Source organism: Kogia breviceps, chromosome 11, assembly GCF_026419965.1.
Source record: "Kogia breviceps isolate mKogBre1 chromosome 11, mKogBre1 haplotype 1, whole genome shotgun sequence".
NCBI lineage: Eukaryota > Metazoa > Chordata > Mammalia > Artiodactyla > Physeteridae > Kogia > Kogia breviceps.
The window spans coordinates 73,178,115-73,427,051 of NC_081320.1; the positions used below are offsets into that span (position 1 = coordinate 73,178,115).

At 42.3% G+C, this 248,937-nt stretch overlaps 2 protein-coding genes across 6 annotated transcripts; one reads left to right on the plus strand and one right to left on the minus strand.

The window, feature by feature from the left end:
• The first annotated feature begins 76,998 nt into the window (after positions 1 to 76,998).
• Positions 76,999 to 86,307, plus strand: CYP1B1 (cytochrome P450 family 1 subfamily B member 1). Its single transcript, XM_059078823.2, has 3 exons — positions 76,999 to 78,133; positions 78,558 to 79,604; positions 82,485 to 86,307. The coding sequence occupies exons 2-3, from the start codon at positions 78,559 to 78,561 to the stop codon at positions 83,071 to 83,073; spliced, it is 1,635 nt and encodes a 544-aa protein (XP_058934806.1). The 5' UTR covers positions 76,999 to 78,133; position 78,558; the 3' UTR covers positions 83,074 to 86,307.
• Positions 86,308 to 113,008: 26,701 nt separating this feature from the next.
• On the minus strand, positions 113,009 to 222,436 carry RMDN2 (regulator of microtubule dynamics 2). Of its 5 annotated transcripts, none has more exons than XM_059078833.2 (11): positions 171,080 to 171,344; positions 164,380 to 164,847; positions 155,718 to 155,892; positions 154,601 to 154,703; positions 150,788 to 150,848; positions 144,589 to 144,664; positions 143,629 to 143,706; positions 133,270 to 133,368; positions 128,656 to 128,709; positions 128,487 to 128,567; positions 113,009 to 118,785 (listed from the first exon to the last, which is right to left on the minus strand). In XM_059078833.2, the coding sequence occupies exons 2-11, from the start codon at positions 164,829 to 164,831 to the stop codon at positions 118,732 to 118,734; spliced, it is 1,233 nt and encodes a 410-aa protein (XP_058934816.2). In that variant the 5' UTR covers positions 164,832 to 164,847; positions 171,080 to 171,344; the 3' UTR covers positions 113,009 to 118,731. The 5 variants fall into 5 exon arrangements, with proteins under 5 accessions (XP_058934816.2, XP_066863878.1, XP_066863880.1 ...); XM_067007777.1 differs by lacking the exon at positions 171,080 to 171,344 and adding an exon at positions 222,402 to 222,436 and having other exon boundaries at positions 113,016 to 118,785; XM_067007779.1 differs by lacking the exon at positions 171,080 to 171,344 and adding an exon at positions 175,214 to 175,261 and having other exon boundaries at positions 113,016 to 118,785.
• Positions 222,437 to 248,937: the final 26,501 nt, after the last annotated feature.

Sequence of the window (248,937 nt, forward strand, 5' to 3'; positions counted from 1 at the left end):
ATGAGTCTAGAATTAATTCTGATTGGCTCTGTTTGGTTCCTGTCTATATCTCTGAGCCAGTCCTTTGTCCCAGGAGAGGGAATGTTCTGAGTGGCAAAATCTGGGTAACATGTCCACCCCTGGAGTCATAGATTGATTGAGTATGGACTAAAAGTGGTGTAAGAATGGTCCCCTAAAGCACAATCAGGGTGACAGGAAGGCACAAAACAATTGTCCACTTCAATTGGTAATGAAAACGTTTAGATGGCCAGTCTAAGAACAGTGTGGACAGACAAGTAACTCACCTTGAGGTGGGCGAGAATCCAGGTGTGTGGCAAACCTATCAGTTTTTAATGTTCTTGGTACAAAAAAAAAAATTCTTCTGACCGAACCTCTAGAGAATTTGTTCTAAGTTTATGATTGGAGAAACAAGTTCAGAGAAGCGGAGAGAGGGAGCAAAGGGGGCACCTGTAAGAGATCTATCTGGAAGCTTAGCTTCTACATGTACAGAATACCAGGGCGCCATAAAAAGACTAGAGCACAAAGACACCATGTTAGGAACCTAGTAAGAGAACTATGAGATTGGTTGGCAAAGACCTCTCTTATCTCAGAGGGAGCTGAACAAAGGCTATAAGAGTGATAAGGTCAACAGATATGAGGATAGAATTAATGAAAGCACAGAAAAATAGTAAGACCAGGTTCCAGTGTCACAGCAAGGTCAGCCAGTATAGCAGCAGCAGCCAATGCATAAAGCACAGCAGTTAATGGCAAGTAGTTCTGGACCCAGACACACCTTGACTCATATCCTCACACTTCCTGACTGTGTAAACCTGGGCACATTTCCTCCTCTAAGTGGGAATAATGATATCGTGCCTCCCTCTTTGGGTTGTGTGAGGACTGAATAATATCTCAGATGTAAAAGAGCTTAGCACAACACTCAGTAAATAGTAGCTGGTGGGAACTGGATGTTAAAATTTTTGAAGTTGTCTTTCTAAGTTTCTAAGGCCATTTTGGGTGAATAATGTCTGGAATTCTGGGAAGAATTATGTGAGTGGTCCCTTTGGGGTTTGCATTTTTAAGGCAATTATCTACCTCTTGGAGGAATTTTTGATTTGGGGTTTAGATGCTATCGTCATACATCGTCAGGCTGTTCTGTTTCCTCTCTAACCCCATATCTATTTGCTAACATAAGTTGAAAGAAGAAGGGATCCTTCAGAGGAAGAAGGATTTGTGGTCCAAATTTATTAAACTATCTGATGATCAGAGCTGGACCTAAGGCAGGGCACACAGCAGGGAAGGACTACTGATCAAGAGGGGAGGGTACTATGGACTAATGACTCCCAGCTAACACTAGGGTCCACCAGCCCAATGCATATGATGTGTCTTAGACAAGTATGTGTGTGTGTGTGTGTGTGTGTGTGTGCGCGCGCGTGTGTGTGCGCGTGCACACATGCATATACTGAAGGAATCTAACACTTGGAGTCAGAGCACTTCAGATGTCCACAGTTTTACTCTGAACACCTGGGACCTAGCCTGGCACAGAAAGAACAACCTTCCCTTCCAGCAAGATTGGGCTGGAGCTGTTGGAAGTGGGGTTACAGGCAGCCCCCGCTTTGACATGACTGTGAAACACGTCAGAGAAGCAGCAGCTCTGTCTGAAATTTCATCTTCCCCTTCTGCCTTCAGCAGCTGAGGTTAGATTTAACATTTCTTTAAAAAGGGGGGAGCATCTGACCTTCTAACCCACCCAAAGGCAAATCTGGGGGTCATTACCCAATGACACTGCATAGGACAAATGTCTTTTATGAGACTTTAACTTCAGTGATGACATATTAACAATCCTTATCAGTTATGAAATCGGACTTGAGGACCAATGACAGTCATTAACATTCCTGGAGCTGTGCTGGCCTGTTACTGGTAAATAATTTCAACCACTGATATGTCTGCTAATTAGAAGAGAATGGCTGCCAACTTTCCATTGCTTCTTTGACCCCACATGCCACATAAATGAAATGTCGGAAGAGAATAAAAGTTGAAGTGCCTAACCTGGAATAATATTTAGAAACCTCAGGGAAGGTCAAGATTCAAAAAAAAAGAGCTTGATGCTGGTCCAAGAATCTTCCTCTTGGAAATATATAACAATAGGTCTAGAGGTTTCTCCATTGCCCTTTAACTACTCCCAGAGTGCTGGTTAAGTGATGGCCAGGAATTAAGTGGCAAAGAGAACCAGGTTGAACCTTGCCCTTTATTCCCTAATTAGTCTCACCCTAAACCCCACCCCACATGCTCTTTTGAACTAGGAGGTTAGAGGAGAAATAAAAGTCAAGAACAGAGAATTATGGGAGAAGACAGGCAAATATTTGGAATCATTGATTCTTAAAGCTGGCTGCACATTGGAGTCACCTGGGGAGCCTTAGAAATACTGATGCCTGAATCCTGTCCCCAAAGATTCTGATTTCAACGGTATAGAGTATGACCCAGGCATCAGGATTTTATAAAGCTCTCCAGGGGGATGCAGCTAAGGTTGTGATGTGAAAACCATTGTTTTGATGTAACTCAGAAGAGAGAATCAGGAAATGAATTTGTGATCACCTCGTACCTGGCAAGACTCCTTAATGGTAGTGTTTCTTAACCCTGGCTGAATATCAGAATCATCTAGGCAGCTTTTAAAACATCCAATGCCAGGATCCCACTGCAGTCAAATTAATGCAGGGTCTCTAGCAGTTGGATATGAGCAGTAGCATTATAAAATATTGATTCTCCTTTGAGCCACGATCAAGAACTACTAAGACATGGTTCTCAAACTTTTAGCATACCTAGAAATCACCCAGTGAGACTCTTAAAAATATATATTCTTGCATTCTATCCCCAGAGGGTGGGCCTATAACAGACCCCGCAGGTGATTTTGAGGAAGGTGATCATTAAGACCACTCTTGTCTATTGTTCTTATTGTTTTCTCATGCTGACCAAGATGTGCTTTGCTCAACAAAAATGCAACTCTGCCATCTGGTCTTTGGTGGTTCTCGATTGAAGGGGTGGGGAGGGGAAGCAGTACCACCTTCCTGGGGACATTTGGAAGTATCTAGGCTTATCTTCTAATGATCATGGTTGAAGCTGCAGCAGATATTTAGTGAATGAAGGCCATGGAAGCCAAACAGCCTGTCCTACAAAAAGAATTGTCCTGGCCAAATATCAATAGTGCTTCCAGGGAGAGACACTAGAAGGTGAAATGGTTTGGATTGTGTGTGACCTGAAGCATCAAGGTAGAGATTTTAGCACCACGTAGGCATCAAGGTCAGTGGTCATTAGATTTGAGGAAAGGTCTCAAAGTTCAGGAAGCCAAGATATGTGAAAAAGCATCTTTCCCAGATATCTACATTTCTCTCTTCTCCTTGCCTCTCCAAGGAGGCAATTCTAACTCCTTCACCCTAACCCTGGCCCCAGTCTCTATTAGGGACTCAGATATGGACCCCAAAGTCCTCTGCTCATTTCTGGTGAAGTCACAACACAGGCGGTACTTCCACTCGCCCTCAGACTGTCTTCCTAGCCAGATGACCTTGGGCGATTCACATAATCAAGCAGGGCTTGTGTTCTCCATCTGCAAAATCAGTAGGTTGAGCTGTGTGGTTTCTACAGCCCCATTGATTTCCAGCACTTAATGATTCTATTCCAGGTTAGGAAGTCTTGGTCTCAGTAGAGAACTGTCTCAAGATACCATTCCTATCTGTTCAGTTGATATGTGAAATACCGTTACTGGAGACAAATTTTGAATCCACAATGAGAGATCAGGCTTAAACTAAATTGTCCTGAAAGAAGCATTATATTAACTTGAATTCCATCTCAGGACCTAGTAACTATCACATGGACCTTATCTGAGAGCAGAGTTTGATTCAGTGACACATATTCACTTTTTTTTTTTTCCCATTAAGCATTAATTATGTACTCGTTGTCCTAGGTCCAGGTTTCTATTGACATTTTGGGGTCTGGTAACGTTTTGTCGTGGGAGGGCTATCCCGTGCATTGGAGGATGTTATCAGTATCCCTGGCCTCTATTCACTGGGAGTTAGTAGCACTGCCCTCCAGTCATGTAAACCAAAAATGTCTACAGACATTGCCAAATATCCCCTGGGGAAAAAAGCCACTTCCAGTTGGGAAGCACTGTCCTAGATGCTGGGGATGTGATGACTAAGATCCATTCCCTGCTCTCAAGTATCTCATGGTCCAGAAGTGAGGAGAGACCCACTGAACAGGTATGATACCTCAAGGGGGTGTTGTGATGAAGTATGCAGGGTATTTAGGGAGCAGAAAGGGCTCTAGGTCAAGGAACAGTCTCCTCGGCTGAGTCTTCATGGATTAGTAGGAGTTGGACAAGTAAAGGCCAAGGTGAGGTGGTGTAGCACAGCTGACAGCAGAAATACAGACAGAGAAATAGCTCGGGGTGGGTGAGGGATGTCTTGCTCAACTGTAAGGCAGAGGGCAGGTAGAGGTGACATTGAAGAGGCAGGCAAGGCTTTGTAAGCCTTCTCAGATGTTTTTTTCTAGGAAACAGGAGGCAGGGGACAAACATGCTCAGCTTTACATTGTAAATCGGTCCACTACACCTCTCTGAAAAGTCTGGATTGTAGCAGACATGTTCCAAGGATGTTGAAACAGGAAATCCATGCAAGAGAAGGTGAAGGCCTGAGCCCAGGCAAGGGGTGAGGCGCTGGAGAGGAGACAGGAGTAGGGTGCTGAGGAGGCAGTATCCCAGGAGCAGCAAGGGAGGCCCCTTTGCACCCAAGGCCAGGGCCCACATTCCAGGGAAGGTACACAAAGCATCAATATCGAACAAAACCATCATCTATCTATCTATCTATCTATCTATCTATCTATCTATCTATCTATCTATCTATCTTTGTAACTAACCCATTGGCCAGCCAAGCTTTTGACTAGTTTTAAATACGTCAGGAAAGACAAGCCTTCCTTCGTTTGCAGCTCTGCAGCCAGTGGGTGGTGTTTTGCTGACAGCCAACTGTGCTCTGTAAGAGAGCTTGCCTTTTTTTTTTTTTTTTAAACATCATTATTGGAGTATAATTGCTTTACAATGGTGTGTTAGTTTCTGCTTTACAACAAAGTGAATCAGTTATACATACACATATGTTCCCATATCTCTTCCCTCTTGCGTCTCCCTCCCTCCCACCCTCCCTATCCCACTCCTCTAGGTGGTCACAAAGCATCGAGCTGATCTCCCTGTGCTATGCGGCTGCTTCCCACTAGCTATCCACCCTACGTTTGGTAGTGTATATATGTCCATGCCACTCTCTTCGTCCCAGCTTACCCTTCCCCCTCCCCATATGCTCAAGTCCATGCTCTAGTAGGTCTGTGTTTTATTCCCGTCCTACCCCTAGGCTCTTCACGACATTTTTTTTCCCTTAGATTCCATATATACGTGTTAGCATACGGTATTTGTTTTTCTCCTTCTGATTTACTTCACTCTGTATGACAGACTCCAGGTCCATCCACCTCACTACAAATAACTCAGTTTCATTTCTTTTCATGGCTGAGTAATATTCCGTTGTATATATGTGCCACATCTTCTTTATCCATTCATCTGTTGATGGACACTTAGGTTGCTTCCATGTCCTGGCTATTGTAAATAGAGCTGCAATGAACATTTTGGTACAGGACTCTTTTTGAATTATGGTTTTCTCAGGGTATATGCCCAGTAGTGGGGTTGCTGGGTCCTATGTAGTTCTATTTGTAGTTTTTTAAGGAATCTCCATACTGTTCTCCATAATGGCTGTATCAATTTACATTCCCACCAGCAGTGCAAGAGGGTTCCCTTTTCTTCACACCCTCTCCAGCATTTATTGTTTCTAGAGTTTTTGATGATGGCCATTCTGACAGGTGTGAGATGATATCTCTTTGTAGTTTTGATTTGCATTTCTCTAATGATTAATGATGTTGAGCATTCTTTCATGTGTTTGTTGGCAATCTGTATATGTTCTTTGGAGAAATGTCTATTTAGTTCTTCTGCCCATTTTTGGATTGGGTTGTTTGTTTTTTTGTTATTGAGCTGCATGAGTTGCTTATAAATTTTGGAGATTAATCCTTTGTCAGTTGCTTCATTTGCAACTATTTTCTCCCATTCTGAGGGTTGTCTTTTGGTCTTGTTTATGGTATCCTTTGCTGTGCAAAAGCTTTTAAGTTTCATTAGGTCCCATTTGTTTATTTTTGTTTTTATTTCCAAAGCTGTCAGTGTTTGCAGATGACATGATACTATACATAGAGAATCCTAAAGATGCTTCCAGAAAACTACTAGAGCTAATCAATGAATTTGGTAAAGTTAGCAGGATACAAAATTAATGCACAGAAATCTCTGGCATTCTTATACACTAATGATGAAAAATCTGAGAGTGAAATTAAGAAAACACTCCCACTTACCTTTGCAACAAAAAGAATAAAATATCTAGGAATAAACCTACCTAAGGAGACAAAAGACCTGTATGCAGAAAATTATAAGACACTGATGAAAGAAATTAGAGAGCTTGCCTTTACATTTCCACATGCTCCTCAGCAGATCCAAACCATAGTGGGCCACCCTGGGGTATTTCTGGAGTCAGGAGGGCTTCAACCATTACCAGCTGCTAATGGACACTGAGAGCTAGGCTAATGAAGATTGCAAGGAAGAAACAAGGGGCACATATTGGGCTGACAGGCAGTTTGGCACAGGAGTGATGGCTAGTTGGGGAGCTGTGTGTTTTCCCAGAGCCCCTGAAATCTTTCCTTGGTGGTAACTAAATTGTGCCATGAGTTACATTCGAGTTCCTTTAAGTCAGAGATCAAGCTGGACAAACAGCAGGGATGTAATAAGTACACGTGAAATCGAATCAACAAGAGAGCAAAAACTTTTCCTCAGCCTGAATAAAGCTCCCAAGAGGGAAGCAGGAGTGACAGCTGAAATCTTGGAGTCCAGGTGGAGACAGGACAAGTGTTTGTAACCTGGAGGACAGGGGTTATTTTGACATGCAGAGCTGACCTGAGGCAAACCCAAGAATTAGACAAACTCTATTTTTCTACCTTTGTTTTCATGCCATCCCTGGCTTCCCGGGGCTCCTCACTTAGGCCGTTAGGTAGGACCATGCCAGATGGCACTCTGGTTCTAGATTTTTCCTTCAGTTCTCCACCTCATGCAAACTCATCCCCTCTATGACCTATGCCGACATGCTCTGCTCTCTGATCTTGGGGGATGTCGTTCATGAATGTTAAATAACAACAGAGGTCCTCCATATTCCCTAAGTGAAAGGGTTTTTCTGCTTGGCTCTGTAGGGTATAGATTTCCAGTTGCAAAATTTGGGTAGGTGAGGAGAGGCTTGATGGGCTTTGAACTGATGACACAATGATGGGCAAGAAGAGACAGGAAGTCTCTTCCTCAAAAATATCTACCTTCTTGGTAGACCATTTAGAGATTTATTGGCATTGAGCTCTGTGTTTAAAATGAATTGCTTTACATTGGTACATAATATCCTCCGCTGATCGAGATAAAATTCTGGGAATAGAAATTTTGCCTGGGCTTGAGAGGAGAAAGGCAGAATGCTGTGTTTTGCAGTAGATTTAAGGGACTAAATCCCTTAGTGAGGCGGGGAGTCTTCTGAAAGCAAGGCAGGGGAGAGTTGGGAAGGGGTTCCAAAATGGAGGTAGCAGTCAACAAGGGAAAGTTTGCCTTACCTTGTGATGCCAATTAGTTTGTCTAGAGTTTTGTGGTTGAATTCCAAATGTCACACAAACCCTTTTGTTCCGGAATGCTGAATCAAGGAGAGGCTGCCTCTATAGATCAGCACCTTTGCCATCCTCACCCCTGATCTAGGGCAAGGTGGAGAAAGCGGAAAGGAAACTAACAATAGGCAGAGAAAAAAATATTTCCTGAAATTCCTTCATGATGTACTTAGAATTCTAGGAAGTTAAAGCTGTGAGGGACCTGAGCGGTCCCCTCATTTAATGCTTCTTTTTTATAGCTGAGGCCCAGAAAGAGTAAGAGTCAACTCTAGAACCCAGGCATGGTAGTTCAAAGACTAGGGTCTGCGTAGCATCCAGTGGGATGGTGCTTAGCATGGGAGAAAAATGGTTTTTCTTATGAAACAAGAATACCTGAGTTGGGACTTCCCTGGTGGCGCAGTGATTGACAATCTGCCTGCCAATGCAGGGGACACAGGTTCGATCTCTGGTCCAGGAAGATCCCGCATGCCATGGAGCAACTAGGCCCATGCACCACAACTACTGAGCCTGAGCTCTAGAGCCCGCAAGCCACAACTACTGAGCCCGAGTGCCACAACTACTGACGCCCGCATGCCTAGAGCCCAAGCTCTGCAACAAGAGAAACCACCACAATAAGAAGCCCACACGCTGCAACGAAGAGTAGCCCCTGCTCGCCGCAACTAGAGAAAGCCTGCACACAGCAACGAAGACCCAATGCAGCCAAAAATAAATAAATAAATAAATAAATTTTAAAAAAACAAAACAAGAATACCTGAGCAGAAAGGATATTCCACAGTGGCTGCATGGCTTTGGTTAAACCTCTTGCAATTACCCATCCCATAGCTGAGATCCGGAATTTCTGCTTCTTGATGGTGCATGCCATTAGGCTTATTAAAGGGTCTGTCTCATGTCAAGCTGATGGTGACCTCACAGTCGAGGGAGGCAGAAGCGGCTCAAGCTGCCTGAAGAAAACAGCCTCAGAAGAGCAGCTTTGCCAAACATGAGGCCATCGCCAGGTGAAGCTGTGTGTTCACAGCATATCTGCATTGGCTTCCTTATAGAAATGTGCACCGGGTTTATCCCGTAGCTTTGAGTTCCCTCTGGCTGCAAAACTCCCAGGGTGGCTGTATCTCAGTTTAAGCTGTGGGGCCTTAGACTGAGTACAAGTATATTCCTCTCCAAGTATCAACCCAGATTCTCAGAGAAACTAAGTAGACGGAATTGTTTTATGAACTACCCCACCTTCCCTTCAGAACGGAAGACGGGCTGCAATGTTTTTGTTTTTGTTTTAATAAGTCTATTTATTTATTTTACTTACTTTTTGCTGCATTGGGTCTTCGTTGCTGCGTGCGGGCTTTCTCTCGTTGCAGCGAGCAGGGGCTACTCTTCGTTGCGGTGTGAGGGCTTCTCATTGCAGTGGCTTCTCTTGTTGCAGAGCACGGGGCCTAGGCGCACGGGCTTCAGTAGTTGCGGCATGCGGGCTCAGTAATTGTGGCTCGTGGGCTCTAGAGCGCAGGCTCAGTCGTTGTGGCGCCCGGGCTTAGTTGCTCCGCGGCATGTGGGATCTTCCCGGACCAGGGCTTGAACCCGTGTCCCCTGCGTTGGCAGGCGGATTCTTAACCACTGTGCCACCAGGGAAGTCCTGCAATGTTCTTGCCTAGAATTTTTAAAGAATAGACTTCAGTGGATTGTGAGGTATGGTATACCAAACCATAAAGATTATAACCAAATATCTCAGGCATGAAAGACTTGTGACCTACAAGTACAAGGACAGGAAGTGTGAAAAATATACTCAGTTTTCCGTATCCTGAATGCCATGAGGGAAAACTAAAATGACTTAAATCCTGTTTCGAAGCAAAAGTTTTCGGAGGATAGCTCAGAGGTGTGTCTCCTAGAATCACTGAGAAGAGACAGAGTCTCAAGCTTGGGCAGGGCAGAGAGAGCAACAGAAACATGCCCAGGAACGAGCATTACACAATGCTGTGCTTTACCGACAAGTCCCCTAACCCTTGCTCCCAACCGCAAGGGGTCTTTCTTAATATGAGCAGCCTCCTGACATTTCCAGCTTACATAGCTGTATGTATAATTCAGTGTCTCATGGGGAAGTTGAATATAGGCAATTCATATTAAATCGTCATACGAAACTTTCAACAGAAATCCACCCAATTGTGTTTCTCTTATTGGGCACAGATGAGAAATTATCGCCCAATGTAAGAGTCATTCTCTACCTTGGTTTTTCAATTTATCAACTTTATCAATGGAGGGACATTTCAGCCCACGTCCATAACTTCCATGTCCCTCCTCTAAGTATCGCTCAAGACCACCTCAACTGTCCCAGGATGAGCCCCCAGAAGCCCTGTTGGCTATCTCATCAAATGTGGGTTCAGATAGTTGGTTCTGGCACATGTGGTCTACTTTAAAAATCTGTGCTTGGATTTAAAACAAAGGGAGAGTATTCAATGAACGCTTTCAACTCGATCGTACCCCCTTTGTGTCCACAAGAGAATACACTGGGTGCAAAACCAGGGACCAATGGGGGATTCAATTTACCTTACACCTTATCCCCAAGGCCAATTCAGTTTTAGTATAAATAGCTTAGAGGTGATGGCCTAGTCCAGGTCAGGTTTAGGGAGTGAGATCTCTTCTGCCCAGAGATCATCTCCCCCAAAAGCCGTGCATTAAATTCCACACTTTCTCCTCTAGTCTGTTTCATTTTCTGCTTCACTCTGAATGCTTAGGACTCAGCCCCCTCATGAGTTGTGAAACCACCTGCCTTGGCCAAAGTCACAGCTAGAGTTCCTATTTTACAGTGTTCTTCAGAGACAGACCACTTAGCAAAACACGGGATGTTTTTTCAACAAGGGTCACTTCTAAGAAAGGGCTAGTCTTCACAGCCGGTATTTGACTTGCTTCACTGCCAATAAAATGGGGTTGGAGTAAGCAGCATTTTGGCAGTCTCTTGGCCCTATTAGCTTATTTTAAAAGGTCTTCATTTTCAGCCTTACTGAATCTTTATTTGTTTGGCTTCCCCCCCCCCACCAGTGATTTTTCTGGTCTGCCCACCATCCTCTGACAAGAGTGACCAAAAGCAAAGTTGGAGTGACCCCCGCCCCCCAATCCCCGTTCCTGTTCTCAGCCTCTGCTCCACACACTAAGCCCCACCCCCCGGGGTTTGAGCTGCCCTTCAATGAAACTCCAATATCGTGATAAGCATGTTTGTGTTGGGGTTCCTAACCCGTCACTGGAGTTAATACAATATAAAGCATCTTTGGATATATAGCTTGCATTTGGCTTGGTCAGTGCAATCATTATCTGCCAAGGGAAATATCAGCAGGGGACAGAGACTAGTGAGAGAATCAAACAAACATAATTTACTCCTTACTAAACCAGAAAGCAAACCTGCCATCTGTGTCCACATATCCTTTTGCAGGAGGCTTGGAAGCAAATTCTCTTGACTTCAAAGTGGCAATTCCATACACTTGGCAGAGGTTCCTGTAGCTTCCTTTGAGTAAGAAGCTCTTTGAAACCTTTCAGAATTAGAAGTTACCCTCTGAATAACCTATGCATTCTCTCCAACTCTCAGTGTTTTAGGAGGAATTCATTATAATGAATTCCCCACTCCCTCTTTTATTTTCCTGCAGAAGTTCACTGTGTGGTTGGCTCAGCTTCACTCACTAACATCCTCTTCATCTCAGGTTCTTTTGCCCGAAGTTCTCGTTATCAGGCGCTGGTTCCTGGGCCAGCTGCAGTCGCTGAAGCTATTATGTCAACTTTTCTCCCCTTCCTGAACTTTGCTTCACTTGGCTTCATTTTCTGAATACATTTTTGTCTGAGATGGAATGAGAGGACTGGGAGGGGAAAAGCTGTTCTCTCGAAGCTGTGCCTACTTCTGAAAAATTGACCAGTTAGCTGAGTTCCTTAGGCCTAAAAGCAGTTTTATCCCCAAATAATGAAAAACTGAGCAAAATATATGACTCCAAGGGGTCTGTCTCCAGTTGCCTTTTTCTTCAAAGAAAGTTTCCTTCAATGGGTTCTCCATCCAAATGAACTCTTTTACACACAACGTTTGTTCAGAATGGGAGGGGGGGGGCCAGGGGGAGGCCGGAGGCATCTCCGCAGTGAAACCCAAGAGGTTTCACGAAGACACAGTGTGATTTTCTGCCTGATAAAGATCCTCTAACATCTTGCCACATAAATCAAAAGATTCCACCAATCCTCTGTCCATCAAGCTTCTGTCATTTCTCTAAAAGAGAGAAGCTTCCTTCCCCAGGAAATGGCAGAAGCCTATGTAGGTGGGTCATGGTCTATGTAAAGGTGACACAGTTTTCCCCCTTTGGCAAATCCCTGACCTATGTTTGGATGTCTGAGCAGTCCGATTCCTGTGGATCTTCTTTAGTCTGTTATTGGTGTCCATGGCTTCCTTCTGGTAGAACTTCTTGGAGGCCTCCATGTGAAAAACTCTGCTGCATTCTTGGGAGTATCACCAACCAGAAGCTGAGGGACACAGTCTCATTTATCTTCCCTTTACTGTCACTCTCAACAATGTATGCTCCCTTCCAGCACTGAGAGTCAGCCTTCTTCTCTGATGGACAAATGGATCCATTCATGCTTGTGGCTTTGGTACACAGCTCATAGGTCCTTAGGAGGTTCTCAGTAAGTGGCTCTATGGAATTTAGTAAATGGTCCCTTTTTGTCCCTGAAGGGCCAACACAAAAAGAAATAGACATTGCATGATTTATTCTCATTCCTCATCAACTCCATTATAGTTCTCTCCTCAATTCTTTGCAAGGACCCAGCATTCCCAAATAGTTTCCTTAGGCTCTAGAATTTTCTCTCCTTTCTCACTCCACAATTCATCACCAGAGAGGTGCTTCCCTCAGAGCTGATATGTTAATAGCGGATGATGGTTTAATTCTACTAAAGCAGTTGCATTTTATCTGATGCCTGCATATAAAGACAAAACTAACAGGGAAAGTTTAGGTAACACTAGGAGCCACTGAGGAAGTTCCTTTTGACCAACAGAAGTCATCACCAAAAATATCAGTATTATGTCTTGGAAGCTTATCTCCTCAGCTTGTATACAACTGGATAACTCAATACTCTCTGATATTTGAGGACATGTATTCCAGGAACTCTGTCTACGTAGATCAAACCTGCCCAAACAGTTGCTCCCATCGACAAAAAACCAGTCAAACCAGGAAGCTGAGGAAACCGAAGAGAAGTTAGCAGCTCTGAGGCAAACTTCGTAGTCAATAATGAGCCAGTCAGGATCAGACCAAGATCAGAAGTCCAGGACTTGCCAGAAGCAGGAGAGAGAGCATCATCCCCTTTTCCTGGGAATGCCATCTTCAGTCGGCTTCAGGGACCATACTTATCAATCTTCTTTTTCTTTCCTTCTTCCCTCATGTGTCTGTGAAAAATGCTCTTATCTGAAGAGTCTATACTAGCCTCCTAGGGCTGCCATAACAAATTACCACAATCCAGTGGCTTAAGTCAGCAAAAATTTATTTTCTCACAGTTCTGGAGGCCAGAAGTTCAAAATCCAGGTGCCAGCAGGGTTGGCTCCTTTCAGAGGCTCTGAGGAAGAATCCATTGCATACCTCTCTCCTAGCTTCTGGAGGCTGTTGGCAGTTCTTGATGTTCCTTAGTTTAGAGCTGCATTAATTCCAATCTGCACTTTTTGTGGTTATAGGGTATGTGCCTTTTGCCTTTTCATTGTCGGAATGTGTTCTCTTTAACAGTTAGCATGAGTCTGGGCTGCAGAGACCATGACATCCTCCTCTGGTCCCAGGTGCTTCCAGCAAGGTGCTTGGGCTGCCCCCAATAAAGAATGTTGGCCGAGGGCTTCCCTGGTGGCGCAGTGGTTAAGAATCCACCTGCCAACGCATAGGACATGGGTTCGAGCCCTGGTCCAGGAAGATCCCACATGCCGCAGAGCAACAAAGCCCGTGTGCCACAACTACTGAGCCCGTGTGCCACAACTACTGAAGCCCTCACGCCTAGAGCGCACGAGCCACAAGTACTGAGCCCACGTGCCACAAGTACTGAAACCCATGCGCCTAGAGTCTGTGCTCCGCAACAAAAGAAGCCACTGCAATGAGAAGCCCGCGCACCGCAATGAAGAGTAGCCCCTGCTCGCCCCAACTAGCGAAAGCCTGCATGCAGCAACAAAGACCCAACGCAGCCAAAAATAAATAAATAAAATTTAAAAAATTCGGCATTCAGTGGCATCACATTAATAGCTTGAAAGCAGTTATGTCATGAGTATTTTCAATATGGACATTCGAAAACTCTACAAAGCCGGGCTCCCCTCCTGCCCCCAACGTCTCCAGAGAGCCAGCACATCACTGTTATGTTGCTAAATTCAACGGTCAGTTCTCAGTCCTTATCCCACCTGACGTCTGGACATGACAACACAGTTGATCACTCTCTCTTTTTGAGAGCACTTCTTCACTCAGCTTCCAGGAGACCCTACTTCTCAATCTGCCTCACTCATTCCTTCTCTTTTCTCCGATCTCTTAACATTGAGTGACCCAGGGATTTCAGTCCTGAACCTCTTCTCTTCCCTTCCCTGCCTTCACTCATTCTTTGGTGGTCTTGTTCAGTTTCACATCTCTAAACTCCATCTGTGTGGTGAGGACTTCAAAATGTATATTATTACCAGTTTGGATTTCTCTGAATTACAGTCCTGCATACCAAGTTGCCTATACTGTATCTCTACTTGGATATTTAATAGACATCTCAATTCGAAACGGACACCTCAATTCAATTGAAGCCCTGAGATTCCCTCCAAACCCTGCTTCATCTACAGCTTTTTTCCATATCAGTTAATGGCAGCTTCATCCTTGGAGCTGCTCAGGCCAAAAGCCTTGAAGTCATGTTTGACTGCATTATGTCTTTCACAAACTCACATCTAATCCACCAGCAAATCCTAATGGCTCTGCTTTCAGAATCTGTATATCTGGAATCTGACCACGGCTCATAACTGACCGTAACCACCCTCCAGGTCTAGATTTCTGCCATATTCTTCTAATTGCTTTGCTGTTTCCACCTGGCCTGCTTACAATCTCTCAGGGAGAGTGAAAGTTCCATTCATTACAACGGGCTACTGGGCCTTGCTGAGCTGACCCTTCCAGCCTCTCTGATCTGACCTCATCTCCTACTGACTCATGCAGGTGCATGGGCCGCTCCTGGTTTCTACCGCACGTCAGGGATGCCTCCACTGTAGGCCTGTGCACTGCTATTCTTTCTGCCCTCCCCGTGAAGTTACTAAGCTTGCTCCCTCCCCTCTTTCATGAACATTCTCACGCATCATTTGATTCTTATTTAGGACTATACTGATCATTGCATTTTGGAAAAAAAAACCCAGAAAAACAACAGTAACAACAACAAAAAGCTGGGTCTACCCAGGATACACTCCATCTCCCATTCCCTGCTTTATTTTTTCCATTGAGCCTATCATCTTCTAACATTACTGTATTAGTGACTTATTTATTTCGCTTATGTTTTCTTCTCACTTCTAGAATGTAAACTCCATGAGGGCAGGAATTTTTGTCCATTTTGTTCACTACTGCATCTCCAGGGCTTACAACAGTCCTGGTACAGTGGATACTCATTATTCATGATAGCTATGCTCTATAAAGCTGCCACAAATACTGAATTAGCAAATCCTAAATGATTGCTTCTACAAGAAATACAAGCTTAGGTTCCTGTGAACCTCTGGTCACATTTTTGCCAACTGACCAAAATATAACCTTGTCTTATGTGTGTGTCTGTTAAAAGACACCTTATTTAACATATATCATTGATTCGTTAGCATTGTACTCACACCAACAGCACTATAACTAATGCCCAAACAAAGCTGAAGTAACACAGGTATTCTCTCTGTAAGAGACATCATAGACTTACTGTTCTTAGGAACACCAGACGATGCTTCAGCGCTACACTTGGGGGCCATTTTAAAGAGTGAAATCATCAACAAAAAGTACGAAAATGTGAAAACATGCTCTAAATGGACCTGAAAGGACACTTGTTTACAGTATTAGAGGATGCAAAAAATGAGGAAGGCAAAGCATTGCCTTGTTCGACCTCAGCTGTCAATGTGCAAATCAAGTGACTGAAATTTTTCGCTGCTCTGTGCATGTCTATAAATGACTGTGAAAGCAATGTGAATATTGATTTGGAGGTTACAAATACATTTTAGTGAGTAGGCAAATTTGCAAATATAGAATTCATGAATTATGAGGTTTGGCTGTATATGCTTAGCAAGTATTTTTTTGAGAGTATAAACTTGACCTTCTGATATCATCAGACATGTGGCCTCTAGAAATCTTCGTTAAAGATCTATAGGGCCTCTACCTGGTGTATTTTGGGTAGTTCCTTAAAGTCTTTTCCTATTTCTCTTTAGGCTGGTTTGAAAAGTCCACCAGAGGATTCACTCCCTGGGGATTCAAATCATCCTTGTTATATTGAACATATGTTGTAAGTGATTAGGACCAGGAACACAGGAAGGCCAGGAGAGCTAAGGAGGAGAGAAGAGCAAACAGCACTTCCTCATTTGAACAATAGCATGTGATGGGTAGCAGACTGCATTTCCCAAAGATGGTCAGTGTCTCCCATCCCACATACCCTTCCACAGTGTGACCATGCCACTTTCTCATCAAGACAGAGAGTCTATTTTCTTCTCCCTTGAATCCGAGTGGGTTTGTGATTATTTAAACAGTGAAGTAGGTGAAAATGACACTGTCTGACTTCTGGATGATTAAAAAGTGATGCACTTTCCTCTTTATTTGTTAGAATATTAGCTCTTGGAGCCCTGAGTCTGACTACCCTGAGGTCACCATATTGTGAGCAAGCCACCCCATGTGGAGAGGTCATAGAAAAGGGCTTGGTTATCAGTCTTAGTCATTGAGTTATTTTAGCTTAGGAACAAGACATGTGAGGGAGGGAGCCAAGAAATGATTTTAACTCTAAGCCATTGAGTAATTCCCAGGCTTTAAATCTTTCCAGTTGAAGTTAAAGACATTGTAGAGCAGAGACAGACATTGCTACTGTGTCCTGGTTGAATATATCTCACCCACAGGATCCCTGAGCATGATAAAATGGTTGTTTTAAGCCGCTATATGTTTGGGGGGTGGTTTATTTTATGGTAAGTGACAGAACAGATGGTTATTAAATTCACTGGTACTGCTAAGCCAGACTTTGAGAGAAGGGAACACAAGACATGCATATTTTGATTGAGGGCATAGTCTGGCATACTACAGTCAACTGCAGTTTTGCATACTACAATTAACTACTAGAACTATTCAGGTTGATGCAAGACTGCTGCTTCTCTCTAGCATGTAGCATTCATCAGCACTTGCTTGATAAATTTTTATTGAGCACCTACTATAGGTCAGTTTTAAGAACCGGACTTACAGTAATAATAAGAAAGTCTGGTGGGCAAGAAAGATGATAAATCCTATAAAAAACAAACAAACAAATAAATATTGTCATGTTTAAGGCCACAGAATCTGGTGGAAGGGAACGTGGGCATGAGATGAGCCTGAAGAGATGAGCAGAACAAGATTGTGAAGGGTCTTTAGGCCGTGGGAAGCAGTTTGAAGCCTCCTGAATTCACGGGAATCCATTGAAAGGATGCTGTGAGTATCCACCTTTTGATAAAGTACTCTGGATGAACTGGATGAGGCAAGAAAAGCTATAAGGAGACTCATCCAGGCAAAAGAGGATAGTGACTTGGAACAGGAAAGTGTCAGAGAGGACAGAAAGCAATGGCCAGTTTTGAGACTAGTTTGGAAGTAGAATCGACCAAACTTGGGTCGAATGTCTGGGTTGAGAAATAGGTAAGTGGGCATGCCATTTATTGAGGTGGAGAAGATGAGGAGGGAACAAAGATATTTTAGAGGGAAGTGTGAGAGAGATTTGTGCATTTCGTGTTTACAATGTCCGTGAGACATTCAAGTGGAGATGGACAGTGGTCCCTGGGACAAATGATTCTGGAGCTCAGACCTCAAGCCTGAGATCTGAGATGTTATTAAAACCATAGGAATGAGCTAGAAGGAAGGACAGAAAGCGAAGAGAAAGAAGAGCAGCGGAGAAGGAGAAGGAGAAAGAAGAGGAGGAGGAGGAGGTAGAAGAGGAGGAAGAGGAGGTAGAAGAGGAGGAAGAGGAAGGCGAAGGAGAGGAGAAGGCGAAGGAGGAGAAGAGCTCCAAAATTTAGGAGGAGGAGTTTGCCAAGGGTCCTGTTCAAGACAGCCCTGCCAAGACTTGTCTACTCAGCAGAGTATCTAGAGGCACCATAGAGGGAGCCAACCCCATCCTTGGACCAGAGTCCACTGTACCACTTGTTCAGACCCGCCAATACATGCAAGGATGTCATTCCTGCCTCTGGTATGACAGCCACTGCCCACCTGTTCTTTCTTTGTTTATTTGGTTCTTCTGACACCAACCCCAATCTATTTGTTTAGAATTTCCTGGTGGTCTGTTGCCTCCAGTTTTGCTAGATTCTTTGGACCCCAACTGTTAAGAAGGCATCCTTCCTGCCAGGCCATACATTTGTCCCCAGAGTAGTATTTTTTAACCCCATCCTTTTGTCTGTACTATGCCTTGAGAGCTGCTGAACCCCCTGACCAGTTCAACTCCTGGGCCTCTGCTAAGTGGGCTATAGAAAAGGAAAGTGAGAAATTGAGGGAAACCATTTGCTCACCATAAGCCTTTCTTGGAAGTGGGATTAGTTATCCAATCTGTAACAAAGTAGATAATGTTCTATCATATTTAATAATGACTCAGGAAACTACTAAGATATGGTCACTCCTCCTCTGTCTGCTTGTCCAGTTTTTAATGATCCAGATAGCTTTTTTCCACTTGCTCTGCATACTGAATGTTAGAAAAGCCCAGATCAAGAGCAAGAATGGGAGATGAAACTGAAATTAACAACTGTTTCTTGCTCAATTTGTCTACTTTGCACCTTAAAAGTGAATTTTTGTTGTTGCTGTTGTTCTTGAACAAGAAGACCTGATTCAGGGACTTTTGGATGACTAGACCTTTTATTCATCCATTAGTAACAAGGCTGCCAAACTGTCTCTTCTCCACTTTCTATCCTGAATTTCAGTCTGCGTGATTATAGTACCGAGTGATTAGCCTACGAGAGAAACAGCCTGATTGTAGCTTGTGACATCATCAATCAACTTTTCTTCATAAACAGTCTCACTGGACTGGGGGAAGGCTGGGGAAGAAGGACAAAGAGTTTCTCAGGCAAAGACTTTCTGGGAAATTCCCAGAGCAGTCAGTCTAGCTGAGAAAAAACTCCAGGCCAAAGCCACCTGGTGCTAGTTCTAGGTCAATGTTGGGAGTTTGTGTCTGGGACAGGGGCCTGCACAGACCAGGGAGGACTTGCTGGTCTCGCTGGGCCTCTAAGAGGCTGAAGCGGGCCACGGCTTACCCAGAGGTGTGAGTCCAGGGGAGCTCTGGTCCTTTCCTGGTGTCTCAGAGGGAAACACCTATTGTTGGCTCAGCTTAGACCCACATATGAGTCCATTGCGTCAGCTCTGGATCTGACAGGCTCAAGGTTGTGGTGGGGTGGGCATCTTTGGGAGTAGGAAGTGATCAGGACCCTGACTAGGCCAGCTGAGTCCACTTTAGGAAGGTAATGGAAAAAAAAATAATTTTTTTGGTCATTTTGGCCTTGATGTGACACATAACTAGGCCAGAGCTCTTGAGGTATATATGGGCCAGGTCATTTAAAAATTCTCTTTTCTATAATTTTTAATCCTGACTTGGGTACAAGGCAAGATGGTCCATTCTTCAGTAGCAAATGGGGGCAAGAGAAGAGGTTGGAATCCAGCATGAGACTGAATCACTCCAGAGGGGCAGCTGGGTTGGCTCTGAAGGGAAAGGCCATTCTATTTGAGCAGGAGTCTGGTGGGGTTCCCATCAGCTGATATTGGGAAAGGGTTTTGGAGCAGCACAGGCTGCTTCTGGGCTGGGTTAGGGGACAAGGCAGGAAGTCCCGAACAGCAAGGCAGAAGGGTCTCTAGACATCAGACTGAGGATGAGGGCAGGGCTGCCATCTTGAAGGGGCTAGTTTGGGTTAATGGACCAGAACAAAAGAATAGGCACCCAGGCAGAGGATAACATGGGTTTGGGGAATGGGAGAGAATAACATCACCAATAGTTCATTTAACATGGATTTAATGCAAAATCAAGATATTTGTTTACCATCCAGAGTAAATTATCCCAGGTACAGGGAACAGTGAGGCAGGAATGTTTCTTTTGGTGCCTCCCATGTCTACTTTCATAGACTACATTTAGCTCCCCATTCATCTATCTTACCCCCTCTTCTTTCTCCCTCTCTTCCAACCCTTTCCCTCTCCCTTCCTCCTTTCCCTCCCTCCCTCCTTCCTTCCTTCCTTCCTTCCTTCCTTCCTTCCTTCCTTCCTTCCTTCCTTCCTTCCTTCCTTCCTTCCTTCCTTCCTTCCTTCCTTCCTTCCTTCCTTCCTTTCTCAAATGTCTGTTGAACCTCTACTATGTGCCGAGGGTATAGCAGAAAGGTCTCTTGTAGATCTTTTATTCTGTTCAGGTGAGTCGTACTACAAACAAATATATAACCATTAAACATATCAAGGGGTAAAAAAGTTCTATGAAAAAAAAATAAAGTAGGATAAGGGTATGAGCCCGGTGGCCAGGAAAGACCTGTCTGCCAAGATGACATCTGAGCGAAGCCCCAGATGAAGCAAGGGAGCAAGCCATAGAGATATGCGGGCAAGACCAGGATGGGCAAAGGCCGTGAGATAGGACAGCATTTGGCTGATTGATCATCAGTCAGGAGGCTTGTGTGGCCGCAGCCAAGTCAGGCAGGGAGGGGGGTGTAGGAGGTGAAGTCAGAGGTGACTCAAAGTCAGTTCTTGTGGTAATAGCTAGCTGTATGCATTCAAGAATTTGTCTTGCCAGGGTAAATTCTCTTAGCGGCTTCATAAATACTGAAGAAACAGCAAAGTGAAAATGAATGAATCTAGAGTGTCCTTTCAACGTCTGGGGGGAAAGTGCTTTAAACCCCACCATGGATATCTGCCTTCCACAGCCTTGCTTCCCTTCTCCTCTCTAAGCATGTTTGCAGGCTGAGGATGTGGTGGGTGGCAGGGGAAGGGGGACTTCCTGCAGCAGGAACAGAAAACATCAGACTGTGTTCTCTGGCAGTGGGCCTCCTCCCACCCAGAGGACGTCTCCGGGGAGCGGGGCACGGCCGCAAGGCAGGCAGGAGACCGGCCAGATGTGTCTTGGGCCCAGCTGCCCCTGCCCTCCTCATGGTGGGCCTCATCTTCTAGGGGCTCAAAACCTCGCAGCTGTCAACTGGTTCTTCTTCCTCAGAAAGGCTAAGCCTTGGGATCCTGCGAGCTTTGAAGAAAGTCACAGACTTTTGGTAAACTCAAGGTTTCCACTTGCTCTCTGGAACGCTTTCGCCTTATATCTGTGGGCTTGAATCACCAAGAGCTTTTCAGCGAAATTTGAATGTTGAAATGAATTACTGACCGTTTTGTTTTTCTACTGAGAACAGGGGAACCACGGGGCCAAATGGCATTTTTAAAAAATATGCATTTAACATGTGGAAAGAGAGGAAGTTTCTAGTTCCAAACAGAATCAGTTGGCGGTATTTAGTCAAAAATGGGATAGAGTTCATGCTTTCTTTTCTGTTTTTTTTTTAAAGGACCAATCCTTGACTGAAAGTTCCATTTTTGTGAGGAATGAGGTCTTTGTGAAAGGAAAGATCAATTTCTTCCAGTTCTTTGCTTCTTTACTGATAAGCTGTCTAAGAACTTACTTCTATTTGTCTTTCTACTTAAATGTGTCTAAGATGACAAAAATCACATAAGAATCAGGGAAAGAACATAACGTGAGGAGCAAGCATTGATTAAAATACCTCAAATCTATCTAGTTTAATAGTCAACAAAACCAACTTACCAACATCTTGTGTTCCAGACTAGCACATCTTGGCCTTACTTGCCCATGATACCTTTCTGCTCTTTAACATCCACCAGGTCGACTCCATCTAATTCTGGATCATCCCTTGCATCTTCCCTCACCTTTAGTTAGTTTTTTGTTTTTTAAATTTATTTATTTTATTCATTTATTTTTGGCTGTGTTGGTTCTTTGTTGCTGCGCATGGGCTTTCTCTAGTTGAGGTGAGCGGGGGCTACTCTTCGTTGCGGTGCGTGGGTTCTCATTGCAGTGGCTTCTCTTGTTGAGGAGCACGGGCTCTAGGCATATGGGCTTCAGTAGTTGTGGCTCGCGGGCTCTAGAGCACAGGCTCAGGAGTTGTGGCTCATGGGCTTAGGTGCTCCACGGCACTTGGGATCTTCCCGGACCAGGGCTGGAACCCGCGTCCCCTGCATTGGAAGTGGATTCTAAACCACTGTGCCACCAGGAAAGACCCTCACCCTTAGTTTTTATACCTGGACCATGTACTGGATCCCCACCTTTAGAAGCTACCACCATCTCTGTAGTAATCATTGAGGTCAACTCATTCCTGGCCATCAGTCATGGTTCCATACTTGGCTTAATAATCACCTTTACTTCCCCAGGATTACCCTCTTCAGTATAATTCGCAAACCATATCCTGCTCTTAGAAACACTGACCCTTTTCCACCAAGACCACTACAGCCCAGCCCACCCAGAGGCTTGACGATATAGGGAGCAATGCCTTGAAAAGGAAACTTCTCATGCTTTAAGTAAGACAGTAAAGAGCAGGTGAGTGTGTGTGTGTGTGTGCGTGTGTGTGTGTGTGTGTGTGTGTGTGAGAGAGAGAGAGAGAGAGAGAGAGGAATTAAATTTGTATGATTAGGTTTGCAGATTCACATTTCAAAAGTTTCATCCCGGCCATGGTGTGAATGGACTCTTTCAGGGACAGACTAGTTGTGCACAGATGAGTTTTGAGCTATTGCAGTAACGCAGGTAAGAGGAGATGGGAGCTAAAAACTGGGTGTACTGGAAGGAATGGCAATGGAGGGAAGTTGGAGGATAATATCACCAAAATTTGGAGATGGGGTGTGTATAGGAGGTGCGGAGCAGAGAGGTGTTGAGGTGCCTATATTTCAAATATGCATAATTGAATTGATGGTGGTATCAGTCATTAAAATTTATATGAGGTTCATTCTGGACATATTGAGTTTGCCATTGAAAGAGGTAGTAATTCCTCTGTAGCTCAGAGAAGAGGTCTCAAATAATTTGCATGGTTTTAAATCAACAGTGTATACATGCTGATTGAAGAGAGAGTGTAGATGAGATTGCCTAGGGAGAAAATGTAATGTGATAAGAGACACAGTATAGGATTGAGCCATGAAGATTTCTAACATTTAAGGGTCAGGTAGAGGATAATGAGTGTTAAAGAAGATGGACAGGGTGCCAGAGCAGTAGGAGAAAACCCCAGAGATGATTGAGTCACAGAGGCCAAGAGAAGAAAGCTTTTTTTCTTCCAGTGACATGTAGCACTGTATAAGTTTGTGTACAGCATAATGATCTGCCTTACATATATCATGAAATGATTACCACAGAAAGTTTAGTGAACATCCAACATCTCATATAGGTACAAAATTAAAGAAATAGGAAAAAAATTTTTTCCTTGTGATGAGAGTTCTTAGGTTTTACTCTTTTAACAACTTTCATATGTAACATACAGCAGCATTAATTATATTTACCATGTTGTACATTATATCCCTAGTGCTTATTTATTTTATAACTGGAAGTTTGTACCTTTTGACTACCTTCATCCAATTATTCCCCCACACACACACCCTGCCTCTGGTAACTACAAATCTGGTCTCTTTTTCTACAAGTTTGTTTGTTTCTTAACATCTTAATTGGAGTATAATTGCTTTACAATGTTGTGTTAGTTTCTGCTGTATAACAAAGTGAATCAGCTGTATGTATACATATGTTCCCATATCCCCTCCCTCTTGCGTCTCCCTCCCACCCTCCCTATCCCACACCTCTAGGTGGTCACAAAGCACCGAGCTTATCTCCCTGTGCTATGCGGCTGCTACTCTCTCACTTTGTCCCAGCTTACCCTTCCCCCTCCCTGTGTCCTCAAGTCCATTCTCTACGTCTGTGTCTTTATTCCTGTCCTGCCTCTAGGTTCATCAGAACCTTTTTTTTTTTTTTTTTTTTAGATTCCATATATATGTGTTAGCATATGGTATTCGTTTTCCTCTTTCTAATTTACTTCACTCTGTATGACAGACTCTAGGTCCTTCCATCTCACTACAAATAGCTGAGTTTTGTTTCTATTTATGGCTGAGTAATTGTTTGTTTTTGAAGTATATTGACCTACAACACTATGCTAGTTCCTGGTGTGCAACAGTGATTGTATATTTCTATACATTTCAAAATGATCACCACAATGAGTCTAGTTACCATCTGTCACCATACAAAGATATTACACAATTATTGACTATATTTCCCATGCTGTACGTTTCATACCTGTGACTCATTTATTTTGTAACTGCAAGTTTGTACCTCTTAATCTCCCTCACCTATTTCTCTCCTCCCCACACCTCCCTCCCCTCTGGCAACCACCTATGACTCTGCATCTATTTTTTTAATGTTTGGGCATTTGCTTTAGTTTTTAGATTCCACATGTAAGTAAAATCACACAGTATTTGTCTTTCTCTGTCTGACTTATTTCACTTAGCATGATATCCTCTAGGTCCATCCATGTTGTCGAAAGTGGCAAGATTTCATTCCTTTTTATGGATGAGTAATATGTATATTCTCTATCCACTTGTTTATTGATAGGCACTCAGGTTGCTTCCATATCTTGGCTATTGTAAATAATGCTGCAATGAACATAGGGGTGCATATATCTTTTTGAATTAGTGTTTTCATTTTCTTTGGATAAATACCCAGAAGTGAAATCGCTGAATTGTATGGTAGTTTTATTTTTAATTTTTTGAGGAGCCTCCATACTGTTTTCTATAGTGGCTGCACCAATTTACATTCCCACACACAGGGTACAAGGTTCCCTTTTCTTCACATCTTCGCCAACACCTGTTATTTGTTGTCTTTGTGATAATAGCCATTCTGACAGGTTTTACACTGTAGTTATCTCATTGTGGTTTTGATTTGAATTTTCCTGATGATTAGTGATATTTAGCATTGTTTTATGTGCCTGTTAGCCATCTGTATTTCTTCTTTGGAAAAATGTGTACTCAGACCCTCTGCCCATATTTTTTTTTTTTATGTTGAGTTGTATGAATTCTTTATATATTTTGGATATTAACCCCTTATCGGATATATCATTTGCAAATGTCTTTTCCGTTCACTAGGTGGCTTTTTTGTTTTGATGAGAGTTTCCTTCACTATGCAAAAGCTTTTTAGTTTGATGTAGTCCCATTTGTCTATTTTTTGCTTTTGACTCACTTACAAGGAGACATATCCAAAAAAATATTGCTAAGAACAATGTCAAAGCACATTGCCTATATTTTCTTCTAGAAGTTTTATGGTTTCAGGTCTTACATTTAAGTCTTTAATCCATTTTGAGTTTATTTTTGTATATGGTGTGAAAAAATAGTCCACTTTGATTCTTTTGCATATAGCTGTGTAGTTTTCCCAGCACCATTTATTAAAGAGGTATATTCTTGCCTCCTTTGTCATAGATTAGTTGACCATATAAATGTAGGTTCATTTCTTGGCTCTCTATTCTGTTCCACTGATCTATGTGTGTCTGTTTTTGTGCAAATACCATACTGTTTTGATTACTGTCTTTGTAGTATAGTTTGAAATCCAGAAGTGTGAAACCTCCAGCTCTGTTCTTTCTCAAGATTGTTTTGCCTATTCAGGATCTCTCATGTTTTCATACACATTTTAGAATTATTTGTTCTAGTTGTATGAAAAATGCCACTGGTATTTTGATAAGAATTGCATTGAATCTGCAGATTGCCTTGGGTAGTATAGTCATTTTAACAATATTAATTCTGATAGCAGCTACTCTTCATCAGTCACTTACTATGTCTGGCTGCCTGCTGGTTACTTTATAGTAAGCCCTCATGGCAACTCAGAGGGAGGCACGATTTTTATAGATGAGCAAATTGAGCCACAGTGCAGTTAACAATTAGCACAAGGTCACTTCAATATAAGCGGAGGAACCAAGCTTTAAGTGTGTTTGACACCAACACAGCGTATCTTTGCTACTCTCTGGTGATACACCATTTTCCTTCATCCTCTCTTTCCTTCATCAGCCTAAGGCCCAGAATAGTGGCCATTTTTGAGCTACTCAACTCCACAAATATTCACCACATTGAGTGAGATTCTAAATTTGCCTGTATCTAACTTTCTGGAAAAGTTTAGTCAATCTACGCTGAGGAAATCAAGATTCCCCAAAGAGGTAAAGCTCTCTTGCCTCCCACTTCCCCAAACACCCTTCAAATAAGAGACCTCACTGGAGAATCAGGAAGGACAGAGGTAGAGATCTCTGAAATCCCTGTTGGCAATTCCAGGCTTCAACATCTGCAGCCAATGAGAGACAGCAAAGGACCTCCTGGGCCTCTGACTGTCACCCTGCTGCAACATTGCACTGTGGTTAATCAGATCCAATTAATTTAGGGTGGGGGCAATTTGAAAGGGGTTCTTCTGCCACAACTTGGGGAGTTGGGAAAGAGTGTTGGACCTCTGGTAGGAAGACAACACAGCCTGAGTTATGGAATCCAGCTCCATTCTGCCTTCCAAATGTTTCTGGGGTGTCAGATCTATGGCAGAGTTAAGGGCATATTCTTGGAACCATTTCCCCCTCCCTGTAATCTCTGAGTTCTTCTAGCTTCTTGCTGACATTATACTAAGAGACTATGAGCATCCCCTTAGAGCCAATGCTGCAGTTTTTAAAAAGTGCAGGTATAAACCCCTGTTCCCTTGAAAACCAAGAGAAGGGAGCAGGGGAAGGCATGAAAAGGCAGGTCTTCAAAAGAGGTTTTGACAATTGCACCATTAAAAGGACCTCGGGGAAGTCTCATGCCACGCTTGTCCTGGGAAAAGGCACCTGACTCATGCTATAGTGAACTGCATTTCTTTGAGCCTCTCTGCCTGAAATCTTGAGAGCCTCAGCCTAGGACAACCTGTCAAATTTTGTAGGAAGAATGGTATTCCTGGCCGCTCTCTGCTGACATCACCCCGCTTCTTTGGGACTCCAGGCCCTTAGCTGGAGAGGACTCTTAGTGCAGACACGCACTGCTCTGCATGCAATGGTCTGCTGAATGAACTCCAAAACCCCTGTGGAGTTTTGTCTCGTTCCCTTGAACCCAGGCCACTGTGTCCTGCCCTGGCCTCCGCCTATCCCTGATGGAGGCCTCAACATGTTTGCCACAGAACAGACAGGTCCCCAGAGATTAGCAGAGCGTCCGTACACACCACCTTCTGCGTCAGTGGCGCCTGCCCACGCCCAGCATCTGCAGTGTCTGGGAAGTTACTAACGAACTAATGCATCTTACATATTCAGGATCCTGGCGCACTCATGGTCTCAAGGAAGCTTATTTTTTGTCTTTTCCAATTCCTGCTTCCACCAGGCGGTTTACCAGTACTCCGGGCGTTTACATTTACCATCAGCAGGAGGGCAGCCGGCCAGAGGAAGGATGGGTCAGTATGTTCCTGTCCTTGGGTTCTACACAAACAGTACTTTAAAAGTAAATAATGAGCTTCAAAAAATGAACTTAGAGGGTAATTTCCACCCTCTCTCATCTCTGCTCTGATTCTCTAGAGGTTTGCTGTGGTTTTTTTGCATCTCTGGGCATGTTCCCATACTACCTGCCTGGACTCTGTTTCTTCAACCTGTTTGGAAAAGGAAACACATTAAAGGAGGCCTCTGTCTGAGTTCCTCTGTAACCCCAGCCTTAGTTTCAGGGCCTTCCCTGCAGCAATAGTTAGAACAACTCAATGAAAACTTGCTGAAAATGTTTTGAAACATGGAAGCTTCAAGGACATTCTTTAAATGGATATCTGCCAAGCTGGCCTATATACTGGCTTTTGTTGCTTTTCTGAACTGAGTGGGAATGTGAGCCCCTGGAATAGAGGTCCCAAAGAGGGGGTGCTCCCTCAGCCCTGGGAGGAAGGATGGGGGCAGCCTGGGTGTGGGTCCTGGGCAGAGTCAAGTGGACAGGCCATAGGTCTCCTGGAGATAAGTGGTCAGGGGAGCACAGGTTATGTCGGGGCAGGACCAGGGTCAGGAAGGTTGAAGGAGAGATACCAAAAGGACAGCTGCTAGTGTGCCATAATGCCAAGATCACGCGTCTGAAAACGTCTGTGTTCCTGTGTCAGGAAGAGGCTCATATTGTTTCTTTTTAAGAGAGGATGCTAATACACATCTGGTGACACAGTTAAGAGACACAACATTTGAAAGTTGCTGATTGAGTGCCACCTAGCACTCCTTCCTTGTACTAGACCCAAGTTAGCATCCACAGGGCATACCCACCACTCACTGCTACTTCAGCCCCACCCCAGAGCCGGGCTCAGCCTGGCAGGGTATCTAGAGCCAGGCCCAGCCTGGCAGGGTATCTGTGGTTCCCATGCTTCAAGCCAGAGAACTTAGGAGACTGTGATCTGTTGTGCCAGTCTGGAGGGTGAGGGCTCTGGAGGGCTAGGTACCCATCCTCAGACCGTCACTCCAAAGCCCTTTTATTCTTGGGCCAATATGTAGCTTGTGTCCAAGACATTCCTGGGGACCCAGAGTGACACAATTCATTTAGGAGGCTCTCGATATCAGTTGTATGGAGCTAGCCTTCCCTTACTATCTGGACCAATTTTCTAGCATAGAACTCTCTAGTTCATAAAGGGCTTGACTCTTGCAGGGGCCAGCAAACTATGTCCTGTGGGTTGCAGGTGAACTCTGACCATGTCCATTCATATAAATATATTGTCTAATGACTGTTTGTAAATGGCACAGTTGAGTAACAAAGACGGAAAAGTCCACAAGGGCAAAAATATGTAGTATCTGTTTTCTTCCAGAAGCAGTTTGCTGGCCCTGAGTCAGAATAAGACCAATTTTTCTGAGGCAAGGGGTTATCCTTGCTCTTGGTCAATGTCCCCAGTAAAGGTAGGAGAGGGAGTCCCTTTTATCCAGTTGATTCCGATGAGAATACCAGGGTGGTCCAAGTGGGGTGTCGTAGCCTTTAATGTTTGGGACAAGTGTCTCCATCTTGCCCACCCAGTCATTCCATGGAGCTGGAATAGACAGTCCTCACAGTAGGGAATCTTAACTATTTGGGGACCATACACACACAAAAAGTAAAAAGAACAAGGGGTTCACGTTTGTGTTTCATGTAAAATGAATCCAGTTACCAATACAGCTAAGTGATTGATTACCAGTCCCTCTGAGGTAGATACAGTTATGATCACATGTGGGCAAGTGTGATTTAGAACTTCCCTGAAACAGGCCTGTTCCTTCAATCAGAGGTAGAGCCCAAACGACAACACTGCAAATCCTTTCCGTCGACAGTGGCTCAGGAGATGTCAAATAACCTTAAACGTTGTTAAGCTCCTGCATATTTACCATGCCCGAACCTTGAGGCAAAAACCCAAATCTCAATCGCTGCAAGTAATTGCCATTTGTTGGGTCATACTTTTCCAAAAGAATCATGTGTTAGAAGAGGATGACTGATTTCTCAAAAGCCATCAGTGCTTATTCCCGTGTCAGCAACAGCAGTCCGGGTCAATGCTTGAAACTTGCATGAGAAGATGTTTTCAAACGCAGCTCTGTGCCTTTGTGGTGGTTCTATAACAGCCTCCATATGGAGAATCATTACAAACGGACGCATTTCTCTCATGCTGAGGCGGCATTTTGTACTCTGGGGGACTATTCCGGAGGAAGGTGGTGGTTAAAGACAGGCGAAGTGAAGAAGGGAGATATTTTAACAACATTTTCATATTGATTTGGTCTCAACATGTAGCCGTCATGATTTTTGGTCCACAGAGCATTTTAGCAATGAATATTTTTTTGGTGTGCTAAAAAGCGGTATGCTGATTTAATTATTTGTACGTTATAAACCACTCTAATATAATATAATGACAATATTTTGGAGTTTAGTGGGACCTCAAAAGATTCTCCATCCCCAGGCAAATTGTTTCCTCGTTTACAGATAAGGAAATAGAGCATCACGGAGGCTGTGTAACCAGCCAAGGCCCCTCCATATCCTCTCTTTCTAGCTACCCCCAAATCCTTAGTCTGCTTGCAGAAATGAAAAAGATTTATTTTCTCAGGAGTCAGCTTCTTTACACTATATTGACTCTCTGAAGAGAATTCCACAAGCAACTCCTGGATTCAACTTTTTCTGTGTATTGCCACCACCACACTCCACCAGCCACATGACACGAGTAACGTGCAGCAGGAAGAAAAACCAGACATGGACAACAACAGCCTTTCCGTACCTTCCTGCGCTCACCCTCAGTGCTGGCCTGCACGGTGGGGGGTGGCCACACTAGACCGTTGCCCTGTGGCCAGGGCTGCTGGAATTACTTATCCTGCTCCATCTGCAGCCCAGGTTTTTTCCCCCCTTTCCCTAACATGGACAAGAATGCAATTGTAGATCAGAACTTCCCCTAAAGAACAGGACCACAGTCCATCCCCAAAGGGTCCTGGATCTGGTATAAATCCCGCTATGGGCAAGACCCAAATCCACTTAGAGACAATTAAGGGCAAACGTGAAGGGGAACAGAAGTCCCAGAGCGACCTGGGGACGGTAACTGGACTAGTTACACCAGTCATTTCCTCCTGCCGCAGTCCCTTCTTCAAGAGCCTCACCTTGCCCACTGTCTCGGAGGGGCAACTACATGAACCGATGCTCCGGGCCATCAGTAATTGAACCAGGAGTGGACATCTGACCCACTTGGAGTCCATCAGATCTTTTTATATAGAGCTTGGAGTTGGGACGCTGAGACCCTAAGGCTGTTAGTTTTCTGTGGGTGCTGGACCCACATGATCCTGTGGCAGGACCCTATGAGGCACGTAGTAGTCTTAATTCATGTGCAAATGAAGGACACTGGATTACAGGGAGGAGATGCTCAGAGACAAAGAAAACCGAGAGGAAGGGTAGCTGCCTGGGACTCTCCAGTGCCCCAGGAGTAATTCTCAACATTGGGTTTCATAATATTCCCTTATACATTTACAAGCAATCTCCATCTCCTTAAGTTAGTCTGAATGGGTTTCTGGTTCTAGCAACTGAATGCTCCCCCCACCCTAAGATGAAATGGCTGGGGTGTAGGTGAGGGGTGGGGGGAGGGGGCGAGGAGGTGAGAAAAGGAACCAGGAGGAAAGAGAACTCTGGCCACTTTTCTGGGGAGAATAAATTTTAGAGTCCAAGTACATTCATAATATCCACATGTTCCAAATTTTATGAGACAGCCCTATTTCCAATGTGTTGGCTTGCCTGAATTTCTGTTGAGAGAAATATGATGTATCTATTTAAATATATAATCTTAGCATTGGACCGGTCTTCCTACATAAGACAAAACCAGGAAACCATAAAGAAAAGACTAATAGGTGAGACTACGCATCCTCAAATTTTAAATGGCCTTTGACAAAAGACATCAGCAACAAAATTCAAAGTGAAGGGTCTACATGAAGGCTGGAGACCCCCTGTGCTGCTACAGACTCCCTCCTGCTGAAGACCAGACACTCCCTCAAGGTCGCTAGACGGGGTCCAACCCTGGCTTCGTGGCTGCCATGACTACTCAGGGTGTCGCAACTGTTGGCAGCAAGACCGTGACCTCTCACTGTCCCAAAATGAGGAAATGAAAGGGAAAAAAGAGGAAATGTGATGGAATGAAAACTGGATGACAACAACAGAGAGGGCGCAAGAAACAGTGAGAAGGATGAAAGGAATAAGCTGTTTATGTCTCCTCTGCTGCTGGGCCCTCTCCTTGGTGATACCCCAGTGGTACATCAACTCATCAAACTGTTGTTATCTCAGTCATGGGCTCCTGCAGAAAGGGAGATGTGGGAACCGACACTGACTGTGTGGTCATAGCTGTGGCTTAGGAATTCAACCCACTCCATCTGACCCCCAGCCCATGGTTGGATAAGTTAAACCCATGGATTATCCAAAAGGCTTCTAAATAAAAGCTTTCCTCCCTGTCCTTATCATTTCCTCTTCCCCTTAACTAAAGTCCCTTTATTCTTACCACCCACAAGAATGGAGAATTGAAATTAGGTTCTTTTACTTAATAGCTTGCCAAACTATAAACAACTCTCTCAAACTAAGCTGCATCTCATCTAGGGAGAAGGCAATAAAAATAATGATCTATGTGGTCAAGGGTCCAGTGAAACATTTTTGTAGCATCACAGATGGCTTTCCAAATTGCAGAGTGGCTTTGTTTCTTTCTGTGTATCTCAATTTCTCAGTCCATAATTTGAAAATAGTAATAGCTGTCCACTGCGTACCTTTTGGGTGAATTGGTTAGATCACTAGGGCCTCTATATAAAAGCACTTTGAATCTTAGAGAGGAGGTGGAAAAGCCATACGGGAACCTCACATAATGAGAAGGCTCGACGCATTGCTATATCTTGGGGGAAATGATTTGGGCCAGAGAACACCTGACTCCATGCAGTATCCAGCTGCTTAAGAGGACTCAAATCTAAACAGTGCACTGTTATTTCAGATACGTCTCTGGTAGCTCTAAAGCTATTGAAGCTACTAAAAGTGTCTATGGGTGGGAAGGTGAGAGAAATGAGATTTGCATTTACACCCTAATCCTCCTATCAATTTTAAAGACAAAACTGCTCGACTTTGGTTTTTGTCATGGTCCCTTTACAGCTTTGGCTTCACCCCTGGCTCTGCACACAGACCCTGTTCCAACTTCAGCCCTAGGTATGCATTAGGTTTTTCTCTCAGCACACCACCTTTTCCTTCTACCCAAACCAGGGGTGCTGGGTCCCTGAGATTTGACAACCCAGATCAGAGGCGGCACCTACAGTGATGAGAACACTGGTCCTGGAGCAAGGCTGACTGGGTGTGAATTCCAATGGCCCTCTCTGACCTGGACCATCTCCTCATCTGTAAAATGGGCACAACACTAATATACTTACTTGTAGGGCTATTGAGATAATTATATGAGATAGGGCTCAAAAAGCACTTAGCACACTGCTTGCTGTATATATGGTGACTCTACTTTTTTGTAGGCATGTTGTGAAAAACATAATGGGGCTGGGCAGGATAAAAACAATTGGATGGGCCACTTTAGAAAACAGTATGATGGTTCCTCAAAAAATTAAAAATAGAACTGTAAAATGATTCCAGCAATTCTCCTTCTGTGTATATACTCAAAAGAATCGAAAGCAGGGTCTTCAATAGATATTTGTACATACATGTTCATGGCAGCATGATTCACGATCGCTTAAAAGCAACCCAAATGTCCACTGATGGATGAATGAATAAGCAAAATGTGGTATATAAATACAATGGGATACTATTTAGCCTTAAAAAAGGAAGGAAATGCTGATACATGCTACAATATGGATGAGCCTTAAGGACATTATGTTAAGTGAAATAAACCAATCACAAAAACCGAAATTACTATGGAGAATAGTATGGAGTTTTCTTAAAAAACTAAAAATAGAACTACCATATGACCCAGCAATCCCACTACTGGGCATATAGCCTGAGAAAACCATAATTCAAAAAGAGACATGTACCACTATGTTCATTGCAGCACTATTTACAATAGCCAGGACACGGAAGCAACCTAAATGTCCATCGACAGATGAATGGATAAAGAAGATGTAGCACATATATACGATGGAATATTACTCAGCCATAAAAAGCAATGAAATTGAGTTATTTGTAGTGAGGTGGTTGGACCTATAGTCTGTCATACAGAGTGAAGTAAGTCAGAAAGAGAAAAACAAATACTGTATGCTAACACATATATATGGAATCTAAAAAGAAAAACATGGTACTGATGAACCTAATGGCAGGACAGGAATAAAGTTGTAGCCATAGAGAATGGACTTGAGGACACAGGGTGAGGGGAGGGGGAAGCTGGGGTGAAGTGAGAGTAGCATCGACATATATACACTACCTAATGTAAAACAGTTAGCTAGTGGGAAGCAGCCACATAGCACAGGGAGATCAGCTCCGTGCTTTGAGATGACCTAGAGACGTGGGATAGGGAGAGTGGGAGGGAGGCTCAAGATAGAGGGGATATGGGGACATACGTATGCATATGGCTGATTCACTTTGTTGTACAACAGAAACTAACACAGTATTGTGAAACAATTATACTCCAATAAAGATCTATTTTTTAAAAAAACAGAGAGTTTCCCTGATGGTGCAGTGGTTAAGAATTCACCTGTCAATGCAGGGGACACGGGTTCAATCCCTGTTCCGGAAAGAACCCACATGACATGGAGCAGCTAAGCCCGTGCGCCACAACTACTGAGCTTGAGCTTTAGAGCCCACAAGCCACAACTACTGAACCCGCATGCCACAACTACTGAACCTGCGTACCACAACTACTGAAGCCCGTGCACCCAGAGCCCGTGCTCCACAGCAAGAGAAGCCACCGCAATGAGAAGCCCACGCACCGCAACAAAGAGTAGCCCCTGCTCGCCGCAACTAGAGAAAGCCCGCCCGCAGCAATGAAAACCCAATGCAGCCCAAAATAACTAAATTAAATAAATAAATTTTTTTTAAAAAGCAGAAATACTGTTTGATTCCACTTAGTTCCTTAGAGTAGTCAAAATCCGAGAGAAAGCAGATAGGTGGTTGTCCTGGGGCTGGGAGTGAAGGGGGTGGGGGGGCTGATAGGGAGTTATGGTTTAATGGGTACAAAGTTTCAGTTTTGTGAGGTGAAAAGAGTTCTGAAGTTGGATGGTGGAAATGGTTGTGTAACAATATGAATATATTTAATACCACTGAACTGTACACACAAAAAATGGTTAAGATGGTAAATTTTAGGTTATGTGTATTTTACCACAATAAGAAAATTTTGAAAAAATACGGAATTAGTGGTTCTTCCAGAGATGGCATTCAATGTTTTTTTTTTTTAAATAAAATTTATGTTATTTATTTCTTATTTTTGGCTGTATTGGGTCTTCGTTGCTGCATGCAGGCTTTCTCTAGTTGCAGTGAGCAGGGGCTACTCTTTGTTCCTGTGCGCAGGCTTCTCATTGCGGTGGCTTCTCTTGTTGTGGAGCACGGGCTCTAGGTGCACGGGCTTCAGTAGTTGTGGCATGTGGGCTTCAGTAGTTGTGGCACGTGGGCTCCGTAGTTGTGGCTCGTGGGCTCTAGAGCTCAGGCTTAGTAGTTGTGGCACATGGGCTTAGTTGCTCTGCGGCATGTGGGATCCTTCTGGACCAGGGCTCAAACCCGTGTCCCCTGCATTGGCAGGTGGATTCTTAACCACTGCACAACCAGGGAAGTCCCGGCATTCAATGTTTTTCTTTGCTTTTATTTATTTTTTCTTGCAGGATATTTATTTTTTTTAACTGAGGCCAAATAAATAGAACTGTTACTTACGTTTTTATAATTTACATGGCTCAATGAACATAATTTTGATGTTCCTGTCATGCTTCTGATTGTAACCAAAAATTCTCTTCTTTGTCTTCTGAGATTCAGTATGTTACACTGGAAAATAGGTACTAAGTTGATATGGGGCAGGGGCCATGGTGCAGATCCTCTAAAACCCATCTCCTCCACACTCTAAGATTATATTTACATTAACCCATATCCTTGAACTTGGGACCAATCATAAGATCCTACATCCCACGGTTCCCAGAGAAAGAACATAAGAATTAAGTGTGTATTGACCATTGCCTGCCGGTGTATATTGGGCTAAGTGCTTTCCATGCACTAGCTCATTCAATCCTCCACCCTTTGAAGCAAGTACATTCCCCATTTTACAGATGTAGAAACTACAGATGTAGAAACTGAGCCTTTGAGAGGGAATTGCCATAGGTCACACATCTAAGAAATGATGGAGTCAAAATCTGAACCCAGGGCATCTGGATCCAGAGCTCTTGTTTTTGCAACTTGGTGTGGCATTAATGCATCAGAATGCAGCAGCTGCAGGCCTGCATAGACTAGCCTTAGATTCAGAGTTGCTCTGCCGTCTCACAGTGGTTAACAGGTTCACGCGAGGCCACTGGCAGCTGGTGCCAAACTACCAGGTGCAGTATCTGCTCTGAATCTGAAGCTGGTAAGAAAATCAATGACACGTGGAAGAGATGAAGAAAGATTGTATGAGATGGAATGTGTGTGTCCAAATATATCTATATATTTAAAAACACACAACGCCTAATTTTCAGGCATACTCTACACACAGAAAATGCACATGCATTTCTTTATGTGCAAATATAAGTTAGCTAAATTACATTCCTTCTTCTTGATAAAATGGTCAAATTTTGCTTAAAAATACCTTTTATCACAAAATAGGAATAACCTTCTCATTCACTACCTACTGTTTCTTCTCTTATTCCTTAAATCCCCCCCCCATCCCCTCTCTTTCTTTGCCTCTTGTCTCATTCTACTCCTTCGTAAGAATTTGAGCAATTCATTTAAATAATGTTGAGTCACATGTTCTTCCTCTTGGAAACCACTTTCCTCTTTTCCGTCACTGTCTGGGTGGGCTGTTACCTTTGGGTGACAATTTTGCCAGAGGTGTTGGAGAAAAGAAGGATGGCATTTCTTCTTAGACATTAACCATCTCGTGATGGTTTTATAAGGCCATACTGGTACCCCAGAATAGAGGCCAATGCGGCTAACCTTTACTGAGTACTCAGTGGGTACCAGGCATGGTGAACTTGCTTGCCCAGAGCCATTGGTATAAGGCAGATTCAGGATTCGACCCAGGGCTGTCTCTGGAGCCTATGCTCTTAACCGCTATACTATACTGCCTTTCTTGCCAAGGTCAGGCATAATATGTCCATCCATGGTAACTTTCCCTAGCAGTGTAGACAGTCATGGTAGAGTCACTAGGTGTCACCTGCTATAGGTAGCTCTTGGAGGTGGTACCAGACTGTGGCTGGGCTTTCTGTTCTATGGCAACAAGAAATGAGGGTGACATGGAAGGTTCCATTTCTGGAAGAGACAGAAATACACAAGATTCAGCGAGAAGAATGTGGTGAAGTATATGATATCTGGTCATGGTATTTTAGAGCTGAGCTGGACTTTAAAGATGATCTCCTCTAACTCCTTATTTGTAGTGAGGAAGTTGAAGATCTGAGAGATTAAGTGAATTGTCTAAGGACACACAGCCAGTTAGGTAGATGCAGTGCCAAGACCTAATTTTTTTGATTCAGGAAAAATTGCTTTTTCCACTCCACCTTCACTCTACTTGAGGTTTACTTGTTATTAAGAAGTCTCAAAGATCAGAAAATTAAATTGTTTTCAGCAATATAATTTCATGTTATCCAATCCTGCTGAAAGTCATTATAACAATAACACAAACAGACCTCTCAAATCCAGGGGTTCCAAAACATTTCTGCCTTTTGCTAAGCTAATATATATCATTTCAAGGCCATATTTATACCACACAAAATTTCCAAAGAACTGGGCAATTTCCTATAAAAACTCAGTTGTGTACTGATTGCCAAGTTGGAAAACCCAGGGTTTCCTGGCAACTCCTACTTTCCTTATGCTCTAGGGCACGCACACTCCTCAGCAAACAACCTCTCCTGACTTACCTCCTCCACGGTGGCCATGGCCCAGCTCTGACCCACCAGCCCTTTCCAATGTTCCTGTCTCCCATGCTTACCTTTTGCAAGAACCTACAGTCTTGCCTTAAACCCTTATCAGCTGAATAAACTTAAATGGTAAATTCCTGGCACGGAGTGTACACGTTTCTTTCACATTAGAAAGAATACTGAACTAGAACTCAGGCGAACTCACTTCTGGTCCTGGTTCAAACACTAAGAAGTCCTTTAAATTCCCTGGTCTTTAGTTTCTTTGTGGGTGAAATAGGGACAGTAATCACTGTCTACTTACTTTTCGGGGCTGTTTTGGAGATTTTGAAAGTTAGAAATTCACAGAATCATGGAGACAAACTGGCCCTATTGAGTCTAACCCCCCTATGTTAGAGTTGAGAAAACAGAGACCCAGAGGTTCTGTGACCCCCCCAATCCCCTTCACCCTTGAGGTCACAGACGTTTTGATTAATGGCAAAATTGGTACCAAGCTTCAGGTCTTCCCCAGATGCTCTTTCCCCACTCAGTGCTGCCTGTGATGATAAATATGAAGGCGTGCTTAACATTATAAACCACAAAACTGGTGACATGGAATTATTTAGGTATTAATTAATAGGCTGTGTATGGAGTCAGCACTAATCACATTTTTTTCATGCCTTCACAGGGCTGTCAATTGCTGGGAATGTCTAAAGATGGCAAAGATATTCTGTCTAAAGACAAATCCTTTCCCTTCCAGTAAATACAAGGAAAGCAGGAAGTTTAACCAGAGATATTTAAGTTCAGCCTCCCCCAGCAGCCATCTCTTGTTGCTTTAAAAAAATTATTATTGAGATACAAGTCACACAGCATAGAATTCACCATTTTAAGGTGTACATGTCATTGGTTTTTAGTGTATTCATAAGGCTGGGTAACCATCGCTACTATCTACTTCCAGAATATTTATGCTGCTGCTTTTGGAGTGTCATTCTGGTCAGGCTGTGTGTAGCATCACAGAGGCTTGGCTGCTGATTCAGGCACATGGCGTCTGGCCTCTGTGTTCATGTTGACAGAGACAACCAGATACCCTAAGATCACCCTCTATTTGGGGTGCTCTGCATCCACTAAAGGCCTGACTCCCTCAGAGATGAGCCAGGAGGAGGAATGATATAGGCACTGAACCTCCAATTAAGCCCTAACAATGAAAATCAGAACCTGAAAAGCAAAACTCAGTCACAAAGGCTAAAATAGGAGGAAATGTCCCAGGCCGAGAGTGAGGAGAACTACAAGTGGGAAGTGTGGCTGGTTTAAAGACACAGGGTTGGGGCTTCCCTGGTGGCACAGTGGTTGAGAATCCGCCTGCCGATGCAGGAGACACGGGTTCGTGCCCTGGTCCGGGAGGATCCCACATGCCGCGGAGCGGCTAAGTCCGTGAGCCATGGCCGCTGGGCCTGCGCGTCCGGAGCCTGTGCTCCGCAAAGGGAGGGGCCACAACAGTGAGAGGCCCGCATACCGCAAAAAAATAAATAAATAAAAATAAAATAAAATAAAAAAAAAATAAAAAATAAAAAAAAATAAAGACACAGGGTTGAAAATCGTCGGAGAGTTTGAGTTTTTGAGCACAAGCCACCCGTTCTCCTTGCTTGGTCCTGCAATAAACCTTTCTCTGTCCCCCCCCACCCCCAAAAAAGTAAAATAAAATATAAGATAAAATAAAAAATAAAGACGCAGTGTTCAGGTGGTGGAGGACTTTCCCAAGGTCATTCTCCTATGCCTCAGACTTTTTTTTCTTTTTTTCCTAAATTTTATTTATGTTTTTGGCTGTGTTGGGTCTTCGTTGCTGCATGTGGGCTTTTCTCCGGTTGCAGAGAGCAGAGGCTACTCTTCATTGCAGTGTGCGGGCTTCTCATTGTGGTGTCTTCTTTTATTGCGGAGCATGGGATCTAGGCACATGGGCTTCAGTAGTTGTGGTGCGCAGCCTCAGTAGTTGTGGCACAGGCTTAGTTGCTCTGTGGCATGTGGGATCTTCCCAGACCAGGGATCGAACCCATGTCCCCTGCATTGGCAGGCAGATTTTTAACGACTGCACCACCAGGGAAGTCTCCACCTCGGACTTAGATCAATAAACAGATTGCAATCTTCATATCAAACTGAACTCATAAGGTTGGACAAATTTTTTTTTACAAAAGAACATTTCACACTGTCACTAATGGTTCTTTAGGATGTTTCTGAAAATAATTGGAAGGGAAGCATGGACATCTGGCATGTGACTAAAGCTGTTTCTAATTATGGGGGGGCTGTTGTCTTCAAAGCAGAGTGGACAGTGGAGTACCCTTGGATGGGCTCTTCTGTAATGATACTTGCTCAGGACATGGAGCCTCCAAACTTCACCTATTTAAAGAATGCGGGGTGGGTCAACTCATTTTAGTTTCTGACCTGAATAATTTTGGTCCTTAAAATCCGGCAGGCTTGGGAAGGACTCATGCCAAGGCGTACTTCCCAGAACTTCTGCTGTCAGTGTCCTTGTCCCCACGGTGAGCCACAGCCAACCCCTACCTCTGCAGGAGACCCTCCAACACTAGCAGCCGGGTAGCTGACAGGGTCTTTGTGTCCTGGCCGGGTGTCAGGCCTGTGCCTCTGAGGTGGGAGAGCCGAGTTCAGGACATTGGTCAACCAGAGACCTCCTGGCTCCATTTAATATCAAACGGCAAAAGCCCTCCCAGAGATCTCCTTATCAATGCTAAGACCCAGTTCCACTCAATGACCAGCAAGCTACAGTGCTGGACACCCCATGCCAAACAACTAGCAAGACAGGAACACAACCCCACCCATTAGCAGAGAGGCTGCCTAAAATCATAATAAGGTCACAGACACCCCAAAACACACCACTGGATGCGGTCCTGCCCACCAGAAAGGCAAGATCCAGCCTCATCCACCAGAACACAGGCATCAGTCCCCTCCACCAGGAAGCCTACACAACCCACTGAACCAACCTTAGCCACTGGGGACAGACACCAAAAACAACGGGAACCTGCAGCCTGCAAAAAGGAGACCCCAAACACAGTAAGATAAGCAAAATGAGAAGACAGAGAAACACACAGCAGATGAAGGAGCAAGGTAAAAACCCACAAGACCAAACAAATGAAGAGGAAGTAGGCAATCTACCTGAAAAAGAATTCAGAGTAATGATAGTAAAGATGATCCAAAATCTTGGAAATAGAATGGAGAAAATACAAGAAACATTTAACAAGGACCTAGAAGAACTAAAGTGCAAATAAACAATTATGAACAACACAATAAATGAAATTAAAACTCCTCTAGAAGGAATCAATAGCAGAATAACTGAGGCAGAAGAACGGATAAGTGACCTGGAAGATAAAATAGTGGAAATAACTACTGCAGAGCAGAATAAAAAAAAAAGAATGAAAAGAATTGAGGACAGTCTCAGAGACCTCTGGGACAACATTAAACACCCCAACATTCAAATTATAAGGGTCCCAGAAGAAGAAGAGAAAAAGAAAGGGACTGAGAAAATATTTGAAGAGATTACAGTTGAAAACTTCCCTAATATGGGAAAGGAAATAGTCAAGTCCAGGAAGTGCAGAGAGTCCCACACAGGATAAATCCAAGGATAAACGAGCCAAGACACATATTAATCAAACTATCAAAAATTAAATACAAAGAAAAAATATTAAAAGCAGTAAGGGAAAAACAACAAATAACATACAAAGGAATCCCCATAAGGTTAACAGCTGATCTTTCAGCAGAAACTCTACAAGCCAGAAGGGAGTGGCAGGACATATTTAAAGTGATGAAAGGGAAGAACCTACAACCAAGATTACTTTACCCAGCAAGCATCTCATTCAGCTTAGATGGAGAAAGTAAAACCTTTACAGACAAGCAAAAGCTAAGAAAATTCAGCACCACCAAACCAGCTTTACAACAAATGCTAAAGGAACTTCTCTTGGTTGCTTATGTAACTTCATTTGGGGTACCTTTTCCAAAACACACAGTCAAGTTTAAAAAAAAAAATCCAGCGGGCTTTGGGCTTTTTTTTGCGGGGGGGGGGGGTTGCTTTGAGACTGAAAATGTGAATTTTTTGGTCATGCCATTTCCTGGGTACTTTCCATATGTGCAGGAGACAGACTCACCAGAGGCTGGAAGGTCAACAGAAGAGAAAGCGTTTCTCCTCTGTGATAACAGGGATAAATGTGGGAGAGTTCCACAAGACTTGGGTGGTCAGGAAACCCAGGAATGATTCCAGAAAAAGCAGAGTGTACGAGAGTCACTCTGTCCTCTACCATAAAATAATTTGTAGAAGGCATTGTGCTGAGTATTCACAAATTGGTAATTTCACTGTTTAATATTTTCCAATCATTTTTCTTGGCCTAACATCTCTTTACTTACCCAATATTTTTTAGGCACTATGTGCCAGGAACTTCAAACTTCAGAAATAAATATTATCCTAAGTATTGTCTTAAGAAGGATCTGTAGGGCTTCCCTGGTGGCGCAGTGGTTGAGAGTCCACCTGACGATGCAGGGGACACGGGTTCGTGCCCCGGTCCGGGAAGATCCCACGTGCCGCGGAGCAGCTGGGCCCGTGAGCCATGGCCGCTGAGCCTGCGCGTCCGGAGCCTGTACTCTACAACGAGAGAGGCCACAACAGTGAGAGCCCTGTGTACCGCAAAAAAAAAAAAAAAAAAAAAAAAGAAGGATCTGTAGCTTTTTGTTCTCCCCATGAGCCCCAAAGCACGTATTGTGCTTCACTTATTGGCCATGGATACAGTGACCACTGTTTGAAGGCAGCTGAGGGTAGAAATTTTAGAATCCTTCCAAGCGATGCTTTTTATCCTATGATTTCATCAGCACTCAGGATAGGTCTGAGAAGACTGTTGCAGGGGCCATTGTGATGGCTGTTGCCATTACTCCCTGACTCTACTTCCCTAGTGGAACCCTCTGATACCTGGCATCTATGTCTGAAAACCAATGTTCTGGTGAAAAGAAAATTATTTAATTAAGTGAAAATATTTTAAAAACCAACAGACATTTTTTTCTGATTATAATGTTCTCACCAAAGAAATCCTTTGCTTATACAATCTCACCAAAGAAATTTAGCAAATAGAGGTAAGTGCAAAGTAGGAAATGAAAATCATCCTTTCTCCACTATGCAAAGATAAGCACTGATAAAATGTGGGTGTCTACATCTCTTCATTTTTCTAGATCTGATTTTCTTTTACAATAGTTTTATAGCGTGCTTTTTAATGTAACACTATATTGTGAACATTTCTGCAGGCCACTGCTTTTTCTTCTACCATAAAATTGTAATAGCTGCATATTCCATATGCAGATATTCCATTGTATCTATGTACCAAAATTGATCTAACTAACTGCAGATTTTTGGGCTCTCAGATTGTTTCCACTTTTTCAAGCACACACACAGGATAAACACTCTTGTCTCTAATTCTTTATTCCTATTTTTTTCATTCATCATTTTATTAAAATAATCCCCAGAAAAAGACTATCTGGGTAAAAAGATAAGCCCCAAATTTAAACCTTTCAGAACGTACATAGAGAAGCCTTGGATTTTAATGAGTAAGGTCTTTGGTCCGAGCTCTAACCCAACTGTGTGACCTTGAGCTTAACTACTCCATCTGCAAAATGGGGAACACGGTCCCACACCCGCATTGTATTTCAAAAGATGATTCTGAAAAGAATGTGTTAAGACTTTTGAAATATAGCATGTGGGAGACACTAATGGTTATCTGCTCAGCAGCCATTCTTCACCGTCCCTGACTACCTCGATTGGTGCCAGCTAGTCACCCCGTGGTCCTTGTACATTTCGGGTTAGCCTAAATTTTTTTTTTAAATATTTATTTATGTATTTGGCCGTGCCCGGATCTTCGTTGTGGCATGCGGGATCTTTTAGTTGCGGCATGCAGGCTTCTAGTTGCGGCATGTGGGATCAAGTTCCCTGACCCCAGGGATCGAACGAACCCAGGCCCTCTGCACTGGGAGTGCAGAGCCTTAACCACTGGACCACCACCGAAGTCCTGGCCTAAACTGTTTACATGTAATCGCATCACCCCTGCCAACAACAGGTTCAGGAATAGGCATATGAACCAATTCAATTTCATGAGATTCAAGGGGAAGTTTGCTGGGGCTTCTGGAAAATACCCCATCCTTAGGAGAGCCAGAGGAAGGGAGAGTCCACCTTCCTGGACATTGTCACCTGCAAAAGTAAAGCTTGGCCGTGTTGCTACAATAGCCATATTACCCCCAGCCTGAGAATAAAACTGAACACAGACGAGGCAAACCTGTGCATCGTGGGAAAGAGGGACTGCAGCTCCTGGATGAGTTAACCTGCTCTACTCTGCTGAGACCGTTTCAGTGGTGTGCACTCTTGTAATCAATTTGAAGTACAACCCCAATTCTGATTGTCGTCTTTTTCATTTTCTTTCTTAATTATAGAAAATGTTTTTTAATAGTCTTTTACAGGTTTCCTTTCCCGATTTTCTAAGAAATTATTTATGTCTCAAGGGAATATGTGACTGAAGAGGACGGTGCCTAGGCCAGCAATTCAGAAAATCTGCTGAGCTGAAAAAGCCCAACCCTGGCTTTCCGATTTGGTCACAGGATCAGATTTTTTTTTTTTTTTTCGCATTGGAAGGAAACTTAGGGCTCAATAGATCCTGATCTCCTGATTCTGTTTTGTAGTTGAGAAAACTGAGGTTCAGAAAGATTTATTATGATTTGCTACGAAGTCCACGACAATTGGGTGCCCCCCAGGGGGCAGCTGCAAGAGCCTTACCTGGAGGGTCAGTTTGACTCCTGCCACGTTTCAGTGGGGAATTTAAGCGAAAACATACCATGATTGATTCTTCACACCCTTTGTGTCCTGGCGAATCAAACCATCCCAATTGTATCCACAGTAAGATCCCAAAGAGCAATGCTCCTATCCACCACACTGGAAGTCCAGTCTTCTTTTAGTCCCCCTTAGTGACGTTTTCTAGAAGTCCCTGGGGAGGGATCTCACAAATAATCCAGACTTCTTCCTGCAGCTCTACAGCGCCTCTGCTCTTGGTCTACACCTCTTGTTGCCCATCTGCTACTCTGACTATTATTCCTCTGTATTCCCGGGTCGTAGTCCATGCTGCTGCCAAACGCCCACCAACATCATCTCCATCCAGCCCATGGGTCATGTCCCTGCTCTCTGACTGCCCCTGGACGGCCAGCTACTCGTGTTCTTCCTCTCCGGCCAATAAGACAACGCTTGTTTCTCACGGCTGCTGATTCTGACTGGGTCCCCCCAACGGAGCTGGAGCTCTGAGGGGTGGCTGCTGTCCCTCTCCCTCAGCCTGGTCCTGCAGAGAGAACACGTGCACTCCAGCAGTGGCTTTTGCCGGGGCTAGTCTGACACGGCATCCTGCTGTGTGTGGGACCACATCTCCCTCTAGCATCCAGCTGGGCTAGGTGGCTTCTTCACTTGTGGTGTTTCTCAGAAACCTCATTTCCAAATTATGGGGTGGGACTAGAGCAGGAATTCTCGATGTATGAAGAACTTTAGGGCTGGAGGTTGGGCATCCATGAACCCTTTAAAACTGTATTCAGAGTTGTGTGTAAACTAACGTTTTATAGGATCAAAACCCCCTAACTTTTATCAGAGTGTCAAAGAGGTCTTATGACCCTGTAATGGTTGAGAACCACTGGTCTCTAGAAGGTCTCTAAACCCGCCGGTCTCTAAAGCTGTTTAAGTTCTAGTGTTCTCTGTGATTTCCCCAAAGCGAAATCATTCAGTGACTCTCACAAAGTGCTCGATTACATTCCTAAGTGGGTACATGAATTTGTGCAAGAATTTTTAGCCTTGATTGCACTGTTGATGTTATATTTTTTAAGAGAATAACAAAGGATTAGGAGTTGAAGCTTTTATTAGCAAGATATTAGTGCTCTATCTCATAAAAAGATTATTTATTTTAACCTCAAGTATTGTAAATATTGGGAGATCTTTCTTTTCAGAGCAACAAGGTCTTGGAAACTGTGCTGACTGGAAGAAAGATAGGAAAAGGATGGTACTTAGAACTGTCTGCCTTTCCAGATGTCCTTCCAAGGAGTGGAAGGCCTGGGCAAGAGGTCTTCCTCCTTCTTCTGGGTGTAGCCTGTCTTTCCGGGATTGACCCCTAGACGGTGTTCTCGTGTTACTAAGGGATGCGGTCAGCACTTACATGGGAAGTTGTGACCAATGGCTGAAATTGTCACTTGGTCACATGATAAGAAGTGAAATATAGACGATTATCTAACCACAAGTGGAAGACAGAATTGGAAAAGTGACGCAAAAATCTTCCTATACTACTTATAGTAAAAATTGGAAACATTTAGCAGTGGCCCAGCCATTGAAAACATGATTGAAGCGTGACATTTAGAGGAACCTGTCAATATTTCTTCAATTGTGGTAAAATACACATGACATAAAATCTACCATCTTAACCATTTTCAAGTGTATGGCTCAGGAGGTTTAAGTACATTCACAACATTGTGCAACCAATCTCCAGAATTCTTTTCTTCTTGCAAAACTGAAACTGTATATGACATCCCCATGACTTATTTATTTTATAACTGGAAATGTGTGTCTTTTGACCCCCTTCACTCGTATGACTGGACTACTGACTCAGGCACATAGCTTCACAGGCAAATGCCCTTGGTTCCCTACAAGTCAAACCATACCCCCTGCAATGCCCACCAGGAGGTCTTCTTCTAAGGCTCTACTAAACCCACAGACCCACAAGACTGCCATGCCGCACAGGGCACATCTGACTCAGAAGGGAGCACAGGCCAGGATGCACAGTGTGCCAGCAGGAAACATCTGGCATTCCCCTCCTGCAGCTGACCACAAAACCATCCACACTATATCCACAAGCTATTCTCCTGAGCCCCAGGTGATGACGCAGATGTGAAGCGGTGAGACTCACATCAGGAGGGTATGGAAGCCAGCCTGGATGGGAAGCCCCCCTGCTCCACAGCGACTCATATCTTTTGGAAGAACCCCACAGGGGTAGGTTCTGTGGTCCCCACAGGGTCATGCCAGTTACAAGAGTGACTGCACTTAGGGAAACCCAGAAATAGAGCTTTCGAGCTGGTATTTATATAGTTGTCCCAGTCCAGATAGAGTTTACCAATCAGGGCCATTTTTACTTTCTTTTATCAGGTCTTCAGGGAAACAGTGCTAGGAAGTTTACCAAAAGTCAGATGCTCAGGGCAAAGGGGAAAGGGTTTTATTATACCTTTATTCACAGTCCTTCAAAGGGTTAAATTATAATTTCTGGCAAGACATCTGGTTAACTAGAAAGGGGTCAGAATGACACACTGATATGAAGAACTAAATTACACAATGAAATTTGTCATCTCTTATTGGTTACAGTTCTGTTCCCCAACTCACACACATTGATAGTGATGGAGCTATAATTAGAAACTCAGATGCCTGACAACATGCCCATCAAATATCACGTTCTTCCCTAAGAGAAGGAAGAGGAAGCATGTGGAAAGGGAAGAAGAGGGGTGCTGATCTAGGAAGAAGGCAATAGGGAAAGGGGAAGGCACAAGGCATTTTTTTCATGGAGATGGCTGCTCCCCTGGCAGCAGAATAGTAGCTCTTTGAGATGCCGGATGGGACTCCACATGGGTAGGAAGGGGAATTAGGGCAGTGATTTGTGCATTCTCCCATCTTGCTAAAGAAGAGTCTCTTTCTGTCTTCAAAAGAGGAAAGTAATTTACTACACCAGTCACTCTGCAGGTGCTTTGAATTTCAAATAGAAAAACTGTGACAGCCTGTGAGGTAGTGGTTCTGGGCTAGGACCTTCCCCAACCTGTTCCTACCCGCCCCCACCCCGAGTCGTTTGAAAGGTCAGCATTTGTGGGCAAATTGGACTGGATACGTTGTCCCTGTACCTCTTTCTCTTTCACTGAAGATGGGAATTCCTCTCTCTGTATTATGTACTTAATATACAGAAAGACATTTCTGGATCTTCATTTATGATAAGGAGGTCATGACAAGAAGAAACCTAAAAGATGGTTGCAAAGTCACTGTTACCCTGGGAACAATTAGAAAATGAAGAAGCAGCCAGTCCATGAGTGAGGAAAGAGCCAGTCTGAGGGATGAAAGAGGGAGGTTTGGCCTGACTTGAGGAAGGTCCTATGTGAACATTGAAGCCAGGAGAGGTTTCCCGTTGGGCTGAACTCAAGGATAGGGTCTGGAGCTTAGAGAATGAACTTACGGTTACAGGGTGGGAGGGAAGGGATAGTTAGGGAGTTTGGGACTGACATGTACACACTGCTATATTTAAAAAGGATAACCAAGAAGGACTTACTGTACAGCACAGGGAACTCTGCTCAATATTATGTAACAACCTAAATGAGAAAAGAATTCGAAAAAGAATAGATACATGAATATGTATAACTGAATCACTTTTATGTACACCTGAAACTATCACAACATTGTTAATCAACTATATACTCCAATTAAAATAAAAAGTTAAAAAAAAAAAAAAAGAGTAGGGTATGGAGAAAGCAAGCAAAGGACTTCCTTCTCTGGCAGAAGGAACTCAGAGCAAGAACTCCAGTCCCTACTGAGATAAGGAAAAAGAAGAAGAGATGTCTGTGCTGGGAAGAGATTGAGTGGGGGAGGCATCAGTTGGGACTAAAGCTAAGCGAGGTCAAACATCTACTTGTAATTTGCACAAGCCAGAAGGGAGTTCCCATCCAGAGCACCTTCACACAGGAGTGAAGCTTCACAAGGACAGAGAGTTTTCTTCTTTTTAACTCCAGTCTCTGGAATTACTTAGCATCGAGTAAGTTATTCAATATGGCTGAACAAATATGGCCGGCGGGGGATGCTGCTGGATGCCTCACCATTGGGAAACCCATTTCCCCCAACTTTTTTTTTTTTTTTTTTTTTTTTTTTTTGCGGTATGCGGGCCTCTCACTGTTGTGGCCTCTCCCGTTGCGGGGCACAGGCTCCGGACGCACAGGCCTAGCGGCCATGGCTCACGGGCTTAGTTGCTCCGCGGCATGTGGGATCTTCCCGGACCAGGGCACGAACCCGTGTCTCCTGCATCGGCAGGCGGATTCTCAACCACTGCGCCACCAGGGAAGCCCTCCCCCAACTTTTCCAGACCGTTCTTAATTTCTGACTCATGGCTAACCAGTGAACACTGATTTTTAGTTCAGAAAATGTGCTTGCTCTAGAGATGGGAAGAGCTATAATCCATGAGATGGACCCACAGCATCTCAGGAGGTAACAATAGATGAGACATTGAAAAGAGCAGGAATCTCTTGGGGTGTGTGTGTGTGTGTGTATCTGTGTGTGTGTGTGTGTGTGTATCTGTGTGTGTGTGTGTGTGTGTGCATCCTCCAGGGTTCTCTCTCAGGACCCAGATATGTTTGGCTTTTTTTTTTTTTTTAAGCTTTGTGCCATCTGACAGCATTCAGTCTCTCCTCCAAGCTAATGCTCCAAGAAACTAAGGTGACCCTGTGTCACTAAATCATCACCAGCTGTGTCTTGCTTGAAAAAAATCTGTTATTAATATCAGAGCTGACTGTTATTTATTAACCAAACACTGCTTATTAATCATTTACTGGTATGTGGTGATGCTTAGAGTTAAGCCCCCAAAGACAACTCCCTGGCAGCTCAGAATTTATGGGTTTTTACAATGTGTGTAACAACAGAATGGGAGCAGTGCCACCAGGACACAGAGGAAAAGGGTGCAGGAGAACATAAACATACAAGCCTTGGCCTAGGACATTGCTCCACTGAAGCATTTTAAAATGCTTAGACAAAAGGGATGGCAGTAACCTTGGAGGAAAGGAAGCAGTTAATGTCAGAAGAAATCCAGACCTCTGAAAGTGAGGATGAACCCTAATTCTGCAGGATCAGGGAGTTAGCCCCTGTTGCCACCCTCAGCTGGATGCCGACAGCCTGAGGGAGCTTGGCTGGCAGAGTTTCTCCTCTCTCGTATCCCTGGAGCTCATCAGTGTTAGGGTCAAGCTCTCTGGAGGTGTCCTCTCTAAATGCTACAGAATGTGACGTCACCTGTGAACCCTTCTGCCAAAAGGCATTTGAGCAAAGCCGCAGGTCAACAAATCGTCCTGCTCCTCCCCTTCCCCCTTCTCTCCCCATCCCCAGAGAGTGACAGTGGAGACCAAAGGCAGGGTCCCTGGTGGCTTTATTTGAGGGAGAGGGACTGGGGCCACCTGCCAGAAACCTTCGTGGAAGGTATTGGCTACCTTGGTAGCAGTACTAGGAGATTGTCTCTCCAGAACTGTGGTCTGAGGTCACACAGGACTCAAGAACTCACCGGAGACAAAAAGGATCCTGGTTGAAATAGAAGGAGGAGCCCAGAGCTTTGGAACACACGCATGCGTGCATACGTGTATTCACACCACGTATGCGTGTGAATGTACATTTGTGGACAAGTGCTCACAATCACGGAACTGGCGCATTTCACCACATTCTTCCTGTGTTTTATTTCTCAAATTTCAGTTTTATTTCAGAAACAGTTGATCAGGGTAGGAAAAGAAAATCAGAAAACACAGAAAAGTTTAATGAAGAAAATAATCCCATCATTGAGAGAAACATTTAATATTTTGTATCTGGCACTCTGGTCTTGGCAGACTGGGATTTCTTTACGTTGTTTTGAAAAACTGGGATTGTACTCAATGTACTGTTTTCTTTATGTTAACAATGTACTGTGAACCTATATTAAGTTAAGGATATATTGTGAGCGGGCCGCCACGTTCCCACGATTTTCAGCGCTGGTCTAGCGTTCCGTGTCTGCGTGGACCGAGCCAGACGCTGTAGCTACAATCGGGATAAACTCATGTATTCATAACTTTGGCTCAAGGCGTAAGTAAAACTGATTAGATCTTGACTCGGGCCCTGCAACCCCCAAAGTCCCAGGATATCAGTATTTTACTGAGCGCTGGGGGTGCAGAGCAGGGCTGCCCTTTTTTTTTTTTTTTTTTTAATTTGTATTGGAGTATAGTTGCTTTACAATGTTGTGTCTGTTTCTACTGTACAGCAAAGTGAATCAGCTATACGTATACAGGGCTGCCTATCTTTCTTGTGAGTGTTTCTGGGAGGAGAGACCATTTTCTTCTCTCCTGTGACTGGATTTCTTTTCTCTCTCTCTGCTCACTTGTTTGCCAGGAACCCCCAAGTGTGTTGTTTTAGCATTTCTGAGTGGTTCAGAGCAGTAACAGGGAAGTGGGGAGGAAGGGGTAGCTTCAGCATTCAGGGAAACTACAAACCTTTCCTTCTTGAGTGTCAGCCTGCAGGCATTCCCTGGTCTGAAAAGCCACCCTCGCTCTCCCAGAACTAGTGACAGAGGAAGCGCAGCTGGGTGGGTGCTGAGCCGTGACTTGCCCCTCCTCCTATCTGCTACCATTTAAAACCATCTGGGGGCAGGGAGGCAAACTGCTCAGCCCTTCAACTTTGTGACCACACACATGCTCTAAAGAGATGTTTACTAGCTGCACAGGGGGAAAAAAAAAATCTTCTTAGAAAAGTTGAAAAGATATTCTCAGTTTTCTCTGCTTTCCCTTGTCTGATTCTCCATAAGAAGGTATTTGTGGCCTCTGTAAGCCGTGCCTCAGCGTCTCCCTTGGGCTTCAACATGTTCCTCACAACCTCATCTTGCTACTGTGAAATGCAGTTGCCTAAGGTGACTTTTCTTTTCTGCGCTGGTTCTAATTCCCCCCAAAATCCATGGGCCCATGTCTTAGTGAGGGAGGAAGGGAGGAAGAGATGGTTCGAGTCCTTCACGGGGTCATACTTCTGACCCACACAGTCCAGCCTACTCAACCCTGGCCCCGGGGGCGGTTGGTGGGGGGGGGGGGCTCTTGACATGACCCCCTGAGGATCGTACATACACTGGACAGAAAAACACGGGACCTTTCCTTTTTCAGAATTTTACCCCCCTTTTTTCCCCTCTTCTTCTTCTTTCTCTGGGTCAGTAACCCTAGGGAGAAAGAGAAAATGTGATTGTGTAAGCCTAGGGAAGGTGAGGAAAAGCAGGATGGGAACCAATAACATAATAGTGACCAAGAACACACCACAGTTGATAGCGCTTTACAGTTTACAAAGCAGTTTCACCTCCCTTACCTCAGCTCCTCACAACAGCCTGAAGAGGAAGACTGAACAGGTATTCTGGTGATCTGGATAACTACAGACTAGGACCTGCAGGTCTGCAATGGATGCTGTGGTCTGCCACTCAGATGCGCCCTCAGGCGAGAGGAACTCATTCCCCTGGCTGTGGGGAGGGCTGGCTGCTGCTGGCCACAACTGGGTCCCTCGCTGGGAACTGTCCTCTATGCAAGGGATCTGCCTCACCCTTCCTGGGCCCTTGCTTTGATTCTGGACAATTTTAAAGGTCCATCCCAGCTCCAGAACACCCTGTAGGATCAGCTGCATCGGAACTCAACAAATGAGGTTTTATTTTTTGCGCTGCTTTGACAACTGCATTTCTCTTCACTCAGGAACTCATTACGGTTATCTGTCTATGACTCTGTCAATGAATACACGCTTAGTCTTTAACAGCTACAAAATATCCCATTGTATGGATATATCATTATTTATTTATCCAACCCCTTATTGTTGAATACTTAGATATTTTCCAATAATTTGCTTTCGATTATAAGTGCTTTGTTGAACATCTTTGTATATACATCTTTGCATATACATCTTCTCAAAAGGTGTCCAACTATCTTTAGGATGAATTCTTAATGGCTGGGTCAAAGGACACTACCCTCCAGAAAAGTGGTAACAATCTACATTCCCACTCCAAGTGTTGGGAAAATCCCCAAATCCAGCTGTCTCAGTTCAAGTTCATGACGATAAAACTCAAACGGACACACAGCACTACAATCCTTCTACACATCCCTACATAGTTTACTTTCCTACTTTTTAAGATAATTCTTTTAAATCTTTTCATTTCTTCTTAACCCTTCCACATCCCTTCCCTCTCTCACATGCCCAGCTATTGTCATGGTTTCATACCTAAAAAAATAGAAGCCATCTAGGGCAACACGCTTTTTTTTTGGCTTCCCCACGCAGCTTGTGACATCTCAGTTCCACTACCAGGGACTGAACCCGGGCCCACGGCAGTGAAATCAGAGTCCTAACCACTGGACCGCCAGGGAATTTCCAAGGGCAACACTCTTATCTGTCTACCCCCAGTCAATACACACACACACACACACACGCACACACACACCCCTTCCTCCTTCACCGTGGCAGAGTCTAGCAGTGGTCAACATTTTCCTTGAACCACATTGGCCCAACTACACAAGGACTTCTCTTCTGCAATGTTCTCTTTCTCTCCCACGTCCTCATCACCATCTCTTTCTTTCTCTCTCCTGGGTCATTCTCAAGGGCATAAAAAAAAATCTGTCAACTCCCATCTTAAAATACAAACAAATCAAAAATAACAAAATGAAAGAAAACCCTCTCCTGAGCCCATGTTTCCTCCAGCCTTCACTCCATTCTCTCGGGTTCCCTTCCCAGCAAAACTTGTTGAACAAGGTGTCTACACTCCCTGCCTCCACTTCCTCATCGCCATCCACTCTCTACCCACCCCCAGTGAGTCCCCACCACTCACCGGCACTGTTCTTGTCTAGATCACTGGTTCCTTTCATGTTGCCAAATCTAATGGACACATCTTGGTTCTCGCTTAATTGATTCTCTGTGGCAGCAGCATTGTCTACAACTGACCACTCTTTCCTGAAACCCTCCCCACTCTTCCCTTTTAACATACAGGCTTCTCCTACCCAAACTTTTTTGCTGGCTCCTCCCACTTCACCTGAATGATGAAGGTTGGAGTGCCCCAGGGCTCAGTCCTTGGCCCTCTAAGCCCATCCCCTCTTCTCCTTCTCAGTATCTGGCACATAAAATCAATACCGAAACTTGACCAAGACAACCCAGAAAGAAAAATAGATACAGATTAATGTCGTATCTTTCATCCACTCATTCAATACATATTTACTGAACAACTACTATTTGCCAGGCAGCGCGAGAAGAGAATGGTGAATGAGATAGACAAGGTTTCTGTTCTCAAGAGACTTAAAATCCAATGGCAGATCTGTTGGGTTGGCCAAAATGTTCTTTAAGATGTTACAGGAAAACCGACAGAACTTTTTGGCCAACCAATAGATACAACCAAGAGACAAGATAAGCAGATTGAGATGGACGCAAGCTAGAACACAGAGAGGCTTCTAGGCTTGAGAACAATAGGGTGGGGACGGGGCACTGCTAGGAGGGTCAAGGAATGATGCTCTAAGACAACATATCTGATGAAGCCAGCAGTGCCAAGATCAGAGAAGAATTTTCCAGGCAGAAAAGAACAGCAAGCCCAGCAAGTCCAAGGCAAGAAAGAACTCTGACATTTGAGGCACTGCAAGGGGACCACAGAGTGGCTGGAGAGCAGTGCGCGAAGAAAGGTAGGAAGGGTCCAGATGGGGTAGGCCACAGTTAGCGGGTGGAGATGTATTGTAAACTCATTGGGAACGTGTTAAAGAGTTTCAAGCAGCATGCTTAGAACTTAATATTTAAAAATTCTCTGGGGCGGGCTTCCCTGGTGGCACAGTGGTTGAGAGTCCACCTGCCAATGCAGGGGAAACGGGTTCGTGCCCCGGTCCGGGAGGATCCCACATGCCGCGGAGCGGTTGGGCCCGTGAGCCGTGGCCGCTGAGCCTGCGCGTCCGGCGCCTGTGCTCCGCAACGGGAGAGGCCACAGCGGTGAAAGGCCCGCGTACGGCCAAAAAAAAAAAAAAATTCTCTTGAGCTAACCTGTGGAAATTGAGTTTTATGGGAATTCAAATGACTAGTTGGAAAATTATCTCTTTTTTTTAAACTGAGTCATATGAAACTCCAATAATACAATGATGTATTCATTTTTTTAAAAAAGAGCCATCTCAAAGGTACATACCATAAAGTGCAAAAATCCCACACTCAAAGCAGAGGTGAGTTCATTGTCAAGGTTCTTAAATGGGTTATTGCATGCAAAGCCCTCTTTTGTTTTTTTTAAACGTTTAGCTTTATCAGAGGTTTTTTTTTTTTCTGTTTTTGTGCCTCTGAAAAAAAATTTGGCATGGATTCTAAACAAACACACAAAAGATTCTCTAATCTCCTTTGATTCATAAATGAGCTATTTCCTTACTTAAGCACAATTAGGAATGGCTTATTTTCTCAATTTTAAGTGAGCTTCTGAAATATATCACGTGACTCAGAGGATAAATGGAAATTAGAAGCTGTTGCTGCTCTTTCTAGGTTATGAATCATACCATCCTGCTTCTCCTCTACAATTTGCTGCAACTAATGTATGAAATCTAAGACCGCTGCCATGAATTAACTTATAATCCTTAGTGGAAAGGAGATTACCCACCTCGGTACTGTAGGTGATTATTTACGTCAGGCATGTGGCGATCAGCTGAGAAATCCTTTGTGTATTTAAGGTCCTCCTCTCAGAACTTTTGGGTATCTATGTAACACTGCCTTCAGGATAAAAGTAAGATGGGGCCGGGGGTTGCTCTGGAGTTGTTTTTCATATATCTTAACACACATTTGTACTAAATATGTAGAAGGATATCACGTATACGCACGCATAAATTATTGCACCCCCAAACAACCACAGGTGAGGAACGTTTTTCATGTACACACACTTATTTTTTTTTTTTTTTTTTTTTTTTTTTTTTTTTTTTTTTTTTTTTTTTTTTTTTTTTTTTATTATTTTTTTTTTTTTTATTGGAGTATAATTGTTTTACAATAGTTGTTAGTTTTCCCTCTACAACAAACTAAATCAGTTATACATACACACATGTTCCCACATCTCCTCCCTCTTGCATCACCCTCTCTCCCACCCTCCCTATCCCACCCCCCCAGGCGGTCACAAAGCACAGAGGTGATCTCCCTGTGCTATGCAGCAGCTTCCCACCAGCTATCTAATTTACATTTGATAGTGTATATATGTCCCTGCCACTCCCCCACTTCGTCACAGCCCACCCCTCCCCCTCCCCATATCCTCAAGTCCATGCTCGAGTAAGTCTGTGTTTTATTCCCGTCCTACCACTAACCTCTTCATGACATTTTTTTCCCTTAGAGTCCATATATATGTGTTAGCATACGGTATTTGTTTTTCTCCTTCTGACTTACTTCACTCTGTATGACAGACTCCAGGTCCATCCACCTCATTATAAATAACTCAGTTTCATTTCTTTTTATGGCTGAGTAATATTCCATTGTATATATGTGCCACATCTTCTTTATCCATTCATCTGTTGATGGACACTTAGGTTGCTTCCATGTCCTGGCTATTGTAAATAGAGCTGCAATGAACATTTTGGTACATGAGTCTTTCTGAATTATAGTTTTCTCAGGGTATATTCCCAGTAGTGGGATTGCTGGGTCGTATGGTAGTTCTATTTGTAGTTTTTTAAGGAACCTCCATACTGTTCTCCATAGCGGCTGTATCAATTTACATTCCCACCAGCAGTGCAAGAGGGTTCCCTTTTCTCCACACCCTCTCCAGCATTTATTGTTTCTAGAGTTTTTGATGATGGCCAATCTGACCGGTGTGAGATGATATCTCATTGTAGTTTTGATTTGCATTTCTCTAATGATTAATGAGGTTGAGCATTCTTTCATGTGTTTGTTGGCAATCTGTATATCTTCTTTGGAGAAATGTCTATTTAGTTCTTCTGCCCATTTTTGGATTGGGTTGTTTGTTTTTTTGTTATTGAGCTGCATGAGTTGCTTATAAATTTTGGAAATTAATCCTTTGTCAGTTGCTTCATTTGCAAATATTTTCTCCCATTCTGTGGGTTGTCTTTTGGTCTTGTTTATGGTATCCTTTGCTGTGCAAAAGCTTTTAAGTTTCATTAGGTCCCATTTGTTTATTTGTGTTTTTATTTCCATTTCTCTAGGAGATGGGTCAAAAAGGATCTTGCTGTGATTTATGTCGTATAGTGTTCTGCCTATGTTTTCCTCTAAGAGTTTGATAGTGTCTGGCCTTACATTTAGGTCTTTAACCCATTTTGAGTTTATTTTTGTGTGTGGTGTTAGGGATTGTTCTAATTTCATACTTTTACATGTAGCTGTCCAGTTTTCCCAGCACCACTTATTGAAGAGGCTGTCTTTTCTCCACTGTATATCCTTCCCTCCTTTGTCAAAGATAAGGTGTCCATATGTGTGTGGGTTTATCTCTGGGCTCTCTATCCTGTTCCATTGATCTATATTTCTGTTTTTGTGCCAGTACCATATTGTCTTGATTACTGTAGCCTTGTAGTAGAGTCTGAAGTCAGGGAGCCTAATTCCTCCAGCTCCATTTCTCGTTCTCAAGATTGCTTTGGCTATTCGGGGTCTTTTGTGTTTCCATACAAATTGTGAAATTTTTTGTTCTAGTTCTGTAAAAAATGCCAGTGGTAATTTGATAGGGATTGCATTGAATCGGTAGATTGCTTTGGGTAGTATAGTCATTTTCACAATGTTGATTCTTCCAATCCAAGAACATGGTATATTTCTCCACCTATTTGTATCATCTTTAATTTCTTTCATCAGTGTCTTATAGTTTTCTGCATACAAGTCTTTTGTCTCCTTAGGTAGGTTTATTCCTAGATATTTTATTCTTTTTGTTGCACTGGTAAATGGGAGCGTTTTCTTAATTTCACTCTCAGATTTTTCATCATTAGTGTATAAGAATGCCAGAGATTTCTGTGCATTAATTTTGTATCCTGCAACTTTACCAAATTCATTGATTAGCTCTAGTAGTTTTCTGGTAGCATCCTTAGGATTCTCTATGTATAGTATCATGTCATCTGCAAACAGTGACAGCTTTACTTCTTCTTTTCCTATTTGGATTCCTTTTATTTCTTTTTCTTCTCTGATTGCTGTGGCTAGAACTTCCAAAACTATGTTGAATAAGAGTGGTGAGAGTGGGCAACCTTGTCTTGTTCCTGATCTTAGTGGAAATGGTTTCAGTTTTTCACCATTGAGAACGATGCTAGCTGTGGGTTTGTCATATATGGCCTTTATTATGTTGAGGAAAGTTCCCTCTATGCCCACTTTCTGCAAGGTTTTTATCATAAATGAGTGTTGAATTTTGTCAAAAGCTTTCTCTGCATCTATTGAGATGATCATATGGTTTTTCTCCTTCAGTTTGTTGATATGGTGTATCACATTGATTGATTTGCGTATATTGAAGAATCCTTGCATTCCTGGGATAAACCCCACTTGATCATGGTGTATGATCCTTTTAATGTGCTGTTGGATTCTGTTTGCTAATATTTTGTTGAGGATTTTTGCATCTATGTTCATCAGTGATATTGGCCTGTAGTTTTCTTTCTTTGTGACGTCTTTGTCTGGTTTTGGTATCAGGGTGATGTTGGCCTCATAGAATGAGTTTGGGAGTGTTCCTCCCTCTGCTATCTGTTGGAAGAGTTTGAGAAGGATAGGTGTTAGCTCTTCTCTAAATGTTTGATAGAATTCGCCTGTGAAGCCATCTGGTCCTGGACTTTTGTTTGCTGGAAGATTTTTAATCACAGTTTCAATTTCAGTGCTTGTGATTGGTCTGTTCATATTTTCTATTTCTTCCTGGTTCAGTCTCGGCAGGTTGTGCATTTCTAAGAATTTGTCCATTTCTTCCAGGTTGTCCATTTTATTGGCATACAGTTGCTTGTAGTAATCTCTAATAATCTTTTGTATATCTGCAGTGTCAGTTGTTATATCTCCTTTTTCATTTCTAATTCTATTGATTTGAGTCTTCTCCCTTTTATTCTTGATGAGTCTGGCTAATGGTTTATCAATTTTATTTATCTTCTCAAAGAACCAGCTTTTAGTTTTATTGATCTTTGCTATTGTTTCCTTCACTTCTTTTTCATTTATTTCTGATCTGACCTTTATGATTTCTTTCCTTCTGCTAAATTTGGGGGTTTTTTGTTCTTCTTTCTCTAATTGCTTTAAGTGCAAAGTTAGGTTGTTTATTCGAGATGTTTCCTGTTTCTTAAGGTATGATTGTATTGCTATAAACTTGCCTCTTAGAACTGCTTTTGCTGTATCCCATAGGTTTTGGGTCGTTGTGTCTCCATTGTCATTTGTTTCTAAGTATTTTTTGATTTCCTCTTTGATTTCTTCAGTGATCACTTCGTTATTAAGTAGTGTATTGTTTAGCCTCCATGTGTTTGTATTTTTTACAGATCTTTTCCTATAATTGATATTTAGTCTCATAGCGTTGTGGTCGGAAAAGATACTTGATACGATTTCAATTTTCTTAAATTTGCCAAGGCTAGATTTGTGACCCAATATATGATCAATCCTGGAGAATGTTCCATGAGCACTTGAGAAAAATGTGTATTCTGTTGTTTTTGGATGGAATGTCCTATAAATATCAATTAAGTCCATCTTGTGTAATGTATCATTTAAAGCTTGTGTTTCCTTATTTATTTTCATTTTGGATGATCTGTCCATTGGTGAAAGTGGGGTGTTAAAGTCCCCCATTATAATTGTGTTGCTGTCGATTTCCCCTTTTAAGGCTGTTAGTATTTGCCTTATGTATTGAGGTGCTCTTATGTTGGGTGCATAAATATTTACAATTGTTATATCTTCTTCATGGATCGATCCCTTGATCATTATGTAGTGTCCTTCTTTGTCTCTTGTAATAGTCTTTATTTTAAAGTCTATTTTGTCTGATATGAGAATTGCTACTCCAGCTTTCTTCTGATTTCCATTTGCATGGAATATCTTTTTCCATCCCCTTACTTTCAGTCTGTATGTGTCCCTAGGTCTGAAGTGGGTCTCTTGTAGACAGCATATATATGGGTCTTGTTTTTGTATCCATTCAGCCAGTCTGTGTCTTTTGGTGGGAGCATTTAATCCATTTACATTTAAGGTAATTATCGATATGTATGTTCCTATTACCATTTACTTGTTTCGGGTTGTTCTTGTAGGTCTTTTCCTTCTCTTGTGTTTCTTGCCTAGAGAAGTTCCTTTAGCATTTGTTGTAGAGCTGGTTTGGTGGTGCTGAACTCTCTCAGTTTTTGCTTGTCTGTAAAGGTTTTAATTTCTCCATCAAATCTGAATGAGATCCTTGCTGGGTAGAGTAATCTTGGTTGTAGGTTTTTTTCCTTCATCACTTTAAATATGTCCTGCCACTCCCTTCTGGCTTGTAGAGTTTCTGCTGAAAGATCAGATGTTAATCTTATGGGGATTCCCTTGTGTGTTATTTGTTGTTTTTCCCTTGCTGCTTTTAATATGTTTTCTTTGTATTTAATTTTTGACAGTTTGATTATTATGTGTCGTGGCGTGTTTCTCTTTGGGTTTATCCTGTATGGAACTCTCTGTGCTTCCTGGACTTGGTTGACTATTTCCTTTCCTATATTAGGGAAGTTTTCAACTATAATCTCTTCAAATATTTTCTCAGTCCCTTTCTTTTTCTCTTCTTCTTCTGGGACCCCTATAATTCGAATGTTGGTGCGTTTAATGTTGTCCCAGAGGTCTCTGAGACTGTCCTCAGTTCTTTTCATCCTTTTTTCTTTCTTCTGCTCTGCAGTAGTTATTTCCACTATTTTATCTTCCAGGTCACTTATCCGTCCTTCTGCCTCAGTTATTCTGCTATTGATCCCATCTAGAGTATTTTTAATTTCATTTATTGTGTTGCTCATCGTTGCTTGCTTCCTCTTTATTTCTTCTAGGTCCCTGTTAACTGTTTCTTGCAAATTGTCTATTCTATTTCCAAGATTTTGCATCATCTTCACCATCATTATTCTAAATTCTCTTTCAGGTAGATTGGCTATTACCTCTTCATCTGTTAGGTCTGGTGTGTTTTTATCTTGCTCCTTCATCTGTTGTACACACACTTATTCTACTGGCCTTCTGGCTTCATCTCTCCCTCCCCTTCAGATTTTGTGGGGCTGTTTTGACTCATGAATTTTCTAGGCTAATTATTCAGAGGATTTAAGCCTTTTGGGCATGGAGGTTGTGGTTGGTGCTATTTTGACTCTAAGATAAACGTTCTCCCCCATTTCACCATGCTCAAAACCTTTTAAATCCAAAAAAGTGTCTCCAGGGCCCTGGGGACTCAGGGAAGGCTCTGCTTCTCCCTGTGTCACAGACACCCTACAAGTCGTGGAATTCTGCAACCAAAGCCAACTTCGCCTAGTGTTGGTAAACAGACACTTATCTCATGGCATCTTCAGAGCAGAGGTGAAGCGACACCTACACCTCTGCACTCCGCACTCCGTGTCACAATCGTTGCAGAAGTCGTTGGGGTCAGATATAAGGTCAGATATTGCATGGCTCCCCTGCATTCCTGGCTCTTTCCTTCCTTCCCCCATGCCCTTCCTGGGCTCGAAATGTCCCTTCTCAGATTCAGAAAGGAAAACGACCAAAGTTGTTCTTCTTACACTTTCATTTTTCTGCTCTATCGACCTAAATGCTGGAGACACTTTCTTCCCCCACCTACCAGCTTCCAACGCCACTACCTTCCTCACTCCCCTGCTTATCTTTGAGAGTCAACTTGGCCATGTTCGTGATCATTTCTGAGATGTCTTAGTAAAAAGTAAAAATCCCCCCCAACCCTTCCTTTTTCTCTAAGCCGGCATTCCAGCCAGGCTGGGAGGGGAAAGGTCAGCGTTTAGCTGCCTCTCCCCTCTGGGACTTGAGATTTCATTCATTTCCCCTCCTTTGCAGGAATGCTGCTCCCCCATTGCACTTGTGGCAGCAAACAGGTTTTATATGCTTCATTTCTCCGGCAGTTATTTAACTTTTCTCAGCCTTCTCTGTCTTCTCGCTCTGTGAGACTGTTTTGTACATTTGCATTTGTCATGCTTATCCCAATTATTAAAGAAAAAGGACATTAACTACCATCCAGTGAATTCCCAACCTAGTTGCCCTCCTGGTCACCAGAAATGACCTCTTCTCCTCCTCTGGCTCTTAGTGAGCTGGGGGCTAATGACTACATGCAGCAGCCATGCAGATTCTTCTTCAGATATCTTTGGTGAGATAATTCACTTATTTTAAGAAAAAGGCACCTCCGAGGACACAGTTATCTTAGCCCTTGGTTCTTTCAATAGTTATAATATTTTTAGCAAGATGATCAGCTTTTCAATGAACTTGATCCTTTTCTGAAGAAATGGCTCAAAACGTGCAGCGTCCTCAACGCCATCTTCCACGGGAGGGCAACAACCAAAGGTGAACTTCACAACCTGTTTCTTTGTGGGGTTTTTTTGGCCACTCTTCATGACAAATTTTTTGTTTGTTTTTGTTGTAAAAGCTTTGCTGGATCTAAAATCACCTTTGCGATAACATAGCTCTTCCTTATCTCTCCACCACTGTGTTTAAAAGCACTGCACCTAAACTTTTCTTAATTAGGCTAACTTTTCGAATCCTCATTCATTTTATTTTATTTTATTTTTGTGGTACGCGGGCCTCTCACTGCTGTGGCCTCTCCCGTTGAGGAGCACAGGGTCTGGACGCGCAGGCTCAACGGCCATGGCTCACGGGCCCAGCCGCTCCGCAGCATGTGGGATCCTCCCGGACCGGGGCACGAACCCATGTCCCCTGCATCGGCAGGCGGACTCTCAACCACTGCGCCACCAGGGAAGCCCTCGAATCCTCATTCATTTTAAAATGAGAATCAGGTTTTCTGAGAAATCTCTACTTAGTAAAAACCAAGGAATTTGCTTTAAATTAGAATTTACATTCAGTAAGAAAAGACAAACCCACACAGAACTTGATGCCTCCAAACAGGACTTTACACCAAAGGCAACAAAGGCAAAGGCGCATTCAAGGGTCCACCGTGGAGAAAGAGTAGATAGAGCAAATGGAGATGTTCAAAAGAAAGTTACTATGTACTGGAAGAAAGAGGAGTCTGGGCAAGTACAACTCAAGAGCAATTTTGTTAAGGTTTCAGAAAAGCTCCCAAGTAATTTGAGTTGGGTGCTATTTACAAAACACGGTGACAGGAGGGTCACCCGGTTGGTTCTAAGCCTGGCTAAGGAGAAGGGAGTATGCAGCCCCTCTTAGCAAGTGAGGCGAGACCAACTTTGCCCACCACCAAAAAGCCAGCTTTCTCCTGGGACCCCCAAGCATTACCCGAGCCCTCAGCTTCCCTTTGATCATCAGCCTAACTGGGCTTCCCTGGGGGATGGGGATCTGCACTGCTCAGCTCTGGCTGTGAACTTCTAACCCAAGGAACATTCTTATCCCATTATGATGAAATCCACAGGGTTCCAAAATTTAATTCCTCTATGACCACTGAATGTATACCAGGTGCTGGGGGAGGGGAGGAGGAGAGCGGGGAGACTGGGCTGTACACGTGACCAAGTCCCCACTTTCCAGGTCCTGAGGGTTTAGCTGAGCAGAGATATTTCATTGGATATGAAACCCAAAATAACACCAGATAGAATAAAGTCAATGGAATAATAGTGCAAATTGCTCAAGGGATCCAGAGGGGAAAAGAATTCGTTCCATGTTGGGGAGAGGAGGAAAAGGGAATGAGAATTTTCACAGCAGAGGAAGGGAGAGGGCATTTTTGGCTGAGAGAACATCCTTGAAATGGAGCCTGTATTTAGAGACCACTTTTTAATAGTCTGGCATGGCTGTGGGGGGAATCCGATAATTCGACGGGGGGTGAGACAGACACAGAACCTCCACATCAAATCCTATGGGGGGGGGGGGAAGGCAGTGAGTATCCTCCATGGGACTTAGGCAAATCAAAGTGTTGTTTTTTTTTTTTTTTAATTTAAAAGAAGATTTGCCTGACTAAGGAAATCTTTGGAATTAGAGAAGGGAATCTATAGATAATAATAATAGTAATAGTTATAATAATAATAATGGCGGTGACTTGGTCAAACTGGAAGCGATTTAGGACATACATAGTCTTTTAGAGCTGAAGGAACTTTGAAGCCCATCTCCTGCGGCTCACTTATTTTAAAAACGGATGAGGAAATTGATGCCCAGAGAAAAGTCCCTTGTCTCAAATCCACAGCTAGTTAGGGGCAAAGCAGGGTTGGAGCACAGATCTCTTTCTTCCTAAACCAGATCACTTTCCACTAAAATGTGTCAATCTGCACCCTCCCGGCTATTTTTCAGAGAAGAAAAAGCAGTGAGGCAGGCGTTTCAGTTTAGGAGGGCTGCCTGAAGTCCCACAGCCACTGGTGGCTCAGATGGAACTCAAACCAAGGACATTAGAGTCATCAAGCCAACATTCTTACTACAGTTAAACCCATTCACAAGGGATGAAGCACAAGACAGAAGAGTGAGTGTGGTAATTAAAGCCCAAGAATGCACGTTTCTCCAATCACGACCTGGGTGAGAAAGACAGGGACTGCAGGAGTCTGCTTTGCCTCAGCTGCCATCGGGCTCCACCACGCACAAGCCAAGCTGCAGGGAGCTCTCTTTCTCCACCCAAGGCTTAGCTGCAATATGGTTTAAATTAGACATTTCTTGCCTGAGTAGAACAAATCACTTAGGTTATACGCTGACAAAAAAGGAACAGTCTGCATGCTTGGAAAGCTTAGGGGGAATTAAATTACGTGCTGTCACTTCAGAGTTGTTCCTCTGTCCTCTCCACCACCACCTCTCAATTGCCTGCAGGAGTCCTGGAGCCTTGCGTGCAAGCTGAGCCATAACCCAGGGGCTTAACATAAACTCCGGGCTCTCAGTTCATTGGGAAATAACAGGTATATCCGGTTGGGTATTTTGTGCTTGTCTGCACGCAAATTAAAAGCTCGTGCAAAGCTGAACTCCTCGGAGCGCTGGTTAGGGAGAAGCTATGATGCCCTGGAAGAGAATTCTCACACAATCTCCGTGTTTACTTTTTCAGGGATGGGGGTGGAGGGCTGAGCTTCTTATGGGAAGTTTGCACCGCTGGGCAGCTGAGCTCAGAAGGGGCGGGATGTGGAGGTGGCCTTGTGCCAGATGATCTGCTGGCAGCAGGGCTCTGAAGGACTCCATGCCGGCGCTTTGAAGGGGTGCAGTTCTCGTAGACCTTCAGGGAGGGCAGTAGAGGTGGGCACGCCAATGCCTGTGCTTCCTGGCCGATGGCAACAACGGCAAGAAGGCTTGTGGGGGCAGAGTTGGATGGGGAGGGGCACGGGATCGGGCCTGACACTAAGGGGAGGGGCCGTGCACCAAGAGCTGTCACCTCCCTCCCCACCTCCCTCACTCTTTTGAAGACCCCCACTACAATTCAGCTTTGAACCCTCCAGAAGGCTGGCTGGAGGGGGGAAGGGTGTCTACTCTGTCCCCATGCTTCCTCTTAGGATTTTGCTTACCTGGTCTGACTGGGAAGTAGCAGAGTATTTCTGGAATACTGGTAGACCTCAATTCAAAATTTGAATTGAGGTCTACCAGAGTATTTCGGGAATCTGGTAGACCTCAATTCAAATTTTAGCTCAGCTACCACAGGAGCTGTGTGACCTTGGTTGATAATGCCAACTCCTCCTGTCTTGCTTTGTCTTTGGAAAAAGGATTATGGTTAATAGTTACCTTAAAGGTTTGGTTGTGAGGGATTCATGAAATGATTCACGTCAAGTGCTTGGCACACTGCCTGGCTCAAAGTGTTCAATAAATGGTAGTTCTTCCATTATTAGTTGTATATTATTACTGTCACGCTTGTTATTATCGGCAGAGCTGCTAACAAAAGAGCCGCTGCAATTTCAGGATGTGGCTCAGAGGCCCTCCTAGCCCTGCTGCTGAGCAGGATCTCTCCAATCTCTTCCCCTGAGCCACGCTCTCCCAGCCACTGACGAAGACGTCGCCGGGGCTCCGGGCAGCAGAGATGTGGGTACCACTCTGCTTGCCTCTTCTTCCTGGCCCTGCTTGGGGGTTAAAATGCATCATCCCCACCAGACCCACCATCTGTGGGTGGTACCTCTGTGATAGTCCAGCAAGGTTGCAGAACCGTTCGAATGTGCCCACATGTGTCTAAGGGGCTCTCCTCCTAAAATCAGTCGCTGGGGCATGACTGCCTCTGAAATCTACCCTCACTCCCACCAACTTCCTACATCAAGACCATGGATTGGATTTTTTCTGGATGGATTTTTCTCAAAAGATGGTTCTCAGAATGTGGTCCAGGGACTTCTTGGGAGGGTGGGTGTTCCCTGAGACCCTCTCAGGAAATCCACAAGGTTAAAACCATGGTCATAAGATATTCTTTGCCTTTCTCCCTGTTCTTCTCTCACAAGTTTACCAGGGGTCTCACAGTAAGAGATTAACAAGAATAATTAATAATGAAAATAGAACAATTATAACAATATACTGTAGTGAAAGTTATGTGAATGTGAAAAAAAACAAAACAAAACCAAGTTTACCAGGGGTCTTTCAGGGGCTACATGACATTTGATATCACTACAGATTGGGTGCAGCATCGGATATGAGTATTCATCTGTCTTCTGTTAAATCAGAAATTAAAGAGATTTGTAAAAATATAAAACAATGCCACTCCTACTAAATATTTTTCATTTTGGAAAAGTTAGGTATTTTTCAATATGCTAGTTCTGTTAACATGTATTAGGTTTATTATTTTTTAATGAATAAATATTTAAAACTTTGTTCCATTTTCATTTCTAAAATTGTAAATACTGTCAGATATAACTTAGACTAAGCAATAGCTCTTTGGGTTCTGTAATAATTTTTAAGAGTGTAAAGAGGTCCTGAAAACAAAACATTTGAGAAGCACTGAGCTAAGATTGTGACACTGGGCCTGTGAAGTCATCTCTTTGCTCACTTACTTCTAAATAAAACTGTCATTTCTGGGAGTTTGGAATAGTGTGAATTTTATAGCAAGTTCAATATAATGCATTTGAATGTAGCAGATCTAGTCATGAAGCCCATGTGGAGGCTGCATTCCAGTTCTCTGCACGTTCCAGCCACTGTTTTAAAGGAAATTTTTCGAACCCTCCCAAGACTGGATTGTAAATTACAGAGATTGAACTGTGCAGGACAGATACCAGAGGTACTCTCCACCGGGAGGGGAGAGGGCAGGTTTGAATGGCATCTCGCACTGAAACCAAGATGGCTTTGCCTGTTGGGGTCCTAGCCTTCTGGGGGAGTGAGGGAGAGGCTTGGGATCACCCAGGTCCTTAACAGGCATACTAGTGCCAGAGAAGAGTACACTTAGTGTAGAGTTAGAAGGGAGGGGCTTCTGTATAATTCATGACGATAGGCAATCAGTTAAGGAGTGTTTACCGCTGTGGTCTGGATAGGCTTTGGAGCCTGCTGACTTGAGTTCAAATCTTGACCCCTTCACTTGCAACCCGTGAGACTTTTGGCAAATAGTTCCTTGTCCCTGAACCTTAATCCTCTTATACACAAGGTAGGCTAACAATAGCAATACTTTTAGGATGATCAGAAGTAAATGAAGTAGTAGATGTAAAGCACTGAATACAGTGCCTGGCACTTGGAGGGAATATTAACTCCTTTCCTCTCTCTGTCCCAACTTGCTTTGTGTTGTTCGGTGCTTTAAGAGGGTAGAGGAGTACGGGCCACGGGCCCAGCCTTATGACTGTAACATCCGAGGGGAGTATCCTCCTCCCGTTTCGCTGGGGGTGGCGCTCTGCACGTGGCACTCAAAATCGTTGGAGTGGTTATTCCTTGTTAAATGAAATGATACTTGTAACCTGATTTTCACCTCTCCGATCTGCCTCAGGGAGCCTCAGGTGTCGTACTCAGAGCCCAGCAGTAGGAGAGCACAGAAAAGAGGATTCCCGCTAGTCCAGAGCCGCTCATGTCTTCTTGCTGGGGAGATAGATTTTCCATTTTACCACAGAGCTCCAGGTATTTCACTGGGTAACCCGGCGACCTGGGAGCTCAGGTGACTGCAACAGATGCTCCCTGAAACAGTGGACAGAGAGCAAGGGGCCTGGTATGAGGCCCCAGTGCATGCTTCCACAGCTCAGAACCTGATAAGGCCCTCCTTTCTTCTGCAATCAAACCCTTAAAATAAATAAGCCACCAGGGACTGAGAACACCGTGTAAAGGAAATAGGAACGTCAGTCACCTCCCAAAGTACCCCCGATTGAATTTGACTTTCCGCAGTGGATAGGGGAGCATTTCCTCCCTGGCAATTAAGAAAGAAGAGCTGATCTCTTCACAGACCTGTACTGAGCTCCGTGAGGATAAGAAACTCTGAGGAGTAAAAAAGAATAAAAAGAAAAAAAAAAAAGAAAGAAGAGCTGAGAGGCTCCTTGCCCTGCCTTCTGGTCCAGGCTCCCCAGATGGCCTGGGCTTCTTCAGTTATTAGATGTTCTGGATGCCCCTGGTCTGACCCACAGTCTACTTTCACCCAGACTTGTACTGGGAGGAAAGAAGGCGGTATCTTCTGGGAAGCGAGGGAGCATTTCTTCATTTGTAGGAATCCCTGGGAGGTCCCATGACAGCACTCCCTTGGGTCCTCTCCCATTTTCCCTCTGTAGAGTGGTGTTTTCTCAACTCTCCTTGGCAGGGAGTTGCATGAGTGCTGTCCCAGAGCCTCATTCCGGCAGGAGGGACTGGCCCAGAGCCTGGCTTGGAGGAAGGAACCCAGCATGGCCTCACCCAGGATCTTTTGGGAACATGGCATCTTCCTGTCTAAAGAGCTGCCTCTGTACTGAGGGTCCTAAAGTGGAGCTTGTCCAGGTGAGGTGAAACGAGGTGAAGAAGTACTGTGTGCCTGCCCTCTGGGAGCTGGAGGAAATGCACACTGGCTGTTGGTGCTGAAGTCGACCTTTTAAAGGCAGTAGCAAATGGCCTCCCCCAGAATAATGATCATAGCTGACACTGTCTGAGCCCCTCCTGGGTGCCAGGCACTGTTCTGAAATCTTTACAGGTATTAGCTCGTTTGATCCTCAAATAGGTCCCGGTATGGTCTCCATTTTACCTAAGTGCAAACTGGACCCAGAGATTTGCAGCGCTGGAGTCACTCAGTTACGGGCGATAGAGGCACATTCAGACCCTGAGAGGCTCTGGTGTGGCACTACTAACCACTCAGGTGCTGCCTCAGAAAGACGATGCGCGGGTGGCTCACGTCACCTTAGGCTTCCGGGAGCTGGCGGGTGGGCGACGGTGTGTCAGCCCAGGAGCCTCACACGGAACCAAGCAAACTATGTTTATTCCTGTGAGGCCCAAGTCCTTGTGCGACTCTAACTTTATTGGACAGGAATAAGGGTGCAAGAGTAGTACTGGTCCTAGTAGTACCGATAATTATAATGGCTAACATTTTTCTCTTAACTTTTCATTTTATATTGGAGTATAGCCGATTAACAATGTTGTGCTAGTTTCAGGGGCACAGCAAAGGGACTCGGCCATACACATACCTGTATCCAATATAATGGCTAACTTTATATGAGAGCTCAGTCTTTGCCATCAACTATGCTGATTGGTATCCTCACAGTATCTCATTTAATTCACACAACAACCCTCTGTAGCCTTATCCCTCTTGTACAAATGAGGAAACTTGGGCTCAGAAGAGTTAACTCACATGGCCAAGGTCACTGCTGATAAGTCAGAGAGCTGGGCCTCACACCCAAGAGTGCCTGGCTCCAGAAGCCAAACTCACTAACGATGTGTTATGCTGGCTTTACTGCTTTTAATCTCCTCTGGAGGATTAGACAAGCCCAGAAGGCATTTGGGCCAGGGCCCAGGGGCCTGTAAAGGACTGTCATCCTCTCAGAGAGGATATCAAGGCGGACCGAGGTCACTCTCCCACCCTGGCTTCTGTGATGTCTTCCACAAGGATGTGAAAATCCGGAATGTTCTCCCCTAATGTCTTACTGGCTTTAATCTGGGGATTTCCCTCATCGGTCAAGAGGAGGAGATGATCTGAATACAATCATACATATTCTTTAAAGTCAGGTACAGGTTTGAAAGACAAGTAATATTTTTGTTTTGTTTTCATTCTCCATTTGCAAAGCTTAATTACAGCAACAGTTCTCTGTAGAAGGAAAAGTATTTTGGCACGTGCTACTTGGTACACAACCCCAGGTTCAAGATGCAAACTGGCCACCTTCTTGGAAGGCAATGAGGTGGTAGCAAGACACTTTAAAATGCACATCCCCTTGGTTCAAGCATCTCCACTGGGGAAACACTTGCAAATGTATAGAGAAGTGCACGGAAAAGTGAAGTCACTGCAAAGGAGTCTACAATAAGTTGGAAACAACACAAACGGCCATCGAAGAGAAATGGTTAAATAAATTCTGTTACAGTCATATTACGCAGTAGTTTAAAAGCATGCAGTAGATCTATACCTTCTGTTGAGGTCACCAAGACAATTGTTAAGTTGAAAAGAAAAATCACTGAACAGTAATTTTTGTATGATCTCACTTGTATTAAAAATACATACATATGTACAAACATATGCTGTACATAAATGGAAGACACATGGGTCCTGTGGCTACATCTGAGAAGCGGTGGGAGTATGGGCTTTCCTATTTTTCTATATGTTCTTATATACTGATTGAATCTTTTGCAACAAGAGTCTGTTTATATACTATCTGTGTGTGTTTTAAGAATTTAGAAAAGAGAAAAATAATATCTACAAATTGTATAATATATAACATTATATATTAAATATTTAAATATATGTAATACTGTGGATGTATATTAATGTGGATATATAATATAAACCATAGTCCAAAGAGTTTTGGCCTAGAAGTAGTCCAGAGTGGGCCAGTGGTCACCTGGCCACCAGACTTGCTTTCCCCATATTGTTTTCCTGCTCCTGTTCTGGTCTCTGGCCCTCAGAGCCCATGACAGTATCAACATGGCCTCAATGGGCTGGAAGCTTCAAGGTATGTTTAATAGGAATAAATGTAAAATCTCATATTTAGTTTTTAAGAATCAATTGCATACGTGCAATTAAAGACTCAGAATGGTATTAAGTCTTAAAAGTCTTAAGTCTTAAAAGATAAAGACTTTAGTTCATCACAAGTTTGGTACAACAGTGGATGCAGATACCTTAAAATAGTCCCCAAACTTAGTTTGCATTAAAAGAAACACTGTGGGAAGTAACCACATCTCTCTGGGCTGGACACGATGTCACCTTTGGGGTATTGTGTTTAGTTTCAGGTACACACTTAGGCATATTGAAGAACTGCTTTGTCTAGAAGGCACAGATAACCTGGGTTAAGCACTAGAAATCAAGTTATTCAAAGAATGATTGAAAGAACTGGGGCATTTCTTAGCTGATGGGGGGAGGGCTCGGTGGCAGCACAAGAGCCATCTTCAAACACATGAAGGGCTGTTGTGTGAAAGGGAAACTAGTCTTGGTTTACGTTACTTCAAATGGAAGCTTTAAGTTCACCAGAAGACAAGAACATTCACTCCAGATTCTTTCTTAATGTTGGAAAGAACCTCCTAACATCCAGAGCTTTCTAACCAGAGCAGTCCAACAACATGACAGGACAGTGTTGAGAAATCAACACTTCAATAGTAGGATGGAAAAATCCTGCTGGGGGTTGATGGTCAAAAAGCCAATGTATAATTATCCAGCCCTCATGTTCTCTTTTGGGAATGTGTAGGGTAGGAATAACTGCTTTCACTATTTAACTACCAATTATTTTCTCAAGCCCTGGATGTGACTACAGTTTTTGACCTGAATTTTTGTCCCTTTGTGGAAAGAGAAGAAAACCTGTAAGGGAATATAGATCTAACCCTAAAGAGTAAGAGTTAACGGAGAGAAAGACGACTGGAATCTGGATCTTCAACCAAGAATCCATCCCAAATCTGGAAGCTGTACCAGTCAACATGTCCTGGATAGATACTGTGATTTAGCTGAACCCAATTGTACATTCTGTCTTTTTTTTTTTCCTGGTACTTATTGTTGCTTTATGCATTTTCTTAGTAACCTGGTAAATATTTATTTTTGTGAAATAAAATGAAAAACAACATCCTTTATCTGCATAAAGATTTTCTGTGCTTGATCAAAGAATTAGGAAAGTAAAGTTTTTCTCTGTTGACCAAAGTAGAGGACAGCAGCCCCTCAGTTCCACTGTTACAAAGGTGAATTTCAGGAAGTGAATGGGGCTGGTAGTTAGAGCCTGGGGAACAGATTTGCAAAAGCAACCACAGACTTGGCATCCCCTCCCTTCCTATAGAAACAGTGCTGTCTATTATTATTGAGTGTCATTGATGCCTTATTTACATGCGTCACCATCTTTTACAAACTAGATTGGGGTTTTAAAGGGAATACATAGGGCAATATCTACCAACACCAAGAATGTTAAGTACTGCATCTCTATCTCATTTGGAAAGGAAAAGATTCCCAAATCAAACCGGTTTTGATTCTTGAAAGGAAAGGTGGGAGGGTTAATTCATGGCAGCATATGGTTAGACAAAATCCTCTGTAAGAAGGCAATATGATGGTGTTCGCTTTGAAAGAAGGGATGAAGTGCTTTAAAGCAAAGGATTAACTGAGTTAATGAATGCTTCCTCCCCAAATATGGAGCAGGAGGGACTCAGATGATGGCTGAGAGACTAGACTAAATGATCACTGAGGTTGTCTTTCAGCCCTGGTGTTTGATATTTTGCCCCCTTTTCTTTCCTTAGTTGTTCTGGCTCCCTGACTCCTGTTCTTCCTTTCTTCACTCCCACTTCTCTTGTCTCCTTTGCCCCTACTCTTTACTATTCTGTGAGAGAGAGAAGGTCAGCAGGAGGATGGAGAGAGAAAGGGAGACAATGGAAAGCAGAGAAAAGAGGGGGGCGTCTCCCAGCCAGTGCAGGTGAGGAAGAGGTAGAAGTGGACTCAAGGAAAGGGAGAACGAAAGAGAATGGGAGACAAGAAAGAGGGAAGAAGGAAGAGCCAGGGGAAGACAAAAGGCAGGGAAGGAAGGAAACTAAAGGAAGCAGAAAGAAGCCGTTAGAGAACAGGACCATTTGCTACATTGATGAAGCACCTCAAACTGGAAGTGGATTATCTCCTTAAAACAAGGACACAATGAAGCTAAAGGGCAGGTACTGTTTGCATCTTATATTCCTCCTCTTCTCAAAAGGAAGTGAAGGAGGCTTACAATAAAAGACAGATACACTTGAACCATTCCAAGAGCAAAGGCAACAAAGAAGGTAAAGCCAGGTAGTGCTGAGGAAAACTACTGTTAACCGAGCACAGACTTTTTCTTAGCCTTGAACTCTTAACAGCAACATATCGTGGGGACATAGCAATCTAGATTCTTTTCATGGTCCTTTCTTCTAAGAGAGTCTCAGTAAAAGGATAATGAAAGATCATCATGTTATGAAGATATTTCTTTCTTACGCTCTTATTTTTCTATTTTTAGTAACTTTAATTTTGACATAGTTTCAAACGTACAGACAAGTTGCAAGAACATCACAAAGAACTTTCATTTACCCAAATCCTCCAATTATGAACATTTTACCACATTTGCTTTATCATTTTCTTGTCTCTCTCCCTACCCCCACTTTGTCTTTTTTCCTTGAACCATTTGAAAGTACGTTACAGACACTGATGCCCCTTTACTTCTAATAAATACATGTGAAAGTATTTTGGTGGGAAACTGCAATAATACAATATAGCTTTGTGGCTTTCACTAATACCAGACTATATGGAAAGAGCTTCATGGGGCAATCAGGTTGGAAGGGGAGGAGGGCTAAGAAACTTGTCTTAAGCTACACTGAATTGGCAAGAGACTATCTTCTTCTTAGATTTATTGGGTTGGCCAAAAAGTCTGGGTTTTTGCCGTAAGATTATGAAAAAACCAGAACGAACTTTTGGGCCAGCCCAATATGTAGGTTGATAAAATTAGCAAAATCTTCCAAAGCTATACTTCTACCCACACTTTACATAGGATTGAGAAAACATCAATTGTCCATATCAAATGATATAAAAGGCAGGGGAGATGGCTTTGGAAGGTCACGCTCCTGGGACTACCCCACCTGAGAAACCTCAGGACCACCACTGCTTAATACAAAGGCAGAGAATCCAGAGGATAATTGCTCGCATGCATTGTGCTTTGTTGACTCTAAAACACACTTTAAAAAACCCCATTTTAACATGTCTGAAGTCAAAATATGTCTTACAACAAATGGTGTAATTACAATTGGCAGTCCTGTAGACTTTATATTAGTACAGAAAATAATGGAGCGGCCTATAAGTGATAGCTGCTTAGATTAGATGAAATAAGATGTATTTTTAGCTCTGTGGTTCTCAGCCTGTGTATTACCAGGAAGAAGCATGCAGAAGCAAGTCAGCTGGAGCACAGGGTTTTGGTATCAACTCCTCTATCCTCTCAACTCCCCTTCACATATTTAAGTTGTAGGATACTGTAGCTGTGCAGTATCCTACAGCTCTCCCCTCTGCCATGTTCTTAGTCATTGCAGCCACTTGGTGTGTCTCCTTATTCCTGTTTCTCTGCCTACTAGCATGTGTCTGATTTCTGATTCTTGCCCATCCCACATGTCAGACTTGCCAGAGATTGCTGCTTCTACTCCACTGTCGAGCACATTGCTTAGCCATAAAATCGACACAGGGGTTATGCTAGAGAGAAATCCCATGAAGAAAACCCATACGGCTGAGCTTTCTTGGCTATTGGTTCCAGGTACAAGGTACCTGTCTCACATGCTAATTTATTATTATTATTATTATTATTATTTTATTTATTTATTTTGCGGTACATGGGCCTCTCACTGTTGTGGCCTCTCCCGTTGCGGAGCACAGGCTCCGGACGCGCAGGCTCAGCGGCCATGGCTCACAGGCCCAGCCACTCTGCGGCATGTGGGATCCTCCCGGACCGGGGCACGAACCCGTGTCCCCTGCATTGGCAGGCGGACTCTCAACCACTGTGCCACCAGGGAAGCCCTATTGTTGTTATTATTTGGGGTTATTCTTCAACCCAAAAGGGACTAATGGACAGAAGTGGGGTGCATGAGGACTGAGGGTACTCTTATCTTTGGTTTCCTAGCATGTTCCCCCCACCCCCATCTCTCCTTTTCTGAAAACAGAACTAGCCCTTTGGCCACAAGGGTGGCCTGATGCTAACCTGGCACAACAGAGTTCTTCCAGGGGCCTGGGTCATGACCTTGAAAGAGACATATTCTCTTTCTCTTGGGGTAGTTAATTTGAGGCTGCCCACAGCCAGCTTTCCCGCTACATGAAGAGAGTTATCTGGAATGAAGCCCAAGCAGAGACCAGCATACTAGACAGTGGGGCAAGCAGCCCCAGGTCCTTCCATCCTGTGAGGTGCCACCATTATCCTTCCCTGCACATGAGCCAGTGCATTTCTGTCCTGCTTAAACAAGCTTCAGCTGGATTTCTGTTCTATGGACTCAATACAATACAAGGTATTTTAAACCTCTGCTTTGAACTCTCTCTCTAGCTTAGCTGTTCTTTTGAAAGTTACTTGTACCAAACAATTCAAATTTGAGTTTTGGGAAGGCAAAATCCCCATATTGTGTGCTGTTGACTGAAAGGAGATCCCTAGGCCTTAGCCATTGGCTTTGGTTGAGGAACTGAGATACCTTAAAAGCCTGGTGTGGATTTTCACTAGAGTGAGGGCTCTACCATGAACTGGATCAGGGGTACCCACAGGCCGCTTTGGATTTACCCTGCATTTTCATCAGGTACCAGATGGACCCTCTAACAGAAGTCTATATACCACAAAGCCTGGGAGAACCTGAGGCCCGGCATTACCATAGCCAGTCATTTTGGCTTCGGCTTGTCATAATTGATAAGGTCTATCTTTCTGACAGCATTTGCCCAACTGGTTCCTCTGTCTTTTGAAGGCATGTCCTTCCTCCTACAAGAGCTGAGCCCAAGGCATTATGGCTTGGAGGAGGGTTTGCTTGAACTATTTGCTGTGGCAGGAAGGTATGTATCTAGTTTACTAAAAACTATATGACATTATTCAGGAATTAAACAGGAGATCTTAGGAACAGCTTTGTTTGTACTTTTTAAGATAGAAATTACTTGGTTTAAAAGCACCTCCATCCGTCTGATTCTGGTAGAGATACTGTGATAAAAGCTTTCAGGAATGTCGATAGCTCAAAATTGGCATTAGCCCTACACAGTTCTTGTCTACTAAAGTCTAGTAAGAGACTGGTACATTGCGGCAATCTTGAATGATTAGACAAAGGTCATACTAAAGCTAGATATTGTAAGGTTGCTACAAAATTCATTTCAAAGGATATATATGCCAGCACAGCCCTGGGAAACCAATGCTTATTTACTCAGTTGCTCAAAAACTAACTTCCTTACGGAACTGAGTACCCCATCATGAAGTGTAAAATCATTTCCAGAGAACCTCTCAAAAGCTACTGAATGGAGAATTTTACAAAAAGTCATTTTCTTATCAGATAAGATATTTTAATGTTGGTTTCAACCTTTCAATAAGTCAGACTCTTAAGACGTCCCTTTATTTTTCTTTAAAATTTAACCAGTTATTCCGACGTCATTAGCTATGAAGCACAGGCTGCAAGCCTCCCTCATTCAAAACCAATTTACCTGCAGAATGTTAGCATACTATTTCTTTAGGATCCTCAGAATCCTCAATTCTGTAAAACGAAACAAAACACCCCAAAAACTATTTTAAAAATCTGCCCAGCTGATTTTTTTTATTTTAAGGCGGGTAGGAAGGAAGCCATTTGTGCCTTTTATCTGAGGATTTCCTTCCATGTAAACTTGTATGATCGATCTGGAGTGTGACTTCGTGGTGAACGTTCAAATTCTAGCTCCACTTCTTACTAGCTAGCAGGAGGGAGGGTGGGAGGGTAGAAAACCGCCCCACTTTGCCCATGCAAGCATTTCAATCATTTACGTGGAAAGATAAATCATTTAAGATTATATCATTTGATTGTAAATGTATTACTATAGTGCGTGTGATCTTGGGTAAGTCATATAATCTCTCTGAACCCGTTTCCTCAACTGTAAACGGGAAACAATAGAGATTCGCAGCGCCGGTAAAGCTCATAAAGCACAGGGCTGTCACGTGGTAAACGCCCAACTTCTTTACTTACACTTGATAACCCCGGAGGCTCGGAAGTACACTTCCTACCTGGGTAACTACTATACATCCCACCCTTTCTCCGGGCCCGTCCTTTCCCCAGCCTTGGAGAAAAGACCATTTCTCTCCAGAGTCTTTAAAATACTTTGTACTCGCCGACTGGAAAGGGCGCCGCGGCCGGGGAAGCTACCGCGGCCCAAGCGCCTTGGGCTTCCCCTTTGACAAGAGAGTCCCCACTCGAGAGCAACGCGAGCCCAGATCCGGCCGCCACCCGCCCAGATCCGGCCTTCGGGTGGCGACCCGGGCGGGCGCGGCTGTGCGTGCGCCGCGGAGGGTGGTGGCGGTCCGCGCCCCGCCCTCGGCCGCCAACCCCGCCGCTGCCTCGGCGTGTCAGGTGCCGTGAGAAGCGCCGAGGGATATGAGTGGAGCCGACTTTCCAGAAGCGGCGCACGCAAGGCACAGCTCCGCACGCAAGGGGGAGGCGACAGCAGGAGAGATTTTTCAACCCAATAAAGTTCGCAGGCGCGCGGAGATTGGTCTCCTCCTCTTCTACTCCCCCCCCCTCCCCGCCTCCTCCCTCCAGGAATCTTCAGAGCGCCCTCCCTCCCCTCCTCTCTCCAGTGTTCGTCCCAGCTTGGCTCCCGGGCCGGGCGCCAGGGCCTCCGACGCGGCCAGCGTTGCCCCGCGCTCGCCAGTGGGCGGCGCCACCTGGAGGAGTTTCTACGCGGGAAACCTCGGGGCCAGCTGCGGTGCGCCAGCGCTGGCTGGCCTTTGTGTGACATGGACACTCTGGGCCCCGGGGCGGGGGAGCGGCGTCCTTCAGGGATTCTCGATCTCGCCGCGCAAGGTGGAAGCAGAACTTTGCTCGCCAAAGGGCCTGACATGACCGGCCGATTTGCTTGCGAGAACGTTAAAATAAAGATAAAACAATTCGGGATGCAGTAAGGCAAACTGCTACCACAATCGAACATTCTTTTCCAAACCGACAGGTTTCCTTTCCCGGTTCTGGCGCCCAAGGATCTCGAGCGGTTTTCTCTCGGGGAAGGACGCTCAAGCCACCGAGAGGGAAGGGAGGTCTTACGCTCGGGGCGTGGAGGCGCTCCCACCGAGAGCGCAGGGAGGTGCTCAGGTTGTGTCCCGGGGAAACTGTGCGGCCTCGATCGGGGGTGACTGCGAGGAAGAGTGGTTTTTGGGCAAACGAAAAGTTCACACCGCTGCTTCCAGGAAAGCCGCCAGCTACTGCGCCAAGGCCGTCGGGGCGCTCCGGGGCCGCCTCGCGTGACCACCCGCGCGCGCGGCGACCCAAGCTGAAGTCCGAGAGGCTTGGACTGTCCCGGCGCGCCCCGCCCCCCGAAAGCCCCGCCCCCGTCAGGTCCCGCTGCCTCCTCCCCCACACAGACCTTAAAAAAGAGAGAAGCGGGATGGCGCGGTTTGACTCTCCCGAGTGACTGTGCAAACGGGCCACGCCTGTGCGACGCCAGTTGTCACAGCCGTGCGGGGGGCGTGGGGGCTGGGAATTGACTCTATTCATCGACCCGCAGTCTCAATCCCCACGCACTGAGAAAACCCTGACTTTGCCGAGGCCCAGGTGCAGCGGGGCTCTGCAAAGAAGACACCTTTCTCCGCCCCCATCCAAATCCAAGCTCCTCTGGCTCTGACGACTCCTAGAGACTCCAGAGTGGGAGCTAAAGTTCCCAGACCTGGCAACAGGTGTCCAGGGCGGGCCTCCGACTTCCTGGAGACACTTAGGTTGCGGTCTGGAATCCCACAAAGGCCCCAATCAGTCCTCGGAGCCGGCCGTCTGGCGCTGCTGGAAACCGCGCCGCCTTGCAGGTCAGTCTGTCGGCGGAGCCGCCTTCCTGCGGCCTCTTGTGATGGGTTCTCGCAGATCAAGGGTGACGGGGGGCTCAGGGGCCGGGGTGGTAGGCACTTAGAGGGAACTGAGCGCCACAGCCTTGATGCCCGCCGTGTTGCCCTTGAATTGCAGGAACCGTTACGAGGCTGGGGCGGGGTCGGGGGGAGTCTGGGTCACAGAGAGGTAGAAACACGACCCTTCCCTTCGCTTTTGGGGAATGGGTTTGGGATGGCAAGAGGCGTCTTCAGCGGCTGCTCCAGTGAGCTAGCCCTGACCTGATCTACGCACGACCCCCTCCCTACCCACCAGTGAACGGTAGCCCGAGGCCGGGGGTAGGGGCGTAGGGCGCCCGCTCCTTTCTCTGCCTACCTGAGTGTCACGCCTTCGCCCTTCTCTCCCCAGCATGGCCACCAGCCTCAGCCCGGACGATCATCTGCCGCCTAATATCCCTCTGTCGGCCCAGCAGGCCACGCTCCTGTTGCTGCTCTCGGTGCTGGCCGCGGTGCACGTGGGCCAGTGGCTGTTGAGGCAGCGGCGGCGGCAGCCGGGGTCCGCGCCCCCGGGTCCCTTCGCTTGGCCGCTGATCGGAAATGCGGCGTCAATGGGCCCGGCGCCTCACGTCTCGTTCGCACGCCTGGCGCGGCGCTACGGCGACGTCTTCCAGATCCGTCTGGGCAGCTGCCGGGTGGTGGTGCTGAACGGCGAGCGCGCCATTCGCCAGGCCCTGGTGCAGCAGGGCGCCGTGTTCGCCGACCGGCCGCCCTTCGCCTCTTTCCGCGTGGTGTCTGGTGGCCGCAGCCTGGCTTTCGGCCAGTATTCGGAGACCTGGAAGGCGCAGCGGCGCGCGGCGCACAGCACGATGCGAGCCTTCTCCACGCGCCAGCCGCGCGGCCGCCGGCTGCTCGAGGGCCACGTGCTGGGCGAGGCGCGGGAGTTGGTGGAGCTGCTGGTGCGCGGCAGCGCGGGAGGCGCCTTTCTCGACCCGCGGCCGCTGACCGTGGTGGCCGTGGCCAACGTCATGAGCGCCGTGTGCTTCGGCTGCCGCTACAGCCACGACGACGCCGAGTTCCGAGAGCTGCTCAGCCACAACGAGGAGTTCGGGCGCACGGTGGGCGCGGGCAGCCTGGTGGACGTGCTGCCCTGGCTGCAGCGCTTCCCCAACCCCGTGCGCACTGCCTTCCGTGAATTCGAGACGCTCAATCGCAACTTCAGCAGCTTCGTCCTAGACAAGTTCCTGAGGCACCGTGAAAGCCTTCGGCCCGGGGCCGCCCCCCGCGACATGATGGACGCCTTCATCCTCTCGGCGGGAAAGGAAGCTGCCGCGGACTCTGGCGAAGGCGGCGCGCGGCTGGACGCAGAGTACGTGCCGGCCACCGTCACAGACATCTTCGGCGCCAGCCAGGATACTCTCTCTACCGCGCTGCAGTGGCTGCTCGTCCTCTTCACCAGGTAAAGCCTCCAGGAGGCTTGGGATGGCCTTCCTCCCCTCCTCTGTAAAAGGCAGAGTGGAATTAGAATATGCTGAGGTCGCGACTAGCGCGCAGGGAGGGTTTGGGGATTCGCTCAAGGTCCCAACCTCCCAAATCTGAGACCGCGTCCGGAAAGCGCGACTCAGGAAGCACGGTGCTGGCCGAGATGGGCGCGCACTGCCGCCCCACCCAGCGGCGACCGGATGGCTCCGCATCTCTGATCTTGTCGCTACCCGCTCCGAGTGGGGACGAATTTGTGTGAAACCCCTTGGAAAAGCAAGATTTTTTTTTTAAGTGCGCGCTCATCATCCCCGATCTCCCGCACAGGCACAGGAGAAGCAAATTTGGAACGGTTCCAAAGGAAAGGGCAGCGCAGTAAAAAAAAAAAAAAAAAAAAGTTAAACACAGCAGCCTAATCGGCTCGGCCAGTCTGCAGCGCGGATCGGAAGCCGCCCGGCCCTGGAGCCAAAAGCCAACCGCTCGTCAGGGCTTTGTACCTCGGCAAAGGTAGAGATTGGCGGTCGGGCCTCACGGACGGCTAATCCGAAACTTTAGGAAAGCGGCCAGAAACCAGCGGATTGTGCTGGGTTTCTAAAACCGCCGCGCTAGAAGTGTCAGTGTAAAGAATGGGAGAAGCAGTAACTTTACCGAACGCAGAGCGGCATCTAGAAAGGCAAACTGGGTATCCGGGAGGCACCTGCAGCCCTCTAGGATCCTTGGGTTCGGCTCGGTTAGTTGGACCCCAGTCGCGGACCTCTGCTAAATTTGTACACGCACGAATTAAACAGGTCCCCAGTATCCCCAGATTGAGCAAATAAAAAATAAATTTTATATAGGACATAGTTATATTAAAAGATTAGCCTTTGTTTATCTGAAATTCACATCTAATTGGGCAGCCTGTATTTTATCTGCCAACCTTACCCCAGGGGCAAATGTCTCATTCAAGGCAACTCCTGATTGCCCTGAGAGACCAGAAATCCTGGTCGTGCAATTTCTTGGCGCACAGGTAAGCGATAGGAGAAGCTGAATTTGCTGGACCCCTAGAAACTGGAAGGTAAAAACAACTTTTGCCGTTAGAATCCACTGCATTAGAATCCTGTATTTCCTTATGTACTGTACAACTGCTTTTCACAAATCCTTCTTTTTCTTTCTTTCTTTTTTTGGTTATATTTAAAATCACTTTTCAGTATTAATATCATGGAAAACACATATGGGGGAGGGGCAGAAATCGAATAAAGAGAAGTCAATAATAACAGGTCAGGAAGAAGAGAATTACAGAATGGGATCAATAAGTCCTTTGCATCCCCAGATAAACATGTTATCTTTTGAAACAGACTTTCTTTTTTTTCTTTTCTTTTTTTTCACTAGAAACCGAATTGTAAATCGTTCTCCAGGTACTCCAATTGGGCAGCAAAAAGAAGTAAAACAATTTTGGGATCACTTTCAATTCGGTATAGCTAATGAGTCCTTTTTTCTTCTTTTTAGTGAAAAAATATGACAGGGGTTGACAAGTTACATTACCTGTTTTTGTATGTAAGTCTTATGGAAATACAGCTATGCCCATTTATTCACGTATGGTCTATGGCCGCTTTCACACTACAGCACAAGGCAGAGTTTGATAGTTGGGAGGCAGAGGGTTTGATCCACAAATCCTAAAATATATACTATCTGGCCCTTTATGAAAAAGTTTGCAGACCCCTGAAGTATGAAGCTAAAGAAGCAATTTTTAAAATCACCCATAATTTCACCACAGGTGTGCTTAACTTTTTTTTCAGATTTGCAAGAATTTTTTACAAATTTTTTGAATTCTGACATTTCCACTCACTGTAGTGGACATTTCCCTGTCTCTTAAACTTGATTTTAGTAATTTTTTATGGCTACATAACATTTTGCCATAGTAACGGATTGTTATATACAATCATTTCTTGTGTTTTAATGTTGATTGCATTTTTAAAATTTCAGCTATTGTGGTTATGTTTTTGTACCTGCTAAGTTATTTCCTGAAAATACATTTCTAGATCACTGTGTTTGAAAAGGGTGGGGAGGAGTTACCCTTATAGATCTTGCTTTGTTTTCCAAAAGGATTGTACTAGTTTTATTGGCAACAGTGAATAAGTATTACAATCTGTACCGTAATCTCGTGAACATTGGGGATTTGCTTTTAAATTTAGAAGATATGCAGCTTTTTCTCTCGGGATACCAATTATCTTTGTATAAAATGAGAACAGTGTGTCTGCTGGAATTGTCTAGGGAGATGAGGAGAAAAGAAGAACTCACTTTGAGGGTTACATTTTAATTTTTGTGGACCCCGGTGCTTTTGCCTTTGTAGACATCTTACTCAATAAAAATTTTTTAAATTAACTTTTATGACTACATTGGTATAAAGATTATTAATATATTAAAATTATATATTGAAACATTTTCATTGACCTAAAAGTTTATTTTCTTCTGATTTTAAAAGAAATGAATTTTCATGAATCCCTCAAAAGTACTGTGGGTCCTAGGCACTGTTCCTGCTGTGCCCAATGGAGAAGTCGACCTTATCCATTGTTGTACTTTTTCAGGCTGAGAAAACTTAGACCTTTTTTTGACTTACGATGGGAAAGAGAGCTTGAGCCATGGGAGACTTATTACAGGAAATATAACTGTTAAGCTCCATCTTGTAATGCAGTGAAAGATTAGGAAACCATTTTAGATTTATTTATTTATTTATTTTTGCTGGAAATCTTAGTTGAGTTTCTGATTCAGATAGCCAGTGTAAAGAAGAGTGGTATTCAAATAAATTGTAATGGGCTTTCTAGATGAAAGAAGAATTAGTGTTCCTGACTTATTTACTCTCTCTGCATTAAAAACCAAACAGGTATCCGGAAGTGCAGGCTCGGGTACAGGCAGAACTGGATCAAGTGGTGGGTAGGGACCGGCTGCCCTGCCTGGACGACCAGCCCCACCTGCCCTACGTCATGGCCTTCCTTTATGAAGCCATGCGCTTCTCCAGCTTTGTGCCCGTCACCATTCCTCACGCCACCACGGCCAACGCTTCTGTCTTGGGCTACCACATCCCCAAGGACACGGTGGTTTTTGTTAACCAGTGGTCCGTGAATCATGACCCAGTGAAATGGTCTAACCCAGAAGACTTTGATCCAGCCCGATTCTTGGACAAGGATGGCTTCATCAACAAGGACCTGGCCAGCAGTGTGATGATTTTTTCAGTGGGCAAACGGCGGTGCATCGGCGAAGAGCTTTCCAAGATGCAGCTGTTTCTCTTCATCTCCATCCTGGCTCATGAGTGCAATTTCAGGGCCAATCCAGACGAGCCTTCGAAAATGGATTTTAATTACGGCCTGACCATTAAACCCAAGTCACTTAAAATCAATGTCACTCTCAGAGAGTCCATGGAGCTCCTTGATAGTGCTGTCCAAAAGTTACAAGCTGAGGAAGACTGCCAGTGAGAAGCCAGAGGCAAGCAGAAATTTTATAAGTACACAAGTCTTGGGGGATGGAGAGTAAAATTAAGGTTTTGGTTTTTTTCTTCCTAGCTCCTCTGTGCCACTTTCTCAATCAGCCTCTAAATTGAGCATAAACCAACTGACCCGCAGATGATGTGCTTTGCACACATGTCCTCAGAACGGCACCTCATGAGCAGTGGGCTGTGTAGGAGCTCCAGGAGATATTTTGAGTCAAAGAATTAAAGGACCCAAAGACTTTTTATACATATATTGAATGTTGGTAATAATAATTTCTTGAGGGAGCATTCTTTGGAGTTAAAACACACATGTGCATATATACAGAACTACCTAATAAAGAGGCATTTTAGTAACCATGCCTTGTCTGGTGGGATCCAAGATTGATGTTCTGTGTGCTGAAGTCTGCTCCATAGAAAACCGTATTAAGCAAAGTTTCAGGAAATATTGTTGAATATGCAAAGGCAAATAATTTCAGTGTAAGACAAGTGATTTGGGGTGATAAGGGAAAAAGTAAAGACCAGAAATTCCCTTCTCACCTTTTCAATAAAATAGCTTAGTTTAGGCTCTCATATCTATGGACGGATTTATCTTTTTGCCAACTGATGTGCTGCCTGTTACTTTTCTGGATGAGTCATAATGTTATTTGCTTGGAAAGAAATTAATAGCAGTTGATTTTGTGGGTTTCAGTGATTTCATGAATTTTAAAGTGTAAATTGTTAAATTGTAAAAAATTCCAAGCTGAAGTCATACCGCTCCTGGTTGCCAAAGTACAGAATTTCAATCATGAGAAAAAAAATTTACCAGCTTAGCTAAGCTTTAAGTTGTATGATTGTAATGCACTGACTTCAGTAAATCTCATAGGTTAAAAAGTCACCAAGTGGTGTTCAATATGGGTACATATATTACATAATTTTTCAGAAGCAATATGTATTAGTTATTTTATTATTAAACAGTTAGTTTTAATTATTTTGGTCAAGAAAGCGTTGAAAGGTGTCTCTTATAACGTCATAGCAAATAGAAAAGTACGAGTAATTTAACCAATTTTGGTTCAAATACATGGTATGAACTTGATTAAATCAACTGTTTTTGACATCATGGAAACCAAGTTGAAGCAAAGTCTCTTCTCTCATCCAAAATTTGAATGAAAAATCTCAAAATTAGATCTGCAAGATGTGTTCCTTATCACTTTACAGCATGCTTATTAAAATTATATTCACAATACAGAATCTTTTTTTTTGAAATTGATCTAGTTAATATGTTTTAATTCCAAACTCTTGACGTGCTTAAATTTTAATTTTATTTTAAAGCCATTCTGATTATTGAGTTCTAGGAAGTTACTGGAAATCTGACCATTAGCCTGTGGAAGGCAGAGAGATCGAAGCTGTGTCTGCCTGGGGAATAATGAAAAAAAGCAATGAATTATCTGGAAGTTCTTTATTAAGTAACAAGGGGGAAAATTCCCATTATAATGGACCTAGTTTCTCTTTTAAATGGTTTTTCAAAAAATAGCATTGGTGTTTGTGTTTTGGAAAGTCAGAATCAGTCTTAGGAGGTTGTTTGGAGGATTGCATTGCATTTCAGTGGAGCCAGTCAGATCAGTTGTGCTATTTAAGATGGCCAACCCAGCGAGTAGTCACTTTGGTAACTGTGAAAACATAAAGCTTGAACAAAATATATATGTTCAGTGTATGTAAATAACCTGAAAACCTTTTTAAAAAGTGATGGAAGATTGACTGTGTACAAAGTGAAGTTTGGAGTTTTAAGTTTTTTGCTCGCAAACGTCCAAAAGAAGTTGTGCAGTGTCCTAAAAGCTTACTGCTTGTTACATTCCATTAAGCTTTGAGGAAACTTTTTATCAAAATTATAAAGGGAGACGTGTATGATGGTTGTGGGGTCTGGTAAGAGAAAGGAGTGGGAAAAAAAAAGAAAAGGAAGGAAGATGGTTAGACATTCTCCTACTCCTTCAAAATTAATTAGTTTGAAGTATGAGTATTTAGAAGAAAGATGTTCCACGTGCCAGTGTTGAATCCCAAATAGATTTTTAAAAATCTATAACATAGCAACTCTATTTTATAATTTGGAATTTTTATTAATAAAAATTTTATATAATTTTAATTAATAAAATCCCACAGCTGTACCTCTTGAATATGAAAACACCGTGCCAGTATTTTTAAAGGCACTAAAGTCAACTGTGGAAATTAGGCTTACCCAATACATTTCAATTTGGGGGGTACTGGCTATTCAAAAACATTGTTATCCACCCTTCCCTGCACCCCACCCCCTGCAGGGCTGAGACAGTAATTTGGGGCTACCCTAGCCTGCTTACTCTGAGAGATGTGTGGCAGCAAAAGTAATCATGTACCAATCTGGATGCCTGCTTAAGTCAACCGGGTCCAGATGTTCTGTAGCCGGTTTTTATGTCCGTAGGCTCGGTTCTTCTGGCACTTTCGGCAGTGGGCTGAGGTAGAAGAAAGTAAGGTGGGAGATTTCTTGGTTTATTTAATATGTTTGTAACCCAGTTAAAGGAAGGAAAGCAAAACCAAAACCAAACAAATAAAAATAACCAAATTTGGGGGCTACCGTAATCAGGTTACTAGCTTGATCACAAAATCTAATATTATTTCTGCCAGAGAAAGAATGTATTTGCTGGTCACCATTTTAGTCAGAACATCTAATCCAGGTTATTACAATAGTTAAAGTATATTGTTTATTAAATGCTTCATTTATATATTAAAGCTTTGACTTTGTAAGGAAACTGCTTTTTTTCCAAAACAAGAGGAATATGTCTCAGGTTTGTTTTGTGGATTATCTAAAAGCTTTCATGTCTCAGAACTTAGCCTTTACCTGTGAAATGCTATTATGGCCTTAATATTTTCATATCACATCTATATTAGATCAAATAGCTGCACAGCATTATGTATTAATTTGTATGTTTTTTAGCTATGACACAACTGTGTCATACAAAGGTATACTTTAGTAGATGTTTATAATTCAAGGATAACTTCTTATTTAACCTTTTCTTGTTTTTGTATTTTATCATGTATGCTTTCCATCTGTACATAGCAACTGTAATACATAGTTTGTAACCGAAATAGATTTGGGGGACACAGCATTCATATGTAGCTTTTACTGTTTGATATACCAAATTTTAAAAATTCTATACCTGTAATTACCTGTAATAGGACACCATTACCAAAATAATAAAAATCACTTTCATAATCTTGTTAGGAAGTTTTACTTTATGTTATAGCAAATACAGTCTAATGTATTTATTTCTTTCAACTACTATTTATAAGTGCTTGACTTAAAATTTTGCATTGTAAATATTTTCTTTGGCCATTCTACATTTTAGGCAGCTTGTCTTTTTCTTTTAAATAGCCTTTCAACATCCAGTCTCCTACCAAATTCTTGATCTCTCCTTATTTTTTAAAATTGAAATACAGTTGACTTACAATATTATATTAGTTTTAGGTGTACAGCATAGTACATAGATTCAATATTTTTATAGATTATACTCCATTTAAAGTTATTACAAAATAATAGCTATTTTCCCTGTGTTGTACAATATATCCTTGTAGCTTATTTATTTTATACATAGTAGTTTGTACCTCTTAATCCCCAACACCTATTTTGCCCTTCGCCCCTTCCTTCTCCCCACTGGTAACCACTAGTTTGTTCTCTATATCTGTGAGTCTGTTTCTGTTTTGTTATATACATTCACTTGTTTTATTTTTTAGATTCCACGTATAAGTGGTAGCAGTTTTGAGTATATAAGAACCAACTCAGAAGTTAAACTTCAATGGCAAACACCTGGCAAAGTGGCAATAATTTCTAATTTTGAGAGATTAAATAGATTGATATTTTAAGATTCTGACCTTATATTTCTGCTTCATCTAAAAAATGCAGGACATATTTTTTTCCCCCCTCAGCAGCACACCAGTCCTTTTCTTTGAGTATTTCATTCATTCGTTTTTTTTTCTTTTGACAGGAAAGCTTTTGTTTTTAATTTGGTTGGTAAACATTTATTCATTTTGTAAGGGACGTGTGTCTTAATTAATAAGTGCCATTAATGTCCAATAAAATAGAATGGATGAGAGTATTCTTTAATATACTATGTGGAAATATTTAGCTGCTGACATCTTTAACCTGGTAAAAGACTTGACTTCCCAGAGACCCTGCTGGCACTCCCAAGCTTTCACTGCCCCACCCTCACAGATGGCAGGGCCGTGCCGTAATTTGGGGCTCCCCCTTATTTCTTCCAGAGTTTAGCTCCCATTATTGTGAAATCAGGAAAAGTAATTGTAAAGTATAATTGCACACAGTGTCATTGATCCTTTGACTGGAGGACATCATGTTGGAAGCCGAAAGGTATAGTTAGGAATTGGTTTAAGAGAATACTCACTTATTTTCCAGATGTACTAACTTGGAAATGGTCATAAAGGGTTCAGGATGAGTGAAATAAATATTTTCGTAGGAAAAATATTTTTTAACAAAATTGTAATTGGGGTCAGGTGTTTGCAAAAATGTCAAGCAGAGTTGAATTCCACCCATCAATCTGGTAGAATATAAGACTAGAATGCAGGGTGGGGAATGAATGCAGCTTTGGACATAAAACAGGCGTGAGTGTTACAAACTCATAGAGATTGTTTCTATAACCTCAAAATCAGTCCGTTTTCCTGCACAAGTGCTACAGAAGTTTTGGCTGTTAACTTGCCCTTATTTTGGTTTAGTGACTCACATACTCTCTGCTCTCAAGTTTTGATCCATTAGTTATAATTCTCAGAGAAGAGAGGAGAAAGAAAAGAAATTAATATACTGAAATATATTTGGAAGCAATTATTTTTAATGGGAAAGATTGGAGGAAAATAATCTAGTTTAAACAGGTACGGGCAAGCTATGGGTAAACAACAGCTTTGTTTGTAGCTCCTTTATTCACTCACACACAGGCTATGTGGTCTTCAGTAACACTTTTCAACAGGGGCCAAGTGTGAGGGGAAGAAATGAAACTCAGATATGTTTTAAACGAATACCATGTTTCATCACCCTGCTAAGCACATGAATGTGTCATCACACAACAGTCGTGTGAGGGAGGCAGTAATGTCACGGGCCAAAATTCTACGTTGCAAAGGGTCAGTGTCTGGATGTTCTCTGGAGATGAACTGACTCCAAAGCCTGCTGTCTTTGGACTAGAGAGCTTGTCACCTACCAGCCTGCCCATGCTTGGGTGTACAGGCTAGTCCGTCTGTTTTTCAATCCCTGTGATCCCTGGAGTTTCACCAGCAGTGCCCCTGCTTTGTCTCGGCCACGTGCTACAATGACAGTGTGGAGTACCAGGAAGACTCACACTACTCCTTCCTTCTGAGAGAAGCATCCTCAAGCAAGAAAAAAAGAAGGGGGTGTGTGTCATGCTTTGTTTTAAAACGTTAAAACCTCTCTCCCATAATCTGTGAGCCAGGAATTTTTGCCTGAAGGCCATCCATAGGTTGGACCAGGTGCCTGACGTGAGAACTCTCTCTGGTAGGAGTGGAGGAGTGCATTACACTGGATATTGGCTCATGTGACTAATCAGAACCTTTCCTGCTCTCGGAGACCTTGAATAGGATTAAATAGGATACTCTCTGGCCAGAGAGAGACAGTGCGCAAAATCAAGGCATGAATGAGACAGGTGTGTTGACGGGAAGCCTACCTTTGAAAACAGTGTGACTGGAGCTACTGGAACTGGTTTCGGACCACTTGAGATCCCTTTAGGTGATAGAAAGGCTACATAAGCTAACTAACTAAATATATTATGTTAAATAAACAACACACTGTTACACGAATTACGCAATATTCCAGCACACACCTAACAGCCCCTGAGAGCCCTGCCGGTCAGGGGTTCCGAGTCGCTCCACCAGCCTGTAAAATCTTCCAGCTTCTCTAAAAGATTTTTAATTCTGCTTTTATTACTCTTTGCCTACTTTTGTTTCTTGCCCTCTCCATCTCAATACTGCCTAATGTGTACTTTGTTTTGTATGCGTTCCAACGAAATGTGTATGATGGTTTTGTATACATGCTTTTTAAAAAAAATTTTATTTACTTTTGGCTGCGCTGGGTCTTTGCTGCTGCGCGCGGGCTTTCCCTAGTTGTGGCGAGCGGGGGCTACTCTTTGTCGTGGTCCCCCCGCCCCCCCGTTCACATTTCACTGCTGCTCGCCTTCAGTAGGCACCTTGGGTCTTCCACTGCCCTTCCCAGCAATCACCCTTTCGATTTAAGCCTCTGCAGTTCCCACAGCCCCCAAGCAGATCCAGTTGGCACTCTGCTTTCCTAGCACTTGGCATTGACATTGAAGGAGAAAGTGGGGAAACACAGGCTGGATAAAGAGGTGAGAGAATAAGGCTGAATTTTCACTGTCGTATTTTCCAATGTGGTTTCCAGAAACTTACTGCAGTAAAAAGCAGGGTGAGCCTGTCTGCTACTTAGTTTTAATTCCTAACTTCGAGAGATGGTTCTGGAAACTGCTGTGGAAGCTTGGTTAATATAAACCACCACCAACAAAAAACTGTTCTCCTTCCTCATTGCCCCACCAGCCTCATTTTTTTTTTTTGTGACAGCGTGTCAGGCAGTTCAGTTCACGATATAGACTTGCTGTTTGGCTCTGCAGAGTTCAGTATCGTTTTCACTTTCTTTGCCCAAACTTCCCATCACCTCCCTGTAGTTAGAGCTCAGGTTTCATCTTAATAAAGCCTGTCTGGAACTCTCTGTTTAATACCCAGCCTGGCCCCTTCCCCAGGCGCCCTCAACTCCCTTACGTTGCTCTACTTCTTCTGTTTTTCTTTTTCATAGGACTTATCTCCTGTTAATATAACATAAAATTAATCTTTTAATTTCATTCATGGTTCATGGTTTACTGTCTCTCTTCGCGAGATCCCACTCCCCAGGGTGTCAATGCGGCAGGGGTGGGCATCTTTATGTTGCTTGGCAAGTGGAATATCCAATCATCCTGTTGCATTTCCTACCCAACAGCCCCAACGAATGATTTGCACTATATTTTAAATTCATATGTTGTGATCACTGCCTAAATAATCCACTCACAAAAAGAAATTACTTATTGTCCTATAGACCTGGGCTACCCAATATGGTAGCCATTAGTCACGTGTGGCAATTTAACTTTAAATTAAGTAAGATTAAATAAAATTAAAAGTTCAGTTCGTCACTTACACCAGACGTATTTCTGGAGCTCAGTAGCCGCATGTGGTTCGTGGCTACTGTTGTGGACAGTGCAGAGGAAAAACACTTTCATCAGAGCAGAAAGTTCTATTGGACAGCACTGCTATAGATGCATCAATTTGTCAACTTAATGGATTTTTACTTTTTCTCAATATTTAGTAACTACACTGAGTAAGGCACCGTGATAGCTGTGCAGGGGAGATTCAGAAACCTTGCTTCCTTCAGCAAGTGAGTCTGAAGGTAAATATAATATGAAGATACATATCAAGAGCCTTGAGAAGAGACGGATAAAGTGCTGCAGAAATTCACAGGAGGGAGAGATTTGTATTTTCCAGTTCAAGGGAGAAAATCAAGGAAAGCTTCTTGGAGGAGGTGAGTCTGAAACAGAAAAGTGCCTATAACCTCAGTTCTGAAGCACAACACACTCAACACCTCAAGATAGCTAAAGGAGAGAACCTGTGCCAAGTAATATTCTGGTGGAAAAGTTAACTCCAAACAAGGAGATTAAGGGCTATGATTCCATGGCTTTGGAGTTCTGCTTTTACTTCTCACTCACCTTCACTTTGGGACAACTGGTCCCCACATCTGCAGAAATACAGTCTTCTGGTCCTGACATCCTCTGCTCGTGCAGAGCTGAGAAAAGCTGGTGGGGCTACCAAAATTTTGATGGTTGCTTCTCTAATCCTTCCCTTCTGTCTGGAAATTCCAATCCAAAGAGAATCTTCTCCTAATGCTGCTTATCCTTGTAGGACAAAGCTTGACATCTTCACCTAAAGAGTTATATGAAGGGATGATGAATGATTGAATATGAATTTCAGACACCTGAGATTCTCCACCTGGGCTCATGTATCCCTTCCCCTGAGCCCATAGGGGCTGACTCATATTCACCTGACCTTCACCCATAGTTGGAGAACCCAGTACTCTCAGTGGAAAATAAACTCAGGTCGAAGAAACAACACACATGAGGAGCACATTTTCATAGAAAGACATTAAATTGCTGAGAGCTAGTGTGGCTTTCCATGCCACCAGTACAAGTTCGGTATCTTTTTAGCGTTTGTTCTGATGCTGTTCAGATCGTCTCAGTGGGTTCTGTTGGCCACTGGTCATCTTGGTAGATGACTCTTCCATGGTTCACAGCAGAGATCAGCAAACTATGGCCCATGGGCCAAATCTGGCCGACTGCCTGTTTTTGTGCAGCTATGTGAGCTGTGAATGGTTTCTACATTTTTTTTTAATGGTTGGCAAAAATCAGAAGACTGATATTTTGTGATACATGAACATTTTATGATATTCAAATTTCAGTATCCAGAAATAAAGTTATGTAGAAGCACAACCACATTTATTTATTTACTTAATGTCTATGGGGCTTTCCTGTTACAGTGGCAGAGCTGAGCAGTTGTGACAGAGACCACATAGCCGGCAAAATGGAAAATATTTACTATCTGGCCCTTTACAAGAAAAGTTTGCTAACCCTGGTCTATACCCTCAGCTTCTCAAGGCACTGACTAATGACAATAATCTCCTCATGCTTCTCCAGCACCCGTGGTTGACAAAGCCCTTCCCCATGTCCCTTCCACCTCTGCCTTGAGTCCTCCTGGCCTGTGCCAGGGCCCTGGCAGGCTGATGCTGCCTCACAGAGGGACGCAAACCCACAAAACCAAAACCCTAAAGTGAGGCCTTTAGGAAGCAGAAACAGGTCAGAGGCATTTTTCACAAAGGAATTATTCCTGATTGTTTGAAAAATGGAGGCGTTTTCTCATAGACTAGAGAACACAGCAGTTAATTTCAGGCAACATTCAGACCCACCCAGTGTAATAACATCACTAAAACAAAATTGAAAAACAGAATGTGGCTTCAGAAGCTGAAGTCTTTGCTGACTTATTTTCTCCTTCCTGAACCATTGGGTCTCTGTAATTTTATACTGTTTGAGGGTGTGCCATAGTCTCACAATTCTTATGCATAGCCTAAGAAAATGCAACAATCAAATAAACAAATTCATCCTCTTACATAGTCACAGGAGATACTCTGAAATGTGTTTTTGAAGAGTTCTTAAATGCAGAGCACAGTAAATCAAGTATAATTTCACGTACATTCAGGTCAGCCAAATCATTATTCATTCAGCAACTGATTTATGTTTCTTAAACATTGTTAAGCACCATTAGACTGTTAAAAAATAAAACTGTTTGGACTGTTAAAAAATAAAAGTGTTATAAAAACCAACACATTTCCTGATTCAGAGGTATTCATTTTCTCTTTGAGGAGAAATACTCAACTCCCCTAACACAGAATGACGGATGCAGTAACAGACATATGTGTCAAGCACCATGGGAATAAAGATTAGGACATACCTGATTGTTCTAGAGAACATGGGGAGATGAGGATCACGAAAGGCTCCACAGAAGAGGTACCATGTGAGCTGGGCCTAGGCGGGTGCTTAGGGGTTGACCAGAGACACACAGAACTGGGGAGAGGGGATGAGAAGATCCTGGACAAGGCACTGAGGTACGGAAGGGCGTGGCCATCTGCCTTGTTCCTGCTGGAACCCCGTGCACAGTGCAGCGCTGGCATCTCATAGCTGCTCAGTAGCTATCAGTTGGATGAATGAATATGATGTGCTTGCGGGTGGCGATAATCCAGGAAGAGCAGGGGAGTATGTGTATGGACACTCAATAACATGCTACTGGGGTACCATCTTAGGGACTAGATGAGATTGACTTTTAGTTTAATATTTCCAGTGTCTGTGGGTATGTGAACGGCATTTCTTGGAGTCCTTGGAAATAGCTTGTACTCTTTCTTTAGCAGCATTGCTGAAGCTCGCTCCTGCTCTGATAGACAACGTGCACGTGTTTGACATTCCTGTGAAACCTCCCAAACTTCCCAGGACATTTAAGCTAACTGTACTGAAATACCCAACGGTTAATGATACGTCATAGTGGCCACTTGTCGTTGAATGTTTGGTCTTAGGTAAGACAGGCTGTGGGTCTTTGGCAATTGTATTTGGAAGGCACGGTTTTTTCTCTCACTGAAAAAAAGCGTATCTCAATTCATGGGATAACCTTAACTCAATCACTCTCATTTATTTTTAAGGGACTTTATTTGTAATTGTTGGCTCTTTATTTTTGGTAACAAATGACTTTCAGTCTCACAATGAATTAAGATAAAGAACTGGGATTAAGAAGCACTGCTTTGAGCTACAACAGTGCCTTGACATTTGCAGATTTGACAAGCATGGAGTTAGTGACTTGGGATCCATCCGATCTTACGGAGGCACAGATTTGAATTCCGTGGATAATAAAGCCAGAGTATGGGTGTGAATCCAAAGTAGCATTAATGTTTTCTACTTGATTTCAGAGACCCTGTAATTCTTAAGGACTGATTTTTTTCTTTTTTTTAAGTCTGTAGAAAATGGCCCCAGAAAAACCAGCAACTTTTGGCGATGGCAGTAAAAAGAGAAAGAAGTAGTTTGACAAAGACGGATCTTTAGGCAGGTTTGTAAATGCCTATGGAGAATCATTAAGAATATGAAGCTCACTGAAAATTTTCATATCCAATTGACTGCCTTGTAAGGAGGGAATTCAAAGTCCTACCACCATATTCACAAACGCCCCTGGACATATCCCTATTGTATATGAAGGGTTGACTATATCTTGAGCTCTCCCCTTGCAATTTTGATTTTGCATGAAAGGACTGGCAAATCAAAGATAAACATCAAACCAGACTCAGTCTAATGGCATAAATTCCAGGTTAATGAAGCCTGAGCTAATGAGGTTTCATGCCCTCAAGTAAGTCTTAATCCTGTCACTGGTGTTGGTGATGTCTTTCCTGAAGAGGCTGGTTCCTGGGGCCAAGCCAGCGTCACGAGATCACGTTACAACGTGTTCTCCCCTCTCCCCAACTCTGATTCTGGCATTTAGAAATCATGTGCCATTCACAATACTTTCCAGGTAATTTTTCCAGGTGGAAGGTTGGTTCTGAAAAGCAAAGGATTACCCAAGAGCCTTCTTTGTATTCTGCTTCGCTCTCTCATTTCCTTCTGATTCTCAGGCCCACCACAGGGGGTGGCACAACTTGAGTTCCACAGTTCAGTGAATGTCTCTTGTAGCCAGGAAGCTAGGCGTGGTTACTATTCAATTTTGAATTGTGATGTTTCTATTACAGCACATCAGGAGGAAACCATAAGTAAAAACCATAGGAAGAATCACCCCACATTATATAAGAACTCATTTCAATTTCTTAAGCTCATGTCTTTTAAGTAATACCTTGCCTTCACAGAGTACCCCCAACTTTTTAAGGTCTTTTTATTTTTATTGCCTGATTTTCATAGATCCTACAGATAATAACATAAATCATCATAATTCAATAAAATTGAATGTTATTAGGCCAATTCAGTTGATGAGGAGGTTAAAGTAATCTCTCAGAGCCATACTCTGAAATGATCCTTTGTTCTTATGTTAAGAAATATATGTGGAGTTCATGCAGAATCATGTTTTCTCTCAATTCCAAGTTCTTAGTGACATGACCAGGAGCTCTGTTAGAAACTGAGCCATGATAGGATATCCAGGCCAACTGTTCTGCCCAACTAAAGACTAGATTGCATCCCAGGCAGGCAGGTCATAAGCACAATGGACTTTTTAAGGCTCCACAGAAACATCTGAGATCTGAAAATAATGTGCTGGGCTGTTTATGTTGCTGGCTTTTTCAGGAATATTCAAGGAGAATCAGAAAGGTTGAGGCTATGTGAGGGTTTACATGTTAGGAAGTATATGGTAGAGGGAGGTATTTTTTCAAAGTAGGCGATACTTAGGCATGTGTGTTTGCTGGACATGATGGTCCAACAGGGAGCAAGGAAAGGGTGAGGCGGGGCAGAAAGGAGCTGACCTCAGGGGTCACTCCCTGACAAGGCACCGGGGGTGAGATGCACGGCTATGTATTAAAATCAATTGTTGGGCTTCCCTGGTGGCGCAGTGGTTGAGAGTCTGCCTGCCGATGCAGGGGATATGGGTTCGTTCCCCGGTCCAGGAAGATCTCACATGCTGCAGAGCGGCTGGGCCCGCTAGCCATGGCTGCTGAGCCTGCGCGTCCGGAGCCTGTGTTCCGCAACGGGACAGGCCACAACAGTGAGAGGCCTGTGTACCGCAAAAAAAAAAAAAAAAAAAATCAATTGTCTTCTGATTTTTGCCAACCATTGAGCGACCTCAAGCTGCTAACTCATAGCTTTGTACTTCCCCCAGAATCTTAAGTTGCAATGGATTTGGTGCTAATAAAGCCCCCTTTCCCCATCGCCCATGTGGGTTGGCCAGGGTGTAGTCTAGATGTTTCTACTTACGTGCTTCTTAGGCAGATCAGCCCCAGAGGTAGCAGCTTTCAAGCACTAAGTACACGAAGTGCATGTAATATTAGGTTAAGAGGTTTCTCCAATCTTGGGTTCAAATCTTGTCTCTGCCAGTTTGTAGAAATGTGTGGAACAATGCAAATTAACCTCTTTAAGTGGCTGTTCCCTCATGTGTAAGATGGCTGGAATAAGCTCTCGAATTCAATGATTGTTGCGAATATTCAAGTAAATAACGCACGCGACAAGCTTAGCACTGTCTTTGGAATCAAGTAAGCATGCTGCAGACGTTAGCTTCAATAGGAATAATCATTATTTTTATTGCTAATATTAGGCACAGAGGCTGGAGAAGCAAGATGACAAAATATGTTAATCATGGTGTCTGCCGGCAAGGAATGAAAAGTTGTGAGAATTGTGAGAGAGATATGTAAACGATGGTAATACAGAGCAAAATTAAGTCATCGTTTCCACAGCCTTCACATTTTGCTCTCAGCAGGGATACAGAGGCCAGTGAGGACCCTGGGGGTGTGTGTGTCATTCCTGAGGATGTTGGACTGAGCCCCTAGGTGCCCATTTGTTATTCCTCTTTTCTCCTTCACAGCAGGACTGGTCAGTCCACTGTCAGGGCTTTGTGGCTCTTGCCAGGCCTCTAGCCCTATGGCCCTAACTTTCCCTCCCCACTCCTCTTCCTTCCCCCAACTCTCTCCTTCGTTGTCCCCCACAGAGGCAGAAGGAGAAGGCAGCTCTCCTAAGAAGCTGACTTTCCAGGTCTGATTTTTTTTTTTTTTTTCCGCCTTGCTGTGTGGCTTGCAGAATCTCAGTTCCCCAATCAGGGATTGAACCTGGGCCACGGCGGTGAAAGCCGGGGATCCTAACCACGAGGCCACCAGAGAACTCCCTCCAGGTCTGATTTGCTCAAGCCCAGGCGACTGAATAATAAGCAAAAATTCTCATGGTGTGAAGGAGCTAGCCCCATTTGATAAGCAGCTTTCTGAGAAAGAAGATGATCCTGTGTTCTCCATGTTCTACAGACTAGGAAAAAAACACACAAGATACTTTATGTCAACAAGCAAGCTGCTCAAGATCATCAGCTAAATTTTATTTTCTTTACATTCCTATCACCTAACACCATGCCTGAGAGGAAGCAGCTCCTCACTACCTGTTTGTTGAATAATTGGAATGAGTTAATCTATTAAGGCCATATATCAAAATCTATTATTGAGCTGCAAATTGATCTCAGGCTGCCAACTCATAGCTTTGTACTTCTCCCTGAATCTTAAGTTGCAATGGGTTTGGTGCTAATAAAGTCCCCTTTCCTCATCACCTATGTGGGTTGGCCAGGGTGTAGCCTAGATGTTTCTACTACTTGCTTCGTATGCAGATCAGCCCCAGAGGTAGCAACTTTCACTTGGAAGGATTTATAGCTACCCAGCGGTTCTATCATTTGTTATTTTTCCCATATGTGTAGACTCCAAACTTGAGTCATCAGTTTTGTTTTCACAGCTGGAGCTCAGTTTCAGGCTTTTATAAATCAGTTCTGAGTCCTCTTGTTACTTCATTCCTTCTTAGTGCTGAATAGTATTCCATTGTATGGATATACCATATTTTGTTTATTCAGTCACCAGTTGATGGACATCTGGATTGTTTCCACTGTTAACCTCTTATAGATACTGCTGCTATGAACTTTCCCATAGAAGTTGATGTGTGGACACCTTTATATAAACCTATTTTTAAATAGGTATTTGCTTTTCTAGAGCACTTTATTTATTCATGTGGACTTAAGTTACCATCTGATGTCATTTCCTTTCAGTCTGAAGGACTTCTTTTAATATTTCTTGCAAGAAAGATCAGATAGCAATAAATCCTCTCTGTCTTTGTTTAACTGGGAATGTATTTCACCTTCATTTTTTTTTTTTTGGCGTACGCAGGCCTCTCACCGTTGTGGCCTCTCCCGTTGAGGAGCACAGGCTCCGGACGTGCAGGCTCAGCGGCCATGGCTCAAGGGCCCAGCCACTCCGCGGCATGTGGGATCCTCCAGGACCCGGGCACGAACCCGTGTCCCCTGCAACGGCAGGCGGACTCTCAACCACTGCGCCACCAGGGAAGCCCCTCACCTTCATTTTTGAAGAATAGTTTTCTGGATATAGAATCGTTGGTTAACAGTTTTTCCATCTAGGACGTTGGCTATGTCATCCCACTTCCTTCTGGCCTGTATTCTTTCATATGAGGAATCTGATATTCATCGTTGTTCCTCTGTATATAATGAGTCTTTTTCTCCATGCTGCTTTCAAGACTTTTCTCTTTGTTTTTGGTTTTTAATGGTTTGACCAGGATGTGCTTAGGTGAGGATTTCTTTGTGTTTACCTTGAGCTTTTTTTTAAAAAAATTATTTATTTATTTATTTATTTATGGTTGTGTTGGGTCTTCGTTGCTGCATGCAGGCTTTCTCTAGCTGCGGCCAGCAGGGGCTACTCTTTGTTGTGGTGTGCAGGCTTCTCATTGCCGTGGCTTCTCTTGTTGCGGAGCATGGGCTCTAGGCACGCAGGCTTCAGTAGTTGTGGCTCGCAGGCTCTAGAGCGCAGGCTCAGCAGTTGTGGCGCACAGGCTTATTGATCCACAGCATGTGGGATCTTCCCGGACCAGGGCTCGAACCTGTGTCCCCTGCATTGGCTTGCGGATTCTTAACCACTGTGCCACCGGGGAAGTCTCTACCTTGAGCTTTTTAGATGTGTAGATTAATGTTTTTCATCAAATTGTGAACATTTCTGGCCATTATTTCTTCAAATAATTTCCCCTTTTTCTGTTGCTGATATTTCTGCTTAATTAAAAATATATATTATTTTTATGCTTAAGCTTGGTTTCCTTGGGGTTTTCCCTGTGACAGCATAACGTAGTGGTCAGACAATGATGTGCTAGATGCTGTGCTCAAATACTTTGGGTCAGACAATCATATCCTTTGCTGGTAGGAATGCAAAATGGTGCAGCCACTTTGGAAGACAGTTCATCAGTTTCTTATCAAACTGTCTTCTTAACCACGTGATCAGCAACCACATGCCTAGCTGTTTATCCAAATGAGTTGAAAACTTTTAAAAAATACATTTATTTATTTATATTTTATTTTTGGCTGCATTGGGTCTTTGTTGCTGCGTGCGGGCTTTCTCTTGTTGTGGCTTGCAGGCTCTAGGTGCTTGGCCTTCAGTAGTTGTGGTGCACCGGCTTAGTTGCCCCGCGGCATGTGGCATCTTCCTGGACCAGGGCTCGAACCTGTGTCTCCTGCATTGGCAGGTGGATTCTTAACCACTGAGCTACCAGGGAAGTCCAAAAACTTACGTCTACGTAAAAACCTGCACACGAGTATTGACAGCAGCTTTACCCACAATTGCCAAAGTGAGAAAATGCATGTAAATGGCTTACTGCAAGGCCAACTACAAAAGGCATATAAATAATGGACGCTATTATTATTCTATTGTTATTATTCTCTGGTATTATAATTTGTTCCATTTTCCACCTTAAGCCTTCCGCTCATTTGATATGAGATCTTGGACAAATTACTTAATATCTCTAAACCCCTACATTTTTTAACAAGTAAAATGGGACTATTAACATTTTCTTGCATCTTTGTGAAAATTAAGTAATGTAGTAAGAAATTAAGTGATGTACATAAAAGATGCTCATTATGAAGCTTGGGACATAGTATGTAATCATAGTGGTCACCCTAGCTGTGTGACTTCAACCAGTCTGTTCATTAGCACAGAATAATAATACCTCTCTCACAACAGTAAAGCATAAGATCATACAGGCCTAGTGAGTTTAATGACTGGTTCAAGGTCACATGGATGGTTATTAATGGGCCAGAACTCAAGCCTAGACCTAGATTATAGGTGTTCAAAAATGATGACTATTAATTATAGCTATTATTTCTCTCCCTCTCTCTTGCCACCCACCCCCACCTGAATCTCTCTCACACACACACACACACACACACACACACACACACACACACACACAGACTCATTCATATGCAGTGAAAAAACAAGATCCTGAATCTTCCTACCAGCTTGCCCTCCCATCCCTGAGCTTTAGGCCTGGCATTCTCTGTCTTCCCAGCCCACATAGCCTTTCCCCCACATTGAAACTGCTTCTTGGGAATTCCCTGGTGGTCCAGTGGTTAGGACTTGGCACTTTCACTGTGGTGGCCTGGTTGGGGAACTAAAATCCTGCAAGCTGCAGGGCGTGGCCAAAAAAAAGAAGAAGAAAAGAAAAGAAACAGGAAAAAGAGAGAAAAAAAGCCTGCTTCTTTCTGTTTGTCCACTGGGTACCAGAGCCCAGGGGTCTTCCTCCTTCTTGGAACATTAATCTGCAGTGAAGAGAGGGGAGCCTGCCCGGGAGGATGGTAGGATGGTCCAGCAGAGAGACAGAGATTCTAAGATGTGGGAGGAGGGGGCAAACAGGGATTGCAGTGTGTGTGTAATCATACACTGTGCTGGGCACCCTTGTGTCCCTTGTTCCATTTAATCCTCACGGCGAGGCCTGATCTTTAGCATTCTGGGGCAGATGGTGACACTGGAGATGTTAAGGCCATGCGAAGGCAGGACCAGCCCGGCATCCCTTCTTGCTGTTCTTCCTGAACCCTCAGGGAACCCATGGTTGAGATGCAGACACAGGATGATTTTCTGGTAAGGAAGGAAGAGGCATCTTCCCTCATCTGCCCTCAAACCTAATTCCTCCCTGAGTGGAGGCCGGACCTTCTAGTTAACAATAGGAGTGAAAGGGAGGGTGAATGTTTCCATCAAAATGGAAATAATATATTAGAGGAGCAGGGTGTATAGATAGGAGGGACTGTGCCTCTTAGTAAAGGAGGTCGGGGCTTCCAACAAAGAAGTAAGAAAATGCAGTGCCCCCAGGGGTGCTCAAGAAAAACTTGAAAGACTGCATGTCAGCCTCCATCCATGGCCAGTCAATGGACTTTGAAACCAGACAGGCCTGAGTTAAAATCAAAGTTCTGTGGTTCTCTAGCTGTGTGAGCTTAGGCCAGTTAATTAGCCTCTCTGGGCAAGTTTTCTCATTCGTAAAATAAGAACAATCCCGATGACTAAAATCCTAAAAGGCAGCTCTAAAGTGAAGATTGTCCTTTGCGAGATTAAAATGATATATATGAAGTATTGAATAGCATCTGGCCTTTAACAGTTGCTTAAAAAGTATAATTATTTTCATCATCACGGAACTCAAGTCAAAGCTGAGCACAAAGGAACTCCACGCCCTGTTTGGCAAGCTGGGGGCTTACCTTAATGGGAAACATGGGCCGGGCCCTCCTAGTGCTGAGGAGGCGCAGAACCTCTCAGGGCAGGGCTGGTATGAGAGATGCCAAGAAATGTCCTTAGGTGTGGACTCCAGATCAGGGGACACCAACGTGCCTCTGCTCCTACCTGTCCATGATGTACCCGTTGGTCCCAACCCTACAGGCTTCTGAGAAGCACCCAGTGTAATCAACTCACCTTCCATACTGATTCCCGAAGACTTTTACTGGGTGCCTGCTATGTGGCAGGTTTTATTCTATCGATAGATGCTGTGGATACAAAGATGTGTGGCTTCTACTTGGCTGTATCACAGCTCAGGAAGATGAAAGAAGGACACATACCCTGCCCCCAACCACTGAGGCTCTTACACTAAAGGCTCAGATGGCCCCGCGGCGCAGACAGTGGTAACCAGCCCTGCACCATGCAGGAGACGGTCCCGAATTTCCCAGAAAACAGTGTATACAACACGGGTTTCAGTTTCCTCCTTGGCTCTTTCCCCCATGTACCAAGACCACTGAACTGGTAATGCGGAACTCTGCTTATTTGATTGTTGGGAGAAACAGAAAACACCCCAAGGGAGAGAAGGGCAGAGAGCCTTGTGCAAAGAGAGACTAGAATTAGCAGCCACCTTGCCTCACCCGATGCTCCTGGCGCCGCTGACGGGTGCCCGCCACTAACAGGAGACCCTCCAGTTGGAAGACCCCAAGGTCCTCCCCTGGGCTTGGGAGGGTCCAACTGGGTGAAGAAATGGAAGAAGGAGAAGAAGGGGTCGAGCGAGAGTAGAGACGGGAAAGAGGGAAGGGAGGCAGGGAGAGTCCCGGACCATCAGGCTTGCAAGAAAGTCAACAACTGCCAGGTTCCAGAGGCTTCTGAAGCTTACAAACACCTGAAAGTATTGCATTTTTATATTTTCTTAAAATTCTCATTCTCTCACTATCTCCTGAAAGTGCTGGACATGACCCTGAGCTGGGGCGGTCACTAGCCCTGTCACACTGTGTGAGATACTTAACCTCAGGGCACTTGTGTCTCATCACCTGTAAAATGGGCATATAATGACCCTGGAGGGAGGATTAAAAGAGCCAAGGGGTGCAAAGAATTTCACACAGTGTCTTCTGTGAGCAGTGTGTGGGATTTCTTCCTTGAGTTTCTGCCAAGCTCTCCAGACCCAATGGGAAACAGAAAATACCACCAGATAAAAAATGTGAATTCAGGAAAGTCTCACCCGGGTTGGGAACTATATCATAAGACCCAGTGAAGCCAAGAAAACTGGCACGTGTTCACTATTCAGTGTGTGTGCAGCACAGCATTGGGGCCATGAAACATGTGTAGGAATGAAAGACAGCTCCTCTCCCAGGACTTAAGAGAAGTTCCTTGGATGCTGCCATGCACTTCTGGGATTCTGGGCAGGGACCTCACGGTGGGGCCTGCTCTGGAGACAGTCATTAAACAACCAGAATAGTCAGCTAGCACTTATCAAATTCTTATATGTGAGCAATATCAGTGGCGCTGCAGGGGTGTGGGGAGAGAAAGCAATGTGGTAACGTCTAGGCAAGATATAAAGAGCCAGAAGATTCTCTGTCCCTCCAGGAGGGAAGCTGAGAAATATTCTCCATTTCTATGTGCTCGTTATTTTAAGCACATTTATTTAATCTTCATAACAAAATCCTGCAGAGTAGGAATTTTTTTTTTTTTTTTTTTTTTTTTTTTTTTTTTTTTTTTTTTTTTTTTTTGCGGTATGCGGGCCTCTCACCGCTGTGGCCTCTCCCGCTGCGGAGCACAGGCTCCGGACGCGCAGGCCCAGCGGCCATGGCTCACGGGCTCAGCCGCTCCGCGGCATGTGGGATCCTCCCGGACCAGGGCACGAACCCGTGTCTCCCGCATCGGCAGGCGGACTCCCAACCACTGCGCCACCAGGGAAGCCCCAGAGTAGGAATTTTTATCACCATTTTACAACAAAGAAACTAGGGCTCAGAGAGCTTAAGTCACTTGCCCAAGTTCAGGCACATAGTAAGGTCTGGATTTGAATGAGTCTGAATCCAGGATTTTTTTCTCTCTCCTGCCACCTTTCCCAAAAGCCTACATTTCTGGGAAATAAATGAACTCTAGTGATAAAGCAGTACCTTTTCCATGTGCTGTGTGCTTGACCCCTTCCTACTCTTTCTCTAGAAATAGATAATAAAGCCACCAGGATCCCTGAGGCAGCCCTGGTTGTCCTTGCACTGCGGTCAGCACAGTGGATTTTTGGCCTAGTTGCTTTCCCTTCAGACTTCTGCATAAAGAACACCGCATGTGTCAGCTCAATACAGCACATCTTTCTGGCTGTTTTCTCCCCACAGGAACCTGAGAGTCTGTCTGTGTGTGTGTGTGCTATCAGACCGCTAGAGTTACATATGTCAGCACAGAAGAGCGCTTTGATGTGCGCTCCGCATCCAAGAAAGCCCTTGCTCCTGCCCTGTTCTGGCTTGAGCTCCGTGTCTTTCATTAAGTTCCACGGGACGCCTTGCTGCCTGCCAAGATCAAGGCAAATGAAGCAGGGGGCTCTCGGGGTAAACGCTCCTTCCCAGGACCTGCATTTGGACAGCAGCAAGATGCTGATTACTCCATGGCTCTTAACCTTAACTTCCTTTGGCGGAGGGTATCTGGATTCTTGCTGGGTCTACATAGTCTGTGACTCCTTTGGAAATAAGAGGTGACAACAGCGAGGTGAGTGCACATTACAAGTAAGACTCAACTCAAAGTGAACAATTACCTCTGATCAGAGTTTGCAAAGTATACCCACATTTGTCATTTTAAGTTCTTCTTATGTGAACCTTATGAGCTGGGCACAGCAGGGCGACTTGCCTTGATTAAGATCAAGCCACACTGGGCTCCTGGTGTGGATGTCTTGCAGGTGACGGATGGTCCAGGATGACACATCAGATCTCTCCGTGATGAGATCTCCACGGTTGTCTAGCATAGGCACCTCTTTATCTTCAAGTTGGTTCCATCGACAAGGGTCCCCTGGGTGTGTGCCCAGCCATTCTCTCCCTCCCTTTTCCTCTCTTTTTCTACCTATCCTTTTAAATTCTGAGCCTGGGTTTCCTTCCTGGTTGGTATACCTTTCCCTGCTGTGGTATTCAGAGTGTGGACCTTTCATGAGGAGTTACTGTGTGTAGCTCCAGACACAGCTGTGCACACTTGGACCGTAACCCTCCAGGTAACAGGGTTGGTGCCCTGAAGTGGGTCTGAGCACCATGGTGTTGTGTGAGGACAGATCTCAAGATGCTGCTGCCTCTTGCTGGTTAAACTAGATCTAAACCAGCCGTTCAATTTTAGTCTAGCTTCCCACACTTTTCTTCCAGGGGCTCATTGTTTTTTTTTTAAATTGAGGTAACACTGATTTATAACATAATATTTCTATTGATATCCCTATCATGTGCTCACCACCAAAAATTTATTTTCCATCCATCACCATACAGTTGATCCTTTTCACCCATTTTGACTTTCCCTCCCACTGTCCCTTCCCCTCTGGTAACCACTACTCTGTTCTCTGTATCTACATGTTTGCTTTTTGTTTGGTTTTATTTTGGCTTTGTTTGCTTATAAGTTTTTTAATATTCAGCATATGAGTGAAATAATATGGTATTTGTCTTTCTCTGTCTTATTCCACTTAGCATAAAACCCTCAAGGTCCATCCATGTTGCCACAGATGGCAAGATTTCATCTTTTTTTTTTTTTTATGGCTGAGTAGTATTGCATTATATATATCTCATGTCTTTATCCATTCATCTGTTGATGGCCTGGGGCTCTTTTTTTTTTAATGTTGGGGGTAGGAGTTTATTAATTAATTTATTTATTTTTGCTGTGTTGGGTCTTCGTTTCTGTGCGAGGGCTTTCTCTAGTTGTGGAAAGCGGGGGCCACTCTTGATCGCGGTGCGCGGGCCTCTCACTATCGCGGCCTCTCTTGTTGCAGAGCACAGGCTCCAGACGCGCAGGCTCAGTAGTTGTGGCTCACGGGCCTAGCTGCTCCGCGGCATGTGGGATCCTCCCAGACCAGGGCTCAAACCCGTGTCCCCTGCATTAGCAGGCAGATTCTCAACTACTACGCCACCAGGGAAGCCCTCAGGGGCTCATTTTTGAATGATTCATTTTACACACCACCTTTATCACATAATAAATTTGCATGTGTATTTGGATGTATTTATGATATTTATATTCTGTTTCACTGACCTGTACATCTATTTATTCACAATACCACTTTAATTATTATAGATTTATAGTACATTTTTTCACATCTGGGTGGTACAGTTGCCCTTCCTTACTTGACTTTTTCAGAGTTTCCACAAGGATGCTTGCTGTTTGTTTTTCCATTTGAATCTTAGAACACAATAAAGAATCTTTTTAGTACTTTAATTGGAATTACACTAACCTTATAGATTAACTGAGGAACTTTTGCTAACTTTTAGTATGCTGTCTTCTTAGTCAAAATACACTATGTCTTTCTATTTGTTCAAACCCTTGGAATTCTTAGATTTCTGCTTATCTATCAGGCATGAAACTTAGGTTTACTGCTAGATGTTTGATTTTGTTTTGTGATTATGGTAAAGGAGGTATTACTTTCTATTACATCTTCTCACTAGCTGTTATTTGTATTTGTAATCGTTATTGATTTCTACACATTAATTTTTTACTGCACTATCTCAGTAAATTCTCTTATTGTTGAAAATAGTTTTGAAGTTAATTCTCTCAGGTTTTTTTTAATGCACGCAAGTTTATATACCTACATAAATAATGATATTTATTAGCCCTGTTAATATATTAGTTTCAAATGTTCTATTGTAATTGAAGTGTCTTTTCTAATTAGAGCTAGTACTTCCAAAACAATATTAAGTAATAATAGTGAAGTCATCCTTATTTGGTCGTGACTTCAGTGCAAATCATTCTAAATTCTGTGTTAATAGCATAATGTGCTCAGATAAATATATTTTATCCTTTTAAGAAAGTACCCCTTTATTTATACTTTGCTAAGAATTTTTTAATCAAGAAAGGAGGTAACCTCACCCTTTAAAATGTTCTACATGTTGTGTTTTATCATGAACATTTTAGTAGAATATATATGTGTGTGTGTATATATATATATATAATTTATACATAAATAAATGTAAATATATTGGGAGATGCCAATTTTTAAAAGCTAATTCAAGCATGTAATCAAAGAGTTTGGAGACCAATGGGTTTAGAAGAGTATAATAAAATAATTTATAGGGCTTCCCTGGTGGTGCAGTGGTTGAGAATCTGCCTGCCAATGCAGGGGACACAGGTTCGAGCCCTGGTCTGGGAAGATCCCACATGCCGGGGAGCAACTAGGCCCGTGAGCCACAACTACCGAGCCTGCGCGTCTGGAGCCTGTGCTCCGCAACAAAAGAGGCCGCTATAGTCACAGGCCCGCGCACCGCGATGAAGAGGGGCCTCCGCTCGCCGCAACTAGAGAAAGCCCTCGCACAGAAATAAAGACCCAACACAGCCAAAAATAAATAAATAAATTTTTAAAAATTATATTAAAATATTAACATTTACCACATATGATGAACTCTTTCCTTTTTAATGCAGAAGGCACTTCTGGATCTTGAAGGCTTTAAGGATCATCATTATGAATACTGATTATCTTATCGGTTGATAGAAGACTGGTTAACTGAGTCTCAGTCATTAGAAGGCTTCAGTTGTCCTCTGAAAAAGTTTGATCTTTGTGGCCCTCTGAATGTCCTCCACTGTGTCAGACAGTTGTAGTAAAGCAGCAATATGCTGGGTTCCCGCCGGCCCTCAACTCCCCATCATGTAGGCACCACAGTATGACAGAAGCAGGAATGAAGCGTGAGTCAGTGTGGCCGGCGCCCAGCCTCTCTGGATCACACGGGGCACAAGTGGAGTGTCCCGACTGAAAGATCCTCTTTCTGGCAGAGGTGGGGTGGGAGTTGACGCACCTTTGGGCAGACCAGTCAAAGGGCGGGAAGTAACCAGGCCTCATAAAGACCCACTGCTGGGGCTTCCCTGGTGGCGCAGTGGTTGAGAGTCCGCCTGCCGATGCAGGGGACGCGGGTTCGTGTCCCGGTCCGGGAGGATCCCACGTGCCGCGGAGCGGCTGGGCCCGTAAGCCATGGCCGCTGAGCCTGCGCGTCAGGAGCCTGTGCTCCGCAACGGGAGAGGCCACAACAGTGAGAGGCCCGCGTACCGCAAAAAAAAAAAAAAAAAAAAGACCCACTGCTTCAGCACAGTGGGACTTCCTGTCAGGGCCACTGCCAGAAGTCTTCCTGAGTAGATAATTCTGAAAAGTAAAGAAACACCAGTGTTCTCTGTAGTCATAAAAAGGGAAAAGATAGCTGGAGGGATAAACATCCCAACCAACAAATTCTTTTTATGGGATGTCTGGCTTTCTGCAAATTTTGACTGAACCAAGACATGTGTTCTTTTAAAATTAATACATGCAGGGCAAAAACTCAAAACAATATGATGATTTATTTCGTATAGATAATTCCCAGGCTAACTGTGGTTTGTTTTACATTGTCAACAAGAGTAGGGAGTGGGTGGGGAGGAATCTTGTAAAGTCTTAGAGATGAAAAGTTTGGGTTCACATGAAATGACTACTCTGAAATCGACTAAGTTAACTCTCTGTCTCTGTCTCTCCCTCTCTTGCAAATTTAATTTACCTTTAAAAGGATTTATTGAGCACCGTGGAAACACAGAAGCAAGATAAGATGAGATGTCTTTTAATGTATTTAGGGAATGAATACATGTGCATATGGAGTAGTTAAAAATTCAGAGAAATATAGAAACGAATAACAATGTAAGTGGCATAGACTGTGTTGTGACAGGTCAGAGAACTTAGGACTGGTCATTGGGATTGTATCAAGAGGTGCTCCTATAAGTGGAGAAGAGCCAGGGAAGAAGAGGGAAGGACACGTGGTTTACAGCTCCCTTTCCCCAGCAATGTTCCAATGCCATAGGCTCAAATCTACCTGCTCAACTTTCTATGCAGGGCATGTCTGAAGATCTGTTTGGATGATCTCACCATGGGACAGGGGGAAATCAGAGCTTCTGTCAGATTTTTTAAAATGTATTGCCCATGTTAAGGCAAGAAAGAAAAAGTAACAGCTTGCCAGCAGCTGACAAGGATGCTTTTGGCTGTGGGATTATTGAATTTCGTGTCATGGAACTAGACAGAGCAATTGAATCACGGAAGGAAGGCACCCAATGAGCACATGAAATGATGCTCAAATCATTAGTCATAATTAAAACCACAATGAGATACCACTACACACCCATTAGAATGGCTAAAATGAAAGACTGAGACTGACCATGACAAGTGTTGGTGAGGATGTGGAGAAGTGGATCTCTCAGACATTTCTGATGGGAATGCAAAATGATGCAACTGTCCGAAAAACAGCACGGCACTTCCCTGTAAAGCTAACATACACTTACCAAGTGACACAATTCCTCTTCTAGGTTTTTATCCCACCCTCCAAATAAAAACATGTCCTTAGAAGGACTTGTACCTGAATAGTCATATCAGCTTCACTCATAATAACCCCAAACTGCAAACAACCCCAAACAGGTGAATTGATAAACAATTTGTTGCATATTCCAGCTATGCAATATTACAGCAACAAAGTGGAATGAACCATTGATATACCCAATAAAAATAGATGAATCTCCAAAATGTGCTCAGTGAAAGAATGAGCTCATTTATTCATTAATTGTTAAAAACAAGTAACCTATAGTGACAGAAAGCAGATCTGTGGTTGCCTGACCTGGGGTGCAGGTGGGAGATTGAGTGGGAAGGGACACGAGGGAACTTTCTGGAGTGATGCACATATTTTATACCTTGATTGTGGTAGGGGTGACACTGGCATAAACCTTGGTCTAAACTCATTGAACTGTACACTTGAAATGGTTGCATTTGGTTGTGTGTAGTTTATACCTCAATAGGGGACTGAGGCTGACGCATAGGCTGGCAGATGTAGTGCACATTCTGCTTGTGTGGATGATTCTTTTGAGACCTGACTCAATTCACTGGCTCCTCTCTTGATCAAGAACTTCAGTTGGGGTCTAGCTAACTGTGTTCAGGAGAGCATTCCTCCCAGGTCCCATGTGTCCCAAGGAGGGTCCCTGCTCTGACAGCATGTCCAGTCCAAGATGGGGGAGAGAGGTCAGGAGGGGATGTGCAGCTCTCGCTTCCACAGCCCCAGCAAGCTGTCTCCTTTGTAAAGAAGCCCAGTGTTGACCGTACCTAGCTGTGTCAGGGAAAATCCAAATAAACTTTCCCCTCACACTGCAAATTTTTTGCCAACTCGGTGAGCCAATTAGAGCAGTACACGTTTAGGTGGGATTTTCAACTGTGAGATAGATCATAATCTCCATTAAGTATGTTATGAAGCAAATTACAGTTACGGAGCAGTGGAAATTCACATAATTACAACAAAATTAAAAGGAAAACAAAGTATGACTAGGAGCAACATCTTTTGGAGAAATTACCACAACCAGATGTAAGTAAATTGTACCCTAAAGGCACCTTTCCAGGCCATTCCCATGAATTTGACTTGTACAGATCCTAAACTCCCTATCCAAAGCCCATCTTATTTATTTATTTATTTATTGGGTATTCGTTGCTACACGCAAGCTTTCTCTAGTTGCGGCGTGAGGGCTTCTCATTGCGGTGGATTCTCTGGTTGCGGAGCACAGTCTCTAGGCACGTGGGCTTCAGTAGTTGTGGCTCACGGGCTCTAGAGCGCAGGCTCAGTAGTTTTGGCACATGGGCTTAGTTGCTCCGTGGCATGTGGGATATTCCTGGACCACGGCTCAAACCTGTGTCTCCTGCATTGGCAGGCAGATTCTTAACCACTGCGCCACCAGGGAAGCCCTCCAAAGCCCATCTTAAATACTGTTTTCCCGTCCAATGAACCATTTCCTCCACTGTGGGAGACACATGTATGATGTTGGCTAAATCTATCTTTGTTTGTAGAAGTCTAGCTGTTTAGCTGCCTTAAGCACTTTTTAGGTAAATGAAAACAAAAGAAACGGAAACAAAGAGTTAGTTCCTGAAGGACATTAAATCTTACATGGTTTAAGATTGATTGTATGGCTCCGAATATGATTTCTTTCTTCATTGCACAGGTCCCGGGCTGGGAGTCAGAACACCAGGGTCTGGTCCCTACTCTCTCATGAACTAGGTATGTGACCTCCAGCAAATCTAACCTTTGTTCCAGTCCCCTCGATGGTCAGAGAAGGATGGCAGCACTTTCTCAACCTGTCTCAGCAAGTAAAAAGTGTTCATTGAAATATTAGGCATGGTAACACTTGGAAAAATTAAAAGTTTAATACGAATATAAAGCAGGCTTTATTTGGCATTTAAAAGAAAAGTTTTAAAATGTTAGAAACACGATATATGTGCTGTCACTATACGTATACGTTGTAGGACCAGGTCTCTCAAGCAATAAAAATATTCAGTTATCTTCTTATTTTCCAATCTGTTAACAATGAGTGCAAGGGCTAAGTATCCCCCAAAAGCAATACTCACCCCTACCAGGTTGTCAGGGATGGCCCTTTAAATCATTTTAAGCTTCACACTAGAGTATTGCAGGAGTTACTTTATTGCTAAAACAACCGACTGAAAACTAAAGTCTAGAAATGGAATAAAATTAAAATTTCAAAATAAAAAAAGTAATTGAGTCATAGAAACGTCACAAGGACTAACCCTAGTATGTGGTCTGTATTTCATTGAAGGAAGGCTTTGCCAACAAGATAATTAAAATTTTAAAAAGATGTCTGTATTGCTTTTAGGCGAGTACGAGAGCATCTCGAATTTGCAGTGGAAGTGCTGGTCTTCGCATTGCCTCAGGCTTGCTGTCTCTTGTCTGGCCCCTGACCTGCCAGGCTTCTCCATCTCCTGCTCTACCTCTCCCTTCCCTTTGCTCACTTCTTCTCTCTCTCTTTCTCTGCTCTCTCCCTGTCACATCACATCTGAGGATAGAAATGACTCTCCGTTTTCTCTTTTGGGAATCTTGGGAATATGAGAAGTGTTTTTCTCCGTCTTGAGGTGTTTGACTTTCTTAACACTTGTTATGAGAGTCCCTACAGCTAGACAGGCAATGCGAAAGTGAGGGATGGATGGTCCTTGCCTCGCCTGGCTGAAGATCTGATGGATGGGCTAAGAAAGAACCCCAAAAGTGCCCTGCTATTTTGAGGAGGGAGAGAGCACATCTAGTCACGTGGCTCAGGAAGGTTTGGTGGCAGAACTTCCATCACTTGAGCCAGGCCTGGAGTGGCGGGGAGAGATTTCCACAAGTGGGCATGGGGGAGGGAAGGTGGCCCTAGAGGATGAAAAATCCCAAGCCAGAGGGCAGAAGAGCACCAGGCAGGTCTGAGCAACCATCAGTCCAGTCTGGCTGGGACAAAGAGCATGGATACGGTGAGGGGTGAGGGAGGCCTGCTGGAAAGACAGACTAGGTGGGAGCAGGGGGGCACAGGGCATTCTTGAAGGCCTTGCTGAAGACTCTGGCCTTTATGCTGCAGGCAGTTGGAAGAATATGGCGAGATACTGGTATTAGTCTGCTCTTATTTGGGGCACTCACTTGCCTGGCTTTTGCCCACCCCCGCTGCTCCTTGTCCTTCCCCGCCCCCTAAAAGCACCCCAGCCCCTGCACCGGGAAGGCTTGAAGGGCCCCTCAGCCTGTAGTGGATGTGGCGGGAGGGATGATCATTGGGCGGCTTCCAGCCTCCACATCAGTGGCCCCAGTGACAGCTCGCTCCTGGGGCCTGCACTGAGCTTTACACCCTGACTTGGACTCCAAAGAGAAGGATGTGAACAAGGTGCTGCTTGGTCCCCCGCTCAGGGCCCACCACGGTCCGGGCTTCCAGGCTTTCTGGGACCTCCTCACGGCTGGGGTGTGATGCGGCCGGGAACTGGAGGTGACGAGGCCGGGCAGAGCTGGACCAGCGGTGCAGCAGGGCTGCCCAGCCTGGCTCACTGTGCTCCAGGGGTTGGGGTTCTCCCAAGGCTCACTCACCCTGGGGAAGCAGCGCAGCCGAGGAAGCCACCGCACACCACTGGGAACAGCAAGAGAGACTGAGAGGAGCTTTTCTAAACCATTCGAAATGAAAACTAAATGTCAATCCTTCATGCTAGGGGAAAGACCAATGTATCTATCCTATATCCTCTCTATAGAAAATGACGTTAAAAAAATTAACGTCTTAAGATGAAGTGAACAAAGAGTATGTGAGAGAACATAGGAAAAAAGTACCCTAGAGGTGTGCCGCAGAGTTAATAAGTAATAATGATATATTATTTTTCTCGGTGGCATTTGTCAGCTTTTAAAACTTTATAATTGGTGGTGATGTCTCTCATTCTAAATAAAGTTACTTTCATACCTAATTTTGTATTCTTTTTCTTAACCAATACTCCAAATTGGTTTTTTTTGTTTTGTTTTTTGGCGGTACGCGGGCCTCTCACTGTTGTGGTCTCTCCCGCTGCGGAGCACAGGCTCCGGACGCGCAGGCTCAGCGGCCATGGCTCACGGGCCCAGCCGCTCTGCGGCACGTGGGATCTTCCCGGACCGGGGCACGAACCCGTGTCCCCTGCATCGGCAGGCGGACTCTCAACCACTGCGCCACCAGGGAAGCCCAATACTCCAAATTGTATAAGCTTGAGGCTCACAAACTTGGATCAGTCCTTGGATGACTCCGTATTAGCTCAATATGCATGTGATTAATTATGACTGCTGGGTACCCTGAGCTCCTAGGGCTGAAGAACATTAAGGAAATAAAATGCATTTCAAGCAAAGAGACAAAATAAATAACTGAATTGGTAGCTTCACTGGAAAATCACTATCTTCATGACTGGAAGCTTTTAAAAATTAGGACAGACAGTATTAGGCGCCAGACGATTTCCACACTACACCACAGCCTGCCCGATTGGAAGGGGCTGTCAGAGGCACAGTATGTAATGCCATTTCTACCTGTAAGTTTCAGCAGACTATTTTCCCAATCAGGTTTCCCAATTTAAATTAGTTAGGATATGGCAATATAAAGTATTTAAGAAGGAGGAAAGATATACTTTAATTCTCTATATGCAAACTTTATTGGCCAAAATTTAAGAATGCTATATAAAAACAAACAAAAAAATTATCTCAGAGTTCTAACCAAAGTCCAATTAAGTAGTTAATTTCATAGTGCAATTGCTCACCTTGCTTTATTTTATAGAATGGATATATTTGAATATTATAGAAACTTGTTTAAAAAACTAAACTCAATACAGTAGAGTTTGCTACATGCAAAATCATGGTTTATGGGACTGGAAAGTGTCACAGTTACTCTCCAAATTACAATTTCTGTCTTTCAAAATCCAAACCATGGACAATGTATATGAATCAATTGTTTTCAAGATATTGGTCAGCAGGAAAGAAAGGACAGTCAAAGTTAAGCCCTACAATTGACCCAGAACACTGTCTGGAGAGAGTTTCCAGGCAATGGTGCACAGCAGGGAAACCATAAAGGAGTCTCACCACCTTGAGTTGAGGAGACAAATTAATCAACAGAATGCCAATCAAAGTCCCGTCTAGATTTTTTATGTTAGAAATTTAAAAACTGATTCCAAAATTTATATGCAAATGCAAAGAACTTAGAATAGCCAAGAGGAATTAGCAAAGGAACATGCCTGGAGGAATATCTGGTTTCAAGACAGTAGGAAACTAAAGTAACCAACAGAGTGTGGTATTGGCATTATTACTAATAGATCAATGGAACAAAACAGAAAGTACATAAATAGACACACATCTAGATGGAAAATTGACTTTGACAAAGGTGCAAAGGCAAGTCAGTGGAGAAACGATACCCTTTTCAGCAGATGGTGCTGGGACAACTGTATATCCATATACACAACAAATGGACTTCAATCCATAACTCAGACCATATACAAAAATTAACCTAGAATGGGTCACAGATTTAAATGTAAAACCAGAAACTATAACACTTTTAGAAGAAAATATAGGAGAAAATCTTTATGACCTCGGATTAGGCAAAATATTTAGATACAGCACCAAGAACAAGATACATGAACGTATGAATTGTTTTATCAAAATGAAAAACATTTGTCCTGTGAAAGACAGTGTTGGGGAAGACAAGCCACATGGAAAGAAAACACTGGCAAATTACACATCTGATAAAAGACTTCTATCCAGAATATATAAAGAACTCTCAAAATTCAACAAAAAAGAAAACAAGTATCTCAATTAAAATAATGGGCAAAAAAATTGAATAGAGACTTCACCAAAGAAGATATATGAATGGCAAATAAGCACATGAAAAAATGCTCAACATAATTTGTCATTAGGGAAATGCAAATTAAAATCCCAAGTAGATATCACTACACACATAGACTAGCAGCTAAAATGAAGAAGACTGACTTTATTGTATAACAGAGAACTACATTCAATATCTTGTAATAACCTATAATGAAAAATATGTAACTGAATCACTCTGCTGTACATCTGAAGTTAATACAATGTTGTAAATCAACTATACTTCAATTAAAAAAAAAAGAAAAAAAAGGACTGACCAGAACAAGTGTTGTTAAGAAGGTCGAGAAAGTGGAACTCTCATACACTGCTGGTGAAAATGTAAAATCATACTTTGGAAAACAGTTTTGACAGTTTTAAAAAATACTAGACATAAATCAACTATATAATTCAGCCATTCTACTCTTAAGTATCTATCCAAGAGAAATGAAAGCGTATGTCAATTTGAATAATTTATAGAATACTCATATATTTATTTGTAATTATCAAATACTGGAAACTGCCCAAATGTTCATTAACAGGTAAATGGAGGGAAAAAAACTGTGGTGTATGTTATAAAACACCCCTCAGCAATAAAAAGGAATGAACTATTATTACACACTATGACATGAATGAATCTCAAAATAATTATGTTGAGTGAAAGAAATCAGACAAAAAAGAGAGTACATAATGTACAATCCAATTATATAAAAGTCTAGAAAACGCAATTGCTAGTAACAGAATACAGACCTGTGGTTGGAGATGGGAGGTGCAGGGAGAGTCAGGAAAAAGGGGTTGCAAAGGGGCAAACTTCGCTGTTTATTTGTGGTGATAGTTTCATGGAGATATATACATATATCTCAAAACATATCAAAGTGTACACTTTAACTGTACATTTTTTGTATGTCAATTATACCTCAATAAAGCTATTTTTAAAACGTATGATTTGACTTTAGGCATCTAGAGCAAAATATAGGTTTGGGAGCTACAAAAATCATAGAACATCAAGATATTAACTATATTTGGTTCTAAAATGTGACCTTGTCGTTACTTGTGCAGTGAAATATTCTTGTTAATTGCCCAATCAGTAGGTCATATAGTCCATAATAAGGCTCTCCCTACACACACAGATCAAGTGGAACAAGTCATTTACAACAGGTTTCACCATCCTCCCTTTTTTCTCTTTCCTTATCTTGGGCAGAGAAGGTGGAAATATAAAAACAGATTTAATACAAGGCAAGATACACAACAGGCTGTTGGGAATTTATGATGTGAAACCAGAAAATGGGTATCAATATCCAAAAAAACAAGGAAAGATTTTTCTTTGCTCTCTACTTTTCTTTTCCTTCTTTCCTTACTATCCATCTCTACCCCCACCCCGCATTTTTATACCATTTCTGCCTTTCCCTTCCTTCTTTTATTTCCTGCTCTCCTTCCACCTTCTGTCTTTTACTCCCTACACCCCCCCATTTGTTGGCAGGATTGCATGATGGTTCAGATCACAGCTCGGACTCTGGAGCCGACTGCCCGAGTTCAGATCTCATGCTGTGTTAGGCATGGTATTTAATATCCCGTGCTTCAGCTCCCCTATCTGTAAATGGGATAATAACAGAAGTTCCCTCCTCATAGGGTTGCTGTGAGGATTAAATGGGCTAACATAGGCAAAACACTTAGAACAGGTAGAACCATGCAAGTGTTACCATTCTCAGACTTCCTTCCCTCCCTCCCATCCCCCTCCATCTATGCCAAACACATTGGACTCCACTCAGTTAAATGGAAAAGGCCCTGGGTTCAAATATGGGTTACAAAGGCATGAGATTCCAAGACCTGGTACCTCATCCTGGCTCAGTCACTCACCAGTTCTCTTAGATATCAGAGAGTATACAGTTTACCGGTAAAACGAGAAGGCTAGTCTAGACGATTGTCTCTACGGTCTCACCCACCTGTTTATATGGCTTTTTATAATTCAGAAGTATGCAAAAATTATCAGATGAAAAGCTTTCGACAACTTTTAGGCACTACAGAGACTTTCATGTTACAATGAAGGATATTCAGTACTTAGAAATATAACTAACATTGCAAATTACATGGACATGACAATTGTTAAAATTTTAGTGGAACACTGCGTTACTTCTTTAATGTTTTATGAGAAATTTTAACATGCACCTTATTATCTTCTGAAATCAAACACATTCAAGAAGTTCTGGATCAGAACTCCCCCTTCCCAAAGCCATGTGCGAACTCTCTTGAAAGTTTAGGAGTTTGTGTACTTTGTCTGTGGTGCAGGCTGTGCCACTGGCTTGGCCTTGGTGATCCACCAGGAGAAATTGTTTCAGAAACACTCGGCAGCTATTCTGTCTTCTCCCAGGTCAGCAGAATGAATGCTGAGTGAAGCAACTACAGAAGGAGTTCACAGTGGTTCACTGTGTGAAATTCACTGGAGTAAGTGAAAGAATTTACATATAATGCTGCCATCCGAAAACACTACTCAGCTTTTAAAAGGTGGGGAGGTGGATTTAATGTGGAAACTGTCTTTAGCTGGCTTCATCACACATAGATGCTTTGATTTTATGACTTGATGAAGACTAGCTATGACCAGGCGAGACCCTGGAATGGAGCACAGAACACGGCTTTGATGTTAATTTGAAGGGGATATGGTATTACCATCGTGAGGAGGGAGATTTCCTCCATTAACCTCCTACTGAAAAATCTGTCCAATGTGTCAGAAATTAACAAGATTGTAAAGATTCAAGTAACTTTGAGAAATGTTACACTCCTATTGGGTCAAGTCCTTATTCAGAAACTGATCACTCAATCAAGGGACATCAACTTGTCCACTGAAGACATACTGACTACAGGGACCAAATGGGAATTCTGTTAAAACAAGATTGATGAGGCCTTGTTATGTTTCAATTATGATCTCAAGTCCCACCATCACCAAAGAGCATTCCCGCTGTTTCTCATAATTCTTAGCGGAAGTCTTTATACCACTCTGCTGGAATGAGCTGCTCCTACAAAGCCTACAACGTGGTTGATTCTACATTATTTTCTGCTGCTAGAATCACCTGTCTCGACTTGCACATTCACCTAGCTGTTTAGAGATAGCCAGAGGTAGCCATGGCCTTGTGGATACTGTGTACCCATGAGGGTACCTGTAAAACTCTTGTCCCTTCCAGCTAGTAGTTTCAGTGTTAGACCAATTGTCAGAGTTTGGGCAAGAATCAGTTGGATTGATTTAGGTATCTCGATGGGCCATTATAAAAGACAAGAGGGAGAAACTAGCTCAGTTTGATTAACTGGTATCACTAAGTCAAGGCTTGAAATTGAGTGCATAAGTGTGTATGTGTGTCTGTGCATTTGGGATAGCAAACAGTAAATTTAAGCTTTGATCTGATTTCCAGGATAAGGCTGGTTAAAGGGTAGTGGGGAATCTAGAAATCACTGCTAGGTAAGTTCAATTTAAAAATTCTTTTAGTTTAATTATTAAAATTGGGAAATATTAGAAATCAAACATAACTCCACAGAAATATGAACAACTACCAGGTTAGTGTATTTCTAATAGATGATTTTCTACACACATTTTCATATAGTTGAGATCATGTGCATATACTAATTTGTCTTCTACTTGAACTTAAGATTGCATTTTCCTAGGTCATTTTTGAAATTATTTCTAATGTCAAATTAATATTCTATTACAGTTTTATTCAAATATGGTTAACTGTTTTCTTACTGCTGGACACAGTGTTTTGCTGTAAAAAATAATGCTGTTATGAACATTTGTGCATAAGTGTACCTTCTCTCTTTAAGATTATATCCATAAAATGAAATTACCAGATTAAAGAGTTTACATATTTTTAAGATTCTAGATACATTTTACCAAATGTTTGTGTCAAAATGCCCTCCCGGCAGCAGTGTATGAGAATGGTCCATCTCATGGCATCACTGCCAGCATTGAACGTTTCTTTAAAGAAAAAAAGAAATCCTTGCTAATTTGATGGTAAAACAGTATCTTATTGTAATTTTCTTCACATTTTTAAAATTACTAGTTATATTTCCTCTTTTGTTTTTCCTCTCCTATCAACAACTTGTTCATGTCCTTTGCCTTTTTTTCCATTTTTCATTCACATTAATGAAATTATTTTATTTTGTAAAGTCACCATTGAAGCAGCAATAAAACACTCACTTGAGTTCATTTTATTGAACTGACTTAACTATTTTACTTCAAGAAATATTCTGAAGACTATAGTTTAATAGGGAAAATATAAAGCGTACATGTTTAAAGATCATTTTGTAGTGACATTATAGGAAATAGATTCCTTCAAATAACATGATTAGTTTTGTAGTGCTACTAGTGGAATGCATTCTGCAGAAACATGGTTTTGCCTTGATATCTGAGCATATTACCCTTACATCAAAAAAGAAAAAAGGATAATAAAAAAACCACAACTTTGATTAGTTTAACTTTTAGAAGACCACATGTGATTTGTTGAAGAGCAAGTTCTTTTATTTACCTCTTCAAGGAAGTGTTTATTTTTTTCACCTCTTTCTGTGCATCTTTATCCTATAAAGAAAATACAAATACACAAAAAGATTTCACACATTCAACCTCATACTCTAGGTACTTTGAAGTAGACTTTTGTTGAATGAGGGAATACTCTTTTAAAGACCATTACAAAGAAACTGTGCATTTCTTAGGACCAGGCATGATTCAGATCTCTGAAAATGTTAAGTGATGTGGAGAGTGATTTCCAGGCTCTTCCTCCAGCTGGTCTGGAGTGGTGGATACAGGAAGGTGAGCCCCTTCTATAGAAGCTGACACACTGGATCCACCAGCGTGTTAATGATAACACTGTTTTCTTCTTCAACTATAACATGTGGAAGAGGTCCTGGCCCTAGCAGCAGAATTTGAAGAAATCTGAGATTCCTCTGTAAGATCCAGACAAGATTCCACTACAAGACCCAAACTACCTACTTTATCAGGTAGTTTATATTTAAGATTAAAAATCATGTAATATGTTTTATAGGACTCCACATGTGTTATTTCCTTAAAACAAGTGTGGAAGTTAGGAAGAGTGGAAACAAATTCTGATGGTAAGGTACTCCTATGCGCTTTTGTGTTTAACAGACACTTACTGAGCATCTATCAGAAAGGATTTAAGGAATGTTAACACATTTGAAATAAACAGATGAGGAAAACTGGACAAGGTAGATTTTGGAAGTAGTTGTTAGCCAGATTTCTTTAAAAACTGAAAGTTCTTCAATAGTTTTAATCATAAACATTAACACACTGATTCTACTGTAGTGTCTGATCAACTAGAAGTATACCTTCTATCAAATCAGTATTTTTGAAGGTTGTAAGAAAATATGGTTAATGAATCTATGATAGTGATGCATTATTTAAAATAACTTATAAAAAGCCATAATTCATGTTTATCTTTGTAATCCTAGGGCCAGCTCAGTGCCTGGCACCTAGAAGACCCTAAATAAATGCCTGTAAAACAAGTGGTTAGACACCAGAGCTCAGTAACAATTTCCCAAATCTAGGAACTAATTTCTTATAGATGATGTAGATGTAGACGAGAGACTTATTTCAACTAGATGCCTAAAGAAATGAATATGCTCAAACTACAATAAAAGATTTAAAATTAGGATCATGGCTTAGCAATATTTGCCCTCAGGCACCACAGAGAATTCCTTCAACTCCCACCGAGTCCAACTGCCAACACACACACACACACACACACACACACACACACACACACACACACACACACACACACACACCTCCCATTTTACCTCCTTCCCAGGGCTTCCACCTAAGTCTTTAATTAATTTACTTTTTTAATGGATAGAGGACACTGGCAGTGCCTTTTAGCTTAAAAAAAACCCCACCAACTAAAACCAGCACCTCCAGTCATGCTTTCCTCTGTCACTGCCCAAAATGTACCCCCTTCAGACCATGAATCCTCTTCAGTGCTCACCCCAAAACCGCTCCTCTCTAGTCTCTCTTCCCTGACTCAACCTCACACTCTTCCCCCTTTTCCCAGACAGAGCTCCCTGGAACCCCTGTTAGAAGGCTTGTTTTGAAGTCATTTCTGCATAACCAGCAATGTATTTGCTAAAAGAATATTTCTGAGGGGCTCGGGAAGAGGATGAGGGAGTGGTTAGAGCCAATGGTAGAGGATAATTGCTCTCGACCATTTCTTATAGCTGTTAACAAACTCCTGGTCACTCTCCTTTTACTTTTATTTTTTATGACTTTGGTGCCTTGATCTCCACACCGAGTTCTGCCACCACTGTTGGAGACTTCACTGTTCCCATGGCCCGTGTATCCCAGCCTTTTAGAAGGGTGTCTCCTCACCTTCCCCACCACCCCCACGAGTGCACCCTGGGCTGTGTCAGACCTAAAACTGCTCCACCTCTGAAACAGGCATCCTGTTCTCTGAACACTGCCTATCTTTTGGGGTCATTTATCCAATTACACTCAATACATTAATTTTTCAACCTTCAATAGGTTCATGGAGCGGTTTTTTCCTCCTTGTTCTCTATCAGCTTTCTCCTGCTTTGACTTATTTTCTACCCACCTTAGGTTCCATACCCACCTACTCTCACTCAAAGACTAAAACCCTTTCTCCCCTGGGGCACTTACCCTGGTTCACTACAAATCTACAAACCCACAAACCCATTGATTCCTCTATCTAGCCTGTGACAAAAGGACAGGACCTTAATGTGCTTTGGATCCCACCATCTCCGGCTTCCTGGTGACCTAATTCTATCAGTTATCTCCCCCTTCTCTAGTCTTTCTTGAACCCTTCCTTCTTTCCTGGATCTTTCTCATTACTATTTAAGTATGCTCCTAGATTTTCCATCCAAAACAAAACTATTTCTCAATTCAAGCACTGCTTTAACTTCTACCTTACATCTCTCCTCTCTTTCCCATCAAATTATTGGACCAGTGTCTGCACATACTGACTGGATTTTCTCACCTCTAGTGCTCTGCACTCTGTTGCCTCCTATACTGTTCCACGGAAACAGTCTGGGTTAAGATCACCAACGACATAGGCATCATGAACTTCATCTGCTCATTACAGTCTTGACTTCCCTAGAGTGTCGACAGAGTTGACCACTTCCACCATCCCTTGGATTCTGGAGTCCTGTCATCTTTGGCCACTTCTTTCAATTTCATTTGTAGGTTTCTTTTCCTCCCATTACACTGGAGTTTCTCAGGGTTGATCCTTTGCCCTCTGCTTTTCACACACTACATAACCTCTCTGGATGATCTCTGCCATACTTGTGGTTTTAGACATTTATATGCCAAACATTCAATCACTTAATGGATCTGAAAATCTCAAAAACACAAACTCCAAATGTCTAAAACTGAACTCTCTGTCTACCAAATCTGGTTCTCCAATATTCCCTGTAAAGGGTACTGCCACCTGCCCTGGTCAGGTTCCCATGCCAGAAACCGAGATGTCATTCTTGAGTCCTTCATCTCTGATATCCAAGTCCTGTAGACAATACTACCTACAAATCTGTTGAATCAGTCCTCATCTCTTCACTCCTCACTGCCATCATCTTGGTCCAGGTCATCACCTCATGTTTGTGTCACTGCAGAAGTTATCTAAATGGTATTCCAACTTCCAATTCTGCTCCCCTCCCATCCAAGTCAATCCCCACATGGTAGCTATTGTGTCCTTCTAAAAATCTCATTGTGTTACTTGCTGCTTAAGACCCTCTAATGGTTTTCTCTTGCTTTTAAGAAAAAGGTATACAAGGCTCTCATCTCTTCTCTCTCTCAAGAACTCAACATTTCAGCAATATTGTACACTTGATACGTGCTTTTTCACATATTTCTCAATTCCAAGCCTTTCTATTTCTATTTAATACAATATGGTGTGTATACCACCTGTATCAGTATCACCTGGGATATTTGAATCACTTATAAACTGTGCTTATTTGTCCAAGTTTCCACTCACCCTTGCCATGTGGGTACATATTTAAACACAAATAGAATAATTAGAACACATGTTTTGTATTCTACATTTTTTCCATTACATTAAAAGCTATTTTCTGATTAAACAAAGTCCTTGTAAATATGTTTAGAGCTGCGTCAAAATTGAAACTGATCAGCTGATCAACAGCGATGCAGTAAAGGAAAATGCCTCAATTACTCACCATAATGTTTCATGATTTTTTTAAAGACGAATACCCATGTATTAGATTTTTCATCAACAACTCTTATTAATCTACTGAAGAGGTATTATCACATTGTTTATTACATCTCACCAAAATCTGCATTCAACTTTTCTAAGAATGCATCACAGTTCTACATCTTTACATCGTATTATTTTTAGTAATATGTCATTTGGCAGAAGTCTAATTATATGTTGAATTGTGTACTAAAGGGTTCTCCTTGATAGAGTATTTTTTTCCCCCGAGTATGAATTTTCTTATATAAAATCCAGATGAAGGTATTTCTACATTGACTTAAGGCCTAAGGAACTGCCAAGTGTGAGAACTTTAAGGCTGACTAAGGTGAGATCATTTCATTCACGACACTGAGAGTGTCTGATACAGTAAAAGTCCTCACATGCCCTGGAGTGCTGCTCTATGAGTAATGGGTTTCCCATGTTTATTTCATTGAATTGCTTCTCCAGCATGAACTGTCTGGTATTTCCCAAATGGCTTCCTCCTCCTGGTAAAGACTTGCTGCGTCCCTTCCTGTTTGACTCTGAGTTTTCTGTGCAGACCAAGGCTTGAGAGATGGCTGAAGGCTGCAGCGTTTCTCCCCTGTGTGAACTCTCTGGTGTCTATAGAGGTTAGAGCTGGGACTGTAGGTTCCTCCAAATTCATTACGTCTCTAGGGTTCCTCTCCGGTGTACGCTGTTTCATGGCTAAGGTCAGAGCGTCAACTAAAGGCTTTACTACATAGATGATATTCTTATGGCTTCTCTGCAGTGTGATTCACTTGTGTCATCTGAAGGATGAATTATTACTGGAGGCATTTCCATAAAGATCGCAAAGGGTTTGTCTCTGGTGCGAACAAAAGGTAGCTCTCTGGCTAAAGTGTTTCCCACATTCGTTACATTTACGGGGCTTCTCTCCAGTGTGAGTTAACACTTGTTGAGTCAATGTGGAGCTGTGAGTGAATATTTCCCCATTCTCATTATATTCAGAGAACTCCTCTCCAGTGTGAAATCTCTGCTACTGGGGAGATGAGAGACTGTTCAAGGTTTGTCCACATCCATTCATCTATTCATTCTGCTACATATGAATTTTATGTTCATTCATTCATTGATAACGTCTAGTTAAAGTCTTTGCCACACTGGTTACTTTCACAGGGTGTGTGACTCTCCTGCAGGTACAGAAGTCTTCTCCTTTGCAGCATGTCCACTGTATAGTTATCTGAGTAATTTTGAGGCCTTCACTATGTTTCAAGCACTTGATGTTTGACCATATTTATGCAAACGTCCTCTTATAAGAACCCGGACTACGGTTGTGAGCTCAGGTTACTCCTTTCTTCCCCAAATTCAAACTATCCAAACCTTTCTGCCGAGACAGCACACTTTCACCTCAAATTGAAGTCATGAGATTGTTCTGCATTCCTCCGTTACCCCACTTGCAGATCAGTTCTAATGTAGAGAAACAGACCTCACCCTCACGAACTTATCGTGACATTAGATGGCTCCTTCCTGCAGACGTTCTGCAGGGAAGTTATGTCCTAGTTTTTAAGACTTTCCAGCCTAGACTCTGGCCTTGGGGAAATCTTCTCCCTCCCCCACCTCAGCTCTTCCCCTTGAACCAACTGGGAAGTCACATCTGATTTTCAGAGCTCATACCCAAGGGAGACCCAATGACTGATGTTTTCTAGCATCATGTCTCTGTATGGCTTCCCCTGAGATGAGACCAGCAGGCCCATTCTTTCTGAGTAAAGTCCACAGCCATGTCCTCAAAGGTCATCCCTTCCTGTGGTTGCAATGCCAAGAACCCAGCTACCACCTGCCTTCCTCTGTTTTCTTACCCAGGGACAGTCTGAGCACTAAGCCGGCAGAGCAGAACTCAACGGACAGCAACCTGACTGAGTCACATTGATAGTGAGGTTGCTGTCATCACGCTCTGCAGCATGGCGCTTCTTTCTCTCTAGAAAAAGGACAGGAATCCATATTTTTAACAAGCCCCCCCATACCCAAGAAAGTCTTAAAGATTTAAACCATTGGTTTTAAATTCTAATTTCCTTAGAATCTCAGGTTACCTAACAAAACCTCAGGAAGGCCTTTCTTAGCCTCCGGTCCAGGTTGCAGTCCCAGTTTTATTTTCTCATAAACCTCTGTGCTTTTATTTCCATTACACTCACCACACTTTATTGCTATTACTTATTCAGTGCCTGCCTTCTCCACTGGACTACAGAATTCATGGTGGCAAGGACAGGATCTGTTCTTTTTCCTCACTGTATCCCAAGCCTCTGGCAGAGCATCACCATATTTGCAAGATAAATGAATAAAGGTAACCTTTTTCACTCACTCAAACACACATTCAAAAACATAGATTTATTTGATCTGAAAGAGTCAGAAAATATTATGTTTTGATTAAATACATCAATGCTCTCTGCTACAGAGATAAATAAGAGAGAGACTCATTTATATTAAATCATTATGCTCTAAGCATTTGGGTAATGATTTATCAAACATCAACTTTACTAGACTGCATACTGGTTAAAAATAACTGATCCCAAACTGATGCAACATCATCAGTTACTTTAAGAAAATTAATTACAAGGAAGGCTAAGAAATTTCTTTAAGGTATTTTTAAGATCAATTTAAAGAATACAGCTAAGGCCATTATATACTGAGAAAGCTTAAGAAATAATATATTTCGAATGCAGATGAATAGAAGGTAGGAGACAAAAGAGTAGAAATGGGAGGGTGTAAACAGAGTAACATTGCCTGCCTATAATTCACGAAATGTCTATTCTGACAGTGGGAAAGTCCACTCTGTCCACTCTGAAATGGCTTTATTAATTTTTTTAATATATAGGAAGAATTAATTCTCCAGGCATGGATAGCACAGATGAGTTAATGCATAAGATATACATTTAAACCAGAAAGAAATAGGCAAATATGAATTTCTAACACTGGACCACACTGCTGGATTTTGGTAAGTGATCCAGCCACCCCTCTGAGTTGTAGCATCCCTAGAAGAGGAAGACAGGTGAAGAGTTGTGGACTAACTATACTTTCTAAACTTACCTGAAAAGCCGATGTCTTAATTAAGATAATCAAATATGAGGTCTTAATTAAGATAGAACATTTAAAGTAGGACTAGGATTTTAGGGAATTCCTTGGTGGTCTAGTGGTCAGGACTTGGCATTCTCACTGCCGGGGCCCTGGGTTCGATCCCTGGTTGGGGAACTAAGAACCCACAAGCTGCGTGGTGCAGCCAAAAAAAAAAAAAAAAAATTAGGATTTTATTATTAAGAGTGGTTACTAAGGAGAGTGATGATTCTCAATCTATAGAACAGGTTGCAAATGCAGCCCAGGACTTAAACTACAGGTAATTTCAAAGACAACTACACCACTTGCTAAATATAAAGAAGTTCTTTACTTTCTGCCCTCCCAGAGGCATCTTCTCCCTGTGGTTGTTCCTGGTACATTGTATTAATTGTCCAATAAGAGTTTGTTTGCCTTAGAAGAGTGATTAATGTCACTTCAAAATATAACAATTTTAAAATAGTTTTTTTCTTTACCGGATTAGCACATCTCTCATTGTAGCACAACATATCACACAATGCTTTTTCTATTTGCGCTTTCTCAGTGTGCTCTGAGTCAGTAACTGGGACTCTCCCTCCAGTCAAACAATTTTCAGGCTGCCACGGTTGTCGTTATTTCACTCAGTGATCATTCCCACACTGCCTCAGACACAGGGAGCCCTTTTATTTTAAAAGAGGGAATGGGGCTTCCCTGGTGGCGCAGTGGTTGAGAGTCCGCCTGCCGATGCAGGGGACATGGGTTCATGCCCTGGTCCGGGAAGATCCCACATGCCGCGGAGCAACTAAGCCTGTGCTCTAGAGCCCACGAGCCGCAATTACTGAGCCCGCGTGCTGCAACTACTGAAGCCTGTGCGCCTAGAGCCGGTGCTCCGCAAAAAGAGAAGCCACCGCGATAAGAAGCCCATGCATCACAACGAAGAGTAGCCCCCCGCTCGCTGCAACTAGAGAAAGCCCGTGTGCAGCAACGAAGACCCAACACAGCCAAAACTAAGTAAATTAAAATAAAGAAATTTATGTTTTAAAAAAGAAGAACTATGAGAACTTGGTGACTGGGTAGACATCTGGGTTGGGGGGCTGAGGGATAAGGATGTGTCAAGGATCATTCCCAGCTTTTCTAACTGGGTGGGTGGAGGTGCTATTTACTAAGAGGGGCAGATGAAGGAAGAGCAGATGCAGAGGCCTGATGACTAGTTGAGTGTGAGATGTCTATGAGTCATCCAAGCAGGGATGTCAAGCAGGACGTTGGATAATCAGGTCCAGACTCAGAGGAGAGGTCTAGAGACGCAAATTTGAGGACCCCTGGCAGGTATGTAGTATTTGAAGCCATGGAGGATAGGTTTGGCAGGTAGGGAGGAGGAAAGGGGAGAAGACTTAGGGCCCAAGGATCAAACCCTGAAGCTGCTCAATATTAGCCCTCCTGTGACAGCGCTCAATGTCATGCATAAACATTTGCATATCAAACCAGGTACCTCACTATCATATTGTATTTTAATCTCATATTCTAATAAGAATGCATAGACACTCAGTTTAAAAGGACTGCATGTAACCCAAACTGGCATCGTTCAGGAGAGGTGTAAAAGACAGTAGGGTCCCCACCACTAACACGGAGCAAGCCACGAGAGAGACAAAATCTGTTTCCTGCTGAAAAAGTTACACAAACTGTCTTTTAGATAAAGAGTGCTGTTTTACATTTCCTATTCACCAATGGAGCCAACTAGGGATTAGAGTTAGAAGGATCATGAACCCCGTAGGAAATCCCAAACATAGAAACAGGCCAGGCCCTTGCACAGGTGGCTGCTGATGAGTCCTGTATAGAGACACAGGCATCCCTGAACCTGGAAGGTCCTGGGCAGGTCTTGTTTCACTTCCCCTTTCCAGACTTATTTCCCATGACTGCCCTGAATACTCCTTCCACTGCAGGCAAACAAACCTTTGCTTTTCCACCTCTGCGCTTTTGTTCACGGCCCGTGACGTGCTTCGCCCACAGCTCCACGTTATATACGTCTTTCCAGGTCCACCTCTGCTGCTATCTGACCTCTTCCAGGTGGAAATAATTTCCCCCTTTTCAATATGTAACCAATTCATAACCAATTATTTGTACCTCTCTGAGCACTTCATGCTTTCTACCCTGAGCTCCCTTTTATTTGGATATTTACCTTATGTTCCCTTCTAGGCTACAAGCTCCTAGAGGGCAGTGGGCATGTCTTATGTGTTTATGTTCCAGATCACAACAAACGCTGAAGCCTGTATTGCTCCGACAGAGAAGAGGAGGAATACTTATTTCTGAGGCATTTCTATCCAGTTGTGATTCACAGGCTGATAATGTTTATGTGCTATGAGAAGGGAGCAGGAAAACATTTATTCATTTCCTTTTGTTCCCGCAATTCCAGTATACAGGAACACAGACTGAATTGTTAATGCTGTGAAACTCCTAAAACTTACAGCACATCCAGAATTCCGAATTAGCGGGAAAAAGGCAAGAAGCAATGCGACACCTTCTTTTCAATTAATGGTGTTCAAAGACCAAGAAAATGTTAGTACATACTTTTAGTCCTCTTCATGGCCTTGGACAGTCACGGCCTGCTGTGCGCTGGGGATTGACAGTGGCAACTGCACAGAGCCTCCTCCTGCTGTAAGGCGGCAGCCTGTCTAGCTTGTTTGCTGCCTACCCCAGTTTAATCACCAGCTCCCCAGAATTACGCTGTCCTCCATCCTCCCTCGTAGGCCTCTTCCCACTCCCGGCTGTGTAACACCTAACATGCATCACAATGTTTTAACTGCTAGCCCACGATTTGTGTGCTCCTTAAAGATACAAGGGGTCTCCTGGGGAAGGGTTACCTATAGCAATTTTTAAAACGTCATAGTACATGTGAAATCCAAGTCAAAATGTTTTAGGATAGCAAAAAACTCCACATGTATCTAAGCCAGTTGTTCACATTTGAGGCTGGAATCGTACTAATAAAATAATAGTGCTCCTTGTCACCGTGTGGACTTACCTCTTTGGTAACACAAGGAAGCAACACTGCCATATTACAGAACTTCTCAGCAGTATCTGTTTGTTCAAGATCAATATAACACTAGAAATGAAAAAATAATCAATATGAAGCGTAATCACATTTTTGTGTAATGAGGTCAAAGTGATCTTAAAACTGTGGTCTTCATTACCTTGGCCAAGAACATGTAATTGGACTTAGAAAACCCAGGGTGTAGTTCTTCGACCTGATTTTCAGAGAAAACAGAAAAGAGAATAACGGAAATACTAAAACAATAAGTAAAGAAGATATATTTCAATAAATCAGACATTAACCAAATTGCCCTAAGAATTTAGGATGGCTGTGTCACATGTGAATCATTTTATTAGCTCAAGTATCTTTTGGGTAGAAATATAGATTTTGAGCTTATCCAATAAAATAGAATTATTATTGTGGTCATAAAGCTTACAAAGCAATGAGATACTTTAAGATTTTGGGATTCCTTTATATAACCATCTTCCTCACTTCCCCTTCTCTATCTTTTGTGTTTTTTCTTTCAGGGACAAAACAACTGGTGATACACTCTCCCCAGGACAAGTCCCTATAATCTCTTTGGGAAGCAAGAGTAGAGCATGACTGGTATCACATGGCAAGCATCTTCCACTACATTAATATATGATTTCTTATGATTTCAACACATTCCATATGAGCTGAATAATAACTGAGGTCCATCACATCAAGTTATTTTAAAGAAAACACAGATGCTTAAAATAACTAGTCCAAGTAGCAGACCTCCTTGCAGATTTTAATAAGTGGGCATTATAAAGGTACTTTACCCCTCATCTACTAATGTCTTATGTACCAGTTCCTTTTCTCTATCTCTGGTAAATAAGAATTCCACCAGGTATATTGTGTTGCTACTAGAGAGCACTTCTTAGAACCTAAGTCAATCTTTGCATCGGAGCCAGGTTTTGCTGTTGTAAAGGTCTATGCAAGGAAGCTCCCAACCCGACCCGGCCCCCAACACAGAGGGACACAGAACCCAAAAGAAGGATACTTTAAAAAATTTATAAAAATATGCTTGTTTTACAACACACTAACAATCCAGACATTTCCAAAATTAAAAAGTGAAAGTTCCTCGGTTAGAATCTTATTCTCAATTACGATCTCAGCCCCCAGGGGTAACCACTTACCAACAGTTTGACAAATGCATCCTACAGACATTTTACCAAGCAGAGGAACCCGCCCCCTCCAAAGGGAACTGATTTTTGAAAAAAAACTTTTTAATGGGACCATTTCCTACATATTGGTCCAAAACTTTTTCCCCACAACATACCACAGATACATTTTTGTGTTCACATACAAGATCTCCCTCATTGTTTCTAAGAGCTGCATTTCACACTACACATATACCATAATTAAATTAAGCATTTTCCCTTAGACATTTAGACTTATTTTTCACTATTACTAATAATGATCAGCGAACATACTTGTTCCTATATGCTTGTGTGTATGTGATTACATGTGCAGGAGAGATTCCCAGAAGTTGAACTGCTGAGTCAGAGGATACATACATTTTAAGGATATACTAATGGAGGGAAAAGCAAGACCTAGGGTGCTGAGGAGCGTTCCAACACCTTACACGAGCACATCCCTTGTAAAGGCCATTTACTCTCTACAGAACCCCAAAGAGAAGGGTCCTGGGAGGAAGAGGAGGACAAAATCTCTTGAGTTGGGAAGCCAGACTGGGTGTACCTCTTTCAGACCGAGCAGATGAACAGCATGCGGATCTGGCCTAGAACCTGCTAGTGAAATCAGCAAGGCTGCTGACAGACTGAAGGAAGTCCAGTCCTGGCCAGAGTCTTGAAAGTCCTATAGAGCCATCCATGGTGCTGACGGTTCTGGTCCTGCCACTTCCTCTCTGCTTGTCCGGTTATTTCCATTGTAACTCTCTGAGTTTACTAAGTGCATTTCTTGAGCCACGCTAATACAAGTTTTGTATATTTACAAAATAAATAAGTCACAGGTATGGAATGTATGGTGTGGGGAATATAGTTAATAATTATGTGATATCTTTGTATGGTGACAGATGGTAACTAGACTTAACGTGGTGATCATTTTGAAATGTATAGAAATATTGAATCACTATGTTGTGCACCAGGAACTAACATAGTGTAGCAAGTCCATTATTCTTCAAGAACAAACAAACAAACTCATAGAAAAAGAGATCAGATTTGTGGTTACCAGAGGTGGGGGTGAGGGTGTTGGGAGGGGAGAGGAATTGGATGAAGGCAGCCAAAAGTTATAACTTCCAGTTATAAGATAGATAGTACTAGGGATATAATGTACAACAGGATCAATATAATTAACACTGCTTATGCTATATATGAAAGCTAAGACAGTAAATCTTGAGTTCTCATCACAAGGAAAATATTTTCTTTCTATTTCTTTAATTTTGTGTCTACATGAGATGATTGATGTTCACTAAACTTACCGTGATAATCATTTCATGATGTATGTAAGTCACATCATCACGCTATACACCTTAAACTTATATAGTGCTGCATGCCAACTATACTTCAATAAAAGTGGAAGAAAAAAAAGGACCTAGAGTAAACTTTATTCGATTGTACCTTCTATGTCCAGTAGCTGCCCCAGTTCTGAACAAATCCTATCTAGATAACTTGCCCCAACATACGCACACAGAAGCATTATTTTATGTAATTTTCACAAAAACCAGATAAAGTAGGTATTACTATGCCTACTTTACAGATGAAAAATTTATGATTGGGAGAAATAAACATGCCCATGTCATACATATAGGAAAAGGTTCAGGTCTCAAACTGTCTGATTCCAAAGCCAGTGCACTTGATCTCCACAGGACTGAACTGGATGGCTCTGGGGACACATTCCTGTGAACCATCTTTGGAGGCATGGAGTGGGTGCAGAAGTTCTACAGTCTAGGTTCCAATGACATGACTCCCTTTTGGGACCAGGGGGTTACAGACTCTCCTGGGGTGTGGGATCCAAGGTATGCGCTGCTTCCTTTTCCTCTCCTCCCCATCCCAGATTTCTTAGTTCCTCCAGAGCCTTAGCCTACTCAGTACCCTCAGGTGTTGCAGTAAATAGGGGGAGAAGCATTCCTGATGCCTTCTCACCCCCTTGACAAACACCATGGAATGCATTTCAGACAATCTAAGTCATAACTAAATGGTGAGGTTGCAAAGATGGTCTGCCAAGGTGTTTACATTTTAATGAAGTTAAAACTCTGTGAGCTTTTATTGAGCACTTACGAGTTGCTGGGCATTCTCTAAGCAATTTGCTTGTATTAACTCATTTAATCTTCACAACAACACTATGAAGTGTTGCTCACAACAACTTCACAACAACTATAACCTCCATGTTATTGATTAAATTGAGAGAGAGAGAGAGAGAGAGAGAGAGAGAGAGAGACATTAAGTACTTGCTCAGTGTTAATCAGCCAGTAAGAAGTAGAACTGGGGTTTTACCAGGTGCTTTGGTTCTAGAGTTTGCAATCCTTACCCTACATTATTGTGCCTCTTACTACTTTTACCTGTGTAATACTTCAGGTGAATAAGCACCTAAGAACTTTTCTGCAGTGTCCTGAAAACCTGACCCTCCAGTTATAACTTTGGTACTATGAAAAAATGGGTTTCAAATTCAAATAAATTTTTTGCTAATGAACATAGCACCTTTTATAAATCATTTATCTTAAATGCACCATGATCTCTATTCTTGTAAAATTTAACATGGGAGAACTATTCTCAATGGTAGAAAAAAGGTGAAGTGATGATAATACACTCCTATCTTTGACCTGCCATTGTGATTGTGTGACACTGGAAATACATTCCTGAGGTCTTGTTTTGTTATAAAACAAAAAAGATCACACTAAATAAAAAATAAGAAACATACAGCCCTTGTACTTTTATCCCCATACTTTTTTCCATTGGGCTCATGCTTGATCTTAGAATACTTATGTTTTCACTGTTCAGAGAAGTGCAATGCAACATATTTGCCATCTTAGATTATATCATCTCTAAACTCCCTCTCAGTTCTACAAAATCAATCCCTAAAATATAACAAAAAATATTAGCCTGTACAATATGTTGGACAATTACCAAAATCAGAGCCTGATTTTGTCTATAATGTTACAAACCTGAAGTAGGCAGGTGGTGAAAGAAAAAAAATCTTAGTATCTATATGATTCCATAATTGGTTCCAGAGAAAGATGAAGAGATTAGCCCAACAGGAAGTTGGTTAAATGGGTGGATGTATTACACATTTTCATGTGTGCATACACACACATTACTATTTAGAGTTTTATCAGCATAGCGATTGTACATTTTAAGACATGAATGAAAATACTGGTTTGGTCTGATGCCCCACGAATGTTCCAGAGAACTGTCTGCAATTCATAGAGTGACTTTTTAAATAACTCCTCTTCTTGGCAACTTTTAGTTCTTTAAGATGAAACTGGTTCTATATTAGGATAATGAGGAGTATTTAGGACCAAGTCTAATAATCAGGGCATGAATGATTTTGCACATATTCACATAACCTGGAAAGCTACACTGGATTTGGCAGTAAGGGCTGCCACACCCAGGACCTAGGGCATAACTGTGATATAAGAAGTAGTTTGGACATGCCAAAATGAGGACTCAATCTGGGCTTTCAGTTAGATATCAACAAATGGAGAAGAGAAAGATTTGCTTGACACCAAGAGTAGGAGAGCCTGGTGCAGATAGGAGCCAGTTTGACACTGAAATAATGGATAGACAAAATATACCTTAAGGAAATTTTGCAAAGCTTCTTGTACAGTTGCAGATGGTATTTTTCCAAACAGAGTAGCAGCCATTTTTTTCTCAATCCAGCTCAGTTTTGAGACCTGCAAATATAGCGCAAATCACTCTTAGAAAGTTGTTCACCTTTTGAATGAATAATCTCTCCCCAGTTAGATGAGATATCACCTTTACGGTGTTAATATTTTACCTTCCTTTTTTCATAATTCTAACAAACTGTGAGCTCTAAAAGCATTGGTTACCAAACCAATTTGAAATACTCATAAGGTTTGTGTCCAATGAGGGAAAAGGGGGGTGGGGTGGGGATTAATGCTGATCCTCTTTGTTCATGTGCTTCTTGATCCTGAGATGACACATAGTATTTCTTTGCACAGGGTGTAGTAGCTAAAAGACCCTACCTTTGCTCTCTTGCCACCTTTTCCATGCTGCCAACCTGACCCAGAATGCACCATCTCTGAAATGTAAACAGAACGAGGATCCTCAACCCACGAGGAGTGTACAGTGAGGGCCCGGTATAAATATTTATAATTCAGGAGAATTTTTTTTAAACCCGATCAATACCAAAATTAAACCTCATATTACCATTTGTTTTTTGCTTTCTTTTTAAATTTTTTCACTTTTCCCAAATATGAGTAATAGGTATATATCATAAAAGATTAAAAGGATTCAGGAGACTTCCCTGGTGGCACAGTGGTTAAGACTCCACACTTCCAATGCAGGGGGTCCGGGTTCAATTCCTGGTCAGGGAACTAGATCCCACATGCATGCCGCAACTAAGAGTCCTCATGCCACAACTAAGGACCCAGCGAACCACAACTGAGGAGCCCACATGCCACAACTAAGGAGTCCAGGTGCTGCAACTAAGGAGCCAGTGAGCCACAACTAAGGAGCACACGTGCTACAACTAAGAAGCTGGTGAGCCACAACTGAGGAGGCTGAGAGTTGCAACTAAGGAGCCCGCTGGCCACAACTAAGACCCAGTGCAACCAAATTAATTAATTAATTAAATATTTTTAAAAAGATTCAGAAATGAATTCTTAAAAGGGTACTATGCTCCCCCAATCCCATCAAGTGTCTTCCTTCCCAATCCCATCTTCTAGGGTTCTAGGTAGCCATTAACCTCTATTTAAAAAAAAAATTATTCCATCAATATTTTATAATAACTATACATGGAGTGTAACCTTTAAAAATTGTGAATTATCTTGTACACCAGAAACTGACATAATATTGTGCATCAACTTTAGCTCAATAAAAAAAGAAAAGAGGTACAAACTACTATATATAACATAAATAAGCTACATGGATATACTGTATAGCACAGGGAATATAACCAATATTTTATAACTTTCAATGGAGTATAATCTATAAAAACTATGTTCACTATGTTCTACACCTGAAACTAAGATAATATTGTAAGTCAACTATACTTCAAAGAAAATACAATCCCCCCAAAATTATTCCCTGGCTTTTCTATATAATGTTAATTTATTGCTATGCTAATTTTTGCTTTTTTTGAACTTGAAAAAAAAAGATATGTTGTTTATTTCCTTCTTTGACTTATTGTTTTCACTTAGCATTATAATTTTAAGATTTCATCCAGATTGATGAGAGTAACTGAAGTTCAGTCACTTAAACAACTCTAAGATATTCCATCATTTAAACAGACATCAATGATTTTTCATCCACTTTAAAAAAAATTGTTTACAATAACAGATAATTTATTATTCAACAAAAACTGAGGCATAAGGACTCAAGTAAAGAAATTAACACAAAATATTTTACAAGGGACTTTGAAGACAGAGCCCAACTAAAACAAAATTAATGCTTTACCATATACTACAATAGGTATTGAAAAAACAAATTTTTCCATTCCACATTCATAAATACATTGGAAATTTTTTTTTTAATACAGCAGGTTCTTATTAGTCATCAATTTTACACACATCAGTGCATATATGTCAATCCCAATCGCCCAATTCATCACACCTGCACCCCCACCTCCCCACTGTTTTCCCCCCTTGGTGTCCATACGTTTGTTCTCTACACCTGTGTCTCAATTTCTGCCCTGCAAACCAGTTCATCTGTACCATTTTTCTAGGTTCCACATATGTGCGTTAATATATGATATTTGTTTTTCTCTTTCTGACTTACTTCACTCTGTATGACAGTCTCTAGATCCATCCACATCTCAACAAATGACCCAATTTCATTCCTTTTTATGGCTGAGTAATATTCCATTGTATATATGTACCACATCTTCTTTACCCATTCACCTGTGGATGGGCATTTACGTTGCTTCCATGACCTGGCTATTGTAAACAGTGCTGCAATGAACATTGGGGTGCATGTGTCTTTTTGAATTATGGTTTTCTCTGGGTATATGCCCAGTAGTGGGATTGCTGGATCATATGGGAATTCTGTTTTTAAGGAACCTCCATACTGTTCTCCATAGTGGCTGTATCAATTTACATTCCCACCAACAGTGCAAGAGGGTTCCCTTTTCTCCACACCCTCTCCAGAATTTGTTGTTTGTAGATTTTCTGATGATGCCCATTCTAACTGGTGTGAGGTGATACCTCATTGTAGTTTTGATTTGCATTTCTCTAATAATTAGTGATGTTGAGCAGCTTTTCATGTACTTCTTGGCCATCTGTATGTCTTCTTTGGAGGAATGTCTATTTAGGTCTTCTGCCCATTTTTTGGATTGGTTTGTTTGTTTTTTTAATATTGAGCTACATGAGCTGTTTATATATTTTGGAGATTAATCCTTTGTCTGTTGATTCATTTGCAAATATTTTCTCCCATTCTGAGGGTTGTATTTTCATCTTGTTTATGGTTTCCTTTGCTGAGCAAAAGCTTTTAAGTTTCATTAGGTTCCATCTGTTTATTTATTTATTATTATTTATTTATTTATTTATTTTTTCAGTACGTGGGCCTCTCACTGTTGTGGCCTCTCCCGTTGCGGAGCACAGGCTCCAGATGCGCAGGCTCAGTGGCTATGGCTCACGGGCCCAGCCGCTCTGCTGCACGTGGGATCCTCCCGGACAGGGGCACAAACCCATATCCCCTGCATTGGCAGGCGGACTCTCAACCACTGCGCCACCAGGGAAGCCCCATTTGTTTATTTTTGTTTTCATTTCCATTACTCTAGGAGGTGGATCGAAAAAGATCTTGCTGTGATTTATGTCAAAGAGTGTTCTTCCTATGTTTTCCTCTAAAAGTTTTATAGTGTCCAGTCTTACATTTAGGTCTTGAATACATTTTGAGTTTATTTTTGTGTATGGTGTTAGGGAGTGTTCTCATTTCATTCTTTTACATGTAGCTGTCCACTTTTCCCAGTACCATTTATTGAAGAGACTGTCTTTTTTCCATTGTATATCCTTGCCTCCTTTGTCATAGATTAGTTGAATGTAGGTGCGTGGGTTTATCTCTGGGCTTTCTATCTTGTTCCATTGATCTATGTTTCTGTTTTTGTGCCAGTACCATATTGTCTTGATTACTGTAGCTTTGTAGTATAGTCTAAAGTCAGGGAGTCTGATTCCTCCAGCTCCGTTTTTTTCCCTCAAGACTGCTTTGGCTATTTGGGGTCTTTTGTGTCTCTGTACAAATTTTAAGATTTTTTGTTCTAGTTCCATAAAATATGCCACTGGTAATTTGATAGGGACTACATTGAATCTGTAGATTGCTTTGGGTAGTATAGTCATTTTCACAATATTTATTCTTCCAATCCAAGAACATGGTATATCTCTTCATCTGTTGGTATCATCTTTAATTTCTTTCAACAGTGTCTTAGTTTTCTGCATACAGGTCTTTTGTCTCCCTAGGTAGGTTTATTCCTAGGTATTTTATTCTTTTTGTTGCAGTGTTAAATGGGATTGTTTTCTTAATTTCTCTTTCAGATTTTTCATCATTTGTGTATAGGAAGCAAGAGATTTCTGTGCATTAATTTTGTATCCTGCAACTTTACCAAACTCATTGATTACCTCTAGTAGTTTTCTGGTGGCATCTTTAGGATTCTCTATGTATTGTATCATGTCATCTGCAAAAGTGACAGTTTTACTTCTTTTCCAATTTGTATTCCTTTTATTTCTTTTTCTTCTCTGATTGCCGTGGCTAGGACTTCCAAAACTATGTTGAATAATAGTGGTGAGAGTGGACATCCTTGTCTGGTTCCTGATCTTAGAGGAAATGGTTTCAGTTTTTCACCATTGAGAATGATGTTTGCTGTGGGTTTGTCGTAGATGGCCTTTATTATGTTGAGGTAGGTTCCCTCTATGCCCACTTTCTGGAGAGTTTTTATCATAAATGGGTGTTGAATTTTGACAAAAGCTTTTTCTGCATCTATTGAGATGATCATATGTTTTTTATTCTTCAGTTTGCTAATATGGTGTATCACATTGATTGATTTGCATATATTGAAGAATCCTTGCATCCCTGGGATAAATCCCACTCAATCATGGTGTATGATCCTTTTAATGTGTTGTTGGATTCTGTTTGCTAGTATTTCATTGAGGATTTTTTTTTTTTTTTTTTTTTTTTTTGCAGTATGCGGGCCTCTCACTGCTGTGGCGTCTCCCGTTGCGGAGCACAGGTTCCGGACGCGCAGGCTCAGCAGCCATGGCTCACGGGCCCAGCTGCTCCGCGGCATGTGGGATCTTCCCGGACTGGGGCACGAACCTGCGTCCCCTGCATCGGCAAGCAGACTCCCAACCACTGTGCCACCAGGGAAGCCCTCATTGAGGATTTTTGCATCTCTATTCATCAGTGATATTGGTCTGTAATTTTCTTTCTTTGTAGTATCGTTGTCTGGTTTTGGTATCAGGGTGATGGTGGCCTCATAGAATGAGTTTGGGAGTGTTCCTTCCTCTGCAAGTTTTTGGAAGAGTTTGAGAAGGATGGGTGTTAGCTCTTCGCTAAATGTTTGACAGAATTCACCTGTGAGGCCATCTGGTCCTGGACTTTTGTTTGTTGGAAGATTTTTAATCACAGTTTCAATTTCATTACTTGTAATTGGTCTGTTCATATTTTCTATTTCTTCCTGGTTCAGTCTTGGAAGGTTATACCTTTCTGAGAATTTGTCCATTTCTTCCAGGTTGTCCATTTTATTGGCATAGAGTTGCTTGTAGTAGTCTCTTAGGATGCTTTGTATTTCTGTGGTGTCTGTTGTAACTTCTCTTTTTTCATTTCTAATTTTATTGATTTGAATCCTCTCTCTCTTTTTCTTGATGAGTCTGGCTAATGGCTTATCAGTTTTGTTTATCTTCTTAAAGAACCAGCTTTTAGTTTTATTGATCTTTGCTATTGTTTTCTTTGTTTCTATTTCATTTATTTCTGCTCTGATCTTTATGATGATTTCTTTCCTTCTGTGAACTTTCGGTTTTGTTTGTTCTTCTTTCTCTAGTTCCTTTAGGTGTAAGTTTAGATTGTTTATTTGAGATTTTTCTTGTTTCTTGAGGTAGGCTTGTATAGCTCTAAACTTCCTTCTTAGAACCGCTTTTGCTGCATCCCATAGGTTTTGGATTGTTGTGTTTTCATTCATTTTTCTCTAGGTATTTTTTGATTTCCTCTTTGATTTCTTCAGTGATCATTTGGTTATTTAGTAACGTATTGTTTAGACTCCATGTGTTTGTGTTTTTTACGTTTTTTCCCTTTAATTGATTTCTAATCTCATAGCATTGTGGTCAGAAAAGATGCTTGATATGATTTCAATTTTCTTAAATTTACTGAGGCTTGATTTGTGACCCAAGATATGATCTATCCTGGAGAATGTTCCATGTACACTTAAGAAGAAAGTGTAATCTGCTGTTTTTGTATGGAATGTCCTATAAATATCAATTAAACCTATCTGGTCTATTGTGTCATTTAAAGCTTCTGTTTCCTTATTTATTTTCATTTTGGATGATCTGTCCATTGATGTAAGTGAGGTGCTAAAGTCCCCCACTATTATTGTGTTACTGTCGAGTTCCTCTTTATAGCTGTTAGCAGTTGCCTTATGTATTGAGGTGCTCCTATGTTGGGTGCATATATATTTATAATTGTTATATCTTCTTCTTGGATTGATCCCTTGATCATTATGTAGTGTCCTTCCTTGTCTCTTGTAACATTCTGTATTTTAAAGTCTATTTTATCTGATATGAGTATTGCTACTCCAGCTTTCTTTTGATTTCCATTTGCATGGAATATCTTTTTCCATCTCCTCACTTTCAGTCTGTATGTGTCCCTAGGTCTGCAGTGGGTCTCTTGTAGACAGCATATAGATGGGTCTTGTTTTTGTATCCATTCAGCAAGCCTGTGTCTTTTGGTTGGAGCATTTAATCCATTCACGTGTAAGGTAATTATCAATATGAATGTTCCTATGACCTTTTTCTTAATTGTTTTGGGTTTGTTTTTGTAGGTCCTTTCCTTCTCTTGTGTTTCCCACTTAGAGAAGTTCCTTTCACATTTCTTGTAGAGCTGGTTTGGTGGTGCTGAATTGTCTTAGCTTTTGCTTGTCTGTAATGCTTTTGATTTCTCCATCGAATCTGAATGAGATCCTTGCCAGGTAGAGTAATCTTGATTGTAGGTTCTTCCCTTTCATCACTTTAAGTATATCATGCCACTCCCTTCTGGCTTGTAGAGTTTCTGCTGAGAAATCAGCTGTTAACCTTATGGGAATTCCCTTGTATGTTATTTGTTGTTTTTCCCTTGCTGCTTTCAATGATTTTTCTTTAATTTTTGCCAATTTGATTACTACGTGTCTCGGCGTGTTTCTCCTTGGGTTTATCCTGTATGGGACTCCGCACTTCCTGGACTTGGGTGGCTATTTCCTTTCCCATATGAGGGAAGTTTTCGACTATAATCTCTTCAAATATTTTCTCTGGTCCTTTCTCTGTCTCCTCCCCTTCTGGGACCCCTATAATGCGAATGTCGTTGCGTTTAATGTTGTCCCAGAGATTTCTTAGGCTGTCTTCATTTCGTTTCATTCTTTTTTCTTTATTCTGTTCCGCAGCAGTGAATTCCACCATCCTGTCTTCCAGGTCACTTATCCGTTCTTCTGCCTCAGTTATTCTGTTATTGATTCCTTCTAGTGTAGTTTTCATTTCAGTTATTGTATTGTTCATCTCTGTTTGTTTGTTCTTTAATTCTTCTATGTCTTTGTTAAACATTTCTTGCATCTTCTCAATCTTTGCCTCCATTCTTTTTCCGAGGTCCTGGATCACCTTCACTATCATTATTCTGAATTCTTTTTCTGGAAGGGTGCCTATCTCCACTTCATTTAGTTGTTTTTCTGGGGTTTTATCTTGTTCCTTCATCTGGTATTTAGCCCTCTGCCTTTTCATCTTGTCTATCTTTCTGTGAGTGTAGTTTTTTTCCACAGGCTGCAGGATTGTAGTTCTTCTTGCTTCTGCTGTCTGCCCTCTGGTAGATGAGGCTATCTAAGAGGCTTGTGCAAGTTTCATGATGGGAGGGACTGGTGGTGGGTAGAGCTGACTGTTTCTCTGGTGGGCAGAGCTCAGTAAAACTTTAATCCGCTTGACTGCTGCTGGGTGGGGCTGGGTTCCCTCCCTCTTGGTTGTTTGGCCTGAGGCAACCCGGCACTGGAGCCTACCTGGGCTCTTTGGTGGGGCTAATGGCAGACTCTGGGAGGGCTCATGCCAAGGAGTACTTCCCAGAACTTCTGCTGTCAGTGTCCTTGTCCCCATGGTGAGCCACAGCCACCACCCCCCTACCCCCGCCTCTGCAGGAGACCCTCCAACGCTAGCAGATAGGTCTGGTTCAGTCTCCCCTGGGGTCACTGCTCCTTCCCCTGGATCCCGATGCGCACACTACTTTGTGTGTGCCCTCCAAGAGTGGAGTCTCTGTTTCCCCCAGCCCTGTTGAAGTCCTGCAATCAAATCCCACTAGCCTTCAAAGTCTGATTCTCTAGGAATTCCTCCTCCCGTTGCTGGACCCCCAGGTTGGGAAGCCTGATGTTCGGCTCAGAACCTTCACTCCAGTGGGTGGACTTCTGTGGCATAAGTGTTCTCCAGTCTCTGAGTCACCCACCCAGCAGTTATGGGATTTGATTTTACTGTGATTTTGCACCCCTCCTACAGTCTCACTGTGGCTTCTCCTTTGTCTTTGGATGTGGGGTATCTTTTGTGGTGAGTTCCAGTGTGTTCCTGTTGATGATTGTCCAGCAGCTAGTTGTGATTCTGGTGTTCTCGCATGAGGGAGTGAGAGCACGTCCTTCTACTCCGCCATCTTGGTTCAGCCATCCACTCTTTTTTCAGTGGACATTTGGGACTTTTCCATTTTTTGCTCTTAGAAACAAGACTACTACAGGCATTCTTGTCCATGCCTTCTAAAGCACATTTTTAAGAGTTTCTCTAGGATAGGCACCATTGTCATATGGTAGACAATCAAATTTCAGAGATAATACCCAATTGTTTCAGAGATGGTTGTGCTGATTTGTGCTCCCACAACAATGTAAGAATTCCCGTTGCTCCATATTTTTACATCTCATGCTGATAATTTAAAATTTTATCAAATGAGTAGGTATAAAATGGCATCTTATTTTATTGTCATGTCCTATTATTTCTAATTCAAGATTTATGGTTTTTAAGCTGTTTTGTTTCTGAATTTCTATTACAATTGCATTATGATCAGAAAACCTATAGGATATCAATTCTTTGAAATTTATTAAGACTTGCTTCATGACCTCATATATGGTCAGTTTTATAAACATTCAACATATGCTTGAAAATGTGTATCCTCTAATGGCTAGATACATATTTTCATCTATGTTTATTAGATCAAGGTTATTAAATGTAAGGCTCCAATCAATGTTTTACATATTTTTTTACATGTTTTTGGGTCTTTTGTTCTATTAATTACCAAAAGAAGGAGATAAAATTCACCACTACATGGTATCCTTACTTCCCTTCCATGTCTTTTTATCTCTCCTTCATATTTTCTATCTCTTTGTTCCTCTGTGCTGCTTCCAGGCAACATTTTCAGATTTGTCTTGAAGTTTGTTAATTCTCTCTTTAGCGGGGCCTATCTACTACCAAATCTTTCCATTGAGTTTTCTTTTAATGACAAATAATATACTTTTTATATCAAAAATTGTTCCATTTTTGAAATCTACCTGGTCATTTTTATAGTCTCATGTTCCTCATCCATTTTTCCCCTAATTCATTTTAGTTTTAAAAACACATTATGTAGGTAGCTGTTTAATATTCTGTATTCCATTTTTCCAAAATCTGAAGTCCTTTAAGATCTACTTCTGTTCTCTTTTTTTTGTTTCTTTTGACTGTCATTTATGATGGCTTGTTTCTTTGTATATATTCTATTTTTTTTCACTGTGAGCTCAACTCTGCAAGAATGTTCTAAGACTTGTGTGTGAAGGTACAATCCTCCAGGAAGGATTAGCATTACCTTCTGCCATTTGTCTATGGCATGAAGATCAGGTTCCATTTGGAATTAAAATTTCCTTCTTGGGCTTTTAAAGCCTAACTGTATAGTGTACATTCAAGTTCCAGACTCATGAGGTTGGGTCAATGGTTTTTAAATCTTAGGGGAGTCCCCTACCTTCATGAAGACTCAGATTCTTAATATTTAAAACTGGCACAATAAAAACTGCTTACAGGGTTGTTAAAAGGATGAAATGTGATAAGAAATATAAAGTATAAAATGTACATCTGACATATATAGCAGGTGTTCAGTAAAAGCAAACCTCCTGTTTCACCCCTAATCCTCTATAAGCCACAATTTAAAAGCTTCCTCTTTTGCCTATCCCAATTTTCTCATTCAGAAAGAGCAGTTCTCTTCAGGGTAATTTTTTTATGCAGCTGTTAAGATATATTTTCATATTCTGTTAACTTTCTGTAAACAGGTGTCATTTAACACATTGGGTCTTAGACTCACCAGCTGCCTTTATCTATTTCTATATGTCTTATGTCCCCTTCAAATAAAGTTTCTTAAAGGAAAGGACAGCAAGCACCTAATTTATGCTTAATAAACTCTGATAAAGGAAAAAAGTTCTCCCACAAAACAGAGCAGTGCACCAATACAGGGTGCATGGGTACTGGTGGCTGATCACCATCTGAGAAAAAGCACATTTAAAGGGAGACAGTGTGACTGCCTCAAGGGGAAATGGAAAGGCAGTAAAGAAAAAATACATGCATTTATAAAATCATATATTGTGTGTAATTCAATATATAATTATAAAATATATAAATTTATAAACTCAAAATATGTACTGATTTCATCATTTTCTCTATAGCAGGCACTAGGTAAAACAATAAAAGAGTAAGTCACTGAAAGTATATCATATAATCAGAGTACATTCAAATAAGCTTTACAGATAAAAGCTTTCAACTTACAGTGTAACAGTATCTTCCCTTGAGGTAATACAAAAAGGGTTCTTCAGGTAAAAATTCGATTGCTTTATCTAGATGCTCCTGAAAGAAAATCCAAAAGAAATATCTCCCAAGTTTCAGGTAGTGTTGAGTAGAACTCTGCCTGGTAAATTCAAAGGGACTTTATAATGTTGTTTTGTCTCCCTCCTCAATCTTTATCATTAATACAATTAAGCTTTTCAATAACTCACTCATCAAAATGCTCACAACTAGAACCAGAACTGTGATTATGATTTAATAATAAACGTCACCTTAAAAATAGAAAACATCCAAGTCACATTTTTGTCTGCCCATGACTTGCCTAGCTAATACTTATTGATTGAGAGGCAAACTTACAAATGTCATATGATGTGGGTATAATGGAAAAAAGAATAGCAGAACTAGGTGATGGAAGAATCTACTCCCCTAACATTGTCAATGGTTATAGGGAGCTGGAAAACAAAGAACTCTCTGCCCATTCCTAAAATTATTGACCCTGAGGGGTTATTTACTGAACGATTACAACTACAGGCACATGATAAATAATCAGTATGCGCATTACTTATTTTATTCATCTATCATGGCAAATTTAAGCCCTAGATTGAATTCTACTCCTCCCAGTAAATCAATATGTATTAAATGTTAACTAATTAGTGCCATCCATGTTTATGATGTCAGTGTGCTCATGACTAAAAGGCTAAGCCTCTACCTTTAAAAAAATAGTACTCATCTACTATGTGACTTCCTTCAGGATCTATAATAATAATAATAATCCTTCATCACCCAAAGAGTTTGTTTCTTTTTTGGCACAGTACTATTTAAAGACTGTCATTTCATTTAAATAAAAAAGATAAATTCTTAAAGATAAATCTGTTGAATAATTTGATTTATACCTGTGAATGGAACATACAGCTACAGTAAAACATTTTTAATATCAAGATATACCTTGAAGCGATATCCATAGTTAATTCTGTTTTGTAAGCCCTCAAACTCAGATACATAGCCACACAAAACCGCATACCTGAAAAGGATAAAAACAGTGGACATTGTGTAAACTTTTAATCAAATACCGTGAAATTTAACATTTTAAAAAATCTCTAAACCATTCATTAATATTTAACAGAAGTATTCATATAGATGAATAAATAACCAATGTTTGACATTAACATGAGGCCAGTTTCCTCAGCTATACCTGGGGATACTAACACCATCTATCTCATATGTGTGCTATGGGGGTAAAATATCTAAAACGTGATCACTTACAATAGTGTCTGGCCTGGAGTGAGTTCCAAGAAAGATTAGCTGCTGCCATCACCTTCATCAACATCAGAGTCACAAAGAGACCCTCAGAAAAGTCTATTCACATAAGTATTAAACTGAAAAATACATTGTGTCAACAGATTCCTGCTTCTCCATCATAAAAATAAAGAGTTCAAGGCCCCCTTAATGTCATTTGAAAATTAAAATAAATATCATGACTAAAAACAAAGACTAAAATCAAAGGTAATTTTAGAATATGTTTTTTCAAAAATTCCCCATGTCCTTCAATCCTTCCTTGGAAACACTGCATTCATTACTAGAAGAATACATCCCATGGATTCTTTACTTTTTTCCCTTTGGGAATATAAAATTTATATAAATAAATATTTGACTATAAATTATGTACAATATTTGTTCAGCAACTTGCTTCCTCTAAAAATTGGGCACATATTACTTTCTACATTCAGAATGTTTCTTTCTCTGCAAAAGTATTCAGAGTGTTTCTGTCTGAGGCAAAATATTCATTTACGGGCTTCCCTGGTGGCGCAGTGGTTGAGAGTCCGCCTGCCGATGCAGGGGACGGGTTCGTGCCCCGGTCTGGGAAGATCCCACATGCCGCGGAGCGGCTGGACCCGTGAGTCATGGCCACTGAGCCTGCGCATCCGGAGCCTGTGCTCCACAAAGGGAGAGACCACAACAGTGAGAGGCCCGCGTACCGCAAAAAAAAAAAAAAAAAAAAATTATTTACCTAAATAATTCAAAAGTAAGTCTTAATTTTCACTTGCATTGTCATAACTGAAATGAAAAATGTAATTTTGGATGTTATTTATCTTGATTGTTTCTGTAGATACACATAACTTTCAAATAAAAAATTGAAGTGAACAATTTTCTTAATTTGTAACAGTTAGACCATTCCTGAACACAAAAGATCACATAATTCACACAACTTATGCACAACCAATAAAATGGCCACTTTTCAGTTATAAGTTTATTGACCTCTTAATTTTCATTAGAAAATCAATAATCTCCTAACAGCAGAAGCAAGAGTTATGACAAAAGCAACCTATTATGATCTGAGAACTTACCTAGATTAGGAGATACTACTTAAATTACTATCTTAAATACTATCTTAAATTACTATAATACATTTACCACAACTGTACTAATATTGACATATAATATTAAAAATTTTCAAAATGAACCAATATTAATATATTATTGTTAACTAAACTCCATGCTTCATTCTAATTTCCATCTGTTTTTCCCTCACGACCTTAAATTGTGACATTTTCCTCTCCATCCCTCCTTCCATATTTATCCCTCTTAATTCACCTTGTTCAGTATCTCTTTCAACATGTGAAAATCTTTTAATTACTATTGTCATCCATCATACACCCTGTTCCTCCTAATTTTGCGTCACTTGCAACATTTATAATCATACCTTCCACATTTTCACCCACTGAAAAAAATTACTGAACACACTAGTGTCTAAGATCTAGACCTGGAACTCTAGAATCATGATATTGTCAACAGTTATTCTTTTGAATGATTGAGGCTCAAACCCTTCTGCCAGCATGGGTAACAAAGAACCTTGCCCATATTTTAACATCTTGTCCCCAAGAATATTATGAGTGAACTTGGCTTAAAGCTTTCCTTAAATCAAGATATATTAGCTCAATTTCCCTACTCTATCTACTAGCAAAGAAAAAACAGATCATCTCACATTTTTAGAAAAATCTGTTGAGTCTGCTTGAACTTCATCACTCACAGAAAACCCAACTAACTATTTGTGCTGTAATCAAAGGAAAAGATTTTATGTTCACTGATCTATAGTGGTGGAATCAATCTTTTATTTTTTGAAAATCAGAACTTATGCACATCTCTAGCTTTTACAGAGCTCTCTCAGCATATTCTTTCCAAGTTACTCTGAGTGAAGAAAAAGAAAAAAACGTGACTTAAGAAAACCATTATATGAAATATGTACATTTTCCCTTATAAATAATCTGTCACCAGAGTCTTACGTTTTTCATAATCATTTTGAAGTCTGCTTCTTTCAAGTCTAAAGTATTATTTATCTTCCTACATGTCATAAATTCAAAGTTTACCTTAACCACTTTTCCTCAAAGGATCATCATTTCTTTTCTGGTAATCAATCCCACCTATATCTGCATGTATGTGTTGTTGTTTTTCACACTGTTTATCTTGGAAAATGTAATTTAAAATTTTATTTTGTAAACTCTCAGGTTGATGGGAACTAAGAAAAAAGTTAACACACAATATGGTCTATTACCTCCATCTAGAGGTTGTTCTAACTATGCATTGATAAAAATTCTGTATTTTCTTTGCATCTATAGTGAATATTTTAATAACTGACAAACATCCCTGTCTCAACAACTAGTAAACAACTACTAAAACAACTGCATCAGTTTCCCAGTAGCATTTCTGATTTAGCACCAATGCTATTTATACTGTGAAAAAGCAGAGGAAGAGTAAATAATAGATGAAATACTGAGTACATACAAATATAAGATCTGGTTTTTGTTTTTCCACTTATTGTACGACCCTTGATTACTAATCATGACACCACCCAGACACACATATACTGCACCACACACACAGACGGCCTTGCTTTCTATAAAATGGAAACAGGTTGTTCTGTGAATCACATGCTAGAAGGCATGGGGATATAATTTGTGAACAGTAGAGCACAACAAATATGTAACACATTATTTATAATTAAGGTCAGCCTATTTGGATAACAAATTGCAAATCCATTGGTGATTCTGCTCTCTTGATTCTAGAAGTATTTTAGGCTGGTACAACAAAAACGACAGAATTATATAGAAAGCTTATGTAGCCTGAAAGTTACAGAGCAATTTCATTTTGGAAAAGATGAAGATGAAAAGCAAGTCTTTAAAATAATATTTGTTTTTCAATTATTCCCTCCATATCAACCCTTTATGATAATTATTTCTAATGACTGCATCTTTTATTTCAAACTGAAGGCTTATAAACCATCACAGAACCCTGTAAACTATGGGTCAGCAAACTTTCACTGCAGGGCCAGGTAGGAAATATTTAAGGTTGTGGAATCAGAGAGTCTCTGTTACAACTGCTCAACTTCATTGCTATGTACAAATGCACAGGTGTGGCTGTGTTCCAATAAAACTTTATTTACAAAAGCAGGCAGCTGCATTTGGCCTAGAGGCCATGTTTTGTCCTTTATGCTGAATGAATGAGAAAAAGTCGTAACATACTGAAAAAATTCCAGCAGGATAAGATATTTTCATGACATTTTATTACAATTAATTATAGAATCAGTTAACCTAAATTTCACACACTGCTTCTCAAGTCAAAGTCTTAATTTCTCTTTTTTCATCACCCTAACTAAACTTCTACTACTGTATTTAATTTGAATGAGAATTCTTGTATTCAGTAGGTACACCATATTTTATAAATTAAGATAAAATCACATTGCTGTACAACAGAAATTAACACAATGTTGTAAATCAACTATACGATGAAATAAATTTTAAAAATTGACATTTGAATTTATTAAATTTTAGCAACTGATCAGATTTTTATTGTTTTTAAATTAAAACTGATACTGAATAAAAAATCACGTGAAACACAATTGGATCAGTACTCTGTGTGTGTCTGTGTGTATGTGAATAAGATTCACCCTTGGGGTTAAATCCCACAGTTATAAACAAGGCAATTAGTACACAACAAAAAGTGAAAAAAGATGAACAAAAGAGAAGTATCCAGATTAGTGGAAGACAGGCTGGGAAACCCACTGAGTAAGAGTTAAGCATAATCTGTCCTCACAAGGTAAGTTTAAGGTGCTTATGAAGTCTTCAGAGAAGATTCAACATTGTTCCTTTATGGAAATTTGGAAGTTCACACTGATAAGTGTCCTCAAATTGAGGGTTAACATCAAATGTACATTTTTAATGTGATTCTCCATGGACGCAGATGCTTGTATGGGAGAAGGAAGAGGACAGCAGAGGAGGAGGAGGGGGAGGCTCAGAGTTAAGAGTAGGGCTTCAGGGATTCCCTGGTGGCGCAGTGGTTGAGAGTCCGCCTGCCGATGCAGGGGACGCGGGTTCGTGCCCCGGTCCGGGAGGATCCCGCGTGACGCGGGGCGGCTGGGTCCGTGGGCCATGGCCGCTGAGCCTGCGCGTCTGGAGCCTGTGCTCCGCAACGGGAGAGGCCACAAAAAAAAAAAAAAAAAAAAAAAAAAAAAACGAAAAAAAAAAAAGAGTAGGGCTTCGGTGTTCCTTCTGCGTCCAAATCTGGCTAACCAACACCCAAACATCTCCGTTATCAAAAGAGATGAAGCCAGTGTAGCTTGATCAGTATAAATTCACTACAGTTATACTAAAAATGGAAGAACAGAAGTACTTTAACACATTAATTTATTAATATCAGTATTATGCAAATTAGGTGAGGAAGGTAAAGCTGGCTATAGAAATAATAGCCAAGACCCTTACATACTGGAGAAATGACCTTAAAGATATCTACCAGGATGTTAATTGCAAAATTACCTTTCTCCTAGAGTTGTGGCAGAGGCACTAGGGCACAGAAAAATACTTTATCTACTAGGTATACTCCGGCTCCTAAAGCAAGACACTCTACTACCCTTGCATGACACATTAGTGAAATGATTCACAGGTTCTGCCAGGTTTAGCCCTTCACCTATCTCCAGGCTATGTAAGAGAAGGCAAAGAGTTCGCTGAAGCAGAGAGAGACCTGGAAGGGGGATTTCTGCGAACAGAACTACTAGGGTACTTGGTTTCCACCTCCTCATGTGAGACAGAAGGGGGTAGCCTTGTTTCTCATTTTAAGTGATGGCAGCTTCAAAAGACCTATTCTTATTTTGGCATGTCCGTTAGAGTTTGGGGGACATAAAAAAATGTTATCTGATTCCTGCCCAGGTAAGTTTTAGGATGAGAGTGTGTGAGTGGTGCTCCCCCTGCTGGTGGCAGCATAAAGAAACAGGTCTGCTTTGGAAAAATCGTTCGCACTTTTGAGTTGGTGGAGCAAAAATGAATTTCCTGGAGGATAAATGTGGACCTGCAGAAAAGAAGTCATTTTGAGAGAGATTTGCCTAAGACTATCCCAGACGAATAAAATAATCCCCAAGAGGGGTGGATTTCTGACAATCTAGGTCTGAGAGAAGGGTCAAAAATAAATTTATTACTATGTCTTCCTAGCACCTAAAGTATCAATATTACTGGGGAGAAAAAATAACTAAGAAATGCTATAGAAATACAACTATGAGTAAAATGAAGTGTTAATTAAAAACAATATCTTTCTTCTTATTTGTGTTTTACAATTGTAAATATACAAAGGATCCAAAACAAAACGTACTCAAGAATACATTTTTTTGTCCCAAGGATACCCACCTATACCCATCTAACTAATTAGATTTCCTTTGTCTGAGCTTTCTTATATTAGAAATGGCTTTCCTTTGACTTGTGGAATTTGTATACCTTGACTCATCAAGGTATAATGGCTGATGTGCTTTTATTCTTCTCTCTGCGTTTCATTTAGAAATGTGGCATCACTTTAGTATTTGTTTTCAAGCAAAATGTTAAATGAAATTAGATTTAATTAAATTTATCATGTGCACAGTTATTGGACTTGGTAGATTCAGTTATGAATTCTTCAATGAAAGTTTATCTTAAATATATTTAAAATATATATACTGAAAAATACATGAGAATAAACAGAACAAGAACAGTTACTGTACTATATACTAAATATTCTTTTTAGTGAATGTGACACGTTAAGTGGGTCAATAATATTTTAAAAATCCATTGCAATTTATAAAGAGGCATATTAGAATTTTTTAAAGACTCCATAAATTCTGTGTACTTACCATAGGTGACAATGTCCATTCATGGGTGCTCTAGTAATAGCTTTTTCACCTAATGTCTTTCCTGAAAGATAAATGCACTTACACTTATTACCTTCATCTGAGTTGGTGGGAGGTAAATTATTGAATTAAGCCAGTAGTTCCCAAAGTATGGTCCCAAGACCAGAAGCTATCACCTGGAATGCTGTTAGAAAAGCAAATTTTGGACCACATGAGGGACTTGATCATAAACTCTGAGAGTCAGCAATCTGCGTTAACTAGCCTCTAGTGATTCTGATGTATGCTCAAGTTTGAGACTCACTGGGTTAAGTGATTTAACCAAGTGCAAGAGAAGTCATTCAATCATTATTTAGAAGTGTTAATAGAAATTGTTTTGTAATTAACTCAACCAACATTTACTGAGTGCTTTCTAAGTATCATATTATGTGAGCCTCTGGGAATAAAAAGTCAAATAAGACAACAGTTCTTGACTTCCAAGGATTCACATTTCAGTAGGCAGTAGGTATATAAACAAATGAATTATGTGCAAAAAATAAATACAAGGTAAAAAAGAGAATATAACAGAGAACGGAGAGAGCAACTCTATCTCAAGGGGTAAGGGAAGATGTCCCAGAAAAGCTCTTGTCTAACCTTTCACAATAATGAGCAGGCTCAGTAAATAAATAATTCCCCTAAATAATTTTACAAAGTTTTAGAATAACTTTTAATAACCTATTAATTTTTGGATAAAGGTTTGTCTAACCCAGGGGTCCCCAACCGCCAGGCAGTGGACCGGTAGTGGTCCACAGCCTGTTAGTAACCAGACCACACAGCAGGAGGTGAGCCGTGGGCGAGTGAGCTAAGCTTCATCTGCTGCTACCCGTAGCTCCCCACCACCACCCACCACCCCGCCCCGGGGGAAAAACTGTCTTCCAGGAAACCGGTACCTGGTGCCAAAAAGGGTGGGGACCGCTGATCTAAACCACATTCTGAAAATCTTTCTCAAAAAGTGGCTGTTTTATTTTATACCATCTCCTTTTTCCCCCGCTCTAATTTTTTTTTTTTTTTTTTTTTGCTTGAAGAGACTATCCAACGATCTACAAAATGCCCTTCTAAATAAGTAGTTTAGATAATTTTTATAAATAAAGATATTTTATTCTAAAATCATTCTCCTATTTGTTAATTTGCTAAGGTGGTACTTCATAGCTCTGTCCATTAAGAGAACTACCCTGTATAGAAATCTACATAAACTGGAAAAAAACTAAAAGGAAGTATTTTAAAATAATAACTGATAGTACAGTGCGGACATATATTAAAAGAGTTAGTAATTTGGTAATGAATGATCGAAAACCATAAATACTTTTAAATGTACAGACTTTAAAAACGAAATCAACATTTTCCCCACATTGCCAAATGAACAAAAATAGCTTTTAGGGCACTGCCACAGTTTAAAATACGGGTGATTCCATCACTCTGAGAATATCAGATGGAGCTGGGTACTATACAGATTGGTTTTGCAGCCTCATATAGGCAGCTTCAGCCTGAAAGGAAAACTATTTCCCTTACAAAATTGTATTTTGTGATCTCTATGTGGCATTTGTATCAGTCATTTAATTCTGAAAATTCCAATAATGTTCTTTTAGATATAAGATTCATATTTTATTTGGAAGACAAGTATGATCAATCATAGTATGTCAACAGATGTACTGCATGATGGTACACTCCAGTTGGAGGTTTAGGAAAGAATTCTGTACTCTTCAGTGATCCAATCTTCCCTGGGCATACAAGTTCAAATATACCGTTATGAGCAATTACAACACTCTTCCTCCCTTGTACTGCATGCCCTTCAACTCCAATCTCCAACGTCTCAGCTCCAGTATTCTCTGCCATCACCTTTGCCAGGCACTTACTACCTGTGCATTGAATTACAATTGCCTGTCTCCATATTGATCTTGTCAGTAAGTTCCTTAGTGTAACACTGTCTTGATCATATTCATGTCCCTCCTTCTCTCCTTCCCTCACCCCGCCTTTTAACTTTGTTCCTAGACATGGTGATTTCGAATAAATATTTTGAATAAATAAATAAAAATTTCTCATAAATATTTCTTGGGAAAAAAAATAGGAATTCTGTTAAATTTATTTCTATAACTGCATGAACACATCTGAGGGGTCACTGTTTTTTCTTTGACACTATAAACTTTTCTCTTTTTTGAATATATCCTGTCTCAATCCATGCTCCCTTCTTGTACTTGGGTACGAGAATTTGGATTTCCTCCAGCCTACTTCTTTCTCCATTTTCACCATCTCATACATTAACTCAGTTAAACTCTCGCTCCATTTAAAAATATAGATCCCAAGTAATTTTACTATGTGAGACTTACTTCCAGAAGGAAAAGTTCCCTGCATCAGCATTCATCCCTGCCATCATATCCTCCTTTCTGTTATACCCTCTCTCAATATGCCACATTCTTCTTTACTAACAACTTTCTTCAGTGTGTTTCTTTATATGTAGGATTATTTTAGTAATACTATCTTCCCCACAAAGCCATAAGCTCCTTGCAGTCTGAGAACATGTCTATTTTGCTATCATATTTCTACCTTCTAACATAGGAGGAGCCTTAATGCCCAGGGCAGGGAGGTGCTCAAGAAAAAAAATACATTTAATATATATTTTTAAATTATTTAATATATATTTAATATTGACGGATGTTGGAACAGTTTACATAGATATACTCTGACTTTCTCAGTAGATATAAAAATAAATCAGTCTGTTCTGTTTGGCTAAATTTTTATTTACCTTCAAGTTAATAAATCTCTTCCCTAGAATTCCATTTTGTTTATGGTCTGCAAGAAGGACTGCTACAGAAAAACTGCCCCACAAAGCTGATGATGAATATGTAAAGAACAACAAGGGGAATTCCTTCCATCCTCCTCCCACTAAGAATTAAAGTACAGAGGCCACTTGGCAAAGAAACCTACAAGCGGAAGAAATGTAATTTCAAGGAACTTGAAAATATTTCCTTTTTAGAAATAAAAATGACAGGGAACTAGACTGGAAGGAGATTGGCAGTATCATTATCTTCTGGCTGTTTCTTCCTCATGCTATCTCAGAGAAGGAAAGTTTGGAAAAGAGAAGTCTTTGGAATAAATAAAAAAATAAAAAATATAAAAAATAAAGAAGTTTTGATGTCAAATTACTATCCTGAAACTTAGGGGGCTTTTTGCAAGAAAGAGTTTGATACTCAGTGAGAGCCAAGGTTTATATATATATCAAATTTGACATTCTAGCTGTTTTTCTTTTGCTGTTGTTACTGTGGAAAATAGAGGACAGTATAACGAACAACTATGGACTCAGTGCTCAGCTTAAACAATTAGTTTAAACAAGATTAGCCTTCAAACAAGGCTAATCTTGTTTTACCAAGATAAATTGTGAAGAAAACATTAAAGTATGAGTAGTTATTTCTTTATGGTACCTGGAGTTCTACGTTACAGGGAGTAAGGAGGGTTATTTTAATTGTGGTGAAAGACTACTGCTATTATCGCTTCTCATATTATTACCACTTAATGTATCATCTTTCTGTGATTTTATAAACTTTGAAAGCTGGAATTTGAGTTTTTCAGTTGCCTGTTCTAGTATGCTCAAATATTTTTTAAGAACGTACTTTTATTCTAAAAAAACCTTTCTGTCCTTAGACTATATAAGTACTAGGATATGTTGAAATAGATTAAACATACTTGTTTTAGCTAAGATAATTTAGCTTTAATTAAAATTCATTAGTGGTTTACTATAGATAATGATTACTACTTGAGGATAATTAATATTTACAAAATACTTACCAATATTAGCATAATGCTTCTTTTCTTGTGCATTTGTAGATAGCTCATACATGTCTCCATAAGCACGAGCAAACCGCCAAATAAACTCTATTTCATCTCTAAACTGAATAGACAGAACTGCACATTAGATAAACTCAGAAATGTGACCAGACTGTGTCTTCCACTGCAACTTTTAAAAAATTAGGTAAACTGGTCCTTAGAAATGACTGTACCTATTCATGTGCATATCACACTTTAAATTCAAATATCCATGGCTACAAAATGTGTTGTAATGTAGTGTTACATTTGGATCTTAAAACCAATGAATATTATGCAGACACCAGCTCCACACCTACAAAGACAAGAAACTTGATAGGTATCAGAATTTATAAATTCTCTCTGGGTTGTAGTATCCTCTCCTTGTTTTCCTTTCTAAGTTATCTATTATTAATATGATGCTTCAATGGTCATTTCAGATAATATCTGTAAGTTATTAGAGATTACATACATTCAAAAGAGGAGTCACATTTTTTACCTAAATTACCTAAATACAATCATGGAGATTTAAAAACTTTTAGGTGATGCGTTTAGGGTTGCTAAATCCTCAAAGGTTAGACTTAAATCTCTCATGGGAAAGAAAAAGATTTATTGATCTTTGTGATATTGCAAAACCCACCATTTTTTTTTCCTTTGGTGGTGGTGGGAAGGATGAGCTTTCCCAATTCAGCCCAGCATTAAACACTGGAAAACGATTATTGGTAGGACACAGTGAAATACTAATGGCTATTATATTAGTAACTGTAAGATAGCGAGCTTAAAATGTAGCTTTTCCTCCCTCCAGAGAAGCAGTATGTCTTATTCTTTATCTGTTACAAAATATTTACGAAATACATCAGATTGATAAAATCAATGTCAGTCTATATAATCATATCTCTGGTTTTCATTTCTATGACCTTAGAGCCTAATAGACTCTTATATTTACTTTTAAAAAATTATAGTGATACTATAAAAAAATTTACATCAATCATTTAGCTTGTGTAAACTGTGACACAATTGTTATGGTCATAACATGAATGGGACAGTAGGTTAAGTAAAAAATTAAAACTATACAAGCATGTTATTATCACATATTTCTTACCTTTTCTTTGTGGTCACAAAGTAGTTCAAAACTCTCCATTTTGCTGGATTCATTCATACGTAAATTATCAGCTGTCTGAATAAGGGCATCTAAATTTAATTCCTCTACATGAGTGTTAAATGCCTTAGGGAGTGGAAAACTCTGTTCTTCGGTATCAGTATTAGCTGTAATATACCTAAAATTGCAGAAATAATCATCAACTCTCTGTAAAGTTATACTATAATGGATAGAGTGATCCTTTTAAAATGTAAGTCAAATCATTTCACTCTTAGGCTTGAAACCCTGTAATGGTGCCCCTTTTCACTCAGAAAAAGCTCAAGTCCTAATAACAGTCTATGAGGCTAGATGAGATTTGTCTTTCCCAGCTCAGTCACCTCTCTGACCTTGTTTCCCACCACGTTTCTCACTCAGTCAATTGTGTGCTGGCTGCCCAGCTGTTCCTTAAACAAGCCAGGGACACTCCTACCTCAAGACCTTTTCTTGCTGTTCCTGCTGATGGAATGGCTCTTCCTTCAGAAGGGGACATAACTCACACCCTCACTTCCTTCAAGTTTCTGTCAATGTCATCTTCTCAATGTGACCCATCCAGACCACTCTATTTAATGCTGCGACCACCACACTCCAACCTCCCTGTATATTTCCTTCACCTCCAGTCTCCCTTATCATGCTTGATGTTTTTTTCTGTAGTACATACCATCTTCTAATATACTTTACTAACCTACTACATGTGCTATTTTTGTCAGTATCTCCCCCACTAGAATGCATGCTCCCTGACAACAGGATTCTTTGTTTTATTAATTGGTGTCATCAAGTGCCTAGAACAGCACCTGACACATAGTGGATATGCACTGAATATTGCTGAATGAATGATACAGAGTTGTAGGAACTCAGCAGGCACTCAGGTATATATATTAAATATATATATAATATACATCTATACATACATATGTATGTATTTATATATATATACGTATGCACACACACATATGTTAATTTGTAGTTCAAGACGATGTTCTAACTCTTAGCTTAGTCTTTAAAAATTCATGCTACCTCCCACATTTCCTTTTTGGTGGCATACAACGCAAACAATTTGTTTTCATTTATTTACACACTGTTCTGTTCTAAAAAGATTTTAAGGAGGTATATAGGTATATATAACATATAAGAGAACAAATCAGAAGTGGTAGGAAAAGATAAAGACAAGGCCAAATGTGAATGAGGTCAATAAAAAAGTACATATACTTTAGATATCTATACCCTTGCTCTACAAAGGCACACAAATGTGGTTCTACATCTTCCAGCAGCTAAAGCAGTCACGGTTCCCAACAGATACTAACAAAGATAGAAGTGAAGCAAATTCTTGAGAGAAATGCACTTTTTTCCAATAATAAGACTCAAACTTCCTTCAAAGTCCTTATAAAGAAGACACTATGTGAAATGATGCTTAACTTCTTCAACAACATTATCAGTGGCAACTTCATTCTAATTGCTCAAACCAAAAAACTTAGAATCATCCTTGACTTCTTTGTCTGTCCTAAGCAACATTCAGAAATTCCTGTTAGTTCTATCTTCAAAATATATCCAGAACCCAGCCACCTCTCACCACCTTTACCCACTACTCCCCTGGTCTAGACCACCATCACGTTATCTGGATTATTGCAATGGCCTCCTATCATGTCTCCCTGCTTTAGTCCTTGACCATTGTAGTTTATTCTCAACATAGGAGCCAGAATGGTCCTTCAAAAAGCTGAATCAGATCATGTCACCCTTTGCTCAAAATCTTCCAGTGGATGACCAAATCAGAGTAAAAACCTAAGTCCTTAGAGTTGTCTACAAGACCCTACATAATCTAGTCCAGTACCTCTGACCTCATCTCCTACTACTCTCCTGCCTGCTCAGCACTCCAGGAACTCTGGCTTCCTTGATATTCCTTGAACACATCAGCCATGTTCCTGCTTTAACATCTGTATTTGCTGTCCTTCTGCCTGCTATGTTCTCCACTGGATATCTACATAATTTACTTCCTCACCTGTTTCACACCGTTGTTCAAACATAACCTTCATATTATTGCAGATGATATGATTATTTACATAGAACATATTTTAAAAACCTACAAATTATGAGACTAATAGAGTTTAGCAGGTTGGCTGCATATAAGATTAAAATTCATTCTTAATATATTAGCAGCAAAAAGCCTAAAAAACAAAATTATATAAAATACTTTACTTACAATGATCTCAGAGAATATCAGACACCCAGGAATAAATCTAATAAAATATATGTAAAAATTCTACGGAGAATATCATAAAAGATATATTAAAAGCTGTTTATAAAATAACTTAAATTCATGGAAAAATATATCATGTTCATGGCTATAAACAACAATATTATAAATAAGTAAATTCTCTCCAGATTAATTCAATGTAGTTCCAATTTTATAAACCTTACCAGAAATTTCATAGAATTTAATAAGATGATTCTAAAAGTTACATGAAAAGGTAAAGAGCTGAGAATAGTCAAAGCACTGTTAAGAAAGAGAGCAGGGAGAGAAGACTTACCTCACCAGATATTAGGACTTATCATGAAGCTATAATAATTAAAGACCATGTGCTATTGGTACAAGGATAGATGAGTGACTGACAGAACAGAGCCAAGAAACAGCCTCATACACAAATGAAAGTGTGGTATATGACAGATGTGACATGTCAGATTAGTGAGAAGTTAACAGACTGAGCTGAAAAGAAATGGTTATCTCTATGGAAAAAGTTGAAATTGAATCTCTGTCTTATAATATTAAAAAATAACTCTAAGGTGTAAGGATGGTATAAGGAATTAAGTGTTAAAAATAATTTTTTAAACTCTAAATGGAAAATATAGGTGAATAACTTTTAGTCTTTGGGGCAAGAAATTTTCTTAACCAAAATACAAAAGCATTAGCTATAAATGATTATTAATGATTATTAATTATGAGTGATTAACCAATTTGACTATATTAAAATGAAAAACTGTTGCTAATCAAAAGATATTTTCAAAAATGCAAAAACACAAATTAAAAACCAGGAATAGATATTTTGTGACATGTACAACTGGAGAACATTAATGTCAAGAATAAATATTTTCTAAAATTCAATAAAAAAACAATAAATGCAACAGAAATAAGTTCAAAGGTTTTCCCAAATGAAAAAATACATAAAGCCAATAAACATAAGAAAAGATGTTCAACATTTACTAGTGATCAGAGAAATACAAATCAGGACCACAGAGAGATATTATTGACACCTGTTTCATTTACAAAATTTAAAAATCTGACAATACCAAATGTTGGAGAGGAAGTCAATCCACGGATCTGATGTGAATGTAAACTGGTGAAACCAGCTGGAAAAGCGTGTTGGCATCATCTATTAATATTGAACTTTCACATATCTGAGGACTCAGTAACCAAGTCTCTGGCACATGTACAAAAGGAGGTAGGTGTTAAGAATATAGACAACAGTACTTTCACAATAGGAAACTCCAGGAAACAACTGAAATGCCCAGTCAAGAGAGTGGATGAATATTACCCAACAGTCAAAATGAAAGAAATACTGTGATGTGAAAAATAGGGAAGACTCTTAACAAACTTATATTAAGTGGAAAAATAAGCTCTTAAAATTATATACAACATGATCCCCTTTTCATAAAACAATCAAAGTTCAATGTTATTTTTAAGGAATACACACATATGCAATAAAATTATATAAAAAGGACAGCAAGGAATGAACAATATATATTATACACTCAGGATGATAGTTACCCTCAGGTGAGGGGAGGCAGGGAGCCAAATGGTTTCATAGATGCTTATTACATTATCTATAATAACAAATTAAATAATTGAGTAAAAGTGGCACATGCATGCACCAGTAATAAGTGTTTGCATGAGCTAAAGACAGTTTTTAATCCAATTCTATGCACCTGAGATATAGTAAGAAAATAATAACTAAAAGAAAGTAACTGGTTTAATGTCAGACAATATTATTTAAACTAAAACCCACTACACTGTACAATTTAGAAGGGTGATTTTATGGTATATGATTAATATCTCAATAAAGATGTTATTTTTATAAGAAAAAATTGAATATTCCTATAGCCATTAAATAAATTAAATCAGAATTTATATATATATTCTAGTAGAGAGAGAGAGAGAAGGGGGGGACACAGATAGCTATATAGCGAGTTCTATCAATATATGCAAAGAATTACTCAAATTCTTCTAAGGAATTGAAAAAGAGGAAACATTTCTCACCTCATTTTATGAAGCTAGTAAAACTAATACCAAAACCAAACAAGTATAGTATAATAGGAAATGAAAACTATAGGCCAATTTCACATATAAACATAGATGCAAAAATCCTCCAAAATACCAACCAAAAAACTTCAACACACATGAGAGAATGCATTGTAACCAAATTGAGTTTATCTCACTAATTACAAGCACAGTTAACATTAGAAAATTTCTCTAACATAACAGATTAAAAAGAGAAAAACTATATGATCACTTTAGTGGTTACCAAAAAAATTCTTTTCAGTAAATTCAACAACATTTCAGCACAAAAGAAATACCAAATGCATAAACAAGGAATAGAACTTCTTATAATAGAATATAAACCAAAAACTATGATACAGATCATATGTAATGATGAAACATTATAAGCATTCTCCTTAAAATCAGACATAGAAAAGGATGTCCAATATTGCTGCTTCTACTTAGCATGGTACTACAGGTCCTGTTAGCAGAATATTAAAAGAAAAAAAATTTATAAGAATTGGGAAAGAAGAAACAGAACTGTTATTATTTGAAGATTATTCAGTAGAAAGAAAACCTAGCTCCCTTTCCACCCAGCAAGGACACAGCAAGATACTGTCTATGAACCAGAAAGTAGGTTTTCACCAGATACTGAATCTGCTGTAACCTTGATCTTGGGCTTCCCAGCCTCCAGAACTGTGAAAAAGAAATTTCTGTTGTTTATAAGCCACCCAGTCTATGGTACTTGGTTATAGCAGCTCAAACAAAGACACTATTCAATATTTAAAAAAAAAAAAAAAAAAGAAAAGAAAGAAAGAAAAAAAGAAAATCTAACAGAATTTACAGATAAGTAAATAAAACTATTATTTATGATCAATTACATTCCTATATCTATAGAACAATTTACAAAATGTAATTTTATAAAATATAGCATTTACGGGCTTCCCTGGTGGCACAGTGGTTGAGAATCTGCCTGCTAATGTGGGGGACACGGGTTTGAGCCCTGGTCTGGGAGGATCCCACATGCCGTAGAGCAACTGGGCCCATGAGCCACAACTGCTGAGCCTGCACGTCTGGAGCCTGTGCTCCACAACAAGAGAGGCCACCATAGTGAGAGGCCTGTGCACCATGATGAAGAGTGGCCCCTGCTTGCCACAACTAGAGAAAGTCCTCACACAGAAATGAAGATTTTTACTTATTTTTACTTATTATTTTTACTTATTTTTTTACTTATTTAAAAAGTTTGCTTCTAGGTGTTTATTTAGAAAGATGTGTTAGATCTTTCTGTATCTTATTCCTTTCAAAACAGAAAAAGAAACAAATTGTTTTTCTTTCTTTGCTTTTGTTTATTTTTCTAAAGTAGAGCTAAGGAGGAAACAGTTTCTCTCCCTCTACTTTATTTTTTTTAAATTTTACTCTTATTTTGGATTATAGTTGATTAACAATGTTGTGTTATTTCAGGTGTATAGCAGAGTGATTCAGTTATACATATATCTATTCTTTTTCAAATTCTTTTCCCATTTAGGTTATTACAGAGTATTGAGCAGAGTTCCCTGTGCTATACAGTAGGGCCTGTTGGTTACCTATTTTAAATAGATCAGTGTATACATGTCAGTCCCAAACTCCCAATCCATCCCTCCCCCAACCCTTCCCCCCCGGTAACCATAAATTCATTCTCTAAGTCTGCGAGTCTGTTTCTGTTTTGTAAATAAGTTCGTTCATATCATTTTTTTTAGATTCCACATGTAACCAATATCATATGATATTTGTCTTTCTCTTTCTGACTTACTTTGCTTAGTATGATAATCTCCAGGTCCATCCATGTTGCTGCAAATGGTATCATTCTTTTTAATGGCTGAGCAATATTCCATTGTATATATGTACCACATCTTCCTTTTCCATTTAACTCTCCCTCTGCTTTCAATGCCATTCATTGTCCATTATTGTCTAGTCCATTATTAGGGCTCTAGTACATCTACTCTCATACTCTTGCTAACAAAGGCACCCAGGATCAAGCAAGAGAAGGGGATGACTTACTTGACATCAATCTTAAAGTTTTGATATGTCTAGTTTTTATTAGCAGTATGTGACTACTATTCATAGATTTCACAAATCCCTCTTGAACCCACATAAAAAATTTATGTCTACACCATTACTTAAAATTAATTAAGTCTCATAATTATCTTCTTTTTTTTTTGCGGTACAAGGGTCTCTCACTGTTGTGGCCTCTCCCGTTGCGGAGCACAGGCTCCGGACGCGCAGGCTCAGCAGCCATGGCTCACGGACCCAGCCGCTCCGCGGCATGTGGGATCCTCCCGGACCGGGGCACGAACCCATGTCCCCTGCATCTGCAGGCGGGCTCTCAACCACTGCGCCACCAGGGAAGCCCTATCTTCTTTTTATTTGTCCTAAACTTATCCTAATCTTATCAAAGGTTGCCTGTCTTTCTATAATACTAGAATTTCTTGAGCAAGCCTGTGCTCAGCTTAACCAGGGTCTTTTAAGATTAAGGGCCACTGATCCTTTTGGCCTAAACCCCTTCATCAGAGCTGCCATCTCTTCCCTCAGTCTAGTGGATCTTCTCTGGCTAGTCTTTAGTTCCATTACGTCCCTTCTAAGATGTGACTGACAAAACTGCACATGGGACTCCCGGTGAGGAAACACCACAGATCTGCGAAAGGTAAGATAACCATTGGTTTGTCTTCAGTAACTCTCAATGATGCGCAACGTTATGGTCGGATTTTTTATCATTATCAGAGTCCTAAGCTGCTGTTCTCTATACCCATAATAATTAACAAACGTCTTTTCTGAGTTACAGTTCTAAATTATTTAGAACTATTTTAGATTCCTTTTAAACATTTCATTGCCTGGACTTCCCTGGTGGAGCAGTGGTTAAGAATCTGCTTGCCAATGCAGGGGACATGGGTTCCAGCCCTGGTCCAGGAAGATCCCACATGCCGCGGAGCAACTAAGCCCACGCGCCACGACTACTGAGCCTGTGCTCTAGAGCCTGTGAGCCACAACTATTGAGCCCGCGTGCCACAACTACTGAAGCCCATGCACCTAGAGCCCATGCTCCACAACAAGAGAAGCCACCACAATAAGAAGCCCGTGCACTGCAACGAAGAGCAGCTCCCGCTCACCACAACTAGAGAAAGCCTGCGTCCAGCAACAAAGACCAAACGCAGCCAAAAATAAACAAATAAAAATTAAAATAAACAAACAAACAAAAACCATTTCATTGCCTATTTTAAAACCAGTCTACAACTTTTCCTGTTCAGGAACACAAATTTTTAAGACCTTCTTGTTATCTAGATCTAGCATTTGTGGCTCTTCTCTCTCTGAAAGATTTTTCATAAGTTATTTCTCCAGTTCTATATAAAGATGCTAAGTAATTCCAGACCTATTATTGATCTCAAAGACCTCATCAACCATTTACACTTCTTTATCTATGAAATCACCCTTAAATCCCTATACTTTGTTTCCTCTCTCCAGATCCCTTCTCCTTCTTCCAATTCTATAGTTATTTAGCAGGTCACTCATTAATTCAAGAAATAGTTACTGGCATCTACTCAGTGGTAGGCACAATAATAGGTGTTAGGAATACGAAGATGAAAACATAGAGTCCCTGCCTTAAAGAATTTCAGGCTATGCTACATTCACTGGTGCATCTTTATTTACTTGCCTATTTCACTCCTTAGAAACACTAGTCAGGCACAATTCCTTTTTTCATAAATCATTTGTTTTTCCCCTAAAAAAACATTATTTATGTTCTTGATTGTAGAATTCAATGAATTACCCATGCAAGGATGAAACTGAGTCACTTGTACATTCTCAAATCTTTTTAGGTCTGCACTGCCCAATTCAGTAGCCATTAGTCCCATGTGGCTAATTTTAAATTAATTACAATGAAATGAGATTTAAAATTCAGTTCCTCAGTTTCACTAGCTACATTTCAAGTGCTTAATAGCCACATGTGGCTACTGGCTACCGTATTGGGCAGCACAGATTTAGACCATTTCCATCATCACAGTATTAGATAGTACTTTTTGGACAGTTCTTATGTAAGGGGTCACACAGTGGCCACATATAAAAACAGGTTACACATTTAGGCAAACAATCATTGTCTTCCTCTATACTCATGTGATGCCACCTAGCACTAGAGTAAGTTACATTCTTTTTGTCATTGAGGTCTAAACTAAAATACTGACCTCTATGGAATAACATTTTAATTGTAACATAAGACAAAATAATCACTCCTTTTTATGCCTTCTTAGTAACAGAATATATGACTGGGAATGTATAATGAAAGTACCTAAGTAATAGCAATAATGCAATAAATAATCAATTCAACATGGGAAACATCTTAAAGAATCTTACCCTCCTTCACTTTCCGCTTCCTCTGAACTATTACTTGCTGCTGAACTTTGAACTGTGACAAGCCTTCTTTTTCTAGCTCTGTGCTGAGGACTTATCTTGTGAACAGTTATCTTCCCTCCAAGTTCGCCTTGGATATATTCCTCCAGCTTTGGAATGGCTTCTTTAAGAACTCTGATTTCCTCTTTGAGTTCTTCCATATTTGTCAGTAATTCATTTAACTTCTCCAATATCTGAAGTTGCCTTCCTTGAACGATAGCTGTTGTTCCTTGGCCATTAGGCATTTCATCTTGCAAAGGCATCAAATCAAGTGAATTACCCAGAGAAAGAAATTTAGGTAAATCCACTGCTGTCCTTGGTTTACGAACCTTGTGGTACCACAGAAGCAGCAAGCTGATTCCAGTAGTTCCCACCATGATGCCAAGTATAATTTCTTTGTTTGTGGAACGAGGCATTTCCTGGTTTTTGTTTCTAAAATTAAAAGTATACATGTAAATGAACATTGTTTCTGTCTTTCCCAAGACAAAAATATTAGGGCTTTTTCAATCGACAAAAACCAAGTCTACCTCATCACAAAAAAATTTAATAACACTTGATAAATCACAAACTAAAATAAACTATGAGTAATTGCCTCTATAATGTATGTGGCTGAGTAGAAATACTACCTTTATGGATATTACTGACAACCAGTGTAAAGTATCAACTTTAATTCACAATTTGTATTCTACTTCTGATCTGAAATTTACTCTTTTCCATATATTTTTAAAGGATATGATAGGGCTTCCCTGGTGGCGCAGTGCTTGAGAATCTGCCTGCCAATGCAGGGGACACGGGTTCGTGCCCCGGTCCGGGAAGATACCATATGCCGTGGAGCGGCTGGGCCCGTGAGCCATGGCCGCTGAGCCTGCGCGTCCGGAGCCTGTGCTCCGCAACGGGAGAGGCCACAACAGTGAGAGGCCCGAGTACCACAAAAAAAAAAAAAAAAAAAAAAAAGGGTATGATAGAGGTAAAAGCATCATTATAAATTTCTGAAAAAAACTATTTAAGAATTCAAATTATGCTTAACTGTGTCTGAACCTTTTATTTGTATAAAATTAACTAGTGTGCTAATGTCTGGGTTTTATCTAATCTTTAAGGAAAGCCCAAGAAAAAGCTCTTCCTTGGCATCTAGTTAACATTTTCTACTCCAATTTACAGTGATAAACATTTTAAAATGGGGTTTGAGATATAAAATAGACAAAGAGTTGTGGCAAGTTTGTAACCACCTCATCTCTTTTATTCAACATGGAAAGCAGAGATGCTAATGTAGGCGCAGGCTATACTTTTCTTCTTCTGACCTGGAATTCTTCTGCTTCTTACATTTCTATTTCTGTCTGAGGTCTTAATGTTTTTATTTTCTTTCAAATGTTCACTTATTTTTAAAGTAACAAAAAAGTAATTTCTTTGACTCCTTTCTCCTTCTGAACTTTCACCATTTTGCATCAAAGACCCAAGCTTTGGGCTACATGGGCCTAAGCTTCCATATAAACTTATAAACTTCCATATAAACATAAACTTGTTGCATATAAACTTAGCTACTTTGACAAAATGCATCATAATCTTTCTTTACTTCATCCCCTCTTCACTAGTTTTATTGCTTATCACTGTTCTTAAAGAAGGCCACTAAAGGAAAACAATAATATAAATCCCCCTTTCCTTCTGAGACTTTAAAATGGCAATGAGTATATAAATACAATGATAAACCTTTGTAAGGAGAGTAAAATACAATAAGGCTTTTATACAAACTTTGAAGTTTCCAAAATTGTTTTCCCATCAATTTCCCCTATTTTATAAACAGGTAAACACCTGTATTAAATTTTGTTTGCGGGCTTCCCTGGTGGCGCAGTGGTTGAGAGTCCGCCTGCCGATGCAGGAGACGCGGGTTCGTGCCCTGGTCCGGGAGGATCCCACATGCCGCGGAGCAACTGAGCCCGTGAGCCATGGCCGCTGGGCCTGCGCGTCCGGAGCCTGTGCTCCGCGGCGGGAGAGGCCACGGCGGTGGGAGGCCCGCGTACCGCAAAAAAAAAAAAAAAAAAAAAAAAAAAATTTTGTTTGCAACTTGGGAGAAATGATACAAATAATGGTAAACTGTCTGTTACAGGAAATTAAATTTGCAAATATTTCGGTTTGTTTTTCCTGACACTTTCTCAAGGAGCAAATTATTATAGCACTGCCATCCTTAATCCCTGATAAAAGGGAAACAAAGAGGAAAGTACTATGATCTCCCCAGGTTTCCAGTTGGAGGCAATTTCTGGACTATGGCACAGGGAAGGGAAAACCAAACAGAGCCTGGTAATCTCACTGAGTTAAACCGAGATCAGAGTTCAGAGAAACTGAAGCACCCAGAATTTGTGCCCAGTTAGTACTGAAGATGAGGGAGTTTTGCAGCGAAAGAGTTCCAGAAATACACATAGTGCTATTCTTGAGTCTTTTAATTTAAAAAAATTTTTATTTATTTATTTCAGATGCGCCAGGTCTTAGTTGCAGCACGCGGGATCTTGGTTGTGGCATGCAGGATTTTTAGTTGTGGCATGTGGGATCATTAGTTGCAACATGCAAACTCTTAGTTGTGGCATGCATGTGGGATCTAGTCTTAGCCACTGGACCACCAGGGAAGTCCCTCTCCCTGCATCTTTAATTGAATACCAATCTGCACATGCACAGAGTGAAACCCCACTGAGCCAGGCAAAAAACAATTTCAAGGGAAAGAACAATTACCAGGGGGCTGTAAGCTGAACTATTCCTAAACATTACACAGAACTGGTAAGTGTTCAAGTGTTTACCATCCAGAGTGTAGAGAGTGTATGAGTTACTTGAGACTTTCAGTAGAGGCTTCAGAAGGGTAATCGCTTGCTAATGCAGCTAAATTAACACTAGAGTTAAGGCTATTTAGACCTGCTCTAAAATAGATTAAAAATGAGCCTTCAAAGGATCAAACTGATTCACAAGTAATTTAACTGCCTTCAGTAGCAAGTCCAACACTCTTTACAGGAATAGAAAAAATCCAGAACTCAACAACATAAAATCACAATGCTGATGATCTAATCAAAAATTACTAGACATGTAAAAAAGCAGGAAAATGACAGAGGTGATATAATTAGCAGATAAGGGTTTTAAAACAACTATTACAGATATTACGGTCATTATTTAACATAAATATTAAAAATATGCTAAAGGAAAACATAAACATGATGAGGAAAGTTACAGAAGGCATTAAGCAGAACCAAAAAGAACCTCTAAAGATAAAAAATAAAATAACTGAAATAAAATTTTACTAAATGAGATTAACAGCAGAGAAACACTACAGGAAAAAAAAAATATCAGCAAACCCAAAGACATAGCAATAGAAACCATCTGCTATAGACTAAATATTTGTGTCCCCCCAAATTCATACGTTGAAATCCTAATCCCAAGGTGACAGTATTGGATGGAGACCCTTTAGGAGGCAGAGCCCTCATAAATAGGATTAGGGCCCTTATAAAGAGACCCCAGAAAGATCCCTTGTTCCTTCCACGACATAAAGTTACAGCAAGAAGGTTCCAGCTATGAACCAGGAAGCAGGCCCCCACAAGACAGTGAATCTGCCAGTGCCTTGATCTTGGATTTCTTAGCCTCCAGAATGATGAGAAATAAATTTCTGTTGTATATAAGCCACCCAGTCTACAAGATTTTGTTATAGCAATCCAAATGGACTAAGACATCATCCAAAATGAAGCACACAGATTTTTTAAAAAGACTAAAAAACAAACAAAAAACCAAGTAGAGCCTATAGGGTAATATCAAGCAGTCTAAAACATATATAGTTAAAGGGAAGAAAAGGAGGGGTAACAAAAAAAATTTGAAGGAGAAATGGCAAAAAAAATTCCAAGTTGTACAAAATCTATAAACCCAGAGATCCAAGAAGGTAAACATAATCCAAGAAGAATAAATTAAGAAAACCAAACCATGGCAAAACATTATTAAAATGCTGAAAACCATTGATAAAGAAATCTGAAAAGCAGCCAGTGATGGGGGAAAAAAGACATATTATGTACAGAGAAAAAAAGATAAGATTACAGCTGACACTGTCTCCAAGGCATCACCTCAGAAACTATTCAAGCAAGAAAACAACAGAGTGACATCTTTAAAGTGCTGAAAGAAAAGGTCAACTTGCATTTCTACACCCAGTAAAATATTTTTCAAAAATGAGGGTAAAATAATGAATTTTTTAAACAAAGAAAAGGTGAGAGAATCCATTACCAGCGGCCATTCACTACAAGAAATGCTAACAGAGGTTCTTCAGGCAGAAGGAAAATAATAACACACAGAAACTTGGATCTACACAAAGGATGAAGAGCACCAGTAGTGGCAAACATGTGGCAAAATATAAAAGTCATTTTTCTCATTTTAAGATTTATTCATAAAATATTTGCTTATTACAGCAAAAATGACAATTACATATCATGAGGTTTTTATCATATGTAGAAGTAAGAAAGTAGGACAACAGCCCAAAGGCTGGGAAGGGAAAAAGAGAATATACTGTTGTAAGGGTCCTAAGTTATAAAGCAGTGTTATAATAAAGATCCACAGTTGTCACAGAGAAGGAAACCATAAAAAAGACGAAAAGACAACCTCCAGAATGGGAGAAGATATTTGCAAACGAAGCCATTGACAAAGGATTAAGCTTCAAAATATACAAACAGCTCATACAGCTCAATATTTAAAAAACAAACAACCCAATCCAAAAATGGGCAGAAGACCTAAGCAGACATTTCTCCAAAGAAGACATACAGATGGCCAACAGGGACATGAAAAGATCCTCAACATCAGTGATCATTAGAGAAATGCAAATCAAAACCACAATGAGGTACCACCTCACACTGGTCAGAATGGTCATCATCAAAAAATCTACAAACAATAAATGCTGGAGAGGGTGTGGAGAAAAGGGAACCCTCTTACACTGTTGGTGGGAATGTAAATTGATACAGCCACTATGGAGAACAGTATGGAGGTTCCTTAAATAGCTAAAAATAGAACTACCATATTGAAATATGACTTCAGAACTGAGAAAATCAACTGGGAAAAAAACTAAAATCAATGGAGCATGTATTTGTTTTAAATAATCACAATTAGAGAATAATAGCTCAAGCTATGCTTGAGTTTTATATCAGTATAAAATGAATGTGCTTCTAAGCCAATAATTTGCAAAATGCCACTCATTAAAAATCAGAACACCTGCTTGCCTGCAGTATAATTTCAAAGGTTATATTACATCATTTACATGACTTTAATACATTTAATTATCACATTAGTAGTAGACACTTGCACTTTAGTATAAAAACACAGTAATTTAAAAATAGGGACTAGGGAATTCCCTAGTCGTCCAGTAGTTAGGACTCAGCGCTTTCACTGCTGGGGCCCTGGTCAATCCCTGGTCAGGGAAGTAAGATCCCATGGCATAAAGAAAGAAAGAAAGAAGGAGAGAGAGAGGGAGGGAGAGAGAGAGAACGAAGGAAGGAAGGAAAGAAGGAAGGAAGGAAGGAAGATTGATTCTTGGTTTAAAAATATATATAGAGAGAGACTAGATAATCAGATACTAAGTATTATTCCTGTCACATTTCAATTTGTAAGGTACTAATAATAATGTAAAATAATAGACATTATTTTATTATAAATTATTGGCATCTAAAATTAATGGGTAATACTTAATTAAACGTTGTTTGCAGAGATGAGAATTAAGAATTCTGCTGAAATAGTAAATCATCAAAATGTTGACTCTACTGAAATTTCTGCATTAAAATTCCTTTGTAGAACCTGTCATAAAACATTAACTTCAGAAAACATTTAACTTTCATGTTCTAGTTTTAAAATTAATTTTTAGAAAGGGAAATTATGCTTTACCAAGTTACATACAATGCTTTCAGCAATATTTAGCATATATATTCACTTAATTCATCAGCAGATTCGTAGGGGGAAATACATAAAAAATAGAACTCTGATAAACTTGGAAGATGGATGAACACGACCCTGAGTTTTAAGTTTCCCAAAGGAATTGCTCTGAGACCTTGAATTAGCGATTAGATCCTCTACAGCGACCTGGATAACTTGATACTTTCTAAGTGAATTCTAACACTCATATTTCTTTCGGTTTTCATTTTTTTTCCTATTTTATCATTTTTCATTTAGGCCTCCCTGATGTTTGGCTTATTTGCAAATGTTTGTCCCACTGAAAATCTAGCCTTCATTTTGTGTAAAATAGGTGGAGAATCTGATCAAAACAAAGCAAAACAAAACAAAAACATTTGCTGAAGTTACAAAGGTAAGAAAGACCCAGGGAGCCCAGGTGAGAAGCGAGCAAGTGTCTCCGGCAGAAACATCTGCGTTTGCAGGGACCCGACAGGCCGAGGCAGCACGCTGCCCGCTCCCCACGCACCCCACGCCGGGCGCCCGCGCGGAAATACTGGCGACCTCAGGGGTTGAAACTTCCCAGGCACCGGCTGGGCGAGGGTTGCGCCAGGTTAAGCTGCTACAAGCCCGCTCTGCCGCCCGGAGGAGGATGCCCCCCAGGCTTGCAGCCGCCTAGAGGACGCCCGCACGACCCGGAAGTGCGGTGGCCAACGCCGGAAGTGCTGCCTCGATCCTCAGCCGCGTCCCACCCCGGACAGCCGAGATACCCACTGCCCACCTGCGCAGCGCCAGTTCTCGCCGCGCCGGCCTCTCTGCTGTCGGACACCGGGGGCCTGCTGACGGGGCGGCTGGGAGCGAAGCGGCAGGCGGACAGTAGTCCCGGAGCCAGCGCGTCCAGAGGTCCGCCGCCGCGGCCGTCTTGTCCTGACCCAGATAGCCGAGGCGCCGGGGGAGGAGCCCGCGCCGCTCGCCCCGCGGTTCCCGCCTCTTCCCGCCGGGCGGTCAACTCACCGGGGCGGCTCCCTGAGCACCTCTTACAAACGGAGACTAGTGCGCTCCGCTGGGCGCCTCGGCCAGCACCGGACTTTGCCGCCCGGGTACCGCCTCCCTCAGAGCTCGTCTCCCCGCCTCGACCACCGCGCCCTGGCTCAGGGCCAGCGCGCCCGGCCGGGCAGGAGACTCGGCGCGCGCTCCCTGCCTCCAGCGCGCTTTCTCCCATCACTGCCGCTCCCGAAACCCACCCTCCCTTCGGTTCTTTCCTGCCCCAAACCCACCCCCCCTGCCCTAGATTCACCCTTCTTCTGTGCCCCTTTCTATACACAACCTTGAACCCTCCGTACGACAGTCAAACGTGGACGTCTTGCATCAATTACTAGTCAAGTTATCCTAAGTTCACTTTAACTCACTTTCTGTTTTAGTGAGCTAAATCCCCGGCCTCTCTGTCCTCCCCTCAACCCACCACCATTCAGAGTTGCCTTTAGGCGAAAACCACTATCTTCTCAGATGCTTAACATTCGAGATTTTACCCAGCTTCGCTTTCTGTGGTTTGTATAATGAAAATAAAATTCTGCCAAATGAACTCTTAAAAACTGCACATTCACTCCCTTCTGTATTGTCCTCACTTTGAGCTTTAAATTTAGGCTTGCAGGAAACAGTCTTGAGTACTAAATTCCCTACCAATGTGCTGAATGGGATTAAAAACGGATGCATTACTATTTATCAAAAAACAAAACAAGCAAAAGAACCCCTCTGAAGAATCAGAAGGCTAATTTCACAATCCATACAAAACTATTTACTAATGGAGATTCTACAGGATCTTTAAGACTATAAAATGTGTTTTGAGCTTTAAGCAAGCTGCACTGAAGAATAAGTAAGCCTAGCCACGTCATTTTATTAAAACTAAGTTATATTTTGGAAGGCAGCAGACTAATACTTAGCCTCTAAGATTTGAAACTATAAAGCACTCCTAAGAACCACTTTCATTCACACTTTGTTATGGTTTACAAAGATATTACAACATAATGCTAATGATTGCTTTATTTAAACAATACAACATAATATAAACCTGTCTGGCAGGTTGATCTCTTTTAATAGATTTCTTTCCAAAAGAAACTTTACTGTCTCTTCAATAACACTTAAAAGAAGCTTGAAGCACCTTGAGATTTAAGCTTGTCCAGGAGTCCGTGAGTTGTTCACGGCTGCATCCTCAGCACACAGCACAGAAGAGGTCTGCAATAAAAACGTGGAGTGTGTGTGGGCTGAGAACAGGGCCTTACCAACCCTCTGCTCCAAAAGAAAGATGTCAGCTGATACTGACTTGTTCTTCAAGTTCAGGGAGTGGGGTAAAATAGCTGGACTCTTTCTGTATGCCTATGTAACTAACACCTGTTCCCCTTGATTCTGTTTCTTGATCTGTAAAAATGATCTGTGAGGTAGAAACTCACGGAGCGGTGGCCATTGATCTTTGCTAAAGTTAAAACTAAGAAGTAAAGAGACGAGCTATATTCGCCAGGCGCTGTTGTAGGGATGACATAAAAAAGAAGGAATTATTCTACTTATCTCTACTAGGAATGTGGTCTCAAAGGAATGTCTGAAGGGGAAAAAAAAATCACTACGAATCTCAGAGATGCTGTTTGTCATGGACTGAATGTTTGTGTTCCTCCAAAATTCATTATATTTAAGCCCTAATCCCCAATGTGATGGTATTTGGAGGTGAGACCTTTGGGAAAGAATTGGGTTATGAGGCTGGAGCCCTCTAGAATGGGATGAATGCCCTATTAAGAAGAGACCAGAGCTCTTTCTTTTTCTACCATGTGAGGATACAATGAGAAGCCATCTGTCTGCAACCCAGAAGAGGACCCTCACCAGAATCCAACCCTTCTGGCACTACGATCTCTGATTTCCTGCCTCCAGAACCATGAGAAATAAATGTTTGCTATTTAAGCCAGCCATTCTATGGTAATTTTTTATATCAGCCCTAACGAAGACACTTGTGTTTGTCACAACTAGCACAGCATTACAGTCAGCTGACACCTCTGGTGTACAGGCACTTCACAATTTGTCCCCACCTACTTTTCCAGCTTTTCTCTACCATTTTCACCAGACATCAATCCTTCACTTCACCTATAGGCAAACTACCTTATTTTCTTTCCATATATCACACGTTTCCCCAGTCTCTGTGTTTAGACTGCTCTCTGTGTCTGGAATACCCTACTCTTTGCCACCTGTCAAAAAACAATTCATCCAGTTTAATCTGCATCCCTTGAGCAGCTACTCCACACGTTCTCCTCCTCCCTCAAAGAAGAATTCCTCCAGGCCCCGCCAAAACTCTGCAGAAGGATAAGGAGTTTCCATGAGTAGAAACCCCTCCCTGCTGGTTTTCTGCACCCCGTTCTCGTGTACACTATTATTACCGCTTGGTCAGTGACTGTTGTGCCCTTGAGCTGAACATCTTCAAGGCAAGGATGTATTTATCTTTGTATCCCCAGTGCCTGGCACAGCGCACATACTCTATATATTAGATAAATAGTTGAAAAAAATTCTTTGAAAGTATATGTACACTCAAGAGGAAAGTATTAAGAAATCTGCCGTCCTTTATATGGTAGGAACATGAGAAGTGTGTGTCAGGTGTATAATGTTGGAGGGGGGGGTTGTTTTATTTTTATTTCTTGGCTTTTATCTAAGTGGTTTATATCCAGGAAGAAATTGAATGACAAAGCTGGTGGAGGAAGGAGCCATCCAAGCATAACTGAAGCTCCAAATTGCCCAAATTAGGTCTCTAAACTGGAGGGAGAACCAACAGCCACAGCAAAAAGATTGATTAACTCTTATACTCAGTTCCTGCTTCATTCTTTTTTTTTTTTTTTTTTTTTTTTTTTTTTTTTTTTTGTGGTACGCGGGCCTCTCACTGTCGTGGCCTCTCCCGATGCGGAGCACAGGCTCCGGACGCGCAGGCTCAGCGGCCATGGCTCACGGGCCCAGCCGCTCCGCGGCATGTGGGATCTTCCCGGACCGGGGCACGAACCCGTGACCCCTGCATCAGCAGGCGGACTCTCAACCACTGCGCCACCAGGGAAGCCCCTGCTTCATTCTTTATATGAATTATCTTATTCCATCTTCCCAACAGTCAACTGAGGTAAATTACATTACAGGTGAGGGTTTGCTGCCTGTGATGGAACATTGGAAGGGGACTCTTCATAGCACCTTTTGTAAGTACATCATAGCACTTCTCAAGTGATAGTGTTCTGTCTGCATCTCCTACTTAAGTTACTTGGGGTTCAGCCTTCTCTGCTCCCTATGGGAACTGAACCTCCAGACAGAGCACTTATCCCATGGAGGGCTTCCTTGTCGGGGTCTGCCATTATCTCTAAACCACAGGGTATAAAATTATGGTGTGTCTATCATGTTCATTGTAGGCTAGGAATAGAGTTTGGGGAAAAATAATCCTGTGTCTAATATTAACAGTTTGGGGCTTATTTTAATTTTAGGGGATCCTTGAAACACAAGATTATTCCCAAAATTTCTGAAAAGATGCCTATGACTAAATTGGACCTTCCAAGGGAAAAATTTCTTCTTTGAGAAAGGTATGAGGATAAGTTTATTAACTATTTCCACAAGACTAAGCAATTAGTGTAATAAATTATTAATCACATAAATACAATAAAATAATTGACCCGATATTCCTGTACTGAACGAATCTTAAATGGTATTTTAAAACGACATGTATAAAAGAGGTTAGAAACAATATTTATGTAATGTAATTTAGCAATTCAATGTTGAATCAATTTGTTAAAAATATAACTACCTCACTAAAGTAGAATTCTTCTAAGAAATTTTTGTTTTGTTAGAAAAATTAAGTTTTTATTCAATGTCATGTTCAGAAAGTCATATACATTGCCTGATTGATACTAACCTTGGTCAATGATTATCAGCAGTTTTTCCATGACACATAAAGATAGGAATGAAGATTCTTCAGATATTCCAGGAGATTTTGTAAGTCACATTCTTACACTGAGTTTCTGAAGTCAACCTGTTAACAGCTTTGGATATTCTCTAAAATGGAACTCAACAAAGTCATAGCAAAAAGTCACTTTACCCCTCCCTTCTGCATTCTTTCTTCATCTTGAGAGAAAATGTTCAGGGATATCTTTGACAGTATGTATGTCAGCTTTATAAGTCAAGGTCAGTTTCATTGTTTGTGGCAGATTGATAAAAAAGTCAAATGTTGGTCAGTCAGACAAAATATTGTTACAATATATGCATGTATAAATTAGTTAAAATAACTGAATAGTTTTAATTATATATAAAAATTAGAAAAAAAAGATTTCATTTAGGACTTGGATAGCAAGTCAATTTTGTGTAAGGTTCTCCTGGGAAAAAAATTGGGGTTAGCAGTTTTGCAGACCCACTGTCCTCAGACTATCCAAAGAAAAGTTATTTTCCCCCAGGAACAATATCTTTCTAGAAATTGTTCAGTAGATAGAGGCAGCCTCTTGGTATGCAAATCAGTCTATAAAGATGGTCACTCTTCTGATGCAATAAAGACAGATTAATTAATCAACCGTTGTTAAAACTTTTTCCATCTCATAAAAGTTGTATTCCTATCTTTATAATTAAGACATATATTTGGACTCTCATTGAGAGAAGTGAATCTAGAAAGAGATGAAATTCACCAGTACAATGATTTTAGAAGAAAGCTTGTCTCATAAAGCAAGTTACCAAGCCATTTGTATTGTAACAGAAAATAATTGTGGTTTGTTCAGAACTGAGAACATATCTTATCATAAAGTCATGCTATATAAATCGTGGTTTGTTTCCTAAGTAACCCCATAAAATCCTTCGTAATCCATAGGATAATATGCTCTATGGTTTTCAGCTGAATTCTAACTCAGAACTGCTGATGTCAGGAAATCATCTATCTGTGCTATGGCCTTGGCTGCTTCCACTTCAAAAAAAAAAAAAAAAAAGTAACCTTGATCTTGCCAGCTGCAGCAGCTGATAACTGTCCAATGAAAAGAGAGACCCATCCTCCAGCTGCAAGTCTGCTTACCAGCCAATGCAAAAAACTCCTACCACCAGCCACAGCCTCTGCCAGGTTTCTAGCAATAAAGGAACTACCCATTCAGCCATGGGGCTCTTTGACTTCTTCACATGAAGCAAAAAAACCCTTCCAGTCCTCCTTAAAACAAAAAGAGACAATTCTGACAGTAATGACATTTACTTTCTCTCTTGGTAACAGAAATCTCCCGTTTCTCAAACAGAAGGGTACTGAGAGGAACTTTTCTTCTGGACATAAAGACATTGTACAGGAAACACAATTCAGGAGGTGTCTGTATTTCATAAATGAAAGACTGTTAACAAACTAATATGAATAATTTAGTTATTTACATACAGACATTTTACAGAGTGAAAATAGCTTCAAACATTTTCATAAAGCATTTACTTGTGAGAATCCAACTTTCGACATAAAGGCACTTCCAGTATTTTCCTCTGCTAAATATTTGCTATTATGGAGACATGACCATAATTAGGTATCAAGATTTTTCTCCTCTTTCTAAGAAGTAGAATCTGTAAAGATCTTTCATCAAAATAATTTATTGCTACTGTGGCTTAAGTTATGGCTTAAAAGGCATCAAACACCTAAGTAAAAAATGAAATTTTCCGATGATTCAGGTACTTTAAAACATTTTGGTACTACCCATTATCTTTCCTAAAACCCTGCCTCTCCTCTCGTGTTACTACCATATCTCACATCCATCACTATCAAAAACTATAAGAGAAAAATTTCCACTCACAACCTTCACTTCCTGGCTTCTTACCCACTTATTGGCTCTCTGCAGAAACCACTGAAACTGCACTGACACTGCTCTCACCAAGAAGGGCAAGGTCTCCTGATTTCCCCAGATAGTGGCTTTTCATCTCTTTAGAGAGTTTCTCAACTTCAGTACTATTGATTTTTTTGCACTGGAGAATTATTTGATGTAGGGAGAATTCTCTGTTGCGGGATGTTTAGCAGCATCCTTGGCCTTGACCCACAAATAAGTTAGTATAGTAAGCACATTTTCCTAGAGAATTAAACAAAGCTTGCTAAGCAATGCCCCAGCATTGAAAGAAGGTGCTATAAATTCTTAATTTATAAGTTTGGGATAACTTTTCTTAAAAGCATGGGCCATGTCTTATTCATTTTTCTACCCTCAGTACTTGATGTTCAGTAATATAGATCTTGAATGAATAAATAGATTGGTGGATAAATGAAAATATCTAGGTATCTGAATTTTTCACTTTTCAACCAGAAGCTTTGGCAAGTTTGCACATATGTGACCAGCCTATGTAATTACTTGAAAAATTATTTTAATTGTCTAATTCTAAGTAAGGTAGCTTAAAGAGAGAAAGTCCCATTGGCCATGGAACATGGAATTGTAGAGAAGCTGAAAAAGGAGAAATGAAATTTCTGAAATTAAAAAGAAACTTTTGACTTCACCTCAGATATCTAAATCTTGCCTAAAGCCAACTCTGTTTATCAATGGCTTTTCTCATCAGAATTGTACTTCCCAGGTTTTGGAATTCTTTCAAAATATATGTACACTTTAAAATGTTTTAGTGTCACTGGTTTCTGCTTTGCAAGGCCCACTAAATCTTCTAGATAGCATTTATAATTAAAAATACATTAGTAGGGGGCTTCCCTGGTGGCGCAGTGGTTGAGAATCCGCCTGCCGATGCAGGGGACACGGGTTCGTGCCCCGGTCCGGGAAGATCCCACATGCCGCGGAGCGGCTGGGTTCGTGAGCCATGGTCGCTGAGCCTGTGCTCCGCAACGGGAGAGGCCACAACAGTGAGAGGCCCGTGTACCACAAAAAAAAAAAAAAAAAAAACATTAGTAGGTATTAATTCTATGTTCATTTTAGCAAGGAATAAACAGACGCTCTTATAAGTTAAAACCACATATCTAGAAATGGGAGATTAAAACTTTGATTCCATGTTCTGTGATTCCAGACTATATACTTAATTAAAGCTACGGTGCTTTAATAAAAACCAAGTTGGGTAATGAAAAAAAAGAAAAAAAAAGACAAACTGAAAGATTGGGATATTTATGTGCAGCTGGGTTGCTTGCTGATTAATGGAGAGAGGGGGGTGTAGGGAGGGACGGAGGGAGGGGGGAGAGAGAGAGGGGGAGAGGGGGAGAGAGGGAGAGAGGGAGAGAGAGAGGAGTAAGAAAATAGTTCCCTTTCTTTCAACACGAGAGGAAACGAGCCCGCTTTTCCAGCGTCTTCCAACAGGTGCACCCCTGGCCCTGCGGCCTGTTTGGCAGCTCTCAGCTCACGTGCCCTAGCAAGCCCTTCAAGAGATGAGATGAGGCAATGATCACATGAGCAGCACCTGCTCTTTCGTTCCTGGCCAACGGGTTTAGTACTATCATCCAGATTAATCATTTGTTTCACAGTCGTTCTCTGCTCGCCAAATTCCTTTCTCCCACCAGTTAATTCTCAGGATGCGGATAACTGGTGAACACAATCAAAGATTTCATGCAAGAGGTATGAGAATGCTTTCTGCCTCCTTTTATCAGACACATAAAACTCTACAATCATGAGGCACTTGGGAGCATTCAAAGTGCTTCCACGTGTTTGTGTTATTTTCACCCCAACCTCTGAGATGGACAGAGCATGGATTTTCATTTTCACCTCGCAGATGAGGAAATAGGCTCTCAGGGATTAAGTTACACAGTAAATAGAAACTCAGCGCTCTGGACTTTCCTGGTGTCGCAGTGGTTAGGAATCCGCCTGCCAATGCAGGGGACACGGGTTCGAGCCCTGGTCTGGGAAGATCCCACGTGCCACGGAGCAACTAAGCCTGTGCGCCACAACTACTGAACCTGCGCTCTAGAGCCCGTGAGCCACAACTACTGAGCCCACGTGCCACAACTACTGCAGCCCATGCTCCTAGAGCCCGTGCTCCACAACAAGAGAAGCCATGGCAATGAGAAGCCCGTGCACTGCAACGAAGAGTAGCCCCCGCTCGCCACAACTAGAGAAAGCCCACGTGCAGCAACAAGCACCGAACACAGCCAATAAATAAATTAATTAATTAATTTAATTTTTTTAAAAAAAGAAGCTCAGTGCTCTTCACTTATGATGGAGGGCTCTTTCTTGCCTCTCCTGCTGAAGCCTAGTTGCTAGTGTGCATTTCTGCTGTGTGTTGGCTGGGCAGTGAGAGCTAGCGTAGGCTCCGAGTGTGCAGTGTGCAGAAGGGTAAGGCAGTGTTAGTTTATGTTTAATACACAAAATAATAATAAGTTCACTGAAGTTTCCCCCTTGTGCATTACTTATTTTACGTATAGGGAAAGAAAACTTTAAAATATTAAAGAATAAAAATGCTACCCCTTAAGCTGGGATGAAGTGTGAGAGTGGCATGGACATGTATACACTACCAAATGTAAAATCGATAGCTAGTGGGCAGCAGCCGCATAGCACAGGGAGATCAGCTCCGTGATTTGTGACCACCTAGAGGGTTGGGATAGGGACGGTGGGAGGGAGACGGAGACGCAAGAGGGAGGAGATATGGGGATATATGTATACCTACAGCTGATTCACTTTGTTATACAGCAGAAACTAACACACCATTGTAAAGTAATTATACTTCAATAAAAATGTTAAAAAAGAAATGCATATGGGAACATATGTATATGTATAACTGATTCACTTTGTTGTAAAGGAAAAACTAACACACTATGGTAAAACAGTTATACTCCAATAAAGATGTTAAAATTTAAAAAAAAATAAAATAAAATAAAAATTTTTTTAAATTTTTTAAAAAAGAAATGCTACCCTTTATTACTAAGTGACTAGCAAAATACTGGATGCTGTTTCATAGTTTTTTTTTTTATGAAATGTCTTCCAAGTCTTGACCTTAAAGATGATAAAGCATGTTCATTATCTTCATCTAGCACTGATTTCCAGTTTCCTTAATATTATTTCCAGACCAGTGCTTTTGTGGCAATCACAACTTGTTAGATCTTTGCTATAAGGTTCTGTAGTGTGTTTGTAAATTCATAGACTTAAAATTAGAAGGGATTTAGGGAGGTCACTTACGTGACATCTAAAGGAGTATTTCTAGGGTTCTACATATAAAGTCAGAGGCCTTGTTGGGGGTGGGTATGCTTGTGACCTTTGTCAGCGCAGCTTGGGGGAAAAATCTGTTGCACTTTACCCAGACAGAGCAAGCACTTACACTTTCAAATGAAAGCTTGGGATAACTGACGAGGATGATGTAAGTTTGCAGGTTCAAAACACTCGAGCAATTGGAAATTTACTTTTCAAAACATTGCCTCAATTTCTAACAACAGTTCTCACAAAAAGGAGCGCCTTTTGAAGTATATCTCAGGAATAAAAGAGAGATGAAATTAGGCAGCTTTTGAACTTTTGTGATAACCAGAAAAGATAAGGCAGGCTCACATTCACTACATGAATCACTGAGAAACCATTCTCATGATTCCAACTCAAAGGGAATGTGCCTCTCAGTACTTTTTGATTATCCTGAACACTATGGTTTTCTTAGACTTATTAGACTAGGTTTCTGCCATCATCAATTAGATCATTGAAGAAAATCACACAGGGGATAAATTCATTAAGAGTTGTTGTAGGAAAAGGAAAATGTAAAGAATGAAAATCTAGGTGGAGATGGGATTACAGAACAATAGTACAGAGGCCACATACTGTCCACACGTATTATATGTTTACAATATCTAAATATCCATGATAGTAAGTCTTTAATTTGATCTGTCATGGTACTATGCAAAAGCCACATAAAAGCACTGCAAACAGAGAAACCCATATCAACAGTGGAACTAGAATTGGAAGCAAGGCACTAAGAGGATGGTACTGAGAGGATAGAGCCTTCTCTTGTTGGACATAAACATCTCACGGAACATCTAACTCAGAATAAGACATTGCAACACAAAATGCCAAACACACGTCTCTCTTGCTAAATGAGTAACTGCTAATTCTTTACTAGTTACGGTTTTATCTTACCTCTAGTTTGCCCTTCTTGTATGTGAGATTTATTAAGATACCCTTCCTAGAATTGCTCCCTCTTTCTGACAATGCACACTCTAGAGAACTCCTCATACCCTCCCGAAAATTACTCAACCCAAACCCAAATCCTATATGTTCATTCTAATAACCTCTTTCGAGACACCTCACCATCAACTCCAGGTGTGCTCCTGGTGGTCTTTGGCTGGAGAGCATTGACAGTTAAATTATTAAATTCTTTAAATAGCAATAGGTAGGTAAAATTTTTTCATACTGGAATTCTTGGGTCAAAGGGATAAATGTTTAAAATTGTGATCAATATTGCCTAATTGTCCTCCAAATAATATTCAGTTTTAAATGCTTACCAGCACTTTTTCTATCAGTTGTTGGCCTTTTCTTACGGTTGTGCAAGATTTTCTTTGTTACAATAACACTGGTCACAATAAACCAGACACTCTTCTAAGTGTTTTCCATGATATAAACAAACTCTTGTTAATCCTCATACCAAACCTGTGATGTAAATTCTATTATCCCCATTTTACAGATGAGAAAACTGCTGTGATTAGAGGTTATGCAGTTTGTACAAGGTCACATGGCTGGGAAGTGGTCGAGCTGAAATTTGAACCAAGCAGTTTGAGTCCAGAGCACCTGCTTATAGCCACGATGTCATGGTACTTTACTGCAGTAGTGGTAAATAAGCAGCGTCCACATGAAGAAAAAGTTAAGCCCTAGTGAGAGACATAAAAATAGGCTGGAATAAATGAAAAGCCATGCTATATTCCTGGATATAAAGATTTACTATTTTACGGATGTTATGTTTCCTCACTTTAATCCACAAAATTTCAACTCAAAACAGGCCATTCTGGAGTATTTTACAATTTTTTTTTTTTTTTTTTTTTTTTTTTTTTTTGCGGTACGCGGGCCTCTCACTGTTGTGGCCTCTCCCGTTGCGGAGCACAGGCTCCGGACGCGCAGGCTCAGCGGCCACGGCTCACGGGCCCAGCCGCTCCGCGGCATGTGGGATCTTCCCGGACCAGGGCACGAACCCGTGTCGCCTGCATAGGCAGGCGGACTCTCAACCACTGCGCCACCAGGGAAGCCCATTTACAAAATTATTTTAATTGTTCAACTGGAAGAACAAAATGTATGAACAATCAAAAAAAAAAAAAACTCTGAACAATAATAATGAAACTAGACCATCTCTACTAATTATTAACGTTTACTATAAAATGGATACAACAGCACAGAACCAGTGCAGGAATAAAGTAATTAGCCCTGACCATGGGCTTTTCACCTCAATAAGCCCTAGTGATTCTCAACCCAGTGACAATTTTGACCCCCAGGTGAAATTTGGCCATTTCTGGAGACACTTTGGTTGTTATGACTGGGGAGAAGCTAGTAACATCTAGGAGGCACTGGACAGGGAAGCTGCCAAACTTCTTTCAATGTTCAAGATGGCTCTCCATAACAAAGAATTATCATTTCCGAGTGTCACAGTGCTGAGGTTGAGGAATTCAGCCCTAGGTGAATTTTAGGGGTAGGAGGCTGTGTCATAAACCCCTGAAATCACATCATTTAGGCACCTATTTAAATTTGTCTTTACCTCTAGAGTCACTTACTACTGGATCCTGTTCATGGAAACCATTTCCTGATTTCTTTCTGAAGACTTTATATAAACATATTCCATAGATGCCTTTGGGGTTCTTGAAAGGAAAAAGGCATGTTCATGTGACTTAAAAGATTTTGCTACAAGTCTATGAACTAAGGCTGTCTGTTTATAACCTATGCTACATCCAAGGGTCCACTGTGCACCTACTATGTACATGGCAAGGTTCTGGAGTCTGGCAAGACACGCGGGGTGACTCAGGGCAATGACATTCTCATGGGGGAGACACGACAGACAAACCAGCAACTCTTAAATATGCTGGCAGAGCTAATGGCTATGGTAAGCTGAAATAGGGGAACGTGACAGAGTTGCAAGTTTAGAGTGGATGGTCAGAGAAAACCTTATGAGGAGGAAGGCTCCAAGCTGAGATCCAAGTGCAGGACAATACAAAGAGAGGGAACAGCTGGGCAAAGGCATTTAGCTGGGGATGAGCTTGGCATGTTGGATGAACAAGTAGAAGGCTGGTGTAGCTGCACCACAGTGATGGAGAGACAGTGGTACAGGATGGGACTGGACGTGTGGGCAGGGACCACATGCTAGAGACCATATAAGAAGCTTGGCTTTCATTCTAAGTATAATGGGAAGCAGGAGAGTGCAAGGGTCTGGTTTTCATTTTTAAAGAATTGGCCTGGATACTCTGAGCATGGAGTAGAGGACAAATGTAGAAGCAGAGAGTCCAGCTGGGAGGGGTTTCAGTTCATCCAATGGAGAGGCGATGGTGGTGTGGACAGGGGAAGTAACAGGTGATGTGGAGAGGAAGTGTGCTGGGATTTGGGCGTGGCTGGGGAGACTCATACCAGGTCTGGCAGAGTCCTAAAATTCAGATAATGATGTGTTTTCCCAACCTGTGGGACTTACTGCTTCTAAGTTCAGTGGTTAGAGTACTTTTCTTCCACCTTTTTTTTTTTCTTCCACCTTTGAATTCTGCAGATGTAGGAAATTTCACTGGTGAAAGTCACAAGCTCACCATTAGCAGCTGTAAATCTCTAGATAAAGGATGGTGATACTAGAAGGGAGGGGGTGAAAAAGGGTGGTAGCAAAGAATGTATTTGATATTTTGTGGGTTTGTTCGGCCACATGCTCTAAATGTAATAAGCTCTGAGAATTTTTGCCTGAAGGAGAAAAGTGGAAAATGCATATCACTCAGGAATGCTTTTAACCACAGGTAACAACAATAAAATAATCCAACTACCAGTAGTTTTTAAAAAAGCAAGTGGTGGCTGGCATTGATTCACCAGTCAGTGATGCCGTCAAAGACCAGACTCTCTTTCTGCTCTGTCACCCACAACATTGGCTCTTGGTCCTAATGCTTGACTTGCTCAAGGTGGGAAGAAGGGAGAGGGAGACATGTTGCCAGTTATCAGGAAAGAAAAGCTGGCTCAGAAATCCTCATGAAACTTATGCTTATAACTCATTGGCTGGAAATGGAACACATAGACATTTCTAGTTGAAAGAAAAGCCAGGAAAGGGGATTTTCTGACCTCCAGAGTGGAAGAATGGAAGAGTGAAAGAGATTGTGAATGGTTTGGGGTTAATCTGCCAACGGGGTCTGCCACTCTGACCAAGTGGGAGGTGGAGTGTGTAACCCAGATCCAGAAGCAGAACTCTGCAATACACAGCAGGGGATCTAAATTCCTACTGTGTGTACTGGCTGCTTTCTCAGTCTCTCCCTTATCTTGGTACAATACTATCTTAATGTTTCATGTCATACAATAACATATTAATGCAATTATTGAGAGATCTCTTGCACTGAAGAGTTTTTAAGCAATATCATTGTCTCTTCAATCACGTATCCTAATTTTTAGGTGCAATTTAAATGCTCGATTTTCATACACTATGGATTCTAAGAATATCTTCATATGAACTGACGATTGCTGGCAAACTCAGGCAGGATTTCCTTCTGAAATAAGAATTCTTATGTATTCTGTGGTTTATGTAAAAGCCTATGGTTTGAGATGCCTTCAGCATGTTGGAAGAAGTGGACAAGAAGAAAAAGAACAGGAAAACATAGTAACCAGGTGGTGAGCACTTTTCAAGATGAGAGCTGTCAGGAATATTGTCTTGAGCGTGTTATAGAAGGTAGATGCAATTAAGCTGTAAGGAAAGAAATTGGGCCTGGGGAGTATGGTTTTTGCAAAGGAGGGGAAATATAGTCTTTAAAACTAGAAAGTTAAAACATTAGGAATCATTAAATGTAAACTAAAATTTATTTTTTATCTTTAAATGTTTAAAATAATTGTAATGCATATCTAATCATGGTGTCTGGATTCTCATCTGCCTGATTTTCCCTGTCCAATTTTTCTAGATCCAAAGAATCACAGCAGGAAAATTAGAATATAAACTAAAACATTTTTATTCCATCTTCAGAGTTTATAGGACTTAGTTCTGCCATGACTTTTAATGTATTGCTTGGACATCTCTGGCTGCAAGTAACAGAAAACCAACATGAAGTACCTTAAACACTCAAGATTTTTATTATCTCACATCTTAAAAATTCTGGAGGTTAGACTGATTCAGCATCCTAACACTATCATTAGGAGCCCAGACACTTTCCATATTTCCATGCTGCTACCCACAGCATATTGACTTTCATCCTAGGCTTGTATCCTCATGGTTGCAAGATGGCTGCCACTTCTCTAGGAATCATGCCCTCTCACAACTGCCTCCAAAGGCAGGAGAGAAGATGTAGGCTCTCCTCATGCATCACTTTACTTCTGTGAGTGAAAAAGATTTCCCTAGATGTTCCTTATATCTCAATGGCCTTAACTTATCCCTGTGCCATAGCTGAAAGGGAGCTATTTTAGAAAAATTAGTAACTGTTATTTGCACCTCTGTTGTGGGAGGCAGGCTCTTTCAAATGGCAAGAACAGGGAGAGGAATGGCTATTGTTCAGGGAGCCTTGTGGGTAAGAAAACAAAATTACCTCATTAACAGATTTGGTATCTTCCCTCAGATGTGTCAATAAAAGTGAGTCCGATTTCTAGACCTGCCTTCAAATCAGAATAGTTCAGTCTCAGGTATTTCCTATCTTCTGAGAGTAATTCTAGCTCATTAACTGCCTTCGGAAAATAGAATGCTGATCATGAGCCTGAGCTAGCTCTCTTGCTAATACTTTTTCACTTTAAGGAGTAATGAATGCCTGTATTAAAAAGGAGGATGTGTTCCAGCAAAATATTACATTGCCAGAAACATCATTAACAGAGACCTAAATAATATAGAGGGTCAAGAATCCTTAATCCCTAATCCTGGCTAGCAATGTGTTGGGAGAAATCAAAATTGCCTACTCAAGGTAACTCAGTTACTTCCAGATTTTAAGTCTGGGATTCTTCCCATCCCTGTTCACTTTCTCTCTCTGGGTTCATGCTCTGGCTTCAGCTGCTGGTGTCTCTGGTTATTCCCATGGACTTTAGTTTCAAGGTCCAGCATTTTGTTTCTTTTGTGGCCCGATCATAGATCATGAGATTTTTCTGGTCTCTGGCCCTCTCAGCACTCAGCTTCCCCCTCCTACTCCATCCCTAGGGGTTTCAGGAACTCTTGCCTGCTTTCCTACCTGGGTGGGGTAGCAGAACTTTCTGAGACAAACTGGCCTATTCATAAAAAATAATTGTGACACAATTAAGCATAACTATCTAAAAAGAGACTTCCTGACCACGAGATTCTACAAAATCTCTAATTTCCTTTTGCAAATTTGCATGAAAGTTGCGATTATGATAGAGGTAAATAAGAAATAAACATTGCTTCGCACATACAAGAACTGCTCTGGGAAAGCAGGAAGAATTCAGTCCTCTTTTCTTAGATAAGGGAACAAAGTCAGAGATAAGATGTTGCCTTGGGAAAAAAATGTTTGCTTTCAGTGTTTTTCCTCCTGGGAGCCTGACTAGTCTTCGGGGATTCAATACTCAGAGCTGAACCTGTGTGGGTTTCTGTGCCAATAAGCTTCAGTAAAAAGCATTCAGCTTCTGAAATGAAGAGCTGTGAGATGCTGAGTACTGTCACCCTCAGTGCTGCGGGCCCTGAGTGGCATGGGGGCTGTGGAATGAAACCGAATTTCTTGTTTAAAAAAAAAAAAAAAAAAAGGAAACAAAAAGATGATTGATGTAGCTTCGCCACAATTTTTAAATGTTTCATGCAGTTTAAAGGAAGAGTTCTGAATGATGACCACCTACATGTTTCAATACACACCGTTTTGCAAGTTAAAATTTAAGTTAAAAAGAAGTTTCTCATGGATAACAATCTATCAGGAATTTTTCTGTGGGTAGTGGTGGTTGGGGTGTTTTTAGCCTTGGGCTGCCTTGATGGAATCAACCTGGGAGGGAGCCTTGGGCTGCTGTTTTGGCCTCTGAAATTGATTTACTTTGTGACCTCAAATAAGTCAGCTTACAGGATTTTTGTCATAGTGAGTCAAGGACCTATCCTTGACGTTCACTGAGCAGTAAGGCAGACAGACATGTTTGCTGAATGACTGGAACTTCTCAGAAGGGCGCTGCTGTAGAAAGACCTCACGTGACTTTCCTGTACACTCGTGAACCTGGTGTTGACCCATCAGAGCTGGAAGAGGCCTCTTAGACCATCCAGCCCAGCCCTCTCATCGGCAGATGAGGAGCGCAGAAGGGGGAAAATAATTCTTAGCCAGGTCACATAGCCAATGAGTGCAGAGTTGGGCTCATAACTCAGGTTTTATGGTTACTGTGAGGTTTTCATTTCTCCAGTGTCCAAGTATGAATGAAGAGTTTGTTTTATGGTTAAATGCAAGATGAGTGTGCTCACAGTACTATCAATAACTCTCCAGGCTCTATGTCATAGAGAACAGAGGGAGGACTTAAGGGAACGTCCCCAATGAGTCAGGCCAAGGTTGCTTTGTCCGCCTGCGGTCCCTAGGGAACGAACCATTGCGACAGCCCTCGGGCTGATGCCTTCAGGCAGGAGGTAACCCAAGGAGTGGTCCGTGCTCCCCACCACCGAGACTTGAGTAGGGAGGGCAGCACTGAGTAAGCAAATCAGGGCTGAGGGTAGGAGCAGAGACCTGGAAGGGGGCGGGGTGCAGAACACGTGCATAGAGGGCTTCACAGCAGAATATCAAGCCCGTCACATGTTTCTCGTTTTCTGTTTGTTTGTTTTGTTTTGCTTTCCTGGGGCACTCTGAAGAGTTTCTTTCAGTGATTCAACCACTGCATTTGAAGCTTGTGACTATGTGACACCTTATTAGAAAACAGTGGTCTCTGAACCAGGAAGCCTCAACTCCCAGACTTTGAGTGACAGTAGATGGATGTGGATAAGACAGTATCTCATGAAGGTGTGAGAGGAAGGGCGGGGAGGAGGGGGAGAAGGGCAGAAGGGGAGTAGACTAAGCAGGGGTCTGGGATGACTTGACTGACAGGTGTGATCCCTGCTTGAAGATTCCAGCTGCTGGGCCAGAGTCATGATGGAATTTGGAGACGGTCAGAACGGAGTCAAGCTGGAGCATTCTCTAGAGAGTTCTTGGGGAGCCAGCTGCTTAGAAAAGAGCCTTTGTGCAACAGTTGCTGCCCAGGGGTCTGAGTAACTCCATCCCAAAGATACAGCCCTTTGAGCCCTAAAAGGTCTAGACTTGATAATAAATAATAGCAAATACTAGTTATTAAGCACTTCTGTTGAATGTGATACAGAAGTGATTTTTTTTTCATGCTCCGTCTCATTTCACAATCACAACAAACCTTGAGTTACATATTGTTAACCCCATTTTACAGATGAGGAAATTGAGGTTTAGAGACATTAAAAGAATGTCCCAAGACCACCCAGCATATAAGCAAGCAAAAATTCCAGATCCAATTCTTATTCTAAATGCACATTTTTAATCATCATACTTCACTCCCTTCTGCTGGGCAGGTTATGACCTCCTGAAGAGGAAGCAGGGACTTAGTCACTCAAGAGAGAGGTCAGTGGCCGTGCGCAATAACAGGGTCTAACTTCAGGATTCTTACAGGGTCTGAGCTGGAGACAGAGGTGGGGCAAAATAAGTGGGAATTCCACACACTTAAAATATGCCCCTGGGGTCTGGTCCAGAATCCTCCTTTGAGTTACACCAATTCCATGATTTTTTTTCTGCACCAACCTGCACACTGCAAGCTCAGTGTGAGGAATCAGAAACTCTGACCATTTGAGGAAGGGAGACAGAAAAAGGAGGAGGAAGGAAGTTGGAGGTGGGAGAAGCTGCAGGCACTGAGCATGTTCAATGAAACCTCAGAGCCTTCATCTGCCTCAGGGCTGCGGTTCTCTGTGGCTTTGGGTCTTAGCTTCTTTACAGCCCTGGTCTTGTGGAAGTCACGGGCAGGAGAGGATCCTGCAGGAGAGCACAGGACCAGGGGTCTAGTTAGACCACAGATGCTTGTTCAGGCAGAAAAGAAGACCAGGTAACATAGGGCAGGGGTGTGAGAATGGTGGGTCCAGATAGGGAGGCAGGATCCAGAATTAGAGCATCTCTGTGGGCAGGAGGGTCTGGAGCAGATAGGAGGGGGCCTGTGGGTCCCTGAGATCATCTCTGTCAGAAGGAGCACAGATAAGTTTCAGGAAAGTAAGCCGGAAGAGAGCACTTAGGACTTCAACAGAAATACCAGACAAGCTAGTGGGTTCTAGGTGCCATGTTTTGGCATCTAGCCCGACCATGCAAAGTCCTCAGAGCCACCACCAACCCAGGACAGACCACTGATCCAGGACAGAATCTGCTCCCTCGTTCATTTTGGCTGGCTTACTCAGCTCAGCTTGGGTGGAAAAACTGGCCATGAGAGGGCGGTAGGGAGCCACAAATGCCCTGAGATTATTGCCGAGGACTAAGTGCTCCGGGGTGGCCCAACATACCTAGGTACAAAACTACTTGGTCAAAATGACACTGATCCTCAGCCACACCCTGGACATTGTGATTCTGTAGCCTGGGTGGGGGCTGGCAGTCTATAGTTTTAATACACGGCCTACGTGATTCTGATGCAACAGCTCCACAGCTGGCTTTTGGGAACTGCTCCCCTAAAATATGCAGAATCTTCTATTCAGCTCCCTTAAACCAAATGACAGATACTATTGTTAGGAGAGTAATATCTGTTAAAATATTTTATTGGAAAAAATGGATCACATAACAATGAGTATATAAGGCATATCCTCATTTCAAAGAAGATAATGCAGCAGAGAGCTATGCAAATATTTCTTGGAATAAAAAGAACTTTAGAAGCCCCAGCACTGTGTGCCCCTCTCATCTCATGTCCCCTCTTCTCCCCAGAGGTAACCTTAATCCCGAGGTTTGTGATAATGGCCCCCTTCCTTTTCTATAAAGCTTAACACCTCTGTTTTTATCCCCAAATAATGTATTTTTTTAACTTGGGCTCATTTTGAATTTTAATAATATTTTTTTTTCCATTAACAGTATGTTCGTGAAATAAATACGTGTGAATGTGTGTGTTTATAGTTCATTACCTTGTATGGATATGCCTACATGGATTTACCTCCTTTCTTGATGGACATTTAGGGAGCATCTAGGTTTGGTTTTTTGTTTTTTCTTATTAAGAACAATGCTGCTATGAATATTTCTACATCTGGAGAATTTTGCATGAGTTTTTCTAGGACATATATCCAGGAGTAGAACTGCTGGGTTTTAACGTATACACAATAAGCACTCACCATAAAAAAAAAAAAAAAAAAAAAAGACTTACAATTTGATCACATCAAGATTAGGAATTTTTTTTAAGATAGTGAAAAGACAAGCCACAAACTGGGACAAGGTTATTGCAATACATATAACTGATGAATGACGAATATCCAGAGTATATAAAGAACCATGAATCAATAAGAAAAAGGCAGATAACCTAGTAGAAAAATATGCGAACGTCACATGCACTTTACAAGCAAGCAAATCCAGAAGGACACTATAAATATTAAAAGATGTCCAACCTCATTAGTTAACAGGGAAATGCAAATTAAGGCCACAGGGTTATATCAGCACATAGCTTACAGATTGGTCAACATTTAGGAACCTGCTAATGACAAGTGTTGTGAAGTTTTGGGACAATAGAAACTTCCACTCATTGCAAAGTAAATGGTATAATCACTTTGAGACACTCCAACATTGTCTAAGTCATCTTCTCGAGGCTCTGGCATTAGAGGACAGGTTGAAGAAGGCAGTGGAATCTGAGAAGCCAAGTGTCCAGCACTGAGGCGGGCTATCGAGGGGAACTCGAGGAGGGGTCTATAGTAAGCTCTTGCCTTGGGGTAGCTATAGCTGCTGTGAGCTCACAGCCAAGCATCTGATGGGAGGCCTGGGGCCGCTATGGACCAGCGGGGCCTGCAGTGTGGAAGAAGAGCCAGACATGGAACAGAGGAGAGCCAGGACCCTACAGGGCACCTCATCTCATCACAAAGACCCACAGAGAGGAATGGCTCCTGCTTCACTCATTCCTGCATCCCACATCTTGTCTAAGTTCATCTCTTGGTCAACTCTAACCACGGCTTACAGTAAAGGGGATTCTGGGAAATGTAGTTTCTATCTGTACTCGTTTCCTATTACCACTCTAACAAATTGCCACAAATTCCGGGGCTTAAAACAATGCAAATTTATTAGCTTGCCATTTTGTAGGTCCGAAGTCCAAAATGGATTTCACTTGGCTAAAAGCAAGGTATCAGCAGTACTTGACTCCCTCTGGAGACTCTCAGGGAGAATACATTTCCTTGCCTTTTCCAGAGTCTCGAGGCGGCCTGCATTCTTGGCTTATGGCCCCTTCCTCCCTCTTTAAAGCACACGGCTCCAACCTCTGCTTCTGTTGTCACATCTCCTTTCTGATTCTGATCCTCCTGCCTCCCTCCTATGAGGGGGGTGATTATCTTAGGCCCACCTGGATAAGCCAGGATAATGGCCTCATTGACCCTCAATCACATCTGCTAAGACTCCTTGCCACGTAAGGAAGCATAGTCACAGGTTCCAGGGATTGGAACCTGATATGTTCGGTGTGTTGTGATTCAGCCTACCACAACAGCACAGTCCAGCCACCTTCCCCCACCAAATGGGGAGTCTTTCTCACTGGAGGTTTTTCAATTTTCTCACCTAGGTTCTCACATAATGTATGACCCTTCTCCTTTCAGGGGTGCGTTGTGCTGGTAATTTATGAATCCCCTCATCATAAGATCTTTCTGGACTTCCCTTTCTCTCTCAGGCCCTGCTGCTGTCTCATATTTTGACACACCCACCCATACTCTGAAGTTGTGGGAATTCCTTTTCACCTAGCTTTGTTGAAGATGTCCTCAGTGTTTTTCTTTCATCATCCTAGACTGCTTTTATGATTGGGGGAAATTAAATAAAACTATACTGCCACCAAATTCTTGCTATCTGAATGATCTGCACTCTTGTCATGGTTTTGAATGAAAGGATAGAACAGCATTTTTTAAATATTGAAGTTAGAAAATAAGTACAATGATAAAAAATTAATGAAGGTTTTCAAAAGACCCTCTCTAAGAATGGATTTCCTAGTCAATCTCTTCCCAAACCATCCCCTAAAAATATGACTCAGCACTGTACTTCAAAGCTGAGTAGTTATTTACACTACTAGAAATAAAATTGAATGTGAGTGTGATGTGGCCAAGATACCCTCCATTATGGTCAGAAATGAAATTGCAAATGTTTAGGGTCAAGATATCGTCTCAGTTGAAATATCAGTTTTAAAGATTTTCAAACAAAGTGGCTTGATTTCTTACTGTCTTGAAAGTGTTTGGCTTAATTTCATCCCAAATGAGATTTTTAGACTGTAAACCGAAGGAATCCCTTGGACCACCTATCTCAAAGCTTCTGCTTGCGACCACAGAACATACACATGCACGCGCACACACACACACACACACACACACACACACACACACACACACCATTTGAAATGTTTGCCTAGCATATGACCATCTCTGTGGTTATAACTTTCAGATATCTATTTCTGTACCCTTTTATGGTGAATTCAAATCTCTAGCAGAAAATACTCTTTAAAAACAACCCTACTCATTGCATTTGGGCAACCACAGACCACCTGGAGGGTTTTCAAAGACCAGATTTTCAGAAACTGTAATTTAGAACATAAGAAGCATCATGGTGTCTTGAGTTGAGGAGGACCGAAAAGATACCTGGTACAACCTCCCCCCGGAAATTAAAAAACTGATAAAGCAAGCAATTTGTATTGATTCAGATATAAAAAATGTCTTAAAGTCATTAACTCTGGAGCCCAGATGTCAGCTAAGATCTCCTTGCCCTTTGAGGATTTAGGAAACTTTCTGATGGAACTTGGCTAAGCTACTGCATTCACAAATGTTTCTCTGTTTCGCCTTCCCTCAACCTGGACACTCAGGCCCTTGGAGTTTTCTGGATCTGGTCACTCTCCTCAATCATCTCTCGAAGTTAATGACATCACGGGAGGGTCATAAGGGGTCATATGACACCACTCCATATTCTGCCATCTCCTACACCTTCCCTCTCCTCCTCCCCTCTTCCACCTTCTAACTCCACCTCCATCCTTCCCTAGGGAGTAGACAATCCCACCCCCTGGCACTGTATGCCCTTCCACGTGGCCTTGGTGCTATCCCCCACCCAATCCCTCCCTGAGGCTAACCTGCTTGGAGAGGCCCTACTGAGTATTTTCCCAACAAGGATGATACTCTTCTGAAGAGGAGTTCACCTGCCAGCTGCTGAAAGAATAAAAATATCTTCATCTCCTTATATACATGGCAGGTAAAATGTTTATCAAATCACAAAACTACATGATAAGTTATTTAGTCTCATTTTCCACAGAGAAAAATCCACATAGAGAAACCCAGACAGACAGGTGAAGACAGATGTGAGGGTGTATAAAGGCTTCTTCATAACTTACCCTTTCCCTTAGCGGGTTCAGCAAATGTGCGTTACTTGAATTTTATGCCTTTCCTAGAGCTGCCATCAGAGTAGGTGCCTCTCCCAATACTACAATCAGAATAGGTTACTCTTCTTCTGCATCCTTTTCTGATCCTGGGAAACCCTTCTTCTCATTAACTACATCTGTCATGCTATTCTTTCTCCTTGCTTATAGGAACACATCCAAAAAGGAAAATTTCTACTGCTAGGTTTTGTATTTATTTCACTTGCTCTTGAAAAGGCAATGTTGCAATGAACTGTACTCATCTGATATTCCCTGTGTAGAGAAATCAGTAAGTTCTAATGACAAAAAATAAGATGGATTCTTATATTTTTCTTTTTTTTTGTGGTACACGGGCCTCTCACTGCTGTGGCCTCTCCAGCTGCGGAGCACAGGCTCCAGATACACAGGCTCAGCGGCCGTGGCTCACGGGCCCAGCCGCTCTGTGGCATGTGGGATCTTTCCGGACTGGGGCACGAACACGTGTCCCCTGCATCGGCAGGCGGACTCTCAACCACTGCACCACCAGGGAAGCCCTTATATGTTTCTTTAAGAGTTCCATGTATACGTGTGTTGTTTTACTGACAAGGCAGCGAGTTCCCAGGACCCTGTCTTATACTTCCTTTCAACCTTCACCTAATCTAGCATGCTGCCCCTACTTGCTTTAGAAATGAACATAAATCGCTAAGCTTCACTAGGCTGCTTCCTACTAAGTCAGACAAAAGAGGGCACTGTCTTGATTCAAAGGACTTTAAGAAGCAACGTGATGTAATAGGAAACATTGGGATTAAAGTCTGAGAGCCTGACTTCAAAAGGGCTGCGGGCGGGTTATCGAACCTCTCTGAGTTTCTTTGGTTTCCTTGTTTATAAAATGACTAATAATAATTACTACCCAGCATAAGGCTGTTGTGAGAATCAAATACAATTGGCCATATTAAATTTCTTTTCAGACTGTAAAGCATTTAAAAACGTTGAGATATCAAGCCAGGGTTTAGCCATCAATACACCACATAGGATGTGAAAGGAAGGAAACATGGATCCAGGCAATTCTCTGAGTCTTCATGTGCATTTCTGTGGACTTGACCCTCAAATCCCTGACTCCAGCTCTATTTTTCACGCAAATCTTTCCTTTATCTCCAACAGTAACCTTGGGTTTGTGATGCATTGGCTGTGGCCTGGGTCAACAGAGTAAATCTGAGCAAGCAGTTTAAACTCAGTCCTCATGACGGGAGGTCCCACCGAGCTATGGATTGTCCAGGAGTGATCTGTTTGCCTTTCCAGGGCTGCAGGCTCCAAGCTGAGCCCTGTAGGTTGTGTTTTTTCTTCCTTTCCAGTGCATAGAATGAGATGCAATCTGGACAGCCAGACTGGGTCGGTCATAGAGGCCCAAGCAAATCTTCATCTCTCTGACCCAACCAAACCCTCCAAGGAGGGTCTAACCCATGTTCCCTTTGTGGACTCCAGGGGGCTCGATTGCCAGATTTGTCAGGGGTCTGACTAGGGTGGGCGCAGAAGTATTTTACAAAGGCCACAGGGCTGGGTTGGGGCTGGAAGTCCCCTGCTGGGCCAGGCATTTGCCATTTAGTTGCTAGATCCAGGGGGAATGGAGAGGGACGGCAGAGTCTGGACAGTGAGGGTAGGGAGGAGGGGGCTGGAGGGGAGCCCTTAGGGGAGATGGACCAGCAGTTATTTACCAACCTACGAAATAGAACGAACGTTTTTAGATATATGAATACCTGGAATGCGCTTATGGGGGTACATAGGCTGAATACCAGCCCAGGGATTAAGATGTCTTCAAGTCTGTTCCCCTGGGTTCATAGATAAGGAAATTGAGTGACTGGGTCAAGGTCCCTCTTTACTCGGAATGGCTTCTTCCCTGCATTTTCTCTGGCCAATTGTCCTCAGCCATCTGGGCTTCAAGGCCTGAGGCCTGAAGAGTGGCCTGGTTTCTATGGCAACCATAAAACAGATATTACACTGGGACAACCCTTTATTTCACCCTTTCTTAAAGTCCTTTCACTGGCACCTTGAATTTGATTTCCTAACACATTCTACTTTTCCTTCATCTGTAATTCACATCAAGAAAACTCTATTAAGCAGTTACTGTGTAGATGGGGCTAGATTCCACAGGAGCTACAGAGGACCAGAGAGCTTTGGAGTTTAAGGAGGCCATAGGCAGAAGTGGACACAGGTGTCACTGGTGGGGGCCCAGGAATTTCTGAAACGCTGAGCTGAGAGTGGAGAGGAGCCTGCACAGCCTGGAGGCACCTGGACTGGTGTGGAGGCCAACAGATGCGTCCTGGAGAGAAATGCTCATCCCAGAAAAGATGGGCCTGTGGGTTTACAGGTTAAATTGGATGAAACCAGAGAATTCAGCATTGAGAGCAGATACAAATGGTGGCAGTTGGGTAAGGCAGTCGTTTTTTAACTTTTCTCAGAAGCAAATCTTAGGAGAAGCTGAATATAAAATGGACTAACGCAGAACTGTGAAATGGGGGGTGGGTAGGGTAGGACGGAGAACACTGTGAAAATGTAGGGCTCTCGGAGCACAGTTTGGAAAACACTGGAAAATATAAGGCCCTTGGGGGCTGGAGGATCTTGCTGAAAAGCTCCTACACCTCATTCCAGGATCCCCACAAGGAAGGCCTCAGACTCCTCAGACCCTGGGAGATTAACTCAGGGTGAGAGACTAACTGCAAGAGACTTAAGGAAACACCAAAACGCCAGCTACTCGGTTCTCCACAGGAAAAATGGGCTGGACCATTTACACATTTTCCCCGTAGTTAAGCTACGTGACAAACTAAATCATATTCAGAAACCACTTTATGACTTCAGCCTAAGAAAACACGGCCACAGGTTTGGAAATACTCAAAGTCCGTATCATCAACATTCTTTTTCCATATAGACATACATATATGGCAGGACATAATCAGAAGGAATCAGTACAAGGGAGAATTAAAGAAATCAAATCTTTAATTCCATCAAGTTAAAATATCCTGATATTTCTATCTTCTAATCCAGTGGACTTCAAACTTTATTGATTGTGTATCCCAATCAGCAAAAACTGTTGGAGCCTACATTCCTAGTATATGTATACTTATGAATTACAGAAACTTCTGCTGATATTTTACATATTAAACATTAAAAAAATTTAATTTAAAATGAAAGGAAAAATTCTAGTATTTTCCTCCTCATTACAGTGGAATATCTAAGTGATCTTTTAATGAAGGAAATGGCTTTCATACCCATGCATTTGCCATGTGTGAATCTTCTTTCAATGCAAAAATTCAAAACATTCTAAGGTGCAGATGCATAAGGTGTTTGGTGATAACTTTTCTCCAGTGTGTTCTATTAAGATCATTACCTATCTCAGTGGTTAACTGTATCATCACAATATGTAGAAACTGTGCTTCTAAGCTTCTAACTTTTGTGTTTGCCCTTTGATCTTCTCTACCATTGAAGAACATGCTGCCTTCCTTGCATGGAAGTATTATGATCATTAAAAATATTGAGGACAGGGGCTTCCCTGGTGGCGCGGTGGTTGGGAGTCCGCCTGCCGATGCAGGGGTCACGGGTTCGTGCCCTGGTCCGGGAAGATCCCACATGCCGCGGAGCGGCTAGGCCCGTGGGCCATGGCCGCTGGGCCTGCGCGTCCGGAGCCTGTGCTCCGCGGCGGGAGGGGCCGCGGCAGTGGGAGGCCCGCATACAGCAAAAAATAAAAAATAAAAAAAAAATAAAAAAAAATATTGAGGACATCAAAAAAATAAGCAAGTCTGCCTGCCCAATTTACATCTACAAAAGCTGGAACTAAAATGGTTTCTTAATTCGCAGGAACGTGATGAGTTTATTTCATAGGTCGAACGTTCTTGACTTGATAGAAATTTTCCCCTCAATAACCATCACACCTCATCGTTATTGTCATGGATCAGCATCTATATTAGCCCATAATAAAGACAATGATTTGAATCAAACATGTTGACATTGATGTCATTCCATTTTTACAGTACCATTAAGCATAATGTGTTAGTTCAGCCAACTTTTAAAAGATTTTTAATAAAAGTTTCTGGATGAATAGAGCAGTGTGTTGATTCATATTCACTCGTGCAAACTTCTTGGTGCTTCTTTGCCCAAGGGAGTATGAAGATGCTTGTTGTCTAACCTACCCAACCAGCTTCTTTCTCTGTTCTCTGTCCTAGCCTTCCCTGGGTCTAAAGAGAAAGACTTTCCTCTCCTCTTTTTTAGTTTCCTATATGGACTTTAACGGTCCTGCATGGACTTTCATATGTGAAAGAAGGGAAAAAAAAGAATCTGGAACAGTTTCTCTTACTATGAATTAGGCCTAGTTTTCAAGTTTAGTGTTTTGCTGCAAAATCCTATTTTAAATAACTAAAGAAAGCTATTATTCAAATATCATTTTTTTCCACTTTGCATTTCTGCTGTAACAATCTTAATCTTAGAGACAGATGATGCCTCAGGCTGCCTAGGGAGAAGGGCATGTACCCGCAACATGTGAAAAGAAAACATGCTAACATTTTTCAGTCTCTTTCTTTACAGAGCTTGGTCAGTTGGCTTCTACAGAAGGCTTCGCAGTGTAGTCTAGAAACCGCGGTTTGCCTGCCTGATGTTTTACCAGCATTAGCCACGCAGTGCTGCAGCTTTCAGCTCTCTGAGGCTCTGTCTGGCTTCTCTGTCATGATTAGTGTTTCCCCCATCACGCTCCATCTACAGTAGTTCTGGGCTTTGCTCTTTAATCTCTTCCTATTCGCTGCCACCAGGGACTCTCTGACCCAACACAGGAAGTCCTTAATTCGTGAATGGTCTGTGTTTGGAACGTCTGTAAGTGTAGCATTTGAAACCCAGAACTCATTTTTCTGCAGAGAGAATGTTAGAAGTGTTTGTTGGGTCTCCAGGTCAACCCACAAAGCCCCACTCAACCCCTAATACAGGTAATGAATCTTCCCTTCTCTCCTTTTGTACATCATAGCGGGACCGAATGTCAGAGCTGAAATGGAATTTAGAACATCGTGCTATACTCTGGTCACAGAGTTGCTTTCCACTGTATTCTACTACAAATATCCCACATTCCATCTACATTAGATGTTAGGTAGTAGGGTCCTGTGGTCTAGCCGGGAAACCCTTTATAGCATGGTAAAATTGAATAGTTATAAAGCAGGAATAGCTTTGCCGCAGACAACTTCACTTTGGCTATTTTTCTTTATAACCTTTGGGGCACACTGCAAGGACGAGTGTTTGTCCATGATGTTGTTACATCTGCGTACACAGATGTGGCCAATCCTTATGCACCTTAAATCAGTTCGATCATGGAAGCCATCACTGGGAAAACCAAAGGGCTCAGGTGTGGGAGCAGGGGTGGGAAGGAACACCTTGTGGTGTTTACGGAGCCAACCATACTTCTATCTTAGGGCTCCTCATCATTCCTGTCCTCTTGTCTGGAATGCTTTCCCCCAGAAATCCTCAAAAGACTTCATCAGCTCATTACTCAAGTATCGCTGCTCAGCGATGTGTTCAATACCTGTTTTCTCTAGACCAGCACTTCCTGGCACTCCGCTCTCGTGCTCCTGCTTTGCTTTTCTCCATCGCACTTCATTTGATTATTTGTCAAATTCCTTGCCTGCCATTCCACTCCCAACTTCCATGTAAGCTTCTCACCGCTGTGGCCTCTCCCGTTGCGGAGCACAGGCTCCCGACGCGCAGGCTCAGCGGCCACGGCTCACGGGGCCCAGCCGCTCCGCGGCATGTGGGATCTTCCCGGACCGGGGCACGAACCCGCGTCCCCTGCATCGGCAGGCGGACTCCCAACCACTGCGCCACCAGGGAAGCCCAACACCTTTAGTTTTAAATGCCACTCTGACAATGCAATTTTGTGATTTGTATTTGCATTCGATCAGTTTCTAATTATTGATATTTTTGAATCTCAGTAAAATTTTCTCACATTCTCTACAGAAGAAATTAGAATTAAAAGAAATTCTCTTTGGATTTAGTTATTAAAAAGAGGAAAGGATAGCAACTCTAAAGTGATTTGTCTGTAAGGAAATCCCTTGAGGACAATTTTTAGCCAAACGGATTCAGTTCAAGTCAATAAATCTCAAATGAGTAATTACTAAGTGCTGGAGTGGAAGAGTATTTAATGTCCCCATCCACCTCTTCATCCTGGCAGAAATGATATGTAATCATTTTTCATTCATCCATTCATTCATTAACAAGCATGGGTTCTGCCCTTGAGGAATTCTATTGCAGAGAGAAAGACACCTCTAAAAATCCATTAATAACACAGTGAGATGATAGTAACAGAGGTTTGCACAAGATGCTCTGAGGACTCGTGAAGCTGTAGGTTCATCATCCTTTTCATCCGTTGCATATCAAACTCTCTAAGAGTCTTCCTGAAATTACTTTCAGGAAGTAATTTATACACACACACACACACACACACACACACACACACACACACACACAGCATGGTTGGGCGGACTCGGCACATTTATACACTGCATTAGACCGCAACGATGGGACCTGTATCAATACATGAAAAGCAGATTCTCACTGAGGGCCCCAAAGCAAACAACCACAGATATATTGGTAGGGGATTCAGAGCCATGTTTTGTGAGTTAATAGGAATGAGAGTAACTTTGGAACCAGAAGCAACATTGGATTTAAACTTGGCTCTTACTTAGCTGTGTAATCTTGGTCATGGTACCTACTATCTTGGAATCTCTCCATCTCACAGAATTGCTGTGAAGAAAGTTTCTAGCATAGTCTGATACTAAGCATATGCTCAATAAATATCATATAACACTAGCTACCTTGCTCTACTAGCTTTGGAGTAAATTTTATATATATCAGTTAATCAGCAAAATAACCTTATAATTATTCATATTTTACAGATGAAAAGACTGAGGGTAAGAGAAGTCACATATCTACTAAGTGGTTTAGCTGAAACTCACCATATTTTATCCTCTTCCAAAGTTAGTCCTCTTAAGCATTACATGAATTATTGTATTTTCATTTTATCTGGTTCTTTCTGTAAGTTGCTTAAGGATGTCATAACCTAAAATAAAAAATGTGTACTTACAAATCTTTACTGGTTAAATACCGGGGTTATAAAATTGTTGTTCCCTCATTAAGGCTTGATTTTCATTGACGAGTTGTAATGCTTCATTATTTTATTGATTGACAGTAGATGGCGCTGCTGATCGTCCAAAGAGACAAAGATGCTCCCATGCACCCCGCCCCCTACTCCTTTCCTTAGCCCTAAAAAATAAAAAAACCCTGGTGAAAAGAAAGTAAAATTTTCATTCCAATGAAAGGTTGAAATTAAGAGTTTGGAACTGCCATGTAATTGAGTTGGATGTGTATATGATCCATCTGTGTTTTATTTGGGACTCTAGGGGAAATCTCCTCTGCTATTTGCAAAGTTTCACTAACAGGATTAAAACAAAATACAGTAAAATTTAATTAGCCAGACAAACAATAAATTTAGAGTTCTTTGTTAGACAGATTTCCTGCCCATTATTTTAGGAAGAGATGAATATTAAGACAACTATGAATTTAGCTTAAAATATGTATAACTTCATTCCAGAATCCTAAAACTAGTACAGAGGAATATAGTGGTCAAGATGAAAAAAACAAACAAATTAATGATCTGACCTCTGAGTAAGTTACTTAACATCTCAGGACGTAAATTTCCTCATCTGTAAAAGTGAAATATTTTTTGCCTAATTCACAGGACAGTTGCATGGATCAAATGAAGTAACGTAGTGTAAACACCTAGGGAACGATAATGTCCTATATCCAAATAAGTCTTTATTTATCTTTTCCATACATTCACTCCAACCTCTTGTATGTACAATCATAACACAGTGAAAACTAAAATTCAGAGTAAAAAGACTTGAGGATTAGATTTCCTCTTTTGTCCACAAACAATATAATAACTTTTGGTGTTTAGATTTATGTAAGAAAAGAGACTAAGGTATTTTCAACCATCAAAGGAAAGTTTTGCTTAATATGCAGTAACCAGAAAAGAAATAAAAGAACACTTGAATCCAGAGCATATAAATGAATTGTGGTAGCCTAACTGTTTTCACTGTTCTCTCTGTAGGAGTGTGTGTGCATGTATGGAGGAGTCAGGGGTGCGTGTCTGTGGGGTACATGTTTGTGGGGTACAGACCAAGCTGACTAGCTGAGTGTACTTAAGCTGCAGAGATGGTTACAACCCTGAAGAAGCCTATGTGGAATGTCTCCCTTGACTTTCACAAGAGGCAGAGACATTCCCTTTTCTCCCCTCCTTTTTTTAACAGCTTATTGATATATCTTCAGTACATATGAAAATAGGCACTTCTCAAAAGAAGCAATTCAAATGGCTAACAGGTGTTCAGCATCTCTAATCATCAGGGAAATACAAATACAAATAAAAACCACAAGGAGATATTACCCTACACCTGTCGAGGTGGCTATTATCAAAAAGACAAAAGATAACAAGTGTTTGTTAGTGAGGATGTGGAGAAAGGGGAACCTTCGTGCGCTGTTGGTGGGAATGTAAATTGGTGCAGCCACTATGGAGAACAGTATGGAGGTTCCTTAAAGACTTAAAAATAGAACTACTATATGATCCTCTGCTCTTCTTTTAACAAAAGAGTCACACATTTTTGCTGATGATGGTGAGTATTGTGATTTCTGCCTCAGGAACACTGGACGCCTCGTGGCAATGGTTGCTGGGCCCCAGGCTGCTGCCCCAAGGGACCAACACCCTCCATAGCAGCAGCCCTAGGCAGCCAGATGCAGCTTCTCCATTCCTGACAGGAGCAACAGTCCCCTTTCCATGCTCCACTGTTTGATCAGGGTTTTGGGGACCTAAAGCATCCTGGCCTGAGCATAACTAGGTTCTAAAAGCACAGGGGTCAGATTCCTGTCCCCTGCCCCCTTCCTCCTGCTTTTACAGATTCTAGCACATCCTGGGGCAAGAGTCTCTGCCTGGCGTCCATCAGGGCTGCCATCATATGTCCCTGGGAACATTCCCTTACAGGCCTATTGCACTTGTGATTATAGAGGTATTTGTGTTTGTTTAATTTCTCCCACTAGACTCTAAGTTCAGGGGGAGATGTGAAACAGGTCTGTCTTTTTGACCACTGTGTCCCACAAGCCTAGCACAAAGTAGGTACTCAGCAAGTAGCTGCTGAATGAGTGAAAGAATAATTGGCTTTCACCTTCCCCCAAAAGGGCTGGTAGGCATCTAAGAGTTAAACTAACCCACCCACTAAGTGCACAGACCGGCTGCCTTTATGCCACTTCTCAGAGCTTCAAGAGGACAGACCTGTGGAGGGGAGAGGAGAGTTTCTGATGGAGAGAGGCTGGGTTTGTGGCCGGCAGCTCCCCATGAGCTAAGCTCTCTGGAGCCTTTCTTGCTAAGCACGAGCCTGCCTGCCCCTTCCCCCTCTTTCCTTCATTGCTCCCCGTGGACATGGGCTGGCACGGAGCTTGATCCTGAGTCAGTCTGTTCTAACAGGAAGCGAATAGTGTTCCTCGCCTGATGGAGGTGTTTCCTTCTTAAGAAGTTACAAAGGGCTCTTTTCACAGAGCAGGGGGCCGGGCCTGTGTGTGGCCACAGTGCTCTCTGCCCTGTGCTGAGCGAAGCACGTTCTAGACTTGGGGGCCTCCTTTTCTGGAAGAGGTACCAGCCTGAGCCCTGAAACAGCATGGCCCTGTCTCTCTGAGTCTCAGTCCCTGTACCTGCTGCCTACGAGCACCGTCTGGAAGCCCCCGGGATCACTGTGAATTTTTTTCTTTTCTTGGCTTCCTGGACACACCAGTCTGGGTGTTCTTCCAGTTTTGCGGTCCCCTTCCTGGATCCTCTTCCTCTTTGTAATCTCATCATCCTTTCATCCCGGTTTCCCCAGAACTCCGTCCTGAGGGCCCTCTTTTCCAGCCACACTCACTCCAGGGTGAGCACACTGCGTTTCGTGGCAAAAAAATTCCCTCTGTGTGCTGAGGAATTCCATATGCTTAGTTCTTGCTCTGGCTTTGCCTTGAACTCCAGATTCTTATAACCAACTGCCAACTCTACATTCCCCACTGGGATGTCTAATAGGTGTTTCACCTCCACTGGAGCTAAAGCTGAACTCTTTTGTTTAGAAGACTGCTTCTTTAATGAATGACAGAACATTAACGTAGACCTATGTAGTCTATACCACGTGCAATAGTGGGAAAATAGGGTTCTTCATGTTAAAGGTCAGCAAGACTGTAAGCAGTTGGCCATCTCGACGCTATTTTAACAATGAGGAGGAGGTTCTAGCCAATTAAACAAAATGAGGGTTTGTAGAAGGAAGGAGAATGAAAATTATTATTTGCAAGTGATATGATTGTCTTCACCACAAACCAAAGAGAACCTATGGAAGAAGGAAATAATATAAGAGAGATGTCAAATAATACTCAGAAAATAAATATATATTAATACCTTGTTCAAGAAGTAACAAATTCAAAATATAATAAAAATGTCCCATATCCAGTAGAAATTTTAAAAATATGGAAGACACCACAGAACCAACTTCTCTAAAAGCATAACATGTTAATTAAAGAAATTAAACATAAACTATATTTAAAAGCAAATGACAAATTAGGAAAAGACTTTGCAAGTATACAACAAATCAAATTTTCATATCTCTAATGTATAAGTAGCTCTTACAAATAAATAAGGAAAAGGTGGAATTCCAATTAAAAACTGACAAAGGGCAAATAATTCACAAAAGAAAAATAGTCTACAAGGCTGTTAAAAATGTTTGGCATCACTCGTAATCAAGGAAGTGCAAATTAAAACGGTGAAATGTATGGCTAGTCAAATTGTAACCTCTTTCTAAAATATTGTCAGCATTGACAAGATGTGAGGAAAGAGGCACACTCATACTTTGTTGGTAGAATGTAACTCATGATTTTCCCCAAGGACAATTTGACAGTATGTATCAAAATCCTTAAGCCATCCTTCGACTCAGAAATTTCACTTCTAGAAGTACATTCTAAGAATATAATCATAGGGCTTCCCTGGTGGCGCAGTGGTTGAGAATCCGCCTGCCGATGCAGGGGACACGGGTTCGTGCCCCGGTCCGGGAAGATCCCACATGCCGCAGAGCGGCTGGGCCCGTGAGCCATGGCCGCTGAGCCTGCGCGTCCGGAGCCTGCGCTCCGCAATGGGAGAGGCCACAACAGTGAGACACCCGCGTACCACAAAAAAAAAAAAGAATATAATCATAATCATGGATACATAAAAAGTTTTGCTATAGCAAAATTTAGATAAGAGGAAATTCTGAAAACAACCCAAATGGTGAGCAATAGGGGACTGATTCAATAAACTATGGTTTGTCAAAAAATGAGATCATACAGCATTATGCATGATGTTACAGAAGATAAAAGATAAAGTTGAATCCTTCTTCTTTTTTTTTTTTTTTGCCGAGTGGCTTGCAGGACTCTAGTTTCCCAACCAGGGATCGAACCCGGGTGCTAGGCTGTGAAAGCATAGAGTCTTAACCACTGGGCTGCCAGGGAATTCTCTAAAATTGAACTCTTACTTCCGTCCTCCCTATGCACCTGTTGGCCTGTCTCTTAATGTTCCTCACCTTGGTAAGTGGCTCAGTCCCCAAACCGAGCAGTCACCCTTGACTTTTCTCTTTCCTTCACATCCCATATCGAATCCACCGTGAGGCCTGTTAGTTCCACCTTCAAAATGTGTTCCTCATCTGACCTCTTCTCATCACGCCCTCCTCAAACATATCCTAAGTCTTGATGGAGACCAAGCCACACCCCCTCGCTCCTGGGCCGTCACAATAGCCTCTGACACTTCTGCTTCCACCCTGTCCTGCTACATGCGCTTCTCCATACAGCAGGCGGAGTGATCTCTTTAACTATCAGATCAGGCTTCCCCCTGCTTGAAACCACCCAGGGGCTCCCCTTACACATGGAGTGAAATGCAAACTCCACACAATGGTCTAGCCAGCTTCACTGGCTCTGGACTCTGTTTATCCTTCTTTTCTTTTTTTTTTTTCTTTTAATTAATTAATTAATTTTTGGCTGCACTGGGTCTTCATTGCTGCGCATGGACTTTGTTTAGTTGTGGCGAGCAGGGGATACTCTTTGTTGCAGTGCGTGGGCTTCTCATTGAGTTGGCTTCTCTTGTTGTGGAGCATGGGTTCTAGGTGAGCAGCCTTCAGTAGTTGTGGCATGCGGACCCAGTAGTTGTGGCTTGTGGGCTCCAGAGTACAGGCTTAGTAGTTGTGGTGCTTAGTTGCTCCGCAGCCTGTGGAATCTTCCCGGACCAGGGCTCGAACCCATGTCCCCTGCATTGGCAGGCGGATTCTCAACCACTGCACCACCAGGGAAGTCCCCTGTTTATCCTTCTGACTTCAACTTCTATCTCAGTTCTATCCACGCAGGCCTTCTTGGAATTCTTTGGACTCACAATCTTGTTACTGCCTCACATTTGCCCTACTGTCTTCTCTCTGGGATACTTTTCCCCCAGGCCTTTATGTTGCTTTGCTTTCTGGAGAGACTTAGAAGTCTTCTCTTGAGGGCTTCCCTGGTGGCGCAGTGGTTGAGAGTCCGCCTGCCGATGCAGGGGACACGGGATTGTGCCCCAGTCCGGGAAGATCCTACATGCCGTGGAGCGGCTGGGCCCGTGAGCCATGGCCACTGGGCCTGCGCGTCCGGACCCTGTGCTCCGCAACGGGAGGGGCCACAACAGTGAGAGGCCTGCGTACCACACACACACACACACAAAAAGTCTTCTCTTGAGAGAAGCTGTGTTTTATCACTTAAATAAAATAGCTTTCATCATCAAAAACTCCTCACATGGATTTGTTTTTATCATTGTACCTGTAAATACCTATGTCAGGTATTACCTACCTTTAGGTGAAAGCATGAGAAACCCTGGCTAGTTTAAGTCCAAAAGGGATCTCTTGATAGACTTTGAGAGCTCAAGGAATAGTTGCGGAAGTTCAGTGACTCATAGCCACGAACAATGCATGAACCCCACCAACAGGTGAGAGCTCTGTTGTCTCTGCTGCCACAGGTTACATCACCAAGGCTGCTGAGCTGGGCACTAGTTCTGCCTCACCCACCACCTCTGGTGTTCTGGAATCTCCATCTCACTGCAGATGCTGCCACCATCAGAGAGAATTTTCTACAGGCCCCATGTCCTTGAATCACCATCTCCTGACCCCAAGTATGAGCCAGTGTGTCTGATTGGTCAAGCTTTGACCACAGGTCTTGGCTTGTTCTACAGAGGAGGCTGGTCAACTGCTCTCTGGCACTTTTCATTTCTATGTAGTAGGCCATGGCCTCTGCATCCCCACAAGACTCCATCAGGTAGAGAGTCTCCAGACACAGGATGGAGGTTCAGATTCTAGGCAGCTACAAAGAATGAGAAATGTCCATTGCGCTAGTTGGCTCCTACTCTATGTTTATTTGTCTATTGCTTATCTCCTCTAGAATGGGAGCTCCATGAGGTCAGGGACTTTGCCTTTTTCCGTCTGCTTCCCCAGAGCCCAGAATAGTGACTGCACAGAGATGTCCCCCTCCCCATAACTATGCATTCAGTGAAGATCAGCTACTGCATTGACAGTGTTGCCAAACGTAGAGATTAAGTAGTCTAGTTGGTATTATCATTCTTCCTTTTGGTGGTTGATGTTCCTGGCCCCTCTTCAGGCCTTTCCCTCTCCCACAGCCGCTAAAGCAAAAGCAAACCAGTATAACCTGATGAGGCCAGAAAGTGGACAGATGGTTCAAGGCCAGGAGCTCTGTACCGGGGACGGGAAGTCAGCAGCGACAAAAGCAGATCCCAGGGAATTTCAAGGAGGGAGGACAGGGTGAATCAGGGGTAAGGGCCAGAGCATAAGCAAGTGAGATTTCTAGGATGATGAGAAAGCCCTATCCTGTCAGCAACTTCCTTGAAGAGAAGAGGGCAGAGTCCCGGAAATTAAGGCTCCTTTAGCTACCCTGTGCTTTCAGGCTCGGGGAGCCTGAGGGAGGGTGGGGTGTGCCTGAGGCGGGCACAGTGAGTGCAGGGCCAGGAACAGAAAGCCTGCTGGAAACGTCCCCATTCCACCTCCGTGGGTTTCAGAAACGGCCCATCGTTTTCCAAGCACAGGCCCGCCACTGACATGTGACCTTGGCGATCTGAAGGGGTCTGAGTCTGTGTGCGCACGTGTGTGTGTGTGTGCGTGCGCGTGTGCGCACGTGTGTGTGTGTGTGTGTGCGCGCGTGTGTGTGTGCCCGGTGGAGGAGAGTGAGGGGAAGGTACGAGGCATGTCAGGTGGGGTGGAGGGGAGGAGATGAGACTCCTGCACTGCCCAGGGTCAGCAAGGCGGCCTGCTTACCCTTTTGTAGGCTGTACTTCAATGCTCAGTAACTGCATCCTCCCTCTAAACCTTTGAACATTTTGAACCTGCGTGTAATTGGGGGTGGGAACGGCTGGCTTCTTTGTCCTGCGGCAGCTCTGGGGGAGCTCTGGGTGGAGCAGGTGTGTTGTAAGAGCACAGGGTCTCTTGCCTTGGCTACTGTCCTGAGCAGGAGTCGGGATCATGGGGTTAATGTCCCATGGGGCAATGGGGCGTAGGCCTCCCGGGCATCAGGTTTCCTCCGTTTTCCACCCCCTTGCTCAGCCTCCTTCCTTCCTGCCTCTCCCTCTCCCCACTAGAGTATGGGCATCGTGGTACCTCCCACCCCAACTAGCGCTTGGCCACCTGGACTTCAGGACTCCTGCAGGGCTGGGGGGCAGGGACAGCTGGGCGGCTTTTAGGGAGTCTTTAGGAAGGAGGATGCATGGAACTGAGCACTTGGTGGTGGCAGGAAGGTCAGATGCAAAATGTTTCTCTTCTAAAGAAAAAGAACAAAAAATTGAGAGTGAAAAGCGGTGTCTGGGCTGGATTGCCTGCGGGAGAGGGCTGGGTGGAGGAAGGAAGAGGAAGGGAGTGGAGAGTGGAGAAAGAGAAACAAGGGAGAGGACCCTTGTTGCCAAGAATTTGACTGAATATAATGTGGGGGAATGCTTATCGTCTTCTATTTATAGATTCTAGAGAACATCTAAGAAGAGATGCTGAGAGCTGGTTTAGCTGTGTTAAAAGATTACTAATTACAGTCACTTGGGGGAATGGCTGCTTAGCATTCTAGCTCATCACTGCGCAGGCTGTAAGTATTATCCGTATCTTGAGTAACTGTCCGTGTATCTTTCGTTGTAAATTTTGTGCAATTGTGACACCCGCTTATGAAGATTCCCTCTTTTCTCATGCAGCAGAGCTGCCTACTCAGGACTAAAACAAAACAACCAAGAAGGAATGCTTTCTAAGAACAAAGGGGGAAAATGCTTATAAATATATCACATTATTGCCTTTTGTTATTTGGGGTGAAGGTTAATTGGTAGAAGAAGGTTGACAAAGCATTCAGAATTTTTTTTTTGCAGTTTCCTATACTCCCATTCCTTATCCTCACCAGCATGTCTCTTTCTCTCTCTCTCTCTCTCTCTCTCTCTCTCTCTCTCACACACACACACACACACACACACACACACACACACACCAGTCTGAACATGGGATCTATGATAGTTTCAGAAACACTATCCATTGTGGTGCTTTGCTGATGAACAGAAGTTTTTTCTCCCAGTTTACAAGAAGGAATACAAAACCCTAAGTGCCTGTTACTCATGATGCCTGGGTCACTCTGGAAATCTGCATCATATCAAGCCACATGGAACTTGGATCAGAACGAAAGAAGGTCAGGTTAAATCCAAGCAGAAACATCTTGACGTTCAGCTTAGAAATGCACATAGTTCCCTGCATGAGATTCTGTTTTGCAAAATAACCTTCCAAAATGCAGTTTGTGGGTATGTGTAAACATGTAACCCTTGGAGCGGTTTGGGAAGAAGCAGGTCAACATGGCCCCCACTCTCAGCCTCCATCATCTCTGCACGGTGGCGATAACCTGGGGTGGCTGACCAGGGCCTTTCCACCTAGGCTGGAATGCAGATGGGGAATTGCATACATAGAAAAAGGAAAACAGATTGAAATCGCTTATTTCCTATACCAATTCATCAACTTCTATCCAGTCAATGTTTGGCTTCGCCACCGGGGGATCAACCTTTCCAGGCCTGTTGTTCAGATGAAGACATTACCGAACACAAAAGGCACGTCAAGTCCTCCAGCACCGCAGCAGGCCCGAGATAAAAACCAGGCTTTGGAGTCAGAGAGGGAACACGCTACACAGTTTAAAAATGTTACTTACTTACAGTTTAAAAAAAAAAAAAAAAAGTTAGGAATCGGGAATCAGAAAATTAAATTTAAGGGCAAGATTTTTAAAATCAAGCATTTTTCTCTTTAAAAACGCTTCTTGGGCTTCCCTGGTGGCGCAGCGGTTGAGAGTCCGCCTGCCGATGCAGGGGACGCGGGTTCGTGCCCCGGTCCGGGAGGATCCCACATGCCGCGGAGCGGCTGGGCCCGTGAGCCATGGCCGCTGAGCCTGCGCGTCCGGAGCCTGTGCTCCGCAGCGGGAGAGGCCACAACAGTGAGAGGCCCACGTACCACAAAAAAAAAAAACAAACAAACAACAAAAAAAACGCTTCTTCCACGTAAAATTGTGATTTGGCCCTTAATCCCCTCAATGACTGGGTTATTGGGTAAAAACAAAACGATGAATACTTAGAAGCCATTTAGTGCAATTCTCAGCTGCTATTTGAATTCTCTCTTTGTGCCCCAATGTCTTGTCATCCTGCTTCTGCCTTAAAACTCTAAGTGGTAGCAAGCCCGTCGCCTGTCGGGGCAGCCCATCTGTCTTGGAGCATGCTGATGAGAGGCTGAACACCTTGCTATGACATCACCCTGTTGTCCTAGCGTTGCCTTTGAAGATGCACAAGTCCAATCCCTCTTCCATGTGCAAGCCCTTCCTTTACCATCAGGAAACCTCAATCACGTGCCTTTTGGAACTGGCCTTATGTCCCAAGTGTACGGAATACTCCTGAGTCACGGCGTCAGGCTCCATCTCCACCCCTGCTGTCGTGGTTCCAGTTTGCAAATGCTCTTCTTCGGGGTGGTACTTGAAACAGAACCCAAGCCACGGTCTGGGGTTTTTGGCTGGGTTTAGTAGGTATCTGTCATATTTTCGACCACCTAGCAACTTTTTTTGAACACCCCCTCTTAGGAGCCTGCTTGTGACCAAGGAAGGAGTCAGAACCTACTCTCCAAGCCTCTCTTGCAGCTAAGGTTTGGGCATGTGACCCAGAATCCCTTGCTCACGTACAACCATGATTTGAAAGCTTAGGGCATGAAGAAGGCCTGTGCTGAGGGCATTCTGATAAGGGTGGATGTGGTGACATCCAGCATTTCACAGACAGGGTGGTGAGGTCCTTTGGGTAAAAGACCTGAGCCCAGAATTTGAGGGAAAGCTTCTGTGGAAGGCAGAATAATGGTCTTCCAAAGACGTCCTTGTTCGAATCTTCAGAACCTGGGTATGATGAGTATGTGACCTCACGTGGCAGGTGTGATCGCACTCAGAATCCTGAGCGGGAGGTTATCTTGGATCGTCTGGGTAGCTCTGATGTAATCCAGAGAGTCCTTATAAGAGGGAGGCAGGAGGGCCCGTGTCAGAGAAGGTGATATGATGATGGAAGCTGAGGGAGAGAAGATGCCATGACAAAAGAAGAGAGATTTGACAATGTCACTCCACTGGCTTTGAGATGGAGGAAGGGGCCATGAACCAAGGAGTGAGGTGGCCTCCAGAAGCTGGAAAAGCACCCCCCCCAAACCTACTCTCCCCACCCAGAGCTTCCAGAAGGGAATGCAGCCCTTATGACACCTTGAGTTTAGCCCAGTAAGACCCATTTTGGACTTCTGATTTTCAGAAGTGTAAGAAAATTGTGTTGTCTTAGACTATAAATGTGAGATAGATTATTACAGCAGCAATAGGAAACGAATACTTGGTACCTAAGTTCTTAAGCCCAGTGACGGCAGTAGCAAGGTCTTCACTAGAACAGTTTGATGCAATTCAGGCACTTCTCTTAGCTACAGCGCTTGTAAATCTGATTCTCAGCTCGCTCCACTTCCCCACCCCCCTCCAACTGCCTACCAAAAGACTCTGTAGCCTCTCTTATATCATTTAGCAAATTCATTTTCTTCTTGAACCATATGGAATACATAGGTTCTGTGGCTTTCAGCAAAGAACCTGGTAATCCTGGCCACCCATCACTCTACATATATCCTTTCTATTTTATTTGTGAATTATCTTTCAACTCCATATTTGCTGCTCTATCACTCCTGCCTTAGTTCAGGTCCTCACTATTCCTTACCGAGACTATTTTCATGCCCTCTTAATTCGTTTCCCTGTCTCTGGTCTTGTCCCACTTCCACCCTTCCTCCACACTGCTATATTTTTATCTTTTTGAAACGTCATTGCCCTATTGAAAACACACTGATGGTGTCCCATTGCCAACAGAATATATGCCAAAGCCTTTACATGGCATGGAAAGACCCTCATCACCTTGCCTGAACCTGCTTACACAGTCATTAAGAGTAAAAGCTTTGGCGTTAGGGACATCAGATGAGCTCTAGGACCTTGGGTAAGTCCCTTCACCATATAGAGTTTCATCTGTAAAGTAGCAATGATAACACCTTCCTCATTTATAAAATGGTGATTAAAAAATTCCAACCTCATAGCTTGTTAGGAAAATTAAATGAGATAATGAAAGAAAAGTATGCTTGGCCCAGTGCTTGCAATATAGCAGGTATCTGATTATGTATGTGTGTGCATGTATGTTTCGTGAATTGCCAACTCCCCACCTTGTACCACCGAACACTCCTCATACCATCCCTGCCTTCTCATGCTGATATTTTTTCTTACCTCAAAGTCCTTCCCTCCTCCTCTTTTGCCTGACATACTATTGCAAGATCAAGCTCAAATGTCACCTCCTTGTGGAAACTTCTCTCACTCCTTCAAGCAAGGTGGTCAGTACTGGTGCCTCTCTGGTGGTAATTATCTGACTTTATTACAATAATTTGTTTACAAAGTCACCTCCTCCATTAACGGTCTTTCTCACTTTGAGATTAACAAAGTCCATTGTGGTGTCCAGCATAAAGAAGCACCTCAGTAAATGTCAGGTGAAAGGATGAATGAAGTAATGGTGAAAAGGAGAAGGATGGAATGGACACCTACCCTTTCCGGGAAATAAAGTTTGGCTGAAAGCATGAAAGTCCAAACCTGAAATGTTACATGATTATGTAACAAACCTACATAGGTGTTCTAGGTAGGCTTTAAGGAAACTATTTTAAGAAAGTTCAAGGTTACATAATGGGTAAGTAAGAGTAATTATCAATATTTTACAAAGGATTTTTAGGCACATCAAAGAATTGTCTTACAAAAAAGAAGAAAAAAAAAAGGTTTTATTTAAATAGGAAGTTGTCCAGTTGCTATCAGCAATTATTTGCTCAATAATTCCAAGTGTGGGCAGGGCACAGCCTCAGTGATAGAGGTCACTGCCAAGTGGAGTTCTATCTGAAATTAAGGCAAAGCCCCTCAGAGATGAATGCCAGTGGGAAAGAGAACATTGGCTCTGCGTGCAACTCTTGACATTTTTGTGTAGAGTGAAGTGCATCTGAGTGACATTTGATTATTTTTTCACAAAAGTCAGCAAGAAGTTTTAAATCATCGAATGCATCTGTATTTTCAATGTCAAATCACAAGTGTTAACTAAGATCTTTGAGAAAAGGGTTATTTTGTGAGTTGCCTGGACTTCTAAACAAAATATACAAAAGCGGGGATAACCTATTACTCCTTCGAGACCCTATGAATTGGCTATACAAATGTAATTTACAAGTCAGTGAGCCTGGAAGCCATGAGAGGACATGTCTGCCTCCATAGACACATTTCCCTAGGTGGAAATTGCAAATAGAACCATTGGTCAGCTCTCACCCTCACCCTCACCCTGCTGACATTAGCATCAGAACCATATTCAGAAGTGCAGAGACAACTTGAAACTTGGTTGGGGTCACTCAGACCAGGGAACATTTTTAAGAACAAAAGAACCAAAAGGTTATGACCTTGGTTGCTTCTAAAGTAAAGACTTTGCTGTTTTAGATTATAAACTGGTTTGGATGAAAACCAGCTGATGTGTAGACAATCTGATGGGTTCAATAGTCTTTTCAACCCTTGTAATTATCTCTTTGCTAAAGTAAATGTTAGCAGAACCATTGGCATTTGATAAGTCACTCTGTGCTACCCAAGAAAAAAGATAAACTTTTATCATTTTTTGAGTAGTTTATATACATTTCTTATCCTAGAACACTATTCTATTTTGTTGATATGATGTATAGAAATATATTCATATACCTGTGCAGTTAAGTTCAAATAATTGCACGTGTATGCAAGTCTTTCTGGTTTTCAGTATGTACATAGTTTTTAAAACATGGCACTCCTTGGAGAACAAATGATGATTTCCCTTAAGAAGTCTGAAGGTCAGGCAGTGGGAATGGAGAGGGTGGAATGAAGAGGACCTACTGGGGAAAGAAACCAAATTAAAGATGAAGTGGTTCTGTAGGGACCGCAGGCCTCTTGGGCTCTATTTTTGCTAAGACTGATTACACGTTGCCCTACCCCAGCATAATGTATAGTACCACTTCTCAGATTAATAAGAAGAATCTTTCTCAAAAGATAAGAAACATGCCATTTCTCAATAAGGAGACAACCTGTCAAAATTATGCATAAATACAACGATAACTAGAGAATCTCAGTCATTTACAGCCATTAATGTCTTCAGGCCTCTTTGAAAAAGCCCTAGGGAAGAGGCAAGTGGCAAGCAGTTCACACACAAAGACATGGCTGTACTAGGGACTCCGGCCAACTCTACAGGATCTAAAATAGTCATTTGACAACTCAGCAAGGAATGGGTTCCAGGCCCTGAGGCAACCGTGCACATCAGAGGAATGGGTTCCCTCCCACCAGCTGGGGCCCCAGCTAATCCTGCGGTCTTCGAGCAGGCAGCTCTCCTTTGAGGGCAGCCAACTAATGCTTGACAAAAGCCAGCTGGAGGAGCAGCCCAGCCCAAGCCTATACGCACACATTGCTACTGAAAATGTCTTAGAGATTTTATAACATCTTATTTACTCTCCTTAGCAAGAGAAAATGTCAGTGCCCTCCTCCCCTTCAGAACAGGCAGTCTCGACTTCCCTTTGGGGTTCTTCAAAGACCAATTAATAGAAATCCCCACTCCAGGTATTATTAACTTGTGTGTGAGTTGACCACTGAGACTGGTTCATTTCACACTCAGCAAACATGAGCACTCACTGTGTGTAGCGGACCCTGTGTTATGCCTGGGGGGGAAGTTCATAGAGGAGGAACAATGGTCATTAAAAAAGAACAGCCCAAGAACTTCCCTGGTGGTGCAGTGGTTAAGAATCCACCTGCATGGGTTTGAGCCCTGGTCCAGGAAGATCCCACATGCCATGGAGCAACTAAGCCTGTGCACCACGACTACTGAGCCTGCGCTCTGGAGCCCACGAGCCACAACTACTGAGCCCCCATGCCACAACTACTGAAGGCTGCACGCCTAGAGCCTGTGTTCCGCAACAAGAGAAGCCACCGCAATGAGAAGCCCGCGCACTGCAATGAAGAGTAGCCCCCGCTCTCTGCATCTAGAGAAAGCCCGTGCAGAGCAACGAAGACCCAACGCAGCCAAAAATAAATAAATAAATTAATTAATTAATTAAAAAAAAACACAACAGTCCAGGGAGGGGTAATAAAAGGAGGGGTAATAAAAATAAGATCAGCTCCAGTGTCTTGTATTCCTACTATGTGTCAGGCCCCATGGTATGCACTTTGCATAATTGTCTCTTTTGGCCCTCAAAACAATCCTGCAAGGTATTTTTATTCCTATTCTACAGATTATGAAACTGAGGCTCAGAGAAATAAAAAGACTTGTGAAGCTCAGAATATTAAGGTTGTGAAGGCAATTGTTTCATTGGTGAATGGGGAGTCCTTGAAGGTTGTTGAGCAGTGAAATGACCTGATCAGAGACTAAAGAAGTAAATGGAATGGCAGTAAGATAAATCAAGAGGTACGAAAACCAGCCAGGAGACCGGTTAGCATTTGGTGGAAAATGTGATGAAGGTTGACATGCAAATCTAAATGATATGCATATGTTTTTTAAAAACTATCATCTGTGCTAACAAACACATGAAAGAATGCTCAACATCATTAATCATTAGAGAAATGCAAATCAAAACTACAATGAGATATCATCTCACACCGGTCAGATTGGCCATCACCAAAAACTCTAGAAACAATAAATGCTGGAGAGGGTGTGGAGAAAGGGGAACACTCTTGCACTGCTGGTGGGAATGTAAATTGATACAGCCACTATGGAGAACAGTATGGAGGTTCCTTAAAAAACTACAAATAGAAATACCATACGACCCAGCAATCCCACTACTGGGCATATACCCTGAGAAAACCATAATTCAAAAAGACTCATGTACCAAAATGTTCATTGCAGCTCTATTTACAATAGCCAGGACATGGAAGCAACCTAAGTGTCCATCAACAGATGAATGGATAAGGAAGATGTGGCACATATATACAATGGAATATTACTCAGCCATAAAAAGAAATGAAACTGAGTTATTTGTAATGAGGTGGATAGACCTGGAGTCTGTCATACAGAATGAAGTAAGTCAGAAGGAGAAAAACAAATACCGTATGCTAACACATACATATGGACTCTAAGAAAAAAAAATGTCATGAAGAGATTAGTGGTAGGATAGGAATAAAACACAGACTTACTAGAGCATGGACTTGAGGATATGGGGAGGGGGAAGGGTAAGCTGTGACGAAGTGAGAGAGTGGCAGGGACATATATACACTACTATATACACTACCAAATGTAAATTAGATAGCTAATGGGAAGCTATGGGAGATAGCTAATGGGATAGCACAGGGAGATCAGCTCTGTGCTTTGTGACCACCTAGAGGGGTGGGATAGGGAGGGTGGGAGAGAGGGTGACTCAAGAGGGAAGAGATATGGGAACATATGTATATGTATAACTGATTCACTTTGTTGTAAAGGAAAAACTAACACACTATTGTAAAACAGTTATACTCCAATAAAGATGTTTAAAAAAAGAAAAAACTATCATCTGTAATCAAAACTATAAAGAAAAGCCAGAGAATCACCAGTGCAATAATTCAGGCCAATAGTTACTTCTGGGAAGGATGGACAGAAAGAGGGGGAGGATGTAATTACGGATGAAATCTCAGTAGGCTTAAATAGTATTTATTTATTTTATTTTTCAACTTTACTGAGGTATATACCTCAGTATATATATATATTAAAAAACCTACAGTCAGATGATTTGATATACGTATACATGGTGAAAGGATTCCCACCATCAATAAGTTAATTAACACATCCATCACCTCATATATTTCCTTTTTTTTTTTTTTTTTTTTTTTTTTTGGTGAAAACACAAGTTCTGCTCAGCAAATTTTAATTATACAACCGCAGCCACAAAAGCTGGGGCACCAAGTGTGCATGTGAGCTCCTTGCAGAGAGATGTTGGTGCCTGGTTTCATAGCTGGGATGAGCTAGAAGGAGAAGGTGGTGGAAGTGCCCACTGGCTCCCCTGGGTTCCATGGAGGATTGTAGCTAGCCCCTCGATGCCTGCAAATTAGAAGCTGGACCCTCAGGTAGCAGGTTGTAAAGTAGGCAGTCAATCCCCTTCCAGGGAAAGTCTGGGAGATGGGCATTTTTGCCTGTTCCCTCTGTGCTGAGCCCTGGGTGGATAGCCTCAGCCAGTGCTCATGAGCCCATAGAGAATCTCTCCTTTGTTTCCTATAGTCCCATGGGGCTCATGGACGCAAGTCCAACTGGCTTGCAGAGCTAGGTGTTCTGGGATCCCATATCAGGTGGGAGCCTAAAAAGTTGTGGCACTAGAGGTGGAGTCCAAAGCCTCCGCTCCTCAGGGAGAAGCAGGGAATCCTCAATTCCCACCGCCCAGTCACACCCCTGACTGTATGGCACTGTACCGGGGTTGGGGTTTATGCTGAGTGTGTGTCCAGCCTTTCACACTTATTTCGATGTGGGCATTTTCTCAGTCACCTGGTGTGTAGGTGCCATTCAGCTGGCTTTTGGATTTCTCTCAGAGGAAATTGCTTCTTATTAGCTGTACATTTGGTGCATCTGTGGGAGGAGGAAAGCTTAGGCGCCTCCTGTGTTACCATCGTGGACCCCTCCCTTGCTTCATTCAATAGAGTATTAAAATGCTCTATTTCTTGTGCTGTATTGTAGGCACACGGGTGGTCATTATATTTTTCTTTGAAACCCCATGTACCAGAGTTTCACAAACTCAGTTCAAAGTGCTTTTAGTGTCTCAGCGGATTTGTCAGTGTCCTGAGACAAAACCAAATACCTAACAGTTTTGTTTATCAAGTAGTTGGCTCCTACTAACTCCAAAGTAGTAGATTGTGTGGTGTCCCTAGAAAATTTAAGCTATCCTGTGGTGCTCCTGTGATTTCACTGTAGTCTCCTAGGTGCCTCAAGCTCACAGGCTGGGACCCACAATATAACATCACGTATGCATATGTGTATGGTGGTGTGAGGTTTGGTTGGGGGTTTGAGGAAAGATTTGGGAGAGTCAAGATGAGAGACGCTGAAAATCGGTAAAAGGTGTTCAAAGGATCATCCCACATCCGTGAGGCCCACTAGGAGGGTCAACAGTCCATGTCTGGTGGCTGCACGGAGCTCAGCTCTGCAACTGTCTTCTGTCAGTGCTAACAGCTTAGGAAGGAGGGCAGAGAGGTCAGGGCTGGTGCCGCAGAGGCCAAGGTCATGAGGACCTCACAGAGATGTCTGATGATCATCTGAAGGTAGCGAGGCCTGGCAGCAGGGAAAGACTGAGGATCTGACAGGTGTGGGGAGGGCTATGTGAAGGCTGAGGAGGAAGGAGGGATAGGGGTCAAGGAGGCTGTGAGGAGATGCGCTCCCCAGGTGCTCTCAGATCCCTTCCCACGCTTCCCAGGCTCCCTCGCCGTCCAGCTTTCGGGCAGTTCACATCAGCAGAGGCACTGCTGGAATACTGCGGGGTGGAAGAAAGGGAGACTTAAGGTAATTTCTCACTCTCTTCCCCCGCTTCCTGTGGCATCGCTGGCAGTGGCTGTGTTTCCTCTTTGGTTCCAGGTCCTACAGGGAAGCCCCACCTTCCATGGTTCCAGCTCCCACTAAGCGGCCCCTGCCTGACGGCCCTGGTTTCTCAGCTGGTTAAGCTGCTTCCTTCTACTGTTCCTCCAGTCCTATCTCTATAACCTATGAACCGCTTCTCTGGTTGAAATATTATCTAGAGTGGTTTCTGTCTTCCTCAGTGGACTTCCACTGATACACTGGAATAGAATTATATGAGAACAAATACCTGTTCCCATCTCCTTCTTATTCCTTTGCCTCAGAACAAGTGAGGGACACTAGGTAGTTTTAAAATTATCCAATGGAGCATAATAAAGGAGAGGGCAAGCATGGACATAAACCTCTACTGAATGGGGAAAAGGAGCGGCATCAAGGCCTTGGGTTTATGGGGGAACCAGCACAAGCTTCCCTGCCACCTTTCTGAGATAGAGGCAGTGTGGACACAGAGCTAGGGGTGAGTCTGTGGTCATCTACAGGCCTCTCTGACCCTACAGTAGCTCCTCAAGCATAGGTCTTTGTACCTGAAATTTCTCTAACTGTGTTTTTTTAACTTTGAGTCAAGTGACTCTGCATCTCCAGGAAATTTTTATTGAAATAGAATGAGTAATACAAGAAAGCCACTCCATTAGACCAGGATGGACTGGAAAGGTTGGGGGAAGTTTTAGGGGCTGGAGCCCTCATACAAAGTTTGGGTTTGATGAGGCAGAGAGGAAGGGAAAAGGCCTTCTAGGGATGAGCTAAATGGAGGTGGCCATAGGGGCCAAAGAACAGAGAGGCGCAGGTCTGCTGGGAGAGACAGTGGCCACCTCCACCTGGCTGGTGCTTTGAGCAATGGCAGGGCAGAAGCTTGGACAGGTGGGCTGGAACCTGGAGGACCTCAACTGCTGTCCTGTGGATGGAGAATTCACTCGGAAGCCAATGGGAAACAGTCAGAGATTTCTGAGCAGAGCCAGAGCATGTGGAAAGTAGTATGTTAGGAAAAAACCCAGCCCTGAGCCTGCTGGCAGTGTGAGGGATGGATAACAGGCAGGGAGAAATCTGAGACAGGAAGACGCATGAGGAGGCTGCTGCAATAATCCAGGCGTGATGTGATGAGGACCTGAACTGGAAGAGTGGCAGGGGCCCAAGGAAACAAAGGACGTGAGAGACATTAGGAAGGACTATGCCATAGGATTAGGCTTAAATCGGATAGGATTCTATTAGATTAGGAGGGTTCTAGGAGATGGATGAGATTCAAAACAAGGTTGACTTGCTGGAAGTACTTCCAAAATGTCACTTTATTACTTATTCACAGATATTTATGACTTCTCCAGTGTCATTACCTAACTCATTTACAATCTGGAGACTCACACCCACTTTATCCATCATGCAGATTCACTCCTACTCTATATGTCTTCACAGATAGATCAGCCTGACCCATCAAGAAAGTCTATATCACGATAACAGGTAATTAGTTTTTTAAACCAAGACTACAGAATCCCCAAACTCCCAAATAGAGGCTTGGTGAAGAATTACTAGAGGGCTTCCCTGGTGGTGCAGTGGTTAAGAATCCACCTGCCAATGCAGGGGACACGGGTTTGAGCCCTGGTGCAGGAAGATCCCACATGCCGTGGAGCATCTCAGCCCGTGCACCACAACTACTGAACCTGCGCTCTAGAGCCCACGAGCCACAACTACGGAAGCCCGTGTGCCTAGAGCCCGTGCTCCACAACAAGAGAAGCCACCGCAATAAGAAGCCCGCGCACCGCAATGAACAGTAGCCCCCGCTCACTGCAACTAGAGAAAGCCCGCATGCAGCAACAAAGACCCAATGCAACAAAAAATAAAAAAATAAAATAAATTAATTTTTTTTTTAAAAAAAAGAATTACTAGAGAAGCTCAGAACTGGGAACTAAACATTAACTTAGTTTGCCCAACTGGAGGACAGACTACACTACTCTGCAGGCCATGTGACAGCTCCAAGCCCAGGTACCTAATCCAGGAATCACTCCAGCGCAACCCAAGTTGTCCTTGAATTACAAAGGAGGATCGTATCTTTCAGAAAAGAAGGCCATCCTGTCAGTAAAGGCATGGTTATTCTGTACATAATTTGGCGGTAAATAGAGCCCTTCCTAGAATTTTCCTCTGAGGTTCAATCAAGGCATTTAGATTTCAAGTGTCAATTAAATAGATCATATTGTGTTTATAAGTGTAAGGATGTATTGGGAAAGAGACAATATAAATTATAATGAAAGAGAACCATAGGTTGATCTAATTTGTGCAAAGTCTTGATGAAAGATTTTCTTCTGTGCCATATGTAAGTAATAATGCTATGATCACATGGTCACTGCTATTTTTCCCCAGAGAATAACTTCCCCACTAGGAATTATGACTATACCCTCCAAAGCAGAATTTCTATTTTAAGAATATAAAGCAGCTAAAGATCTATGAGCAGCACTTACTATTCAGCCTGGTGAGTTTCCTACAAGCCTTCACACTTATCCCCACAGCAATGAAACCCCCCCCGGCAGACCCCTTCAATTCACAGACCTAGTTCTCAGCCACCTGCCTCGACCCATGATTTTCCCTCCCCCTGTCGTGCTTTGGAGTGTTCAGGTCATCAGTTTCCTTCTGCCATTTCTGTCCTCCCTCCCACAGGACTCAGTGCACGATGTTCCCGTCCAATGTTGACCTGGGTTCCACTGCTTGACATCCTGATGCCCCGCTCTGGACACGCTTTCTATTTTTATGAGAATTTTAAATTTATTCGAAGTTAAAATAATAATACATCACCCTCCTCTTGATTTAAATGTACACTTCTGGCTAGGTCCTGGTATTGGGGCAATTTCTGTTTTTAAACAAATGTGTAGTGAGCAACTATTAAGTATCAGGCACTGGGCTAAATACTGAGATAGCAAAGTGAAAGTCGTGTCCCCATCCTCAACGAGCCCTCAGGCTGGAAGAGACAGAAAATTAGAACACACAAGCACACACTAGCTACAAGAATCCCTGTGGATTTGGATAGGAATTTGCTGCTCTCAGTCCAATCCCAAAATAAAATACTTAAAACTTATCAGAAGGATTTGACAGGAGTAAAATCAGTTGTTGTGTTTTGGGGATCATGGATGGTTTATATTCTTATTTAAAACTTTCTTTAATGGCAAAACAATATTTATACATAAATTCAAAACTAAATTTTGGATAATATCCACTATGACCAGCAACCCCATTACCCACCTGCCACATCTGATGGAGATGTCTGACTGATGAGGTCAGACCTCCAAGCAAGAGCTGGGGACAACATCTGTCACCCCTCTGTGGACACCCCTGCCTGCACTCACCTGTTAAAGCCCCCAGAAGGGGCTCAAACATGGCGAGCAACAAAGGTTCCTTCTTCTGGTCTCCTCCACCTCCCTCTGTCTTTTTTTTTTTTTTTTTTTTTTTTTTTTGCAGTACGCAGGCCTCTCACTGTTGTGGCCTCTCCCGTTGCGGAGCACAGGCTCCAGACGCGCAGGCTCAGCAGCCGTGGCTCACGGGCCCAGCCGCTCCACGGCACATGGGATCCTCCCGGACCGGGGCACGAACCCGTGTCCCCTGCATCGGCAGGCAGACTCTCAACCGCTGCGCCACCAGGGAAGCCTCTCCCTCTGTCTTTAGCTCACTCTCTGTCTTTGCACATTCGCTGCTTGTCTGCCCTTGATAAGCCCAACAGTGTGTGAGCATCAGGGCACATGCAAAGGAAATGAAGTCCCTGCCTTTGAGGGTTGCCCCAAAGTGAGATTCCAGGCGTAGCCACCGCTGTGAGAGGGTGGCAGAGGCAGAAGGGGTGCGCAGAGGGCAGCACTGGCAGAATGTGGGTGGGTATAGAGCCTGGGCTTGGATGTCACCGCTTCAGTGAACAGGGGCGGGCTGGGCCCAGAACCTCATCTCCCACTCAGCTTAGGAGCCTTGGGAGGCCTTTGGAGGGGTTAACCGAGGTGCCTGTTATGTAACCAGGACCACTGCTTCTCAAGAAGTTCACAGCAGGACACCCACGTACTGTCAGGGTTTGTTCTGTGGCGACTTCCAAATTAGGAAGCTCAACTAGCCTGGAAAGCCAGGAATGCAGGAGGAGAAAAAGTCATGTTCCAAAGAGGGCGCTGAGCTAATCTTGCCCCACAGCCTGGAAAGGAAGCGGCTCAGGTCCTCTCTCTGCACAGCTCCGATCAGCCCCTCCTCCAGGTCAGAGGGGACTTTTCTTGCCTAAAACTCATTTGGTTTAACTTCTGACAATGAGTGCACTTATCTTTATTGAAAGCATCAGTAGAGAACATTTGTAGCTTCCTGAATTCTCACTCCATTCATAGCCTGTGACAGAAGGTGATCCACTTTTAGTTCATCAATGCCAATAAGCCAATAGCAATGGGTTTGATTTTCCTTTGGTGTGAGGGACCCAGGCTCAGGCAATACTGGCCAATGATTATCATTTATGGTCGAATTTTAAATGGAATTTTGATTCCTTGATCCATTTTTGGCTGTTTGGTCTTAAAACGTGCACCTATATATTTTCACATGGAGGCTCAAAGACAAACAGGTGCTGGTCTCTTGGTTGAAGTTTTATGGTGACTAGTAAGTTAGGAGGGGTGAGGAGCAGGAAAGCAGGGCACGACGCTATCTGTCCCGAGGCCAGATGGGAAAAGGTGCAGCTTGCTGGATCACAGGCCCCCAGGCAAAATGTCTCATCTCTTCCGCCATCTTCCCGTCTTGCTCTGTGTCCTGGCTGAGCCCCCTGCCTTGGCCCCCAAGCTCTGTGAGGGCGTTTGTGCGGGGCACAGTGTCTGTTCTCAGTATCCTTGGCTCCCTGAGAAATGATTGATTGTTCCCCAGAGGTAAGAAGTACAACATCTCCGAAGAATCTGGGGAAACTTCCCTGGCTCCTGGCCCCACCCCACCAGGCTGTTTTCCAGCACACACTTTCTCCCTTGACTGAACTGCTGCACACCCAGCCACCGGACCCCTGTCCCATGTAATGCAGCTGCTCAGACCAGGACACAGGAAGACAAGCAGAGTGCAGGGGCAGTCAGCAGCCCAGCCCACGCCGAAAGGGAGTCAACCATACAATACTGTACCGAGTTAACAATACTGTACTGTGCATGGAAACCCTTGTTAAGAGGGTAGATCTCATGTGTGTTCTTACCACAGTGAAATAAATATTTTAAAGAAAGGAGTCAGTCAATCAAGCTGCCTTTGGTTGCTTTGGTTTCAGGAAGAGGAGAACAGATAGAGAAACTGAGGGGCAGCGACCTGCCTGAAGGCGCACAGTGGGTGTTGGCAAGGCTGAGCATCACCCCTGCCCCCCAGTCATGTCTGGAGGGAGCCTTGAGGGGAGTAAAAAGCTGGCAGGGCTGATCTGGGGCATTTGTCCGAATTGTTTTCTGGGCCTTTTGTTAATTAATCGATTCAAAACTTTTTTCGTCTAATAAATATTTGCTTGTCATTTAAGTACCAGGCCCAATGGTAAACAAACAAACAAGCAAAACCCCTCAAAGCGGCATAGTACCTGGTGGAGTTTCCTGTCGAGCTGGGAACAGAAGCAAGCATCAGGCGATTGACCTACGTTGCGCTGAGGTGGGGCTCAGAGAGCTTTCAGAGAGGCACCCAGCCTCACGTGGCCTGGGGACAGGATGGGGGAGGACAGACATGGAAGGATGAGTAGGGCTCGGTCAGGCAACCTGTAGGTGTGGGGCAAGAAGATGCTTGAGGTGAGGGTGTTCTGAGCCATCAGCAAGCTTGCGGCACCCCCCTGTCGGTAGGAGGAAGTAGAATGGATTCCGAGAGCTGGGTAAGCCTAGGGCCTGGGGCACAATGTGGCAGATGTGAAGAGAGACCTAAGGGATGGATCAGGAGGACTTCAAGGTCAGGCTGAGTCCGAGGGCCTCGGGGAATCATCATGGGTTTCAAGCCGGGAGCAATGTGATTGGACTTGTGCCTGGAAATGCCCCTTCTGGCTGCAGAATGGAGGCTGGGTTGGGGGAGGGCGGGAGTGGAGGCCGGCATACTGGATAGGAGTGGTGTGCAGCATCTGGAGGAGAGCACCGGTGGGAGAAACTGGGCTCCAGGCAGCTGCTCGTGCCAGTCACCTTGACTCCCTTTTGCTTGTGTCCAGCTGGCCTCCTGGGCGCTCTACAGCAAGGCCATCACTCCCACTGTGGGCAGGGGTCAAATCATGGTGAAATCTTCTGTGACCTCCTCTGGAGTCCTGGAGCAGAGGAGGGGAAGCCAGAGAACAGGGCTGGGTGGAAAGAGAAGCAGAGCAGCCTCCCCAAGGGCTGTGCTCACCAGGCTTTGGCAGATGGCCCTGTGGGCTAGTGGGTGAGGCTCCTGTCACTTGTTTTCCATTTCCAGGCTGCCTTCCTAAATGTCATTCTTATCTCAGGAAATGAGTTTGAAGTTTCGCAGACTCTTGGTGCCGGGGATGGCAGAACAGCCTTTGCTGTGTCTGAGAGGGCTGCTGTCTGATCCTGCTGGCCCTGGTGGCTGCTGGGGTCTCCTCAGGCACTCCCTGGCCATGGCACCTTGGCCAAGTGGTTGATCGGCCTGGACCCCTTCCTCTTCCAGAGATAGTAGAGACTTGTCTATAAGTTACCCCCAGAGAGTCTACGTAGAGAGGTGGTCCAAGGGCTTGGGGACATTAATGCTGCCTGATGGGGAGAGGATGGGAGAAATGAGAGGAAGGTGGTCAGTGAGGCCACTGTCAGTGCCGGCCTGGGGAAGGAAGGCTTTGCTGACCATCCTGACTGTCTTCCAGTTGCCACACCCAACCCATCTTCCATATCACTCTGTTGCCTTAAGACATCTGTAAACAGAGTGAATGGAGGTTTTTTGTCCAACAGGTTTGTTTTCCTGTTTCAGACTCTGGAGGAGGAAACACTTTTGCTCCTCTGGCTCTGCCATCTGCCCTCCCTGGACCCAAGGCGACTGTTTTCCCCTCCAAGGCTCCCGCCCTCAGAGAGGCTGCCGGCCATCCTATCCTGACATACCCTGGCTGTGTCGCAGAAGCCACGTGCTGGATGCCGCAAGCCAGAGCTGCAACGCCTTTCCTGACCCTCAGCTCCACTGCCTGGCTGTGAGGCAACACTTCCTTTTATAGAAGGTCTATTTACTGGGAAGACTTGACCAGAAAATGCTTCATTTGCATAATGAAGGTTCAGGTGCAAATGGTGGAAGTGGAGAAACAGCCTTGGGGTCCCAGGAGCCCCTGATACCTTGTGTGTGACATCTAAGTCTAACTCAGCCTTGGGACCCCCATCACCGGGCACTGCCCTTGCTCCAACAATAGGCATCACTCCTGCCAAGGAAAGCTGGCTCAGATCCTGGAGGGCAACACCCGTGGCTCCCACCTCCTGGGCAGGAGGCACAGGGCAGACAAGAGCTCTGTAATCTACAGCAAGCCCGTTGCATTCCTGGAGATTTGCCCTACCCCAGGCATAAGACTTGCACGGGGACTTAAGCAAGGATAAGACTGTAATCCAGTCCTGAACTGTGTGGCAGATTATCCCATGCTGAGCCAACATGGCCAGGTCTTCAAGGCCCTGCACCCATCTATTGTTTTGTCTTCTTTTTGTTTTATTTTGCTTCTAATTGGAGAAACTATGGCATAGAGCAGAGGTTAAGATGTCCAATATTAGAAGAGGGAGGGTCAGGACTCAAACCCAGACCTAATATCCTGTATCATGTGATATGGTGAGAAGGAAGTTGGGGCAAATGAATTAAAGGGGCTCTGTGTGGCCCAGGACAGTGTCCGCCACAAAGTGCCTTAATCCCTTCTTTATCCACTCATTTATTCAATAAATATGTCATATGCTTAAGTTTCTACAGACAATGGTAGTTAAAAAATGGATAAGTCACCATCCCTGTCCTTCATGAGTTCACATTTCCCCCTCTGTTACTGTTATAGACTTATTCTTCTACAAAGTTTATTTAGAGGATTTGCCAAATCAACAAATGTTTCTTATCTTTTAATATACTTGAGACTCTCCCAGTATCTTGTTAACAGGCTGACTCTGAGTCAGTAGGTCTGGGTAGACCTGAGGTTTTGCATCAGGATGTGATGCTGTTTGTCCTGGACCACTTTGAGTAGCTACGGTCTGTTCTTCGGAAGAAGTTTCTACTTTGGTCTCTCTAAGTCAAATCCATCACATACTCTCCTTCTGGCTGAAACTTTGGTCCAGCTGTAGCATATTGCAGGGATTCCATCCACTGGTAATATAGCATAGTGGCTAACTGTATTCGTCTGAATGTCAAGCCAACTCAACGTTGAGTCCTGGTTTTGCTTCACACATGGAATTTGGAGAATTTACTTACACTTGCTAAGCTTCAGGTTTTCCACTGGTGATGGGAATGATAATATTAGTACCTACCTTATGGATTGTTGTAGAAATTAAATGTGCAAATGTGTGTATAGTTCTTAGTACAGTTCCTCATACGTAGTAAGAACGCTGTAAATTCTTAAAAACAATAAAATGCCAATTTTTTTTGGCTGCATGCAAGATGTGGCTTTTAAGCTGATGGGTCTATCCATAGCTAAGGAATGATTTGGATTCCTCGGAAGAGTTATAACATCATCTCCAAGGCCATAGGGTATTGCAATAAAGAAGGGTCCTTGATAATCCTGGTCCTGGTCACTGCAGTGGGCCAGAACATCTGCCTTTTACTATGGGTGTGGCTAGTGAATACTTCTGAAGGGACCTATGCCAAGAGAAACGACATTGTTTAATGAATGACCTTCTGCTGTTGGTACTTCTGAGGAAATACTGGGGCCAGATGGGGCCTCTTGGGACCCCCCAGGAGTGAGTGGGGGACTTCCTGAGCCCTTTCTGTTGTTTCTAGCAGGGTGATAGATGTCATTGCCTCTACTCTGACTGTTAGGATTGGCTGTGGCTTTCTGTCTGGGAAAAGTATTTAATTCTGGACCCTAACTAATGATAGGAACTGGACCTGACCACTGAATTTGCCTCAAGATGGTAGGATTGGGATCAGAGAGCATCCCAATGGAATCCATTCATTGTGCTGGGCCACGGTCAATAGGAAAAAGAGGAAATTTTCCCAAATTAGTGTAGAGCTCCTTCCCAGTGCTGTTGATATGACTGCCTTCTACTATGTTTAAATGCAATTTCTTTTCTTTTTTTTTTTTCTCACTACAGTGGCTGTTTCTATTATTTTTTTCTTTTTATAAATTTATTTATTTATTTCTATTGTATTTTTGGCTGCGTTGGGTCTTCATTGCTGCGAACGGGCTTTCTCTAGCTGCGGCGAGCGGGGACTATTCTTCGTTGCGGTGCGCGGGCTTCTCATTGCGGTGGCTTCTCTTGTTGAGGAGCACGGGTTCTAGGCGCACAGGCTTCTGCAGTTGCAGCACGTGGGCTCAGCAGTTGTGGCTCATGGGCTATAGAGCGCAGGCTCAGTAGTTGTGATGCACCAGCTTTGTTGCTCCGCGGCATGTGGGACCTGCCCAGACCAGGGCTGGAACCTGTGTCCCCTGAAGCAGCAGGCGGATTCTTAACCACTGTGCCACCAGGGAAGTCCAGTGGCTGTTTCTGATGCTGCTAAATTATAGTCTGTGTATGTGCATGTTTTTTCCCACATATGTAGGTGACAAACATGACACTAATCTAACATTTGGTGTGTCTCCAAGCACATGGAGGGGATCAGAGAGGATCCATGATGCAGGGGAGTGGTTGATGTTAATTCATAGGTTTCTTCTGCTTTTGTCTCAGTAAGGAAATAGATTGCAATAGTAACACATTTGGGGGGTTTTATTTCATGGGGAAAGTAGAAAATTGCCTTGTGAAGATAGCTCCACTCAATGATTATTCAGAGCTTCAGGTACTAAAATTCACCATTTCTGTGCTTTATATTAATGGCTTTGATAAGGTAAAAAAGTTCAATATATTTCACTCTTCCTCTGTCAAAGCAAGTGAATAGCAGCAGGAAGGACTGAACTAAGAAGATAATTTATTTCAGAATAATAAATTATTTCAGATAATTTTTTTTAAATAGGGGGAAAGAGCTTTCAAACTCATGGCTCAGAACCTCAAGAAACAAGATTTAACAAATTTAAGGACACAGGATACACAAGAGAGGAAAAGCAGAGAGGGTCTCTGACCTCAGGGAGTGTCTTGGGGGTTAGGACATAGATAAGGAACAATTCGGCAAATATGTTAATTAAATAATTTCACATCCTGATTAGGACTGTAAAGGCAATAACAGGAAATGTGCTGAAGAATAACCCAGGGCACCACCTATTTTGGCTAAGGTGGTGAAGACAGACCTTCCTGAAAAAGCGACATTTAAGCTGAGACTGTAGGATGAGAAGGAACAAGGTCATGCTCTCTTTCTCTGGCAATTTAGTTAAAGTTAATGAAAAGGGTGGAATAGATAACTTACCCTTGGCCAAGCCGATTTCCCACTTACTTCTCAGTGCCAGGGAGCTAACATTTTTAAAGGCTTTGTGCAGGAGCTTTCGTAAGCCCAAGCCCTATGTGATGGGGTGACCCCATCTTCAGCAAAGGAAAGCAATTCTGGAGGTTAAGAAACTTGGCAAGGGTTGCACAGGGAGGTAACAGCCTTGGTTGAGGAACAGCACGTCAGGAAAACACATGTATTGACGTACAAATTACGTACAAAGTATTGACAGCTTTTATTTTTCTAAGCAACTGATAAAACCGTCTTTTTTTTTTTTTGATGAGGGCCCACCTTGCATACACTAGCTGAGGAGGGGAAATATAAGACAGAGTTTTAAAGGTATCTCAGTGCATCTAAATACATTTAGCTTGACTCAGCAATTAGTAGTCAGATCTGGGTATTAAATTTTTGGCCTCATTTTCCTGCATCCTCTCTATTCCTAGCCCCTGTTGAGGATAGAGCAAAGCTGGTAGGAAAGATCAAGAGGTCAGTTTTGGACAAATACGTTTGGCATGCCTATTGGGCAATCTATTAGAGATGGTGAGTGGGCAGTTTTACATATGAATTTAGAATTTAGGAGAGAGATACAAGCTAGAGGTATATACTTGGGAGTTGTCAGCCTATAAATGGCATTTAAAGTCTTGAGACTGGAAAAGGTCATCCATGGACTGAGTGTGGTAGAAAAGAGATGTCCAAACACTGAACTCTGGGGTACTCCAGAGTTTGGGGAGAAAATGAAGAATCATCAAAGGAGACTGAAAAATGCTGATGAAAAAGAAGGAAAACAAAGAAAATGTGGAGTCCTGAATACCAAGAGATAAAAGGATTTGCAGGAGAAGGGAATGATCTGCTACATCAAATTCTGCTACTACATCAAGTAAAATGCTGACTGAGAATTGAATCAGCAATGTGGATGTCATTGGTGATCTAGAAAAGAGTGGTTTTGGTGAAATGGTGAGGACAAAGGGTTGACTGCAACAGGCATAAGAAAGAAATGGAGAAGAGGAATTGGAGACAGAAACTTTGAGAAATTTTCTCTAAAGAAAGCAAAGAAGTGGGGCAGCAGTTAAATGGGAAGAGGAATCAAAGTGGTTTTTTTTAAGATAGGAAAAATAACAGTATATGTATGCAGATAGGAGTAATTCAGGAAAAAGATAAAATTAGGGCAGGAGAGAGAGGAGAATTACTGGAGTGATGTCCTTGCATGGGTGAGAGGGAATGGGAGCTAGTGCCCAAGTGGAGGGATTGGCCTTTTGGCACAAATGGTTCTTCCACAGTAATAGGAGGAAAGGTAGAGGGTAGTTGCTAGTAGGTATGTAGATGTGGAGTGGAAGTTTGTGAAAGTTCTCTTATATCTGCTTCAATTTCCAACGTAGAGTTACCTGGGTGTCAAAAATAGAAAATTAAAACCTGAGAGAGCAGGCTTGTGTGTTAGTTCTGTAGCCACCATGACTGAGGTCATGGTAGTTGGACAGGCACTGCCTGGGGTTGGATTTTAATAGACATGAAGAGAGACAGACAAGATTATGGGCTAGCATAAGGAGCTAAGGTGACTGCATAAAGCCCAGACTCTTAAAAGACACCAGTGAAAGTTTGGAAAACATTCTGCCCAGTGGCCTAGGGAGATCATGGGGAAGCTTATCTAGTTCTGCCTAGGCTCTGAGTGAATAAAAGCACTCAGGGAAATGGAAACCCCTGGCTTGAGCTCCTGGAAAATTAGTGGTTCAAATATATGCAAGCCTCATGGGCCAGAAACCCAAAATCCAGAGCCAGTGATGCCTATGGGGTACCTGCAAAAACAAATAAAAAGCAAATTTTCCCCTACTCCCCTTCACATCCCACTGGAGGGGTGCTCTCACAATCAAGACTGCAGGCAAGTTTCACAGGAAAACAATTCCCACTAAGGATGAATTCACTGTAAAAGTTATAAAACACATGAGATAAAAAAAATCCAACATGAATGAAATTAAGAAGATCCAGCTAATAAAAGGATTAGAGACTCAAATACTTCAGATAATAGAACAATTGCCTAGAGACTTTAAAATAAATGAACTTAAATGAGTAAGAGCATATAATAAGAAATCAGAAGTGTAAGAAAAGAGCAACACAATAAAAATAGAATTTCTAGAAGTAAAAAAATCATTAATACTAAAATATCAGTGAAGAAATAAAACAACAGATTAGAAACAGTTGAAGAGGAAATCAGAAAATTAGAAGCTCTCTGAGGAGAATTAACATAGAGAAATAAAGAAACTGAAACTATGAAATTGATGTGAAAAGTATGGAGGAAAAACAGTCCAACTTATGCCTAATAGGAGTTTCAGAAGAGGAAAAGGAAAGGGAATGAAAGGAAAGTTAATATTAAAAACAAACAAACAAACAAAAAGCCAATGACTGGGAATTTCCATAATTGATGACATGAGTCCTCAGAGATAGGAAGTACAATGTCCCAAAGAGTATAAATGCAGTCAAATTCACACGTAGATGCATCAGGGTGGCAATGCATCTAGAAGGCTAATAAGAGATTCTGAAAGGAACCCAAGATAAGAGACAATTTATCAAAAAAGAAATATTTAGACTTAGACTTCTTAACAGCCACAACAGACAATGGAGTAATGACAATGTCATCACTGGAGTAAGTGTCATTACTCCAGATGACAATGGAGCAATACATCAATGTGCTGAGCAAAAATTAAAATCATACTAGAATTCTGTTTAAAAAAAATTTATTTATTTCATCTTATTTATTTTTAGCTGTGTTAGGTCTTCATTGCTGTGTGTGGGCTTTCTCTAGTTGCTGCCAGTGGGGGCTACTCTTCATTGTGGCGCACAGGCTTCTAATTGCGGTGGCTTCTCTTGTTGTGGAGCATGGGCTCTAGGCGTGTGGGCTTCAGTAGTTGTGGTGCACGGGCTTCAGTAGTTGTGGTGCACGGCCCTCATTGCTCCATGGCATGTGGGACCTTCCCAGATCGGGGCTCAAACTCGTGTCCCCTGCTTTGGCAGGTGGATTCTTAACCACTGCGCCATCAGGGAAGCCCCATACTAGAATTCTATAGCTAGCCAAATTATCACTCAAGAGTGAGGGTAAAATATGGACATTTTCAGATGAAAACTGAGTTTACTGTTTATAGAGTGTTGTTAAAACAACTACTAAAGGATATGCTCCAGAAAGAAGGTGTGGGGTCTATTTTATTATTTTTTTGTATATTTCTGTTTTTCTGATATGTTCCAAAAGTAAAATAAAAATTCCTTATCTATTTATGTATCTAAATAAATCTATCTAAAGCAGTTTAGCTTCTAGTTGCTGCCTTCATTGATCTCCAAAAAAATTAAGTCCCAGACTTGGGTTAACTCTGAAGTTTTTTCTTACTTCACAGAAAGATTGGTCTTAATCAAAATGGCCTAAGAACTTTTTTAAAAAAGAAAAGAAAGAAAGGAGGGAAGAGAAAAAGCAGAACCTGGGAATAGATCCTTAGAGAATTACTCTGGTCAGTTTATGAGTCTCAAAACTTTACAAAGATATGCTTCCAGAGGCAATCTCTGGCGGAAAACCAAAGACCATTACCAAAAAACTATTGAAATTCTCCACAAGCAGGTGAACCATCCATTTAGAAAGCAGCCAAACACTCAGGAGACCTTGTTAATGTAGATGAATTAGCTGAAAAGAATGCTAAGATTTTGGTTCACATATTTTATTTCTCTGACTAGATACTTCTCTGGGGGTAGAGGGAAGTGCCTTTATGGGATAGTAAAAGTTTGTAAACATGTGAAATTAATGAGACATTCCTAAAGAAAATGTAAGAGAAATTTCTTTGTGTGAAAAATGGGAAGAGGGGCTATAAAAATGGTGAATGCTGGGAAACTGATGTTTAAAAAAAAAAAAAAAAAGAAAAGAAACCTGTAAGGGAAGTAAAGGTACCAACAAAGAGAACAGTACTACACTGGGAGAAGAAATGTGGCCATAAAAATCTCTATTTGAGAAAGGAGGTTTCCGAGGACAGTCTGTAATCCTATCATTTGGCATAGGTTGGAGCCCTCTTTTGGGTTGCCAGGAAAGATGCTTAAATCACAATGTTTATAGTTTCCTTCCATGGAACTTCAGGAAAATGGCCAAATATGCATTATTGAATATGGATTCAAATCTGATGGGCTGAGTCATGCACTATATTGGGACGCGAATTCTCAATTTGGCTCCTTCCTTAGGTTCTTGGGTCATCTTTCATCCAGGGAAGATGTATTGAGCCTGACTCCATGCCAGGCAGTGCACAAGGGGTCCAGCAGTCCTACTTCAGTTCTCTAGATCATCATTCTCCTTGGCAATTATTTCACAACTGTTCTCTCTCCCCAACCTTCCGATACTTTATCTATCCTCTCTCAGCTAATGATCTCTCTCCTCATCTCATTGAGAAAACAGGAATACGTAGAAGAGAACTTTGACAGTTTCTACCAATTGTATCTACACAACTATACTCAGTCTGCCCTCTAGTTACAATGAATTAACTGGCTGGGCTCCTAATTGGGGCTAAACCCTCCGTAGGGTCACTGGATCTCTTCTCCTCTCATCAACTCCAGCCATTCTCCTCTCCATCCAGCACTCTCTGTACCAGGACCATTTCCAGCATCATCCAAGCACTCCCTTGATTCCATGTGCGGCTCCATCTCCCATTTCTCTGCACTTCTTTTACTACTACTACTATTACTACTACTACTACTGCTACTATTACTACTTACAACTACTACTACTATTACTATTACCACCAGTACTAAATCTTCTACAGAGTTATCTGTATTTATAGTTGCCACTTCCTCTTCTCCCATACTTCCTTAAATTCTTCCAATCAGGATTGCATCTCCACAACTCTACTAAAACAGCTCTTGCCAAATTCACTGACAGCCCTCATGCTGCCAAGTCCAATAATCATCTCAGATCTCATTATTTGACACAGTTGATCACTCCTTCCTTTTTGAAACAATTTCTTTGCTTAGCCCTCAGTTCACCACTTCTCTTGATTTTCCTTCCTATCTCAGTGAATGTACCTTCTCAGTGTCCTTTGCTTTAAAAGTCTCTTCTCATATTCCTGATCTCCAGTTGCTGGAATGCCCCAGGACTCAGTCCTTGGAGCTCTTCTCTAAGTACAGGCCCTCCCTAGGTTATCTTATACAGTCTCATAACTTTAAATACCATCTCTCCATTAATAATTTCCAAATTTGTATATCCAGCAAGACCTCTCTCTTGAACCAGTTTCACTTGACATCTCCACTTGAATATCCAATATGAATGTCAAAATGTATACTTCTAAATACCAACTCTTCATTTCCACCCCACCCCCAATCTGCTCCTCCTTCTGTCCTCCCCACCACATTTAATGGTGGCTCCTTTCTATTAGTTGCTTAGGTCAAATATCTTGTGCTATTATGCAGTGAAGAAAGAGTAGACTGAGATTTAGGCAAGCTGGTTTCTAGGCTGAGGTCCACCACAAAAGCAATGTGCCATGGGCCTGTTGGCTGACTTCTCTGGGGAGAGGTTCCCTCCCCTCCCACTTTCTTCCTCTGTCAAATGAAGAGGTTCAGTAGTGCTACTGCAGGGAAATCAACCTGATGTTCTGAGTTAGCACCACTTACAATTAACTCTGTTCCAATCCATCCAATAAATATATGTCAAACATCTACCATGTCCAAAACATTATGCTAATAACAATGAGAAAAAAAAGGCACTCCTTACCCTCATATCATATTTCATAAGGAACAGAAGACCTTGCATATTAGAATTCAGATGAGGAAACTGAACTGATGTTCAGAAAAGTGAAGTGACTTATTCATGAATATACAGCTAATAGGTATTGGAGTTGGGACTTTCCGAAAGGGTCAAATTCGATTACTCCAAAGACAAAATTCAGTTCATTTCCCCAACATTAACCACTTCTAAAAATTCAGAATTTAGTTTCCAAAGCTTAAAACTTTTAAATTTTGATAACCTTTTAGAAGCAGTATGAGAGGTCTCATTGGGAGATCATCCTTATATTTTTGCAGCTTGAGAGTCTATCTATACCAATATACAAGAGTAGGCAGGATTTAAATGCCTAAAGATGAATAGCTTGCCCACCTGTGTACACAGTCCAGTGTTTGGACAAGATGAGCTATGATTAATTTAAATCAATAACTTAAAAACAAAGCACTCCACCCATTCTATAAGAAAGGATCATAAAATTCACAAAGGGCACCTGAAACAGCCCATAAAAAACAGTCATGGTTAATGCCTGGGTCAACACTATCCACCTTTAATTTACAAAAATGATGAGAGAGAAAGCCACAGGGGTCTCGACACACCCATTCTAACTATGAACTAATTTCTCCCTGACTATGAGGGAATCCTTTTCTAAGGAATTCAGTTCCTTGAACTTGACCTTGCTTAGTGTCTTTAGAGTGAAGTAGAAAATGACTGCCAGATTGAGAGAGAAATCTTTTATTTTATGGCCAGACTCTGATCAGTGGAGAAATACGATAATGATGCCTGGTGAGTGAGTACCCAGAGGGGACTTCCCTCATCTATAGCTGCTGGAAACGAGGAGTAGCCACGTGGAGCAGCAGTGCTGCTGGAGGCTTTGCAAGGCTGTTCTCCGCGAATAAGGTCACTGCGTTGTAAAGTCCGAATTTGTCTTAGTTAAAAGGGACCTGTGTCATCACCTTCTGACTCCTTTGCTTCATAAATATGTCCTCAAGCATAAAAAGCACTGCACCCAGCATTATCACATTGATCTGTAAGGTAGGGTAGGGGTCAGTGTTTCCATTTTAGATGAGAATTTGAGCTCAGAAGATGTTCAATGACTCACTCAAGGTCACGCACAGCTAGTCTGTCATGGAGAAGGAGCCTGAACAATGGTTCTATCCTCTGAGTTTGGTAACTGGCCATCGCTAATCTTACAAAGTAGGATGTGAAGCTCATCAAGGTAAAGTAACTTCCCACGGTTACCTAGGGAATTTGTACAAGGGCAGAGACTTGAGCACAGACCTCTGATAATTCAGCAATGCCAAGGGGAGTGGTCACTGCTCAATGAATAGACACATGTCTCCCAGGGCAGGATCTTCCGTCCTTCCTTCCTGTCCCCTAAGAGATTTGCCCATCTGCCTTTTTCTACTGCTACCCTCTGTTCTCCCACTTGGATTCCACTGAAGAAAATGCCAGAAGATCCTGACACGTACACAATCTTTTCCTCTCCCTGACCCTGAGAATCAGGAAACCCCTTCAGTTTTGTGCAGTTTTGTTTTATTTTCAAATTTAATAACCATGGGAAAAAAGAAGATAAATTAGTGAGGTACCAAAACTTCCGAATACTAGAAAATTTAAAAATAATAGTGATCATTTTCCTAAAATAATAACTCTAAGTGCTTAGCATAGGACCCGACCTACTAGATGCTCAATCAATCAATAGATATCTACTCATTATTATAATAATTACTCTTGGCCATTCAGCGAGTTGGAAGCAGAACCTGTCTTCACACTCCTTGCATAGCGCTCTATCACATTTGCTTCACTGGGCTGTGATGCTTGAATTAAACAGCACAGGTAAGACAGAGGTTGTGAACTTGGGGGAGAGGAGTAAAAAGATGGGAAAAATTACAGTTAATCAGTTCCAAAGGGCGGGTCATCTAGGGAGGGTTCCTGCGTGGGTGCAGGGAATGCAGGGCTCAGACAGAAGGTGTACATTGTTTGGCTCCTTGGAATAAAAAAACCCCAAAAAGTATGTATTTGGCAGAGAGTTAAGAACTAATGAGAAAGAGGGGCAGAAACTATCCCCTGTGCTGCCTGTTCTGTCAGTAGGGTACAAACTATTTTCCCTTTTGGTCCAGAGTGAAAGGAGGAGATGGTAAAGGAGGAAGATTTGGGGGATCCAGAAGGGTTTGGAGGCCTGGGGAAAGGGAAGGTGCCTTCCTTAGCTTTGGACCCTTTCTAGACTATATCTAATCACACACTGGCCAAGAAATCTCCAGACTCTCCCAGCATGTTCTCCTCCCTGCTCCACTGGCACGGCCCCGCCACCCATTCATTTAGTCCCATCTCTGTCTCAGATGGCTGAAAAGCCCAGTGATTCCACGTTCCCCTCAGCTCCTCCCCAACAAGCCTTTTCCAAGACTCCCCTCCTCAGAGGGACACCCCGCCCTCCCCCATGCTGGCCATGTGGAGTCTGTCTTTTTCCTCCCATCTCTTTACACTTGTGTATTTGGTCTTCGACGCAGGGGCTGACCCCACATGTTATATTACTGTGTGCAGAGCACATACTGCAGACGAATGACTTACAGCACATGCTTGTCTTCTGTTCTTTCTATTAGGGGTGTGATTTAGAAGACGAATGTTTATAACATGACCCCAGGAATTTCATCCTCCTCTGGAAAATTGTGTAGGAGAGAATCCTAATAGACAAAGAGTAATGGCTTCTGGGCTCCAGCCAAATGTTTGGTCTTGTTTTAAAAAGCCTCTGCACTCACCTTTTATTGTTTACGGTAAACTCTCTACTTTACTGTGGTCGCTAGCTCTTTCCAAAGGGAGTGGTGATAAATAAGTGAGCATCTCATTTGCTTTCCCAGAGAAACAAATTGTAATTGCCGTGACGATGTGTTAATTCTGTATTAAGTGATTTCTTGACCAAGTACCTTAAAAGGCTGTACAGCTTTCCTCTCCTGCATCGCACTGAGGACGGGAGTGGGGGAGAGAATCTGAAAGACAAATCAGACGGAAGCACTGGGGACACCCAGCAGAAGAGTAAGTCCTTGTCAGTGGACAGCAACTCAGCAGTGTCTGCTTCCTGTAGGTCCTTGGGAGGTGATTGGCACGATGGAACAGTACAGGATTTGCTGTCAATCCTGGTTCAATCACTTGGGTAAGGGATGTAACCACTCTGAACCTCAGTTTCCTCTTCTGCAAATGGGGATAATAAGTACCGCTGAGGGCTGTTGCAAGGATTAAATAAAATAAAGCATGTGTAAAGAGGATAATGGTAATAATAAATACCTCCCGCTGTGTTTTCCTCTGACAGATTTCTTGCATTATTATGACCCTGTGGAAGGAAGAGTGTGGATGCTGCCTCAGGAAAGAGAAGGCTATTATGTAGGGGTAACCCTTTAAGATGGGAAGGGGAACTGAAACTCCACAAAGGAGTCTAAGGAGTAAAATAACTTTAAGGGAATCCCTGGGAAGACTGAGAAAATGTCAAGTCCCTTTAAAGAATTCCTGCTTAAACATGACATCTCTTAACTGGTAGATTGGAAAAGGTAAAGTGTTAGCATAATGACTGGGGATAGGGCATTGATTTTCTCCAAAAATGAGGTGAACACGTGTGAATTCTTAGGTTTCTCGGGGCCTAGAGAAGATTATACTGGCCCTAAGTGAAGCTGTCCCATGGGGAAAAAGAACCCCATATGATGACAATGGGGTAGACTCTATCTAGGTGTCGGGGAGAGAGAAGGTCATGGCTCTGGAATGCCAGGAAGCTATGTAGTGGACATCTAATTCGTTGTTCAAGACCAGTGAACACGCTGCTCAATAGAGCCAGCAACACCCCACACCACACCATTTAAGGGGACCAGAGCCATCAGCGAACAGACCATGAGTTTCATCAGCCATGGACTTTAGCCACAGATATCAGACAAGTGCCCAGGGTACAGACCTAGCCAACCACAATGGGTCAGAGACCCAGTTGGTGGGCCCTTTCCCCCATCACCATGAGGACACAGCTTCCCTCTTTAGCCAGATGCCATCTTGGTTGAGGGAGGTAGGAAACCTAAGTGATAAAACATTTTTCCAAAGAGGCATAGGTTACCCTACAAAATCGATTCGAACTTTAAAAGACTGTTTCAAATCCGAAGATTCCTGTAAATAGAAAAGTTTCTGTCTCCTGTCTGCCCGCCCCCCCCATCCCCGGCTCCCTATATGCCTGTCCCCAGTAGGATGGGGACTTATGAGGATTCGTTGCAGAGGAATAAAGAGGTCTAACTGACTTGTACACTATTATATTTTAACCCTACTGTGAATTTAATAGCACCACAGATAGGAGACACTCAATGCATGTGCGTTCCCTTCAATGTAATGGAAAATATCAAATTGGGTGGAATCCCTCAAAATGAAAAGATACATTTCTTAACTAAAGTTACTTTCAAAGAAGTTCCTCCTTCCTGGTATATTAAGTGCAACTAACACAGATCAGGAAGAATGCTTGCATGTTTTTATTGGTCACAGGCTGGTTTTATTTATTATAACACTGAAAGAGAAGACAAATGAGAATATTTCCTTATGTTTCAGTGAGTGTATTTTTTATGTTGAACCTAGTGCAGATTTTTTCCTGACGCTCCACAAGTGTGAGGGGAGTGAAGACATCATAGCAAGTCCCCTTTTCTAGAGTGACGACATTTTCACCACGTGCTGCTCCTCATCCCTCCCCTTCCTAGTGCTCCAGAGTTTGGGTTACCCATCTTAGCCAATAAATTTTTGTTTCTGACCCCTTCCAACATTATTCCAGACTTTGCCTCGTTATTTTGTGACCCATCTTCATTTAATCAGGCCAAATGCCCTCTGTGAAAGATATTATTATCTCCATCTTGCAAAAGAAACAATGGACCAGCAGAGTTAAGATATTTCTAAATATTTATAGCACATAAAATAATGAGAGTTTGGTATGAGCCCCAAGTCCTTACTAAAATATGATTCTTGGAGGAGACCTGACAGTTAGAAAATATAATCTGGGAGACCAAGGTAGGTATCAGAGTGCCCTACCCTGGCCTCACCGCTTATGGACCCCTAGGAATTTGGCTGAGAAGTGGAGAAAGGAAATACGTTTGCCCACCCTGCCCCTCTCCTTCAGAATTTCCCCAGAGAAGATCACCAACGAGGGGCAGTAAATAACCCATTTTTAGATATCCGACCATCATCTCTGAGTAAGAAAAACACACAGTTCCTTTTCAGAAAGTAGAATAGGTTCTTATTTTTCCTGTCATCAAAACAGAAGGTGAGGATTGGAGTTCTCAGGGAACTCCCCCCAAATCTGAAGCAAATCACAAACGGGCAACACTGCTTGGACAGTGTCTGTCAAATCTCCAGTGTTCCTCCAGATCTGATTCCATTTCCAGCTGTGTATGTAGGGGGGAGGGGAAAGGCTTGACAAGGATAGTGATGCTTTATAGATACTTTCCCTTTAGACCAGGACTGTTGAGAGTTTTAAATGTAGTAGGGCTAAATTTAGCAATTAAAAACCTAATTTTGACCCTTCTTCAGATCCATTTCACCTAGAAATCCATTATGTAAGAGGAAACATGGAAGTGATCATATTCCCTACCACTCTGAAGTGACCAGGGAGTGGCTTAACTGATGATTTTTAACCTTTTTTTTTTTCCCCCAAAGGAAATATTACAGAGAAGTCCAATACATACAACAGCTAAAGGCCAACAGTTCAGGGTGAAATAGAGCACTGACAGGAGCCTCACCCTCTGTTCTCCCTTTTTCTGTCCCTCCCAAACATCCCTGGGACATCCCTTTGGAACCCCAGCAGCTCTACAGAGTATAGTTTGAAAATCACTGCATATGAAAAAAATGTAATAAAACCACACGTGAAGAATTATTACTAGGGACTCTCATAAGTGTCATGCTTTTACTTTGGGGAATTATGATTCATTAACCAAATAAGGAGTCACCACCATTTCTTCCAGGGTACTTTATCCTAGGAACACTGGGATACACGCAGAATAGATTTATTCCATTGCCCTAGTGGCCATTTTAAATTTTAGCAAATACTGTGTCTTTGCTTTGATTCTACTTAAATATTCAAATTAGAATTTTATTATTGACCCAGGCACTGTGCTAGACTTAACAGGAGTCATTAAAATGTTCAAAACACAGATATATCTCAAGGAACTCCCAATGTAGACAGTATGATATGACACAAATAAATATAAAGTGAAACAAATAAAAGGTGAGTAACAATTCAAAACAAATGAAGAGATATTGCAGGATAATCTGTGATTAAAGGCCAAAGTCATTGTCCAGACAATAATTATAATAGTACCAAGATTGCCTTCTATCTCAGTGACATCCTAATTAACAGTATCTAGCAAAACAAAGGAGGTCCAGTTCTGCTCTCTTTAGTCCTGGTCACGTCTCCCCTGGAATGTGGACTTAATTCAGAGGAGCATGATCCAACAGTCACTGATTGATTTGATTGATCAGTGATTGACCCTTTCATTGATCATGATCCAGTGATCATGAACATTGATTTCACATCAGTGGGCTTTGATGTGAAATCATTTCCTGTGAACAAGTGTTGATAGAGTTGTAGCTGCTTTGCCTGGAGAAGGTGGAGTATTAGCGTGACCCTTACTTCTCCAGGGAATTTTCACTAAAAAGGATATGGCCCATCTCCTTACAAACCTTCCTCCCTTCCATCCTTCCCATTCTCCTCTCTTGTAGGGCTGGCACCAGGGGGTGCCATTTACACAGACTGCAACGTAAAGGGTATCCTTTAGAGCTACACAAGGCAGTAGCCCAGTCACTGCCATTATGAAAAGGGATTTGGTTTTTAACATGTGGCTCCAAAAGGTAGACAAAAATGCAAAGATCAGAAGACAAGGTTAGTGAAATTTTGGTTTAGGATAAGGACATTCTAACAGTGGGAGAAGACAGAATGGACAGCTCTAGATGCAAGTATTTGGAAAGGGGTTGGGTAGAGGGAAGTCCATGCTTCTAAGGTGGATAATAGTAAATTAATTGCGCTTTTGTGATGTGATTAGCCTTGAGGCATTTTATTTTATTTTTTTCACAAGTGCTCTCCTTCTTAATCATCGCTGTGATACTCGCAGGTAGGAACTATAATTATCTTTATTTTATAGATGAAGAAACTGCAGCTTGGATAAACTGCTTTACTTTCCTAAGGTCACATAGAAAACCAATCAAAGCTAGCATTTGAGCTCAGGTCTCTCTGATTCTAGAATGCAAACTCTTAACCATTACATCACATTAAAGTCTCAAAAAGGAGGTACAAAATCCCATTGTTCTTAGTGTGCTCATCCGTTCAACTGCAGCTAACCTTGATCTACAAATAAAACTAGATCTTGACTTTGTACATCAAAGGATAGAATCATTTCTGTGGAACAAAGGTAGGTGAGCAGGAAGTGCCTTGCTCTCACTACTCACTGATATCTCTATCTGGGACTCAGGGGTGAACCTGCACACCTGGGCTCCAGATGGGGGAAGCTGTCTCACGCACAGCATAAGCCGCCAGATCCAATTCCACCACTCAGACACCCAGGGCACAAAAGATGTGCAAAGGCTCATGCTGGCTATTTTGTTTTTGTCACTTCCCAAATGCCCTCTCCAAAAATAACACCTTAGGGAGCCAAGAAGTGGCCTTATGGGATATTGCAGAGTTGCCGGTGGGAGCTGGTGGGAGCGGAGCTCATCAGAGCACACTCAATGCCCACCGTCACTTTGGAAACACTGAGATAAAAGGGAAAGACAAAACCCTTCACTACGTGTGCATTCGACAGCTGTGGCTCTCCCATTGCTAGTGCTGTGTCTGCTGTGAAGACCACGGGGAGGCCCACACCAAGGCTCTGTTAGTGCTAAAACAGATGTTCCTTCAGCATGAACATCTTAGGTGGCCACCTTCATGGGGTGGAAAAGGATAATCTAAACCTTCCAGTTCTTGCCAAAATAACCATGTGTGGGTCTTTGTTCTGCAATCCTCTGGAACACACAGATAGATTTCCAAGCAGTGGGAACCTCCTGTCTTAGTCAGTCTTTGGACAAACTCTTGTTCTGTCCATTTCACCCCAGTTTCCTGAAACCCTGGCTGAAGGGCTCCCATGGCTGGAGCCTGTGAGAGCCTCCTTTGTAAGGAGAGTTTTCACAGCCAAAGCCATCAAGGCAGGCAGTGAGGGACACTGGGCCTCAAGTCAATTACAGCAGTGACAGGTATTACCTTGGCTTCCCGGGCTGAGAGGTTCCCCACCTGCAGTTCTGTTTGTCTCTTTGGGCTCCTCTCCAGGGAGGATGGCAGTAGAATCACTGCCCATGGGCTATAGTTGGTAGTGGCTGGCTGGGGAGAGGATGGCAGAGGACCAACCCATTGCCGACTCAGATGCTTGGGGAAACTTTTGGGCCTTGAGTTGACAGAGAAACAAGCTACGAAGCAAGGAAAAGAATTCTCCAAAGGAATCCAAACATGGAAGCCCAAAATTTATATTCAAATCTTTCCTCCATCTTCCTTCTATGTGAATCTGGAACATTTACAGCAGAGAGAGAAACTGGAATGACATGGATTTAGAAAAGAGAGAGAAGTAAGTTAGAGAGTTGTTCAGAGAGGCACTGTGACAAAGTGAAAAGAATATTACTCGTCCATAAAAAGAAACAAAATTGAGCTATTTGTAGGAGGTGGATGGACCTAGAGTCTGTCATACAGAGTGAAGTAAATCAGAAAGAGAAAAACAAATACCGTATGCTAACACATATATATGGAATCTAAAAGCAAACAAAAAATGGTACTGATGAACCTAGTTGCAGGGCAGGAATAAAGAGGTAGACATAGAGAATGGACTTGAGGACACGAGGTGGGAGGGGAAAGCTGGGGCGAAGTGACAGTACCATCGACATATATACACTACCTAATGTAAAACAGGTGGCTGGTGGGAAGCAGCAGCATTGAACAGGGAGATGACCTCTGTGCTTTGTGATGAGCTAGAGGGGTGGGATAGGGAGGATGGGAGGGAGATGCAAGAGGGAGGGGATATGGGGACACGTGTATGCATATGGCTGATTCACTTTGCTGTGCAACAGAAACTAACACAGTACTGTGAAGCAATTATACTCCAATAAAGGTCTATTAAAAAAAAAAAAAAAGAAAAGAAATGGACTTGGAACAAGAGCTCAGATTTGGGCCTTGTCTCTATGCCTGTGTGGCCCAAGACAAGTCACCTTTCAGTTCTAAGATCTGGGTCTCTAAGGTCCCTTTCAGCTATAAAATTAAGACCTAAGAGTTCTTGGTTATATAAATAGAATTCTCCCAAGACCATAATTATTCCCATAATCAAGAACCATTTGTTAAGTCATCAGTGTGTGATTTTCTGAAGATAAGAGCAAGAAGACTTGATCCTTACAGGCTGGATAGCTGTGACATGGGCCAACAACTATGTATGTGTCTAAAAATTCAACGAATATGAATTAATAATATAAATATTAAGAATTTAATAAACAAACAAACAAAAAGTTTATACCATGGGACAGTGTGTGACAGGGGAATTTCTCAACAGGGGAAATCCCACTCCTGACTTTAGGATGGGGCCTTCTATTTCAATTGCTCCAGAACCTAACACACACGGGGACTCTCTGGCATGGAACACATCCCAAGCGTCTGCATGGCAGAGCTGTGTTCCATTGCCATTTGCAACAAACGTGAAGGAGTGACAGTTCAAAGAGAAGGAGCCCTTCTGGGGTTTTATCAAAAAAGCTGAAGACCAAGGCTGCACACCTATTCTCACTGGAGTGAGTTTCTTTTAATGGATGTCCTTGCTCACCTTGAAGAGACTGAGAATGTTTAAGTAACTTAACCAACACTCAGTAAGGAGGGGAATCAGGATTGAAACTCAGTCTGCCTGACTCCAGAGCAAACAGTTGTAACCACCAGTCTACACTGCCTGCTTCAGAATTCTGTCAACCTGAACAGAAGTGATTTCCAATCCCGACAAACAGTAATGATCAACATTAGTAATCCTCTAGCCAGACTGCGTATTAGCACTACCTGAAGAGCTTTGTAAAAACTACCCATGCCAGGCTCACCCCCAGAGTTTCCAGTATCCTTGGTTTGAGGAAAGGCCTGGTCATCAGTCGTTTCATTTGTTTGTTTGTTTGTTTTTGTTTTGGGCTTCATTGGGTCTTCATTGCAGCAAGTGGGCTTTCGCCAGTTGTGGTGAGTGGGAGCTTCTCTCAATGCAGTGGCTTCTCTTGTGGTGGAGCACGGGCTCTAGGTGCGCGGGCTTTAGTAGTTGTGGCGCGCAGGCTCAGTGGTTGTGGCTCGCGGGCTTTGTTGCTCCGTGGCATGTGGGATCTTCCCGGACAAGGGATCCAACCCGTGCTCCCTGCATTGGCAAGTGGACTCTTAACCACTGCGCCACCAGGGAAGTCCCTATCAATCGTTTTTAAAAGCTCTCCCCAGGTGATTCTAAGTGCACTTGGGGTGCGAATCACTGATGTTCATAATGAAAAATATCAGACTCCAAATAAACTCAGGCTCACGGCTGCCTTCATGGGATGTATCCATGGCAGATCTGAGCTGATTGTTTGAGTAGTGGCTTGTGGAAGTGGATACAAATCTTAGAATCCTTTAGGGACAGATGAAGCTCTGGACCCATGAGGACTCTGGTCTTGGTGAAAATTCCCCACATGCCACAGGCCTCCATCGGAGAAATCACCCAAAGAACACAACTAGGAATTCATTCTGTCCCCAGATGCTTACATGGATGTTTGTTTCAAGAAGATAAATTTAACCATTTAAGTTCCTATTAATGGGAGAACACTTTATCCCCCCTCTCTGGTTTCTAGGAACAGAGATTTTCCCTAAATCCACCTTTTCTTGCCTCACCACTAATGCCCCAGGGAGGCGGCGTGAGTCCCCCGTGGTGACTAAGGGAAGGGAATTCACATGTGTTAGTCCAGGCCCTTCCTCCCTCCCTTCCCATTAGAAGCCAGCTTCCCTGGGAAAGCGCGCATTCCGCTTTGTTCTGCCTGGTTCTTCAGGGTCCCTCAGGGGAAGACAAGTTTTCTAAGACTGCCCACAGTGTGTGGCAACACGTCTTAATTCAGGGCACAGAGCTAGCCACGCCATACATCTTAGGTGTTCTCATTAACTAAGGTGATATTCTAACCATCTTCCACCTTACTCCTTGTGCATCTCTTAAATAATTCAGAATTTGGATGGGGGAAACAGAGTTGTTACATATTGACTTCTTAAATAAGTTTCATCGGTTCCCTTTGAAATGTCATTTTCTCCTAGCTGAACAAAAGAAACATGAAACTACTACAAATTCTCTCCCTACCCATACTGTCTCTCTCACGGTCCTCCTACAACCCTCATTATAATGCATTAGCTTTTTCTTGAAATAATAATCATCAAACCATTTGTAATCCATATGTTTCTACCCAAGACTGGCAATCAGAACTTCGGGATTAATTGCAAGAGCTGTAAAGAGGTTCTTGGACATTTGCCTCAAGAGCCTCCATATGAATAGCACGAAGATGAGTAGTAAGCTCAGAGCTCCTCACTGCCATGCCAGGTTATGATGCCTTCTTTCCTAACTAGCAACCAAGAGAAAAGCCTTTTCAGATCTTCCAGAGGCTGTATGACACGGAAAGCTCCTTCTAGTAAAGGGAACCAGACCCCTGTCATCTGACACCAACAAGGTGCCCTTCCCTTGGCTTAAAGGGGTCTGGAGGAGGACGAGCAGATAACCTTCAGCCTAAATAAGTAATATCATCACTGCTCTGGAATCTCTCTGAGGAATGCCCGGTTACAATGTGAAATTCCACAGGGCGCGTGGCCCTCTTGGACTCCATCCAAAGGAATAAGTTATCCGAAGGACCTCATCCTAACACGTGCCCCTGGGACAGCGTTCATCAGCAAGCTTCAGGGTAGCTAGTAAAATTCTGGTGCTAGTCAGTTGATCACAACACGCTTGTTAATAGAGTCAAGGCACCATTAAGAAGCAACAACCCAAGTTTGTCGCTTGCCCATTCCTTCATTGCCCAGTTAGCTTGTTCATAAGGCAGCTCTGGGTGTCTGACAAAATGAGCCTCTTGCTTGCATGCCCAATCCAGAGGGCTTTTTTATGGTCTGTTGTTTGCTATTACCAGCACTTCTGCTTCATGCCATGCTCTTGGCTAATTGAAGCTGTGCAAGGCATGAGGATTCTGCTAACGGACTCAGCTCTCCCACAGGGGTCAGATGCCAAGACAATTTCACAACAGTGAATGGAAGAGCCCAGATGGCCAGGCTCAGATGGTAAAGGCCTTTAGAATCTGCCTTTAGGCTCTCAATGGCTTTAGATTGAAAACCATCTTGGCCCCATCCACCAGGGTAAGGCATTTAATGACAGCCTGAAAGCACAGAGCTTAAACAGAATGATGAGCACAGGGCAGGACTGTGGGCTCCAGAAGAACTGCCTAAGCACAGATCATTTTTCTACGGTATTTGACTTGAACAAATGAGGTAAGAATTTTCCTTTTGTTTGTCCGGCCTCTGGCATTGTTTACTTTCTTTTTATTATTCTCAAAGGCACTTAAAGCTCTGGCAGTGTTTCTGTCCTAAAATCTTATTGTCAGAAGTTTCTTTTTCAGCTGTTTCAAATCATATCTGGTAGAGTGAGTGCTTTGCCTGGGCTCATCACTTTACCTCAGAAGAAATAAAGTTTATCCTTTAAATGACAGTATTGATTGTCTACAGCTTTAAGTTTTCTACACTTAAGCTGCAGGCTTCATTTAAAGTCCTGTTTTCCTTCATCACAAAGGAACGATGGTAGAGCTCTTTACTCTGCTGGCGTCTGGGGAATGATCTAACACCGTATTTTGGACGATCGCTATGTTTTGTCAGATTTTCACTGTGTGTGGAGTAATTCTTTGTCAATGGTGATTTTGTCTACTGTGGTTTTGAGGCAATGAGGTTTTATACGTGTGCCTGAAATTTCTAAAATATATAAGCTTTTAACATTTGCAAAGTTGAATTCAGTCCTCTTTTATTTTTTGGTTTTTATTTTTATTTTATTGCAGTACGCGGGCCTGTCACTGTTGTGGCCTCTCCCGTTGCGGAGCACAGGCTCCGGACGCGCAGGCTCAGCGGCCGTGGCTCACGGGCCCAGCCACTCCGTGGCACGTGGGATCCTCCCGGACCGGGGCACGAACCCGCGTCCCCTGCATCGGCAGGCGGACTCGCAACCACTGCGCCACCAGGGAAGCCCCTGAGTCCTCTTTTAAAAGGAAACCAATATGCTGTTTTTCTTCCCCCTCTATTAGGGTGTGCATGGGACAGAGTGGACTTTACCTGCTGCCCTTCCAGAACATGGACAGGATATCAACACAGAAAAATGAGCCCTTCAGCCCTGTGATGATTTGTTAAAAGCTCAGATTGATTTAGCAGGCATTTTCTTGACACCTGTGAAAAGTCAGCGTGTGAGAGAGGGTAGCATGATGGTTATGAGGCCACGTTCTAGAGCTGGACTGCCTGATTGAATCCCAGCTGCACAGCTGTAGTGGGTTAAATGGTGGGCCCGCTCCCAAAAAGATAAGAGCAACTCCTAACCCCAGGAACCTATGAATGTGGGAAAAAGGGTCTTTGCAGATGTAAATACATTGCAGATCTCTTGAGCTGAGATCATCCTGAATGAGCAGGGTGGGTCCTGTGTCCAGTG

Bases quoted from the DNA above. Each gene is read 5' to 3' on its own strand.
- CYP1B1 (XM_059078823.2), top strand. From the start codon at position 78,559: ATGGCCACCAGCCTCAGCCCGGACGATCATCTGCCGCCTAATATCCCT. The intron at 79,605-82,484 runs GTAAAGCCTCCA...AAAACCAAACAG, and splicing joins CTGCTCGTCCTCTTCACCAG to GTATCCGGAAGTGCAGGCTC.
- RMDN2 (XM_059078833.2), bottom strand. From the start codon at position 164,831: ATGCCTCGTTCCACAAACAAAGAAATTATACTTGGCATCATGGTGGGA. The intron at 133,369-143,628 runs GTAAGTTGAAAG...CTATATTTGCAG, and splicing joins AGGGAAGATACTGTTACACT to GTCTCAAAACTGAGCTGGAT. The intron at 118,786-128,486 runs GTAAGTCCACAC...TTTTCTTTATAG, and splicing joins TTCCTTGTGTTACCAAAGAG to GATAAAGATGCACAGAAAGA.